This window comes from Salmo trutta, chromosome 19 (assembly GCF_901001165.1).
Source record: "Salmo trutta chromosome 19, fSalTru1.1, whole genome shotgun sequence".
Lineage (NCBI taxonomy): Eukaryota > Metazoa > Chordata > Actinopteri > Salmoniformes > Salmonidae > Salmo > Salmo trutta.
Window position 1 is genome coordinate 44279851 of NC_042975.1, and position 288358 is coordinate 44568208.

The window sequence follows — 288358 nt, forward strand, 5'->3', positions numbered from 1 at the left end:
GGTAAGAGTGATCCTCTGTGTCTGTCCCTCTACCCCTTTACCGCTCTCTGCCTCTCACTCAATGACATTTACGCAATGCACTATTATTGCAACAGTCAAAATCTGAGTAGATCTGAGACGTCGGACTCAGAGACTGCTGCCCAATTCAATTTTTTTTCTTTTTCACTAATTGGTATTTTGACCAATCAGATCTGCTCGGAACAATGGCTGACGGGAAAAGGTCTGTTATTGGTCAAAAAACCAATTAGTGGAAAACATATCAGAATTGGGCTGTCTCTGTAAATGCAGCCACAGAGTGTGGGCACACACACAATTACACATTCGCTCGCTCGCATCTTCCTGTCACTGCAGTGAGCGTCCACTTCGACACTGGCAGTTAAATAGCTTGAAAAATAACAAAATGATCTTTTATTGTTTCAAGTGGATACTTTTTAAACATTGATACATGTTTCCTTTGAACAGCTTTGTTGTTGAGGGCCTTGGATTATTGAACATTATTGAATATTTATATCATAATTATAGCAAGCCTAGGCTATGCTGGATCCTCTGTGTTCTTTCTACAGTAATTACAATGTTGATTTGGTTTGTGACTGGTGATTGTTGGAGGTCATTGCTTGAAACACTCAGTTGGTGGTCTTTTTGTGCTAATTAAAAGCTGTTGTGTTTCTTTTTAAACAAATTAAAATCATTCCTATAGTAAGAACATATTCCTCTTTAGTTGGCTCCCCTACGTCCTCTGCATATGATTTTCCTTGCATGCTGATGAAAGAGATTAGAAGCGTGCATAGTCTTTGCATAAACTCTCACAGATGTATTGTAAATGATTCATCCGTTGTTTGTTTATTGGTAAAAAACTCATTTTGTGAATCCAATTAATTCCTGGCTCAGCATTAATTTGTCTGAGATGTGTAATGCAAAGTGAGGCAACTACAGCAGTGCATCGGTTTCTGGCCTAAAATACATTTAAAATACATTTATGCGATTGTTGACATTAGTTGCTAATTCGTTGAATATAAACAGCAGTTTCCTGCAGTTTCTCTTCACCCTGCACCCATTCACCCCTATACCACGAGTCATAACTACCCGTCGACCCCCATCCCCTACTGTGACAGGCTCTCAGACAGAGAGAGGCTGTGCATCGATTCAGTGGCTAAAAAGGCATTTTGAATTCACATGCCATTTACCCCCCCCCCCTCCACACACACACTTTACTCCTGCAATTCCATTAACCTCGCCCTCCCCTCTGGCACAATCCCCCTCTTCTTTTGCTCTCTCTTTCCCCCTGTCCCCTTTTTCCCTAACCCTTCATTTCTGGTTCATTTGAGAGAGAAAGAGTGAGAGAGAGGGATGACCCCTGTCTTACTCTCTCTGTCGCTTGGCTGGGATGTTACATTGAACCCCACCCTTAACACCAATTATCTTCATCCTGCCCCTCTCTGCCCTGACCGACCACCAGCCGTCTCTCTCTCTCTCTCTCTCTGACCGGTCAAATGAATGAAATGCAAACTGATGTTATCACTAACGGAACGTCCCTTAAACACTGATTAATTCATATGCATATTCATACATTCCGACAAATGCACCAGGTGGGGCCTGCTGCGGTTGACACACTGACCCAGTTGGCCGAGGAAGTGTAGTGTGTGCGTGAGGAACAGACACAGAATCATGGCTGTAAAAAAAAAAAAAGGAATACATTTAGCTGGAGGGTATGAAAAAGCACTGTAGGGCCAGCACTGAGGAGAGGATGAGACGGCAGCTAAAGGTGTCAAACATGTCAAATTAGAGGAGAAGAGGTGAAGAGGAAGGGCACAAAGTGAGAGGGGGTTTCAGACATATGCCCTTTGGTCGGTATAATTTCTAAACCATTTCCACGAAATAACGACTCATATCTGTCTCTCTGTCATTGTTAAGTGCACCTCCCCCAGTATCTGATCTACAGGGCCGTGAGCAGTTTATTAAAAAGTGAAAGTCATTCTAAATGAGCTTATAATGCTCACCCCTCTCTGGAAACAGCAGACAGACACTAATGGGATGCTGCAGTGCAACTCTGACAAGGTTAAACACAATGGGACGGACAGTCAGGGAGAGATGGGGGTGGGATGAACTAGCCAACACAAACATATTTCCGTTCTCAAATAAATAAGCTGCCCCACCCATTAGTACTTTATGAGTAGGTTACTGTCCCTTATGTGGGCGACCGTTAAGAGGAGCTCAATGCAAGCCTGACGGCATCAGACTCCGGGGCTGGGAAATGGTCGGCCTGTCTACTGGGACGTGGAGCATTCAAAAGGTATGAACCGTCATGAATTGTCGTGTCCATCTGTGATTTAGGTCAACGCCATCTCTCTCGTTTGTGTGTGCATTTTAAGGGTCCAGTCCGACAAGCACAGAGACGACTCGCGTAGGGCCACCATTTCGTGTAGGGCCACCATCGACTGCGTTGTGGAGACACCGCTGCTCTTATTAGCGTCCTCTGTCTCCATCTCTCTCTATTGATCTGAAGCTGAATCGTATTCACAGTGCGTACCGTCACTGAGTCCTCACAGGCCTGATGCCTTTAATAGGTTGTCTGTGTGCTGGAGCTAACTCAAACCACTGAGAGATGCACTGACTACATTCTCGCCCTTGTGAACAAACAGATTTAGGTGTAGCTTCATGATTACCACTGAGGTGATTCACACCAGGGTTACGAGGCAGGGCGGAGTGGGGAGTAGGGGACATGTAGAAGGGAACCATGCCTAGCAAACAGTTGGAGTGGAGTGCAACCTCGTCGTTCAGAACCAGTCAGCCCCCCCCCCCCCCCCATCATCATTATCATCGTTGTCTCTGCTCTCACAATCTAGTATGTGTCAGGATAAAATAGTTTGGGGCAGGTCATCGTAACAGTTGTGCCCAACAGGAAACAGGTCAGAGGGATTTCAGACACTCCCTCACTCTGCCAGCTAGGACTGCACTCTGAAGGACTGATTAGAGCGGCTGTGTCGTATTCTCAATGGACCTGTTTTTTTACCCTACGTGGTACAGTCAATCCTGTTCTGGACTGTATATCTGAATGCATTCAAGTGCCATCATCAGAGGTTTTCTTCTCAATAGATACACACAGCACGTCTAACCATATGTATCTATGGCAACTCCTCCAACCTTCTCCACCTTCGATATTTCCATCCCCTATGCTCCGTGACGGAGCAAGTCGACCCAGTGGTGTGGAAAATTAGATCTCTAATTGGGAATCTTCAAGAAGGAATCCGTGATTAGTAATTTCACACGTCTTTGGAGTCTGTGGGGGATGAGCCCTGTGTTGAGAATAACTCACCACCCAGACAGGCGAGTGGTGACGATAACCCACAAACACACAGGGTGGGGTGACGATAACCCACAAACACACAGGGTGTGGTGGTTCTGAGATGCATGTCTCTCTGCACCTCCACTGTCGCCTCTGCCCTGTGCTTCTCTCCATTTTGCTGGTTCTCTCCTTTTCTGCTGTTTGTCTGCTTGTACCGACCTCAGGCCCTTCTGTCTCTGTTGTGTCTTCACTCAGTGGCTGTGTGGATGCTGCATGCATATGTCTGGTTTATGTTAGCCTCTGTGTGGTGATTGGTGGGTTCGTATAAACTGCTAGTCAAGGGCCTCCTGAGTGGTGCAGTGGTCTAAGGCTAGCTGTGCCACTGGAGATTCTGGGTTCTGAGTCCAGGCTCTGTCGCAGACGGCCGTGACCGGGAGACCCATGGGGCGGCGCACAATTGGCCCAGCGACATCCGGGTTAGGGGAGGGTTTGGGCGGGAGGGATGTCCTTGTCCCATTGCGCATGCATTAGTGACTCCTGTGGTGGGCCGGGCGCAGTGCACGCTGACACGGTCGCCAGGTGCACGGTATTTCCTCTGACACATTGGTGCGGCTGGCTTCCGGGTTAAGTGGGCATTGTGTCAAGAAGCAGTGTGGCTTAGTTGGGTTGTGTTTCGGAGGACGCAAGTCTCTCGACCTCCGCCTCTCCCGAGTCCGTACAGGAGTTGCAGCGATGAGACAAGACTGTAACTACTAATTGGATACCACGAAATTGAGGAGAATTTTTTTTTTTACAATAAAATCAAAAATAAACTGCCAGGCAAGACTGACTCAACACAACTCCCTGTCCCTCTCACCCCCCTGTCCCTACCTTACTATAGCAGTTCCAGTGTGACGCCTTTTAATCTCCCCCCAGAAACAACAACAGCAGGAACAAGAGTCCCAAGGACAGACACAATGGACCTGCTGGGATGAACGATATCAACCTATTAATCATAGGTTGGTTGGTTTAATCATACTGTGTCATATATCACACCAACAACACAGATGACATCACCAAGGCTGCATACTAAACAGGTGTAAAATACTTTGAACGTGATGCTAGTTATCTGTTAATCTCAGTTCTGTATTGCTCATTGGAGTGTTTCCTGTCAAGTCAAATGTTCATTTGACTTCTGGCACCAGATTTGATCAGAGTGGTTCAGTGATATTGCTCAGTCCCCTCCGGTCCTCTAAAAGGTCTGCGGCGTAACAAAATGATGATGAAAGGGGGAGGCGTGTGATTTTATTGATTGCATTGACAGACAAATTAGATATTAAAGCAGGAAATGAAAAAGGAACTCCTCTCCTCCTCCGCCCCTTTCTGGCTGTCCTGTTCCTCTGCCACGACGGCTTATTTACAACCTCGTTCCACTCCTGTTTACAGCATCGATTGGCCCTGTGTTTGTTTTACCTGTCACCTAGGCCATACATCAACAGAGCGTGAGAGAGAGAGAGAGTGTATGCATGTCAGAGAGAAGGTGTGAAAGGGAGAGGAAGTGAGATAGCATTAGCGAATTGTTTGCTCATCAATTTGATTGAGATGGAAATGTGTACCGCACATTCAGAGTGAACAGAATCTCTCAGTAGTGCTGTTGTCAGTTATGTCTCAGCACCATGTTCAAATTGAAACATCTCAAGGGCATGTGTGCGGGCGCAGATTTGCTTGCAGAAGGCCGGTTTATTTATAATGCAGCGAGTGGTTTTACTTTTGTTGTCAGTGGTGGTATGGGACAGCGAGATGGCCTCACCAGTATCGCCACTCCCCATTGGTGCTCAGCAGAGCAGACACACTGACCATACAGTGCCACAAAAGCATCCCTGGCCTCATTCCCTTTGGCTATCTGCTCATTTTACCCCTGCCGTTCTCTTTCACTGTCCCGCCTTCCCCTCAGCCCTGTCTCTTCTCCTCCCATATTTTTCTCTCAGGTGACCAGCCAACGAAAAGAGGCAGATATGAAGAGGAGAAAAGGCACTTGAGTTGAGACCAGAGAATAAAAGAGATAAATAATGAAAATGTTAAAAGGACGGATTTGGTGGCCTTTCTGTCTTGCCTGTCTGAGAGCTTAAATACCTCCTCTCTTTCTGCTTCCATCTGAATCCATTCAAATCCAGACCTTTCGTGACTTAAAGGGGTTTTAATGCTTTTCTGAGGGGGTTTTCCTCAAAGCTATCCATAACAATGAAAAAAATGTAATATCAAAACGCAGTCAACGGTAGAGAGGGCATATTTCAATGCAAAGCACGCTGCCTATATGACGTTTTGCCGCAAGGTAAGTTAGGTGTGTATATATATAGGTACATATTGTATATTTTATAAAAAAAAATGTATTCATGTTGGTATGTTGATTGTTTCACCACTGGAATCTTGTTTTTTTTTAAACAGATTACAGTAGATGAAGGGAATGAGAATTTTTTTTAAAAACACTGAGGTGGACAGATGAAATGCCTGGGTTGATGGAAGGAGCTATAGACTAACAGGAGGAGCACCGTTTACATAACTCATTGTAACAATACAACAGTGTGACATGACAGACAACAAAATAGCAATAGCTCTGATCTGCATTTCATGAATGACATTATAGGTGTAGGACCTTAGTTTGATCACCCTGCTGCAGGAGAACTTTCTTGCAATGCAGGACATTTTATACTTGTAGTGTATTTGAGGTTTAAAACGGCTTCTGAGGTTTGTTATTTCCACTTTGAAATTTCAGACTTAAGAAAAATGTATCAACCCTTACAAAAATGTCCATTAATTATAATCCACATAATAATTCACATTCCTGTTGCTGCAGGATTATTTTCCAGCTGTAGCAAACTGTGTCAAATTAAGATCCTACATCTGTATTTGTCTCCACACCCCTTCAGAACTTTAGGAGTCCTCTTTCTCTTAACAACATTTAAATGTGTAACATCATTGACGTTCCCTGCTTTAGAAGGGGTTTCATTTGAGATAAGTATATAGTTAAGTGTCATGGCGGGAGGCATTGAAAAATATATATACAGTACCAGTCAAAAGTTTGGACACACCTACTCATTCCAGGGTTTTTCTTTTTTTCTTTCTTTTTTATATTTTCTACATTGTAGGATAATAGTGAAGACATCAAAACTATAAAATAACACATATGGAATCATGTAGTAACCAAAAAAGTGTTAAACAAATCAAAATATATTTTATATTTGAGAAAAGTAGCCCCCCTTTGCCTTGATGACAGCTTTGCACACTCTTGGCATTCTCTCAACCAGCTTCATGAGGTAGTCACCTGGAATGCATTTCAATTGACAGGTGTCCCTTGTTAAAAGTTCTTAATGCGTTTGAGCCAATCAGTTGTAGTGTGACAAGGTAGGGGTGGTATACAGAAGACAGCCCTATTTGGTAAAAGACTGTGGTGGCTAATTTCTGCATTACCAAATGAGGAGAGTTACAAACTTCACACACCAGTCAGAGTTATACTTAAAACTACATCTTTAATAATTAAGATGCTTTTGCAAAAGCACTTGACTTTCAATGATGCGCTATCTCTAATGAACCATTGAAAAGTGACTACACAAAAGTACAAAGATCTTTTATAGCCAAGATACACCCCTCTCAGCGTACATGACGAACCACAGATACATAGAATGGGTCAAAAGGTTACGTTTTGTATGAAAGATATCTATAAAACATAGCAGACAGCAACTGCGGTGTCAACAGTGTTCATTGTATAGACCAGTGTCTGGTCCTCCTACTCCAAACTGGAACCGTCTCTCCCTGGTACGGTATAGAACAGAAACATTAACTCATGTTCTCTGGAATGCTCTTTAGGCGTTATTATCAAAAGACATCGTAAATCTCCTCTGTCAGTGCTATCTCATAGAGGCCCATCCTCAGTAAAACACACACACACACATACACACACACATATGTAGACAATGTTCCATTCTGTCCTCTTCCCTTTCTGATATTCTGCATAGCACCAGAGACATGTAAAAGACAAGCCTGACCTCTCCCCTCTCTGGGCCCCAAGTGACTGAGCCCCAGCTGAGGGAAAAGTGCAACTGAAAGACACCAGAGTCCAAAGGGATACATTCTAATGACAATTATCTCACATAAGCATATTATGCTATGTTACCCAACTAATTCTGATTCATCCGCCACAAGACCCTGCCTATATTATGGCAAGAACAGCTCAAATAGGCAAAGAGAAACGTTAGTCCATCATTACTTTAAGACATGAAGGTCAGTCAATCCAGAAAATGTAAAGAACTTTGAAAGTTTCTTCAAGTGCAGTCACAAAAACCATCAAGCACTATGATGAAACTGGCTCTCATGAGGACTGCCACAGGAATAGAAGACCCAGAGTTACCTCTGCTGCAGAGGATACGTTCATTATTAACTGCACATCAGATTGCAGCCCAAATAAATCTGTGAATCTGGCCTTCATGGTTGAATTGCTGCAAAGAAACCACTACTTAAGGACATCAATAATAAGAAGAGACTTGCTTGGGCCAAGAAACACGAGCAATGGATTTTTGGTTCCAACTGCTGTGCCTTTGTGAGATGCAGAGTAGGTGAACGGATGATCTCCACATGTGTGGTTCCCACCATGAAGCATGGAGGAGGAGGTGTGATGGTGTGGGGGTGCTTTGCTGGTGACACTGTCAGTGATTTATTTAGAATTCAAGGCACACTTAACCAGCATGGCTACCACAGCATTCTGCAGTGATGCGCCATCCCATCTGGTTGCGCTTAGTGGGACTATCATTTGTTTTTCAACAGGACAATGACCCAACACATCTCCAGGCTGTGTAAGGGCTATTTGACCAAGAAGAAGAGTGATGGAGTGCTGCATCAGATGACCTGGCCTCCACAATCACCCGACCTCAAACCAATTGAGATGGTTTGGGATGAGTTGGACCGCAAAGTGAAGGAAAAGCAGCCAACAAGTGCTCAGCATATGTGGGAACTCCTTAAAGACTGTTGGAAAAGCATTCCTCGTGAAGCTGGTTGAGCGAATGCCAAGAGTGTGCAAAGCTTTCCTCAAGATTTTGAAGAATCTAAAATATATTTTCATTTGTTTAACACTTTTTGGTTACTACATGATTCCATATGTGTTATTTCATAGTTTTGATGTCTTCACTATTATTCTACAATGTAGAAAATAGTAAAAAATGTGTAAAAAATAAGAAAAAGAAAATAGGTGTGTCCAAACTTTTGACTGGTACTGTATATATATACACTACCGTTCAAAGGTTTGGGGTGTCCTTGTTTTTGAAAGGAAAGCACGTTTTTTTGTCCATTAAAATAACATGCATTTGATCAGAAATACAATATAGAAATTGTTAATGTTGTAAATTACTATTGTAGCTGGAAATGGCTGATTTTTTTTATGGAATGCCTACATAGACGTACAGAGGCCCATTTCCAGTAACCATCACTCCTGTGTTCCAATGGCACGTTGTGTTAGCTAATCCAAGTTTATCATCTTAAAAGACTAATTGATCATTAGAAAACCCTTTTGCAATGATGTTGAGAAATGTTGGTCTGATTAAAGAAGCAATAAAACTAGCCATCTTTAGACTAGTTGAGTATCTGGAGCATCAGCATCCTGGTGTCGCGTCTTCAATGTTGACGTTGAGACTGGTGTTTTGCGAGTACTATTTAATGAAGTCAAAAACAAGGACATTTCTAAGTGACCCCAAACTTTTGAACGGTAGTGTGTGTGTAGGGAGGGAGGGAGGGAGGGAGGGAGGGAGGGAGAGAGAGAGAGAGAGAGAGAGAGAGAGAGAGAGAGAGAGAGAGAGAGAGAGAGAGAGGGAGGGAGAGGAGAGAGAGAGAGAGAGAGAGAGGAGAGAGAGAGAGAGAGAGAGAGAGAGAGAGAGAGAGAGAGAGAGAGAGAGAGAGAGAGAGAGAGAGAGAGAGAGAGAGAGGAGAGAGAGAGAGAGAGGAGAGAGAGAGAGAGAGAGAGAGAGAGAGAGAGAGAGAGAGAGAGAGAGAACCTTGGGGATATGTTTGTGTTAGGCCACGGGGGCATTCACTGATGTTAATTACACAGACGGTAGAGAGACCAGACTCCAGGTCCCCTTGATGATGAATGCTGTTTGTTTCTCTCTCCGTCTCTCCCTGCTCCACTGGGGTGAGCCTTCCGGTGGTACACAGGTAGGTTCAGGGACCCCTATCACCAAGAACACCCAAAAAGTAATCAACACAAGACCAGACCCCTCCTGTCTTTTACTGCCTTTCAACTCTAAACTACAATGTCTCCCTGCTGCACATACAGTATCCCTCCTGCTACCCTCCCACCGCCCCTCTCCCTCACTAGGAGCAGCCCCATGCTGCGACCCAGCAGTGGTACAACACCCTCCAGGGGCCACCAGGCCTGCTAACAGACTGACAACTCTCCCTCTCCCCATGCTCAGCCCAGGCTCTATCCACGCTGACACCAGAATAGAGAACACCTACTCTACATGTCCATGTCCATGTCTGACACAGGATATCTTGGGACCAGTTCCCTCGGCCCAGATTAAGCTTACTCTTCGACTAAAAAGTTTCCTCCCTGAATGGAGAATCTACCTTCTCCTTCATCCTTAAAGTAAAGGACGGTTATCCCCAGTCTAGCGATACACCACGCATCTCCCACTCAAAAGTCTATTAGACACAAACACTCTGGGAGCCCATGGAAAACACACAACATGAGTACATAACACTCTCGCTTTCCCCCTGGGGACAGAGGCTCTCTGTAGATATGAAGTCCAAACACTAAAAGGCTGGACTGACGACACCACTTAATGCCCAGACAGAGTGCCTCTCTCGCATGCTGTTCGCTCTGGCCTCCGTGGTGGATGTGGGTCCTCTGACTGTCAATATTGAGTGTATGAAGTACTAACTCCCACAGCAAGACTACCATTAACCACAATGCTAATGGCCACAAAGTCATTGATTGTTTTGGAATCACATTGATAGAGCACGACATGTTAATAACTCATCTTTAACTCCATTATTGCGCTCTGTAAAAATACGCAGAGGAAGGTGTTTTTAAAGCAGAAAATAATGCCTTGAATATAAATGTTTGGCCAAAGCGTTGTTCGGAGTGAAAGGTGTCGCATGTGTTTTAAGTGGAGAGGTGAATAATGACCAGACATTGCGCTCATCACACACCCATTATTGATCGGTCCGTAGCTAAACGTGGCGTTTGACGTCATCGAACACAGTGTCTGAAATGTCCTTGCATGCCATCCAGCTTGTCACACTGGAGATGTTGTTAACTGGTGATAATGAAGCCTAAGAGGAGTGGTGTGAAGTACTTAAGTAAAAATACTTTTAAGTACTGCTTAAGTTGTTTTTTGGGCCATCTCTACTTTACTAATCATATTTTTGACAACTTTTACTTTTACTCCACTACGTTCCTAAAGAAGATATCTACTTTTTACTCCTTACATTTTGAGTGCTTAGCAGGTCAGGAAAATTGTTAAATTCACACACTTATCAAGATAACGTGTGGTCATCGCTACTGTCTCTGATCTGGTGACTCACTAAACACACATACTTTGTTTGTAAATCATGAGTGTTGGAGTGTGCCCCTGGCCTGATTTTTAAAAAATCATTCTGTCTGGTTTGCTTAATATAAGGAATTTGAAATTATTCATAGCATTTACAATTACATTTACTTTTGATACTTAAGTACAGTATATTCAAAACCAAATACTGTTTTACTTTTACTCAAGTAGTATTTTACTGAGTCATTTTCTATTGTTTCTTTACTTTTACTCAAGTATGACAATTGGGTACTTTTTCCCACCACTGCACAGCAGTCAGCACAAAAACACCACATACCTTCCAGGGACATGAATGAACAGATTAATGGGTTATGTTAAAGTAGATCATTTGGGTTATTTTCCTTTCCACTAAAGCTCGGTGGCCGGCTGTAGGGGTGCGTCCTACTCCACTCATTCCAATTGGTTTCAAAAGAAGAGTAAAGTCCTTTAAAATTTCCTGTGGGTTAAAATATTTCAATAGAACTGAAACATTCAAAGGAAAAGCCCTAAAAAATCTGAAACAGATTGTTAGATCTCTTAAATTATAGCAGTGTGCATAGTGTAGGGTAGATACTATAATTTACACTGAGTGGGAAAAACATTAAGAACACCTTCCTAATATTGAGTTGCAACCTCCCTTTGTCCTCAGAACAGCCTCAATTTGTCGGGGCATGGACTCTACAAGGTGTCGAAAGCATTCCACAGGGATGCTGGCCTATGTTGACTTCTGGCACAAGAAAAACCCAGGAGCATTGCAGTTCTTGACACAAACCGGCACGCCTGGCACCTACTACCATACCCTGTTCAAAGGTACTTAAATATTTTGTCTTGCCCATTCACCCTCTGAATGGCACACATACACAATCCATGTCTCAATTGTCTTTTAGGCTTAAAAATCCTTCTTTAACCCGTCTCCTCCCCTTCAGCTAGACTGATTGAAGTGGATTTAACAGGTGACATCAATAAGGGATCATAGCTTTTACCTGGATTCACCTGGTCAGTCTATGTCATGGAAAGAGCAGGTGTTCATAATGTTTTGTACACTCAGTGTATGCTCTCTCCATCTCCCTCTCTCTCCATCTCCCTCTCCCTCTCCCTCTCTCTCCCTAGGGTGGGGGAGCTATAAATTAAAGTGGGGAATTACTGCTAACTGTTGGAATAAATTAAATAGCTTTTTCATCTGTAAACACAGTCTGACTGTGTAATTACTGCACACTCCCACTGAGAGACGGAGGGGAGAGAGAGAGGGATGAGGGAATAAATAGGATAGGAGGGAAAGAGAGGGCAGTGGGGGAAGAACATGAAGGGGGAACTGACTCGGGCCTTGTGAGTGGGGATTGGATAGTAGATTTATTCACTAACTTTGTTTATCTTGTTGTTGAGTGTAAACGAGAGCTGAATAATTTGGTTGTTTTATTTGCGCATGTATCTGAGGCTTCTGTGCAGATGTGTACTCTGCTTTATATGAGTTATGTCAGATGTGAGGTCATAATAAAAGGCACAGATTCATAATATCAGTATTACACACATTAACAACAGCTGTGTCCTCACTGCCTATGGAAAAGAGGGCTACTGCCTTGTGTAGGTTCAGCCAGACAGTCATGGGATCCAAACAGAGGAAACTGAGCCCCATGTCAAGTAACTTTAAGCAGCTGTCAGAGCAGCTCACAGATCATTGCACCTGTACATAGCCCATCTGTAAACAGCCCATCCAACTACCTCATCCCCATATTGTCTTCTTTTTTTCTCCTTTGCACCCCAGTATCTCTACTTGCACATTCATCTTCTGCACATCTATCACTCCAGTGTTTAATTGCTATATTGTAATTACTTCGCCACTACGGCCTATTTGTCTTACCTCCCTAATCTTACCTCATTTGCACACACTGTATATAGATTTTTTCTATTGTGTTATTGACTGTATGTTTGTTTATCCCATGTGTAACTCTGTGTGGTTGTTTGTGTCACACTGCTTTGCTTTATCTTGGCCAGGTCGCAGTTCTAAATGAGAACTTGTTCTCAACTGGTCTACCTGGTTAAATAAAGGTGAAATATATATCTTTTTTAAAGTGTAACATTTATGATGTGTTTCTTTTTACTGTGATTGGCCAGGCACATTTGTTTGGGGGGGGGGCAATTGATCTTTGCTGTCCTGCAGGTAGAATAATAGTTTGATATAATCAGGCAGGAACCAAAGGGCTTGAGCATGCTCAATCAGTAATCAAAGAGAGGATTATTCATGCCACTCACACTCCAAGGATAATGATGACAGCCAATCAAATAAGACATAGTTCCATCAGGCTGACTAGAGGGGGAGACCCCACAAAGACTTGAGGGAGAGATAAGATGAGGATGAGTTGATGTAGTACACTCTTAAAAATAAAGGTGCAATAAGAACCAAATAAGGTTATTGAGAGCTATGTCATAGGGAAACCATTTTAGGGTCTCTGAAGAACCAACCATAAATGGGATGGTTCTTTAAGGAACCATAAGAAAATCGCAAACCAGAAATGTTTTTCGGCCGTCCAGGACCGGATTTGAATAAATCAAATCAAATCAAATTTATTTATATAGCCCTTCGTACATCAGCTGAAATCTCAAAGTGCTGTACAGAAACCCAGCCTAAAACCCCAAACAGCAAGCAATGCATGTGAAAGAAGCACGGTGGCTGGGAAAAACTCCCTAGGAAAAACTCCTGAGAAAGGCCAAAAACCTAGGAAGAAACCTAGAGAGGAACCAGGCTATGAGGGGTGGCCAGTCCTCTTCTGGCTGTGCCGGGTGGATATTATAACAGAACATGGTCAAGATGTTAAAATGTTCGTAAATGACCAATAGCCCTGCTGTATGGTTTTAAGCCTTACATGCTGACCACACCACTCGTGTCGCGTGCAAAATAAATGTACACATTTAATTGTTGCAACCATACTGCTCGCGAGCGTCTTTGTGGCCAGGCGCTAAAATAGAAATTGGTTTTATTTGTGACGCTCAACGCCGCTGCAAGTCCGGCCTCTCCCATCTCCTTATTGATTTTTGGGAGCATATACCCACATGGGCGATTGAAAGATGAACTGAGGACCACACTCCGGTCAGTTTATTTTACTAGGCAAGTCAGTTAATAACACATTCTTATTTACAATGAGAGCCTAGGAACTGCCTTGTTCAGGGGCAGGACGACAGATTTAACCTTGTCAGCTCAGGGATTCGATCTAGCAACCTTTCGGTTACTGGCCCTAACCACTAGGCTACCTACTGCCCCAGCAAATTGGCCACTGTAGTAATGTTGTAAAGTTGGTTGCCAACCGCCATATAAAGTCCAAAGAAGAAAAAGAAGCCTGAAGGAAGGAGGAGAATTCTGTTTACCGTTTTATCTGTGGATTAATTGTCGGAGTAGAGGATCTTGTGCATTTCAGGTAAAATAACAACCCAGGACAAATTAGCTAGCCAGCTAAATTGCTATACATTTTTCATGCTTTTTGACCTGAACCCAAATTAATATAATTGGTTCAACCTGTGTGTTTCAACCTGGTGTGGGTGAACAAACAACTTGCGTGTGTGGTTTGGTCAGCATGTTACTTGCATGTTTCCCAGGGTGCCTTTCGAGTCTATTTGAGAGTTACCAGTACCACCCATGACCGTGTTTGCTAGTGACAGAGACATGGTGGTTGCGTTTATTCATTTTCAATCCTGCAGCCTTTAGAAGTGAGATCCTAAGTGAATATGTTGTCATTAAAATTAAGACAATTAATAATGTGCAGTTCACGAACGATTCACGACTCTTTTTATTGACTTGAGAGTCATGTTTTTGTATTCATGTGACTCATTCATTTAAGTCATTTTTGTTTGACCTGCTGGCCGCAATGAATACAGCAGGATTAATACTCACTCTTCTGGCTCAGCAGCTCCAGACTAACATATATAAGGAAAGAAAAATGGATCATGCAGGCAGCATAGAGAATAAAAATATATGATCATATACATTAATTGATCGCATGGTGCAAGAATTAATGCAATGAATTGATTATTTAATGTTATCGATGGAAAAAGCTTTGTAGAACCAAAACCTATAGCCTGACTCTGTTTAACAAGCTCGAACTCCATAACGAATCATTCGTTTTGCGGGGCTGCTGCAGTTCGCAAACGATATTGTGCTAATCTCCCTCTCGGCAGTCAAGCAATTGCATTCTGACAAAAATTGTTCACAATCTAGTCCGGCTGCGGCCGCAAATAGACCTTGTTTCAAAGGTATCAGGAACTAATCTTATTTGTATGCCTAGCAATCACAAAAGTGTATTGTTTGATGCACACTTTTATAAATAATTTGTTATTTTGACTGAACGAGTTGGAAAGATCCAAGTCAGTAAAAATAGTTGAACTTCCCATCACTGAAGACAGCACTATACATATTTAATAAAGCCTTCGTTTAAAGGCCTAGTTTTACCTTAATACAGTGGCATAGTTTAACAGGCCACACCAGGCCTGCAAGTCACATTATGCTGGCTTGCAAAGTGATGTATAATTACTATTGGAATCCAGCCAGAGTGAGGATATTCAACATTTGGGATTTTTATTCACCTGCAACCTGCATTCAGAATGACTGCCGGATTGGGAAGACTAAGATATGAGACTACCTTAAACATATAAACTGGAACAACCATTTCAGTAACGGGTGCGTTAAGTACAAGGAACAGATTGGAATAGTTTAGAAACCTGTATGTTATTTATATCTGAGTAGCGTAATATCTGAGTAGCGTAAGATTAATCAAGATTAAGATCAATCAATCAATCAATCAATGTACACACAATATCAACCTGCATGCTGGAAAATATGATAATGACGGGCGTGGTTTTAGTTCAACTTTGGTTATTAACGGCAACACTGGGGTTCTTTTACACCACAGTGTTCATTTAACTACTGAATCAATGGTAGAAATGTTACACTGAAAAATCAACACTAGTTAACACTGGCCAATTTGCTGTGTGCTATGAAAGGGACACATTTGCAAGCTTCCATACATTTCAAGAACCATTTAGAATTCTGAAGAACCGTCGATGCCACGTCGAGAACCCCACACTTAACTCAAAGGTTGTTTATCGGGCAAGAGTTCTCCAAGGAACCTTAATAAGAGTTGAGAAAGAGCCATTTTAAGAACCTTCATTTTTTTTCAGTGTACGTGAACAAAAACACAGTGGTATAAACATGGCAAGGATGAGGGAAAATCAACACTGCAGTAAGAGCAAGAAGAAAGACAACAAAACTGGACGAGAGCGACAAATACAACTGGTCATGTTAAAAAAAGTGTATAAAATGGAAGAGAGAGATTATCTAGGGGGAAACAGCAAGCGAGGGACCTGTGGGGTGTAGAGGACGGAGGGAGAGAAAGGAAGAGAGAGCAGACATGTTAGAGTTGATTGAGGGGCTGTGCAGTGTGGCGCTCAGTGAGTCAGTGTGAGAGCAGCGGTGGCCTTGGGGATCATGGGCTTCTCTGTGTCACACACATCCTACACCTCCGATTCACATACGCACAATGCGCACACACACACAGACACACACTCACACACACACACACGCACACATATATATAAACCCATACACACAGGCTCATTAGCAGGTGCAAATAGGCCAAGCACTAAGTAGCCAACAAGGCCCGGAGCCTGCAACCAGTTGTGAGACCTTATTTATAAACCTGGCACACACATATATATATATATGTATAGATAGATAGATAGATAGATAGATAGATAGATAGATAGATAGATAGATAGATAGATAGATAGATAGATATGTTATACATATTTTCTACATCGCTATCTTCTGAATAGTTTGGCTGTCGGTGCCAACATGTCTTGCTGACTTTCCCTGATGTTTTATCACAACTTCACTCTGTCTCTCTCACAGACTAGCTCTCTTTCCTCCCGCTCTACCTTTCACTCCCCATCCCCTCTCTCTCGCTTCATCAGGCATACTGTATCCCTTGGAAATGATCTCCTCTCTTCTCTCTCTGTCCCTCAATAATTAACACCAAGGTTCTACGCTTGTCTGCTCTCAGCAAAACCCAGGAGGACATGAGAAAGAGAGCGAGGGATGTAGGGATGATGTACTTTTCACTCCGTCTCCAGGTACATGACCAGTAACCATCAAGGCATTACTGAAACTAGTGTTGTTGATAAAGTACATGTTCCATCAATAGAAACGTCAGTTCAAATGCTGATCTTTTCCCCTCTGAACAGAGAATACTCATACAATCTCCGTCAGTGAGTTTGCTTGCATAGATAGATGGGCAGAATGGAATGTGTATGGGCTTTCAGTACGACATCCAACTAGAAAGCCTGTACTGTCTGTAAATGTGACTTAATTACAAAACCTCTGAGGCACAACAAGAGTCTGAGTCACACATGGAAACAGAAATCTATACAATTGGCCACAGTAACGGCAGGAACTGAAACAGAGCTCGCTTTGAAACATATGGTCACAGTTACTGACAATGACCATCGCAAACATAGACACAAATAATGCCACCGTACTGTGTTCAAAAAGCCTGCAGTGCCAAATCGCATAGGTACTGCCTCCCAGATATCACTCCTGAAAAAGAGCAGCATGCTCTTGAATGCCTCTTCAAGGAGTTGACTCACTATCTTACTGGCACACTGCAGAGCACCACCACCATGCCAGTGTTTACTATTCCCACCACTGGGTTCCAAAGACAAACTCCCAGCAGCAAAATAAATACAAATGCATCTGCCATTGCAACAGTATCTCTGCAGTAGCCAAACATGCCAGGATGTAAGGCAAGCCCAATAAACGTAGCTTTCCTTCACCAATTTACCAAAGGAGAGTTTCGACATGACGAAGTGGAGAACATACTTTGTCTAGAGGAATTTCTCAATATTGGCAAAACTAAGTTGACAGGCTAAGATAAATATAAGCGAGAAGGTCAATGAGAGGCAGAAGCGAGGGAGGTGGTGGAGGAGGAGGAGAGTGATGGGTTTTGATGAGTAGGAATTAGCAGCGCAGATTTATCACTGGTATAAACGTGTACGCGACCAATAACATTTTATTTTATTGATTAGCACACAGCAAGGCACTTAACAGCCCCCCCCCCACACACACACACATACACACACACAACACCCCAAAGAGTACTGAGTCAACACTCCACTATTAATTAATAGTTACACAGCGGTGCGTTGCACCTATAAATTACACTTACATGACACACAAAAGAAGTTGCTGCTGCACAGATGCATCACACATACTCTGTCTCGCTCTCGTTCAAACCTACAAATACTGTGAACCCACACACATAAAACCCACAGGTACAAATAGAGCGGTTGTTGAAAGCTTGTCTACTCCCAAGATATGTGTTCATTCATTGCTAATGAACATTTATATAGCCAGGAACCTGGGTTTGCCATATCAGACACACCATCATCCTTGCACCTCAGGCAAAGCCATCTGCAGAACCTACCAGTACGCATGCTAAAGGAACAGAATAAAATGAAGAGGGGAGAAAGCAGAGCGAGCCACACAGTAACTGTGACATACATAGAAGTACAGATACACTATGTATACAAAGGTATGTGGACACCCCTTCAAATTAGTGGATTCAGGTATTTCAGCCACACCCGTTGCTGACCAGGTGCATAAAATCGAGCACACAATCATGCAATCGCCATAGACAAACATTGGCAGTAGAATGGCCTTACTAAAGAGCTTAGTGACTTTCAACATGGCACCGTCATAGGATGCCACCTTAGGATGCCATCAGTTGGCCATATTTCTACCCTGCTAGATCTGCCCCGGTCAAGTGTAAGTGCTGCTATTGTGAAGTGGAAACATCTAGGAGCAACAATAGTTGCAACATTCACTACAAAGTTCCACATTTCCTCTGGAAGAAATGCCAGCACAAGAACTGTTTGTTGGGAGCTTCATGAAATGGGTTTCCAAGGCTGAGCAGCCACACACAAGCTTAAGATCACCATGCGCAATGCCAAGTGTCAGCTGGAGTGGTGTAAAGCTTGCCACCATCTGGCAGTCCGACGGAAGAATTTGGGTTTTGGAGGATGGCCAGAGAACGCTACCTGCCCCAATGTATAGTGCCAACTGTAAAGTTTGGTGGAGAAGGTGGTTCGAGCTAGGCCCCTTAGTTCCAGTGAATGGAAATCTTAACTCTACAGCAATGACATTCTGGACAATTCTGTGCTTCCAACGTTGTTGCAACAGTTTGGGGAAGGCCCTTTCCTTTTTCAGCATGACAATACCCCTGTGTACAAAGCGAGGTCCATACACTAATGCTCTTGTGGCTGAACGGAAGCAATCCTGTAGCAATGTTCCAGTATTTAGTTGAAAGCCTTCCCAGAAGAGTGGAGGCTGTTATTGCAGCAAAAGAGGGACCAAGTCCATATTAATACCCATCATTTTGGAATAAGATATTCGACGAGCAGGTGTCCACATACTTTTGGTCATGTAGTGTAGCACATGCATCATTGCTTTAATTTACACTATTCATGCAGAGGTTGATACTCACTATCATCAGCCCTACTGGCTTTACAGCATGTCCTTTAGAAATGTCATTCAGATGTCCTAACTGTGGTCATTAAAGGTCCCTTGACAGGGAGGAAGGGTGTTACAGTAATCAAGACCCCCTGGTTTACTTCCCAATCTAGCCATCCACATAATTGCTGTACCTTTGCCAGCCAATCAGCGACTAGCTCAACAGCTGTGTATCTGGTGCTCTGATTGGATTCCCAGCCTCTGTAACCCTCCACCCCCCTGGTGAACATTTCCTTTAACAAAACCCCAGATGAGATGTAGAGTGGGGTACATGAAAGAGATGGAAATAAAATGGACTGACATCATCCTTTATCTAGTGTCGTCCTTTTGATGTCATTTTTTTGCATAGCCACCGTGGCCACTATGGACCCTTTGTATGGAAATACACAACATTATGTAACCTAGACACCAGAGAGAAGATAGTGAGATTATATACACAGATTCGTACAAACAAATAACATCCTGTGCAATAATACTATCATTATCATGTTTATTTTTATTTTACTTTGAAGTTCTCTAGTATAGTTCAAAAGCCCATTTGTACACAAACATGATCTAGTGTATAATAGGCTGAGGTAGACGGTGACCTACCGGCGCTTTGCAGAGATTCAAAACTACATGAGTCCAAAGACTAGGCTTGGGTTTGATGTGTTCTGAATCCTTATTAAAATGATTGGCGGGCTACAAGTATGTTGGTGTGTATGTGCAAGTGAGTTTTCTGTGTGTGTGTGTGTGTGTGTGTGTGTGTGTGTGTGTGTGTGTGTGTGTGGGTCTGTGTCTGTGTGACAGGAATCAAAATAGAGGGGGGAGGGGGGAAGTGTGATAGAGACAGGGAGGGAGTATCCAAGCACATACACAGTCAGACACACAGATGGAAAAAAATGGGGATGGGGTAGCTATGGCAACGCCGAGGCCTAAAGGATAGCCACTGAAACCAAGTTAATTATGGAGAGAATGGAGATGTATCTGTCTCTGGTGGCACCTCTCTTTTCCCCTTCACTCTGTCACAGCAATACTGACAAGTGGTAAAAAATGCTTTAAATGAATGAAAAGAGCGATGAAGACGGAGACAGAGGGCAAAAGTACAGACTGAGTAAGAGGGAGAGAGGAAGATGATGAAATAAGATGCCGCTATTACCCTGGACATGGAAGACCGTCTCACAGCATGGACTGAGGGTCTGAATGTACTCAACAGTGTGAGGATTTAGCATTTACATGTATTGTTACAGAAATGAATAAGAAAAGCATAGCTAAACCATGAAACTGTCTTTATTTACACTTAACTTTACGTAAGACAATTATATTGGAGGCTTGTTGTTTAGGCCCTTGTGTCAATTTCTCTCTCCCTCTCACTGTGTGTGTGTGTGTGTGTCTGTCTCTCTCGTTCTTTCTCTCCCTTTTTTACATGCCCATTGAGACTATTACCAAAATGTTCCTGTGATGTAATATTTATAAGACCTAGCCTCCGTTCTTCCATCCATCTTTTCCTCCTCCCTCTGCAGCTGCTGCTACCGCTCTCAGCTTAATTGCTTGCATTGTCAAGTCCACTCTTTAAGTTCTGACATAACAGGAGGAAGAAGAAAAAAAAATTGTGCCACAGCGAATCTTTTCTCTCCCTCTCTCTTTTCCTCCCCTATGCATTCCTGCTGCAGAGAGAAACAAGCAAACAGTGAGAGAAAGAATAGAGGGAGGAGAAGAGACAAATGCATTTATATAATCACTCAGGCAAACAGGCTGATGTCTCTGAACGTCTCCCCATTGGACGACATACTAGGCAGGCCCATGACATCGCTAACACTAAGTGCTTGCAGCACATATACTGCTGATCATTGAAATGCTATGGGAAAACATGGCATAGGTTACTAGATGGACATCAAGTGAAGCATTGTCAATTAGGTGTACCACTCTGGGTTACAACAGCCAACACACTCAAACATATTTTCAAAGCTTTGTAATGGAGGAAAACTTAAACGGTGTCCCATTGTGACTCTACTGTGCCATAAAGGGTTAAAACCATGTTTAAAAACAAGTTCCTCATACTTCGTTTCAATTGTATGTAACAACCAGAGCATTCAATCCTACTAACTGTAATTATATGCATATTAAATCCCTTAAACTGTGTGTGTGTAATATTGAGTGTAATGGGTTTAATCTTGTCATGTGTTGTTTATCTCTTCTCATTCTGAATATTTCATCTGTAAATTGAATTATTGCATTTCAATGTTGCATAATAATGGTCAGCGCTGTAATTATTCATGAATATATCTGATGACGTTCTATTACAGGAAATTAGTCGTAGACTCCAGCAGTAACAGTATGCATGCAATATGCCCTAAGGACATTTTAGGAACGCTACGTATCTTATTTCCAGACGAATTGCATCAAAACTGGCCCTTCTCAAGTTGAAAGCAGGAACATGCAGTCACACAGTCTGGGCTGGATGGTCGTCAATAGATACTACTGCAACAAAGTCACAAGGATGTTGGACCTAGCTACAGATTTTTACACCAGATAATGTGATTTAACTAAATATGTTTGGTATCATTACTAGGGAGTACTGACAGGTACTGTTTGGTGTAGCACAGAGAATTGTCGACCAACCTTATCTTGGTGATACTGTCTTTATCCTAGATTTGTGGAAACAGGAGTCTCATAAAATGTCTGTGTCCAGTTTTCCAATCGGATTACTTTTGATTTACAATAGGAAGAGTGTAGTTCAATGGGATTCTGATAGAGGTGACACAAATTCTATAGGATTGCAAGAATCCTATAGGGTCTAATGGGATTACGTTTGATTCCCAATGGGAAATAAAGTAGTCCAATAGCATTCTGATAGCAGTGCGGATAAAAACATGGCCCACATCTACCGCTGGTAATGTATCAGGTATTGAAGCGTTCACTCAACTGCAAAAAAATTCAATAAAATTGCTGTGTGAGCATGCTGCCACCTGTGGGGTTCACAACATACACTTTACTGGAAAGCTCAGCCCACCTGGTGAGCCAAACAGAGTCTTCGGTGTTCTGAGGTCCAACCCAATCAGGGGACTGCAAAATATGTCCAACCTCTCTATTAACCTCGAAAACACCCTTTTCAAGCTCTGACTGACCGCCATGGTGGTGAATCTATCATCCACATTCATCATCCACAAGGGACCTGTCCTGTTCCAATGCTCTCAAACTGCACCCTTCCTTTTTTCCTTCCTCTCTAGATATGTGAAAGCTAGTTTACAATGTGAAGTTTGTGTTCTATCATCAAAGAAAAATAAGGCATTGTTGTGGTTAGAATTAGAATATATTATGGTGTGCATGTTTTCAGCTTTTTGTTTTAGATTTTTTTGTCATTTCCTTCTGAAAATAGCAGACGCAAACTTTACTCAAGTACAAACGCGTGTGGGCCAGAGGTTTGTGCAACCTTGCGCTTTATTCATCTGCGTCTATGTGAAAAACAACTAGAGACATGGATATGATTCACAACATTGTGCATGTCTTTTCGTGTGTGTGTACGATAGAGAGAGGTCACATCTGTTTTCAGGCACAGAACATGGGCTTTGTCAACAGCACTCTTCACTCTCCCTCGAAGGCATGCTGAGAAGTCACCTCTCTCGGTTGAGTCCCCCTCTCCTCGCGACAGCAGAGCCGCTTTTGCTTTCCTTCAGCACCACTTTCCATCCTATTCTCCCTCTCTCCCCTACATCCCCGAAACGCTTACCAGCGAGCGTCAGCGCAGAGAGATGACGAGCAATTGGGGGAAATAAATCACGTTTCAGTGCAATTTATTCCTTCGAAAAATAGAGGATGATGAGAACATAGAAGAAAACAACATAGGCAGTAAAGAAGGAAAAGGAGGAAACACAAATTATTATAACATAACGCACAAGTTCGTCAGCGGTCCAGCTGTCGGCATATTTCATTTATTTCGGGTTAATTGCACGTTTACTGTAGACTAGCTATGTCGCAGCGGGAGGATATTGAAAAAGGCAGAGGGGGGTAGGTTGCTGAGAGAGAGGGAGATAGCCTTGGCAGCATATTATTATAATGATGCTGAGTGAGTGACTGATCCACGCATTCAAATTGCGCTGGCGACTTTAATTTGGAACTACAATTCAGCAAGGGCGATATTGTATTTTCGTCTGCTTCTGGAAGGCATCGGGAGGAACCTGCAAATTTCCCGAACAATGCTCCAAGTGGCGCCTTTTATCAGGCTCGGAAGAAAGAAAGCGGAGCAAAGGACGACTGCTATAGAGGTAAGGTGAATGTTGATCGTTTTGCCAGGGGAGGATTGTCAGTAGCCTAGCTTGGTACTTCATTGTGGATTAGTTTGGGTGAGGCTTGCGTGCAGATAGTCTAACAAGTCAAAACTACAGTGTTGTCTAAAGTAGGCCTACTAAACGCACAAAACTTGTTTGGAAGGTAAACATCCACCAAAAAATCATGTGGAAGGTAAAAAAAATCGATAAGGTTGTAAATGTGGTTAGCTTCTCGGTTTTGCATCCCCCCAAAATCAAGCGATTCTTTCATATGAATAGCATACTAAAGGTATATAGCCTACCAGAGGACCAATTGATGGATGCACTTTCAATAGCAAATTAATGCACAGTTGAATTACAACGTAGGAATTAGGCTACATTTCGTGCATTTAGCCCATTGAGGTGCTGATGGCAGAGCTAACAGGTTGGGAGAGTGGTTACTTCCCGTGTAGGTTACCTGTGCGTGACAAATTCTGCTTGTGTGTTTGTGTTTGTGTGCTTGTGCCAGTGTGCGTGTCGCTATAAATGCAGAACATTAGCAGATAAGACAGCCAACCAGGGTGCTATAGCCTATGGATAAAATTGATTTGGTTGTGGCACTAATTTTCAGTGATACTGCTGTATTCTCTTTTTCTGGCATTCTCCCCTCTATGACAGGTGTGATATCAGGCCCTTTGGGTAAGCCCTAGGGTGCCAGTAAGGGTTGAAAGGCTCAATGAAGTGGGTCTGCTCACATAGTACCTTTACAATATCCCAGCAAAAACCCAAATATACCTAGAACAATTACCTGACTAAACCAACTAACTAAAATATCAATGTATAAATTATGACAAATACCAATAATCTCTTGGCAGCTAGGCCTATCACATGGATTCCCTAGGCTCACTTGTGGTTTAAAGATTACCGTCTCTATATATTTCAGCCTCACACAATATCTCATCTGCTCAGTCAGTCCCACCCCTTAATCAGACATTTGTGCTATTTCCTCGACTTGGCAAATCACATCGGGGAGATTGACTGACACTGACTCCACCGGTTTAGCTTTAGAAAACAGGGATACAGCCCAACGAGGAACTCATTCTTTGTGAGATTGCTTTTCCTTGACATTTTTACGTCGCATGTGGCGCGAGCTTAGGCGCTTCTTAGGTTTTCCATCACAACAGAGCAGCTCTAAATGCCTGTAGATGTATTAGAGTTGCAGTGTAATGATTTATCTATCCTTTTAGAGGCTGAGTTCCCCCCTGAGCCCCCTCTCTCTACTGGACCCATCAGCCTACCCCTCTCCATTTCGCTCTTTCTAATTTGCTCTACGTCCTTTCGTCTCTCCTCTCTCTCTTTACCTCTTTTCTTTTTCTCTGTCGATGGGTACATGCATCATTTATGGCTGTTGGAGGATGGTCTTAAAGTCAGAGAAAAATTCCCCAGGTATTGACAATGACTTAAGACAGAAGTATAGCGCCTCATCCATTGAGGGGCAGAACAGCAGGCACCATTATGAGTGATCAATCACACTCTTTTCTTCCTTCCTTACCTAAATGGAGTATACAAGGATCTGGTTGGAGGCACGCAGGAACGAATGAATCATTTGGGAATGGGTCTTGATTTCGTCATGCAAATATATACCTTGCTGTACTCTCTGACTCAGAATATGCACTGAACAAAAATATAAACGCAACTGTGTTGGTCCCATGTATCATGAGCTGAGATAAAAGATCCAAGACATACGCACAAAAAGCGTATTTCTCTCAAATGTTCACCTTGTGCCACTGTAAAATGTGCAGTTTTGTCACACAACACAATGCCACAGATGTCTCAAGTTTTGAGGGAGCGTGCAATTAGCATGCTGACTGCAGGAATGTCATTCAGAGCGGTTGCCAGAGAATTGAATGTTCATTTATCTACTATAAGCCACCTCCAACATCGTTTGAGAGAATTTGGCAGTATGTCCAACCAGCCTCACAACTGCAGACCACGTGTAACTATGCCAGCCCAGGACCTCCACATCCGTTTTTTTCACTTGCGGGATGATCTGAGACCAGCTGATGAAACTTTGGGTTTGCACAACCAAAGAATTTTGGCACAAACTGTCAGAAACCGTGCTCTTCGCGGATGAATCCCAGTTTCAACTGTACCTGGGAGATGGCAAACAGCGTGTGGGCTAGCGGTTTGCTGATGTCAGCGTTGTGAACAGAGTGCATCATGGTGGCGGTGGGGTTATGATATGGGCAGGCATAAGCTATGGACCACGAACACAATTTCATTTTATCAATGGCCTATTTTGAATGCACATAGATACAGTGACAAGATCCTGAGGCCCATTGTCGTGTCATTCATCTGCCGCCATCACCTCATGTTTCAGCGTGATAATGCATGGCCCCATGTCGCAAGGATCTGTATATAATTCCTGGAATCTGAAAATGTCCCACTTCTTCCATGGCCTCCATACTCACCAGACATGTCACCCATTGAGCATATTTGGGATGCTCTGGATCGATGTGTACGACAGCGTGTTCCAGTTCCCGCCAATATCCAGCAACTTCTCACAGCCATTGAAGAGGAGTGGGGCAACATTCCAAAGGCCACAATCAACAGCCTGGTCAACTCTATGTGAAGGAGATGTGTCACGCTGCATGAGGCAAATAGTGTTCACACCAGATACTGACTGATTTACTGATCCACGCCACTACCTTATTTTAAAAGGTATCTGTGACCAACAGATGCATATCTGTATTCCCAGTCATGTGAAATCCATAGATTAGGGCCTAATAAATGTACTTCAATTTGACTGATTTCCTTATGAACTGTAATTTTGATATTGCTGCATGTTGTGTTTTATATTTTTTGATCAGTGTAAATTCCTCCCATTTTTAACTGGGTTATTATGGCAGAGTTTTCCTGGTGTCATTTGAGGCAAAACCTTTTTTTAAGAATCCTGGCCTTTTCTATTTATACAGAGAACGAAGCCAAATGTATTCTTGGGCAGTTTATCCTTATTACTCAGTGAAGTCATTTGAATATGGCATGGGCACATTAACGGAGAGAGGTTTAACACGTACTTCCTCTGCAAACACAGTGATGAAAATGTGTGCATAATGATAGAATATTGTTATTATCTTTACTGAGGGCCTCTGCAAACATGAACGTACAGTATAATCAGCATATGCATTTACCAGCCACCCTAATTACATTACTACTCAATGTTCAGTATTGTTGTCATTAGCATATGCATTTACCAGTACTATGATATGCTAATTACATTACTACTCAATGCTCAGTATTGTTGTCATTAGCATATGCATTTACCAGTACTATGATATGCTAATTACATAACTACTCAGTGTGGTGGTTACAGCGATAGGCCAGTAACCGCAAGGTTTCTGGATCGAATCCCCGAGCTGACAAGGTCAAAATCTGTTGTTCTGCCCCTGAGCAAGGCAGTTAACCCACTGTTCCCCAGGCGCTGAAGACGTGGATGTTGATTAAGGCAGCCCCTCGCACCTCTCTGATTCAGAGGAGTTGGGTGAAATGCGGAAGACACATTTCAGTTGAAGGCATTCAGTTGTACAACTGACTAGGTATCCCCCTTTCCCTTTCCTTTTCAGTATGGTTAGCATTAGCAATAGGCAGTTGCAACTTTCTGTCCAACCATTCTTTACCCCCCCTCCCAACCGAAGCATCCGGTTGGCGTTTCCGCTCACTACCAAGTACTGTATGGTGATGAGATGAAGCACAGTGGCTGGCAGTGGGAGAAGATGGTGAGAGATGGATTTTGGCTGACATTCTGCACATTTTTTTTCATCGATGAAAGATTTGATCTCAATACAGTTCTCTGTTTCCAAAACTAGAATCTGTAACAAACAGGGTGGACTGCGTTTCGTAGACATTAGCCTTTGCCAAAGTTTTTTAAAAGTGCATTGTTTAAGAGTGCAAGGGTGAATTTAGTTATTGACACGTGCACTTCACAGAGTAGGTGTTCCCTAACGGAAATATTCAAATGAATGCTAGAATGCACCAATAGGATCTCACTAGTTCGTGATTGGCTCTGCCCACTCTGATTAATTTACTTCCATTGGAAAGGACAGGCTCTGGTGTATCTGCCTCTGAGCAGCCATGTTGCCTATGTCATCAGGAAGGGGAAAAATAAGAGGCAAGAGAGAACGAGAGCCTTAGGGTTTGTGTCCTCACATTGACACCCCTCCCTCGATCCCTCTCTTCTCCTCCATCCTCTTCTCTCACTCAGTGACAGCTGGCAGCCAGTAGGGCACAGTGGACATGCCAGCACAAGTGCAGACATTTGCCAACTCACAGAGACATACATATAGAACATGACTAATTCACACACAGCTCTCTCTCTTTCACTCACTCTCCCTTTTTCTCACACACTCAATGGAGCGTACATATACATATTACGTAAAGCCCACAGTCAATACGCTGCACCATATTGAGAAACTGGATTACAGTAACAGGATTCAGTGTACTCTAATTGTTGATAAAAATGCAGTCAGTGTATTAAGACCACACTAGCTGAGCTGAGCATCTCCTTCCTCCTAAAGCCCTGACAGAGTGTACATCGCTCTCCTGGTCTAGTCCTTTAGAGCATTGACCCCATTTAATTCAACAATTTACACAAGAACACGTGCTCCGATCACTTTAGCATGCTACAGGCCATTCTGCACATCATGTAGTGTCTCGGGTCCTTGAAGTCCAACAGCACAGTTCTTTTTAGGTTATTCCACAGCCGTCCTGGTTAATTAGTCCAGGAAAGTCAGACTTTTGAAGAATGCACAATAACTTTTGATTAAGCGTAGGATTAAAAAAAGAACCTGCTGTTGGTTGTTTATTTTTAATTGGTGTGTCACACTTACAGTCACACTTCTTCAAACCTCTGCACTGGTTTTAAGAAGACTTTCGGGGAAATAGTGTTCCCAATGAAAATGAGTGGAGTTTTGTTTTCGGCGGATGACAATTACCAAACCATCATTGCTGCTGCGGAGGTGAGAATATATTTCCATAATTAGCCTAAATACATATCAGTGTTGCATGTTGGCCTGAAATGGTAATTCAGCACTTAAGGCATTTTGACTCTGAAACCCTCAAGTGTTTTGAGACTTGCATACAAATCAGAAGAAATACTGTATAATTGGCATACTATTTTAGATGCTCCCGAGTGAAAACAAAAAGTAAGAAGGCATTTCTTGATATAACACAGCAACAAACAGAACCAGTCAAAAGTTTGGACACACCTACTATTTCAAGGGTTTTTCTTTATTTTTACTATTTTCTACATTGTAGAATAATAGGGAAGACATCAGAACTATGAAATAACACATATGGAATCATGTAGTAATAAAAAGAAAGTGTTAAACAAATCAAAAGATATTTAGATTTTAGATTCTTCAAAGTAGCCACCCTTTGCCTTGATGACCGCTTTGTACACTCTTGGCATTCTCTCAACCAGCTTCATCTGGAATGCTTTTCCAACAGTCTTGAAGGAGTTCCCACATATGCTGAGCACTTGTTGGCTGCTTTTCCTTCACTCTGCGCTTCAACTCATCCAAAACCATCTTATTTGGGTTGAGGTCAGGTGATTGTGGATGCCAGGTCATCTGATGCAGCAGTCCATCACTCTACTTCTTGGTCAAATAGCCCTTACACAGCATGGAGGTGTGTTTTGGGTCATTGTCCTGTTGAAAAACAAATGATAGTCCCACTAAGCGCAAACCAGATGGAATGGCATATCGCTGCTGAATGCTGTGGTAGCCATGTTGGTTAAGTGTGCCTTGAATTCTAAATAAATCACTGACAGTGTCACCAGCAAAGCACCCAACACCATCACACCTTCTCCTCCATGCTTCACGGTGGGAACCACACATGCGGAGATCATCCGTTCACCTACTCTGTGTCTCACAAAGACACAGCGGTTGGAACCAAAAATCTCAAATTTGGACTCATCAGACCAAAGGACAGATTTCCACCGGTCTAATGTCCATTGCTCGTGTTTCTTGGCCCAAGAAAGTCTCTTGTTCTTATTGGTGTCCTTTTGTAGTGGTTTCTTTGCAACAATTCGACCATAAAGGCCTGATTCACGCAATCTCCTCTGAATAGTTGATGTTGATATGTGTCTGTTACTTGAACTCTGTGAAGCATTTATTTGGGCTGCAATTTCTTAGGCTGGTAACTCTAATGAACTTATCCTCTGCAGCAGAGGTAACTCTGGGTCTACCTTTCCTGTGGTGGTCCTCATGAGAGACAGTGTCATCATAGCGCTTGATGTTTTATGCGACTGCATTTCTTGACATTTTCTGGATTGACTGACCTTCATGTCTTAAAGTAATGATGGTCTGGCGTTTCTCTTTGATTAGTTGAGCTGTTCTTGCCATAATATGGACTTGATATTTTACCAAATAGGTCCTTGTCACAACACAACTGATTGGCTCAAACGCATTAAGAAGGAAAGAAATTCCACAAATTAACTTTTGACAAGGCACACCTGTTAATTGAAATGCATTCCAGGTGACTACCTCATGAAGCTGGTTGAGAGAATGCCAAGAGTGTGCAAAGCTGTCTTCAATGCAAAGGGTGGCTACTCTGAAGAATCTCAAATATATATATATCTTTTATTTGTTTAACACTTTTTTGGTTACTACATGATTCTATATGTGTCATTTCATAGTTTTGATGTCTTCACTATTATTCTACGGTGTAGAAAATAGTACAAATCAAGAAAACCTTTGAATGAGTAGGTGTGTCCAAACTTTCGACTGGTACTGTAATACATTCAGAACCAGACCTTTACTAAAAAACCCACACAAAAACCAAGAAGAGAAGCACAATGAGATATTTTATTAAAGATTAGAAATTACACTGAGCAAAAATATAAACACAACATCCAACAATTTCTAATATGTTACTGAGTTACAGTTCATATAAGGAAATCAGTCAATTGAAATACATTCATCAGGTCCTAATCTATGGATTTCACATGACTGGGGCGTGAATCAGAAAACCGGTCAGTATGTGGCGTGACCACCATTTGCCTCATGCATTGCGACATATCTCCTTCGCATAGAGTTTATCAGGCTGTTGATTGTCGCCTGTGGAATGGTTTCCCAATACTCTTCAATGGCTGTGAGAAGTTTCTGGATATTGGTGGGAACTGGAACACGCTGTCGTACATGTTGATCCAGAGCATCCTAAACATGCTCAATGGGTGACATGTCTGGTGAGTATGCAGGCCATGGAAGAACTGGGAAATGTTCAGCTTCCAGCAATTGTCTACAGATCCTTGCAACATGGGGCCGTGCATTATCATGCTGAAACATGCGGTGGTGGCGACGGATGAATGGCGCGATGATGGGCCTCAGGATCTCGTCACGGTATCTCTGTACATTCAAATTGCCATAGATTAAAATGCAATTGTGTTAGTTGTCCGTAATTTATGCCTGCCCATACCCTTACTCCACCGCCAACATGGGGCACTCTGTTCACAACATTGACATCAGCAAACTGCTAGCCCACATGACCCCATATGCCCAGTACAGTTGAAACCGGGATTCATCCGTGAAAAGCACACTTCTCCAGCGACCTTAGAAGGTGAGAATTTGCCCACTGAAGTCGGTTATGACACCAAACCGCAGTCAGGTCAAGACCCTGGTGAGGACGATGAGCACGCAGATGAGCTTCCCTGAGATGGTTTCTGACAGTTTGTGCAGAAATTCTTTGGTTGTGCAGAAATTCTTTGGTTGTGCAAACCCACAGTTTCATCAGCTGTCCGGGTGGCTGGTCTCATATTTATTTTACCTTTATTTAACTAGGCAAGTCAGTTAAGAACAAATTCACATTTTCAATGACGGCCTAGGAACAGTGGGTTAACTGCCTTGTTCAGGGGCAGAACGACAGATTTGTACCTTGTCAGCTCGGGGATTCAAACTTGCAACCTTTCGGTTACTAGTCCAACACTCTAACCACTAGGCTACGCTGCCGCCCCAGGTGAAGAAGCCAGATGTGGAAGTGCTGGGCTGGCGTGGTTACACGCGGTCCGCGGTTGTGAGGCCGGTTGGACGCACTGCCAAATTCTGTAAAACAACTTTGAAGGCGGCTTATGGTAGAGAAATTAACATAAATTTTTTTGGCAACAGCTCTGGTGGACATTCCTACAGTCAGCATGCCAATGTTGTTGTGTGACAAAACTGCACATTTTAGAGTGGCCTTTTATTGTCCCCAGCACAATCTGCACCTGTGTAATAATCATGCTGTTTAATCAGCTTCTTGATATGTCACACCTGTCAGGTGGAGAAATGCAAAGGAGAAATGCTCACTAACAGGGATGTAAACAAATTTGTGCTCAAACATTTTAAGAAATAAGCTTTTTATGTGTATGGAAAATGTCTGTGATCTTTTATTTCAGATCATAAAATATGGTTACATTTCTTTGATCAAACCTGCAGACAACTCTGTAAAGGTATCGTTAAGGAAAGGTCTCCACAGACTCTTTCTGGTTCTGATAATGATATTTCATCAACACTTCATGGCAAAGTTTTCATATCAAAATTCTGACAGACTGTTGATTTCAAATTCCCAGAGATAGGTTTGAGCCCTCTTCCCCAAATGGGACATGACATTTGGGTTGGTTTGATGTTTGTGAGGGGGCTGAAGGTTTAAAAAAACGTTGATCTGATCACTCTGGGCTTTCTGGAGGGCTGGGTTACAGACCTCTCCACCAGATTATGAAAGTACAGATGCCAGCCATTGCAAACACATGAGATTATGGCTACGCAAATACAGAGCGGCCGCAGACAAGATTATAGTACAAGATTAGGACCATGCATGGTCTCACACACACACTTTCTCTCACACATATAAACACCCCTACACATTTTTACAGTTGTGCCCGGAAACACATCTACGTGAGTTTCCACATATAAAACGCACACGTAAACACATGCATTCAATAGCTATGTGTAATCTGGGATTATTACGGATCCAACACTTCATATTAAAGCCACGCACACAATGCAGTAGCAGATTAGAGGGAGGCAGAAATAGAAAGAAAATGAAGTAGACGAACAGGATCAAGCTGAAGATGAAAACACAGGGACAAGAGCGTGGATTCAGTAATGAATAGAGAGGGAGGAAGACCTGTGTGTGAGAGAGAGAGAGAGAGCAGGATTTGTCAGGGCTCTGTGGAAGTGTGAGACAGTTTGCATGCCTTCCAGCCATCCTATCCGATGGATTTCTTTGTGACCGCTATTTTAATCATCAACATGAATTAATGACAGGCGAGCTGGCATGTTTGCTCTAATTTGGCTAGCTTGGTTTTCTGATGTTGTGAGTTGCATCATGGATTTCTCCCGTGAGGCTTCCAGTTCCTCTACTCCTTGAGGGAACTACAGGTTTTTGGGCTAAACATATAGATCAAATGCTGTGTGTTTACAACTCTGACAGGTCAAAACTTAAAGGATGTGTTCATAAAACAAATTTACTAAGTATTTTTGTTTTCTTTCGAAGGAAATGGTAGATCAATTATTTATTCCCCTGTGCCTGGTTATAAAGTGTCTGGGAAAGAAGCATCCATTAATCCAATCACAAAGTAACATTTTCTGTATTCTCTTAAATCAGGTGAGAAATGTAGCACAATGGTTTCTTGGATTCCATCAGTTCAGAGCCGCCGGGAAAATGTGTTGTGAGACAGAATTTACCCATGTACCTTTTCAATCTGGTGTGGCGCACCACTTTCAAAGCAGCAGCGCCAAACTCGTTTACCAGACATATTCATTAGTTCATGTCATAGAAGAACATAGAAGAACGTTTTGCAACGAAAAAGAAAGCAGGCGTTTCTTATTGGGCAAGTTGACATAGTATCTCCCCCGAACTAGCTGTTATTGGCAGAGAGGTTTCCCACTGGGTACAGATGGCAGTTCAAGGTATAGTTTTGATTTACATTTGGTTGAGTTGTCAACTAACGTGAATTCAAGGTGAAATCAACAACAAAAAATTCACCATGTCTTTGGATTTAAGGTAAAAGTTGGGTGAAAAGATGATGAAATTCCCTTACATTGATGACTTTTTTTCAAATGTTATCAGTTTTCCACATTGATTCACACGGCACATGACGTGGAAACAACATTGATTAAACCAGTTTTTGCCCATTGGGTTGTAACTCTCTTTCTTATTGGTCTATTAACTAATTGGTGGTGGCACCAGGCTGGCCAAAACTCCATCCCACCAAAACAGGCTGAAATTCCAGGCAGTCTTTTCAAACAGCTCTTACACTAAAAAGGCATTATCATAACGTTCACAATTTCACACTATTGTTCCAAACTCATAGTGTGTAAATACTGTATATATAAAACTCAGACAAATCACGAGTGCACTGGGCCTTTAAAGACATTCTTTGCATATTGCTCAGCTCTGCTATAGTAGTTCACAAAACTACAGAGTATATGTTCTCCATTGAAGTTGTCTTTGGCTTTTTTATATATATATCAGATTCAGAATGAATATTAACAAGGTTTGTGGTAGTTTGAAAGGGCTTGATCCACATTAGACCAGGAATGTTTCCAATTCACATGACCCGACAAGAAAAACCTCAGCCCTATAGTCACAGCACAAATAAGAAGGGAAGCTATCTATACTAATAATATTTTGTCATAGCCTACAAATAGGACCCAGAGTTTTACCTTACCAGGTCACGAGATCAGGAAAAACTCCAGGCCACAGAAAAGACACTTCCGAGTTTTGCCACAACACTTTTGAACCTGTGGTGCCACCTCCGTACCGGTTACCATATATAGCTGGTTATTTCTCTACCATTTTCCAGAGAGACCCGTTCTGAGCCACAGTTTGAGGAACTGACAGGCGACTGAGTGTAGACTAAAGAGATATTCAGAGGTAACTGAGCCCACAGCCAGTCCCAGCTGTTTTATAGCACCCCTGAGATGTCTGTGTGTGGATTACCTCAAATGATGCCCTTCATCTGAACTCTAAAGAAATTAAACCCACACTTGTGTTTTACTAGCCATATGGGGACATTTTCTCTATCAACCGACCAATCAATCAATCCTTCAATTCAACCCCTCAATCAATCATGTCTTAGTGGATGATGTGCGTTAAGCGGCAGACGAGCCGTCACGGGGATCTTAACGTAATGAGATAAGGCAGAGGACCGCACCTAATTGGATTACATTAGCAGACCGCATTCACAACAACAGAGGAAGGCTTGAATGAAATAAGTCCCATTTAAACACACATACGGTTGGTTGTAAAGATGAGACTGGATCAGGTGCAGGTGGATGGCCTTCCAGAAAGCTGCACTGGGAGGTGTGTGTGTGTGTGTGTGTGTGTGTGTGTGTGTGTGTGTGTGTGTGTGTGTGTGTGTGTGCGTGCGTGCGTGCGTGTGTGTGTGGCTGTGTAAGTGTGTGTGTGTGTGCGTGTGTGTGTGTGTGTGTGGCTGTGTGCGTGTGTGTGCGTGTGTGTGTGCGTGTGTGTGTGTGTGTGGCTGTGTAAGTGTGTGTGTGTGTGTGCGTGTGCGTGTGTGTGTGCGTGTGTGTGTGCGTGTGTGTGTGTCGAGTACAAACAGGCCCATGTGCACACAGACCTGTCTCTCCAGCAGCTTGGACAGGTTCATCCCTCTCTCTCTCCCTCCCTCCCTCCCTAGTTGCCTCCTGCCACTGAGAAGTCCTCTCTGTGCTTCAGGCTCTGTCATCTCGTTTGTGAAATGAACTAGGATCATCAGTAGTGCTGGGGTTCAAATAGAGTTTTGTTGAGTCTCCTGGCAGTTTTTTTCTCTCTCCTCTCTGTCCTTGTATAGCCAGAGTGCAATTTTAACAAGGCTTCGTTATGGAACGGCTACCCACTAATTGTTTCTACCTCAGTCTATTGCGTTTCTATGGTAGTCTGGCTGCTTTCAGGCCATGAATAGAGTTAATACTCAAATACAAAGGTTCCAGTGTGTAGTCGGGTTCAGGTGACGTATTGGTAAAAACTAACGTGGATCAAAAGAATATCTATGAGAGTGTATTGTACAGGCCTGTCACTGTGCGACTCATCTTGCTGGGAAGGGGGGGGCGTTGTCTGAGTAACAGACGCCTTTTCACAGTTCTACTGAAATAATACAGAAGCATTGTCAGAGTGCCACCTTGAATTCTTGATATGCAATTTGGCAAAGTGTCTGACAACTAGAAGGCTTCAGTGGAGGACACTCATAGGGAACCATATGGGTGTGGATTTGTTCCAGCATACACGCCGTCTGGAAAGAAAGGAGAGAGGAAAAAAGGGGATTTTTCGAGAAATACTGGCTTGGCAAACATAGGAAGTTGTCTCAAGGCGGAAGTGAAGTTATTGCCCTTTGTGGCGGTGTTATTAAGGGAGTGGGTTTATGACGAGACGCTTTTGAAGGGCTAACGGGAGACAATGGAAGCTGCACTCACTTTCAATTGTAAAATAGGCAATATAGCTAATGGAATATTGCCTTGTGGTCAGTTTGGGAAAGGACCCACAAGATGAAGGTTGACACAGAGAGAGAGGGTGTGTGCATCTGGACGGGTGTTGAGGTAGAGCGGGGGATTGGTGGAGTGGACCGCAGAAAGAAAAGCAATTGAGAGAGAAATAGAAAAAGCCAAGGGAACAAGAGGAGAGACAGAGGGAGAGTGACAAATTCGAAATCAAGTGGGAATGTGGAGACTGCGATGGAGAAGAAACAGCATTAGAGATGTTCTGTCAAAGAGAGAGAGGATCAAGACCTCGAGAATTAAATGGGAGCTCTGCCAATGTCCCCCTCTTCTCTCTTTACTGCCGTCTCCTTCCATTTGTCCCTCTCTGCTGTCTCTTTCTATCCCTCAGTCTCTTTCTCCATTAGCGTGTGTATGTAGAGTATGGTGGCTCAAGTGGCCCAAAGCCTATGGGATGTGTCAACATGCGAACCCATTAAATCATTAGAGTCTATTTATTATTAACTCAGAAGCACACATAACTGGGGCTGCAACCTTTTAATATTCATGCAGTCTGACTGAACAGAAGTGATACTAACAGGGGGAACTGGGATGAGAGAAACACACACACACACACACACACTTGCAGAGCGTCCTCCATCGACTCAGCATTCGGAGGTTGGTGGGGTTGATGTGGCTGGTTAGCTCAGACTGGGTGGTTGTTTGTGTCTTTGTTGTCAGAGCTAGCTGCCTGCAGGCTTTCAGAGGTTGGAGGCTAGCACAGTTCATTGGGCTGAGTGGTTAGGACAGGGTGACCCATCATTCAAACGGCGGAGACTTTTTAAATGGAAGTCACAGACCGAGTGCTGCTCACTCAGCTCTCCTCCCTCTCTACCTTGCTGCACCATCAATCAAAGCCGCCATGTCATTTTTCACACCCTCCCAAATGTGGAATTGACCAAAAACAGAGTCTATATTGATCAAACAACCTGGGAACAGAGGTGGCGACAATGGTTTAGTGGGTGACACCCTGTTGCCCTCCTGAGGGGTTTGAAGATGTAATTTAAAGGTGTCATCCAAATATGAGTCACAGATGAGATTAGCCTGTGTTCTCTGATCGCCCTCTGTCCCTCTCCCTCTCACCACTTTTTCTCTGTGCATCTACCTTGTCCCCCCTTCCTCCACTTGTGTGTGACTGTGGGACTTCTGCATTAGATAATGGAGGTAGAGAGGAAGCATATAGGTAGAGAGAGGGGGGAGCAGAGAGGGGGGAGCAGAGAGGGGGGAGCAGAGAGGAGGGGGAGAGAGGGGGGAGCAGAGAGGGGGAGCAGAGAGGGGGGAGCAGAGAGGGGGAGCAGAGAGGGGGAGCAGAGAGGAGGGGGAGAGGGGGGGAGCAGAGAGGAGGGGGAGCAGAAAGGGGGGAGCAGAGAGGAGGGAGAGAGAGGGGGAGCAGAGGGAGGCAGAGCAGAGAGGAGGGAGAGAGAGGTGGAGCAGAGAGGAGGTAGAGAGAGGTGGAGCAGAGAGGAGGGTGAGAGAGGAGGGAGAGAGAGGGGGAGCAGAGAGGAGGGAGAGAGAGGGGGCGCAGAGGGAGGGGGAGCAGAGAGGAGAGAGAGAGAGAGCGGTGGAGCAGAGAGGAGGTAGAGAGAGGGGGAGCAGAGAGGGGGAGCAGAGAGGAGGGAGAGAGAGGGGGAGCAGAGAGGAGGGTGAGAGGGGAGGGAGAGAGAGGGGGAGCAGAGAGGAGGGAGAGAGAGGGGGAGCAGAGGGAGGGGGAGCAGAGAGGAGAGAGAGAGGTGGAGCAGAGAGCAGGTAGAGAGGAGGGTGAGAGAGGAGGGAGAGAGAGAGAGAGAGCAGTGAGGTGTCCAGCACTTAAATTGCCTGTTTATTTCCAGTCATTGCATCAATTACACTGATACAGAGAGCAGGAGAGAGAAAGGGCATAGAGTGTGTGTGTGTGTGAGTGTGTCATGGACATGTTTGTATCTGAGCGTGTTATCCAGAAAGAGCACAAGGAGATAGAGGATAGAGAAGAGGGATGTGGTCTAGATTTGTTTTGTTACTGGGGAGACATGGAGAGGATACTTTACCATGTGCAAGAGGGGGTATAGAGGGATGATGTGGTTAGGTGGTCAGTGATGCACACCGTGTGTGTGTGTGTGTGTGTGTGTGTGTGTGTATGTGTTGAAGGGGTGCCAGTATGTGGATCGGCAGCAGAATCTTTCCTCTCGGGGGAGAAAGGGGCGTGTCTGTGCCCGTGACAGGCTCCAGTGATTAGTGGAGATCAGCAGACAGAATTGATCAAACTCAGCTGAGGGCATGGACAACTTCTGCCTGCAACTCTGCAATCTGTCTCCCACTGCACATCATAAGAGAGGGACAAATGGGTATTGTGCACTTTCCGGCCATATGCATTCTTATAGCTTTACTTGTATGATTGGTAATGTCCTTTTTCTCATGTACTTAGCTACATATCTGTTTATTGAAGAACATGTTGATGAAAAATGTTGTTACTACAGTGTTACTACACAGGTAGAAAAACCACTGTATGTAAAGTGAATGGTGAATCTTTCTAGTGATATTCTGTGACAGGAAGAGCTGAACCCATCATCTAGGGGTTGTTAATGAATACTCTTGGATTACTTTGCTGAGTGCAGGACCGAGTTTGGGAAACCCTGAACTAGTGAATAACCAATCCTGTAAAATGGAGGAAAAATGCTAATTTGATTAGAATAAGAGTAGCTGCTGCTTCTGCGAAAGCTAATGGATCCAAATGAGCCAATAAAAACAAGTGGACGTGTCAACCTGATCACATGCTTGAAGCAGAGCAATCACACTCTGATCCTTATAAAAGGGGGGTGGTCTCTTCATCCGCAAATCTTACTGGCACGCTCACCTCTGTGTGCACCGTATATTAGCGTGTGGCACATGGACAGTAGTGTGTGTGTTTAGTGACAGGTTTAGTGACCTGTCCTCGTCCCCCGGGGATGCTCACACAGCCCTTTTATGGCCAGTGAAATAATGAATCATCTGATCATGAACCTGAGACTGTTTTTAATTAGAGCTGCATCACAAGGATGAAGGTTTAAAAATCTCTCCCTCCGTCACCCCCTCTGATTCTCTCCCCTCCTATCTATGTCACCTTTCTCATTTCCTAACTTCCTCTCTCATATCCTTTAAAACATGGCCTGTGTCACGTCCTGACCCCAGTAAGATGTCATTTTCTATAGTAGAGTAGGTCAGGGCGTGACAGGGGGTGTTTTGTGTTTTTCTATGTTTTCTATTCCTATGTTTGTGTTCTAGGTTTTCTGTTTCTATGTTGTTGTTTTTTGGGTTGATCTCCAATTGGAGGCAGCTGGTCCTCGTTGTCTCTGATTGGAGATCATATTTAAGTAGGGGTTTTTCTTCCTGGGTTTTTGTGGGTAGGTGTTTTCCATTTTGTCCATGTACCTGACGGAACTGTTGGCTGTCGTTTTTGTTGTTTTTTGTTAAGTGTTTTCATTAAAGAAAATGTGAGCACTTCCCTTTATACAACCCACGTTACAGACTGTCTGTCCTCCTTTATACAACCCACGTTACAGACTGTCTGTCCTCCTTTATACAACCCACGTTACAGACTGTCTGTCCTCCTTTATACAACCCACGTTACAGACTGTCTGTCCTCCTTTATACAACCCACGTTACAGACTGTCTGTCCTCCTTTATACAACCCACGTTACAGACTGTCTGTCCTCCTTTATACAACCCACGTTACAGACTGTCTGTCCTCCTTTATACAACCCACGTTACAGACTGTCTGTCCTCCTTTATACAACCCACGTTACAGACTGTCTGTCCTCCTTTATACAACCCACGTTACAGACTGTCTGTCCTCCTTTATACAACCCACGTTACAGACTGTCTGTCCTTCTTGACCCTCCACACCCACATCATTCTCTGTCCCCCCCTATATAGTCCCTCTTCTCTTGACATTAGTCTCACTTGCTACTCTATTTGGCTCAGTCCGCACCAATATTTGTATTTCCGATGAAGACTGCTTTCCTGCCGCTATCTCGTCAATTAACATTTCCCCCGCCTTTTTAGTTTTTTCACATTTCCCCTGCAACCACTTTCTTCTTCACCCTCTCTCCTCCGCCTGAATAAGGCACGTCCAATCTCATCTAGTTAAGCATTTAGAGAGACGGCTGATCGCAGAATAGAGAACTGTCTGAAGGGCTCAAAATGGCACCGGCACAAAAGGGTAGATGAAACAGAAAGGCCAGACTGCAGACAGAGCAGAGGGATGGAAGGAGAGATTTATGGAGAGAAATCCGCAAATGAGGAGAAAGGGAGTCACAGAGAACGATTTTGAATGAGATTAGAGGGAGGGAGAGCTGGGGAGAGAGACAGAGAGAATGAGAGAGACAGAGAGAACGAGAGAGACAGAGAGAAACAGAGAGAACGAGAGAGACAGAGAGAAACAGAGAGAACGAGAGAGACAGAGAGAATGAGAGAGACAGAGAGAATGAGAGAGACCGAGAGAACGAGAGAGACCGAGAGAACGAGAGAGACCGAGAGAACGAGAGAGACAGAGAGAAACAGAGAGAACGAGAGAGACAGAGAGAATGAGAGAGACAGAGAGAATGAGAGAGACAGAGAGAATGAGAGAGACCGAGAGAACGAGAGAGACCGAGAGAACGAGAGAGACAGAGAGAATGAGAGAGACCGAGAGAACGAGAGAGACAGAGAGAACGAGAGAGACAGAGAGAACGAGAGAGACAGAGAGAATGAGAGAGACAGAGAGGAGAGAGGGTAAATTGAGCATCACATGCTGCATATGGGTCTCTTAATTAACTGTGCTAAAAGCTTTCTTATTAGGACTGATGCTCTACAGTGGAGGGAGGAAGAGAAAACACTCTCTTTCAGCTGCCCGCCGAGCCCAGCCTCAGAGACACAGAGACAGGGAATAAGGAGGAGTTTACTGTAAATGTTGTCCTAGGTGTGAAAGAAGAAAAGTTTGGGGCCATCTGATAATGTGAGATAGTCTCACATACTTTCTCTCTTCGCTCTGTATTTATAATTGTTGTTATTCCCCCACTCCACTGCGCGCTCTCTCTCTCTCTCCTCTCTCTCTCTCTCTCTCTCTCTCTCTCGCCACTGCCAGTGAATAGATGTTATGTGCAGCACAGTGTTAAAAGTCCAGTCACATCGCACCGTGTCTGTGCGAGAGAGTATGTGTGTGTCCAATCATTTCAGGTTACTGCGTCTCCGCTGTCTCCAGTGACTGATTCATATTAAATCAGAGTGACTAACAAACGGACACACACTGCATTGTATTCTTTGTTTATGTACTCGACACATCTTTGTCAAAACGGTATAGGATTTTCCTTTCGCTAATACCTTTGGGAACAATAAAATGGAGAGAGTGGAAGAGGAAGGCAGGCAGAAGGGAAAAGGGCTGTGATGCTTCAATGCAATTTTAATAATACAATAAGCTAATGAACACAGAGCAATACAGCCGGCGCATCTTCCCATTTTACTGCGGACTGGGGACTGTTGGCCGTCTCTTGGTGGCTGTTCTGCATCCAGTAGCCACACATCATACCCACAATTCACATGCTGACAGATGGCCTAATTCAGCCGATCACAACATTATCACATTCATGTATTCACAATCACACGAAGCTGCAGAAGACCCACGTGGAGAAAAAGATGCAAGCGTACACGGCGTCTGATCACGGAATACCTGGGATAGGATAAAGTAATCCTTCTACCCCCCCCCCCCCAAAAGATTTAGATGCACTATTGTAAAGTGGTTTTTCCACTGGATATCTTAAGGTGAATGCACCAATTTGTAAGTCGCTCTGGATAAGAGCGTCTGCTAAATGACTTAAATGTAAATGTAAATCACACATTCCGAGCACACACACACACACACACACACACGTTAGGGAGGGTTTGTGTTTGAGCATGCTTGAGTTCTCCTTAGGATTGACCAGTGTCCCTTCCCTGTCACCAGTTGAGTTCAGCCTAATTGAACCGTTGCTCAGGCTGACAGTAATTCCTGCTTCCAACCTATTCTCCAATGAGTTCATGACCCCTCCCCTCCTCTCCTCTCTTCCCTGTCATCTCCCTCTCCCTCTCTCTTCCCACCTCCCACATCCCTCACTAAATGATAAATTGAGAGGCAGCGATGAGGTGATGGTGTGTGTAGAATAGTTGAAGAGCTAGAGGGAGGAACACACTGAGCCGTACACGCACGCACGCACGCACGCACACACACACACACACACACACACACACACACACACACACACACACACAGCTATAACCCTACATAAATGTAGTATTATTCACACAGAGATTTCACACACCCATATGTGAATGTTATTCACACTTCAGCAAGGTCTCTCATACTTCCCACTGCTTAGGAAGGGTGTTATCGCAGCTGTTTTTCTCACACATCGCGACAGTCCAATGTGAGACACGGGGTCTACATTTTGCATACCTTTGAATGTTAATCCTCCAACGTGCTCATCGTTCCTCACCCAGCATGACCCATTACCCATAGGCGCGTAGGCTAAATGCGTTTAGGTGTATTTACGTTCTACTAAATCCCTGGAGCATAAAGGACAATACCTATGTGATGAGATTCTGATTGTTGTTGTATCCCGGCTGTTTCTGCTCTCACATCAATGGCTTCCTCCAGAGCTTCATATGTGGTGTTATAACAGGGTGTTATAACAGACACCTGGAGGGTTTACACTGTAAATCAGGGTTGGGGTCAATTCCAATTCAAAACACTCGACTCTGGAAGTGAACTAAAAACTTGAATCGTTTTAAATGAATAGCTTCTCCTTTATTGAGAAACAATTGACAATAAATGTCTTTTTTTTCTCAATTATTCAATTGGAGTTTTAGTTTACTTCTGAATTAACTGTAAATTCAAATTGACCCCGATCCTGCTTTAAATACAACGATAGATACTGTACATATTGATTCATGAATGGATGGATAGATGGTCAAATTATTCCATAGTATTTGTTCCGATTTATGCGGTATCTTGTTCTGCTTTTCATCGTTCTTTAATCATAGGAACACATCATGTTGTCACGATAAACATTATATCCTGTGACCCTTTGCCTTTCATCAAGTTCAAGTGTTATTTATCATGACTGTACGTCATTGTTACTGTGTTTATATGATACGCTTGTGCATCACGCATGGCTTTTCCTGTTTTCTTCACACAGAGAGTAACTGTGAAAGGCTGAGGCTACAGCGGCGCACCAAACGACAGGTGTGACTGGAGAGGGATTTCATCTCCTCTGATCAACACAGAGAGGAATCTGTCTCTACTTACGTCAGAACAGGTCGACCTAAAAAGATTTTCAACAGTTTCAAGAACGCTACCCTCAAAGAAGCAAGGTTGGAGTCAGCATGAAGGTCTTTGAATGGGACTGAGTATCATGTCTTATGATTGGCCTCAGTTAATTATTTTCAAATACCAAAGCCCAATAATGGTTTAATGCTCGCAATGTTGTTTGTTCAAGAACACTTTTCTGTCTCCTAGAAGACTAATATATATACTAATATATGTGGGATTCAGTTTTGGTAAAGGAACTGAGGCATACAATAGAATAGAATAGAATAGGGCAACAGGATCTTAGGCTAAACCTACTTTTATTATTTTTAGATCAGTCGAAATATTCAGTCTCCTTAGTATATTCCATCCCATTCTGCCCAGCTCTGAGAGGGAAACGGATGGGATGATGTGGACTCGATTGGGATATGGCTTTGAGATCAGACATTCCGGGAATCGAAGCGAGGGCTCTACTGAGATAGAGCACACTCTGTTACTCCCACAGCCAGCAGCATTTTCTCTGAAGGATTTTTTTCTTGGGAAAATCCAAGCCCACACCAAGGCCTAAGGCAAGTGTACAGTAGGGCTGCCTGGGAGCAGTCTGAATCCTGGAGGTGGACTGTATCTATATATCCACTGCACCAGGACCCACAGGCTCCAGGGGTGACAGACTCACAGCTCCAGCTTGGACAAGACAAGGTGAGAGAGCTGTGTTCACATCATCTCCACTAACAATTAGCCATGGATTTAATTAGCACTTTCTCGCTACCACAAATCTGTATAATTTACAACACAAAGGGCTTTTTTTATTCAAAGTAACGCATTTAGATAGCACATCAGCCTGTAATAGGCTAACAGATTGATGAATTGAATTGTATTGTAACCTGATTGGTGCAATAATAATTAGTGTACGGGACTGGAAGAGATGCTGAAGGTTATTATCCAGCATTTGTTTATTGGGAGGGTCTGTCATAGAGAGGGTTTGTCAGAGAGAGGGTTTGTCAGAGAGAGGGTTTGTCAGAGAGAGGGTTTGTCAGAGAGAGGGTTTGTCAGAGAGAGGGTTTGTCAGAGAGAGGGTCTGTCAGAGAGAGGGTTTGTCAGAGAGAGGGTTTGTCAGAGAGAGGGTTTGTCAGAGAGAGGGTTTGTCAGAGAGAGGGTTTGTCAGAGAGAGGGTTTGTCAGAGAGAGGGTCTGTCATAGAGAGGGTTTGTCAGAGAGAGGGTTTGTCAGAGAGAGGGTTTGTCAGAGAGAGGGTTTGTCAGAGAGAGGGTCTGTCAGAGAGAGGGTTTGTCAGAGAGAGGGTTTGTCAGAGAGAGGGTTTGTCAGAGAGAGGGTTTGTCAGAGAGAGGGTTTGTCAGAGAGAGGGTTTGTCAGAGAGAGGGTTTCCATGTTCTTTCTCTTTTAAGTATTCATCAGCTGAAGGAGAAAGGGACAGAGTAAGACGGGATTAAAGAACCACCGGCGTAGACCAGAGAGAAAGAGACAGAACGAGAGGGAGAGAGAAAAAGAGAGAGAGAGAGGTACGGGAAGAGAGGAGCGAGTAGTGCACTGGTCACACACCAAAGGATGCATAGAAATATGCAGAGAGAGGAAGAGGGACAGATGAAATGGAAGAATCAAAGGAAGACGAGGAGCAGGCGATAAAAAGAGCGACTTACTCATAAAACAGAGAATGAAGGATTAAGACATGTTTTGATATAAATACATAGAAGTGTAGGGGAGAGGAAGAGGGAAGAGAGGTTGTGAAACAGGGAAGCATGGTAAAAGAGGGAGGGAGGGAGAGAGAGAGAGAGAGTGAAAACCAGGGAGAAATTGTGACTCAATCAGCCACCTCATTGCTCACGCAGGGCACGTGCAGGAGAGGAGTGTGACAAGGAAGGCAGAGGGAGAAAGAGAGGGAGGAAAGGAAAGAGAGAGAGAGAGAGAGACGGTGTCTTCAATTAGACATGTTACACAAACCTCTCTCTTTATATTGCACACTAGAACATTGGCTTGAGTCCTCCCCACACATGCATAAACAACGGCAAATATGTGCATGCAGATGTGGACACACATACAGTGGAGGCTGGTGGGAGGACTTATAGGAGGACGGGCTCATTGTAATGGCTGGAATGGAATTAATGGAACAGAGTAAAACATGTGTTCCATATGTTTGATGTGTTTGATACCGTTCCATTGAGTCCATTCGAGCCATTACAGTGAGCCCGTCCTCCTATAAGTCCTCCCACCAGCCTATGACATACACACAGGTCATTTCCTGTGTAATTTGTATGTCTATTTTATCTCTAAATTGGGCAGTGTACTGTATGCCAACAGAGATGGGGAGGGAGGATGAGCAGGAGGAGGGGGTGGCTTATAGCCTCAACAGATGATACAGGCTGGCTCTGGTTCTGCCTGGCCTCTGGTTCTGCCTGGCCTCTGGTTCTGCCTGGCCTCTGGTTCTGCCTGGCCTCTGCACGTCCAATTCAACCGCTCCAAACCACCACCATGCTCAAACTGAGAAGCAGGGTCAGAGTGACGGCAGCAAAAAACGATTTCATGTACACTAATCCGTCTAAAAGATATATTCTGCCCCCATCCGACCATTACCCCCCCCCCCCCCATCCTGAAATCTAAATTGTGGATTTGATTTATTAATGGGTATTCTCTGCTTTTAATTTCTACTTTGGTTAAAAGTGTTGCCAACTCAACTAATAAAAAATGGACTCCCGGATGTACTCCCGGAATAGAAGTACAGTATGTGAGACGGAAAGAGAGATATAGAGTCAGAGAGAGAGAGAAAGAGAACTTGAGAGTTTTAAATCTAGAGTCTTTCCTGTAATTGCCAAGTAACATAAGTGGATAAAAAAAAGTTAATGCATAGATATTGAGTTTTCTAAAAACCCTTGTTTGTGCAGTATTGCCTTATAAGCTAGTGGAATCTATAGCAGGTTGTGTGTGTATCCACTAAAGTACTTCTAGTCTGGCTGGGAAATGCAATAACAGAGAGAGTGAAGTGCTAACATGGCAAAACGTCCATGATGATGTAGCACCTCTTTCAATTCAGATCTAACAGCCAACCTGGACATATCACAGTCAGGAATTCACTGAAATCGTCAGCACCAGAAAATCACATGCACCATTTCATATTCATATATTCCTATTTTATATAATCTGATGTATTTGGTATTCGTCTCTGCTCATGTGTCAGAGTGGCCCTCCACTCCATGTGGCAGCATTCTGCTGCAGGGGGGCCACGACTCCTCTGTTAATGCTTACAGGATTTACTTTTAATCTGGGGTTCCTGGGGAAGAGACATGGAGCCAAATGAATTCATAGAGCAGCAGCAGCGACAGTAGTAACAGCAGCAGCAGAGTGGGTAGGGAAATGGACTAGCAACAAGATGGATACTGTCTCAAATCCCAGGTGGAACATGCATAGTGGTGTAGTGCTCACATCAAGGCACTTAACCTCAATGACTCATGGGTAACATTCTAACCTAACATTCACGGCTGTTACTGAAATGTTCACAGAAATCATGTAGTACGGTCACTGGGAGATTTGACTTAAAGTTGAATGTGCACATCTCCATGTTAGGATTTGGCCCTAAGGGACAGTATTCAGATGAAATGTAAGATATGGTAACAGTACCGTCTGCACATTACTTTGATTTTAAGCATCTGCTCTGAATTTATAAATTGGGTGGGTTAGATACGTTCATGTAATTATTTATAAATTGATGTGTGCATCTTTCAAAGCCATTAATAATGCTATATTTTAAACGTGTTAAATACAATCATGTGTTTCTGTCACGTTCGTTTGTAGACTACAGGACATTTTGAAGGCAGCTGATTCAGATTTACTAGCAGTAGCATCCGTTCAGAACTAATGACTCTGAAGAGGCCTAGGGTCTTTTCCAGACAAGCAATGAAGCTCACTGATTGGACTCTGCTGACTCAAGCACAATGAATGGGGTTCTAATAGTTTCTCTCTCACAGAAAATACTATATACTGTACATTACTGCCAAAGACAAGGCCTTGCAGAATGGTTCATTCATCCTGTATTGAGATACATACAAACAATAATCTACGGGCATTACATTTTGGAGAGTTGATAGTACAAGGATGACTGAATCGGGCCACATTGTAGCATAGCAAAAGTATATGGGGAATGTTTTTTTCTTTTCAGCCTCCTCTATTTTGACCATCCTTTGATTTATTTATTTCCTTCATCACCTTAGCCATCTCTTGTTTGCATCACGCCTTCCTCTGCACCAATCCCTAAATTTGAAATTAGATTCAAGGACATGGGCATGTAAGATAAGCTTCGTGCCAGTATTATCTCCACTCTGCCATCAATCGAGGGGATTTCCCGATACACTGCCATCGTCTTTGGTTATCATTCCCAGATTTTCCTTATCATGAATATGTGGATGTGAGTGCTGCTAGATATGGTTTCTGTGGTGGATATCATGGTGAAGATAGCAACAGTCAATGCGCTTATTCTAGAACTGCTCTCTCTCTCTCCCTCCTATGTGTCTCTCTCTCGCTGTCTCTCTCTCTCGCTCTCCCTCCTATGTGTCTCTCCCTCTCTCTCTCTCCCTCCTATGTCTCTCTCTCTCTCCTGTCTCTCCTCTGTCTCTCTCTCCCTCCTCCTCTCTCTCCCTCCTCTGTCTCTCCCTCTCTCTCTCTCTCTCTCCTGTCTCTCTCCTCTGTCTCTCTCTCTCTCTGTCTCTCTCTCTCTCTCTCTCCCTCCTTTCTGTCTCTCTCGTTTTCTCCATGTAAATTGATCCGGCTGTCCTCTCCATCTTGCTCCAGTTCCAGTATTGGAAAGTGTAGGGCTGTTTTGTGTACTGTACCCTGCCTTAGGCGACTGCCTGTCTGGCCAGCCCATTTCCACACAAACACCCTCCCCATTCCCTTCACGCAGCCCCACATTGCCCGACGTCTCCCGAATACAGATGACTGTAACTTTGACTGCAGCAACGTGTGGGGACACATGCAGTACGTGTCGTGTACAGCTTGGCTCATGCTCACACACGTCTATAGACATCTGTGACTGTACACTGCCACACAGCTTGTACCCCTACAATTATACACGGACACACACACAGTCTCTCACAACCTTAATGCATCTGTACCGTAGCTGTAAATTAGGTAATTTTCTGTGGATTGGACCAGCCCTGAAAGCATAAGCCAAATGAGTAACCATGGAATGGACAAACTAATATAACTGTTGGAAGTGCTTAAGATAGTTTATCTATGTGCCATTCTTTCTGACGCCTGCTTAATCCACCCAATCACAACTCAATATGTTCCCCTAATCCCTCCCACTCTCTCTGCCACATCAATCAATCTTGCCTTTAAAGGGACTGACCCAAATACACTCTGTTTGATAGACTTATTTGCACAGCTGCTCAGACTCAAAAATACACACAGTGCCTCGCTCTACTCTGCCACAAACACATACGGTACACTCATGCTTACACACACACACACACACACACACACACACACACACACACACACACACACACACACACATGGAATAGTTCATGTAAAAACTGTGGGATGTTCTGTTTACACAATCTGCTTGGCCAGTGCGCTCTGGGAGAATTCAAACAAATACACTATTGTGTATGTTATAGGGCCAGGAGATGTCCCTGAACATGTGGTCAGACCAGCAATAACAGGCCCTAGTTATTGGATTTAACCAGGCCCGGTTCTTTCAGTAGACAGATCACAAAACTGTATGGATTGTGTTGTAATTTCCCTTTACTGTCTGACTCAATTTCTCAAAATGATTTGATATATTTGATATGTTTCATTGTTTCTTTTACTGAAATTGATTTCAAGAAAAATACTCTCCTCCAACTCCTGCTGGAAGCAGATTACAATACTGCCACTTCACCATGACAAGGGGATTGAAGTCGAGATATTAAAAGGGATTAGTATACTGTAGCAGTTCAATTTCCATGTGACCATGAATCATTTGTTGGATATGGTTTAGGCAGAATTAAATAAGGGTACATTGTCAAGCTTGTTATATCCTGGCAATTTGAAGTGATTTTGGAATTTCAATGAAACCTTCTTAGTAATCTGGTCACTTGAGCGGATTGTTAACTAAAACCTGTCTCCTTTTCATTCTTTCTAGGGCTGAAGGAGCCGACCTGATTTGAGCTCATCATTAGGATTCAAGGAGCTAAGACGTTGAGACCGAGAGGAAGGGAAGTTGAGACCGAGAGGAAGGGAAGTTGAGACCGAGAGGAAGGGAAGTTGAGACCGAGAGGAAGGGAAGTTGAGACCGAGAGGAAGGGAAGTCGATTATCAGCACCATGGCGCCGGAGGGAGTGGCCGAGCTGCGTGATTGGCTGTTCCTGCTGATGCTCTGCCTGACTCTGTTGGCCGAGGTGCTGGAGGTTGCTGCAGCCACAGGGTACGATGAGGAGGAAGACTTGGTGTGCCCCTCGGTGTGCCGATGTGATGAGGACTTCATCTACTGCAACGACCGTGGCCTGAGCTCTATCCCCCCTCTGCCCCTCTCTGCCACTGTGCTCTACCTTCAGAACAACCACATAGACAACGCCGGGCTTCCCACCTCCCTGGAGCGACACCTAACCGTCCTAGTGGTCTACTTGTACGATAACGAGCTGGATGACTTCCCCATGCACCTGCCCCCTTCCCTCCGGGAGCTGCACCTGCAGGATAACAACATCCGTACGCTTCCCCGCGCCACCCTGGCCCGCATGCCACTGCTGGAGAAATTGCACCTGGACGACAACTCTGTCTCCACCGTCAGCATCGAAGACAAGGCCTTCGTTGACAACCCGCGGCTGCGTCTGCTCTTCCTGTCTCGTAACCACCTGTCCAGCATCCCCTCTGGGCTCCCGGCCTCTCTGGAGGAGCTGAGGCTGGACGACAACCGCATCTCCACCATCCCCACCCACGCCTTCCGCGGCCTCTCCTCCCTGCGACGTCTCGTCCTGGACGGAAACCTCCTGGCCAATCAGCGCATCGCAGACGACACCTTCTCCCGCCTCTCCAACCTGACGGAGCTTTCCCTGGTGCGTAACTCCCTCCTGACCCCGCCAGTCAACCTGCCCAGCGCCCATCTGCAACGTCTCTCCCTGCAGGACAATGCTCTGATCCACATGCCCCGTGGCTCCTTGGACGGCATGAGGAGGCTCCAGAGACTAGACCTGTCTGGCAACAACCTGACCACCCTGCCTCGGGGCCTGTTCAAAGACCTGGACAGCCTGGGACAACTGCTGGTGCGGGGGAATCCCTGGCACTGTGGATGTAACCTGCGCTGGCTACATGACTGGCTGCACGCTAGGGGTAACTCCATCACGGTGAGGGGTCTTACCTGCCAGGCGCCCGAAAAGGTCAGAGACATGGCCCTCAAGGACCTGACCAGCCAGATGGAGGAGTGTGAAGTCACAGGGGTAGTGCCTGCTGGGGCTGGGGCTGGAGCCACAGGCAGTGGGACCAGAGACAGAGTGGGTGGAGTAGGAGGAGTTGCTGCTAGCTCCACTACCCTTTCCCCTCCACAGGGCTCTCTCTTCACCCTGCGCTCCAAGCGGCCCGGCCTGGGGCTCCCAGACTCTGGTCTAGACTACACCCTGGGTAGCAGTGGAGTGGGTAAGAGCCTGGCCCTGAATGTCAAGCCCCTGGCCCACGACAGCATCCGTGTCACCTGGAGCGTGGCCCAGCCCACCTCCTCCTTTAGACTTAGCTGGCTGCGGCTGGGAACCAGCGCTGCGATGGGCTCCATCACAGAGACCCTGGTGAGAGGAGACCGCAGAGAGTACCTGCTCACCTCCCTGCACCCCCGCTCCAGCTACATCATCTGCATGGTCCCCCTGGCAACCAGCTCTGGGGGTAAAGGAGCCATGACAGCCGGAGACACTGACTCAGATGAAGCTCCAGTGTGCGCTAAAGCTGAGACGTCAGACCCCAGTCAGCCAGATGTGGGCCAGGAGGACAACCAGGACCCTGAACACATGGCTACTCTGCCTCTGGCTGGGATCATTGGAGGAGCTACTGTCATTGTTTCTCTGGCCCTCATATTCGCCATCTTCTGCTGGTACGGGCATCGGGCCGGACGCCTGTCTTCTCGTGAACAATACAGCCGTGGCAGCTCCAGAAAGAGCAAGCACTACGATGACTACATTGAGTCAGGCACAAAGAAGGACACCACCATCCTGGAGATCCGAGGCCCAGGGTTCCAGATGACGCCCATGGTTACCCACCAGCCGCCCAAGCCCCTCCGGGAGGATTACATCATCCACACTATATTCCCCTCCAATGGCACCGGCCTCTACAAAGGTGCCCACCAAGTGTCCAATGCAGGGTATGGCACCAACCGTGGCTATAGAGAAAGAGGGATCCCAGATATAGACTACTGTTACACGTGATAGACCTGGCCCGTTCCACACTGTTCTAGATGTACTGTATGGATACTGTATTTTGTCCGCATGGGTTCTTCTGAAGAACCACTTTGTGCCTTCCTCTTCTAGTCTCCCATTCCAACTAAGCCAGCTGTTCACTGCACTGACACTATTTGAATAATTGGCTGGGATGCCTGCAGGAAACAGCTCGCTGGTACACAGCAGCAGGAGCGAACGAACGGCCCATTACAGGTGTTGATACAGACTGCTTCTTCACACCCTTAGTAATGATCAGTGGATGTTTTCCGTCACTGCTCCCTCTCTCAGCGAGACAAGAGAGAAGAATGTGCACTCTGTGTTGAAACGGCAGGATATTTTCACTTACGGTACAGTTCCATTCCAGGGCTTATGTATGGCAAGCCTCATGAGACACTAAGATATAAGGTTAAAAAGTCCTGAAAGAGTCAGAGAGACAAACTTCTTAGATACGCATCACTTGCCCACTGGCCATATCACCCTCTTCTCTCATCCGTTTAAATGCCTCAACTATCCTGATGTGCCCAGTTTGTCCTATCAGTTACATGAAGACAGGGCTCTGTAAAGCTGTGACTAGCAGACTAGTTGTGGCCTGATCCAGTGGTTCCACAGGGTGAGGGTCTTGTCAGGGGTGAGGGTCCTTGATGACTTTCGCAAGGTTCTATAACAGAACAATGCTTTGAATTCAATGCAGCCCAGGCTTGTAGATACTTGACTTAGATAGACATCCACTGGACTGTGTTTGGAGAAGTCATTGTTCCCTGCTTGTTTCTTTGATCAGTCCCTCACTGCTACCCTTATTTATTGGTTTTGTTTTTTGTGATTTTTTGGGGGGGATGACTCACACTGGACCTTCACTTTTGTGATGGAGAAGTTACTCCTTCGTTCTTTTTTTTGAGCAAGAAGAAGATACAAAACACCTCCTGAGGTCCGACTGATGGTTAACATTTTCTTGACTGCACCAGCTTGAATGTTTATGTACACCTCTTTTTAATGAAACTATCTGAAGCAAAAGATACATTGTCCGATTACAATACAGAAGTTGGTTAATAATAGAACCTCCCCCCAACTGACAAATCACTCCTTTGAGACATAAGAGTCTAACCTCCATTCTCCCTCTTGTGCCTGTGTACTTATCCAGTTACCTTAGAAGGTGGTGGTATTCGGTTGAGAAGGGGAGCCTCCCTCACTCATTCTGTGTTGTTCCCCAGTGGGCCGATTCCCAACAGGACAGAGGACTTCTGTGGAGCATCCTGTGGACAGACACAGCAGTCATGTAAACGTGAATTGGGAAAATGAGTGTGTAAACAGCGAGATATATCAGGTAGATGATCAAAACCATAACACTGTGGACCTGCACTGTGGGAGGGGGTGAGGGAGGTGAAGGATCTGAGGTGGGGGTGAGGGAGGTGAAGGATCTGAGGTGGGGGTGAGGGAGGTGAAGGATCTGAGGTGGGGGTGAGGGAGGTGAAGGATCTGAGGTGGGGGTGAGGGAGGTGAAGGATCTGAGGTGGGGGTGAGGGAGGTGAAGGATCTGAGGTGGGGGTGAGGGAGGTGAAGGATCTGAGGTGGGGGTGAGGGAGGTGAAGGATCTGAGGTGGGGGTGAGGGAGGTGAAGGATCTGAGGTGGGGGTGAGGGAGGTGAAGGATCTGAGGTGGGGGTGAGGGAGGTGAAGGATCTGAGGTGGGGGTGAGGGAGGTGAAGGATCTGAGGTGGGGGTGAGGGAGGTGAAGGATCTGAGGTGGGGGTGAGGGAGGTGAAGGATCTGAGGTGGGGGTGAGGGAGGTGAAGGATCTGAGGTGGGGGTGAGACGACAGTGGGGGAGTTTTATTTTACTTTGTGTAGGTACTAGTGATAGTCCTCAACTCAGTCCACTTCTTCCAAGTAGCACTACAAATGTAAATGAATCAGCACTTACAGCAGCGTAAGAGGGAGGGAGGAGGGCAGAGAAATAGACCTTGAGAGACACAGAGGAAAAGCGAGAGACAGATTCAAATGCAGAAGACGGCACAGAAATGATGGCTCTGGAACGACGGAGTTCATCCGTGCATAAACCTATTTGTCATACCCTGCTACTCCACATTGCTGTAATATTTTCCATTGCTTGTTTATCACTTTACTGTTTCCAAGGTGGAAATGAATCGTGCTTCCTTGGCTGTTCTGTCTGATAGGATTTCATAGAAGGCCGAATGTCAGACAATATGTCTGAGGAGTGTTCATTTTATTTTAAATACAAAATGTGAAACTGGAACAACCAACATGGTTGGTGGCAGGTTTATATTTTGGAAAATGTTGATAAAAATTATAGCAATTTAATGTTATTCATTTTATGCTGTTAACATGACAATCACTCATTTCCACTTTGAGATACCATCCACACCTGTCTCTACAGGAAAAACAAAAATACTGAGCCTTTTAAAAGTGTACCATTTTTTGTGGTAGTGTCCCTATTAAGTGTACACCTGCTTAGAAATCCATCCTTACAGAGGGGTCACAATTAAAGTATAATCGATCACATTGCAGCAACAATGTCGCCATTTCACCTCATGCAAGAGTACAAAAAACTGTTAAAATATAGTTTTCCTGATCTGAAAGTAACCACACATTTGGGTATTAGTGAGGGGAAGAATCATATCACAGGTAACCAGCTTACATACAGAAACCAGGCCTGCATATTTCACTGTTAATTCCCTGTCACCTCTATTACTCCCCCACTCTTCTATAAAACACATTGCATTTCTTTAGTGTGCAAATATTGTTCCTAGTTGAGCTTGCATGCCTCGATGTGTATGTTTGGGCAAAATTGAGAGAGAGAAAGTACCATTTCAGCCAACACTTTTATACAGGTCCCCCATGGGAATCGAACCCACAACCCTGGTGTTACAAGCACCATGCTCTACCAACTGAGCTACACAGAACCTTAGTAAGTATGTAGATTGTGTGCACCGCCATAAGAGCAGGCAGCACTTCCGGTCATTTTGTTTAGTTATTTTGACCATCTGCATATTTTACTGCTCCTGCTGACTGGACCAGCAGTTGGTGTGTGTACTGTATGTATGTATGTATGTGTGTGTGTGTGTGTGTGTGTGTGTAGTGTAGTGTGTGTGTGTGTGTACTGTATGTGTGTGTGTAGTGTGTGTACTGTTTGTGTGTGTGTGTGTGTGTGTAGTGTGTGTGTGTGTAGTGTAGTGTGTGTGTGTGTGTGTGTGTGTGTGTAGTGTGTGTAGTGTGTGTGTGTGTGTGTACTGTATGTATGTGTGTGTGTAGTGTGTAGTGTGTGTACTGTATGTGTGTGTGTGTGTGTGTGTGTGTGTGTGTGTGTGTGTGTACTGTATGTGTGTGTGTGTGTACTGTATGTGTGTGTGTAGTGTGTGTGTGTGTGTACTGTATGTGTGTGTGTGTGTGTGTGTGTGTGTGTGTGTGTGTGTGTGTGTGTGTGTGTGTGTGTGTGTGTGTGTGTGTGTGTGTGTGTGTGTCAAATCGTGTGGCTCCTGAACGAATCAGAGTAGCAGTTGTTCCACCTGCAGCCCATTAACACAGATGTCTCCTCCCCTTGCTCTAGCTTCACAGAAAGACCTTGTTTGCCGAGTCGGTGTTTCTGTCAAAAGAATATACTTCTTCTGTCTGTGCTCAGACCGATGCGAACCGCACGATAACAGAGAGCGCAAACGGGGTCAGCTTGGGAGTCGTCACCCAGCACACTTTTGTTTAAGCTTTCCGGGTGAAATGGTGCTCTCATCATTTATCATCATCCTTTATTGCACATTTAAATCCACATTCAGCGCGTTCTCTTCATGCCCCTTCCCTTCGTGGAGTGCCCATCACCCAACCCACACAGGAGGTGGATACCTTTGGTATGCTGAGTGGATCCAGGTTTCAGGCGCCCACTAACACAAGGGTCCGTGGTTTGATGGTTTAAGAATCAGAGCGAGGAATTATTTTGACTGTTATCAGTAGTGTGTTTTCTGTTCTTTTTTTTGGTCTGCCCTTCCATATTTTTCCTGTGTACTTTTTGTAGGTTGCTGCTGTTGAAACATCCTCCTTTGTTGGACTCTGTGTTATACTGAGGAACAATTAACTATTTTGTATAAAGATGTCTCTTTTTCTATGTGATTAAAGGAGACGTGCAAAGCCTTGTGGAGTCCAGAGCCCGGTTTTTGTGTGTGTGTGTGTTCCTTGTTAAAGTTGTCTACCTAGCACAGTTGTTCTCAACAGAAGCCAAGCAGCTCTGTTAGCTGTGGTATAGATGTTTTGATTTCCACTGCTTCTGCCCCCTCATATCCCACAGGCAAGTACACACACGCGCGTGCGCACGCACACAGCTGATAGACCCACAATGATTACCATTACTCATGGTCCTCTGTTCTTTATTTCCTCTGTTCAAACACACGCAGCTCCTAGAACAGTTAACCTGTTCTCACTGGCCTGTTTATGAGCATCTTTAAACCAAGTCTAATGCTACTGGACACCCTAATACTGAAGGGACATTATCACAGCAATTCTGCTGACTATAAGAACGTGAAAAACAAGGGAATTTGTCTGCTGGGACAATAAGCTGCTAAGAACAGTAGGCACCTTCCAAGAAACTAATTTAGCTCAAAAAATAAATGTCTCTTTCCTCGGTGCTGTGCTTAGTTCTCCGAAGTAGGAAGTAACCATTTTGGGTTTTATCTTAGGCAGAGATGTACGCTAGCATATACTGTATGCATTCCTGTAGATTTAGTCCATTTTAATGAACACACTTGACTGGAAAGGAAGGAAACAGACTTGTAGGCCTGGGGAAACAATCATTTGTCCCCCATCCCCCCCCTCCTCTAGAGTCTACAGACTAAGTGCTCCAGGCCTCTTGTCTTTCATAGGATTACCAGGATACCATATTAAATAGAAACATGTCACAAGGTTGGGGGGGGGGGTGAGACGGGCGAGCACAATGTCACTGTATTTCCGATCTTTATTGGGAGTGACACAAACAGCCCTCCCCCATCCCCCCTGTATTGATTAGCTGAGAGTAGAGGTGAGGTCAGCAGGCATGAGTCTGACTTTCTTTCCCTCGTGTCTCTCACACTCCATTTGTCTCTGTCTCTTTCTATACCCCACCACCCTAATCCACTGCCTCTGCTTCATCCGTTCATCCATCCGTGATTCCCCTCCTCTTTCCTTCTCTTGCTCTGCGTGGAACTTCTCTGTCTGTGTGTCCTTCATTTGACATACATAAATCAATCAGTCAATCCAATTTCATTCTGCTCAAAGCCCAACGGACTCGACTTCGAGCCATAGCCCTGGAAAAGTAACGGAATCCGCTGTCTAATTACATTCCAAATCACATTACGATAGTCATTGTGGATTGAATTAAGATATATAATTCTGTTTGATTCTTAGATACAATGCAGCCAATTAGGTGTAAAGAAGTCCAGTTAGGAGAAATGAAGCACAGGTACAAGTTCTCAACCGCATCAAATGCGATTGTCATAATAAGCATGCAATCAGCTCTGTGTTTGTCTCTATTGTGGGTTAAGGCCACCCGGCACATCAGGCAGTCTCTGCATGGGGACTGACTCATTGGGAAGCGACTGCTGTTGCCTGATCTGACTGCACACTGATTTAGACAGCTCATTGCTACTTCCTAAGCTCACACACACACCTTGTTATATCTAGTTCATGTGTCTTCGGCCCATGTGGATGCTCAACACCGCGCTGATTTAGTGCCAGCCCCTCTCTCCCCACTCCAGGTACCCCATTCATTACACAAGCCAGTGCCTTAATCCTCATGCTTTCCTTCACGGGACAGGGCTGTCGGCTGATCGATACAGCCGGAATAAATCAATCGATGCCTCCGCCACACAAACTGATTCTCCGTCCCCCCCACCCCTGTCCCCTACCCACAACCTTCCCTGTTATTGTTCCTCTCCCTACCTCCTCAGCTCTCAGAATGACCTCCCCTCTACCCCTTTGTCATTAGTCTTTAGAGTCCCTCCTCCAACCCCGAAAGCGCCACTCTTTCAAAATCCTCTATTCACCCTCTGTCCTCCTCTCTTAGTGATTCATGTGTTTGCTTCATGTCATTAGATAGCACCACATCAAGTGCCATGTAATTTCACAATTGCTGTTGTGTCTTTCTAACACGTACTGTGTCTCTGTCTAAAACGAGGTATACATATCACATATCTTTCCTCCCATACTTACCCCTTCTTAGGGTGTTGCCCTCTTCTCTTTTGGCTCTGCCGCTCTCATTTTTCTCTCATTGCTGTCACCTCTTCTGCAGGCAATCTAGCTGTGCAGTGAGCTGTGAAAGACTCTCCCCTCACTCTCCATCACTCACAAACACACGCACATCAATATGCGCACGTGCAAACACATACAGGAATATGTATATATAGACACACTTTTATGCTGACACTCTCACACGCGTACAGTATGCTCTACAAATTCATCGACTATCGCATACAAATAATGTGATTCAGAGGTGACTGAATAAGGTTTATGGGAAAACATTTTGAAACAAAATGTTACCTCCCTGAAAAGTGCAGTTCTGTAGGTTGATTCAGCAGTATTTGGGGCATCGGAGTGATGGGACATATGACATTTTGATGAATATGCAGTGAGTCATGGACATGTCAAGCTTTTTTTTTTACAATATTCATCTCATGTAGAGCCAAACCCAAGACCCTGTCTGTATTCTTCATCTCTGCAGTTCTGTAATTGCCATTGTCAGTTATTTTTTCTGACAAGCTATTCAGTAGGTTTTTTGAAAGTGCTTGGAATGACACAACAATACATTTAGGATGGGATCATTTAGACTACTGACGTATAGTAGCAGGAGACAGGCTCGTTCATGGTTTATGTCCCCCTCGCACCAACTTCGCACAGACACATTCACACACACACACACACAATCTCTTTCGGCCATCATTAATTAATTCAGCAAGGCAGTGTGTATGCTGAGCTCTTGCTGCCATCTGCTGACATACAAGGGCAACTCAGCAGCAAGGCATCACAAAGGACCAAAGATCCTTGATCAGGACCAGCCTGGTCTCATAGACTAGACATAACATAGTAAATGTTCATCTGAGACACCTAAATGAGTATGATATGTTACATTTGGTATGGTTACATAAAACAGAAGGTTACTTAGGTTGGTTGGGATGGATGGGTGGGTGTATAACACAAACGTCTAGCAACCCAAAGGTTGCGTGTTGGAATCTCATCATGCACAATTTTAGCTAATTAGCAACTTTGCAACTACTTACTACTTTTTAGATACTTTGCAACTTAGCACGATTGCTAGTCTTTTCCCTAACCCTAACCTTTTAACCTAACCTTAACCGCTAACCCTAACCCCTAGCCTAACTAATGTTAGACACCTCATAATTCATATGATATGTTCTTTATATTTAAAAAATTGCAATCCATACAATATTCTATGAATTTGCTAAACGTATGATGTGTTATGAATTCCAATTTGTTGTTGTTAATGTTAGCTAGGTGGATACAGTGAGGGAAAATCATTTGATCCCCTGCTGATTTTGTATGTTTGCCCACTGACAAAGAAATTATCAGTCTATAATTTTAATGGTAAGTTTATTTGAACAGAGAGACAGAATAACAACAAAAAAATCCAGAAAAACACGTAAAAAATGTTATAAATTGATTTGCATTTTAATGAGGGAAATAAGTATTTGACCTGCTCTCGATCAGAAAGATTTCTGGCTCCCAGGTGTCTTTTATACAGGTAACGAGCTGCGATTAGGAGCACACTCTTAAAACCTGTTATGGCTAGGCGTTCCGCTAGCGGAATGTCTCGACAACATTGCAGACCGCGAAAGGGAGTGCTCCTAATCTCAGCTTGTTACCTGTTTAAAAGACACCTGTCCACAGAAGCAATCAATCAATCAGATTCCAAACTCTCCACCATGGACAAGACCAAAGAGCCCTCCAAGGATGTCAGGGACAAGATTGTAGACCTACACAAGGCTGGAATGGGCTACAAGACCATCGCCAAGCAGCTTGGTGAGAAGGTGACAACAGTTGGTGCGATTATTCGCAAATGGAAGAAACACAAAAGAACTGTCAATCTCCCTCGGCCTGGGGCTCCATGCAAGATCTCACCTCGTGGAGTTGCAATGATCATGAGAAAGGTGAGGAATCAGCCCAGAACTACACGGGAGGATCTTGTCAATGATCTCAAGGCAGCTGGGACCATAGTCACCAAGAAAACAATTGGTAACACACTACGCCGTGAAGGACTGAAATCCTGCAGCGCCCGCAACGTCCCCCTGCTCAAGAAAGAACATATACATGCCCGTCTGAAGTTTGCCAATGAACATCTGAATGATTCAGAGGACAACTGGGTGAAAGTGTTGTGGTCAGATGAGACCAAAATGGAACTCTTTGGCATCAACTCAACTCGCCGTGTTTGGAGGAGGAGGAATGCTGCCTATGACCCCAAGAACACCATCCCCACCGTCAAACATGGAGGTGGAAACATTATGCTTTGGGGATGTTTTTCTGCTAAGGGGACCGGACAACTTCACCGCATCAAAGGGACGATGGACGGGGCCATGTACCATCAAATCTTGGGTGAGATCTCCTTCCCTCAGCCGGGGCATTGAAAATGGGTCGTGGATGGGTATTCCAGCATGACAATGACCCAAAACACACAGCCAAGGCAACAAAGGAGTGGCTCAAGAAGAAGCACATTAAGGTCCTGGAGTGGCCTAGCCACTTATAGACTGATCATTTCTTTGTCAGTGGGCAAACGTACAAAATCAGCAGGGGATCAAATACTTTTTTCCCCTCACTGTATCCACCTAGCTAACATTAACAACAACAAATTGGAATTCATAACACATCATACGTTTAGCAAATTCATAGAATATTGTATGGATTGCAATTTTTTTAATATAAAGAACATATCATATGAATTATAATTCATAACATATCATACAAAATGGATGATGGACATCCACAAATCAATTAATACCATACAAAATGTAACATATCATACTAATTAAAGTGTCACGTCTAGTCCTGAGTCCAGGTTGCAGCCCAGCAACAGGTGCCTAAAATCACTGAACTTTGATGGCAAGCATATAAATGAAGGCATGATATGTATTATGATCAGATGATAACCTCCCAAAACATACACATTCTAAACATTTAGTGAAATAAGGCATATCAACATTACTTTAAATGTGCTCATCAACATGCCCCGAAACTCCTGGAGATGAGTCTGATTCAAGCAGAATAGGTTGCATGTAAGGAGCCACTCTCCCTATTGTATTGATTGGCACGGGTGAAATGAAAGGCCTGTAAGCAGTATGAGAAAGGCTGCAGCTCAATCAGGCATCTCTGGTGCTGCAGTGGTCTCCTATAAGGGTGGGTAATCACAATCATCATGATCTGAATATGGAAGAGGAATCAGGATATGACCATTACAGGGTTGAGTTTAATAATGGGAAGATCACCTTAATAACCCTTACAAGCTGGCCAGACCTCTCGCGTGCGTGCGCAATCGTGCCCATGTTGATTTTGTCCACCCACACCAGACATGATCAGAACACGCAGGTTGAAATATCAAAACCAACTCTGAACCAACTATATGAATTTGGGGATAGGTCGAAAAGCATTAAACATTTATGGCAAATTAGCTAGCTTGCTGTTGCTAGCTAATTTGTCCTGGGATATAAACATTTGGGTTGTTATTGGACTGGAGTGTGTACCTCAGTTCACCTTTCAATCACCCACGTGGGTATATGCTCCTAAAAACCAATGAGGAGATGGGAGAGGCGGGACTTGTAGCGCATCAAGCCTAGCAACCAAGTTCTATTTTAGCGCCTGGCAACGCAGACGCTCGTTTACGCGCGAGAAGTGTGGGTGCAATGATTGAATAACATTTATGTGTATAATTAATTTGCAAAGCTCGTGCACGCGACCCGAGCAGTGTGGTCAGCATGTTACATTAAATATTGATGTAGGCTACTTGTTTACCTATTATGTCTATGTGACACCAAAATACAAAATCCTTAACCCTTTGAGTTCAAGTTGAATATACTGTGAGTTCCATGTCACTGTGGATTTCATCTCTAGTGTAAATAGGATATATTGTACACCCATCAGAAATACTGAAGACAGTATGATAATATTAATAGACTTGTAACAATGCTATTTTAAGTATACATTCAGATTAATTAATGAAATTAAACAACTTTAATGTTTTATAACACTAGAATATTTATAGCACTATTCTAAAATAGTTTATCGGTACATCAATATTTTCTCATGTTCATTGCTATTAATGAATGTATTTAGTTACATCAATAGGAAAGGAATCAAATATGAATTTGTCACATGCGCCAAATACAACAAGTGTAGACCTTACCGTGACATGCTTATTTACAAGCCCTTAACCAACAATGCAGAGTTTTTCAAAAAGTAAGTAATAAAATATTTGCTACTTTAAAAAAAAGTAATACAATAAAATAACGATAATGAGGCTATATATAGGGGATAGCAGTACCGAGTCAACGTGCGTCGGTACAGGTTAGTCGAGGTAATATGTACATGTAGGTAGGTAGGAGTTAAATGACTATGCATACATAATAAACAGCTAGTAGCAGCAGCATAAAAAATGGGTTCAATGCAAATAGGGTAACCATTTGATTAACTGTTTAGCTTGGGGGTAGAAGCTGTTAAGGAGCCTTTGGACATAGACCTGGCGCTCCGGTACTGCGTGCCATGCGGTAGCAGAAAGAATAGTCTATGACTTGGGTGGCTGAATAATTTGAACATTTTTAGGGCCATACTCTGACACCGCCTGGTATAGTGGTTGTGGATGGCAGGAAGCTTACACACAGTATTTTGTAGTGCCTTGGTGTCGGATGCCGAGCAGTTGCCATACCAAGCAGTGATGCAACAAGTCAGGATGCTCTCGATGGTGCAGCTGTAGAACTTATTTGAGGATCTGAGGACCCATGCCAAATCAGTCTCCTGAGGGGGTATAGGCGTTGCCGTGCACTCTTCAAATGAAATTGTATTTGTCACATGCGCCAAATACAACACCGTGAAATGCTTACTTACAAGCCCTTAACCAACAATGCAGTTTTAAGAAAAATAACAGTTAAGAAAAATATGACTAAATAAACTAAAGTAAAAAATAAAAGAGCAACAATAATTAGGCTATATACAGGGGGTACCGGTACCGAGTGAATGTGCGGGGGTACAGGTTAGTCGAGATAATTGAGGTAATATGTACACGTAGGTTGGGGTATAGTGACTATGCATAGATTATAAACAGCGAGTAGCAGAAGCGTAAAAAAGGGGGGGGGTCAATGCAAATAGTCCTGGTAGCCATTTGATTAGCTGTTCAGCAGTCTTATGGCTTGGGGTAGAAGCTGTTAAGAAGTCTTTTGGACTTAGACTTGGCGCTCTGGTACCGCTTGCCGTGCGGTAGCAAAGATAACAGTCTATGACTAGGGTGGCTGGAGTCTTTGGCAATTTTTAGAGCCTTCCTCTGACACTGCCTGGTATAGAGGTCCTGGATGGCAGAAAGCTTGGCCCCAGTGACGTACTGGGCTGTATTCACTACCCTCTGTAGTGACTTGCGATCGAAGGCCGAGCAGTTGCCATACCAGGCGGTGATGCAACTAGTCTGGATACTCTCGATGGTGCAGCTGTATAACGTTTTGAGGATCTGAGGACCCATGCCAAATCTTTTCAGTCTCCTGAGTGGGAATAGGCGTGGTTGTGCCCTCTTCACGATTGTTTTGGTGTTTCTGGACCATAATAGTTTGTTGGTGATGTGGACACCAAGGAACTTGAAGCTCTCAACTCCACTACAGCCCCGTCTATGAGAATGGGGGGGGGGGCTCGGCCCTCCTTTCCCTGTATTCCACGATCATCTCCTGTGTCTTGATCACGTTGAGGGAGAGGTTGTTGTCCTGGCACCACACACTGACCTCCTCCCTATAAACTGGGTTTCCTTTTGTAATCCGTAATAGTTTGCAAGCCCTGCCACATCCAAAGAGAGTCAGAGCCGATGTAGTAGGATTCAATCTTAGTCCTGTATTGATGCTTTGCCTGTTTGATGGTTCGTCGGAGGGCATAGCAGGATTTCTTATAAGCGTCCGGATTAGAGTCCCATTCCTTGAAAGTGGCAGCTCTAGCCTTTAGCTTAGTGCAGATATTGCCTGTAATCCATGGCTTCTGGTTGGGATATGTACGTATGGTCACTGTGGGGACGACGTCATTGATGCACTTATTGAGGAAGCAGGTGACTGATGTGGTAGTCTCCTCAATGCCATCGGATGAATCCCGGAACATATTCCCAGTGGTGGGAAACGTAACAAATTGTGATACTTAAGTAAAAGTATAGATACCTTAATAGAAAGTCACCCAGTAAAATATTACTTGATTAAAAGTCTAAAAGTATTTGGTTCTAAATATACTTATTATCAAATGGAAAAGTATAAATCACTTCAAATTCCTTATATTAAGCAAACCAGATGGCACCATTTTATTGTTTTTAAAATTTACAGATAGCTAGGGGCACACCCAAACATGCAGACACAATCCTGTCCTGCTAAGCATTCAAAATGTAACGAGTACTTTTGGGTGTCAGGGAAAATGTATGGAGTAAAAAGTACATTATTTTCAAGGAATGTAGTATAGTACAATTAAAAGTAGTCAAAAAAATAAATAGTAAAGTACAGATATCCCAAAAAACAACATAAGTAGTACTTGAAATGATTTACTTTACACCACTACATATTCCAGTCTGTGCTAGCAAAACAGTCCTGTTGTCTGACCACTTCCGTATTGAGCGAGACACTGGTACTTCCTGCTTTAGTTTTTCCTTGTAAGCAGGAGTCAGGATAGAATTCCGGTCAGATTTGCCAAATGGGGGGCGAGGGGGAGCTTTGTATGTGTCTCTGTGTGTGAAGTAAAGGTGGTCTAGAGTTTTTTTCCTCTGGTTGCACATGTGACATGCTCGTAGAAATTAGATAAAATGAATTGAACTTTTCCTGCATCACATCTGTATTCCATTCTTTATTATATACTCAGGGCTTTCTAAGAGGAGATTTGGCTCTAAATAATTTTGTCCATTTGTCATATCAGGACAACTGACAACATACCACACTCAACTGATGACTGATAAGAACAACCACAAGTGTTTAGCAATATGTCTAGATATTATTTCTAGATCATTCTTAGGATATTAACCCATTTAGGGAACATTAAAAAACACCAGAAAGCAAAAATGTGCCATATTTCACCTCCCTCCTATCCGGCACATCTAACGAAGAGGTTCCAGATCCCTAAATTAAAGATCAATAGAAAACATGTAGTGAACAGTCCTTAATGTTATTTTTCGTTTAATATTATTTTTTTATCATTTATTTGTTTACTTTAGTTTATTTAGTAAATACTTAAACACTTATGCACTATTGGCCCAGCGTCATCCGGGTTTGGCCAGGGTAGGCCGTCATTGTAAATAAAAATGTGTTCTTAACTGACTTGCCTAGTTAAATTTAAAAAACCTAGAGCCTTCTAGAACAATGTAACTTGACGCTTGTTTTGCTCATCGTACTCTACGCGAACTAGCCTCTGGTTTGCTGAGATTTCCTCGAGTAACTAAACTGAACCAATCATACATCGTAACGCAATATTTCGGATATATATATATATATATATGGCAAAGCACTGGCGTTGCAATGCATTCCGGAGTGATCATAAGATTAGTGTATGAACACAGTTTGGTTCTCAACCTCATCTTTAGTAACACTTTTTATATTGATACATGTTCTAATACATACCATATAAATAACACAAACAGATTGTTGGATTTAGACAAGTAAAGATTTTCTTGCAAAGATTCTGGCAACCTTGATTCATATTCTGCAGGGGGTGGAGCTCTCATCCTGTCGTCTCACAGTAGTTTCTGGAACCTCATGGTTACAACATGGAGAAAGTGAGTATCTAGCAATTGTCATCAATGTTATGGTCAAACTATTTTCTCTGCGATATTTACAGTATTTCCGCACCGTTTATAACGGTATTGGTGGTCAATAAGGGGTGTTTGACTTATTTTACGATTGACAGAAAGCAGTAGCTAGATATTTTACTATGCGGACTCAAGTGCTATTGTTAGCTAGCTAACCGGTAATGTTACTATAATATTAGCCGGCTAACAATCGAGTTCAATTGTATCTACAATCGAATCAAATTTAGACGGCAAATATTTTTGTCCAGAGCGAGTGTAATTTACAGTGAGTATTACCAGCCAGTTTAGCCAGCCGATTATATAGTTAGCTAACCAACGTTACTGGTAGCTATGTATGTACCTAGCTAATATAACGTTAACTAGCTAACATAGGCCTGTTCTGTCGATCTGGTGCAGCCACGATGACTTTATGCTCTGAAATTGCTAACATTACTGCTAGCTAGGTAGCTCGCTAATTCAAGTTTACTAACGTTAACATGACTATCTATCAAGCTAGCTGGGGCACTGGTTAGCTAGCAAGACGGCATGGCTGACAAGTTAACCAGCTAGCTAGCTAACAGTTCGCGTTTGGGCAGGACTACAAGACAGTCAGAAATCAAATTTACTAGCTAGCTATCATATATCAGCAGTTCACCTCAGTAAATCATCTTTCAAATATGCGTTAACCTACATGGTTTAGCTGAAACATGGCTAATGTGCATCATGGTAAAGGATAGGTTTCTGCGTTCATCCTCATGGCATATAAGTGTCAGGAACAGGTGACTGACTTGGGACGGCTTAGTTCCTACAGACCCTGTCTGCTTTAGGAATCAGATTGATGTTTACAGATCTCAAATAGGCCAAATCAAGATTACGTTTTTTTCACTAAACTCACAAGTAAAGAAGTACTATACCAGGCAATATGTTTACAATTTTGCTAAAGTGAATTAATCAAAGTCGCTTTTTCCACTCACAGGTGTCACAGTTGAAAGATCAGGGCAACAAGGCACTGAGTGCAGGGAAAATTGACGAGGCCATACGCTGCTACACCGAAGCATTGGCCCTCGACCCCTCAAACCATGTCCTCTTCAGCAATCGCTCGGCTGCCCATGCCAAGAATGGTAACTACGAGAGTGCTCTGGAGGACGCCTGTCAGACCATCAAGATCAAACCTGACTGGGGAAAGGTGAGACAGCACAGTTGTCCAGAGAGGGCGTCTTAGATTTGCACTCGCTGTTGTCAAAAGTGACATGCCTCCATTACCATGATCTTTGCTTGCACAGGGCTACTCAAGGAAAGCAGCAGCCCAGGAGTTTCTTGGAAGGTTTGAGGATGCCAAAGCGACTTACCAAGAGGGATTCAGACAAGAACCCACTAATCAGCAGCTCAAGGAGGGACTGCAGAACATAGAAGCCCGGCTAGCAGGTATAAACATTTGAACATCACACTCCCTCATATGACTATAAGGAAACACAATGGGATCTTGTTTGCGCACCATTCTTTATTTGGCCTGTGGTGAATTTCACCTCATCTTGACTCACCAGAAAAAAAGATGATGAACCCCTTTGCCATGCCCAACATGTTTGCGAAGCTGGAGAGTGACTCTCGAACCCATGCCCTGATGAAAGATCCAGAGTACAGAGCGCTACTGGAGCAGCTCAGGGATAAACCGTCTGAGCTTGGCTCGTGAGTGTTTCCATGGATACCACTGGTCTTGTTGCACTACATCTGTACATTTAGAAATATACTGCATACTTTGATGCAGTCCCCTTCCTAATGCAAAATTAATTCAGCACAAAGATCATCATGCCAGACTGTCTGGTTCTAGTAATATGCCCCAGAACACTAAATTCATTTGTATCTCCTATTACTTTTCTGTGATCTGAATCAAATACACTCTTTGCCTCTGTCCCTCTTCCCGTAGGAAGCTCCAGGACCCGAGAGTAATGACCACCCTGTCAGTCCTGCTGGGGTTAGACTTGGCAGGCATGGATGAAGACGACGAGCCCACTCCACCCCCTCCTCCCAAACCCAAAGAGACTCAGCCACCTCCTCCCAAGGAGGAAGACTTACCCGAGAACAAGAGACAGGTAAATAGATGGACCAGGGGTATTCAACTCCTACCCTACAAGTTCCGGAGCCTGCTGCTTTTCTGTTCTACCAGATAATTAATTGCACACACCTGGTGTCCCAGGTCTAAACCAGTCCCTGATTAGAGGGGAACAATTTAAAAAAACCTAGTGGAACTAGCTTCGGGGTCCAGAGTTGAGTTTGAGGGCTATAGACCTTCAGTCTGGGGGAAATAGTAATTCATGCATGCATCTCCTCTCTGCACCCAGACAGATTTGCAATATTTATTGCCCTCTCAGCACTTTGTCTTTTACAGCTTAAATGTCCATTCTGCTTTCACAGGCTCTGAAGGAGAAGGACCTGGGGAACGAGGCATACAAGAAGAAAGACTTTGCCACTGCACTGAAACATTATGAAGAAGCCCTCATGCACGACCCAACCAACATGACATATATTTCAAATCAAGCAGGTATAGAATCATAACTACACACACAGAGACGATAGTGTGTGAGTGAATTCTAGAATCTTCTACAACTCGCTCTAGCTGCCGCCTTAGACTAAAATATGGTTTTAGGAGGGGCGTTAATATTTCATGACTTAAACTGTAGTTTTACCATTTTAACTATCCACAGTGATGCATTTCTCTGAAGTCTGTATAGTTTAAAAAAACACATTTTATCCATGATATAACTAATTGGCTGTGGAATTATTTGGCTTGATCAGAATCAATGTGATTAACTGAGTGAACATTTCTACCCCTTAATCCTGGGTAAAAATGTATATTTCCATATGATCAAGGGCAGATAAAGCAGATTCACATTTAATCATTTTATGTGGGTCCTCAGCAAGTGATTTTACAGAATAGTTTTGTCCGGCTGATACAAATAACTATTGTCTAACGGCTATACAGTCTACTCTAAGTGAGAGAGCTTTTCCTACCATGGAAATTCTCATGGCACCATCATGCAGTCAATGTAATGTAGTATGATTTTGATTTAATGTTTTTATGATCTTTAAAGTCGGATTGATAATGAGCTAGTTGCATTGGTTTCTATGGTGTCTCTCTCTTTCTGTGTCCATCCCAGCTGTGTTCTTTGAGAAGGCTGAGTATGAGAAGTGCAGGGAGCTGTGTGACAAGGCCATCGAGGTGGGCAGAGAGAACCGAGAGGACTACAGACAGATTGCCAAGTGAGTTCCTTCTCAATTCACTGAAAATAATTATACATGCGAGTCACCCTCCAGGGTAAAAACTGCTAGGTGTCTGCTGGGGACAAACAATCATGGGATGAGGGAAGATTAGGTCTCCTGAATAAGCAGCCAATTAAGTCGTATTCACCATTGCCAGGTCACATTTGGGTAACGGTGGGCTCTGCTACAAACCAGGGAAATGTAAATGTCAGCATGAGTCATCCAGCTTTCTAATTGTAAGTGCATACACTCAATGCTTAATGTCTCTTTATCCCTATCGTCCTCTCTCAGGGCCTTGGCTAGGATTGGCAACTCGTACTTCAAGCAGGAGAAATACAAAGAAGCAGTCCAATTTTATAACAAGAGTCTGACAGAGCATCGCACCCCTGATGTCCTTAAGAAGTGCCAGCAGGTACAGAAAGTGTTGCCTGTATTGAATGAGGGCTGACGGGATACATTGTTCTGGGGTAGATGACCAATTCGACCAATCGTTGCTCACTATCCCGTCACTGTGTCTGCAGGCGGAGAAGGTATTGAAGGAGCAGGAGAAGCTGGCCTACATCAATCCAGAGCAGGCCTTGGAAGAGAAGAACAAGGGCAACGAGTCCTTCCAGAAAGGTGTGTTTTGAGCTACAGTTGTTGAATGTATGTCACTCCTATTTGTGCGCTTAGTGGTACGGTTTCTCTAGTTGTCTGCGTACCGTTTTAGATTATCAACGAGCAGTTGTGCAGAGCTGCGAACTCTCACACATTGGCCGTGACACACGTTTGACCGTTGCCACGCATTGGAAAGTACTGCTTTTTAATTTTTCTAATTAGTCCATTGTATATAGTGCGTTAACTTTTCAACTGTGCTCTAAATCGTTGCATCTGCAATTTATCACAAGCGGAACCTCTCATTGTCCTGTCTTGCCACAGCATTGTGAACCGCGGCACATTGAAGAATATGATTGGTCTAGTTATGTAAGGGCTCAATGGGATTGGATGCATGTTTTAAAGAAACGCCCCTCAAGATTAGAGTGGAGTTTAATGGAGAAAATGAAAACGTTCTCTGCTGAGTTTATAAAACTGTAAAAATAGCAGCACGGTAGCGCTGTTTTATGTACAATGTTGTCAACAAAATGAGGTTGCTGTAACTCCCGTCCCTATTGCAGAATGCAGCCTTTTGATAGCATGTACTAAAGCTCATTTAATTCTCATTTACATTAGTCCCAGCGTTTCAAGAATGGCTTTTAGACTGAGACAATGAAAAGGCAGCAGACAGACCTACAGTACATTTTAGCAGGGAAGTTTGGCAGGGTGACCTGATTTGGAACTATGAAAATAATTTTGTCAAACATTGAAGCCAAAACTATGTTTGATTATGGGGGGGGGGGATTTGTAATCTTAAGATTTATCTATACTGAACAAAAACATGAACGCAACAATTAATGATTTTACTGGAGTTAAAGTTCCTAAGGAAATAAATCCATTGAAATAAATCCATTAGGCCCTAATCTATGGATTTCATAACTGGGCAGGGGTGCAGCCATGGGAGCCAGGCCCAGCCAATCAGAATGACTTCATCCCCACAAGGGATTTTTTTTTTTTTTTTTTACAAACAAATACTCTTCCGTTTCATCAGCTGGTGGCTGGTGTTAGATTATCCCACAGGTGGAGGTCCTGGGCTGACGTGGTTACACGTGGTCTGCTGTTGTGAGGCCGGTTGGATGTACTGCCAAATGCTCTAAAACGACATAGGAGGCAGTTTATGGTTGAGAAATTAACGGTTCTGGTGGCCAATTGCACGCTCCCTCAACTTGAGACATCTGTGGCGTTGTGACAACTGCACATTTTAGGGGCCCTTTATTGTCCCCATCACAAGGTGCACCTGTGTAATGATCATGCCGTTTTAATCAGCTTCTTGATATGCCACACCTGTCAGGTGGCTGGATCATCTTGGCCAAGGAGAAATGCTCACTAATGGGTGTAAACAAATTTATGCACATTGAGAAGCTTTTCGTGTGTATGGAAAGTGTCTTTACATGTTGTGTAAATTTTGGTTCAGTATATTTACTTCTGTTTAGTCTGATCAGTGGAACAATTCTCATTCTTAATAGGGTAATTACTGTTGTTGGCAAAAACACTTATTATTCCATTACCCAACTTTGCCACTGTAATCACATTTGAAATCGAATATGCCTACTTGTCTTTCAAAATTAATTGAGGCTGTATTATTGCAGCCATTTATGATTCATGGGCCCTTTTGAATAACATTTACGTCGTTTAGCAGACACTCTTATCCAGAGCGACTTACAAATTGGTGCGTTCACCTTATGATATCCAGTGGAACAACCACTTTACAATAGTACATCTTTTTTGGGAGGGGTTAGAATAATTATTTTATCCTATCCCAGGTATTCCTTAAAGAGGTGGAGTTTCAGGTGTCTCCGGAAGGTGGTGATTGACTCCGCTGTCATACTAATTAGCATTGGATATCAAACGTTCCAGGAATCAAATATAATGACATTTTAGTATTGAGCACATGCAACAGGCAGCTGGTAGGGGGACTCAACTCATACACACATAATTTTGTCTATGTAGAGTAAGATGAGGATGAGGATCTTTAACTAGTAGGCATTAACCACCCGAATATTGATATTCATCTTTTTCTGGGATCAAATCAAAGTTTGTCACGTGTGCCTAATACAACAGGTGTAGACCTTAGTGAAATGCTTACTTACAGGTTCTAACCAATAGTGCAAAAAAGGTATTAGGTGAACAATAGGTAACTAAAGAAATAAGGTGAAAAATAAACAGTAGCGAGGCTACATACAGACACGGTTAGTCGGGCTGATTGAGGTAGTATGGTGGGTGGCGGGACACAAAGCAGATAGCCCGGTTAGCCAATGTGTGGGAGCACTGGTTAGTCGGGCCAATTGAGGTAGTATGTACATGAATGTATAGTTAAAGTGACTATGCATATGATAGAGTAGCAGCAGCGTTAGAGGGGTTGGGGAGGGGCACACAATGCAAATAGTCCAGGTGGCCATTTGATTACCTGTTCAGGAGACTTATGGCTTGGGGGTAAAAAAAAAAGGAAGCCTTTTTGTCCTAGACTTGGCACTCCGGTACCGCTTACCATGCGGTAGAGAGAACAGTGACTAGGGTCTATGACAATTTGTAGGGCCTTCCTGACACAGCCTGGTGTAGAGGTCCTGGATGGCGGGCAGCTTAGCCCCAGTGATGTACTGGGCCATACGCACTACCCTCTGTAGTGCCTTGCGGTCGGAGGCCAAGCAATTGCCATACCAGGCAGTGATACAACCAGTCAGGATGCTCTCGATGTTGCAGCTGTAGAACTTTGAGGATCTCAGGAACCACGCCAAATCTTCTTAGTTTCCTCAGGGGGAATAGGCTTTGTCGTGCCCTCTTCACGACTGTCTTGGTGTGTTTGGACCATTCTACTTAGTTGTTGGTGATGTGGACACCAAGAAACTTGAAGCGCTCAACCAAGGTTGGGTGATTGAGAAATGTATTCAAACACCCAGCACTTGGGAAACAGATCAGGGGTGGCCAACTCTCCTAGAGAGCTAACAGGATTTTCTTCAAGCCGTATTTTAAGAGTTCAGACAAATTACTAAATGTTTGTCCTTACCTTAACGCAGTCTATGGACAAGGAGACTGCAATCTATAATTTGGTTACCGACTGCCATCAACCATTAATGATTTTCCTGTGCAGAGCCTTAGTGTAGTGGTATTACATTCCCCAGCAAGAAAACCTAATGTCTCTCAAACAGAAGAGGGGACAAAGTCACTGACCACAACCAACATGAAATGGGTAAGGTTTTAAATGTAAAGAAAGTTGACTAGCAACAACTGGGAGTGAAGACACCCACCATGAGCACCCACTAAATCTGCCCAAGAAGATGCAAACAAAAGAAAAATCCACACCAAACTTAGACAGGAGAAACAGAAGACATCAGATGAAGGATTTGTTTTTCTAGAAATCAAATAGGGAGAGCCAACTAAAAGGTGTTAATCCTCCACATCTCTCAAGACTGGAGCACTGGCCAGCCACTCTTAAATATCCCCTGGGCCAGCCCAGGTGAAACACCTTTCCACTAACGAGATGACACCAGCACAGGTGTAACACATACTGACTAACGAGGCAACACCAATTGTTGAGCTCCGAGTGCTAATGTCCAACCAAAGACTGTAACAGTGGTAACACTGTCGGGACGTGTGGCATACAACTTTCCACCTGAGAACGGGGATCAATTCCTGCTTCCAACTTTTTCTAGCATTTGCCGTTCTCCCCCATCTCATTACTATCTGAATAAAGACATGTATCCACCAAAAATCTGAAAGTAACAAGCTTGTCAGAAAAATGTTTTGTTCATTTTAATGTTCCTGAATACACCTGACCTGTGGTTAAATATAAACTCAGCAAAAAAAGAAGCGTCCTCTCACTGTCAACTGCATTTATTTTCAGCAAACTTAACATGTGTAAATATTTGTATGACCATAACAAGATTCAACTACTGAGACATAAACTGAACAAGTTCCACAGACATGTGACTAACAGAAATGGAATAATGTGTCCCTGAACAAAGGAGGGGTCTAAATCAAAAGTAACAGTCAGTATCTGGTGTGGCCACCAGCTGCATTAACTACTGTAGTGCATCTCCTCCTCATGGACTGCACCAGATTTGCCAGTTCTTGCTCTGAGATGTTACCCCACTCTTCCACCAAGGCACCTGCCAATTCCTGGATATTTCTGGGGGGGAATGGCCCTAGTCCTCACTCTCTGATCCAACAGGTCCCAGACGTGCTCAATGGGATTGAGATCTGGGCTCTTCACTGGCCATGGCAGAACACTGACATTCCTGTCTTGCAGGAAATCACGCACAGAACGAGCAGTATGGCTGGTGGCATTGTCATGCTGGAGGGTCATGTCAGGATGAGCCTGCAGGAAAGGTAACACATGAGGGAGGAGGATGTCTTCCCTGTAACGCAAGAGTGTTGAGATTGCCTGCAATGACAACAAGCTCAGTCCGATGATGCTTTGACACACTGCCCCAGACCATGACGGACCCTCCACCTCCAAATCGAACCTGCTCTAGGTTACAGGCCTCGGTGTAACGATAAACGCGACTCCGACCATCACCCCATGTGAGACAAAACCGCGACTCATCAGTGAAGAGCACTTTTTGCCAGTCCTGTCTGGTCCAGCGACGGTGGGTTTGTGCTCATAGGCGACGTTGTTGCCGGTGATGTCTGGTGAGGACCTCAGTCCAGCCTACAAGCCCTCAGTCCAGCCTCTCTCAGCCTATTGCGGACAGTCTCAGCACTGATGGAGGGATTGTGCGTTCCTGGTGTAACTCGGGCAGTTGTTGTTGCCATCCTGTACCTGTCCCGCAGGTGTGATGTTCGGATGTACCGATCCTGTGCAGGTGTTGTTACACGTGGTCTACCACTGCGAGGACGATCAGCTGTCCGTCCTGTCTTCATGTAGTGCTGTCTTAGGCGTCTCACAGTACGGACATTGCAATTTCTTGCCCTGGCCACATCTGCAGTCCTCATGCCTCCTTGCAGCATGCCTAAGGCACGTTTACGCAGATGAGCAGGGACCGTGGGCATCTTTCTTTTGGTGTTTTTCAGAGTCAGTAGAAAGGCCTCTTTAGTGTCCTAAGTTTTCTTAACTGTGACCTTAATTGCCTACCGTCTGTAAGCTGTTAGTGTCTTAAACAGTTCCACAGGTGCATGTTCATTAATTGTTTATGGTTCATTGAACAAGCATGGGAAACAGTGTTTAAACCCTTTACAATGAAGATCTGTGAAGTTATTTGGATTTTGATGAATTATTTTAAAGACAACGTCCCTTTTTCAGGACCCTTTCTTTTTTTGCTGAGTTATTTATATATATATAGATAGATAGATAGATAGATAGTCCACCCTGGTCATGGGCCTAAGCCATGTCAAAATACATAGAAATGCAGGAAATTAGCTTTAACACAGTAAAATATTCTGGTCTAGGGGTTGTGCCAGGGGGCAATGAAATTCACATAGCAAATCTCACTCCAAACTTTCTTCAAATGCTGGCAGCCCTGAGTTGTGCATGTATTCCAAAGATTCCCTGGTAGTGTGAGGATATCTGACATGCTGTGTTTATCCTCTCTGTTCTACAGGAGACTATCCTTCAGCCATGAGACATTACTCAGAGGCCATCAAAAGGAACCCCAATGACGCCAAGCTCTTCAGCAACAGAGCTGCCTGCTACACGAAGCTGCTGGAGTTCCAGCTTGCCCTGAAGGTACAGCACACTTCACTACAGTCGTGCCATGCATGTAGGAGCTTCATCCTCGCCATTACTAATTTATAACCACCAGCTTGTATATTATATCCACTGTTGTACTTCATCAGTCAAAAAGGACTGACTGATATTTTCTTTCTCCTATCTTTTAGGATTGCGAGGACTGTATCAAACTTGACCCTGCCTTCCGTATGTATTGAGCTTTGAAACTGCTTTATATTTGTGTTAAAGATGCGTTATTAAGGTTTCGTCAACTTTCAAGCCAGTAGTTTTGAAAGTAGCACTCAAGACCCAAAAAGGTCCCTGAAAATTGTGAATTTTATGTATCACGTCGTGGCTCTCTAGCCCTGCCAGTGTGTGCACAAAGATGTTTTGGGCCCACCCCACAACCTCATTGGACAATACTCTGCCAACTTTAACCTTGCAACCTCATTGGGCATGATTCCATCAGGTTAGGTTGTTGTAGGCTACTAGCCAGCGAACGAGCGAGCTGACTGGGAGTTGTCAATGGGATAATGTAATTTTGTAGGCTCGTTGGAAAAGTTATAGGCTACTTCTATGTTTGCATCAAATACCCTACTCTCTGCAAGTCCGGTAGCCTATATATTATAGATAAGCCTTAGGCTACATGATGGACAGCTGGGGCAATCGATAGCTGCAGTGTGTTTTTGGACTACCATTGGATAGCCGTTGTGAGTTTATCAACACCAAAAAGGACAAATGCAATTATTAATTTGGGTTATTGACATTACAGGAAGGTAGGCCACAATGTTATAATCTATAAAGGGGGGGGGAACACTTCTATAGCCAATACATGTATGGAGCGAATAAAAATGTGTGTTTTGCGAACGGGTTATCTAAATGGATAGATGTAAGCTAAATCCTTAGTACCCAAATTCATCATTTAGGAAGCAAGATTGTAACCACAATGTTTCTGATCGGTATGAAATGATCTTCTAATGTATTTGCGGCTGAAATGCCAACTCATCTGTAGCCTACATATTTGCTGGTCCAAAAAGCATATTCTTCTTGATTGGGCTACTTTGTTTCCAGATCAATGCATTGAAAGATAAATGACATTAACTGTCAAGGTCTACTATATCTAACTGTTAATTTGTGATGCGTTCAACTTTGGATGCATTCATATAGTTATATTGATTTTATTCTCGCTTTCATTAAAAAAAGCATGCAAGCAACTCCGTCTTGCGGAGCGCCCAGCAGTAAATTAAGGAACGGGCTTAGCTAACGTGTAAGAATTGAATGTTACAATTTTGGGGATTCATATGCTAGGAGATGACTACAGATGGTTTATGATGCATGTATGGACCATGCATCGACACGTCAAGTCCAAAGTGGGGAGGTTTGAAATGTATATAAGTTGAATTCAAATCTCGATAATACCTCTTTTTAAAGGAGTATTTTACTCACTCTTGTCAGTCCACCATTCTTTTACTTAGCACATACAGGCCCCATAGCTTTTCTAATAGCAGGCCTGTTTACTTTTTGCTCTTACTTGATTTTGGGCATCAGGAGACTGAAAGCAGTAGGCTGTGTCTTGAGTACTTGAATGCTGATGTGCAGTTGTTTTGAACTGTATCGAGCGTGGGCCCTTTTAAAAGCATAGACCTCATTTAACTTCTCTCTCTCCACAGTAAAGGGATACACACGGAAGGCAGGAGCTTTGGAGGCCATGAAAGATTTCACTAAAGCGATGGTTGCCTACGAAAAGGCTCTGGAGCTTGACTCTACCTCCAAGGTACAGTATGACAGATTTATATAGGTACACTAGCAGAATCTCCGTTACTAAAAGAAACGACGAGCTCTATTTTAACAAGCATAATGCTATGGTAATTCTAAGGTCCTGGGGTGTGTCAGAAATATTTTAGTTGTTTTCACAGCCGTTATTATGAGCACAATAGCGGTTGGTGGTGCGAAAGAGCTGGGTTTTGATGAATAAACAAGTTGTAGGTGTGAGAGGGCTTGGCCACTCACTGGCCAATCAAGGTGTTTCATGGCTTAATACTGCAGGCGCTTGTCTCAAGTTCTGTAGGTTATTGACAGGCTTTGTGTTGTCATCAATTTCAATTCGACTGGGGGCACGAAATTTTCTCGTCCTAGTCCACTGTGGACTGATATGACAGTTTATTCAATAGCATAGGCTACAGTAGCAAGTGATTTTAAAATCCAAAAAACATCCAGTGTTTGGATCACTACTGGCTGTAAGCGAACGAGTAATGCGCGTTTGGAGCAATACTAGAGGCCGTATCCAAGGCTCAGCCAATCGTTCACATAACAGAATGCAGAGCAGCACTCGGCAGAAGAAAGAAGAGACAACTCATTTACTAGTTACAGCATCAGTGCGCGCTAACTCACTTTTGTACATCGCGCTGGTCCGTACAATTGACCTTTTATTTTAGCGCCCAAAAAAACTTAATACTTCCATATCAACTGTAATATCAATACCATTGTAAAGCACAATTTCTCCCCTTTCCAACAAAATCAATGACGAGACCTTCGTGATGCCCGTCTCTGCGTGATTCAAGAAGGCAATGAGCTCCGTCGGGTCTTTTTAAAAATGGCGGTGGGGAGGCAAAACCTATTGCGCGATAGTGAGAAGGAGAGATGTCGTGAGGGGAAACGGCTTTTTTTCTCTCGATCTGTCCAACTTATCAACTTATCGCCTCTAAAATGTAAGTAAAACACTATAACGAGTTTATATAATGTGTCATTACATACCTATTTGAAGGTTTGTGTCGAATTTGAATAACTTTAGCACCGCCCCAAAAACCTGATCTTCAGAAGTAAACAGCGGCTTTTGAGAGTCGTGATAGCTTGCAGAGATGACGCAAACAATGACTAGGTATCCCCCCCACCATGTCCCTTTCTCGTTTTTAAATGGTGAGAGAGGCTGTAAGACAGAATTAGTTGCTTTATGCGTGCTGTACATTACGCCATGACACGTCACGATGTAACGTTCAGCGTCGGAGGGGTCATTTTTTGTTTTTCAACTTTTCTCTAATACTATAGAGCCATTACCATGTCAATCAACGCTTGAATAGAAACAGTTCACACCCCAGATTTTGATGTCTACACAGTCGCTACAGTCCCATTAGTTTTCTTTACAGCCTCGTTTTGAATGTCGCGGTTGCGCACATTTGTATGGAATGGGGTTAGCTTACTTTACGTCATGAGCTGTAACTGAAAAACAACTGGCATTTGGAAAGTTTGAGGTGAGGGAGAAAGTGTGGTGGAACAAGTATTAGCATTGTTAAGTATCTTGCTAGCTGGATTGAATTCTCCGTTAGCTAGCCAGAGTAATGTTGAGCAACATTAGCCAATTTAACGGATCAAATAATTCAGTTTATGGTGTGAAATTGGCTTGCTAATAAAGTCAGATGGCTCAGATGAGCTAACATTAGTAACCTAACCAATTCGCTATAGTATTAACTGGTATACGACTCCTTGCCGTTCCTCAAGTTATAACGCCTTAGTTGCTTACTGGACCCTGGCAATCTGTGTGAAACTAGCTAACGAACTATCTGTTAAGAGGTAGCCCCCTTTTTTTCCCAATTTTCGCCTAAAATGACATACCCAAATCTAACTGCATGTAGCTCAGGCCCTGAAGCAAGGATATGCATATTATTGGTACCATTTGAAATGAAACACTTTGAAGTTTGTGGAAATGTGAATTGAATGTAGGAGAATATAACACAATAGATCTGGTAGAAGAAAATGCAACAAAGGTCCCACTTCTAACCATCACTCTAGTTGTAATTCCAATGGTGTCCACAAGATGGCAGCAGTGTATGTGCAACATTTCAGACGGATAACTTGAAGTATGAGCAAGCTACATGACATTTAGTGTGAAGTCACCCAGGTATATTTGGGCAAATCGTGAAGGAGATATTTGCATTCATATAAAAAAATTCTGCAAGAATATCGTCAAATCTGTAAACTTAGTAGCCATATTAGTAGCCATATTATAAGTTCAACATTTGCAAAACAACCAGTTTTCATAACTTTATAACTCTGAATATTCTTATAATTTTTTCCAAAAGGAAAAGGCATGCTGTCGCATAAGGTTAGCAGCTACATTTTGCGACAGATACAAGGTTTCCGGATACTCCCGTAAAGCCCAGCTCATTGGCTATCTAGCTCGCTGTGTTTGACCCCGATTGGTGCTTATTTGACGAAGTTAGTCGATCAAGTGAAGACCTCCCGCGTCGTCAGCATGCCATGAAGGCGTCGCTCTCTGACAAAATTTGATGTCCTATAGGATATACTACACCCCTAATGATATAGTGAAGTCTGGTTACGTTCTAGGATCTCTGAGGAATACATACGGACGTGATTTGACTGTTTGAAGTTTAGGGTTAGATTTTCACAGATTCCTTTCTTTGCAAATTGAACGAGTGGAAATACAAAATCGACCGTGCATGCTATATCGACCTTTTTTAGGATATGAAAAGGGAATTTATCTAACAAAATGACACTTCATGTTATCCTTGGGACCCTTTGGATGATAAATCAGAGCAAGATTTCAGAATGTAAGTACACATTTCACCTTCAGAGGTAAATTTATCAAACCTATTGCGGTGAAAAGTGTTTTGTTGTTAGGAGCTCTCCCTTTAACAATAGCATGGCAGTAAAAGCTACTGTAAATTGGACAGTGCAGTTACATTAACAAGAATTTAAGCTTTCAGCCGATATAGGACACTTATATGTACCGACGTTTGTTGTTTGTCTAAAATCTGCGATCGTGACACAAGGCGCTGCATGATTTACAACTGTCCCGTTGACGGGACACCTATCCCTAAGATAATTATATTATTAAACAATTGGATTCAGGGATCAAGTGTAGCTGGAGCTGGGCCTGGCTTAAACTGGATGCCACTATAGAGGTGAAAGGAACACCACACACTTTCCCTCTCACTTCTTCATTACAGTGGATAAAAATGGGTATGCCAGGTGTACTCTCTGCCTGAAAGAGACCAGTTATGCTGACAAAGGGTATCATGCTTTGCTGGCACATTGTAGAACAGATGTCCACAGGCAGAAAGTGTACAATGTAATAATGTGCAGTGTAGCCCAAATATATTGCTTTTGTTGTGTTGAACTTGACAGTAACACTTGCGTGTGAGTATGGGAGGATTATAATTTTTTTTAGCTCAGTGAATGTTGTTTTTGCACACATGTAGCCTTGTGCACTTGATCGATGTCTACTATGGTGGCCACTATAATAGAGGAAAAAATAGAATGCCTGTTTGTTTCATTCTATTTCTACTTGAAGAAGTTTTTCTTCCTCGACTGCAATATTTAGATGTGTGTGGTCACAAGCGTTCTATTATAAAGGCTGTCATGGCTAACTGCAATATTAGTGTGTTGTTTTCTCTCAAGACTTGAGTGTCATTTGCAGTAAAGTCTAGGCAACAATTAACATTGAATTGCTTTCTTTAAATTTTTTAGCTGTGAGTTAGGTTCACATAAAAAGTGGTTAATTTTACACAGAGACTGATCATGTAGATCATATTCTTTGTTTAATTAGTTAAAACCTGCATTTCCCCCTAACAGGGATTTTTTTTTTTTAGCATGTTTCAGGGCAACAAAAGAAAAGTGTCACCTTTTTGGTCCCTCAGCAGTTTACATCCCTGTCTATTGTTCCATGTGCATATGGGTACTGTGCGTCGCGGCTGGATAGGCTGCGCTTCTGTTGTCAAAATCCATGCGTTACCTCGAAGACCAGCTTTCGGTTGGTCTTAAATATCCCCACCAGTGCATACTGAAGTTGGCACATGAATGAAAGGACACACTTTAGATATTTCCACCCCTCCCACCTCAGCGCAAGCGAGCTCATTATAAAACAAGTAAAAACAAATCCTGGCACTAGGGTTTGTAAATAGGAGCGCCGGCTTTAACTGGTCGAAAATTGCAAACTAATGTGCGTTTCACAATTGCGCCGACTTAACGCCAAAAGTAGAGCCCAGAAATATCTATTAAATATGAATCCATGGCTTTTAGTTCTTCTTTTTTTTGTGTGTGTCACTGACAAAGCTGAGGCTAACCTTTGAACTATCTGGCTCTCCATTCCGGGTGCAGGAGGCCACAGAGGGCATCCAGCGCTGCCTGATGAGCCAGCACGTGAGGAACGACGACAGTCCAGAGGATGTGAAAAGGAGGGCCATGGCTGACCCGGAAGTGCAGCAGATCATGAGTGACCCAGCCATGCGCATGATCCTGGAGCAGATGCAGAAGGATCCACAGGCACTCAGCGAGTAAGCGGGCCAGCTTTGTGCATCATCACACGCATATGTACACACTCACTATCTACACAGTATACAACACATGCACCATAATCACACACTAATTGGCGAAATTAGTTTGAAAATAAGTTAATTGGTTTTCCCTCCCTTATTTCTCCCTCTCAGTCACCTTAAAAATCCAGGCATTGCTCAGAAGATCCAGAAACTGATAGATGTGGGACTTATAGCCATCCGGTGATGAGTAAGGAGAGAACAGGCCCAGACCCATGAAGAACAGCAAGACCACAGTGGATCAAGATTCCATTCCCTCCAGTTATAACAACACCCCCCTCTCCCTTCCACCCTCAAAATTATACTGTACGCCATCTTGCCGAAACTTCAACCAACAAAGGGTTTCATTTTTACTTTGTCCATCTTACGGCCTTAATGAAATTGTACTTAGTCTATTCCTCACCAGAGAACTCTCTGAAACAAATAATTGAATTAGGAAAAGGTATCAAAGCCCTGTTAAAGTAGCTGAAGACAAGGCTAGAGCTTTGTTTGGTACGATGATACTGCAGCTAATAACAAAAGTACATCAGCTAACAACAAAACAAGTAATGCTCTATTTTGTGGTCTCTGTTGGGTGTTCGAACAATGTCACGGTGCAATATGACTGCTTCGTTTTTCACTTCCTTTGCGTATTTAAAACTGCTGGTTCCTGCTTGGATCAGATAGCCAGTCAATATCTATGTAAGGCACCTGACTATGATGACCCCCCCACCCCCCAGGATATCTTTCATAACTTGAGGTCAATGTAGTTTTGCTACTGGCGTACAGAAGACGGGCTTACAATCTCACATTACTGTGCTTTCCAGATCTTTAGAATTAAATGTTGTTCGGTCTTGTAAGTGCTGATCTTGGGATCAGGTGTTCAAACTGGATTAAAGGTGATTGAACGTTGAATCTCTTCTCCCTTCATTAAACCCCTTTGACTGACAATACAGAGCTGGAAAAGTAGCCTCTGTAGTTGTTTTTTTTGTATAAAAGCTCTTCTACTTCACATGGCGCACGAAATGGCTGCCAGCCAACAACCGCAGGACACCGTTTCCTGAAGGTCTGCAATGTCATACCCATGGATGTTTTGTCTGGTTTCAAAGAGTAATGGGGGGAGGGTTGTGTTTAAAATATATGTACTGTTCCCTTCAAGCTTTTATTTATTTTTTGCATTCCACCATAGCCATTGGTCTGCTGAATTTCACGACACTGGATGCCACTAAATTGAACTAGAATAGAAATATGGGAGATTTGATCATATTTTAGTCCTATGATTACACAACCTGCCCATTCTCAGAAGTGGCACTCTCACACATGATGTTAGTCACACACAAAGCCCAATAAGTGCAATGTACAAGTGAAATTAATCCTGTTATGCAAAATGTATCTCAATGTAAACTCAGCAAAAAAAGAAACGTTCCTTTTTCAGGACCCTGTCTTTCAAAGATAATTCGTAAAAATCCAATTAACTTTACAGGTCTTCATTGTAAAGAGTTTAAACACTTTCCCATGCTTGTTCAATGAACCATAAACAATTAATGAACATGCACCTGTAGAACAGTCATTAAGACACTAACAGCTTACAGACGGTAGGCAATTAAGGTCACAGTTATGAAAACTTAGGACGCTAAAGAGGCCTTTCTACTGACTCTGAAAAACACCAAAAGAAAGATGCCCAGGGTCCCTGCTCATCTGCTTGAACGTGCCTTAGGCATGCTGCAAGGAGGCATGAGGACTGCAGATGTGGCCAGGGCAATAAATTGCAATGTCCGTACTGTGAGACGCCTAAGACAGCGCTACAGGACGGACAGCAGATCGTCCTCACAGTGGCAGACCATGTGTAACAACACCTGCACAGGATCGGTACATCCGAACATCACACCTTCGGGACAGGTACAGGATGGCAACAACAACTGCCCGAGTTACACCAGGAACGCACAATCCCTCCATCAGTGCTCAGACTGTCCGCAATAGGCTGAGAGGCTGGACTGAGGGCTTGTATGCCTGTTGTAAGGCAGGTCCTCACCCGGCAACAACGTCGCCTATGGGCACAAACCCACCGTCGCTGGACCAGACAGGACTGGCAAAAAGTGATCTTCACTGACGAGTCGCGGTTTTGTCTCACCAGGGGGTGATGGTCAGATTCACGTTTATCGTCAAAGGATTGAGTGTTACACCGAGGCCTGTACTCTGGAGCGGGATCGATTTGGAGGTGGGGGGTCCGTCATGATCTGGGGTGGTGTGTCACAGCATCATCGGATTGAGCTTGTTGTCATTGCAGGCAATCTCAATGCTGTGCGTTACAGGGGAGACATTCTCCTCCCTCGTGTGGTACCCTTCCTGCAGGCTCATCCTGACATGACCCTCCAGCATGACAATGCCACCAGCCGTACTGCTCGTTCTGTGTGTGATTTCCTGAAAGACAGGAATGTCAGTGTTCTGCCATGGCCAGCGAAGAGCCCGGATCTCAATCCCATTGAGCACGTCTGGGACCTATTGGATCGGAGGGTGAGGGCTATGGCCATTCCCCCCAGAAATGTTTGGGAACTTGCAGGTGCCTTGGTGGAAGAGTGGGGTCGCATCTCACAGAAAGAACTGGCAAATCTGGTGCAGTCCATGAGGAGGAGATGCACTGCAGGCCTTAATGCAGCTGGTGGCCACCCCAGATACTGACTGTTACTTTTGATTTTGACCCCTCCTTTGTTCAGGGGCACATTATTCCATTTCTGTTAGTCACATGTCTGTGGAACTTGTTCAGTTTATGTCTCAGTTGTTGAATCGTATGGTCATACAAATATTTACACATGTAAAGTTTGCTGAAAATAAACGCAGTTGATAGTGAGAGGACATTTCTTTTTTTGCTGAATTTATTTCTATATTGATCCGTGTTTGTGGTTATGCATCCTTCTGCTTCTATTTTCTTCCTTTCCAAACTGGGAAAACCCTTCATCAAGCATGTTCCACTTTTGCTAATCAGCATGGCTTTGCATACTGCTTGGTTAAAAAAAAGTTTACGTACTTTCTAAATGTACGAAAAGTATTTCCCTAATGCCCTAAAAACAAACCTTGCATCTCATGATTAACCTGTAATTGACCACTAGAGGGTCTTCCTCACAAGCCCCAAGGAGTGTCTAAACTCCACCTACCCATTAACAAACTAAGTTAGTGATGCACTAGAGCTTTTGTATCATTTTTTCCCAGTAGTTTTGAAAGTAGTGCTCGAGTCAAAAACGTGTCCTTGAGCATTGCGTACTACGTCATCCATTTCGTATGATATGTTACGTCCTGCATAAAATATGTTACAAATTCCAATTCGTACAATATTTTAAATGTATAAGCGCTGAAGATCCTGGATTGCATCTTTAACTCTCCATTATTATTTTTTTGTTAAATTTTTATTGTAGAATACATTTTTTTTAGATGGTAACTAATCAAGTTGTTCTTATAACTATCCCAATACCAATATGTGTTTACACATATGGAAAATGATTCTCGCATCTTTGTCAAAACAATAGTTGCTCAGGAACAGTATCTGATAACTCCCCCTTTAATACAACAACCTACAGCCCTGATGGTATGTGAAAGAGGAACAGTCCTCTATCTCTTGACATTTACACAGGATAAGACCGCAGCCACTAAGACCGAGAGGGAGATAGACAGGAGGAAGTGACCGAGATATTTCACAAGCTGCAAAGACCACCCAACAGTGGGCACCTGGTGTTTGACTCTAAAGAACATTTTGTTTGGGACTACAACTAGGTAAGGGAACAACAATGTCCTCCCAGGGCAGAGACTATAGAGACACTGATAGAGATACTCTATGAAAATGGAGACAGACAGGGTGATGTTGAGGCACAGAAGAGTAATAGAATTGCCCACACTGAATAGTGGCTTACTGGTGTAACGTTTTATTATTCCTATGATAATCTAAAAGTCCAATTGGACTTGTCCTAAAAGGAGGAGCAGATATAAAAGCTTAGATAGGGTATTGGGTTATTGAACAGATGACTAAGAAAAGGGTCATTCATTTACAGGAAGTAATATGATTTTGCTCTGTCTTATTATAATGTGTTGGTGGAGTACATTATTACAATATATTTTAATGTGGGGAATGGCCAAGACTAGGGTCGGCCTAAGATTTGACCTGTAGTTTGATTCAGGGCATTACCATGTTCCCCAGTTTTGTCTGTTTATAAAAAACCGTACACTGTCAGAGTTCAGCATTTTACTTTCCTTTTTCCTTTTCGCTTTAATTGAAAAATGTGTTAATGTGTGTTACTACCTTAAATGTGGCATAACCCGATCTTTGTATTACCACTTTGTAATACAGCGTCTTCAAACGAGAGTTTATTGTTAAATCCATGATGTAGCATCACTTATCACAATTACTACCAATAATAAAAGACGAGTGCTATATTTTCCCTCTGTAAGTATGGCTGCTTGGGATCTGTCTGTGACAGTGGAGGAGCTTGGCCCTGAGGCCACACCCTTCAAAGTTAGCGTGACCTCAGACCTGCACATTGGTGGTGTCGTACTCAGAATTGTAGAGAAGACACGTGAGTTCCCTACCAACGTACACTTCAACTTCCATCTTGGGAGGATATTTAAGATACAGTATATTTTTAGATTGCATATGAGTATCTATTTTGTCATTTCTCAGGGTTGTTGATATCTTTTAATCGCGGGGTGTGGTAAATTATTATAGATACATACTCCACAATATCTGTAAATCAGAACATGAATATTGATTTCAAAACAAGATTCAAAGTATCTATGAGACACACCATAGATGTGTTAATGTAAATCATGGACAGACTCCTCTGTCCACCCCAGAGATAAAGAAGGACTGGTCAGACCATGCCCTGTGGTGGGAGCAGAAGCAGCAGTGGCTGCTCCAACTATCCTGGACCCTTGAGAAGTATGAGATCCATGCCGATGCTCGCCTGAGCCTCACCCCCCAGCACAAGCCCCTGAGACTGGGCCTACCCAACGGGACCACTCTGAGGCTTCAGGCCTGCTTCTCTCGTCCAGTCTTCCAAACTGTTACGGGGGTCTGTCGTCTGCTGAGTAAGTACATGTATGAGGAGTTCCTACCTAAATAAAAGTATGAAGTTATTGTTGCAGATATTATTGTAACTGGAACACATAAAAGCGGAGCATTATCTACAGTAACAAACATAATACAACATCAGGTACAATAACTAAATTCCCCTGTTACACTTGGACGCATCAATTAAGATTACATGGGTACTATCCTATGGAACCGCTGGTGGAAATTAAGGAAAGAAACAACAAACTAGAATAAGATAAGGGGGGGTGCAGGGGCTACATTAAGTTCTCAGCAGAGAGGTTACTCTCAAAGTAGTCGAGGAATGGCTGTCAGACCTTATAGAACTAACTTTTGAGTGGAGCCACGGGTGAAATATTTTAGCTTTGAGATGGGCCATTACATTCCATAACGCAGTGAGCATGTGATGGCTGGGTATTGGACTTCCAATTAAAAACAATAAGGCATAAAAATTGTGGTAAAATCAATGATGTATATAAACCCTGGATTGCTGATGCTATGTATTGGCCAATTAGTTATATATATACACTGAACAAAAATATAAACGCAACATATAACAATTTAAAGACTTTACTGAGTTACAGTTCATATAAGGAAATCAGTCCATTAAAATAAATTCAATAGGCCCTAATCTACTGTGTGGATTTCACATTACTGGGAATACAGATAGGCATCTAATGGTCACAGATACCTTTAAAAAAATGGCTTCATTGGCTTTGTGAAGTTGCTGGATATTATCAGGAACTGGAACACGCTATCGTACACATCGATCCAGAGCATCCCACACATGCTCAATGGAAAACATGTCTGGTGAGTATGCAGGCCATGAAAAAAACTGGGCCATTTTCAGCTTCCAGGAATTGTGCACAGATTCTCACGACATGGGGCCTTGCATTATCATGCTGAAACGTGAGGTGATGGCGGCAGATGAATGACACGACAATGGGCCTCAGGATCTCGCCAAGGTATCTCTGTGCATTCAAATTGCCATTGATAAAATGTAATTGTGTTTGTCTGTAGCTTATGCCTGCCCATATCATAACCCCACCGCCACCATGGGGCACTCTGTTTGCAAACCGCACGCCCACATGACACCATCTGTCCAGTACAGTTGAAACCGGGATTCATACTTGAAGAGCACACTTCTCCACCATGCCAGTGGTCATCGTAGGTGAGCGTTTGTCCACTGAAGTTGGTTACATTGCTGAACTTCAGTCAGGTCAAGACCCTGGGCAGGATGACGAGCACCCAGATGACCTTCCCTGAGACGGTTTATGACAGTTTGTGCAGAAATCCTTTGGTTGTGCAAATCCACAGTTTCATCAGCTGTCCGGGTGATTGGTCTCAGACCATCCCACATGTGAAGAAGCCGCATGTGGAGGTGCTGGGCTGGCGTGGTTACACGTGGTCTGCGGTTGTGAGGCCGGTTGGACGTACTGGCAAATTTGCTGTTTAATCAGCGTCTTGATATGCCACAACTGTCAGATGAATGACTTGTCTTGGCAAAGGAAAAATACTCACTAACTGGGATGTAAACGAATTTGTGCACAAAATTCAAGCAAAATAAGGTTTTTGATCATATGGAACATTTCTGGTATCTTTTATTTCAGCACATTAAACATGGGACTAACACTTTACATTTTGCGTTTATATTTTTAGCTCACATAATATAATTTGTACGTTCTTTTATGTATTATTTGTTTGTTTAATATAATGTAAGAGTATGCATTAAGGTGTCTAATAGAATAAACGTAAAAACAAATAGACATTAATAAATGCATTTCCATAGCTTGATGGGGAAGTGCCAAGATGGAGGTGCGGTGGCTTCAAAACAGCGCTGTCTGTCAGAAATCTGGTGTATATATAAAACATTGGGTAAAATAGACACAATAAAAATGAACATTCTTCCAAATATTTTTTAATTGTATTTAACCAGGTAGGCCAGTTGAGAACAAGTTATCATTTTCAACTGCGACCTGGCCAAGATAAAGCAAGGCAGTGCGATTAAAAACAACAACACAGAGTTACACATAAACAAACCTACAGTCAATAACACAATATAAAAATATGTGTACAGTGTGTGCAAATGTAGAAGAGTAGGGAGGTAAGGCAATAAATAGGCCATAGAGGCGAAATAATTACAATTTAGTATTAACACTGGAGTGATAGATGTGCAGATGATGATGTGCAAGTTGAGATTCTGGGGTGCAAAGGAGCAAGAGGATAAATAACAATATGGGGATGAGGTAGTTGGGTGTGCTATTTACAGATTGGCTGTGTACAGGTACAATGATCGCTAAGCTGCTCTGACAGCTAATGCTTAAAGTTAGAGAGGGAGATATAAGACTCCAGCTTCAGTGATTTTTGCAATTCGTTCCAGTCATTGGCAGCAGAAAACTGTAAGGAAAGGCGGCCAAAGTAAGTGTTGGCTTTGGGGATGACCAGTGAAATATACCTGCTGGAGCGTGTGCTACGGGTGGGTGTTGCTATGGTGACCAGTGAGCTGAGATAAGGCGGGGCTTTACCTAGCAAAGACTTATAGATGACCTGGAGCCAGTGGGTTTGGCGACGAATATGTAGTGAGGGCCAGCCAACGAGAGCATACAGGTCACAGTGGTGGGTAGTATATGGTGCTTTGGTGACAAAACAGATGTCACTGTTATAGACTACATCCAGTTTGCTGAGTAGAGTGTTGGAGGCTATTTTGTAAATGACATCGCCGAAGTCAAGGATCGGTAGGATAGTCAGTTTTACGAGGGTATGTTTGGCAGCATGAGTGAAGGAGGCTTTGCTGTGAAATAGGAAGCTGATTCTAGATTTCATTTTGGATTGGAGATGCTTAATGTGAGTCTGGAAGGAGAGTTTACAGTCTAACCAGACACCTAGGTATTTGTAGTTGTCCACATAAGTCAGAACCGTCCAGAGTAGTGTTGCTAGTCGGGCGGGCAGGTGCGGGCAGCAATCGGTTGAAGAGCATACATTTAGTTTTACTAACATTTAAAAGCAGTTGGAGGCCACGGAAGAAGTGTTGTATGGCATTGAAGCTTGTTTGCAGGTTTGTTAACACAGTGTCCAAAGAAGGGCCAGAGGTATACAGAATGGTGTAGTCTGCGTAGAGTTGGATCAGAGAATCACCAGCAGCAAGAGCGACATCATTGATATATACAGAGAAAAGAGTCAGCCCGAGAATTGAACCCTGTGGCACCCCATAGAGACTGCAAAAGGTCCAGACAACAGACCCTCTGATTTGACACACTGAACTCTATCTGAGAAGTAGTTGGTGAACCAGGCGAGGCAGTCATTTGAGAAGCCAAGGCTATTGAGTCTGCCGATAAGAATGTGGTGATTAACAGAGTCGAAAGCCTTGGCCAGGTCGCTGAAGACGGCTGCACAGTACAATCTTTTATCGATGGCGGTTATGATATCATTTAGGACCTTGAGCGTGGCTGTGGTGCACCAATGACCAGCTCGGAAACCAGATTGCATAGTGGAGAATGTACGGTGGGATTCGAAATGGTCGTTGATCTCTTTGTTATCTTGACTTTCGAAGATTTTAGAAAGGCAGGGCAGGATGGATATAGGTCTATAACAGTTTCGGTGGATAATTTTGGTGGATAATTTTAGAAAGAGAGGGTCCAGATTGTCTAGCCCAGCTATAACATACCTCCTCAGTGTAATCCCTCTCCCCTTTTCGGGAGAATGGTTCAAGAAGTTCATAACTTTTTTCAGGAAGTTTCTCTGGAGAGAGAAACAAACCCCCTTTGAGTCAGCCGTTCAAAATGATCAATGGACAGAAATAGAGGTGGCCTGGGCCTTCCTGATATTCAGAAATACTATTTGGTATTTAATGCAAGGTACCCTCTTAAATGGGCTTATAACAACAATCCCACTCCTTGGGAGGTCATAGAACAAGAGGTCTTTGACATGCGCTTGGGCATTTTATTTCCTTTTTTATGTATTTTTCACATTTTTTTTTCTTCTTCATTCGGGCCCTGTGGTACAATCTGAAATACTGGGAAGGGATAAAGAATCCCATTTGAAAATGTTCCTGTGAGATTGCTTCCAATTTGCATACAACTTTGAGCTTTGTTGGAAGCATTCATCCCAAGCCCCTCTTTGGTAAAATTGGGGGTTTGTTGAATAATGGAAAACCTTGTGGTAAATAGAGAATTGGAAGCTAAATGTATTTCCATGGTTTCTGATTTTTTTTGATGACAACAATATGGCATCATTTGAACAAATCAGAAATTAATAACATTTTCCCAAAAAAGACTTCCTACTCTACTTACAAATAAGGTCACATTTTTCTAAACATGTAGGAGAGAAGATCTCCAAAGTCTACTGAATTAGAAAACTGAAATGTTTAAGTACAATAGATACTTAGCTAGTCAACTTTATAAAATCTTTACTAACTCCAGGTCTTCTGTATGCCACGTGTAGAATTGTGCTGGGAGAATGATTTAGGTGTCCATCTTTCTTCTGAAACATGGGAACATATCTGGAAAAAAATTATGTTTTGAATAATTGTATCCCTTCCAAATTTCTGTATAGAGAGTTTATTTTAACCCCTAGGAAATTGAAAGTCATGGAACCTTCTGTGTCTGACAAATGTTGGCACTGTAGTGGGGGCAATGGACAATTTCTACATATGGTCTGGAAATGCCCTAAATGAATTCGACATTGGTCCGTGGTATTGAAATAATTTTTAGTCATTACCGGAATACTGGAAAGTATTCAGATGCCTTGACTTTTTCCACATTTTGTTATGTTTACAGTTTTTTTTTTTTTTTAATTTATGTTTACAGTTTTTTGATTAAATAGTTTTTTTCCCTTATCAATCTACACACAATAGCAGATTGGTTACAAAGCGAAAACAGATTTTTAGAAATTTTTGCAAATGTATTAAAAATAAAAAACAGAAATACCTTATTTACGTAAGTATTCAGACCCTTTACTCAGTACTTTGTTGAAGCACCTTTGGCAGCGATTACATCCTCCAGTCTTCTTGGGTATGACGCTACAAGCTTGGCACACCTGTATTTGGGGAGTTTCTCCCATTCTTTGCAGATTATAAAATAAGGCTGTAACGTAACAAAATGTGGAAAAAGTCAAGGGGTCTGAATATTTTCCAAAACGCACTGTATCTGGATACAATCTGGCACATATACTCCTACTAAAGGCGATGAAATACTTTAAACTGTAGTAACACATGTCTAATGCAGATAGGGGAGCAGTGTATCCTGTCAATTGCAGAATGCCAGGTGATATCGGAAATCTCACCTCCAATCTCACCTCCCATGAATGCTTTACATGGTCAAGAGTGGGGCATGTCATATTCTGAATAATGTCTTGCACCACAGAAAGACTGTATGTCCCTTTACATACTGATCCAGGTATCAAACATTCATCAAGCCAGCTGGCGGGTGGGAGAGATGGGAAAGAGGGGAAATCTTTTTTGTAAAGTCGAGAATCTGCAGGTACCTGAAGAAGTGCGTCTGGGCTATACCGTGCTCTCTAACTAGAGGTTCATTGTTGCAGGTGTTAATCAGTTTCCCCTCGCACTGCTTATTCTCAGACATGCGTCACCCAGAGGAGCTGTCGTTGTTACGGCCAGTGGAGGAGAAGAAGAAGAAGAAGAAAGACACGGAGGAGGAAGTGGCAGTATATGATCTAACAAGCCTTCGGATCTCATCAGGTAGGTCCAGTGGAATTGGAGGTTCACTTCAACTTTCTAAATGGATGGGCAACATTAAGTACAATAGTTTTCACTGTACAGCACATACCAAATATCATGTAACATATCCTGACTGCATATGTAACAATGACAGGTCCAGCTCACACCCTGTCCAATGGCATGCCTGTACACTTTGCTGACTCACCCCAGACTGAGGCTGTGTATAAGATGTTGTCTGTCAGCCTACCTACTCCTGAGACTATCACCAAGATGCCCCGTCCCACCAGCCTTGTGGACAAGGCCCAAGTTCACAGCAGGTGAGCATCTGTGTGTTCACAACGCACGTAGATATGTTTAGGTATGCGTATGTTACTCTGTGTATTGTTAGTGAAAAATAACAGAGTGTAATTCAATTAATCACATGTGTTTTATTGTGGACTTTAGATGGCTGGATTCGTCTCGTTCTCTGCTCCAACAGGGAGTGCAGGAGCATGACAGGCTGCTGCTACGCTTCAAATACTACTGCTTCCATGACCTGCAGCCCAAGGTAGGCCTGCACCACGCTTTCTGAAGAGCCATCGATTATTTCCTTCTTCTACCTCATGGTGGCCATGAATTGTGCTGTGTGTAATCGGTCACTTTGTCTACCTTGTCTCCGTCTCCAGTATGATGCGGTCCGTCTGACCCAGATGTATGAGCAGGCTCGCTGGGCCATCTTGTTGGAGGACGTTGGCTGCACAGAGGAAGAGATGATGCTCTTTGCTGCCCTTCAGGTAAACAAACAAGAACTGTCCCCAAAGGTTACTCTCTGTCTATGACACATTGCTTCCCTTCTCTTTCACACTGTTATACGTTTGTGTGTGCGCTGTCCTCAGTACCACATTGGTAAGTTGTCTCTGTCAGAGCCCCAGCTGATGACGTCATGTCCTTCCATGGATGACCTTGACTCCGCCCTTCAGTGTTTGGAGGTGAAGACGGATGCAGAGGAGAGCAGCGCTGAAGACATGCTGGTTAGTCCCTCTGATTCTCCACCGTACTGTAGCAGTCTGTAATGGTGATCAGGGCTGATTTGTAAGGGGGGAAAAAAAGTGACATGTAAAAAGTTGAGTTGCAACCGCACGTCTCAAAATAGACACAGGGTTTTATCTCTTCACAGGAAACAATGAGGGTAGCACCAGAGCTGCATGACTACTTGAAAATCTTCAGGTAAGATGGGTTGACAACATACATCACCGCTGGCTGGCTGAACACCCTCTGACTCACATCCATCTTTCTGCCGGTGACCACCTTTTCCTGCCTTGGGTTTTAGATTGGATATCGATCACACAAGATATATGAGACTCTGATAGTCTGGATGAGTGTTTATAGACACACACACACACACACACACTAACCGCAGCTACGGTTATATTGACATGCTCACTCACACAGACATACAACTGCGTACCCTTTCCAATGTTGCTGAAAACCCTTAGTATTCTAGTTTGTTTCATCTCACTCTCTCCTAGACCAAAGAGACGGACACTAAAGGGCTATAAGCAGTTCTGGTTCACGTTCAACAACGCGTCCATCTCCTACTACAAGAGTAAAGAGGAGAGCCTCAAGGAGCCCATTCAGCAGATAAACCTCAAAGGTCAAATGTACTGACATTCACTGTGTTGATAATGCCCACCCACATGCACATACTCTACATTCAGCCCACATTTTCACATAGAACCGCAACCACACAAGTTGAGACGAAGATGTGTAGTACGTAGAGCATCAGAAAGGACATTCTAGATCTAATGACGCTTCTTCACTGGTGGCTTTAATAAGCCAAATGAGTCAAAACTGGTCCCATAAGGAAGTGCTGTGCTCCGCAGGCTGTGAGGTGGCCCCAGACGTTAGTGTGGCTGGTCAGAAGTTCTGCATCAGGCTGCTGATCCCTGGGGCTGAGGGCATGAATGTGGTCTACCTACGCTGTGAGAATGTAAGGAACTCAACGCTCAGCTCACTCTGTTCGAAGCAACTCTTCCTATAAATGAAAAGCTATTCCAATTTGACCACTGATTTATGTACATGTATATGACCTGTCCCAAGGAATAGACCCAACTGCTATAAGAACAGTTTCCTCTTCAGTGTCACCCTGACCCTACATATAAATGTAGTATATCCCACTATGCTATGGTTTCTTTCCATCTTTCCATATGTCCATTCCTCCCCCTTCCACTAGGAGCTGCAGTACAGCAGGTGGATGGCAGCTTGCCGTTTAGCCTCCAAGGGGAAGACCCTAGCAGACAGCTCCTTCTCTAATGAGGTGCAGAATATCCAGTCCTTCCTGGCCATGCAGCGAACCACCCCCAGGGTCAATGCTGCTCAGACTGATGACAGCATCAACACACACGGCCTTGTATCCCCACGCTACCACAAAAAGTACAAGTCCAAACAGGTAAGAGTCATGTGATCTGGGCGGAACTCGAATGTATGGTAAGAGAAGCAAACGATAAGATTCCGTCTCCAGTGATTCTAACCATTCCTCTGCTCTGTCAGCTAACTCCGCGCATCCTGGATGCCTATCAGAATGTGGCCCAGCTCCCTCTAACAGATGCTCTCCTCAGGTTTCTTCAGATCTGGCAGGCTCTACCTGAGTTCGGGGTGTGTTATTTTGTGGTGAGGTGAGTACATGTCTTTTTTGTCAAATCAAATCAAATTGTATTTGTCACATGCGCAGAATACAACAGTGAAATGCTTACTTACAAGCCCTTAACCAACAATGCTTTAAGAAGTAAAGAAAAAATGTTTAAATAAGTGTTTTGTAAAAGATAGATAAGTAGAAAATAAAAGTAACAAATAATTAAATAGCAGCAGTAATATAACAAGCGAGGCTATATACAGGGGGTACCGGTACAGAGTCAATGTGCAGGGGCACCGGTTAATTGAGGTAATTGAGGTAATATGTACATGTAGGTAGAGTTAAAGTGACAATGCATAGACAATAAACAGAGAGTAGCAACAGCAGCTTAAAAGAGGGTTCTGGGTAGCCCTTTGATTAGCTGTTCAGGAGTCTTATAGCTTGGGGGTAGAAGCTGTTAAGAAGCCTTTTGAACCTCGACTTGGCACTCCGGTACTGCTTGCTGTGCGGTAGCAGAGAGAACAGTCTATGACTGGGGTGGCTGGAGTCTTTGACAATTTATAGGGCCTGATATGACACTGCCTGATATAGAGGTCCTGGATGGCAGGAAGTTCGGCTCCGGTGATGTACTGGGCCGTACACACTACCCTCTGTAATGCCTTGTGGTTGGAGGCTGAGCAGTTGCCAACCAGGCAGTGATGCAACCAGTCAGGATGCTCTCGATGGTGCAGCTGTAGAACATTTTGAGGATCTGAGGACCCATGCCATATCTTTTCAGTCTCCTGAGGGGAATAGTTTACAGCTATCTGCCTTGTCAACATAGCACTGAATCTGATCTCACCAAATTCGACACATTTCCTGTATAAACACAGGTTTAAGGGATGCCGTAAAGATGAGGTCCTCGGCGTCACCAACAACCGTCTCATCCGCATTGACCTCAGCACAGGAGATGTGGTGAAGACGTGGAGATACAACACCATGAAGCAGTGGAATGTCAACTGGGATATCCAACAGGTACACATCTCACTGGCTGCCTAATTATGTTTCTTCATTTATCTGTTACTTGGTCTGTCTACTGTATTATATCAAATATGTAATAATAATATTTCATTTGTAAAGTGCATTTCCCAGGCTCAAAACACACAAAAATGAATGTGCAGGTAGAGCATTCCAGAGCTGAGAGGTCACATGAAGGCCTGTCACCCATTCTGCACAGGTTTTTGACTGGTGTGACCAGAGCCTGGTTTCCCGATAGCGATGGAACTTAGGCTTACGAGTATTTTAACGATGCATCTTTCCTATAACGGCCGAAGATGTAACACGTGTTACCCAAAACACCATGCAGAGAGAACGGTCAGTCGCTGAGTGCGTCATTAAGGCATGTGTCGATACTGGTAGGATGGAAAGAAAAGCAGTGCTGCTTTCAGATCAGCTTTCTCCATTCAAATCTTACCTTAATATTATTCCACAATACTGACGATGGATCAGCTCCTAGAGAGATATTGTCACCTAAGTCTGCAAATATTGAGGTGGCTTATTCTCATGCTTACCTTATAATAATGCCCTTAATCAAGATTTGGCACATCTTTGCGCACGGGTTAGGCTACATGTCATGAGATATATTGAGGCAAAAATGACAGAAAGTAGCCAAATAATAAATAAAACAAAATTGAATGAACATGAAATACTGTACATAGGCCTATGTAGCTTGTACTGTAGTTAGCCTATTTATATTTTAATGCAGTGATCTCAGTTTTTCATTTGAAGCATCTTTTTGTGCTTCGCTTGTTTGTAACAATTGCAAAGACATTGGCAGCTTTGTATTTGTAGTCGACTTCGTTGTGAAGTTACCGGTGGTCACCGAGAGACAGATAAACATATTTATTTTATGTTTAACAGTGATCTTCTGTTTATAAAGTGATGCGGTAGGGGGGAAAAAATGCATCTAACAACTCACTTAGCTGTTATAATAATACATGGGACTTATAGCACTTTTCAAGGACCCAAAATCGCTTTACAATTGTAGAAATGAAATGAAAAACAGGAGTCAAAACAAAACATCAGAATATGAGTAAAGAGAGGGGTGGGCTTAAAGAAGGGAAAGAGTGTGATGTATCAGTGTGTGGGGAGGGGAGGGTTGGGATTTGGATACAAACCTGGTTTAGGATAAGGGGCGGGATTGGGGTTAGGATGCGAACCCGGTTTAGAGTAAGGGGTAGGGTAAGGGTTAGATGCTGCTCAGTATGGTGAAGAAAGGAGTGTCTTTGTAGTGTATTTCTTAGCTTGTGTGTGGGGGGGGGGGCTTAAGGGTAGGCCTTATCAAAGAGGTGGGGCTTTAGGAGAGACTGAAAGATAGTGATGGACTCATGGCTGGAGGGAGCAAGGGAGTTCCAGAGCCTAGGAGCAACCCTGGAGAAGGCCCTGTCGGCCGAAGTTCTGGGGCTTCGACCTGGGGATGACAAGGTGGCCTGTTGTGTTGGAACCGAGTGCGCATGTGGGTTGGTAAGGGAGAAGAAGGTCTGAGAGGATCTTGTAATCAATGCGTTGGGAGACAGGGAACCAGTGAAGTTGACGGGAGGACAGGGGTGACGTGCTGCCAGGACCAGGGAACCAGTGAAGTTGACGGGAGGACAGGGGTGACGTGCTGCCAGGACCAGGGAACCAGTGAAGTTGACGGGAGGACAGGGGTGACGTGCTGCCAGGACCAGGGAACCAGTGAAGTTGACGGGAGGACAGGGGTGACGTGCTGCCAGGACCAGGGAACCAGTGAAGTTGACGGGAGGACAGGGGTGACGTGCTGCCAGGACCAGGGAACCAGTGAAGTTGACGGGAGGACAGGGGTGACGTGCTGCCAGGACCAGGGAACCAGTGAAGTTGACGGGAGGACAGGGGTGACGTGCTGCCAGGACCAGGGAACCAGTGAAGTTGACGGGAGGACAGGGGTGATGTGCTGCCAGGACTTAGTGTGGGTGATGAGTCGAGCTGCAGGGTTTTGAAACATTTGGATCTTATGGAGGGCACTTGAGTTGATGCCGGAGAGTAGTGAATTGCAGTAGTCAAGACGGGAGGAGATGAATGCATGTATGAAGTTTTCAGGGGCAGGACGGGAGAGGGAGGACCTGACTTTGGCAATGTTGTGGAGGTGGAAGAATGAGGATTTGACAGTCTGTCTTATGTGGTGGTCAAAGGAGAGGGTGGAGTCCAGGATGACGCCAAGGTTGCTTGTGTGGAGGGAGGGAGAGACAATGGTGTCATCAATGATGAGGGTGAGGTTGCCAGCTTTGGTGAAGGTGGATTTGGTGCCTATGAGGAGTTTCGTTTTATCACTGTTGAGCTTGAGGAAGTTTTGTTGCATCTATGTTTTTATTGCAGAGATTCAATGTGGGTTAGAGGTGGGTTGACGAGGACTCCCGAGTGGCACAGCGGTCTAAGGCACTGCCTCGCAGTGTTGCGGCGTCACTACAGCCTTGGGTTTGATCCTAGGCTGTGTCACAACCGGCGTGACCGGAAGTCCCATAGGGTGGCGCACAATTGGACCAGCATCGTCTGGGTTAGGGCAGGGTTTGGCCGAGGGGGCTTTACTTGGCTCATTGCGCTCTAGCGACTCCTTGTGGCGAGCCGGGGGCCGACAGGCTGACTTTGGTCGTCAGTTGAACAGTGTTTCAACTGGGTTAAGCGAGCAGGTGTTTACTCGACCTTTGCCTCTCCTGAGCCCATTGGGGAGTTGCAGCGATGACACAAGATCCTAATTGGATATGACGAAATTGGAGAGAAAAAGGTGGTAAAAAAAAGAAAGTTAAAAAAAGAAAAGTTGTGGGTTGTCAGTAGAATGGTCTAAGTGAAGGGCTCAGTGACTTTCAACGTGGCACCGTCATAGGATGCCACCTTTCCAACAAGTCAGTTCGTCAAATTCCTGCTCTGCTAGAGCTGCCCCGGTCAACTGTAAGTGCTGTTATTGTGAAGTGGAAACGTCTAGGAGCAACAATGGCTCAGCCGCGAAGTGGTAAGCCACACAAGCTCACAGAACGGGACCGCCGAGTGCTGAAGAGCTTAGCGCATAAAATTTGTCTGTCCTCGGTTGCAACACTCACTACCGAGTTCCAAACTGTTTCTGGAAGCGACGTCAGCACAAGAATTGTTCGTCGGAAACTTAATGAAATGGGGTTCCATGGCCGAGCAGCCGCACACAAGCCTAAGATCACCATACGCAATGCCAAGCATCGGCTGGAGTGGTGTAAAGCTCGCCGCCATTGGTCTCTGGAGCAGTGGAAGCACGTTCTCTGGAGTGATGAATCACGCTTCACCATCTGGCAGTCCGACGGACAAATCTGGGTTTGGCGGATGCCAGGAGAACGCTACCTGCCCGAATGAATAGTGCCAACTGTAAAGTTTATTGGAGGAGGAATAATGGTTTGGGGCTGTTTTTCATGATTCGGGCTAGGCCCCTTAGTTCCAGTGAAGAGACACAATAACACTACAGCATATAATGACATTCTAGATGATTCTGTGCTTCCAACTTTGTGGCAACAGTTTTGGGAAGGCCCTTTCTAGTTTCAGCATGACAATACTCCCCTGCACAAAGCGAGGTCCATACAGAAATGGTTTGTCAAGATCAGTGTGGAAGAACTTCACTGGCCTGCACAGAGCCATGACCTCAACCCATCTAACACCTTTGGGTTGAATTGCAACGCCAACTGCGAGCCAGGCCTATTCGCCCCAACATCAGTGCCCGATCTCACTAATGCTCCCCACAGCAATGTTCCAACATCTAGTGGAAAACCTTCCCAGAAGAGTGAAGGCTATAATAGCAGCAAATGGGAGACCAACTCCATATTTTAAAGCCCATGATTTTGGAATGAGATTTTCGATGAGCAGGTGTCCACATACTTTTCGTAATGTAGAGTATTTTTGTGTGTCATCTGCATAAATATTAAAGTTTCATCCAAATCTTCAGATTAGTATACCAAGTGCTAGCATGTATATAGAGAACAAGAATGGCCCCCAGAACAGAGCCCTGTGGAACCCCTTGAGTGACTGTGGCAGGGTTGGATTTATAATTACCAAGAGTCACAAATTCTTGTCTGTCAGTCTCTGTGCCAGAGAATCCAAGCAAGTTCTTAAGTCTTCTGATGAGAATCTCATGGTTCAGTGTGTCAAATGCTGCTGTCATGCCCAGAAGTAAAAGGATGCTAGTGTCTGCATCATCAGCTGCCATCAACAAGCTATTTGTTACTTTTACCAGGGCTGTCTTTGTTCTCTGCCATGCACAGAAGCCGGACTAGAAGGGTTCATGCAGATTGTTGGTTGAAAGGTAGTTATGTAGCTATATTGAGACCACACGTTCAAGGACCTTTGATAGAAATGGCAAGTTGGAAATTGGTATGTAATTGCTTAGGGTGTAGGGGTCCAGTCCAGGTTTTTCCAATATTAGTATAATGGAGGCAGTTTTCTGAGAAGAATGAGGCTGGATTTTATGATTATGTGAGAATAGGGACCAAGGGGCAGATAGTTTAACTCATATTTTGGACAATTTCAGAGACAAATGTTGGGGTTGTCAATTAGTATTTGTTTAAACTGCAGCTGTGAGGCTCAGTATGTAGAAGAGGGGCAGGTTCTAAGCATGATGTAGTTTGTACAGTGCAGTAGATGTCCTTGATTTTGTATTGGGGAAATTAAAGAAAACTGTTGCATTGCTCAATGGAGGGGGTAAAGAATCTGGGGTTTTAACAAATTTCTTTACAACAAATAATCTGGGGTTCCACTCACCATTTGCAATGAGATTGGTATATTATGACTTGTGTACAGTGTTCAGTGTCTCTGTGTATGCAGTCTGATGATATGCCAGGGCCTGGCCCAACTAATTATGACTTAAATGTTTATCTGAAGACCATTAAAGGGATACTTCAGGATTTTGGCATTGAAGCCCTTTATCTACTTCCCAGAGTCACTCGTGGATACAATTTTTATGCTTCTGCGTGCAGTTTGAAGGAAGTTGCTAGCTAGTGTAAGCGCAATTGCAAACTAGCGTTAGCACAATGACTGGAAATCTATGTTATTAGTAGATACCATATACTTCTAGTAATTGTGCTAACGCTAGTTAGCGGTGGCTCGAAAAACTCTCTCTAACTTCCTTTATACTGGATGCAGAGATAAACATTTTATCCATGAGTTTATATGACTCTGGTGATGTAGAGAAAGGGCTTCATTGCCAAAATCCTCTATTCTTTATTTCAGGTGGCCATCGAGTTCAATGGCAATGTGAACATTGCCTTCAGCTGTGTGACTGCTACCTGCAAGATTGTGCACGAGTACATTGGGGGCTACATCTTTATGGCCACACGCACCAGAGAGCAGACAGAGGTGTTGAACCAGGAGCTCTTCTACAAGCTGACTGGTGGTCATGAAGCCCTCTAAATATCCATGAGAGGAAGATCTGGAACACCCTTTATGGTTTCATGATACTGTCATAGACAGCTAGCTGGTCTAGCTGGTCTGACCAGCATGGTCTAGCTGGTTATGCTTGTTGTCCAGCATGGTCTAGCTGGTCTGACCAGCATGGTGTAGCTTGTTATCCTGGTTTACCAGCATAGTCTAGCTGATTACCCATATGGAAAAGAATCATGAAAATCAAATAAGAATCTTGTATGGCAGAAGAAGAGTATTTGTACCAATATCTAGTGAGTTATCTAATAAGGATCTGGTAAGATTTTGTATGTTTTTCCTTATATGTCAGTGATGTACTTGTATATGTGTTATATGCATTATATGACATACACATTTGAATACATGATTGTGGTGAATTTCCTACATAGATATGGTATGACATATTTGAGTAAAATATATTAATTATGAGTCATCTATAAATATAAGAAAGGTGTATGTTCTACAAAATAAATGCTTTCCTTATGGGTTTCACATTGTTTTTTTTTAATAAGTCAACATATTAAAAACCATGAAAATTACTATAAGAAAAATAGAATATTTGTATATACATTTCCAGTATGAGTTCCCATAGTTAAAGCTGGGCAGTACCTCCTATCCAGGGTTTTAACCAAGCCCAGCTTAGCTTTGATATTTGTCACTGACTACTACCAATATGCTATTGTGAGAATGATAATTGAGAGATCACCACTATCTAAATAGATTCACTGCTGCTATCAAAGTCATTATTTCCCTTCCTCCTCCTCCTGCTTTCCCCGTCCCCTTCCTCCTCCTCCTCCTCTTGCTTTCCCGTGTCCCCCTTCCTCCCCCTGCTCCTCCTCTTCTCCCCCTCCTGCTTTCCTCCTTCCTCCACCTGCTGCTCCTCCTCCCCCTCCTACTTTCCCCATCCCACTTCCTCCTCCACCTGCTCCTCCTCCTCTTCTCCCCCTCCTTCCTCCTCTTCTCCCCATCCTGCTTTCCCCCGTCCCCCTTCCTCCACCTGCTCCTCCTCCTCTCCTCCCCCTCATTCCCACTCCTGCTCCTCCTCCTCTCCCCCTCCTTCTGCTTCCCCCCTTTCCTCCTCGAGGCGGACTCTCCATCTTTCTTGAATTAGCGTGTCGTTGCGTGCGCTAGTGACGTCAGACTGGCATGCAAGTACTTTGAAATGTGTATGTCCCATATGTGAGACCTTAGAAGGCTAAATTAAAATGTCTCTTGTATGTTTTTTATAGAATACACTTAAAATGCATGTTATGTCTAAATGTTACCCACCCATATACTGTAATTCAGATATTACAAGAATCTTCTATGAATATTGTAAGTATATTTGCTGCCATTTGTATTACTTACAAGTTCCAGGTATAACATATAAAATATTGTTAAATTCTTCTATATCTTTTCCATATGGTTATGCTGGTATGTAATTTATTGTCTTAAATAATTCCTCTTTAAGATGCCTTCAACTGTGTGACTGCTACCTGCAAGATTGTGCACGTGTACATTGGGAGCTACATCTTCATGGCCACACGCACCAGAGAGCAGACAGAGGTGTTCTTGCTCTTTTACAAGCTGACTGGTGGTCATGAAGCCCTCTAAATATCCATGAGATGAACATCTGGAACTCTCTTTATGGTTTCATGATACTCATAGACAGCTAGCTGGTGTGTCAATCTAAGTAACATAGACAGCTAGCTGGTGTGTCAATCTAAGTAACATAGACAGCTAGCTGGTGTGTCAATCTAAGTAACATAGACAGCTAGCTGGTGTGTCAATCTAAGTAACATAGATAGCTAGCTGGTGTGTCAATCTAAGTAACATAGACAGCTAGCTGGTGTGTCAATCTAAGTAACATAGACAGCTAGCTGGTGTGTCAATCTAAGTAACATAGACAGCTAGCTGGTGTGTCAATCTAAGTAACATAGACAGCTAGCTGGTGCGCCAATCTAAGTAACATAGACAGCTAGCTGGTGCGCCAATCTGCGTCAATCTAAGTAACATAATAAAAAAATCCCCATCAAAATCCTTCAGTTTAAGCTACAGATATCAGTTTTGCATGGGCTGCGTCTCAATCCACCGCGGCCTCCTATGTCAGCCTTCCGCATCTGCGGTGGAAGGTGTCCATGTGTCACGGGACTCGTCTGAAGGTAAGCCATACAGACGAATGGAGGTCGTTTTGTTTCCCAAAACAAATTGGGTTAAATATGTGTTAAAAATATATATATACAGTATATATATTTCCTGAGCATTCACAGATGTAGGAAAGACACTTCAAAGACGTATTCCTTATGATACATTTTTTACTGTCTATTTTGCCATTTATGTATGTGTTATTCAATGCGTTTCTATGGGCTATAGTAGCATAGACCAAAGTCAATATTTGATCAAATCATTTAGTAATATTATTTTTGGTAACCTATCTTTTTGGATACCCCCCTCCCTCTACAGCTCAGACTTTTAGAGGTTAAACACTTTGATGCTGGTTTTGCTGGTGACCAGTTTATACTGGTACGCTGCAGCATCACCAGCATCAAAGTGTCTAAAACACAATGAAGGCTGGTCACCAGCAAAACCAGCACGTTAGTTACCCAGCCTGGTCTCAGACTAGACATAACAAAGTACATGTAAATCCAGGACACTCAAATGAGTATGATATGTTAAGTTTGGTCTGGTTACATAAGATAGAAGGTTACTTAGGTTGGTTGGGATGGATGGGTGGGTGTATAACACAAAGATCCTTGATCAGGACCAGCCTGGTCTTATAGACTAGGCGTAACATAGTAAATGTAAATCCAGGACACTCAAATGAGTATGATATGTTATGTTAGGTCTGGTTACATAAGACAGAAGATTACTTACGTGAAAGTTTACCAACCCAAAGTTTGCGTGTTTGAATCTCATCAAGGACAACTTTAACATTTTAGCTAATTAGCAAAATACCAGCTTATCCAGCTAGTCGACCAGCCTAACCAGTCTACCACCCAAAGGTTGCGTGTTCAAATACTATCACGGACAACTTTAACATTTGAGCTAATTAGCAACTTTGCAACCAATGTTCCCTCTAAACTGCGCGCATGTCAGAACTGCCATGCAAAAGAAATATCAGCCCGCACAGAGAATCACAAGAACTTCACTCAGCTTTCTAGTTTTCCCACTATCAACGTTTCCCTTTACTGTGGCAATTGTGATCGAATCAACGCAATATTAGCCACTTTCAATGCAATATACCGAAACAAAACGAACTATGCAAGACTTAGTATGCACAACTAACGATGCAAGAGATTTTGTTGTAAACAGAGCGCATTGGAATAGGATTCTATTGCATTGACAGGCACAACTCAAGCCTATACTCTACACAGACTTATGCGCTATAACCAATCAGAGCTGCAGTAGACTTATATGCAAATAGACCATTGCCATATATGGATTTGTGCCATTCACTGGACTGTTTTACAGCATGAGCGGTCGAGATTATTACGCGCTTGTTTTGAGATCAACACGAGAGCTACATGTAGCCACATGCGCACAATTGTTAATATTCTTTGCTAGTTAGTGAATTATTAGCCCAGTTACGAACTTCTACAGATGCACCATTGAGAGCATCCTGTCAGGCTGTATCACTGCCTGGTATGGCAATTCCATCGTCCACAACCGCAGAGGGTGGTGCGGTCTGCACAACTCATCATCATGGGCACACTGACTGCCTGCCAGGACATCTACAGCACCTGCTCTCACAGGAAGGCCAAGAAGGTCATCAAGGACCTCAGCCACCCAAGCCACGGCCTGTTCACCCCGCTTCCATCCAGCAATGTCAGAGTCTGTAATATATATTATTCCGGACTCTGACATCTGACATTGCTCGCTCTGATATTTTTTTATTTTAACTTTTTGATTATGTGCGTATTGCTAAGATTTATTACTGCACTGTTAGAGCTAGAAACGCAAGCATTTCCCTGCATCTGCGAAAACATCTGCAAATCTGTGTATGCGACCAATAAACTTTGATTTGACTATGCATACTGCCTAAATGCCTAAAAGAAAGGTTGCTACAGCTGCAGCATTTGTGTTAAGGACTCACTGCTTATTTATTCGTTTTAGTTTAAGACTGGGGCATGGTTCTTGTGATTATGTACATGTAGCCAGTACTTTTAGTAGTCTTCCGATGATAGTGAAGTAAACGAACAGCATCAATGCTGCGTAAACAATTGACTCCCTCGAACATACCCAGAACCATTGAGCAGGCCATTTTCCCATAACTACTTGCGCGCTTCTACATTGTACGTTCGCAGATGACCAAAATGGCGGATTCGTCGGTGGGTACTCGATAGTCCCAAATCATTATACAACTACAACGTTTATATCCAGATGTGTACCCTCAACTTTCGTGAATAAATATTTTCAATGTCTTATCTTTCGACAGGTCGATGTTGTCGAGGGCTGTAGGCTCCCTGTTCTCCGAAAAAATCAGGAAAACGAAGATGAGTGGCGTGAGTATCGTCCTCTTGGCTACCACTAGGGTAGCTGGCGCAAACGTTAATAGCTGCTTAATAAACAACTGTCATGACTGAATGTTTGAAAACACAAGCGGCTAGTTACGGTAGTGGCACATAGTAAACAAAGGCACTGGTGACGTTTAATGGAGATTTCAATTGTTTACTAATTGTCTATCAGTTACGAAAGCATTAACGTTAGCTAGATAAATATTTTGATTATGTAGCTATGCTGAAGTTAGCTACGTTTAACGTAACGATGTTGTGTTTTGTAGACAAAAACTTTGCTTGCTAGCTTCGTAGCCAATGTATAATTTCAGATAGCGAAGGGACCCACAGATTGGATAGGTTTCTAGATCTGTCATGTCGTGTGATGTTTTCCTTGCAGCCTTGGCTGAAATTCTCAGTGTGAAAGAGATCCCTGGGAGAAAACTCTACTATGTCCACTATATTGACTGTGAGTAGCCTATACTTCATCATGTAAATGTGAGTGTAAAACTCCAACATTGCCATCAGTGATATTGACAGAAGAAGCAGATATGTGTAAATGTCAAGTTGGCAAACATTTGAGTAGAGATCAACTCAGGTGTGTGTGTGCCTCTGCTTGTTTAAAGTCAACAAGCGTCTGGATGAGTGGGTTACGCCGGACAGGCTTGACATGAAGAAGCTCCAGTTCCCTAAGAAGGAAGCTAAAACGCCCACTAAGAACGGGCTTCCGGGGTCGCGGCCCAGCTCCCCGGAGAGCGAAGTGGTAAGAGCGGCCGGAGCTGGCCCCCAACATACCCCCAGCAGGCCCCCACAGCCGCAAGCCCAGCAGAAGTCTATACCCACCAAAACTTCTCTACCAGACTTTCAAGTGTTGCAACAACAAGCTCAGGTTTGGTAGTAGTGTCTTAAGCCCAATCCTGGCAATTGTACCCTGTTGCTTGCTACCAATGTTATTTTCCTGCAGTCGTGGTTAGTACTTAATGCTGAGATGTTGGAAAGCTATTTTTGTTAAACAACTACTCTACTGTACAACCCAATTGTTATCGCCATTTGGTCTGCAGTCTTTTGGAGCTATGATATTTTAGTTAAATTAGACCAATGAACATGATGAAATGATAGACCTTGCAATTTGTGCTTCATGAATCATTTCAAAGATCTGTGAAATGCTACTTCCAGTAGCTTAATTCCAGATTTCTGTGAAATAACGTTTCTCTGGTCTTGCCTCTGTGATGAGAGACAGAATTGTCAAAATAAGGGGGTGGTATTTCTTCTGTTAGATGATATACAAATGCATTTACATATGTTTTAGCCTAAGGCCAGACAAAATTGATTCACTATTTAACGGATTTTCCCCCCAGAAAAGTGAGGCGAGCAAGCAAAAAAACTAACAAAAAATCATTAAGGTGATAAGGAATAACAATATTTACCACATTGTCCTAGGCTATATGGACATGAACAATAGGTGAAATATTCCATTTCAGACTGATTTTCAGATTATTATTATAATACACCAATTAACATTAATGAACATTATTCACATAGAATATTGCATTCTATTATACATCCTATCATATTCAAAAATTCAAAAAAAAGTAATGTATGAATGTATTATCAGTTCAGTAATCTACTTAATTGTATAGCCTAACAAATTCAAGAATGATTAACAATAAATACTTGTAATAAAATTAAAATGTTGATGCATAATAATGAGTTCATTACCTGAATGCATCTCTATAGCCTAGGTGTTATCAAAATATCCATACAAATATGACTAGGCCTTGTAGAAAGAGGGTCAACAAGTTAGGTCTGCCAAATGGATGTAACATTGGAAAAACATACATAAATCCAGCCATAGAGTATAACCTATCATCATCAAAACATTTTTGTTTATAACATGCACAATTAGAAGCATCAATCTATATAGATCAAGCGTGACTAAATTCAAGCCCAGTAACTTCTCACCGCATCCTCCTTCGATTGTCTCGTCTGGCTGCCACGAAAAGCCCCCACCACGCACACATCGCCAGTGTGCGTGCCACTGGCGATGTACTTTGCTGGATATGCTAGCTGTTCACGGCGACGCATCATCACATCAAACGCATTCCGTCGTGGTGTTATCGGTTGGCCTACTACTGGTAGTACGTGTAAAATGTAAGTTATGAATAGCAAATCACCATACAGCTGACACACTTCGATTTCACAAATCATTTTGACTTCAATTTGGTCGTCCAAAATAATATCAGCTTGCGTCTTTGCTGATGAATGCCCTGATCTCTGGCCAGTCAATTGGTTAAATGACATTGTTTCGTCTAATAATCGCTTCCAATAGATCTGAAAATGATGCAATAACCATGAATTTAACCGACTGTTTGTTTATAATGAGGGACGTCCCACGTTTAACCTGGACACATAAATAGTAGGACTTTGCGCTGAATTCCGTCATGAGAGAGAAATGAAACATCTGCAGGCGTGTGTGTTTCACTGTCCAATCCGAGGCTCGAACATGATCTGAGGCTGTTTGGTCTCTTGGGCATCAACTTGGGAAAGCCTCAAGGGAGAGCAGACAGTGCATTATAAACAAAGAGCCGCATACAGTTGAAGTCGGAAGTTTACATACACTTAGGTTGGAGTCATTAAAACTCGTTTTTCAACCACTCCACAAATTTCTTGTTGACAAACTATAGTTTTGGCAAGTCGGTTCGGACATCTACTTTCTGCATGACACAAGTCATTTTTCCAACAATTGTTTACAGACAGATTATTTCACTTATAATTCACTATCACAATTCCAGTGGGTCAGAAGTTTACATACAGTAAGTTGACTGTGCTTTTAAACAGCTTGGAAAATTCCAGAAAATGATGTCATGGCTTTAGAAGCTTCTGATAGGCTAATTGACATAATTTGAGTCAATTGGAGGTGTACCTGTGGATGTATTTCAAGGCCTACCTTCAAACTCAGTGCTTCTTTGTTTTGGGGGGGTGTGGAGAAAAGTGAGGCGGGGCATCCGTTAAACAGTAATTCAACTTTGTCCGGCCTAAGTTTATTATAAAACTTAAACAGGTTTGTATTGTCTTGACCTCTTATTAGGTCATTCTATTTTTAAATCATGCTCAGTCTCTATGCAAACTGTATGTTTTTGTTTTGATCTACTCAAGTATATGCTATCTTGACTGGCTATTGATTAGGCTTTTATTACAATGTTCAATGAATGACATAAGTTGAAGTGAAAATACAGCGCATTGTTTGAGTGTGACTGTCAGTTAATCCCCCTTCTCTTCCTTTCTGTTCAAATTCAGAGGAAGAGTCTAGATCTCAACCTTCAAACTGCCACAGCTCCTTCCAGAGGCAAAACTCTCCCCACGCCGGTACAGCATCAATTTACCCATTCTACACAGCCATGATTAAGACCTGTTTGGTCCACAAAGTCAGAATGGGTTCATAGCTACATTTGAATAGTAATGACAACAAACACATTTATGTAAGAACTCCTACAGTTGTATAATTCTAAAATCAAGGACAAACATCTTAAAGTAGATGATTTCTAAGTAAGTGATATTGATAACTGTGGGGGGTTGTCCCGGACCTAGTATATGACTGTTTGGTAATGTAAAAGATAGCTAGAACACCTCTGTGGTGTGGTTGGGATTTGAAATCCCATCAACATAATCTTAAAATATTCATTATTTTCAGCTTTTTCTCATGTCTGTCCATGTCTCATTTCTCATACAGAAGAGGAAAGCAGAGTCTGTGTCCCTGGCAACACAAGTGTCCCCGGCAACCCCCGTGCCATGCTTGCCAGGTTCGATTGAAGCCTCCCAGGCGTCTGTTTACCCTGCTGTAAGGGACACCAACACCTTCAACCTCAAATCCAACGCCCGCGATGACCATGAGCAGCTTACCTCTCTCACCACGGTAAACCAACATTTGATAACTTTGCGTTTCAGTAATGATCAATCGCTAGTCTCCCACTATTACTCTGTTGGTGTTTGATTTTTTTTATCTCTTCCCCTTTTCAAATGATCCCAGAATGGTACTGCCCGTCGCCCCATGCCCAATCAGCCAGGAAGGAAGAGGAAGCAGCCCCCCAACTGCGGGGGAACCGATGAGGTTTGGAACACTTTAGGGATTATGGGAATTGCTTCTTTAATCAAGTCATTATTTGCCCTCATTTCAACTGTAGACCACCCTATCTTCTCCCATCGTTCACATTTGTAGAGTAACACACTTTAGCAACGTACTGGCATCAACAAGTCATTCTTCTGTTTTCAGAAATTGCGTCTGCATCCTTTTAGCTTGAATATGTCAAAAAGAAAACAGATTTTACAGGACAAACTTGTTATGGATGTCACTAATACCCAGTTAGCGATAGGGCCCTTTCTATGCTAGACTAGTATGAGCCGGGATACTAGATTAGCGTTGACTAACAGGATCGTACCTTCCTAGTCCTATAGGTTTACCTTTCATGGTTATATGCTTTCAGTTAGACAGTAATCTGAGCAAGTCAATTCAATGTTGGTATCAGCACAAGCACATTTTCAACAATGTTACTTGCAGCATTGTAGCTAGTGATAGTGTGAGAAGGCGAAACTGTATTTTACATAATTATGTGTGAATTCTGGAATTATTGACCATTGTGAATTATTGCCTTTCCCTTTCTGTTTTAATGTTAAGATATCCCTCCCAAATTAACAAGGAAATAAAGAACAGGTCAATATAATATATGCAGAAATCTCCCTGGTGACCTTTAACTCCTGAATCTTCCCACATTGATAAAATTAGTGTAAACAATAATAATTTTCCTTCCCTCTTAAATCAGTGTCCAAAAGCCCTCGTCCGCTTGTGTTTTTCTGCTAGATAATAAAGGTTTTCCAGTATAACAACAGCCCTCGATGTGCCAATGTCTATCTGCAGCCAGGAGAGGTCCGTCTCATTTCCTTCTCATTGCCTGTTTGCCTGTGTCTCTTTGTTTATGGAATTATTTTAAAGGTAATGGCCTTCAATCAGACCTTTGGTATTTCATGTGAGAGCTATGTAAGGAATGCTCCCTATTTTTAATCAGTTATTTCATCTTTATTAGTTGGCTTTTATTTTGACAGGATTCTAAGCGATGTATCAGGTAATGGAATGATATCATTCTCTTCCTTTCTGCTGCTCTCTTCCTACCATTTTGCATCAGGACTCGCAGGACAGCTCTGATGGCATCCCCTCCACCCCTCGCATGACTGGCAGTCTGGTGTCGGACCGTAGCCATGACGACATTGTCACGCGTATGAAGAACATTGACTGCATTGAACTGGGCCGCCACAGGCTGAAGCCCTGGTACTTCTCGCCCTACCCACAGGAACTGACCACATTGCCTATTCTCTACCTCTGTGAGTTCTGCTTGAAGTACCTCAAGAGCCTCAAGTGTCTGCAGAGGCATCTGGTGAGATACTAGATTGGAATATCTCAATGAAATGTATGTAACACCAATACAAGAGCCAGAGGGGGAGGGTTGCTGTGCAGTCGTAGTATTGCGTTTGAGCTGCAGAACATGTCATCACATATTATTCTCCTCTCTCATCCAGACCAAGTGTAATCTTCGGCATCCACCTGGCAATGAGATCTACCGCAAGGGCACCATCTCCTTTTTTGAAATAGATGGCAGAAAAAACAAAGTGAGTAATGCCCATGATCCTCCCTGCTGCCTGGTCACACCTCATCAATGTAATGAGTTTCTCGCTTAACAACTCTTGTTTCTTCCATGTTTGCCAGACATACTCTCAGAACCTGTGTTTACTGGCCAAGTGTTTCCTGGACCACAAGACGCTGTACTATGACACAGACCCCTTCCTCTTCTACGTCATGACAGAGTACGACTCCAAGGGCTTCCACATAGTGGGCTACTTCTCCAAGGTACATGAAATGCTTCTTATCACCTGGTGCTTACAGTTAAACCTGTTGCTCATGATGATCAGCAATAATACTGTGTAATACTTGTCATTAAAAGCAACCCCTTCGACATGTTGAAAATGCAGCCGACTTACAATTTTTTTCTGTGCGCAGGAGAAAGAGTCGACGGAAGATTACAATGTGGCCTGTATCCTCACCTTACCTCCCTACCAGCGGAGAGGCTACGGCAAATTACTCATCGAGTTCAGTAAGTGAACCAGTAAGAAGTTACTGACTTTAAAACATGGATTTTAATATTGGATCTAGGGCGTTCAAACCCACTGGCTCCAGGTCATCTATAAGTCTTTGCTAGGTAAAGCCCCGCCTTATCTCAGCTCACTGGTCACCATAACAACACCCACCCGTAGCACGCGCTCCAGCAGGTATATTGCACTGGTCATCCCCAAAGCCAAAACTTCCTTTGGCCGCCTTTCCTTCCAGTTCTCTACTGTCAATGACTGGAACGAATTGCAAAAATCTCTGAAGCTGGAGACTTATATATCCCTCTCTAACTTTAAGCATCAGCTTACCGATCACTGTACCTGTACACAGCCAATCTGTAAATAGCACACCCAACTACCTCATCCCCATATTATTACACCCTCTTGCTCTTTTGCACCCCAGTATCTCTACTTGAACATCATCTGCATATCTATCACTCCAGTGTTAATGCTAAATTGTAATTATTTTTGCCTCTAGGGCCTATTTATTGCCTCCCTCTCTACTCTTCTACATTTGCACACACTGTACATAGATTTTTCTATTTTTCTTTTCTTTTGTGTTATCGACTGTGCGTTTGTTCATGTGTAACTCTGTGTTGTTGTTTTTGTCGCACTGCTTTGCTTTATCTTGGCCAGGTTGCAGTTGTAAATGAGAACTTGTTCTCAACTGGCCTACCTGGTTAAATAAAGGTGAAATAAAAATACAAAAATAAAAAATCTGTACAACCAGTGTACACTGTGTGTGTGTGTGTGTGTGTGTGTGTTAAAATGATCTGTGGGAGTGTGTTGAAATGTGGCCATTCAGTATGCCATAACTGAAGTTGTTGTCTTTTGGTCATCAGGTTATGAGCTGTCTAAGGTAGAGGGGAAGACGGGCACACCAGAGAAGCCTCTGTCTGACCTGGGGCTGCTCTCCTACCGCTCCTACTGGTCCCAGACCATCCTGGAGATCCTCATGGACCTCAAGCCTGACAATGGGGAGCGGCCGCAGATCACCATCAAGTACGCCTCTGTCCTGTTGTTCTACCAGCTTGTTCCCTTTTATAGCTCAAGCTGCTGTTATTTCTGTAACCTAATATCATGCGTCTTGTGTATTTCCAGTGACATCAGCGAGATCACCAGCGTGAAGAAAGAGGATGTCATATCTACACTTCAGTACCTTAACCTAATTAACTACTATAAGGTGACGGATACTAGTGCAGGGGACAACACTTCAGCACTTCACTTTTTTAAAATGAAAGGGCAATCTTGATCAGCATATTTGAACCTCTTCTCTCCCTGTGGCTTCTCAGGGCCAGTATATCCTGACTCTTTCGGAGGACATAGTGGAGGGGCATGAGAGGGCAATGCAGAAGCGTCACCTGCGCATCGACTCCAAATGCCTTCACTTCACCCCCAAGGACTGGAGCAAGAGGGGCAAGTGGTAGGACCCTATCTGGTTCTCCTGGTCTCTTTCTCTTTTACCGCATACTTTCCTGAAGCACTCTGGGTGAAGAGCACCACACAGGTCTCAGAGAGGATCAAAGATTTAAAAATGAACAAGAACTGTTTATATTCAGCATAATTTTTCTGATTCATGTCCAACCTCCTATTGCCCTCACCATTGGCCTCACCAGATTATCTCTGTCATTAGCAACAGTAGATCCATTTGCTTAGTCTCAATAGTACGAATGGTCATCAACTAATGTTGGCTAGATGACTCCTACCATCTGTTTCTTTGCCTTCCTGGCATTTGTCTTAGTCAGATTTCAACCCTCTTGGACTAGTCAGTAATTAGTTATTTTCACCTACATAAGCACATAATACTATGTTATTGTTTTGGATGTGATCTTGAATAATGAGTGCACATATCCACAGTCTCATTGATCCGACGCACTATGAGAATTACAGATCTAACTGCTTGCGACCAGTAGTAATTGTATATACTGTTTTATAAAGGATTTTTTTTAAAGGTGTGATGCATTTCTGTATGTTAAATGAGATGTGCGGGGATGCTCAGTACAGAAGATAAGCCATGTTGAACTCTTACAAGAATGTATATTTGGATACCTCTACAGTTGTCTGTCCTTTAAAAACAAATGGAATGTAAACTAACACGTTTGGCACAATAGCGTGTCATTTAATTTAATGAGACTATTTACTGTACATTTGTGTGTATTCATTTGTAACAAGTGATTCATACTTTGTTATTGTGTTCAATGGTTAGACAGCTATTCTATTTCCCTTCATATTTAAGTGTAAATTCTACATGGAGTCGTCTTCTCTTTGTAAGTGGTTTAGAGTTAAGGAATGGGTGATTCAAATTGTTGTATTAGATGTATTGAAAAAGACTATAAATCTAACCAACAGATGAGATTTGATATAAGAGCCTTAAAGAGAGATGGCTTTACACATCTAATAAACCAGGACACTTTTACTATGTTTCGTGTCTTTAATGAGTTATCAACGGATAAAATCTGACTGAGTTGTCATCACTCACAGGGAGAAATATGGTTGTTTTCTTTAAGTTTCACCCATGTTATTTTCCTTATTTGTGGTCGTTCCCCTGAATGTCCTCATTTGACTGAAAAGGAGGTCAAAAGAATGTAGTTTAGGAACTGAATCAGAAGACCTATTCCTGGGCTGTTTAGACATGCCCGGGCATCTTAGGCAGCAGACACACATTTATATGGAAGTAAAATGTATTTAGTGTGCTCTGCTCTAGAAGTTGTCTTTGTGTACAAAGAAAGAAGAATGCTTAGTCTCTTACCTCTTCCCATACTTATTGTCAATTTTGAGGAACTCAATTTCATAGAACTCCTCTCGTCTGTGGTTTACTGGAGCTCTATAGGCAGGTAACGTGAAGAGGAGACAGTTCTGTCTTCTGCCTATTGGTTGCATTTAGCCTCACCCATGTGCTATGTGGGAGCCTTTTGAAATTGTAGGACCAACCTAACTTCTTCATTGACTGCATCTCGTCCTCATAAACTCAGCAAAGAAAAGAAGCGTCCTCTCACTGTCAACTGTGTTAATTTTCAGCAAACTTAACATGTGTAAATATTTGTATGAACATAAGATTCAACAACTGAGACATAAACAGAACAAGTTCCACAGACGTGTGACTAACAGAAATGGAATAATGTGTCCCTGAACAAAGGCGGGGTCAAAAGTAATAGTATCTGGTGTGGCCACCAGCTGCATTAAGTACTGCAGTGCATCTCCTCATGGACTGCACCAGATTTGCCAGTTCTTGCTGTGAGATGTTACCCCACTCTTCCACCAAGGCACCTACAAGTTCCCGGACATTTCTGGGGGGAATGGCTCTAACCCTCACCCTCCGATCCAATATGTCCCATACGTGCTCAATGGGATTGTGATCCGGGCTCTTCGCTGGCCATGGCAGAACACTGACATTCCTGTCTTGCAGGAAATCATGCACAGAACAAGCAGTATGACTGGTGGCATTGTCATGCTGGAGGGTCATGTCAGGATGAGCCTGCAGGAAGGGTACCACATGAGGGAGGAGGATGTCTTCCCTGTAACGCACAGCGTTGAGATTGCCTGCAATGACAACAAGCTCAGTCCGATGATGCTGTGACACACAGCCCCAGACCATGACGGACCCTACACCTCCAAATCGATCCCGCTCCAGAGTACAGGCCTTGGTGTAATGCTTATTCCTTTGACGATAAATGTGAATCCGACCATCACCCCTGGTGAGACAAAACCACAACTCGTCAGTGAAGAGCACTTTTTGCCAGTCCTGTCTGGTCCAGCGACGGTGGGTTTGTGCCCATAGGCGACATTGTTGCCGGTAATGTCTGGTGAGGACCTGCCTTACAACAGGCCTACAAGCACTCAGTCCAGCCCTTCTCAGCCTATTGCGGACAGCCTGAGTACTGATGGAGGGATTGTGCGTTCCTGGTGTAACTCGGGCAGTTGTTATTGCCATCCTATATCTGTCCCACAGGTGTGATGTTCTGATGTACCGATCCTGTGCAGGTGTTGTTACACGTGGTCTGCCACTGCGAGGACGATCAGCTGTCCATCCTGTCTCCCTGTAGCGCTGTCTTAGGCGTCTCACAGTACGGACATTGCAATTTCTTGCCCTGGCCACATCTGCTGTCCTCATGCCTCCTTGCACCATGCCTAAGGCACGTTCACGCAGATGAGCAGGGACCCTGGGCATCTTTCTTTTGGTGTTTTTCAGAGTCAGTTTAAAGGCCTCTTTAGTGTCCTAAGTTTTCTTAACTGTGACCTTAATTGCCTACCGTCTGTAAGCTGTTAGTGTCTTAACGACCGTTCCACAGGTGAATGGTCATTAATTGTTTATGGTTCATTGGACAAGCATGGGAAACAGTGTTTAAACCCTTTACAATGAAGATCTGTGAAGTTATTTGGATTTTATGAGTTATCTTTGAAAGACAGGGTCCTGAAATAAGGACGTTTCCTTTTTTGCTGAGTTTATGTCCCCTAAAGTAGAAAAGAATAGAGAAAGAATGTAATGTTCAGCTAAATCTACTCCAGTATCTGTCTTGCCTTATTGTTTGTCATGTTCTGAATAGCTTTTGGATCTTTTAACGTTTCTTGATTGTCAGTTGGAAGTTGTCGACAAGGACAGCAATGAATAGACTATGCAGGGAAAATCACAATGTACAACAAACATACTGTAGTGTCTTTGTTGCAACATTTATAAGCTTACTCACTTGAGGAAAGTGAAGTATTCCACCACAATGTACAGAACAAGAAATATTATGTGGGTGGACCTTTCAAAAAAGGAATGTACATCATGACCTCAGTTAGTTACATGGTGATGATGACTGATAATGCCCAACTTCTAGACCATGCTTCACACAAACAGTAGTGTTCTCTCACCGTGGTCTCAGCGGGTAGAGGAGATGAAAACCCAGTCATCCAGAGTGAGCAGCTGGAACAGGGTGCGAAGCTTTCCGGGTCAGGCTCGTTGAACATCTCTCGGAAAATGACAGAAAATATGAAGAGGAATATGAACGTGAGGATGATAGCCCCCATGGACTGGAGGCAGGTGGACATGATGGACTGGAGATTTTGGAGAAAGATGTCAAGGAAAGGATGACATGTTACTGAACCGTGATGAAAGATATACAGAACACAAAGTTACGTTCGGAAAGTATTCAGACCCCTTGACTTTTTGCACATTTTGTTATGTTACAGCCTTATTCTAAAATTGATTAAATTAATCTGTCAATCTACACACATTACCCCATAATGACAGAGCGAAAACAGGTTTTTAGACATTTTTGCAAATGTATTCAAAATAAAAACAGAAATACTTTATTTACACAATTATTCAGACCATTTGCTATGAGACTTGAAATTGAACTCCGGTGCATCCTGTTTCGATTGGTCACCCTTGAGATGTTTCTACAACTTGATTGGAGTCCATCTGTGGTAACTTAACATGATTTAGAAAGGCACACACCTGTCTATGTAAGGTCCCACAGTTGACAGTGCATGTCAGAGCAAGAACCAAGCCATGACGTCGAAGGAATTGTCTGTAGAGCTTCGAGACAGGATTGTGACGAGGCACAGATCTGGGGAAGGGTACCAAAAAATGTCTGAAGCATTGAAGGTCCCCAAGAACACAGTGGCTTCCATCATTCTTAAATGGAAGAAGTTTGGAACCACCAAGACTCTTCCTAGAGCTGGTCGCCCGGCCAAACTGCGCAATCAGGGGAGAAGGGCCTTGGTCAGGGGGGTGACCAAGAACCCGATGATCACTCTGACAGTGCTCCAGAGTTCCTTTGTGGAGATGGGAGGCCACTAATCAGGCCTTTATGTTAAAGTGGCCAGACGGAAGCCACTCCTCAGTAAAAGGAACATGACAGCCCACTTGGAGTTTGCCAAAAGGCACCTAAAGGACTCTCAGACCATGAGACCAAGAACGAACTATTGGGCCTGAATGCCAAGTGTCATGTGTGGAGGAAACCTGGCACCATCCCTATGGTGAAGCATGATGATGGCAGCATCATGCTGCGGGGATGTTTTTCAGTGGCGGGGACTGGGAGACTAGTCAGGATCGAGGGAAAGATGAATGGAGCAAAGTACAGAGAGATCCTTGATGAAAACCTACTCCAGAGCTCTCAGGACCCCAGAATGGGGCGGAGGTTCACCTTCCAACAAGACAACAACCCTAAACACACAGCTAAGACAATGCAGGAGTGGCCCAGCCGGAGCCCGGACTTGAACCCGATCGAACATCTCTGGAGAGATCTGAAAATAGCTGTGCAGCGACGCTCCCCATCCAACCTGACAGAGCTTGAGAGGATCGGCAGAGAAGAATGGGAGAAACATTTCTAAAAACCTGTTTTTGCTTTGTCATTATGGGGTATTGTGATGTCATTATGGGGTATTGTGTGTAGACTGATGAGGGGAAAAACAATTTAATACATTTTAGAATAAGGCTGTAATGTAACAAAATGTGGAAGAAGTCAAGGGGTCTGAATTCTTGTACACTGTAAAATGTCAAATATTTTGCTGAATTACAGTTCATATAAGGAAATCAGTCAATTGAAATGAATTCATTTGGCCCTAATCTATGGATTTCACATGACTGGCCAGGGATGCAGCCAAACAGGCCAAACAACTTGAGAGCCAGGCCCACCCACTGGGGAGCCAGGCCCAGCCAATCTGAATGAGTTTTTCCCCCACGAAAGGGACAAATTCTCTAAAATAACGTTGGAAGCAGCTTGTGGTAGAGAAATTAACATTCAATTCTCTGACAACAGCTCTGGTGGACATTCCTGCAGTCAGCATGCCAATTGCATGCTCCCTCAAAACTTGAGATATCTGTGGCATTGTGTTGTGTGACAAAACGGCACATTTTAGTGTCCTTTTATTGTCTCCAGCACAAGTTGCACCTGTGGAATGATCATGCTGTTTAATCAGCATATTGATAGGCCACACATGTCAGGTGGATGGATTATCTTGACTTTTATTTTTTATTAAACTAGTCAAGTCAGTTAAGAACCCTCCCCTAACCCGGACAATGCTGGGCCAATTGTGCGGCGCCCTATTGGACTTCCGATCACAGCCTTTTGTGATACAGCGCGGGATCGAACCCACTTCTGTAGTGACAACTCTAGCACTGCAGTGCCTTAGACCAATGCGCCACTCAGGAACCCCTCATGATCGCCATCCCAAAGGATAAAATGCTCACTAACAGGGATGTGAACAAATTGAGAGAAATAAGCTGTTTGTAAGTATGGAACATTTCTGGGATCTTTTTTTTCAGCTCATGAAACATGGGACCAGAGCATTACATGTTGCATTTATATTTTTATTCAGTATAGATAGGGATGTATTCATATACAGTTGAAGTCGGAAGTTTACATACACTTAGGTTGGAGTCATTAAAACTTGTTTTACAACCACTCCACAAATTTCTTGTTAACAAACTATAGTTTTGGCAAGTCGGTTAGGACATCTACTTTGTGCATGACACAACTAATTTTTCCAACAATTGTTTACAGACAGATTATTTTACTTATAATTCATTGTATCACAATTCCAGTGGGTCAGAAGTTTACATACACCAAGTTGACTGTGCCTTTAAACTGCTTGGAAAATTCCAGAAAATGATGTCATGGCTTTAGAAGCTTCTGATAGGCTAATTGACATCATTTGAGTCAATTGGAGGTGTACCTGTGGATGTATTTCAAGGCCTACCTTCAAACTCAGTGCCGCTTTGCTTGACATCATGGGAAAATCAAAAGAAATCATGCAAGACCTCAGAAAAAAAATTGTAGACCTCCGCAAGTCTGGTTCATCCTTGGGAGCAATTTTCAAACGCCTGAAAGTACCACGTTCATCTGTACAAACAATAGTATGCAAGTATAGACATCATGGGATCACGCAGCCGTCATACCGCTCAGGAAGGAGACGCGTTCTGTCTCCTAGAGATGAATGTACTTTGGTGCGAAAAGTGCAAATCAATCCCAGAACAACAGCAAAGGACCTTGTGAAGATGCTGTAGGAAACAGGTATAAAAGTATCTATATCCACAGTAAAACGAGTCCTATATTGACATAACCTGAAAGGCCGCTCAGCAAGGAAGAAGCCACTGCTCCAAATCCGCCATAAAAAGCCAGACTACGGTTTGCAACTGCACATGGGGACAAAGATCGTACTTTTTGGAGAAATGTCCTCTGGTCTGATGAAACAAAAATAGAACTGTTTGGCCATTATGACCATTGTTATATTTGGAGGAAAAAGGGGGAGGCTTGCAAGCCAAAGAACACCATCCCAACCGTGAAGCATGGGGATGGCAACATCATGTTTTGGGGGTGCTTTGCTGCAGGAAGGACTGGTGCATTTCACAAAATAGATGGCATCATGAGGAATGAAAATTATCTGGATATATTGAAGCAACATCTCGACATCAGTCAGGAAGTTAAAGCTTGGTCACAAATGGGTCTTCCAAATGGACAATGACCCCAAGAATACTTCCAAAGTTGTGGCAAAATGGCTTAAGGACAACAAAGTCAAGGTATTGGAGTGGCCATTACAAAGCCCTGACCTCAATCCTATAGAAAATGTATGGGCAGAACTGAAAAAGCGTGTGGGAGCAAGGAGGCCTACAAACCTGACTCAGTTACACCAGCTCTGTCAGGAGGAATGGGCCAAAATTCACCCAACTTATTGTGGGAAGCTTGTGGAAGGCTACCCAAAACATTTGACCCAAGTTAAACAGTTTAAAGGCAATGCTACCAAATACTAATTGAGTGTATGTAAACTTCTGACCCACTGGGAATGTGATGAAATAAGTAAAAGCTGAAATAAATATGTATCTCTACTATTATTCTGACATTTTACATTCTTAAAATAAAGTGGTGATTCTAACTGACCTAAGACGGAATTTTTACTAGGATTAAATGTCAGGAATTGTGAAAAACTGAGTTTAAATGTATTTGGCTAAGGTGTATGTAAACTTTCAACTTCAACTGTAGGTTATGTACTATAGGTTATTTACATCCATTGAAGTGCTACGATGAGAAATCAAACAGGGGTGGTCGGTCTGAGTAATGAGTTAAAGCTGGAAGACACTCAGCATCCTACCGGATGGTATGCAATACCCGGAATGCTCAGATGGTCTAAACCCCTTTGAAAATCTTGAGGATGCAGAAGACTGTGGATGCCTGGCCTACACTGGAGCTCCCAACTCAGACTCAATAAGTGGCAGCAGTAAGTCAACAAGGCTCATGATAATGATGAAAAAGTCGGAGGGAGAGAGAGAAAGATGGGCAGAGTACAGAGGAGAAAAATAGAAAGTAGGTGAAACAGTGGGACACTCTTGTTGTTGTAAAACATTGGAGAGGGTTTTGTGACTGCCCCCAATGCAAACAGCTACCAACCAGGTCATATCAGGGGTTTTTGAAGTAGAGTCAACCCCAGACAAGCATTTTCAAGCTTTCGGCACACATTCCATTAAATAGATTGCCTGGAAAGCAGGAACTGGCTTGTTGAGCCTGCATAAATCAAATCAAATCAAATTTATTTATATAGCCCTTCGTATATCAGCTGAAATCTCAAAGTGCTGTACAGAAACCCAGCCTAAAACCCCAAACAGCAAGCAATGCATGTGAAAGAGGCACGGTGGCTAGGAAAAACTCCCTAGGAAAAACTCCCTAGAAAGGCCAAAAACCTAGGAAGAAACCTAGAGAGGAACCAGGCTATGAGGGGTGGCCAGTCCTCTTCTGGCTGTGCCGGGTGGATATTATAACAGAACATGGTCTAGATGTTAAAATGTTCATAAATGACCAGCATGGTCAAATAATAATAATCATTGTAGTTGTCGAGGGTGCAACAAGCACGTCCGGTGAACAGGTCAGGGTTCCGTAGCCGCGAGCAGAACAGTTGAAACTGCAGCAGCAGCATGGCCAGGTGGACTGGGGACAGCAAGGAGTCATCATGCCAGGTAGTCCCGAGGCATGGTCCTAGGGCTCAGGTCCTCCGAGAGAAAGAAAGAAAGAGAGAAAGAGAGAATTAGAGAGAGCATATTTAAATTCACACAGGACACCGGATAAGACAAGAGAATACTCCAGATGAAACAGACTGACCCTAGCCCCCTGGCACATAAACTACTGCAGCATAAATACTGGAGGCTGAGACAGGAGGGATCAGAAGACACTGTGGCCCCATCCGATGATACCCCCGGACACGGCCAAACAGGCAGGATATAACCCCACCCACTTTGCCAAAGCACAGCCCCCACACCACTAGAGGGATGTCTACAACCACCAACTTACCGTCCGAAGACAAGGCCGAGTATAGCCCACAAAAATCTCCGCCATGGCACAACCCAAGGGGGGGGCGCCAACCCAGACAGGAAGACCACGTCAGTGACTCAACCCACTCAAGTGACGCACCCCTCCCATGGACGGCATGGAAGAACACCAGTAAGTCAGTGACTCAGCCCCTGCACGACCATCATGAGTGATGATGGTCGTGCAGTAGACATGCAAACATAACAGGGTGAGAGGTTTTATGACAGTGTGGATTGTAAGTACTGGATTCTGAAGTCATTCTTCCATGTAAAAGTAAAATGTTGTAGGTGAGTATGTTGGCTAAGTGAGTGCTCACAGGGTTATGGGGAGTCTTGACCTTTCCAGTCACTGCCTGTATGTTAGTGATGGTTGACGTTCCATCTTGCACTCCAGGCTAAACACACACACACACACACGCAGAGAAGAGTACCAGAGTATCATGAAAACATGATCAAACGTGTAATCTCTTATTGTAACAACCTCTAATGCTACTGATGCCATGGCCACCAAAAGGGTCATAGTGGGGAACCTTGAGCACTTTCTGATGGCGGCACAATTATATATTGTATTGTTAGACGTAGAGGAACTTGACTTTTCCCAGGGGAACATTACTTCATGCCGTTACTACTTTATCTTCACAACATTTACCAGTTTCATTACAAACACTTACTTGTAATTAAGGCATCTGTCAAATATTCATGAATACAAACAAGTAGCTAAGCATTTACCCGATTGTCTCTGGAAAAGATGAAACCTTCAGCATGGAGGTATGGTACAGAAAGCCACTGGAATACATCAGTGCTTCATAAGGATTTATTTATTCTCAACACTTCTTTGACCATTCCTTCTATTCCATGCATTCAATTCTACTCCACTCTGCCCAAGGAGTAGTCTTTGCCTTTGGCGAGTGGCAAGGAGTGGAATGTTAGCTAAAAAGACTGGTATCCAGGCTACTCAAGGAGAGAGGGAGTTCCCTTTTCTGGGGCGTAAAAGCAAGCGGCAGCAATAATTTTTTGTACCACAAGGGTGCGGGATGATACCAGTGTAGCTTAACAACAATTGTTTTCAGTTGATATGAGAGGATCTCTTGCGGCTAAAATGAATGAAGGACTCTTCCCTGGCTTTTTATTAGAAGCCATTTCAGTTTCAACCATTTACATTTATTTTGGAATAGCGTTAAAAAAGTAGGGCCTACTCATGTGCCAGATTTCCAACATATTTTTAAATGGTAATATGGCTACATTTTCAAATGGATAATAGGCTAATCACTACGTTTTATGAAAACGTGTGTATTTTCGTAAATATAGCCAAAATACTTTTTTTTACCATAAGAATGCCCCTTCTGTCTGTAGAACGCTGCAACCTGGTCTCAGAGCATTTCGAATTATTCTGTTCGTAAATACGAGACACTCCATTTAGTATGATACAGTATCATATACATTTTTTGTGTCCAGGATTACGTTTACTATGTTGTTTCTAGTCTATAAGACTAGGCTGAACTAAAGACTAAACGTTATCATATTGCACCTTGCCCCGCTTCCCCTGAACTTGAACCTAATGACCACTGTCAAGGTCGATGTATAAAGTTGGAAATTGATTGTCGGTTGGGCCCATTCTATATCAAACGGGGACATGGCATTGACCATGTTTTTCAATGGTCTATCTATCACATCACAAGTAGACCTGATCCATCAACTCTAAATAAAGGGCATATTTTGGGATTTGGTGTTGCCATGTATGGAAAGTAGATGTTGCAGAAATGGATGTAGCCTAACAAAAAGTAAACACAATAAGATATTTTATATAATAAATACACAATTGCAGAGTAGATTTATACTTTATTATTTCAGGAAGAAGTTGGCATGATAGTATTGTGTTTCAAGGAAAAGTATGACATTAATTTGGACAGAGGTCATTTGAGGCAATGCTTAATTGGTTTGTATGTCATTGCTCACATCAACCCAGTCAAAAGCAACATGATTAATACAAATCTGGGCAGATAAATAAATAAACAAATACATTATTAAATAAACAAATCAATAAATATCAAATAAATAATAGATTATAGATAAATATACTTTTGTAAAAAAAAAGAAAGAAAAAGAAGACATTTACACAAAACTATACTATTCAGAAGGAACATTTGTGATTTCACAACAAAGAGGTTTGTCCCTTCGCGAGGTGAAACAAATGTTTACAATAACTCTGTCCAAACGGAATGAAGTCATTGATGCCGAAGCAAAAGCCTGAGGCCATTAAATAGTTTGAGACAAAACGATCACCTGTCTGTGCTCCGTTGGGTGATACTTGTTGATGTGTCTGGTGAGGCCAGGGGAGGAGAAGAAATTATCCCCACAAAATCGACACGGAAACATCTCTCCTGTCACCTTTGTGATGCGCTCGGTCCCTGCGTATTTGGCGGAGGGCTGGGGTGATTCCCGGCCGGACTCGAGCGGTTGGTCTGTGACTATGGCCAAAGGAGAGGACGGAATCTGATTCTGGGGATGACTAGCTGCTTTCCTGTTGTGCAAGGCCAGGTGTTTCCTCAGGTACGCTTGTTTTCTGAATTTCTTTGAGCACTGTGGGCAGCTGAACATCATTTCTTCATCAGAGCCCGAGTCTGAGGGTGGCGTGGAGGGTGGGAGCGTATATCTGGCTGTTGGTGTATGAGGCCGGCTCTCCTCTCTTTGCGACGAGACTCTCTCCACTTGGAAACCCTTTGGCTTGTGCCAACGTCGGTGGGAGGCCAGGTTAGCGGGACAACTAAAAACTTTGTCACACTCGTCGCAGCGATATTCGACTCGGACGATGCGAGAGCACTTGTGAAAGGCCAAAGTTAGAGGGTCCGCGTACCGCTCCTTGCAAAGCTGACAGATGAACTCTCCAAGCGGACTACTGGTGTTGGAGCGCTGCTTCACCTCATCCTCTGCCTCCTCCGTAATGCGCAAACCGAGGACGGGAGATGTGGTTACCTCATGTCGGACGCTGGACTTCTTCTCTTGGTTTGGGGAGCTTGAGGACTTGCGCTTTTTGGAATTAGTATGGGTAGATCTGGCGTTGGAGAAGGCAGGTCGCTTCACTGCTGCATATTTAGCATTCCCGCACATGGTGTCCAGTCTGGTGGTCATCTCCGGAAGAGACGGCGACACTGGGGCGCCATCAATGGCGAAGCTTCCCAAATTTGCCTCGGGAAAGGTATCTGCTGGAGCAGGAGATAGAGAGCTGAGCATTTGATGAGCGGCGTCCGCTGGTGGGTACTGATATCCCTCGCTGTCCGGTCGGGTCGGGCTCAGCGAGGGCGCGCAGTGAGACTCTGACATACCACCGAAAATAACCCGGCTCGGAACTCTGATAAAGTTGTGGCACACCGAGGGCTGTGCATGAACTGGGGCATTCTCGACTAGCGGCGAACAGTTGGCGACCAGCGCCAAGTCCTCCTCGCGCATCCTGTATGAAACAGGACCAGCCTTTTTAGAACGTTTTATAAGGAAACCCTTTGGCATGGTGACTGTCAGGAAGCACACACGACTCGTTATCTTCAACCTCAATACGTTTTCACTGTTAACGTCGAGGCCAGGGATTGTAAAGAGGCGTGCGTAATCGTAATGCGTCCTGTTCTCTCTGCAGTACTTGTCCACACTGGCCCTCTGTCGTTTGTCTCGGTCTTTATAAAGGCCCCAAGCTGTCATTGTGCGTCAGTTAGGACGCAGATGGCAGCAGTCCAGCCGTCAATAGAAAGGCCCGGCAACATGATCCACCGGGAGTCTCTGAGGAGCACAGCGGCAGATGTCAGCCTCCCCCATTGCCTAGGCCCCTGTCTTCCCCCGCCCCACTCCCACCCCGACCACTTGCCCCGTCCTTGACGGTTCCTAGCCATTATGTAGATTACACAGAGCCATACCACACTTATCCAGCCTTTATCTTCCCATGTCCTCTGAGACTCTATTCAACACACACGTGCCACAGCCGTCCGTCCATTCATCGAAACGCACGAATCAAAAGGAGGGGAAAAGTGCCTGCGGGGAGTCAGGTTTGTGTCAGTTTGGGGGCAAAGACGCAGAGCAGATGAGGCACAGCACCAGTGAATCTATGCAGATCAGTGTTCAATGCTCTGCTCAAACGCACCTTAGCCTCTTATAGCCTACACTTAGGCGTCCAGGGGCATTCAACTCTTTGAACATGTTAATTTCATTTAAAAAATGTGTGATTCAACATTATGAGAAGAAAAAGCACACACAAAATAACATATGATTTGTTCAGTCCCTGGTGTGAAGGGAATCCTAATTATTTTAATAGGCGTCATCAACTCTGCTTCATCGTTGTGGCAAACTGCCCAGAACCAATACCCCCACTATCAAACGTCTCGACTCAACAATAGAAACAGTCTGTCGTGTCACTGTCAGCGAAATTAACCATTTCCATCACATGCCCACAATCTGGCGCAAAAACACATCACATATACAGACTCAGCCAACCCCCACCCTTCTAAAACTAAATATTATTAGTGATACATTTGGAATAGCAGCAGGGCTATCTGCATCAGGGTTATATTGTAAAGGCCAACAAAACGGTTGAAATCAATCAACGGTAACGGTCACAGACCAAACATCTTCCTGGAAACTATGGAGAGGTAATGTTGGCTCTTAAACAATGCACATAAATCTAAGAAGTCAGTTGCATTAATGAATGTTTTGTAGCCTCTTTTGGGCTTAACACCAACATTTTGTGTATGCATATTGTCGCAATTCTATACGTTCCTGAAATAAAAGGCAGTAGGATATGTTATTGCAACATCCCCATTTCCTGTTTTGATAGAGATATTAGGCCTGTCAACTCAGGCAAAATAATACATTTTTACCTGTTTTCTTATAGGTCTACTTTTCTTTACCTTATAACTTGTCATCATTGATTTAAAATAGACATCAGATAATATTGTTGTGAAAAATAAGCATGTCCCATGCAGAAACAGACATTGTCTTGTCCTCCGCAGCAAACTAATTTGGAATATGCTCAAGGCGCACACCCACAAACGCACGCACGCACGCATGCACGCACGAACACACACATCCCCCAGCCGTTGTGCAGTGTTGCCCAACCGGTCTGTTGTCTCCGGGGAGCGTTGATTGTTATTGGATTTTTTTTTTCGTCCTTTCTGGATAGGAGACAAAAAAAAGTTAGAGCGCGAGAAGGATTGCGGTATGGAGGGGCGAGGGGCGTGTATTTGTATATGTGTTGGGGGTGGAAGGGGGACATTCCCAATTCTTTTACTTTCCGTCTTTGTTGGAATTGGAAGTTTGAAGCGTGTGCCTTTGGAGGCACAAGCCACGCGCCCGCCCTGACCTCTGTGACACCCTATTTGCATAAAGCTGGAGAATTGATTTCGGTCCTATTCTTTGACGTGACCTGCCTGACTTACCCCATTACTGGCGGCTCAGACGCACAATTCAGCAGCGGCATAATTAAACGGAATCACAAATGTGGCGCTTTTAAACTAACGGAATACCTATCTCCACTGAGGCATATGAAGAATAACACGTCTTAAAAAGGCGCCACGGCCACGCACAATACAGCCTATAGACTCGTCAACCTGTTCAAACTAATCCCGTTCATTTAAATTAAATAATTCTGTTACAACTAGACAATGATCCACAATGTTGTTTTGAACATGTAGCCTAATCAAAAAAGCAATGCGCTGCATGGCCCCTCAAGATGTGTTTATGAGCCATATTTTAAGCTACATTAGACATGTGAATTCAGCCCCAGTAGGTAAGGGTTATTATAATAATATAGAAACTTGTTTGAACATTCAGGCTAATCTCAAAGAGATGAGAGCAGCACCTTTTGAGAAACAGAAGTTATGAATATAATGACTAACCACCTCTGGAATGTTAATCGTGGTCAGAATTTGCTCCATATTTGGCTTCTGACTAGACCTGTAATAATGATATCGTCATAGCAGGTTGACGTTTATTGTCGTGAATCTTGCCCTGGGGGCAGATCTGGGCGATTTCCACTTGATGGGCCAGCTGCAAGTCAAAATGGGCTATTCCGTCAAAATTCATGAAAACAAAAATGTACTTTTTAGTCTTAATTTAAGGTTAGGGTTAGGCACTACGGTTAGCAGTGTGGTTAAGGTTAGGGTTAGGTTAAACAATCAGATTCTATGCCTTTGTGGCTGTGCCAGCTAGTGACCACAATGCAGAGCTGCCTACATGAGTCGTCCCAATAAATGCCAACTAGCATCATGCTCACGCACGTCAGTGATGATTCGATATAATAATCTTAGCAATTGCATGGAAACGTATTTCGAATAGTATCCTATCCTGGCCTACAGTAGCATACAAGAGAGGCACGTCACCGTATAGGACTACCTTTGTTCAGTGCGTAGCCTATGCAGGAGGAATTCGGAATGTGTAATCTTGTTGCTACGGGGAAGGATGCAGGAACGCCAGCGATTGGCCCGTATCGCTCGTTCCTCGGCCATGTGCAGTTCGTGCTGTCTTATTTACATACAGCTGTACAGTATTTGCTGAGGACATGAATACACAGCCTCCCAGACCCCAATAACAATAGAATAAACAAACATTTAGCTACAGCACCATGGTTCTCCAATCCATTTTCAGCCATTCACAGTCAGATTAAATTGGGTAAAACCGGGTGTATAGGGTGAGTATTGGTAAAGTGGGACACTTTCTGAAAATGCGTTTTCCGGAACACCTTACTCAGAAGCTTTACATTGTCTTAACCCCCAACATGATACCATTCTAAATAGCTTTATGAACTCTACTACACTATACATGGAAAATTATAATATTAAACACAGATGACTCTTGAAACACAAACTGTCCTGAGCCCAAATGTTTTAAGTCAATACTGGCAAATTGCGACACCTTGATTGGCAAAGTGGGACACAAATCTTTCTTGTAAAGAATAATAAATTAAAGAGTATTTGAGTAATTTCAAAATGTTATTCATACAAATGAAATGTATTAAAACATTATTCAAGTATTTTTGTGGAACATTAAGAAGGATAATTTATTATTATCATTATTATTATTATCATCATTATCATCATCATACTTGATTATAATTATATGATGCAGCCTATATGTAATTGTATAGCCTATTCATCAAATAAAATGAACTTCATCTAGGCCCATCAGCTCAACATTCCCAACATCACACTCTAATGGACATTTTGTAGAACGAAACCAGAAAGACCTTACCTATCAAACATTTCAATGACTGTTTTATTGTCACCAGAGTCAAATACAGCAAAATAAACTTTTTTTTGTCACCATATACCTTTCTAGATATGAATATAGCTTGCTAGGATGTTTCATGTTTTTTTTAGCAAGCTAGCTGATTTGCAGATTTGAGGAAAATGAAATTGAACATTTGATCGTATTTAAAAAATTGATTTCTGTTAAGAAAACATGTATTTCATAATCCCCGGAAATATTTGTTCTGCATTAAAATGGCCTAGAGGAGTGTCCCAGTTTGACTGTAGGCGATTGGCATACTGGCACACTGTCACAATATCACTATTCTAAAAAGTGAGAGTAGTAAGAAAATCATTTACAGTCATTTTGATTTACAATTACATCCCGAGACACTGAAAATCCTTTCTGAGTTTTTTATAACCTTAACATTATTTACCTCAGAACCCAATTTACTTACCATTATGCCTTGAGACACGTGTCATTACACGGGATACCACGCCCACAACGATGACGCCATACCCATATTTTTTATCATCACATACTTCCTCACTAACACACAGGAGTTATGTTATTGCCCACATTTAAAGATATCAATTACAAAGCTTAAGTGTCCCACTTTGCCAGGTGTTCCATTAACCAATGCTCACCCTACTCTAAAGCCACAAATTGCATAAATTAGGAGGAGTAGGTCACATCGATAATATTTTTTAATTTAACCAGGCAGGTCAGTTAAGAACAAATTCTTATTTACAATGACGGCCTACCAAAAGGCAAAAGGCCTGCTGCAGGGATGGGAGCTGGGAGTAAAAATAAAAATAAATAAAAATATAGGACAAAACACACATCACAACAAGAGAGACACCACAACACTACATAAAGAGAGATAAGATGACAACATAGCATGGCAGCAACACATGACAACACAGCATGGTAGCAACACAACATGACAACAACATGGTAGCAACACAACATGGCAGCAGGACAACATGGTAGTAGCACAAAATAGTGTACAAACACTGTTTGGCACAGACAACAGCACAAAAGGCAAGAAGGTAGAGACAACAATACATCACACAAAGCAACCACAACTGGCAGTAAGAGTGTCCATGATTGAGTCTTTGATTGAAGAGATTGAGATAAAACAGTCCAGTTTGAGTGTTTGTTGCTGCTCGTTCCAGTCGCTAGCTGCAGCGAACTGAAAAGAGGAGCGACCCAGGGATGTGTGTGCTTTGGGGACCTTCAACAGAATGTGACTGGCAGAACGGGTGTTGTATGTGGAGGATGAGGGCTGCAGTATATATCTCAGATGGGGGGGAGTGAGGCCTAAGAGGGTTTTATAAATAAGCATCAACCAGTGGGTCTTGCGACGGGTTTACAGAGAAGTATAGAGTGCAGTGATGCATCCTATAAGGAGCATTGGTGGCAAATCTGATGGCCAAATGGTAAAGAACATCTAGCCGCTCGAGAGCACCCTTACCTGCCGATCTATAAATTATGTCTCTGTAATCTAGCATGGGTAGGATGGTCATCTGAATCAGGGTTAGTTTGGCAGCTGGGGTGAAAGAGGAACGATTACGATAGAGGAAACCAAGTCTAGATTTACTACCCTCAGAGGTAGTAATCACACCAGTGGGGAGAGGGGCATTCTTCTTACCAAACCACATGACCTTTGTTTAGGAGGTATTCAGAATCATGTTAAGGGCAGAGAAAGCTCGTTGGACACTAAGAAAGCTTTGTTGTAGAGCATTGTTGTGAAATTCTTCATTTGAATTCCTTCAAAATATAAGACATTATGTCTTTGACATGATTTTGTGTACATTTATTACAAAATACATGTAGGCCTATTTGACTTTCATGTCATTTTCATGTCTTAAAATCATATAGCTAGCTAATAGGCCTTCAGCTCACCTCGCCCAACTTTCAGGGCCTTATTCTAAAATGGATTACATTTATATTTTTCCTCATCAATCTACACACAATACCCCATAATGACAAAGTGAAAACAGGTTTCTAGAAATTTTTTTACATTTATTTAAAAAAATTAAACAGAAATACCTCATTTACATAAGTATTCAGACCCTTTGCTATGAGACTCGAAATTGAGCTCAGGTGCATCCTGTTTCCATTGATCATCATTGAGATGTTTCTACAACTTGATTGTAGTCCACCTGTGGTAAATTCAATTGATTGGACATGATTTGGAAAGGCACACACCTGTCTATATAAGGTCCCACAGTTGACAGTGCATGTCAGAGCAAAAACCAAGCCATGAGGTCGAAGGAATTATCCGTAGAGCTCTGAGACAGGATAGTGTCGAGGCACAGATCTGGGGAAGGGTACCAAAACATTTCTGCAGCATTGAAGGTCCCCAAGAACACAGTGGCCTCCATCATTCTTAAATGGAAGAAGTTTGGAACCATCAAGACTCTTCCTAGAGCTGGCAGCCTGGCCAAACTTAGCAATTGGGGGAGAAGGGCCTTGGTCAGGGTGACAACTATCTCTGCAGCACTCCGCCAAACAGGCCTTTATGGTAGTAGCCAGACGGAAGCAACTCTTCTTTAAAAGGCACATGTTTGCCAAAAGGCACCTAAAGACTCTCAGACCATAAGAAACAATATTCTCTGGTCTAATGAGACCAGAGAAGATCCTTGATGAAAACCTATTCCAGAGCGCTCAGGACATCAGACTAGGACCAAGGTTCACCTTCCAACAGGACAACCCTAAGCACACAGCCAAGACAACACAGGAGTGGCTTCAGGACAGGTCTCTGAATGTCCTTGAGTGGCCCAGCCAGAGCCCGGACTTGAACCCGATTGAACATCTCTGGAGAGACCTGAAAATAGCTGTGCAGTAATGCTCCCCATGCAACCTGACAGAGCTTGATAGGATCTATAGAAAAGAATGGGAGAAACTCCCTAAATATAGGTGTGCCAAACATTTTGTGTCATACCCAAGAAGACTCGAAGCTGTAATCGTTGCCAAAGGTGCTTCAACAAAGTACTGAGTAAAGGGTCTGAATACTTATGTAAATGTAATATTTCAGTTTTAAATTTTTTATAAATTTACAAACATGTCTAAAAACCTGTTTTTGCTTAATCATTATGGGGTATTGTGTGTAGATTACTGAGGGGGGAAAAACAATTGAATCCATTTTAGAATGAGGCTGTAACGTAACAAAATGTGGAAAAAGTCAAGGGGTCTGATTTCTTTCAAAAAGGCACTGTATAATATATGCCTGCCTTTTAAACGAAGCAAATATGGGACATTATTACATCCCATAAAACAAGATCACCTCAGAATGATGTAAAACAAACAAACAACAAAAACAAATCTTACACATTATATTTGTTTGTTTAATAGAAAATCAAATGAAAGTTTGACACCTGCACAGAATACAAGTGTAAAACAGTACAGAGAAATGCTTACTGGCAGCTCTCTCTTCCCAGAAATCTATTGAATATCAAGGTAAGAGGAAATTATATAAAGTAAAAAAAAACATGTGAATATAATTTCTATACTGTACATGCAAGGTCAGTACCATAGTTTCAATGTGCAGGGATACTGGAGCAGTGATGTAAATAGGCTATATACATGTAAGCAGAGGTAAAAAAAAGTGACTGTTAGCAGCAGGATAAAGTATAATAACAATAATAATAAATATTAGCAGCAGATATGGTGAGTGTGTGTGTGTGTGTGTGTGTGTGTGTGTGTGTGTGTGTGTGTGTGTGTGGACGTCAGCATGTGAGTGTGTGTGTGCAAGAGTGTCTGTATGTGTGAATGGGTGGGTGGATACCTGTGAGTATGCAGTCAGTGCAGATAGGTCTTATTTCTTCGGGATATAAGCTGTCTTGGTGCCTGTTAGTCCTAGACCTGATGCTCCGGTCCCGCTTGCAGAAAGAACAGTCCATGGCTGAGGTGCCTGGAGTCTTTGTACATCTTTCTGGCCTTTCTAGGACCCTTTCCTTCCACGGAACCTTCTGAGAATAGAGCTAACGATGGCTAATAGGCCTAGAGAATTCAGAAAGGTCTCAAAATGGAACTTCACAAATGGACTTTCCCGATTCTTTAAAACCAATATATAAATAGCCGCGGAATGTAGGGGTGCTGAGGGTGGAGCAGCACCCCCTGAAAAATCTGAATTACAAAAAAAAAAAAAAAATGCATGAAATGAAATGTATGCATTCACTACTGTAAGTCGCTCTGGATAAGAGCGTCTGCTAAATGATTAAAATGTAAATGTAACTCCAAATCAAATGTTAGTCCATTATGGACTAGTTTCTTAAATAGCCTACAGAAACAAAATAACAAGATGTATGTAGGCATATCCTATCTTTGCTAAATATCTTGGAACATGTTTGCAGTCCACATTGTAAGAAGCCTAATTGCATGGCTTCAATATAGAAATATATTGTTAAACAAAGCATTCACACTGATATAGGGACTAGGGCTTCTTTAAATTGCATTATGTCTGCCATGTCTGAGCCATGGAGAAGCCAGAAGTTGTCAATAAGCAAGATTAAATTAATTAAAAAGAGAATGAATAATTTGAATAAAATTGTAATTAAAACTAAACAAAAAGTTGTTTTAAATAGGCTATGTCTAAATATTGTTACAGGCACCATACTTTCTCGCTGTGGGCATATAATATTAATGTAGACTATGGATGCTTTTACGCACATCCAAAATAACAATGGGAGCACACTGTTTTGCTGCTCCCAAACTCTTTTAATCAAGCTTTGGTGATTAATATTTATTTCAAATCAGTCTCATGAGCCAAACCCTTTATTGATAGGCTGCTATTTGGTGAATGCATTGGGCAAGACAAAAAAACTGCCTTCATTAATCCTTAAAAGTCTATTGACGCATCCGTGCTTCAATCTAAACAACATAATAAAAAAATCCCCATAAAAATCCATCAGTTTAAGCTACAGATATCAGGTGTTTTGTATGGGCTGCATCTCAATCCACCTCATCCGCTTATGTCGGCCTTCTGCATCTGCAGTGAGAGCAGGGGTGGTTTGTGGTTCTGGGAGGGGGGGGGGGCAGTGCCCCAATTTTGGACCCTTGTGGCCCCCCTAAATGTGGAGTATGAAATAATTTTTACATAACTAATTTTTGCTATCGTGGCAACGCTGAACACTAATGAACACTATTGCCTGCTAATGCCTGCAATGCAGTGAAGAAAACGATATGACAACAATAACGTCTAATGTAACTGGCCCCTCTAACAGTACAACTGGCCCCAGCTTGGCCCCCCCAGTTGAAATGGTCTAGAACTGCCACTGAATGGGAGTCATCTGAAGGTAACCCATACAAACAAATGGAAGTATGGAGGTAGTTTCAGACTAACTGAAATAATGGGTTCAAAATGTGTACAAAAAAACAAAAATATTTCCTGAGCTTTCTTATATCTCATAGATATATGATAAACAGTCAAAACCTTATTCCTTATGATACATTTTTTGACTGTCTTTTATTAGCATTTACAAATGTGTTGTAATTCGATGCCCATATTTTTTTATACCTAAAGGGGTCCTGAAATTCAAAATCAAATAGCTAAGAGTTTTAGAGGTTCATTCAGAAGAGGGGAGGCTTGCAATATTTCTAAATCAGATGGGGTAAAAAGCATGATATCAAAAATCCCATCTCTAGTTCCACGGCACTGTGCACACACCTAGGAGTAAATCTCTCTATGCATAACATTCACACGTCTATACAAAATACATGGCTCCTGTCAATTGTATTATTGCCTATGGGCGAGGCACATTCTCAAAAAATCTGCCGTTGATATGGCATTATAGAAGGACTGAATAGTTTGGTGGAGCACGTATTTGGTAATCGGACGAGGGGCGCTCTTTGACAACGGGGATGTATAGGCTACTTGAACAAGCAAAATGAAATATGCAGGTATGTGAATTGTGAATCATGAAAAAGCACGAGGGCAAAAACTTCCACAATATTTCAAGCCACTCTCAGTAGACCATTAAAAAAACTCTTTATTCATAGGCTACTTTGCTAATGCATGGCCAGGATGAAAATACGCACTGTGCAAAGCTGCTAAACTAGCCTTGATTAAGGGGAAGGTAGGCTAGGCTTGGTTTTTTAAATCAAATGAAATTAAATGGGGGGAAACCATTCCAAAAGGCACAACTCTCATTCCATGAGCACACAGCTGGATAGGCTGCGCTTCCGCTCTCGAAATCCATGTCATTATCAACTGCGTTACAGTTAAGATCTGCTTTTGGTGGTTCCTAAAACTTCCCTTTAGCGCTGCATGAAATGATCACTTTTGTGCTTGTTTATATGGACACACCTCAAATATTGCCACCCTTCCCCTTCCCCCTCAGCGGAAGCGAGCTGATATTAGACAGGTCAATTGCTGAACCTGGTGTAAGGGATGGAAAATAGCAGTGCGCCAGTTTTTACATAGCGAAATTGCCATCTGAAAATAGAGCCCACGGTGTTGTTATTACTGTGTAATTATTCTTATAAGTGCACTGTAACAAGTATTGGTTTTACTCACCGAGATTTGGACATGAAGCTAGTCTTAGGGTTAAGGGTTAGGGTTGAACCGGGATGTGGACATGAAGCTGAGTTAGGATTAGGGTTATTGCTAGAGTTAGGTTTAGGGTTATTGCTAGGGTTAGGTTTAGGGTTATTGCTAGGGTTAGGATTAGGGTTATTGCTAGAGTTAGGATTAGGGTTATTGCTAGAGTTAGGTTTAGGGTTATTGCTAGAGTTAGGATTAGGGTTATTGCTAGAGTTAGGATTAGGGTTATTGCTAGAGTTAGGTTTAGGGTTATTGCTAGGGTTAGGTTTAGGGTTATTGCTAGGGTTAGGATTAGGGTTATTGCTAGAGTTAGGATTAGGGTTATTGCTAGAGTTAGGTTTAGGGTTATTGCTAGAGTTAGGATTAGGGTTATTGCTAGAGTTAGGATTAGGGTTATTGCTAGAGTTAGGTTTAGGGTTATTGCTAGGGTTAGGATGGAACCAGGATGTGGACATGAAGCTAGGGTAAGGGTTGAGGTTATGGTTGAGGGTTAGGGTTGAGCATTTAAAAAAATAGAAAAAACAGCTAAATTGGATGTTGTAAGTCCACAACAATGCTTAAACCCCATCAGGAGGCCACTTTTGAGGTCTGGGAATGTTTTATGTTTGTGTGTAGTTACCTTAATTCAAGTGGCACCTAGCAAGAGGCTGTTTAGCGGTGTTTTTGTAGCGCACATGCTTGATAGTAGAGTTTGTGAGTGTGTGTGTGCAAAACAAATACTCACTGGATTGATTCAAATAATCATGATACCATTCTGCCAGGTAAGCATAGGCTACTTTGTAGTTAACGTTTAATTGACACGGTTTTGGGGAAAGACTTTCCACTTTTCATTAGCATCATCTCTAATGCCTGCACAAAGTGGTAGACGCTCGCAGTGCACGAACAATGTCTCTTCAGCAAGTTGCAGGAAATACGAATCACCAATTCATTCCGTTAATGTTTTATGATAAACGTGTACAAACTAATTAATTTTCAATACATTTAGTTGATTCCATACTAAGTTCAATACATTTTCAATATTGTTCAATTCCGTTTCGATGTCTGGATCCTGTCCGTGTTCTCCGTATCGCGGATTTTATTGGGCTCTACAGATGCAAAATCTGGGACCTGGCCGCAATCGCACACAAGGTTGTCTACGGTGCAGTTTACCACTAGATGCCGCTGTATTACTGACTATTGCTGTGAGCTAGTATTGACAATTCACCAGTACACATACGGTGATATATGACAGCCCAAAGGACGTGGAAACCTTGTGTTAACATGTATTCACATGAAATGGGTAACAACAACCTATGCCGTTTAGTTCAGTTCCAGAGCTGACTTTGTGTGGGCCTATAAGATCATTTGTATTCAGCATTCGGTGGAGTGTAATTATGTTAGGCCTCTATCAATGCTAAAGCAACCCATCTACCTTTTCTTGTTCACAAAACACACTTACCATTGTGGGTATAATGTGTGGAACGTTCCAACAGGAACCTGTTCCAAAAACGTCGTAAATACAAACAACGCATACAAAGTTGGATAGCGGCCGAATAAGATACCGGGTAGGGAGTGGGCTATTTCATTAAGTTTTCACTCACCACGTTTATGCCCGAAAAATGTCTCTGGTAGCCTATGGAAAAACATTAAGAATAAGCTACGTGGTGAGTTGATGCCTATTCGGCAGCTAGTTAGCTAGGTGAATTGATCATGCTACTTTGTATGTGTTGTTTGTTGACAACCTTGTTATTTACATCGTTTTTGGAACAGATTCCTGTTGGAACGTTACACAAATTATACCAACCCCACTGGCCAGGCAGCTGGACTTGGTAAAGCTGATAGATGCAGTAGGTTCTATCTAGCGCCATGGTTTTAGGTTGGATAATGTGACAGCAGTTAGAATTCCATTCAATCATTTTTTTAATAATAGAGATATAAAGTTAAGCATTCAGCTTCTCAGGCAGTTCATGATTCTCTTACAAAATAGGAAGGAGAAGTAGTGCTTAGAATAAATGAACTGGTGCTAGGCTGGTCTTTGACAATGAAAACCACTCATACCAAGGAATAATAGGAACTAGAAAAAATCTTTGTCTGATCCACAATCCCTATTTACAAACTATTTCCTGTTTAACTGATTGGACGTATGTATGGTAACAGTTATTTGAAATATATATTTAATCTACATTATGTACAATATAGGAGTTACTGAGGAAAAATCTGGATTTACATTTTGACTCATGAAGTTTGCATTGCCATGTGTAAAAATGGTAGTTTGAACATATTTCAAATGCAAAATAATAATGAATGATGAAAAATATTAACATCAGGTGTCATTTGATGTATCAGCAATGTCATTCTAGTCTTCGGCTATACCCCAGGACCTAAACTGCTATCACATAAATCTATTGTCTTGTGTATCCAAAACTATTATCATTGTTTCCTTGTTTTAATCGGTTTTAGACTCACTACCCCCAACACGTCCTCCTAGCCCCACCCCCACGCCCAGCTCTTCTGTGGGCTTGACCAGAGCTGGTGACCTATCAGGGCCATATGGTCAGGCAGGGGGGGGGGGGGGGGGGGGGGGGGGGTGACTTCATACAGTAATTAGTGGATGGAGTCGGGAGTCGGGCCCCAGCTCCAGTGCCACATTAGCCAAAGGGTTGTTTAAAGCTGGACTGGTAAGGCTACTATTCAAAACAGGCAGTCTCAGGCGCCTGGGTGTAAAGAAGCACATAACTGAGTATAGAAATCATGTACCAATGCCTACAATATACAACTATTTGTTGTGCTATTACGCACATATGGGATATGCCTATTATGTTATGAATCATGCAGCATACACTTCCATGGTGTTGTACTGTGCTTTCAACATAAGGATGCATTTGAGCGTGATGAGAGGTGGAGAACCTGGGATTAGGTGCCCAGTCTTGTTCTAGATTGAGGTCCAAAATACTGTAGTTTGTGACTCTCTGTACCCCCTAGTGAGAAAATCCATCTGAAAACCATCTGAAAAAATAGATAAATAGTACTGTGCTGGCACAACAAAGACAAATTGAAAGGACCATAATCCTTAATGATAATGTTTTAATTTGCCACAGTAAAAGGCTCACAAAGAGCAGCATAATTCCCCTCTTTCTCATAAACATCTCCGGTGTTCAGTCTGTGACTGACACCTGTGCTTTTGTAGGGTGTCATAATCACACCACGCCATGGCTGCACTTAAGGAGCCAAGGTAATGTCTATGGAAATGCAGAACGGCTGATAAAAATGCCTGGAACGGAGCAAATTGAATGGCATCAAACACATTGGAAACCATTTTGGAAGGTCAGGTGGCAGAGAACCTACTGGGCGGGGAAGGGATGGGAGGGGGAGGTGAACAGTGATGATGGCCCTATTTTTTAAAATGTAACCTTTATTTAACTAGGCAAGTCAGTTAAAAACAAATTCTTATTTACAATGCCGGCCAAATCCGGACAATGTTGGGCCAATTGTGCGCCTCCCAATCACGGCCGGATCTGATACAGCCTGGATTCAAACCAGTGACACCTCTTGGACTGAGATGCAGTGCCTTAGACCGCTGCGCCACTCGCGAGCCCTCTGAATGGTGAGAATCTAGTAAACAATGTACCCTCCTTGTTGGGGAACCATTTAATTGTTTAGTGTGGCCCCCACCCATTGGTCCATGTTTAGGGAGAACACTACACATGCTCCTTTGCCCCCCAACCTTTCCTCCAACCAAACACGTCGAATGGCACATTGTGGCTGACAGGCTAGATGCACTCATTGGTCGCTTAATCTAGTCACCCTGATCATCCAACCATTAGTCTTGAATACGGATTAGAGAGACAGAGGGAGAGAAAGAGAGCACATCCTGCCTAGTTTGCTGTCTATTGCTGCCTCAGCCTCTCTTTGACAGAGAGAAAGAGAGAGAGAGAGAGAGAGAGGAGGGGGAGGAGAGAGATTGGGGATGTGCCGTGTGTGAGGGGAGGAGAAGGAGGGGTTTGGCTTCAGTGTGATGTGAATGAAATAGAATCAGCGTGAGGGAGGGAGACAGAACAAATCAACCTGCCTCTTTTGACTGAACAACGGAATGGAAGAGCTGAGCTCCTAAGCACACTGACCAGAGAGGAGTTTTATTTTCGGAGAGGGGAAGAAGGGAGCAGACAAGGGAAATCGAAGAGGGAGGAGGAGAAAGAGCCTCAGCGTGGGGATAGATAGCAGAAAAATGCTGTCATGGGGAGAGGGGGGAGGGAGGCTACAGAAAGGAACAGGATGATACCAGGCAGGGTGGAGCGGAGCTGAGATGTGGAGGTAAGCCTTTCTTTACTCAGAGCCTTCAGAATGCACACATTCCTAATTCCCTATATCCAATGTCTGGTGATAGTGAGTGTGATTGATTTGGTCAGGACACCCTCTATGTGAGCATGCATATGCTCTTGTTTCCTGTCGATTTCACCAGAGATTCAGATCATTCTGCCGTACAGAAGTGAGAGAGCAAAGGATGTGTCAACACAATGAACGGACGCTTTGTCAGGGGTAGAAAATTATGTCTGAGCGAAATTCTGCTATCTTCACTCTCGTCTCCCCCCCCCACCCCCCACCCCTCTGGTGTTCTGGGCTCGTTTAAAAACGGTGTTATGACATTGACATGAAGTCACTGCAGACCTTGCTGTAGGGCGCTCGGGGCTGCAGGACCCAGAGATGTGGGCCAGGTGGAGGAATGGAGGGAGGGAGGGAGTGAGGAAGAGACAGAGAGCACGCCAAAGACAGGGAGAATGAAAGAGGTGAATAGACAGGAACTATAGTGACACAGAAACAAAAAAGGTAAGAGAAATAGGATATACATATATATGTACTTTTTATTCCAGACTAAGGTCTGCAGCCCCTGCCTGTTTTTGCGTGGGGGATGATAAAGAGGACTGAGAGGGTACTGCATGTAATGTGCACAGACAATGATGGAATGGAGAACCAGAGCTGAGATCAGGGTGTTGTTTTCAAGGTGGCAAAGAAAAGGAGGGATGCGGGATATCCTTTTTTTCTCATTTTGGCAGTGAGGGGGGTTGTGCTTTTTGGGGGTTGGGGATGCAAGGATTGAGAGGGCTGGTGTAGAAGAGAAAGATGAAGTGGAGAGGGATGAGGGACAGCTTACATAAGCTAGTGCACATAAAGGACTGTCCATTTCATTTATTTTGCGCCACATGAACCCTCCTATGTGGTGTTCACTGTGGTTGTCATTAATGGACAATGGTATTCCTTATGATGATGAATGCATCGGGACTTGGCATGGTGAAGTCCTTGCTCTCTTTCCTGAAGAGTGTGGTAGGCCGTGTGCTTGTCTAAATTTGATGACAGGGTCTTGGTCATGGTCTTTGTGCGTTCCTGGCCAGATTGGCAGAGGGTGTGACGTTATCGGTCCTAGACTGTTAACCTAGGTGGTTGGCCAGATGTGCCCATGGATATGTGTGTGTGTGTATGTATGTATGAAAGTCAATCTTCTGAAATCAAGCTCTCTGAGAATGAATGTACTGTATATGTGATAGGGGGTAACTGAAGCCAGATGATTACAGCAGATTTGTTGGTGCCACCATGACACACAGCCACTGTCATTACACACATAGCACATGGGTACAAGAGTCTGGTGACGCTTTGAGGTCACACTGCCAAATGATGGGGACAGATGCCAGTTTTATCGAGGGAAACGGACCCTACCACAGTGCTTAAATTCTCATTAAATGCTTCTAAAATATTCAAAATAATTGATCGTGTAATAATATCAGAATAATAACAAAGTAATTAGAAAATAGGATTAGAAAAGGGCATTCAACTTGGGATCAAATGTATTGTTATTTTGAGTGTTCTTTGAGAAGGTTAGGCCAGATAAAATGTTCACTATTAACAGACATTCAACTATTTAATACAGCAATCTCAACCCAACAGTTATTTACTTGTCAGTCAAATGTAGGTTCATGGATATACCCGCCAGTATTTTAGGGCTAAATAGACTCCCATGTACTCAAACTACGAGAAAAAAAGGTATATTCTCTATTATTTTGACAACATAACAGGAAAAAGCTTTGCCCTCAGACTTTTATAGTTTGTGGACAGTAGGGAGATAGTTGTATTATTGTAGGTATAGAACATTCAGATGTGTGCCTGTGTGTGTCTGTGACAGAAGTATGCCTGTTCTAGTTAAAGTAGTGAAGCACTCGGGCGCTCTCAAGAAGAACACTTTTTCTTAGAACATGTTAAAAATGTGGCGCTTTAAATATGCTGTTTTGACCCAAATGATGGGAACTAGCCGTTGGCGTCAGAGCATGTACGTGTCTATATTTGTTCATCTAGCTAGGACTCGTATTGTCACAGTAGGGAGCTATAAAAACCTGTGGGTGTCTGGGACTCTTTTTAAATATGAGAGGCTTTCTGTCAGTCAACAGGGACCTGTGGCACAAATTCTTCAGCTGAGTGGGAGGAAAGGAGAGGCTGAACAGCTAGTCTCTGTGATCGATCAGGCCCACTTGTATTTCCTGCACAATCAAACTGCTACATCACTGTCCATTCCTACACCAGCCCCTGACCACAGAGGACAGATCTATTAAACAAAATTGTGTTCCATAGTAAGAGGCATCTGATGAATCAAGGGTGTACGTACAGAACCACTTGACGTCTTAAATGTCTAGATGAAATGTAAAGGAACTGTTACATGTTTGTCCTTTGCCAGTTTAATAAGTGGAGATCCTTAAAACATTGAAGGCCAAAATGACTTATATGATGATGATGGAAATAATAGCGAGAGCAGCGGTAGTACACGTTTGTGCCGCAGGATGCTAGCAGAGCCCGGGGCTAACAGACCCTGCTTGTCTCAGAGGTACTAAAGCTGTGTGTCACCCAGGATTTCAACTCCAGATCACACCGCTGCACTCTTTGCATACCAAATTGTATTTCAATGCCAAAAGCAACTCCTCTCCATTGGGCCGCTGCAGCGTATAGCCTCTCAACAGTCAACCAACCGTCTTCACATAGCACAACATAGACAGGCGCCTGTCTGACAACAACCTGAGTTTTGTCAAAATGCTATTCAATCTACGTTGAGGCCTACTGTGCTCCACGAGAGAGGAAAGTCACCATGGTGCTCCCACCGTGCCGTGACAAACTGACCTATTTCTACTCTCATCTTTTATGCAAGGACAAATGACAAATCTGAGCAAGAATGACTAAGACTATAGTAAATAGATTTCAGTGGTGTCTTAGGAGAAATAATCAATATGTCCAATCAACATGGATCAATGTTAACGGGCAGATTATCCTCTCCTCTAAAACATGAGTCAGCACCACACCATCTCCCTCATTTGGAGCCATTTTGGGTGACTAGGCCCAGTCTCTATCTCTCCTAGTGCGCAGTATGTCTGTGTGACTGAGGTAGGCTGGTGGCCCAGCAGTGCCACCCCCTCTGAGCAGAGCATAGGATGGTAGGATGGTGGATGGCAGTGTAAGCCACTGGGTGGATCCTCTAATCGGCTTGTGCTCTCTTTTGTCACCTGTCCTCTGTGGCCATGCTCTTAATGGGAGCTCAGCCCTCTCTGGAGTGGAGTCACCCTCAGATTTATGTCCCTGGGCTCTAGCCGGCCTATAGCTCTGCTCTGCTGCACAGGACCTGACTGCACAATGAGCAGGACAGGAGAGGAGAGAACAAGGAGAAAGTGATGGGAGGGAGGGAATGAAGGAAAGGAGAGAGAGGCAGAGAGGAGGATTAGAAAGAGAGATGGTGAGAAGTAAATCAAGTACTGTGTTTGTGCAACTGGAAGGAACATGTTTCAACCTGTATTGGCTTGTTGTTTAACTTCTCTAAATTAACATGTTTCAACCCATATTGATTTGTTGTTTAACTTCTCTAAATTAAGTCTTAATGCAGGTCGAAACGTGTTCTTTCCAGCCCCACAAATGTTTGCGTTTTATTTATAATTAGGATTATGATAAAGATTACTTTGAGATGGCATAAGTTGAATGAAAGCATAACTTCTGTAAATTTGAATGAATTCACACCAGTGGTAGTCGGTCATGTCACATGTTGATCCCTTGATACAGATGTGCATACTGTAAATAACCCACTAGTCAGAAATACTGTAGGCAGTCTGCGTGGAGTTTACTGTCGTCAGTATTATTAATCAACCAGTTATATCATACATACACTAAAAAGCACACACAAACGCCTACTGTCCTCTTTGTTCCGATTCCCATTATAGGAGAAGTGCCCTCAGTGACATTCAGTGGTGCTGAAAAGAGAGCTAACTCAATACACTCCCACGACATCACTGCTTCCCCATCCTGAGCAAAGACAGATCAAAAAGGTAGAAAACAACCCTGCACGGAGAACCTGTCAGGGGACAACACCTCAGGAACAGTACCACAATATCACATCAATGGGTAGATACATACAATATAGTGAAAATCATTACTGCTCTAGCCATGTGGAAAAAGCACTTCATAGTTTTTCTGGACGTCATGTTACAGTCAAGAAGAGGGAAAGAGTCATTGTGAAACTGGCTGGGTTTGCATGTTAATGGCATTGGCAGTAAAGAGAGAGAGAGAGAGAAAGAAACAGTTACCAATGAGAAGGGTTAGCTGTGGCACTGGCAGATCTGTTTCACGCCTGTCTGTCCTGCCCTTGTGTGTGCCCCTGAGGCTCGGCACAGACAGCCACCGCACAGGAAACACACAGACAGGATGTGACCTCACAGACTGAGGTGGGGGGCCTCATAGCTAGGTCAGAAACACTGAGCATAGTGCCCTAGCAAGCTCCGATACTCTCCTTTAGTCATTATCATTACTTACAGTGGGGGGAAAAAGTATTTGATCCCCTGCTGATTTTGTACGTTTGCCCACTGATAAAGAAAGGATCAGTCTATAATTTTAATGGTAGGTTTATTTGAACAGTGAAAGACAGAATAAAAACAAAAATATCCAGAAAAACGCATGTCAAAAATGTTATAAATTGCTTTGCATTTTAATGAGGGAAATAAGTATTTGACCCCCTCTCAATCAGAAAGATTTCTGGCTCCCAGGTGTCTTTTATACAGGTAACAAGCTGAGATTAGGAGCACACTCTTAAAGGGAGTGCTCCTAACCGCAGCTTGTTACCTGGAAAAAAGACACCTGTCCACAAAAGCCATCAATCAATCAGATTCCAAACTCTCCACCATGGACAAGACCAAAGAGCTCTCCAAGGATGTCAGGGACAAGATTGTAGACCTACACAAGGCTGGAATGGGCTACAAGACCATCGCCAAGCAGCTTGGTGAGAAGGTGACAACAATTGGTGCGATTATTCGCAAATGGAAGAAACACAAAAGAACTGTCAATATCCCTCAGCCTGGGGCTCCATGCAAGATCTCACCTCGTGGAGTTGCAATGATCATGAGAACAGTGAGGAATCAGCCCAGAACTACACGGGAGGATCTTGTCAATGATCTCAAGGCAGCTGGGACCATAGTCACCAAGAAAACAATTGGTAACACACTACGCTGTGAAGGACTGAAATCCTGCAGCGCCCGCAAGGTCCCCCTGCTCAAGAAAGCACATATACAGGCCCGTCTGAAGTCTGCCAATGAACATCTGAATGACTCAGAAGACAACATTTTTTTGTTGTTGACATTTTGCATTTTTTTACAACTGGTGAAAGTGTTGTGGTCAGATGAGACCAAAATGGAGCTCTTTGACATCAACTCAACTCGCCGTGTTTGGAGGAGGAGGAATGCTGCCTATGACCCCAAGAACACCATCTCCACCGTCAAAAATGGAGGTGGAAACATTATGCTTTGGGGGTGTTTTTCTGCTAAGGGGACAGGACAACTTCACCGCATCAAAGGGACGATGGACGGGGCCATGTACCATCAAATCATGGGTGAGAACCTCCTTCCCTCAGCCAGAGCATTGAAAATTGGTCGTGGATGGGTATTTCAGCATGACAATGACAAACACACGGCCAAGGCAACAAAGGAGTGGCTCAAGAAGAAGCACATTAAGGTCCTGGAGTGGCCTAGCCAGTCTCCAGACCTTAATCCCATAGAAAATCTGTGGAGGGAGCTGAAGGTTCGAGTTGCCAAACGTCAGCCTCGAAACCTTAATGACTTGGAGAAGATCTGCAAAGAGGAGTGGGACAAAATCCCTCCTGAGATGTGTGCAAACCTGGTGGCCAACTACAAGAAATGTCTGACCTCTGTGATTGCCAACAAGGGTTTTGCCACCAAGTAAGTCATGTTTTGCAGAGGGGTCAAATACTTATTTCCTTCATTAAAATGCAAATAATTTTATAACATTTTTGACATGCGTTTTTCTGGATTTTTTTGTTGTTATTCTGTCTCTCACTGTTCAAATAAACCTACTATTAAAATTATAGACTGATAATTTCTTTGTAATTGGGCAAACGTACAAAATCAGCAGGGGATCAAATACCTTTTTCCCCCACTTTATCATCACTTAGTTACTACACTGATACTCTCCTTTAGTCATTATCATTACTTATCATCACTTAGTTACTACACTGATACTATCATGTAGTCATTATCATGACTTATCATCACTTAGTTACTACACTGATACTCTCCTTTAGTCATTGTCATTACTTAGTTACTACACTGATACTATCCTTTAGTCATTATCATGACTTATCATCACTTAGTTACTACACTGATACTCTCCTTTAGTCATTATCATTACTTATCATCACTTAGTTACTACACTGATACTCTCTTTTAGTCATTATCGTTAGTTATCATCACTTAGTTACTACACTGATACTATCATTTAGTCATTATCATGACTTATCATCACTTAGTTACTACACTGATACTCTCCTTTAGTCATTATCATTACTTAGTTACTACACTGATACTATCATTTAGTCATTATCATTACTTATCATCACTTAGTTACTACACTGATACTCTCCTTTAGTCATTATCATTACTTATCATCACTTAGTTACTACACTGATACTCTCCTTTAGTCATTATCATTACTTATCATCACTTAGTTACTACACTAATACTCTCATTTAGTTAGTCATTATCATGACTTATCATCACTTAGTTACTACACTGATACTCTCCTTTAGTCATTATCATGACTTATCATCACTTAGTTACTACACTGATACTCTCCTTTAGTCATTATCATTACTTATCATCACTTAGTTACTACACTGATCCTCTCATTTAGTCATTATCATTACTTGTCATCACTTAGTTACTACACTGATCCTCTCCTTTAGTCATTATCATTACTTAGTTACTACACTGATACTCTCCATTAGTTAGTCATTATCATTACTTATCATCACTTAGTTACTACACTGATACTCTCCTTTAGTCATTATCATGACTTATCATCACTTAGTTACTACACTGATCCTCTCATTTAGTCATTATCATTACTTGTCATCACTTAGTTACTACACTGATCCTCTCCTTTAGTCATTATCATTACTTAGTTACTACACTGATACTCTCCTTTAGTTAGTCATTATCATTAATTATCATCACTTAGTTACTACACTGATACTCTCCTTTAGTTAGTCATTATCATTACTTATCATCACTTAGTTACTACACTGATACTCTCCTTTAGTCATTATCATTACTTAGTTACTACACTGATACTCTCATTTAGTTAGTCATTATCATTACTTATCATCACTTAGTTACTCCACTGATCCTCTCCTTTAGTTAGTCATTAACGTTACTTATCATCACTTAGTTACTACACTGATACTCTCCTTTAGTCATTATCATTACTTATCATCACTTAGTTACTACACTGATACTGTCCTTTAGTCATTATCATTACTTATCATCACTTAGTTACTACACTGATACTCTCTTTTAGTTAGTCATTATCATTACTTATCATCACTTAGTTACTACACTGATACTCTCATTTAGTTAGTCATTATCATTACTTATCATCACTTAGTTACTCCACTGATCCTCTCCTTTAGTTAGTCATTATCATTACTTATCATCACTTAGTTACTACACTAATACTCTCATTTAGTTAGTCATTATCATTACTTATCATCACTTAGTTACTACACTGATACTCTCCTTTAGTCATTATCATTACTTATCATCACTTAGTTACTACACTGATACTCTCCTTTAGTCATTATCATTACTTATCATCACTTAGTTACTACACTGATACTCTCCTTTAGTCATTATCATTACTTATCATCACTTAGTTACTACACTGATACTCTCCTTTAGTCATTATCATTACTTATCATCACTTAGTTACTACACTGATACTGTCCTTTAGTCATTATCATTACTTATCATCACTTAGTTACTACACTGATACTCTCCTTTAGTCATTATCATTACTTATCATCACTTAGTTACTACACTGATACTCTCCTTTAGTCATTATCATTACTTATCATCACTTAGTTACTACACTGATACTGTCCTTTAGTCATTATCATTACTTATCATCACTTAGTTACTACACTGATACTCTCCTTTAGTCATTATCATTACTTATCATCACTTAGTTACTACACTGATACTGTCCTTTAGTCATTATCATTACTTATCATCACTTAGTTACTACACTGATACTCTCCTTTAGTCATTATCATTACTTATCATCACTTAGTTACTACACTGATACTGTCCTTTAGTCATTATCATTACTTATCATCACTTAGTTACTACACTGATACTCTCCTTTAGTCATTATCATTACTTATCATCACTTAGTTACTACACTGATACTGTCCTTTAGTCATTATCATTACTTATCATCACTTAGTTACTACACTGATACTCTCCTTTAGTCATTATCATTACTTATCATCACTTAGTTACTACACTGATACTCTCATTTAGTCATTATCATTACTTATCATCACTTAGTTACTACACTGATACTCTCCTTTAGTCATTATCATTACTTATCATCACTTAGTTACTACACTGATACTGTCCTTTAGTCATTATCATTACTTATCATCACTTATTTACTACACTGATACTCTCCTTTAGTCATTATCATTACTTATCATCACTTAGTTACTACACTGATACTGTCCTTTAGTCATTATCATTACTTATCATCACTTAGTTACTACACTGATACTCATCTCCAGTTCCACTCCCAATATTATTCCAAATACAACCAGACAGTAGCTTCTGTGTCTGTTTACTTTATCATACCTTACAAAAGCATTTGCCATTGATTTCAACTAAATCAATGTGCTTGGGTCTCTTTCTCACCCTCCACTCCCTTAAAGAGGCATTCATGGCTTGGTGACACTCTGATGGTTGAACTATGAAGCATGACACACACAAACAGATGTAGCCTGCACATGGAAAGGAGCAAAATTAGCTTGTGTCATCAGGCACAGTTAACATATTGGCATGTAGTTCCAGGGCAATGTAAAGAGTACATAGGGGAGACAGAGCCCTAAGTTGATGTTGACGCTAGAGAGAGCAGCAGGATGGCTTGTCTGATGCCAGGTATCTACCTATGAGGTGGAAGACAGGCAACCGTAACCACTGTCCTTTCAGTCAGTCACCAGGGTAGCTGTTTAGGCCCCTTGCTTTTCTCAATCTTTACTAACGACATGCCACTGGCTTTGAGTAAAGCCAGTGTGTCTATGTATGCGGATGACTCAACACTATATACGTCAGCTACTACAGCGACTGAAATGACTGCAACACTCAACAAAGAGCTGCAGTCAGTTTCAGAATGGGTGGCAGGGAATAAGTTAGTCCTAAATATTTCCAAAACTAAAAGCATTGCATTTGGGACAAATCATTCACTAAACCCTAAACCTAAACTACATCTCGTAATGCATAATGTGGAAATTGAGCAAGTTGAGGTGACTAAACTGCTCTGAGTAACCCTGGTTTGTAAACTGTCGTGGTCAAACATGTTGATACTACAGTAGCTAAGATGGGGAGAAGTCTGTCCATAATAAAGCGCTGCTCTGCCTGCCTTTTTAACAACACTATCAACAAGGCAGGTCCTACAGGCTCTAGTTTTGTCACACCTTGACTCCTGTTCAGTAGTGTGGGCAGATGCCACAAAGAGGGACTTGAGAAAATTGCAGTTGGCTAAGAACAGGGCAGCACGGCTAACCTTTAAAAGTACACGGAAAGCTAACAATAATGACATGCATGTCAATCTCTCATGGCTCAAAGTGGAAGAGAGATTGACTTCATCACTACTTGTTTTTGTAAGAGATGTTGACATGTTGAATGCACCAAGCTGTCTGTTTAAACTACTAGCACTCAGCTCAGACACTCATGCATACCCCACAAGACATACCACCAGAGGTCTCTTCACAGTCCCCAAGTCAAGAACAGAGTATGGGAGGTGCAAAGTACTACGTAGAGCCATGACTACATGGAACTCTTTTCCACACAAATACAACGTCATATAGAACATTGGTTACAAGAGGACAGACCGTGGTGCAGCTGGTGTTGTTTTAGGGACACAACACAAGTTAAATGTAACCAATCAACATTAGGTCTCATAGGGGTGGTTAGAGTGGAGATTTATAATGAAAGAATTTGGGGTCATATGCAGAGCTTAGCTGGGTAGGTGTGTGTGTGTGTGAGAGAGAGAGAGAGAGAGAGAGAGAGAGAGAGAGAGAGAGAGAGAGAATGAGAGAGAGAGAGAGAGAGAGAGAGAACGAGAGTGTAGGCGGTGCAGCCGTTTCAGGAGGACCAGGCTTAATTTCGAAGCACAATAGCGGGGATAGTGAGGAAGTGAGGGAGGCCAGTGTCTCTTCCTCTCTGAGAGGACAGGGTAGGGGTGACAGTTCAGACTGCTAGAAATGCTATTGGTGGACAGTCTCTCGGCCTCAGAGCCAGCTGCACAGATAGGAGAGGAAGAACAGTGTGCAGTTCAGCTTCACATAATAGCAGCAGTGATGAAGTGAGGGTCAGTTCCCCTCTCATTTTTGTCACACACATACACCCCCACACACGCCTGCACACACAAGTGCACCCCCCCCCCCCCCCTCCACACACACACACGCACAGAGATAGAAAGTCACGGGCAGAATCACACAGTGCAGTTGCAGAGGGACAGCTGTTCTTCCTGCCACTGTGGCGTTTACACTCTTTCATAGAGTCAGCAAAGGCACACAAAGAACGACACAGACACATTCACTCCGACCAACTCTTGCACGCATGCCATGCACTCCCATATACCCACACAATAAAGTCCTTTGAGCATGCGAATTACCAATACCATAGTGAAAATGTTCAAATGCTTTATCACAGTGATGATTGATGGACGTACTAATGTAAGATGGCATAGAGCGAGAGAGACAAAGATGTATCATCCCCAAGGGCGTAGGAGCCGGGGGGGACAGGGGGGACATGTCTCCCCCGCCCCCCAATGTTAGAAGCAGGTATAACACGCTAGAGAATCAGCACATTCATTGAGGGATTTTTATTTTTAAATGGCCTCCACTGCTGGAACGTGAGTCACTTTCCCCACCCCCACTGACTGCTTCATTCTCACTCTTGATTGTTACAAGCAGTGTGGCAGTGTGTGAGTGATAGAAACGGCACTGTGCAGCAGCACCATCATTACTCACTGCACTGGGTAAAGTAAGTTTGAAATCTACTTTGAAACAAAAGTATACACCTCACACACATGGTCATGGGCTTATAAAGAAGACACTTGTACCATGTCAGATATAGAGTTGAAATGTATTACATTTTGTGTTTGCATCCCAATATTAAACGTTATATACAACAAAACTGTTTGACATAGATACACCAGATTTTCAGTTTTTTTTTTAAATGCTGAGGCCACTAGGTCATTTTACTGCAGGAAAGGGCTACGATTTGTCTGTATCCTTTTCACAAAAGTGACCAAAAATTAGCATTTAAAACCTTTTTATTAAAAAAAATATTTATATCCTGGAGCGTGCCCCTTTTTAAGCCCATAACCATGTGTGTGAGGTGTAAACTTATGTTTAGCTAAATGTGTCCCCATGTCAGAGTCGCTCCTACGCCCCTGATCATAACTCTTTTAGTTGGTAGTTTCAGTAAAAGAGGAAGTCAGGGTTAGGTGCACAGACAATGTTATAGAAAGAGCCATTTCTGAACCAACTTCCTCTTTCTGCCTTTCTTTCACTGAAATAGGAGGTAACATCAGATTTAAACAAGCTTAGTTCATGACATATTGTACATTTATATGTTTCAATAAGCATGGTAAAACACAGATGCAATATGTTTTATCAATGATCAGAATAACAGTAAAACTGGCAAATACTTTTGTTTCCACACACACACACACACACACACACACTTCTATGATATCAGAGATTTCCAAAGAGGAAGGGACTCATAAGAACAGAGACTGTTTTACAGTATCGAATCCAAAACTTCAGATGACTTCAACTGTGAGATGACTAAATTGGAGCTTTCTCACACACATATTTATAGAAGTCACACAGACACACACGATATGGCAGTACACAATTCCATGTACAGTTCTATGAGATAACAAAGATAAGGGTATGGCTGATGTTTTGGATGGCCCAAGTCCCATGGTCAGAGAGTGGGCTTGGGGGGGCTGCCTCATGAATTATTCAACACTGTCTAACTCTAGCCCCCTCTTTTCCCCCTCATTAATAATTGATAGCACGACAGACATATGTTCCATTTCTGAAGGACAGATTTGCGGGAGGACAGCCTCCTCTCAAATAGGAATCTGTTTTTAGTTGTCTTCAGCAGATGCTAACATCAGCACAGCCTAAAGGTGGGCTTGACCTCCACAGACCAACAGCAGAAACAGATGCCCAGTACACTATGTCACAAGGTCCCCCACTGGAGGACACACAGGCAGACAGCAGCCAAACACACTCTGCAAGGTGACATTAAAGGCTTAGCAAAATGACATTGGAAATGAGAGGTGACAATCATTTTTTTGAAACGTCCTTTGTGTGTCCATTGTGACATATACTTTAAACTCACGAGGGTAGGAAGGTAGAAGGTTGGGAAGTGATAAGGAGCATGTGTGGAAGGCAGTGAGGGTTGTGTGTTTGCACTCCCACTGACTGCTGTGACTCAGCCTGGAGACGTGCCAGAAGCAGTCAGGGAGACCTGTTGTCCTCATTACCATCATGCTATCATCTGTCAATTGCCACTCCTCAGATCGACATCTGACCTCTGAGACGCGATCATGTGATCCTGTACAGGGTGGTTCCTAAGAACCTTTCCACTTCCCTCCTTCCCCTCTGCCACCTTGACAGCTAACCTCTACTCTAAGTCAATCTATTGAGTAGAGGAACTATGTGTCTTTGGAGACCAACAACTCAGACAGACATCTGCTAACTCTATGAAATAAATAAAAACCAAGATAAAATATGGGACAAAAGGAGTGTGCCAGAACCAATCACTTAGCAGTCTCTGGACCTGGCCCAGACCCTACTCAGCGGGCAGAAGCAGAGGGGAAGGATGAAGGGTGATTGGAGGAAGTGTGAGGGAGTAGCAGCATTGGGATTACTTTATTTCCTGAAACCAATTTTGTGTGCAATAACACACCCACTGGCTGTTTTTAGTCTTTGAAACCCGTTTTGTGTTTCCAATGAAATGGTAGTTATGCAGTGTGAATCCAAATGTATCAGGCAGAGCTGGGATCAATAACAGGCCCTGGGATTGGCTGCTGGGCACAGTGCGAACACACAGTTAATTAGCTCAATTTTCCTAAATCAATCATCCCCAATAGTCGATTTAGACCCTAACGTATCGTAAGCACCAATCACTGTGATTTGGAGGTCAGAGGTTGCGTTGCTGGTGGCAGTACTGTGATTTGGTGGTCAGAGGTTGCAGAGCTGGTGGCAGTACTGTGATTTGGAGGACAGAGGTTGCAGAGCTGGTGGCAGTACTGTGTTTTGGAGGACAGAGGTTGCAGAGCTGGTGGCAGCACTGTGTTTTGGAGGACAGAGGTTGCAGAGCTGGTGGCAGTACTGTGATTTGGAGGACAGAGGTTGCAGAGCTGGTGGCAGTACTGTGTTTTGGAGGACAGAGGTTGCAGAGCTGGTGGCAGTACTGTGATTTGGAGGACAGAGGTTGCAGAGCTGGTGGCAGTACTGTGTTTTGGAGGACAGAGGTTGCAGAGCTGGTGGCAGCACTGTGTTTTGGAGGACAGAGGTTGCAGAGCTGGTGGCAGTACTGTGATTTGGAGGACAGAGGTTGCGTAGCTGGTGGCAGTACTGTGATTTGGAGGACAGAGGTTGCAGAGCTGGTGGCAGTACTGTGTTTTGGAGGACAGAGGTTGCAGAGCTGGTGGCAGTACTGTGATTTGGAGGACAGAGGTTGCAGAGCTGGTGGCAGTACTGTGATTTGGAGGACAGAGGTTGCGTAGCTGGTGGCAGTACTGTGATTTGGAGGACAGAGGTTGCGTAGCTGGTGGCAGTACTGTGATTTGGAGGACAGAGGTTGCAGAGCTGGTGGCAGTACTGTGATTTGGAGGACAGAGGTTGCGTAGCTGGTGGCAGTACTGTGATTTGGAGGACAGAGGTTGCAGAGCTGGTGGCAGTACTGTGATTTGGAGGACAGAGGTTGCGTAGCTGGTGGCAGTACTGTGATTTGGTGGTCAGAGGTTGCGTAGCTGGTGGCAGTACTGTGATTTGGAGGACAGAGGTTGCAGAGCTGGTGGCAGTACTGTGATTTGGAGGACAGAGGTTGCGTAGCTGGTGGCAGTACTGTGATTTGGTGGTCAGAGGTTGCAGAGCTGGTGGCAGTACTGTGATTCAGCATAGAATACTAGTATGCAATGAGGAAAATTGTATAACACACGATGTTGCTTTGAGGTCTAGTGACACGTATGTTTGGAATCCTTGTTATCGCATCGCACTTCTCTGCAGTTCTAATGAGGGTTTTTGAAATCATTCCAGAAGTACAGAAATACATACTCTTGATGACCTTTGGTTTGAGTTATCATAGTAATCTGTCCTGCTCCCAATTTCAAGAGATCATTTTAATCCCACAAGTGCATGGAGAACCATGAGCCAGAAACAGAAACAGATCAGGGGAGTCAGATATTTTCAACGGGAGATTGCAGCGTCAGTAACGGCATATAGCTGTTTAATAACAAAGGAACCAGTTTCTATCTTCAACAGAGATAGTAACATACTAACATACAATAGAATCTATGAGCCCATCAATGATCTGTAAACCTAGACACCTACTGAAACCTTCCATAAGGAACCAGTTTCTATCTTCAACAGAGATAGTAACATACAATAGAATCTATGAGCCCATCAAGGATCTGTAAACCTAGACACCTACTGAAACCTTCCATAAGGAACCAGTTTCTATCTTCAACAGAGATAGTAACATACAATAGAATCTATGAGCCCATCAAGGATCTGTAAACCTAGACACCTACTGAAACCTTCCATAAAGAACCAGTTTGTCACCTGATAGGTCTGATATGGCCATGGGGCGGATACCAATCCTGGTCATTGATCACATTGAATGGTTGCCTATGGTGAGCTTTTTTTCCCAGAGCTGGGCCTGAAGGAAATACATTTCAAACATGTACCCTACTGTAGGCTACACCAAATACAATATATCATTTATTCACAAATGCTTTTGTTGTTGCTGTTTTTCCCCCTCAAAACGATTTGCTGATGAGAAGGAGCTTAAAAACGCATCAGATGTAATCTTCATGTGAGATGTAGGTCAGGAGTTGAACAGAGACTTATGGTTGGTAGGCTGAAGGCCGCCTGGTCTCTCTCTGATACAACAGTCCAGTTAGGCATGATGGGAGGGAGAGATATGATGATGACACCCTTCCTCAGAGGGTTAATAAGGTCAGGATGCATATTACATCACTTCCTGCTGTACAGGACGCAGTCTCGAAAGGGAGGAGGGGTCAGAGATGGTGCAAAAAGAAAAGTGTCCAGGAAACATGGCTTCCCTAAAGTGGGCGTATGGTCACCATGGCAGCCCTATGACTCCCTTTTCATAGTAACATCCGGACAGCACACACCCTGGAGCCTTGTCCTGAGTCTAGCATGTACACCAAACAGGATGGAGACCCCACTGCGCTGAACACTCATGCCTCCCAAGCACTGAGGTCAGAGCAGAGCTTGTGAAAGACACTAGAAAACATGAGCCCAACACAGACCTGTGTTCAAATAAATTATTTCAAATACCATTTTAAATACCTGGGTTAAATGAATGGGAGTGTATTTGAGTCAGTATATTTGGGTGTTTCAAGTAACTACTTGAAAAATATCCTAATTCTTACTTCCAAATGTCTTTGAAAGTAATTGAAATACTTGAAATAGTATTGAAACCCATGTCTGACACTGGCATACCGTAGTACCTGTAAAGGAAGTCTGCTAAAGTACCAAGGGGCTGACAGCACAGTCCTGTTAGAAAGACTGGTTCAACACAGGTCACACAGAGAGCCAAGATACTCGGGATAGAGGCAGAGATCGGAGATCATTAGCAGCCTCTCACTGCTAGCAGTGTTTTATCAGCATGGTTAGACACTGCATCAAACACCAGTGTCCTAGCTTAATGATGTAGTGAGGCAGTGCATGCCTGGTTTGGCTTCTGAGGCACTGAGACTGCTCTGCTCTCTGGTTTCATGAGAGGATGTGTGGACTGTGAAGTGGGCCCGCTGAACTGTCATGATGAACGCTCCCAATCTTCAGAAAGTCCTGGAGAGCCCTTTAATCCCTTGGCTGCATGTTTTGGGTAATCCCTCTTTGGTTCATCTTTTGATAGAAGAGGAAAACTACTGTAATTTGTTGGTTATTGTGATTTACTGTAATATGAACTGTATGCGTACAATATAGTGAAGTATGCGTATTGATCTCTTAAAGGGACATTTCACCATTTTTCAACTTCAAATTCATCATCTCCAGCACTACCCCGACATCAACATTTGTGAAATGTGTTTCTAGGTTTTGTAATAAAAGATATAGAGGAAGATAAGTGTTGTTGGGGTGGTGCTGGAAATGATGAATATGAAGTTGATTTTTTTTTTTAAATGTCACTTTAGGTGTTTGAAATGAAAAACATGAACCAATTTTCTATAAAGTTGCAAAACTTACATCCTGTGCTCTACCTTTTGTTTGAACGAAAGCTCAAATGCAGATCTAACAAAAAATATAGGAAGTGACAGATGTGACCGAAGAACTAGGTTAGTTCACATGACCTTTAGGGTGGGGGGGACCATTCTCGCTATAACTTTGATACAGTCAACAGAGTCATACGTTACCCTGTTAGACAGAGAAACCACCAGACATGTTGGATAGTAGTCTGTGGAGGATGGAGAAGTGAACCTCTGCAGCTATGCACAGAAGTGACATGAGGAGGAAGCTGCGGTCACCGTAGACCCCTGTTGCGTAGTTGAACCAGAAGTCTCACTGGGCAGTTAGAGAACATCACGTACAGTACTGTACTAGTTAAAGCTTCCCTTTATCAGTCTGACTCCTTACTTTAGTATACCGTATGTCCCGCCTAGGGCCCCCAAAAGGCTAGGTTAGGCCCTGCTCTTTGTCAACCCACAGAACATGGGAGTAGAATGATTTGACAGCAGGGCAGGTTCCTCTGCAGGAATTTATATGGTTTTGATTAACTAAACCACTGGATTTCCAGCAATCAATTTATAATGCATGAGACTGAAAACAGAGACTGGATTGATCAAATATTTAGCATGTGTTATTGTGTTGTTAAAATAGATGAATTAAATGAATGGCCACTTGTTGTGGATGCATGCAGCTTTTGATATTGTTGATTGCGTGCTTACAATCTGTCATTGGTTCACTAAAAGCACCAGGGAACTATCGAGTGGCCCCAGGGGGAACGCACGGCTATGCAGTGGATGTACAGCCAGTCCATATATGCTCAGTGTGTGCTCAAAGAACACACAAATGCTGTAGTCCTTTTTCTAATTTCAGAAAAATACAGTAACGCGCATATTTCAAAGAATTCTATCCTAAACTATTTTGCATACCCATCTATCACCTTCAAAGTACACATTGTTTCATCTTGACTCCCACAAGTCCGGACACTATGCTGGGAGATTCAGAGACCTCGGATGGAAAGTAAGTGGCTGGGCTTGGTACCAGCAGGGAGATGGAAGCTGCTGCTCTGTCATCGAACATGTCTCTTAACCTGATTTGCTTCAGTAAAAAAAAAAACTTTCAAAGAACTGAAGAAATTGATATTATCCAGAAAATATATCAGAGTGAGTTGTTGTGGTTAAGGGCAGTACATAGCTAGAGGAATGTCAGAAAGCATGTCCAAACATGTTATCATGTTTACATGTCATCATGGTCTAAAATATTGTGTCTTTGCAACAAGGCACAAGGGGATTGTTCCTTTATGGGGACAGAAGGTGAATTGCAATTCTCCAATATTCAGTCAATATCTGGAGTAACTATTTACATTCAGTTGTGCAGAGGCAGAGAGAGAGAGAGAGAGAGAGAGAGAGAGATTACTCCCTCACTCACCAGTCACCTCAACATCTCTGCAGCATTCTGTGCTAACGCGCACCGGGAAACATGAGTGTGAGCTGCGTCGCTGCACCTGCTCTCGAGGCTGCAAATCATCTCGAGACAGGAGATGCATGAGAAATAGCGAGACAGGAAGCAGCCTTTAGAATGTAGACGAATCTAATATTTGTATTAAAGACCAACTGGTTTCCGATATCGTATGATTGACGTCAATTTGACCAGAGAGAAGGGAACAAAGAAAGGGGATGCCAGGAACCGAGGAAATTCATTTGATAACAACCTATTTTCGCCTGTGAGTTAACCTGAAACAAATTGTCTGTAATGAGAAAGAATTAGGATGTTTAGAATAAGTGTAGATAATGACTGGCCTGTCACTTATTGACGGAAGTCTTACTCTATCATTTACTGTAGGGTACCTTGGTTAATTTCGAGACAGATTTTTTAAAAGATATTTACGTACTGGCTATCCTTAGGCAAACAATTATTTTGTTATGTTATTCAATAAAAAGCCTCCCTCTATGGGACTAAATGGCCCCTGAAGATTAGTATGTTAAAATCCACTTTATACGTTTAATTTTGGCATTTTTATTTAATTGACTCTTACAAGCTAAAGTCTAGGTGTCATATTTTAATTAAATAAATCAAATATCGGAACAAAATTACATTGGACATCTCACTATTAATATCCTCACTAAATTGAGGTTTTTGATGTACAGACACTCTTTTTATTTTTGCCCTTCTGGTCCAAATCATCCTAAAGTATCTCAACATTGATTGTGTAACTCAAAGGAGTTGCTTATAGATGATTTGGACATGATTTTGAAAATGCTAATATAGGTACCATTGACTTGCATTGATTGAGAGAGAGAGAGAGAGAGAGAGAGTCGGTGGGATATGACAATTTATGAGCAAATGTGACCATAAAATAAAATGAACAAGCAAGGCTGTGTTACAGTTGGGATGTCAGATAATGTGTGGGGTTGTGTGGATTTACAAGTCCGGTGGCGTTTAATGTTTCTGCTTTCTCTGGGGATTGTATATGATAGGAGAGGATGAACTTTAATGTCTCAGAGGGGAATATTGTCTTAGACACACAGCAGGCTACTGTATTCAAAATAGACACTGTAGGAGATAGATAGAGGGAGTCTTATTCTGTTGGCAGGCTGGCCAGTATTGTTATGTTTATTACTACTTTATTCTTAACTTGTTTTAGGACAGGAAGGCCACCTCCCCCTTCCTGCAGTGTTCTATTGTGACTGTCCGTAGAGGGGATGTGGTGGGCCACATACGACTGCTTGGCAGCTATTTTTGCAAAGGAAAAAAAATCATAATGCAAGTATTGAGAGGTAAAACAATACAGAACAAAACAACACACGTCAGAGCTGCTTGTTTGCCTATTTCGATTTCTATGCGTCATTGTTGAAAAGAAATGCATTCGAATTTCAGGATAATGTTTTGACAAAGTGGCTTAAAAAACACTGGTGTATAGTTTGATTTGCAACCATTGAACAAAACCTCAGTGATTGAATGAAATCTGAGGTGTCAGGAAGGATAATAGCAGTATGGGTGGGAGATGGGTGTCTGAGGTCAATGACCGTCGCTTTGTCTCTTTGCACAGGTGCCTCCCTGTCATCCAAAGAGAATGGATGACAGGGGATAAAGAGCTGGGCTCTTCTCATGGTTAACTCTCCTCTCCTCTGTACATTCTACCAGCAGGACCAAACCAAAACTGGACCAAACCAAAACGGGACCAAACCAAAACTGGGGCACACCAGAATCGTAGTCATCTGCAGAGCTGGAGAACGTCCTAAAATAACTTGGAATGGGTGTACGCTTTCCAGACTTAAAACATATAACTGTATCTGACTGTGGGACATAACTGTCAGCTAATAGTCCTCTGCATTTTGTTATTGAATGTGGATGAGGAACACGTGTAGTACCTTTACTCATCCGGTTTGGGAAAGTGAGGAGAGATAGTTGGAGGATTGGAGTCAGAGTCTGAGGCACCATGCAGTCTGACGACCTCTTCCTCCGCAAATTCTGCCGGCAAAGGCCGCGACCCCCTCTGGCAACGGTCAACTTTGACTCTAAGCGGGACGGTGGGGTACGGGCGCGGGTGCTGGCAGGGGAGTGGCCCCCGAGGAGGGACGGGGAGGGGGCAGATGGGGAGAGCCTTACTACCCCGAACCGTGTGAGTCTGAACCTGAGGTCAGTGGGCCGAGGACACATCATGCAGAGAAGCAACAGTGACGTGACGCTGGGTGACCTGGACTCTTCTGGTAAGGTGGGAGGGAAGGCCACACGGGTGGTGGGGGAGAAGGCAGGTGCCGGGGCTCAGGGGGACTCAGGGGTGGTGCTGCACAGGGAGTATGGCAGCCTCTCCTCACTGGAGAGACAGACAGGTCTGTCAGGAACACAGGAGCTCAGTGCAGACGACCAGGGAGCTCTGAGCCCCAACGCCCTCCGCTTCAAAGACCCCTTCCTGCTGCTGGGTCTGCATGCAGCACCCCCAGAACCAGACGGCTTCTTCAGGGCTCTTTCCGCCCCCACAGGAGAAACCCCAAAACCAGCCAAGCCCCCCAAGCCTGAGGGGCTGAGCAAGAAGGCCAAGCCTTCACCCCCACAGATCCCCCAACCAGGTCCTTATGACAACCTGGGAGGCGGAGCCTGGGTCAGGAACTTTGCCCACTATGATGTTCAGAGCATTCTGTTTGACCTTTTGGAAGCAGCCAGCAATCGAGACAGCATCGGCCGCAAAAAGAACATCACCTCAGGGGCGTCGGCCGCCTCAACGATGCGCCCCCTCACCCAGGCCACACCCTCCTCCCCCTCGCAGGGTGGGGGTAGTGTTGGTGGGGCTGTGGAGGACCCTGACCAGTGTCTGCTGGACGAGGGAGATGGGAACGACAACGAGCTGCTGCTCAGCTGCCCCCACTTCCGTAACGAGATGGGGGGTGAGGAGCGGGCGGGCCTGGGGAATACGCAGGGCAGAGGGGGTCTGTGGCTGAGCCTGAGGAACCCCAACGATGCTGTCTCAGTACTGGAGGAACCCAGAGAGAGCCACGTCCAACAGCAGGGCAAGAGCAACTACTTCATAGAACACGCAGACCTGGGAGCCCACTACTACCGCAAATACTTCTACATGAAAGGTGAGTGCTGCATCGGTGTATGTGAAAGATCATGTTTGCTTTACCTCAATAAATGATTGAGGCTGTTTGTGTTCGTCAACAACGGTGTTAAAGGGATATTTCTTTCCACTCCTCAGATCATCAGAACTTCTTTGGTATAGATGACCGCCTGGGTCCAGTGGCCATCAGCTTCCGTAGAGAGGAGAAGGAGGGGTCCAGTGGAGCTCAGTATAACTACAGAATCATCTTCAGAACCACTGAGGTCAGTCTACACTACACATTCAAGGTCAATATGAGTACACAGTATTGACAGACTTCTAGATCCTTTTCTGAATACATACCCCCATTCACATATACCCATACTTACTATTGTTGCACACATTTGTCCATCTACTCACACCCCTCGGGACTGTCCCTGCCTCCCAGCTGAAGACTCTGCGAGGCTCCATCCTGGAGGAGTCCGTGCCATCAGCGGCCCGCCACACCACCCCGCGCGGCCTGTCTCCCAAGAGACTCCTGGAGTTCATCATCCCTGAGCTCAACCTCCACTGCTTGCGTCTGGCCTCCACCTCACCCAAGGTCCGAGACACCCTGCTCAAGCTGGACGAACAGGGGGTGAGTAGGACCCACCCTGGGTTGACCCCTCTCAGTGTCCTGCTTATGGCCAATAAGATGTCAGATCCATCAGGATACTCTTTTAGATGGTTCATGTAAACCTCTACAGAGAAATGTGTCTGATCTGTCCATTCTGATACTATCCCTTGAACTTGAACAGGCATTCAGAGAGGTACAGTGCATCTATTCTAAAAGTTCTGGGCTGCCATGGTTATTAGCAAAAACACAATAGTTGATGAAAATCTCTCTCTCTCTCCAGCTGAACTTCCAGAGGAAGGTGGGGGTGATGTACTGCCGTGCAGGCCAGAGCTCTGAGGAGGACATGTACAATAACGAGAGCTCCGGGCCGGCTTTCGAGGAGTTCCTGGACCTGCTGGGGGAGCGAGTGAAGCTGAAAGGCTGGGAGAAGTACCGCGCTCAGCTGGACACCAAGAGTGAGCACTGCACATACATACTATCTACAACTTTATCTACAGGCAGGATATATACTGAACAAAAATATAAATGCAACATGTAAAATGTTGGTCCCAATATCCCCCAAATTGTTAATACGCACAAAAAGCTTATTTCTCTCAAATGTTGTGTACAAATTTGTTTACATCCCTGTTAGTGAGCATTTCTCCTTTGCCAAGATAATCCATCCACCTGACGGTGTGGCATATCAAGAAGCTGATTAAACAGCATGATCATTACCCAGGTGCACCTTGTGCTGGGGACAATATAAGGCAACTCTAAAATGTGCAGTTTTGTCACACAACACAATGCCACAGATGTCTCAAGTTTTGAGGGAGTGTGCAATTGGCATGCTGGCTGCAGGAATGTCCACCAGAGTTGTTGCCAGAGAATGTAATGTTCATTTCTCTACCATAAGCCGCCTTCAACGTTGTTTTAGAGAATTTGGCAGTATGTCCAACCGGCCTCACAACCGCAGACCACGTGTAACCACGCCAGTCTAGGACTTCCACATCTGGCTTCTTCACCTGCGGGATGGTCTGAGACCAGCCACCTGGACACCCGATGAAACTGTGGGTTTGCACAAACTACCAGAAACTGTCTCAGGGAAGCTCATCTGCGTGCTTGTCGTCCTCCCCAGGGTCTTGACCTGGCTGCAGTTCGGCTTCTTAACCGACTTCAGTGAGCAAATGCTCACCTTCGATGGCCACTGGCACGCTGGAGAAGTGTGCTCTTCACGGATGAATCCCGGTTTCAACTGTACCGGGTAGATGGCAGACAGTGTGTATGGCGTTGTGTGGGCAAACGGTTTGCTGATGTCAACGTTCTGAACAGAGTGCCCCATGGTGGCGGTGGGGTTATGGTATGGGCAGGCATAAGCTACCGACAAGAACACAATTGCATTTCATCGATAGCAATTTGAATGCACAGAGATACCGTGACAAGATTCTGAGGCCCATTGTCGTGCCATTCATCCGCTGCCATCACCTCATGTTTCAGCATGATAATCCATGGCCCCATGTCACAAGTACCTGTACACAATTCCTGGAAGCTGAAAATGTCCCAGTTCTTCCATGACCTGCATACTCACCAGACATGTCACCCATTGATCATGTTTGGAATTCTCTGGATCGACATGTACGACAGCATGTTCCAGTTCCCACCAATATCCAGCAATTTCGCTCAGCCATTGAAGAGGAGTGGGACAGCATTCCACAGGCCACAATCAACAACCTGATCAACTCTATGCGATGGAGATATGTCACGCAAATGGTGGACACACCAGATACTGACTGCTTTTCTGATTCATGTCCCTACCTTTTTTAAGGTATCTGTGACCAACAGTGGCATATCTGTATTCCCAGTTGTGAATTCCATAGATTAGGACCTAATTTATTTATTTTAATTGACTGATTTCCTTATGTGAACTGTAACTCAGTAAAATCGTTGAAATTGTTGCATGTTGCATTACATTTTTTGTTCATTGTATATATTGAGTCACAGGGCATCAGGGGTTAGGAAACATATACGATTAACACTATCTAACACTGTGTAATTGTAGCAGTATTGGGAGAAGCTGTATAGTCACTGTGTGTGTCCTCTATCTTAATACTGTCTATCACTGTGTAATCTCAGCAGCTAAAGTCAGACTGACAGTTTTTTTAGTCTGTGTTTACACTATCTGGAGACTGTCTCTCTGTTAGCTCTGTTAGCTACGAGGCTGATAGCGACGTGTGTAAACCTTTCTGTGCACGTGCGTGCGTGTGTGTGCATACAGCGGATTCTACGGGGATTCTGTCCCTCTACACACGCTACCAGGACTATGAGGTCATGTTCCATGTGTCCACCATGCTGCCCTACACGGCCAACAACACACAACAGGTAACAAACAACACACAACACATACACACTACACACTGCTTTACAGGACGCTAAGGAAACCCAGTCAGACAACTTGAAGCCATTGTAATGATAATGTGATAACATGGTTGTTTAGAAAGTCCTTTTTCATCAAAAATGATCAGAAACAGAGATTCTTAGGCATAGTTCCGGAATTTTTTTGCCAAATATTGAAAAGAATAAGCAGCATTCCTCGCGAAAATGTATGAAAAATTATCTTCTTGATTCTGTGTTTATGGTAACATTATTCTTTGGTTTTAAAACCTACACATTTCCCCATATTCAAATGAAAGCTTCCCCGCTCGAGGAATGTCGCACAACAGGCACGGCAGGCAAATGACTTGTTCCTCTGCGTCTCTATGTCCAACTCCCACTCTAAAAGCATGCTGTGTCTGCCCATACACTATAGATACTGAGCTACTGCCACTCTGTCTGTCTGGCTGGCAGTCAGGCTGGAGAGCCGCTCACATCTGTCAGCTCTTCTGGTGGAGTGATTTGGAAACACGACACCATACAAATAAGTAACACTGAACTGCACATGATCATTAGTGGATCAAATAACCAAAATGTATTAACAGCTCTCTTGACTACCTCTAACCCCCCCCCATCTCTCTCTGGTACTGTAGTTGCTGAGGAAGAGGCACATTGGGAATGACATAGTGACCATAGTGTTCCAGGAGCCAGGGGCTTTGCCATTCACTCCTAAGGCCATTCGCTCCCATTTCCAACATGTCTTCATCATCATCCAGGTGGAAAAGTCCTGCTCTGACCACACCTACTACAGGTGAGATAAGAGCCTTCTCTCCTGCTGTACCGCTGTCCCTGGCTGCTCCACAACTGTCTCTGTTTGTCTCGAGCTGTACCGCTGTCCCTGGCTGCTCCACAACTGTCTCTGTTTGTGTCCTGCTGTACCGCTGTCCCTGGCTGCTCCACAACTGTCTCTGTTTGTCTCGAGCTGTACCGCTGTCCCTGGCTGCTCCACAACTGTCTCTGTTTGTGTCCTGCTGTACCGCTGTCCCTGGCTGCTCCACAACTGTCTCTGTTTGTCTCGAGCTGTACCGCTGTCCCTGGCTGCTCCACAACTGTCTCTGTTTGTCTCGAGCTGTACCGCTGTCCCTGGCTGCTCCACAACTGTCTCTGTATGTCTCGAGCTGTACCGCTGTCCCTGGCTGCTCCACAACTGTCTCTGTTTGTCTCGAGCTGTACCGCTGTCCCTGGCTGCTCCACAACTGTCTCTGTTTGTCTCGAGCTGTACCGCTGTCCCTGGCTGCTCCACAACTGTCTCTGTTTGTCTCGAGCTGTACCGCTGTCCCAGGCTGCTCCACAACTGTCTCTGTTTGTCTCGAGCTGTACCGCTGTCCCTGGCTGCTCCACAACTGTCTCTGTTTGTCTCGAGCTGTACCGCTGTCCCTGGCTGCTCCACAACTGTCTCTGTTTGTCTCGAGCTGTACCGCTGTCCCAGGCTGCTCCACAACTGTCTCTGTTTGTCTCGAGCTGTACCGCTGTCCCTGGCTGCTCCACAACTGTCTCTGTTTGTCTCGAGCTGTACCGCTGTCCCTGGCTGCTCCACAACTGTCTCTGTTTGTCTCGAGCTGTACCGCTGTCCCTGGCTGCTCCACAACTGTCTATGTTTGTCTCGAGCTGTACCGCTGTCCCTGGCTGCTCCACAACTGTCTCTGTTTGTCTCGAGCTGTACCGCTGTCCCTGGCTGCTCCACAACTGTCTCTGTTTGTCTCGAGCTGTACCGCTGTCCCTGGCTGCTCCACAACTCTCTCTGTATGTTTATCTGCTTTCAGCATTATCAATCAGAAATGACAGGTGTAACAACATGTTTACTGTTGTCACATTGTATTTACAAGGGTATCAAAACTAGGACTGTGCTGCAAGACTATGATTATGGGGTTGGATTTAGGATTTTTTTACCCTCTCTCTCCCCCAGAGTGGCGGTAACACGCTCCAAAGACATCCCGTTATTCGGGCCTCTGTTCCCTAAGGGTGCTCGATTCCCCCGTTCTGCTGCCTTCAGAGACTTCCTGCTGGCCAAGGCGGTGAACGCTGAGAACGCTGCCGAGAAGGCGGAGAAGTTCCGCTCCATGGCCACGCGGACACGACAGGAGTACCTGAAGGACCTGGCAGAGAACTACGTGACCACCACGCCAATCGACTCCTCCACCAAGTTCCCCCTGCTGTCCCTGGGGGGCAAACGCAAAGACAAACTGAAGGGGGCCAAGGGGGCAGAGCTGCACAGTGCTGGGGCGCTAGTCTGGGCTGTGAGGGCCACCAGTGGGAATGAGGAGGAGACAGGAGGACAAAAGCTGCCCTGTCTACTGGGGGTTTCAGCTGAATCAGTGGTGCTGATCGAGAGATACACACGGAGGGTGGTGTTCAACTGCTGCTGCCGCGACGTGATTGGCTGGAAGGCGGTGACAGACAGCAGGGCCATAGGCGGGCCTTGCCTGGATATCTTCTATGAGAGGGGGGAGGCAGTGTCAATCAGTGTGATGGACAGCCAGGCAGAGGAGATACGGGAGATGGTGCAGAGACTAGAGGTGAGTGGGAAGGCTTTCAAACACCACTGCTCATATTGTGTTATCGCATCATGGTTTCTCTTCCAATGTTACATAACTGTATTCAACTCACTGTGTCCTGTTGTTGTCTTCAGCTGGTGACGCGGGGCTGTGAGGCGCGGGAGGTGACCCCGCTGCGTGACGGGGTGGGCCAGCCAGGTTTCCTGATGAGCGAGGAGGGCTTTGTGACGGACCTGCAGCGGTTCGGCTATGCGGAGAGTGGGGGTCTGCAGCTGGGGGCGCGGGTGGTGCGGCTGTGTGGTCACGCCCTGGTGCACCTGGGGCCGGAGGAGAGGGCCAGACTGCTCCGCACTGCCCACAAGATCCACATCACCGTCATCCCTCCAGACGAGAACGGCAAGCCCCGCAGGTCAGAGAGGGGGGTGAGGGGGAGTGAGAGATGGATGGGGATAGAGGACAGTGGGGAGGGGAGGGTAGGGTAACATGGCAAGGATTAGGGGAGAGGCAGATATGGAGAGAGGGATGGGGGTCAGGGTTGTAAAGAGTTTTAGTAGTGTGGTAGGTGAAGAGTAATGTTGATGAGGGGATGAGGGGTTAAAGGAGGAGGAGGAGGGAGGGCTGAGGGGAACAGATTCATTTAGTAGGCCAGGGAGGCACCATGCCAGGGTTACAGCTCACTCTGTTGTTTATGGCGTGCTGTACTCAGTATCCCACCAACTGGCTAACCACCAATCAATGGCTCTAATGGCCTCTAATGATAGTGGCCCAGGTAGTGGCCGTTAGCTGAACCCTCAACATCCTTTTAATGTCAGCCAGATCGCCAGTGTTCCAGTGTTACTGCAGCCTGGTGAAGGAGGAACTGCTCAGATAGAGGAAAGGGAACACTTAACAGGATATTAGCCTCACAACTTTGCTTACCACATACCTGTCAAACTGGCTAGTGGAAATATCTAGAGAGATAGTGGATGCTGATTTGACAGTCATGTTCAACATCAGCCCCAAAAAGTGTGGCGGCTGTTACAATGTTGTCACATCTTGTGATAGGGAATGACACTCCTTGGATTTCAAAGAGATTCCATGTTTCTTCATAAGTATTTCTTTTTTTATCCTCCTCATCCGGCTGGCTCGGAGGTACTGCTCTAGAACACTCCCACCAAGCACCAACCGACGCAGACGTGTTTTTAATTTTTTTTACTTTTTTTGGTGTGGATTTCAACATCCACAGACTACAGTATAGCACAGTAGAGTATAGTACAGTATAACTCTGTTATTGTACACAACTTTACTCTTATGTACTCTACTGAACTAAACGGGACTTTACTTAACTGTACTCTACTGAATTAAACTTTACTCTGCTATACTCTACTGAGTTAAACTCTACTGTCCTGTACCATATCGGGTTGTACTCTACTCTACTCTACTCTACTCTACTCTACTCTACTCTACTCTACTCTACTCTACTCTACTCTACTCTACTCTACTCTGCTCTACAGCAGTGCAGACGCTCTAATCCAGAATGACTTACAGTTAGTGCTTTCTACTAAGGTGTATAACCAACAACATATCACAGTCATAACAACAAAAAAACATTTCTGTAACCGTTACTGAGAATGATATTGTAGTTGAAGTGGTCTGTTGGTTTATTATATACAGTAGGTTGGACTACTTTAAACATCATCTTTGCCAGTTGTAAAGTTTTTGAAAAAGCTAACCTAAGTGCATGTGACAGAAAGAGGAAAAAAGTATATTCTTGTGATATAACGCTTACTTCCTTTAGAATGTATGTGCAGTTGAAATTTGGCCATACATATTTTCAATGTCTGTAAATTACGCGTTTTCTACGTTCATTCAGAACTGAAAATTAACCTGATTTCAACGTCTGCGAAAAGTTGTATTTTCAACATCCAGAAAATACGTATTTTCAATGTCCGGAAAATATGTATTTTCACCTTTCATTCAGCACCTAAAATGAACCTAACTTCAACGTCTGGCAAAGACGTCTTTTCAATGTAATTTTGCTTACTGGATTGTATCATTCCTGAACAAACGGAATGCTTAAAAAGGGAAGTATGAATATTTCCTCAGTAATAACATGCTGTCGGTGTATATTCTGTCTCTGATGGCTCCAGGAGTTTCTCAGAGTTGTACCAGAAAGCCATCCAGGATGCAGAGCGTAAGCCTGGGGAGGGCCAGTCTGGAGAGGCCTGGGTACTGGACGAGAGGGAGGAGGAGGAGGAGATGGAGGAAGAGGAGCGTGAACAGGGAGAGGGAAAGGAGGCGGAGACTATGGAGGGACCAACTGAGGGAGGAGAGGCTGAGGACAGACCGTCAGAGATGGGACAGGGTGAGGAGGACCAGGGGGACCAGGGCTCCCTTTTCTCCACACCCAGCCTGCCTATTTTACGGGCCACCTCCCTACATGACCACCCACCCAACCAGACCATGGAGGCGATCAGCCACTCCCAGCTAACACGCAGCTACTCCTTAGAGTACTCCCGGGACATATGTGGCGGGTACGTGACCTCCACCCTCAGTCTCATCATAAGCCTCAGGTTATCTCTGCTTTACTCAGAGGATTTTCTGACATCCGGGGGCTCGACATTAACGCGTGTCCTCTCATAAAAAAAAATGTTGGACTGAGTGTACAAAACATTAGGAACACCAACCTTCCCATGACATAGACTGACCAGGTGAAAGCAATGATCCCTTATTGATGTCAACTGTTAAATCCACTTCAATCAGTGTAGATGAAGGGGAGGAGACAGGTTAAAGAAGGATTTTTAAGCCTTGAGACAATTGAGACATGGATTGTGTATGTGTGCCATTCAGAGGGTGAACGGGCAAGACAAAAGATTTAGGTGCCTTTGAATGGGGTATGATAGTAGGTGCCAGGCACACCGGTTTGAGTGTGTCAAGAACTGCAACACTGCAACACAGCCAACTTGACAACTGTGGGAAGCATTGGAGTCAACATGGGCCGGCAGCATCCCTGTGGAACGCTTTCTACACCTTGTAGTCCATTCCCTGACGATTTCAGGCTGTTCTGTGAGCAAAAGGGCGTGCAACACAATATTAGGAAGGTGTTCCTAATGTTTTGTACCCTCAGTGTAGATATAAGTTGTCCGAATGGACTAGTAAAAAAATACATAAAAATCACAATATCAAACAATTACTTCGATCAGAGAGACCAATAATATTCAAATCAATTTTTCATGTACATAAATAACAAAGCCTACAGGTCAAAGTGTAGGTGATATGCATATTGGCTACAGCCTCATGTCCAAACCGATAATGACATGAGGGAGGCCTTAGAAAATGTACCCAAACTTTAATGAGCCTTTTAATTCCATAAATATAGGCTAAACACCAGTCATGTTTGACAAATATAATGAAGGATAATTAACATTAACCTTTAAGGGCTTGATTCTGTACTTGAGGCACGGTTTGTTCAGATCAACGGTCCGGAGAGTAAAGGACAGTGCCTGTTGCGCACAGCACATCACCCCCCTTGAATCTGAGCGGAGGGGTCAGCATTTTGAAACTATTTAACCATAAACGTAATTGTTTTAAACCTGGAAGTTTTATATCATTTTATGAAGCGTGTCTTACCTTGTTTCAAAGTAGCCTAGCCTAGCCAAAATAGGAACATAGACATTTTGAGGGAATTATTTTATAAACACTTAATATGACATTGAAACCAGCATTTTTGTCATGTTCTATTGGTTTTCAAATCCACATTATTTTATTGTCAGGCAGCCAAAGGCATTATCCTAGTCATATTAGTAACTCATGCTAGTTGATGCATCTTTAGATCTCCCCTCTTACTTTCGAACAGATATTTTCATCTCTGTCACATAGAACCACGTGTGCATGTGGTGTGCTTTGTGGTGCGCTTTTGAGAAAGGTGTTTTAAATTTTGGAACATTCGCACGTAGTCTACAGCCATTGAGCCATTGAGCTTATAATAGGAAGAAATAAAATAGAAACTTTATCGAAATGTTGAGCTTAATGGTCTGGTCTGTTGCATCAGCCTCATTGCTTTTTAAAATGTTTTAGAAATATTTATACACATTTGTTTTGGCTGTATAAATTTGGGGTCTCTCGCCCCAGAACTGTCCCAGAGTTTTGAACTTTCAACATATTGCTTATCGTCTCAGGGACAATGGGACGACATCAATTTAGAGCCGTGGAGGGAATTTATTTTATAAACACATAAAAAAGTATTTGGTTGTAATTGTAATGTTGTAATATTTTATAGGCTACCAAGGGTGGCCAACCATCCTCCAGGAGAGTGTTGTATTTTGAAACAGACTTGAATATGCAAAGAGTGTAGCCTTCATTTTTGTCTGATTCTCTATCGTAAAAAAGATAGGAATGCATTTTATTTTGTAAAGGGGTTCCTTGCATCATACAATTATGTAAAAATGGTGTTACAGACCTTTTTTCTGAGGGGGGGGACAAATGACTTCAGCTTTTGGACAAGTAAAAAATCTGTTCTACTTGTCACAAGGATAAGTTGCAAAAAAAGTTCATGTTAAGCCCTGCGTCCTAGTCATCCTGCGTTAAGACGTAATGGTTTTACGAGGTAGTATTTTGTGTGTGTGTATTCATGGTTTCACAGTAAGCAGAAGCAGACTGCTAAACTCAAATCTTAGCCCAAATCTGAGCTATCCTGAAGATGACTAGATGAACTAGTTTGCCCTCCAGATTGGATTGGAAAGTCATTAGTATAAACAGCGGATTTATAATGTATGTCTCAATCTCCCCGTGTCTCTCTGTGACAGGCATGTGTATGACAACGTGGGTGTGAAGATGGAACGTCACATCTATGAGAACCCAGGGGAGCTGAGAGACGCCACGCCTGACCTCATCCTGGCTGTTAAATCCAAGGTGCCCCTGGATGAGGAACAGGTACAGAGACACACACATGGACAAAAAATCTGGTGAGTGATCTGATGAAGGTTCCCTATTCGATAAACCTCTAACCCTCTTCTCTATGTCTCTCTCTTTCACTCTCTCTCCATCTCTCTCTCTCTCTCTCTCTCTCTCTCTCTCTCTCTCTCTCTCTCTCTCTCTCTCTCTAGTTTGTAGGGGCTGAGTTGGGTGAGGAGAGGACGTTAGCGTGTGACCCCTTCCTGTCCTCCACCCGGTTGTCATGTCTGGACAGAACAGAGAGAAACTCCCGAGCTCTGAGCCTACATAACTCCATCACCAAGAGTGGGTATTCCACCACACCGCTCACTCTATCCTCCATAACAATCCCATTTCTCTCAAGTGTCCTCGCACACCTCTATACCATCAGCACATCCTCAAATATCAACTTCTCCTAGATAGACTTCCTCTTTCTCGATGAGGTTGGGGATGTGTTATGAATCCCACTTCCTATGTATTTCTCCTGTATAAAACGGCATGCATGGACGATAGCGAAGAGGGATCTCCTCAATGATCTTGATACACTCATAATCGATGACAAACAGACCGTTGTTCCTCTGCCACAGCGACCGACAGCTTGAGAGGGAGAGCAGTCAAACAAAAGAAAGAAGCTGTAAAGAGTGAGAGATGAGTAGCTATGATAAGAGGAGGAGTGTGAAGGCACGGCTAGGAGGCTGATCGGACGGACAGGCAGCTGTCTGAAACAAAAGTCTCTGTGCAGACCCTGTACCCTGTACCAGCTGATAAGGCCAGGCGGAATGGTGCTGAAATTGAACAATTACAACTGTTCAAAAATGCTCTCCGCTTTAATTGAGCCTCAAATCCGTTTTTTAGCCTCCAGACCCTTTCTCCCCTAAACCCCTCTCCTCATTATCCTCCTTTAGCCCTGCCTTCCATCCCCTTTGTCCCTCTTCTTTCATCTTGGCTGCCCCCTATCCCCCTAACTCAATATGCCCCCCACCCCTTTACCACCCCCTACCAGCTCCAGTCTAAAGGAGGGACAGATGGAGGGTGGGAGGGGTGGGCTTTAGGCTGCCTCAAATCAGGGATCCGTTTTGGACCATCTGCTCTCTCTCTCTCTCTCTCTCTCTCTCTGCCGTGAGCCTATGCAACTCATATTTCTATAAGAGCACACACACTCATCCTCTCAGCAAATACTTTGTTTTTTTTCCGGAGGAGATTGTCTCCGTTTCCCTCCCCACACTCCAGAAGCCAGTCACACACAGAGATGGAAAGAACCCACTTCTCCCTCTCGCGCTGCAGCTAGTCGGCAAAGCATCATGATACCACCCCCTGGTGGTGGCTCTTTGTCATTGTTAAACCATAGAATTTGCCTGCTCATAAATCCCACAATTCTATTGTGTTGTCATACTGTATTGTCCTACATACACTCATGGTTTGCTGCTCCCCTCAGAGATATGCTTTTGTGATGAAAGCACATTGAAACCCTGTTTTCTCTCTCAGTCCTGTCCGAGAACACGGATTCCTCCGAGGAGGAGTGGCAGTCTATAGCTGATCTAGCCACCGCCTGTCGCAGCATCCTAGAGGCCTTGTCGCAGGAAGGTAAGAAAACATCTGCATGGGATTACAACAGATTATTTTTTCTTTTTTTTACTAAATACATCTACATCTGTTATATTTTACACATTATCACTGGAAATGGCAATCGTGGCAGTGTTGAAAATAAAACACTGTACATTTTCTATTCGGTCTATATGACTGTGTGGTTGAGCTCAGTAACTAACACGGTTGAGTGATGTGTCATGTTTCAGATCGTAAAGCAGGAGATGGGACCCAAGGAGCAGACTCCCTGACAGATGGCAAGCTAAAGGACATGAAGGACAGGTGGGTTTGATTCTCCAGCTACACACACACACACACACACACACACACACACACACACACACACACACACACACACACACACACACACACACACACACACACACACACACACACACACACACACACACACACTACTAAGAGTGGGTCACTGTAGACCGCTGCATATTTCTCTCTGTATGTGAACTCCAAATGGTGTCTGACTCATTGTGTGGATCTATGGCTGTGGGAGTTTCTGATTCAGAGATGGACTGTTGAACAGTTCTCATAGTTCAGCCTCTGTTGCTCATCATGATACTGGCTCATTGGCATGTTGCCTGTCCTTATCTCTCTCCTCATCGACTCTCACGCTTTTTTCTCTTTCTTGAAGAACTGACTAACACTCGTTCTCTGTTCTGTCATGCATTTTCTTCTGATTTAGTCAGTGCATCAGCCTCCCTCCTTGATTCAGTGTGGTGGCGTTTCTCTGGCAGCCCATTCCCTCCTTATTGTCTCTCCCATTCTGACCCCATGTCTCTCTTGCTCACATACATACATACAGTGGGGAGAACAAGTATTTGATACACTGTCGATTTTGCAGGTTTTCCTACTTACAAAGCATGTAGAGGTCTGTAATTTTTATCATAGGTACACTTCAACTGTGAGAGATGGAATCTAAAAACAAAAATCCAGAAAATCATATTGTATGATTTTTAAGTAATTAATTTGCATTTTATTGCATGACATAAGTATTTGATACATCAGAAAAGCAGAACTTAATATTTGGTACAGAAACCTTTGTTTGCAATTACAGAGATCATACGTTTCCTGTAGTTCTTGACCAGGTTTGCACACACTGCAGCAGGGATTTTGGCCCACTCCTCCATACAGACCTTCTCCTGATCCTTCAGGTTTCGGGGCTGTCGCTGGGCAATACGGACTTTCAGCTCCCTCCAAAGATTTTCTATTGGGTTCAGGTCTGGAGACTGGCTAGGCCACTCCAGGACCTTGAGATGCTTCTTACGGAGCCACTCCTTAGTTGCCCTGGCTGTGTGTTTCGGGTCGTTGTCATGCTGGAAGACCCAGCCATGACCCATCTTCAATGCTCTTACTGAGGGAAGGAGGTTGTTGGCCAAGATCTCGCGATACATGGCCCCATCCATCCTCCCCTCAATACGATGCAGTCGTCCTGTCCCCTTTGCAGAAAAGCATCCCCAAAGAATGATGTTTCCACCTCCATGCTTCACGGTTGGGATGGTGTTCTTGGGGTTGTACTCATCCTTCTTCTTCCTCCAAACACGGTGAGTGGAGTTTAGACCAAAAAGCTCTATTTTTGTCTCATCAGACCACATGACCTTCTCCCATTCCTCCTCTGGATCATCCAGATGGTCATTGGCAAACTTCAGACGGGCCTGGACATGCGCTGGCTTGAGCAGGGGGACCTTGCGTGCGCTGCAGGATTTTAATCCATGACGGCATAGTGTGTTACTAATGGTTTTCTTTGAGACTGTGGTCCCAGCTCTCTTCAGGTCATTGACCAGGTCCTGCCGTGTAGTTCTGGGCTGATCCCTCACCTTCCTCATGATCATTGATGCCCCACGAGGTGAGATCTTGCATGGAGCCCCAGACCGAGGGTGATTGACCGTCATCTTGAACTTCTTCCATGTTCTAATAATTGCGCCAACAGTTGTTGCCTTCTCACCAAGCTGCTTGCCTATTGTCCTGTAGCCCATCCCAGCCTTGTGCAGGTCTACAATTTTATCCCTGATGTCCTTACACAGCTCTCTGGTCTTGGCCATTGTGGAGAGGTTGGAGTCTGTTTGATTGAGTGTGTGGACAGGTGTCTTTTATACAGGTAACGAGTTCAAACAGGTGCAGTTAATACAGGTAATGAGTGGAGAACAGGTGGGCTTCTTAAAGAAAAACTAACAGGTCTGTGAGAGCCGGAATTCTTACTGGTTGGTAGGTGATCAAATACTTATGTCATGCAATAAAATGCAAATTAATTACTTAAAAATCATACAATGTGATACAAATTACAGACCCCTACATGCTTTGTAAGTAGGAAAACCTGCAAAATCGGCAGTGTATCAAATACTTGTTCTCCCCACTGTATATTTACTCACTGTCTTCTCATACACACACCAAACCAAAAGAAAGGGTCCCTACTGGTAACACATACAGACACTACCTAACTACAGGTAACTGCCAAAATCAAAATAATGGAAACACTTGAGTAAATGAGGGATACAAAGTATTTTGAAAGCAGGTTCTTCCACACAGGGGTTGTTATTGAGTTAATTAAGCAATGAACATCCCATCATGCTTAGGGTCATGTATACAAATGAACAGTTGCCCATTATTTTGGCTACCATGGCTAGAAGAAGAGATCTCAGTGACTTTAAAAGAGGGGTCTCACAGGAGTATGTGGGGTTTAAAGTGTGTGTGTGTGTGTGTGTGTGTGTGTGTGTGTGTGTGTGTGTGTGTGTGTGTGTGTGTGTGTGTGTGTGTGTGTGTGTGTGTGTGTGTGTGTGTGTGTGTGTCTCAGTCACCAGATCTCAACCCAATTGAACACTAATGGGAGATTCTGTAGTGGATCTTGAGACTGCGTTATCCACCGCCATCAACAAAACACCAAATTAGGGGAATTTCTTGTGGAAGAATGGTGTCACATCCCTCCAATAGATTTCCAGACACTTTAGAATCTATTCCAAGGTGCATTGAAGCTGTTCTGGCAGTTCAGGGTAGCCCAACGCCCTATTAAGACACTTTATGTTGGTGTTTCCTGTATTTTGGCAGTTACCTGTCTGTGCATTATGCTGAGTGTGTGTCTCTCTCCCATGTCCCTGTAGTGACTCCCCGGGCCACCTGGAGGAGAAGGTTTCCCAGCTGGAGGACATGCTGAAGAGGCTGCAGGACGACCTGCAAAAGGTACTCCCCATTCAGATGGCCAACCACAGCCCCTCCCCAGACTCCCCTCACAGCATCCTGCCCACACAGTGACCCCCTCCCCCAGACACACACACCCCCCCCTCCCTCCGCCTCCGCCTCCGCCTCCCCCAACCCCCTGACTCCTACTGCAAACACACAAACACACAGAGGGAATGTAGAGGTAGGGCGGGCAGCAGGCGGGACAAGCAAAAGAAACCTGTCTTGTCATTGGGCAGGGTGAACAGAGGAGATGAGAAGATTGGCTGGAGTGACTTTGGGCAACCATGCTCACTCTCTCAACACTAAGCGACCAAATGGCAGTAGAGGCAAGTAAAGCATGAGATCTTTCCTCTGTTGTTGTGTTAAGACAACAGAACAATAACAATTGGAAATAGAACTACTAAAAAACAGGCCCCGAGTTCATTAACCCAATAACCCAAATCCACCTCTGGGGTCCTTCATGAATGTGAAAAATTGGAAGTGAAGTTCCTCCTCACAACCCTGAAAGTCTGACAGGCTGTCAGTCGTCCCTGTGTGCGGCCTCTGGATCTCTTAGCACCATTTCCCTCACCCCATTTACCGGCTCTTCTCTGGGAAACATGGGGACTTGGGGATGTCTTGTGAAGTCCTCACAACTGCTGAATGACTAGTTACTCTTGTAATGTTAACTTGATTACACAACGTAGAGCATGTGGAGGGGAAAAGGAAGAAGCACATTGGAGAGAGGGAGAGAGCGAAAGAAGGGGAGAGAGAGAGAGAGAGTTTGGAAGCCTCCTGAGCGTCCTTAAACACATTCTCAATTGGGTGAAACATGATTCCTGTGTTACAGTAACGAGAGTGTTTAATCTCGAAGGTCAAATGAAACCCTATGGTATGCAATGTGCTATATCCCCTCCAACCAAGTCCTTTTCACCATTCATATATCCAAGAGACGCCACACTGCCAGAGTTTAAAGCTGGCATCCGACTAAGTGAATGACATTCCAAGGATTTTTAGTGCAAATGCTATTCGCTCAACTTGGTTCTTGAAACATGTGAGACATAAAGCACACAAAAGAATCCAACTCAAAAGAATCAAACTCTGCAGACTTTCTGGTCACAAACCCTGTGGCTATAACACCAACATAACCAAAGTCTTACCCTCTGTTTTTGTCTGTAACGCCCTACGCTTCCTCGGAAAACTCACTATTAACACAGTATTATCATCAATTTAAACAACACAGAGACATTGACAGTCAGGGACAATGAACCAAGGAGGACGACCTAACAGGGAACTGCCACATCAGATGACCCCTTTCCACTTTTCTCTGTTGTTTACCCTCTGCCCTGGGAGAGTGAGTGAGCATGGTTGGTTCTGGGCTGTCCCAGTCCTATAGTATGGCCAGTAGAAATAGGACTCACCGAAGACTGTGGGAGGAGCTGGTCAGGTTCCATTCAGAAGTATGCTGTGTCACATAGACTACTTTTGGTTAGTCTTTGGTTTCTGTCCATGACTGCCAAGAAGGGGAGGGTTTACAGCTGAGCTAGTACAGTTTGAGCAATCATCTGATGTGGCGATGAGAATGTGTTCCTTTACTTTCTGTGCGAGTTACATCTCATCAGGTTATTTTCCAATTATAAAGCTGAGTCCTGGTTATTTCAGGTTAATTGATTTGCTTTCGGGCACAGTTGCACTATGGCCCACTAGGGAGTTGAACCAGCAAGGCCATACAGTACTGCTGCTACCAAAGAGAATTCCTATTGACCCAGATTGATGATAATACCTAACTGGTTTCAACTATCATTCATTGTTATTGTCAATGTGCTGTGAGTCCCACGACTCACAACACAGCAGACAGACAGGCAGCACTGGAGTCAGTCAGGATCGAACCCACTCTCTGTATAGACAATCAAATACATCAACACCATTACACAAGGCAATGGTGTGTGGAGGCAATATTACATTGCATTCATTCCATTTTTTATTTCTTTTTTGAGATTGAGTTTGAATAAATCCAATCACCAAGCTAATTGGCCAAGCTAAGTATAGCTCGCTCACTCATGGCACGCTGTACTTATCGGAGATTAAGTTACAATGAGCTTACATTTCATACCATTGCTCAAACCCCTTATCCACTTCAGCGTATCCCTTACAGAAAAACCACATGATTTCACAAAATCACATGATTGGAACATTTCACATGTGATCACATTTTCACATGTGTAGTTTCATGTTATCACATGTCGCTTTACATGTTGTCACGTTGTCACATTAACTTGACTTAAGAGCGCGTGGTCACATGAGAACATGCGATTTTGTAACACTTCACGTGAAATTCATGTGTTTTTTCCGTAAAGGGACCTGGCATTACTCTGCACTCAGTGTTGCCAACTTTCTGCAATGAAGCAACCTTTCTTTATTGATCAATGACTTTGTTCTGCAAGTGAACAGAAGATGTGGCAATGCACATCACTTTTGGAGGGTTACAAAAAGTCAGTTAAAGGTAGTGTGAATGGAATACAGTTGGCAAAACTGGTTGTAGTGGTAGTAGCCCCTGTCTGTTTGTCTACCCTGAGTCTCTGTTTCCTGTCTCTGTTGCTACCGTGTATGACATAGCAAACAGGAAGCATTTACTATGGCAAATCACCGCTCTGAAGGTTGCAATAGCTGATTTCAAACTCAGTTCCAAGTAGTAATGGATTAGGGTGACCCCTGCTGATTAGGAATGCAAGTCATTTTAAAGTTTGGTAGACTTTAGAGAAATCTCACTTGTATAACAATCAGCTACATTAAAAATGTTATGGCAATTCCTCTGCTCTTGTTTAAAGGTCCAATGTAGCTGTTTTTGTTTCAATATCAAATCCTTTCTGGGCAACAATTATGTACCTTACTGCGATTGTTTTCAATTAAAAGGGTCAAAAAGGGGCCTCCCGAGTGGCGCAGTGGTCTAAGGCACTGCATCGCAGTGCTAGTTGTGCCACTAGAGAACCTGGTTTGAGTCCAGGCTCTGTCGCAGCCAGCCACGACTGGGAGACCCATGGGGCGGTGCACAATTGGCCCAGCGTTGTCTGGATTAGGGTAGGGTTTGGCCAGCAGGGATGTTCCTGTCCCATCGCGCACTAGCGACTCCTGTGGCGGGCCGGACGCAATGCACACTGACACGGTCGCCAGGTGTACGGTGCTTCCTCCGACACATTGGTGTGGCTGTCTTCTGGGTTAAGCGAGCAATGTGTCAAGAAGCAGTGCAGCTTGGCTGGGTTGTGTTTTGGAGGACCCACGGCTCTCGACCTTCGCCTCTCTCGAGACCGTACGGGAGCTGCAGCGATGGGACAGGACTGTAACTACCAATTGGATACCATGAAATTGGGGAGAAAAATAATAAAATAATAAAATAAAAAATAATGGTCAAATAGAAATAAAAATAGCTTCTTGGCAAAGAGCAATTCCTCAAGCAAGAATTTTGCTATGACTGTCTGGGTGTGGTCTGGGAGTGGGGAGAACTAAAAACTAGCTGTTATTGGCAGAGAGGTTTGGAACTCTCTTTCTTATTGGTCTATTAACTGTGATGTCACCAGGCAGGCCAAAACTCCATACCACCAAAACAGGCTGGCATTTCAGACAGTCTTTTCAAACAGCTCTTACACTAAAATGGCATTATCATAACGTTCACAATTTCACAGTATTATTCCAACCTCATAGTGTGGAAATATATATAAAACACAGGAAAGTCTAGTTGTTGGCTGCACTGGGTCTTTAATAAGAGATTGATTTATTAATTGGTTGTATGGTCTCGAACAAGTGGTTGCCATAGTAAATCCGTCTGAACATTTCCTCCATACTCCACCTCTCCCCATGGAGTGCTTTTATGGAAGGTAATTGGTTTGTATTTGCGTGTGTGTGTGTGTGTGTGCAAGCATCTGTTATGTGTGTGTGCTTCTCCAGTACCCAGTCTTGCACTGCCTCCACCACTATAAGGCTTGTATGTTTGTGAACCCCTCTGTCTGTGTGTGCCTGCAGTCTTGTCCACTCAATGCAGCCACCCCTCACCCACCTCCACCTCCACCCATACCCAGCCCCCTCTCACCCCTCCATCCATCCCAGCCATGGTGGTCTGACAGACGGGTGTTGTTGTGTGCCGCTCCCTGGCAGGAGAAGGAGGACAAGGCGGTGCTGCAGGCCGAGGTGCAGAGCCTCAGGCAGAATAACCAGCGGCTGCAGGAGGAATCCCAGAGCACCGTGTCCCGCCTCATCAAAGTCACCGAACTGCTGTGCAATGTCAACAAGCCCTGTTAGCTCCACCACAGTACACACTGTGTACACACACACACACACAGATCACACACAAACAAACACACACAGATAATCGCACACAAACAAACACACACACCCACACACACAGACGATCGCACACAGATCACAAACACACGGTGCATTCAATATTGTATAAAACACACCAGCACAGTACATCAACATGCTCTACACCACGTATATAGACACATGCATAATACTCCGCATTCTGTAGGATGACATTTTACCTCTGGGCAAGCCCATGAGGGCAGAACCAACTCAAAAAACAACTCTGAGACATTTCTCATCATCTGATAGTCCTCTCAATAGATTGACTAATGGTTGTGCTTTACCCAAGAGTGTGTTTTGTACCTTGAGTGTGTGTGTGTGTGTGTGTGTGTGTGTGTGTGTGTGTGTGTGTGTGTGTGTGTGTGTGTGTGTGTGTGTGTGTGTGTGTGTGTGTGTGTGTGTGTGTGTGTGTGTGTGTGTGTGTGTGTGTGTGTGTGTGTGCCGTCACTATGGTTCTTTTATCTTGCTTCACATACTTGACAAGTTGGGCAGAATAGCAATTGCTTAAAACAACCCAGTTGATTTAGATGAAGAGGCACGTGTGCAGCATGTTTGGTGGCTGTTTTTTCAATTGACCCAAAGCGTGTGTATGTCTCATGATGTACGTATGTAAACAGTAGCCTCCCTCCCCTCTCTGCTCAACCCACGCAATGATATGCAGCGTCTCGGACCGAGAACAGTTCAGCTGGGCACCCTTAGAGTGGAGGGCCTTGGAGCTACATATTACACAGGAAAAATGACAATTGCATGCCTGCAGGTAGCCTGCTGGAAAAGATGGAATGATGCATACTGACCCTGCCTCGCTCTGCCAACATTCTCACGGAATGGTTAATTCATTGTGTAGAGACACCATTCTCTCCTCTCCATACCTCCTCAGCTTAATTTCAAGGGTTGTGGACTTGAGTATTCCACGTCTGCTTCCAGTGAATGAGACACAATTTAATTTATAAGGGAATTGACTCACCGAATTAATTCTGATTGAGTTGAAACAGATATTCAAGTGGATAATACCTCTGCTGAGGATGAAACAATGGGAGAGATCCTCATTATCCCTGAAAGACTGGCTGTAGAAGCTATGCTGTAGAAAGTGCACCCCCTGCTGGACTGAACCATGCATTGCCATAAGGCAGCTCTCCTTTTAGACAAACATATTGTCGGGATTTAATGTGAACTGGACAGGATTCCTTTAGTGAACACAGCCTTCTGTGTTCCAATATCTTTTGTGTTTGATGGCCACAATGACAATTCAGTGTATTTGAAATGAATTCAGAATGTAGTGGTTTCCTGTGGGTGAGGGATTCCCCCATTTCACCCTAATGTTTTTGTCTGTGTACCTACTGTATGTGTGTTTCTGCGTTGTTCTTGCACTTTTAGCATCACCTATATCGGCATGGGACAGGGCACATATTTAACCTCCTGCCCAGGTTCATGCCTTGCTTGAAACATTTAAGTGGATTTGATCTCACCACTTCACCTCACCCCACCTCACCTTCAGGTCCACTGCTGATGACGCCAATAACAATGTGAGATCAGAGGAGAACGGGATTATTCCTCCTCCAAGACTGTTCTGCCAAAAGATGCCAAGGCAGCTCTTCTACACCCAACTCAAACCACTGGACCCAGCTGTGTTGTACAGCTCTGTAAGGGATGCCCAACAATTGTCACTCAAAGCTCTTGTTTGTTGTATATAGTATTTGACTTCCTCTTGTAATGTTATTTTAGAGTCACTGTGATTACCCGGTACCAGCAGATAATGATATATTCAAATTAAATTATAAATCTAAACTTTATCTATATGTGAAGACAACATGTACAGCTGAACTGCTCAGTGCTACTTAGTACATTTGGTTGTGTATGCCCTCAATTGCAGGATGGTTTAATATGGAGACTAGTGTAAATGTGCCCAAACAGGCTGTTTGGAGCTACGCTGTTTAAAATGGTGATGCCTTGTTGTTGGAAATGATTAGCAGAGTGGAGAAGTGTAAGAATATCTGATGTTTTACTGTGTTCTTCTGTATAGTTCTGTAGATTGTAGGAGGTTGATGAAGCATGATAATGCACCAGGTAACTTCCCAGCTCCCCTCTCTGTGTGTGTATGTATGTAAACAAACAAAAAAAATGGAATAACTTATTAATCTTGCAAATGTGGAATTCCCTGTTAGATGTGTCAATACAAGGGGAGGGAGGCAGCAGTTAGATGTGCTATAAAGTTAAAATGGTATGATAGGGGTTGGTTTTAAGGAAGAATCTGTTTTTATATATACATTCAAATACAAGAAGACAAGAGGTTAAATATTTCTGCAATGTTCTAGTATTTCTTGGGGAAATGATAACGGTTATCGTTATCATTCTAGTATTGAGCTATTCATTCAGAGCTCCTACGTTCACGTTCAATAAGGTCTCTAATGCCACTAGGTACGCCTTAAAGAGTGACTCTGGGACTCTCCAGAGAGGACAGGACAGACAACATGGTCAGACTGGTTCATGTGAAGGCTTCTCTCTCAGACATTGTGCCTACCTGAAATTGTAATGTACGGTAACTCAGCTTGGTGTCTTCATTTCAGTTCTTCATGGTCATTGTTTGCAGACAGTGTCAGGTTGTCCTGTATCCTGCAGGATAGACAGGCGTGTCTGCCACATGACAGTGGTAGATGTAGGGTTGGTTGGTATGGGGTCTCTCCAGGGTCCGCTCGTCAATCCTCCCACTGAGGATCTGTGGCCATTAAATAAAAAATGATGGGTTTAGGGACCCAAGGTTATAGGTTATATGAAGACGATATGAAGTTTGTGTTTGCTTTTGTTAGGTTAAAGGAAATGATCCGTATAGCGCTGGTTTAAGACCAGTATCTCCAACTTTACTGAATCACTATCATTCAATTCATAAAAACATAACTTTCCACAATCATTTGGACTTGAACCATCCAGTGCACTTTGAACCCCCATTTATGTATCACAAAAAGTATCCCTGAGTGACCCCTAACAACACCTTGTATGCCTGAGTGACCCCTAACAACACCTTGTATGCCTGAGTGACCCCTAACAACTCCTTGTATCCCTGAGTGACCCCTAACAACACCTTGTATGCCTGAGTGACCCCTAACAACACCTTGTATGCCTGAGTGACTCCTAACAACACCTTGTATGCCTGAGTGACCCCTAACAACACCTTGTATCCCTAAGTGGCCCCTAACAACACCTTGTATCCCTAAGTGACCCCTAACAACACCTTGTATGCCTGAGTGACCCCTAACAACACCTTGTATGCCTGAGTGACTCCTAACAACACCTTGTATCCCTGAGTGACCCCTAACAACACCTTGTATGCCTGAGTGACCCCTAACAACACCTTGTATCCCTGAGTGACCCCTAACAACACCTTGTATGCCTGAGTGACCCCTAACAACACCTTGTATGCCTGAGTGACCCCTAACAACACCTTGTATCCCTGAGTGACCCCTAACAACACCTTGTATCCCTAAGTGACCCCTAACAACACCTTGTATGCCTGAGTGACCCCTAACAACACCTTGTATGCCTGAGTGACTCCTAACAACACCTTGTATCCCTGAGTGACCCCTAACAACACCTTGTATGCCTGAGTGACCCCTAACAACACCTTGTATGCCTGAGTGACCCCTAACAACACCTTGTATCCCTGAGTGACCCCTAACAACACCTTGTATGCCTGAGTGACCCCTAACAACACCTTGTATGCCTGAGTGACCCCTAACAACACCTTGTATGCCTGAGTGACCCCTAACAACACCTTGTATGCCTGAGTGACCCCTAACAACACCTTGTATCCCTGAGTGACCCCTAACAACACCTTGTATGCCTGAGTGACCCCTAACAACACCTTGTATGCCTGAGTGACCCCTAACAACACCTTGTATGCCTGAGTGACCCCTAACAACACCTTGTATGCCTGAGTGACCCCTAACAACACATTGCAGATGGTAACAATGCAGTAGTCCTTTCACTCACCAGCTCTAGGCTACATCAGCTGGCAAACGATCTCCACCCAGCCAATAGTAAACCTGTGAGAATGATCCCTGGTAGAGACATTGTGGTTGTTGCCTCCTCCCATCCATGCTGTAGGAGAGGAAACCAATGACCAGATGTTTTTATTTTATCCTCTTATTTGTTTGCCTTATATGTCATTGCATCATCCTTACAGGAAACCAATGCTGTCAGTACAGTGTGTGCCCTACTTCCACCTTGTCATCTCTTTGCTGCTGTTGTAGAAGGGGATGTATTCATGTGGCCATACAGTAAGGATGATAGAATACAGTACATTATTACCAGTGGAACCTCATAACATCACATCCCCAGTGTAGGTTTACGGGAGGCTCATGTCACAACGGTAACATGCATTATGCACTCTGCTCAGCCAGTTAAAGAGCTGACGTTACCATAACCAGGCAGGGGAACACCGAGGGAATGTACTGTAACAAACATGCTTTCAGTATGATGCCACCTTCAAACCTGTTATTTCATTCATGAGAAAAGTAAATTGACTAAATGTTGTTCATGTACTGTGAACTGGAGGGCTCATGGCAATAAAGAATCGTCTGTACCTTTAGAAGTGGTCGGTGTGTCAATGCTATGCTTGTCAATGTCTCTTTCTTTGTGGGGCCTGAGAAATGGCAGTGTTGGGAAGCTCATATCCCTTTATTGAATCTCCAACTGAGGATTGTTCTTTTGATGCGATTCAGACGAATAAAAAGCCACCTGTTGATAATAATGTGACAACAACATGATGACTCCAGATCAGTCCTGACACCCGCTGCAGTGTCTGTTACAACCTCTGCATTATTAGTTTCACTCCGTCGGGTTATTCAAATACAACACAAACCCCAACTGCAGTCTTCCGGTAACTGGACCGTTCACAGTTGAATAGCCTACATCACATTTGCATGTGATCGCCATCATTCATGTAACTGATCCATTCAGAAGTAGATATAGGACTTTCTATAGGTGACTGTACAGACTAGGCATGGAGAGCATTACCATCGGTCTGAGCAGTTTTGCTGCATGTGAAACACAAGTCACAAAGTGTGTAATGACAACATGACTAAATAAAGAAAGGGAAGTGTTTATTTAATGGAACTCCTCTGGAATTTACTATATAGCGCATGCACCCTCTCCTCGTGCATATGCATGCGCATACACACACAGTAAACACTACAGAACACTGAGCCCTGTGTTGGACTATGTTAAATGTCTTCCTGAGTGCATACAGTATACAAAAAGGCAAATACATGTTTCAAGTCTCGTTCCACATGGTCCATAACAAGTCAAGACAACATAACACAAACACTTCCCTGAACTGTGTCCTCTGGAAAGCTTTCCTAAACACAAGTCGCGGTGAAGCTCTTTATCTTCCCTGGCCTGACACCTGGAGAAGGGCTGATGACAACAATACCGTGGCTTATGTCTTTATTTGGGGTTGGAGCAGCGGGTAGAATCTTCACTAGGGGCCAGAGCAAAACGTGTGCCAGACATACCGTAGCTCAAGGACTTAATGCAGGTTGTACTCATCGATGTTCTGTAAACATAGACAGCATGCACTGGTGTCCGTCTCTGTATGTGTGTGTGTGGGGGGGAAGAAACGGCCTCTCTCCTGTTCAGATATAATGTCTGTGAAATTGTTTAACCCGTCCAATTTTACACTTCGCCAACCACATCACTTTTGTTGTTTGACTACATTAGTACATTAGTAGGCCTACGAGTGTCTATTATAAATCCAGAGGTGATGAAGAATTCATTCCACTATGTTCAGATGTCAAATTGTCACACTGGTTGCTTGAGGAAATAGACTATCTTTGAAAATCGTCTGAGCACTGTTTTCTGTGTTGTTTTTGTTGCTCTATGTATTGCATGTCGCCGCCTAGTGGTTCCACTTTTAACGGAGCGCACAACACGACGACGGACACGACTTCAGAGCCAGTCGTTTGCCACCGCCTCAACTCTTTGGTTTAAACCTGCTTCTGCTGTCACCGACCTTTCAATCTATCTACCGATCTGAATGCTGTAAGTGCTGTCGTTACTTCTACACCCACCCACTCCCCATTTGCAATCTTGTGTGATCTCAAGGCATGGATGTCACGGTGCGCCTTGGCATAATACAATATTGTAATCCGAATTGAGCACAGTCTGCGAGGATTTAGCACGGGTTTACACAATCAGCGAACTTGACATTCAAGTTGTTGTAGGGGAAAGTGGAAACCGAGCTGATCGCAAACAGATATGTTTTGACCGGTGAGGGACCGACTTCGGAATGAAGAGGGCAGGACAGACTGGGAGACCGCGGCCGTTCCAGCGGTTCTGCTGCTGTGGAGTTGGGCTTCTCGCGGTCATTTGGCTCTCACAGTTCGCGCACGTGATAGGTGAGTTGTTCACAAGGATTAATGATGGGGGCAATTTTGTAGAATGTCAATTTATGAATATTCCTTGTGTGTTTGGGGTGTTTTTATTATCACATATTTTAAACTAATCGTTTTAGAATTATGAACATTTTAGCACATTTTCATATCATAGATTAAATTATAATATGCTTTCCTAAGTGGGGAAAGGCATCTGTCAGTCAGCTCATTCTGTGTCACATTCTTCATTCATTAAATACTGCCCTCACTAAATATGCCTGATTACCTAATTTCTTGGAGGAGATCATTATGTAACCATATTGATAAACGGCTGTATGGGATGAAAGAGAGAGATTTGTAACCAACAGATTGGAGGATCCCCTCCCCTGTCCCCTCCCCCAATAGTATGCACCTTGAGTGTGACACCTGCTTCACATTGGGAGCCTACTTTCAGCATCACCTCTCTGATTCAGAGGAGTTGGGTTAAATGCGGAAGACGCATTTCAGTTGAATGCATTCAGTTGTACAACTGACTAGGTATCCCCCTTTCCCTTTCCCTGCTCCAACCTGGCATACTCTCAGCCAATAACCTGCACAGAACCCCATATAATCACCCGAGGGAACTCAGAGAATACGTCTCCACCAAGCACTGCATTAAGTAACACTGAAGACAGATGATTGAAATTGCACTGCAGTGAGAACAGGGATATGCATGTAAACTGTGTGGGAAAGGATGCGCGTATGAACAAAAGAGGACATTGGGATGCAGTTATTCATTTCCTTTGTATGAACATCATAAGGTCAACATTCACCCAATAGGGGTCTTATTCTCTGCAGAGCTGGGTCTACGGTTTCCTCTTGGAGGATGGATTCACATATTCAGCTAGGAAGCGACAGATGATCAGGCTGAAGCGTTCAATCATGAGGTGTGTGTGCATGCGTGTGTACGTGCGTGAGATTGTGTGGGCCAGTCTCGTGATTTTGAGGTTGAGAGAGTATGAGTTAAAGTAATGATTTTTCATAGCTATGTCCCACGCTCCACGCTCTTCTCAATTTACATCGACAACATAGCTCAAGCAGTACGAAGCTCTCTCATCCAGTTGTATGCAGATGATACAGTCTTATCCTCAGCTGTCCCCTCCCTGGATTTTGGGTTAAACGCTCTACAACAAAGCTTTCTTAGTCTCCAACAAGCTTGCTCTGCCCTTAAACTTGTTCTGAACACCTCCAAAACAAAGGTCATGTGGTTTGGTAAGAAGAATGCCCCTCTCCCCACTGGTGTGATTACTACCTCTGAAGGTTTAGAGCTTGAGGTAGTCACCTCATACAAGCACTTGGGAGTATGGCTAGATGGTACACTGTTCTTCTCTCAGCACATATCAAAGTTGCAGGCTAAGGTTAAATCTAGACTTGGTTTCCTCTATTGTAATCGCTCCTCTTTCACCCCAGCTGCCAAACTAACACTGATTCAGATGACCATCCTACCTATGCTAGATTACAAAGACATCATTTATAGATCGGCAGGTAAGGGTGCTCTCGAGCGGCTAGATGTTCTTTACCATTCAGCCATCAGATTTGCCACCAATGCTCCTTATAGGACACATCACTGCACTCTATACTTCTCTGTAAACCCGTAGCAAGACCCACTGGTTGATGCTTATTTATAAAACCCTCTTAGGCCTCACTCCCTCCTATCTGAGATATCTACTGCAGCCCTCATCCTCCACATACAACACCCGTTCTGACAGTCACATTCTGTTAAAGGTCCCGAAAGCACACACATCCCTGGGTCGCTCCTCTTTTCAGTTCGCTGCAGCTAACGACTGGAACGAGCTGCAACAAACACTCAAACTGGACTGTTTTATCTCAATCTCTTCATTCAAAGACTCAATAATCGACACTCTTACTGACAGTTGTGGCTTCTTTGTGTGATGTATTGTTGTTTCTACCTTCTTGCCTTTTGTGCTGTTGTCTGTGCCCAATAATGTTTGTACCATGTTTTGTGCTGCTACCATGTTGTGTTGCTACCATGTTGTGTTGCTACCATGTTGTTGTCATGTTGTGTTGCTACCATGCTGTGTTGTCATGTGTTACTGTCTTTCTATGTTGTTGTATTAGGTCTCTCTTTATGTAGTGTTGTGTTGTCTCTCTTGTCATGATGTGTGTTTTGTCCTATATTTTTTTATTTATTTTTAATCCCAGCCCCCGTCCCCGCAGGAGGCCTTTTGCCTTTTGGTAGGCCGTCATTGTAAATAAGAATTTGTTCTTAACTGGCTTGCCTAGTTAAATAAAAAATGACACCAACGTTCTGATACTGTTAGTATTCTGCTTTAATAGCTGTCATATCTGTTTAAGTATTCTTCAGTTTTCCCCACTCTTTATACCTTCACTATCTTATAACTGACCTCGTGTTATTTACCCCATAGCTTCATTAATAGGTCTAACCTTGGGAAATAAAATGAGTAATTACTTAATGTATCTTTCTAATGGCAACATATTTGTATTACTCAATAAATGCATTATTTTTGCATATTCATCACACAGTATCATTCTAGTGGTAGGGCATTGGAAAATATTAAAATGCTCCAGGGCAGTGATTGGGGATATTGCCTTGTGAAGGATGCTGTCTTTCGGATAGGATAATAAATGGGTGTCCTGACTCTCTGTGGTCACTGAAGATCCCATTACAGTAAGAGTAGGGGTGTTAACCCCGTGTCCTGGCCCTCATACCAATCTGGCCCTCATACCACAATGGCCCTCATACAAATCTGGCCCTCATACCAATCTGGCCCTCATACCAATCTGGCCCTCATACCAATCTGGCCCTCATACCACCATGGCCCTCATACCAATCTGGCCCTCATACCAATCTGGCCCTCATACCAATCTGGCCCTCATACCAATCTGTCCCTCATACCAATCTGTCCCTCATACCAATCTGGCCCTCATACCATCATGGTCCTCATACGACCATGGCCCTCATACCAATCTGGCCCTCATACCACCATGGCCCTCATACCAATCTGGCCCTCATACCACCATGGCCCTCATACCTATCTGGCCCTCATACCAATCTGGCCCTCATACCACCATGGCCACATAATCATCCCAAGCTTCCAATTGGCTGATTCATTCCCCCTCCTCTCCCCTGTAACTATTCCCCAGCTCGTTGCTGTAAATAACAATGTGTTTTCAGTCAACTTACCTGGTAAAATAAAAAAATCCTAGTCACTATAGGGTGGCAGGTAGCCTAGCAATTAAGAGCTTTGGGCCAGTAACTGAAAAGTTGCTTGTTCAAATCCCTGAGCCGACAAGGTGGAACAATCTGCCCCATCAACAACTGGGTGCTGTGGATGTTGATTAAGGCAGCCCCCTGCACCTCTCTGATTTAGAGGGGTTGGGTTAAATGCAGAAGACACATTTTGGTTGAATGCATTCAGTTGTGGAACAGACTAGGTATTCCCTTCCCAGTTGTTTTTGAAGGCTGTTTAATTTATTGCTAATTCCAGTCTAGTTCGAGGCGGACCATAGCACCAATGCCTAAAATGCAGCAGACAGCTCATCCCAAGGAGTGAGGGAAGGATGTACCCATATCTTAACCCCACATCTTTGATTCTTCCCTCCTCAAAAGGACATGACCTGACGTGACAAAGTGTCTCAAAGAGACTCGACTTAGATCAGAGTGTGGTCTCAGTCTGGGTTAAAGCCCTGTGTTCTGTTGTCTCAGTCTGGGTTAAAGCCCTGTGTTCTGTGGTCTCAGTCTGGGTTAAAGCCCTGTGTTCTGTGGTCTCAGTCTGGGTTAAAGCCCTGTGTTCTGTGATGTGATGTGTGGTCTCAGTCTGGGTTAAAGCCCTGTGTTCTGTGATGTGTGGTCTCAGTCTGGGTTAAAACCCTGTGTTCTGTGTTCTGTGGTCTCAGTCTGGGTTAAAACCCTGTGTTCTGTGTTCTGTGCTCTCAGTCTGGGTTAAAACCTTGTGTTCTGTGATGTGTGGTCTCAGTCTGGGTTAAAACCCTGTGTTCTGTGATGTGTGGTCTCAGTCTGGGTTAAAGCCCTGTGTTCTGTGGTCTCAGTCTGGGTTAAAGCCCTGTGTTCTGTGGTCTCAGTCTGGGTTAAAGCCCTGTGTTCTGTGATGTGTAGTCTCAGTCTGGGTTAAAACCCTGTGTTCTGTTGTCTCAGTCTGGGTTAAAGCCCTGTGTTCTGTGATGTGTGATCTCAGTCTGGGTTAAAGCCCTGTGTTCTGTTGTCTCAGTCTGGGTTAAAGCCCTGTGTTCTGTGATGTGTGATCTCAGTCTGGGTTAAAACCCTGTGTTTTGTGGTCTCAGTCTGGGTCTGGGTTAAAGCCCTGTGTTCTGTGGTCTCAGTCTGGGTTAAAGCCCTGTGTTCTGTGGTCTCAGTCTGGGTTAAAGCCCTGTGTTCTGTGATGTGTAGTCTCAGTCTGGGTTAAAACCCTGTGTTCTGTTGTCTCAGTCTGGGTTAAAGCCCTGTGTTCTGTGATATCAGTCTGGGTTAAAACCCTGTGTTTTGTGGTCTCAGTCTGGGTCTGGGTTAAAGCCCTGTGTTCTGTGGTCTCAGTCTGGGTTAAAGCCCTGTGTTCTGTGGTCTCAGTCTGGGTTAAAGCCCTGTGTTCTGTGATGTGTGGTCTCAGTCTGGGTTAAAGCCCTGTGTTCTGTGATGTGTGATCTCAGTCTGGGTTAAAGCCCTGTGTTCTGTTGTCTCAGTCTGGGTTAAAGCCCTGTGTTCTGTGATGTGTGATCTCAGTCTGGGTTAAAACCCTGTGTTTTGTGGTCTCAGTCTGGGTTAAAGCCCTGTGTTCTGTTGTCTCAGTCTGGGTTAAAGCCCTGTGTTCTGTGATGTGTGATCTCAGTCTGGGTTAAAACCCTGTGTTTTGTGGTCTCAGTCTGGGTCTGGGTTAAAGCCCTGTGTTCTGTGATGTGTGGTCGTGCTGTGAGAGTGTAATAATGATGGCGGCAGCGGCGCCATCTGTGACGGGCCCATTTTAGAATTTCACATTACCCAGGCTCCTCTTGACGCCTCCACATGAAAGGTGCCACACCCCCATGCTCAGGCCTAGAGCAAAACACTTGTGAAACACGTTGATTGGACTGTAATGTAAAACAAAGCGGACAGTGATCATGAAACAGACTGGACACAGAGAGAGAACAAGCAGTCTCATAACAACCGAGGGTAATGGCGCCCATTGGCTGGCTCTGCTCTGCTCTGGACAGATAGATCTCAGTGGTTGGTAGTGGCTACCTCTTATGTGTTTCCATAGGAGACAATCACTTAGATATACACTATATCTTTTTTTTAAAGTATGTGGACACCCCTTCAAATGAGTGGATTCGGCTATTTCAGCCATAGCCATTGCTGACAGATGTATAAAATCTAGCACACAGCTCCATAGACAAACATTGGCAGTAGAATGGCCTGTTCCTGAACAGCTCAGTGACTTTCAAAACTCAGCAAAAAAAGAAACGTCCCTTTTTCAGGACCCTGTCTTTCAAAGATAATTCGTAAAAATCCAGATAACTTCACAGATCTTCATTGTAAAGAGTTTAAACACTGTTTCCCATGCTTGTTCAATGAACCATAAACAATTAATGAACATGCACCTGTGGAACGGTCGTTAAGACACTAACAGCTTACAGACGGTAGGCAATTAAGGTCACGAGTCGTGGTTTTGTCTCACCAGGGGTGATGGTTGGATTCACGTTTATCGTCGAAGGAATGAGCATTACACTAAGGCCTGTACTCTGGAGCGGGATCGATTTGGAGGTGGAGGGTCCGTCATGGTCTGGGGCTGTGTGTCACAGCATCATCGGACTGAGCTTGTTGTCATTGCAGGCAATCTCAATGCTGTGCGTTACTGGGAAGACATCCTCCTCCCTCATGTGGTACCCTTCCTGCAGGCTCATCCTGACATGACCCTCCAGCATGACAATGCCACCAGCCATACTGCTCGTTCTGTGCGTGATTTCCTGCAAGACAGGAATGTCAGTGTTCTGCCATGGGCAGCGAAGAGCCCGGATCTCAATCCCATTGAGCACGTCTGGGACATGTTGGATTGGAAGGTGAGGGCTAGGGCCATTCCCCCCAGAAATGTCCGGGAACTTGCAGGTGCCTTGGTGGAAGAGTGGGGTAACATCTCACAGCAAGAACTGGCAAATCGGGTGCAGTCCATGAGGAGGAGATGCACTGCAGTACTTAATGCAGCTGGTGGCCACACCAGATACTGACTGTTACTTTTGATTTTGACCCGCCCTTTGTTCAGGGACACATTATTCAATTTCTGTTAGTCACATGTCTGTGGAACTTGTCCAGTTTATGTCTCAGTTGTTGAATCTTGTTATGTTCATACAAATATTTACACATGTTAAGTTTGCTGAAAATAAACACAGGTGACATTGAGAGGACGTTTCTTTTTTTGCTGAGTTTAGGATGACACCTTTCCAACAAGTCAGTTTGTCAAATTCCTGCTCTGCTAGAGCTGCCCCGGTCAACTGTAAGTGCTGTTATTGTGAAGTGGAAACTTCTTGGAGCAACAACAGCTCAACCGCGAAGTGGTAGGTAACACCAGCTCACAGAACGGGACCGCCGAATGCTGAAGCACATAGCGTGCGACACTCACTACTCTGTTACAAACTGCCTCTGGAAGCAACGTCGGCACAATAACTGTTTGTTGGGAGCTTCATGACATGGGTTTCCATGGCCGAGCAGCCGCACAGAATCCTAAGATCACCATGCACAATGCCAAGCGTCGGCTGGAGTGGTGTAAAGCTCGCTGCAATTGGACCCTGGAGCAGTGGAAACACCTTCTCTGGAGTGATGAATCACACTTCGCCATCTGGCAGTCCGACGGATGAGTCTGGGTTCGGCGGATGCCAGGAGAACGCTACCTGTCCGAATGCATAGTGCCAACTGTAAAGTTTGGTGGAGCTCGGTCTGGGGCTGATTTTCATGGTTTGGGCTAGGCCCCTTAGTTCCAGTGAAGGGAAATCTTAAGGCTACAGCATACAATGACATTCTAGATGATTCCAATTTTGTAGCAAAAGGTTAGGGAAGGCCCTTCCTTGTTTCAGCATGACAATGCCCCCGTGCACAAAGCAAGGTCCATACAGAACTTGACTGGCCTGCACAGAACCCTGACCTCAACCCCATCGAACACCTTTTGGATGAATTGGAATACCAACTGCGAGCCAGGCCTAATCGCCCAACATCAGTGGCCAACCTCTCTAGCTCTTGTGGCTGAATGGAAGCAAGTCCCCGCAGCAATGTTCCAACATCTAGTGAAAAGCCTTCCCAGAAGATTGGAGGCTGTTATAGCAGCAAAGGGGGGACCAACTCCATTTTAATGCCCACGATTTTGGAATGAGATGTTTGACGAGCAGGTGTCCACATAAAGGTTAAATTAAATAGATCATGTAGTGTAGCAGTGGAGGTCCTCCCTGTTGATGCTGTCCTTCCTTATATAGTGGTGCAAAGCTGAAGCCCAAATAAAGAGATTGGCTATCAGCAGAGGGATATAGAACAGGGATTTACACCGTGAAGAGATTACAGAGATGAATGGTTTATGAGAGTTCGCTCATAAAAGATTACATGATCTCCTCTGCTGACCCGCTCCGGTTTCTTTCTCCAGCCTCCATAATGAGGTGTCCAAATTTCTCTTCATCTTCTGTCAGATCTGCGTTAGAACACAAGCCTTTGAATGTTGTGTCCAATAGTGTCTTTTGACCAGTGTTTTGAGGAGCCTCGGTGCAATGCAATACTCAAATGACAAGCCAAATGTCTTATATTTCAACAGAGCCGGAGTCATCCGGGTCTCATTCTGGAGAGGATGGCGTTCCAGTCCGTTCCAGACGCAGGCTGATGCAGGAAGAGTGGACAGAAGACAACCAGACCCTGGACCTTTCTAGACCAGGTGAGTCAGCCTCCCAGCCCCAAATCTTTCTCACTTCCACCTTGCCACTGACGCTAACTGCTCTCCCTGTTTATGTTCCCAACCATGTCCTCTGGCACACAGATCTCCTCAGAGAATTACAACTGATGCGGACCACCTTCAAACTCGATAGTCTCTCTGTACTCATTTTACATTACATTTTAGTCATTTAGCAGATGCTCTTATACAGAGCAACTTAATAGTGTTCCACTATGCGTTAAATTATAAATTAGATTCCATAGGAGCCCTACAAGTCCTGAAGACACACGTGATGCACAAACTGTCTCTTGACTAAAGATTTATTTTCCAAACTTTGTGGGACACTTGAGGGGGGCTCCAAGTGTGTCTTAGCTGTGTAGATGTGACTGAGTGTGTGTTTATGTTTATGTGTGTTTGGGGTAGACAGTTGAGTCTGTGTGTGTGCTGGTGAACCCTGGCTCTCCTTCTCCCCTGCGGGTTAACTGAAAAGGTCATGTGGGCCGAGACTGCAGTGCAGTGGTTGTCAGGAATCTCTGCTCTGTAAACTGTGTCTCAAACTTGGCTGCCGGGCCAGAGGAAAGGTTCTGTCTGGAGGGGTTAGAGCACCATGCCAGACTTGTGCAATGGAAGAATCAAGGCAATAGATAAACAGTTAGTAAACACAGTGGAGGACATGGGGGGGAGAAGACAGCTAGGGAGGAGAGCTCTGCAGCAGGACAACAGGACTGAGCAACACACAGTGCTTTGACTTCAATCTGCAGCATGAAAAATAATGAACTGCATTGGATACCACTATCTCCCTGAGGACGCCTGCCAGGCTGCCACAATCATTATATTTTTACGCTTGGCAGAGGAGAGCCATTAACGCAAGATGTGTACCTACTACACCAGTATATCAAGCACCAGATGTGTTGTCTTTCTGTTCCAAACAGACCTCGGTATCTTTGACAACGACACATCTCCCATATAGATGGGGTGATAAAGTCAGGGACGCAGCTTTGGTTTTAGAAGTGGGCGGGACATAATTATTATTATTATACTTTTTTTGTCGGATAAACACTCCGAACAGCCTACCCGACCGCTCGGAGTCTTCCGCCTGGTCCTAAAGCACACCGTTGCCTTGTTTGTATCACATTCCAATGATAAAACTGTGGGGGACAAAAAATGCAATTTCAGAATGTGGGGGGGGGGGGGGACATGAAAGTTGCACCCCTGTATAAAGTAAATACAGGTTGTAAAACAAGAGGCTGATGGATCTGCCCTTAAGAAAAAAGATTGCAGTCAGAGTACAATATAACTGCAGTACACTGCAGTATAACCCCAGTACGGTGCAGTATAACTGCATTTAAAGTGCAGTATAACCGCATTATGCTGCAAATACTGTGTCCAAAATAACAGTGTTTTTCACTACAGTAATTTCATTGTAATTGCAGTTACTGTGCAGTATACCACAGTAGACTGCAGTTAACACAGTAGACTGCAGTTACTGCACTTTTACTACAGTTTCAAAACTACACTTTTTTTTGTAAGGGTGTGGGCAAGTATGAGATAAACTGATCAGATGGGCTGCGCTAGGCTACTCCTTTATAATACAGGCTCAGGGCAGGCTACCCCTCTTTATCTGCATGTCAGCCCCTGCTTACTGTAACTGGTAATAATTACATAATCCATAGTGGGATCAAACGGCCAGCTCGGAACTCAATGAATATTATCTTTGGGATAGCGTAAGGGAGGTCTAGCTCTCCATCCCCCCTGCTTAACAAGACGGAGACGGCAACGTCTGCCTTCAGTCGTCAAGCCTTTGAGGCCAGCGTTGCTAAGCAACTGAATGCTAAATGTTGAAACCCAGAAAATTCTGTCTTTCAAGCATTCAAAGTGCCGAGACAGAATTAACAACCACAACGAGCTAAAAATAAACCAGTCGGAGAAGATAAGCGAATGCATTTTTATAAGTGTCAATAACGATCGCTCATGTGTTTCTTTTATGCATACGTTTGTTGGTTTTGGCAAACAACAGAGCCAGACGTTTGAGGATGATTTTTCCACAGATATATTTTAGTGGTTGACTGAAAAAGAGAATCTGGCAGAAAGAGAATCTGAGTATTGTCAGGGGAGTAATTTATTATGGCTGTCAAATAAAGCAAATGGCTATTAATGTAACCATTAAACATGGGAGTAGTTTTCTTTTTGTCTGAAGTCTTTGGGAATTGGGGGAAATATTCTTAACTTTCCATCACTCCCTCCCGTCTCTCTAGAACCCTTGTCCTCTCTGAGTTCACATTGGTTCCTGATGGTAATTTAAAGATCAGAGGTTAAGTATGGAGGTCAGACGCACACTCACAGACAGCTCTTTGTGTTTGAACATAAAACAAGTTTTCAGTATATGGCTCACATATACCGTCTAAATTTATATAGAATGGCGCTGCAATGGATATCTGCTGTTTTGTGTGTTCCTGACCAATTCTGTTATTTTTATAGCTTTTTTGAGCTGATCATAATTTGTTTTGTACATAATGTTTCAGCCATCTCTTCCTTTGACCAAAAAAGCTTCTGTACATCAGAACAGCGATCACTAACCTCCCTTTAGATGAAGATTTCTACTTCAGCGAGTCGGCGGTGCAGGACATACTGCTCACCCCGGGCCAGGCCCTGATCCCAGAGCCACGGAAAAGGAAAAGACGCCGACGGCGAGCACCCTGACAAAACTATGTTCGCAAATAAATAATCCACCTCTGCCCTCCGTTCTGTTGGTCGAACGTGAAAATCACTGGAGAACAAACTGGACGAGCTCCGTTCGAGACTATCCTATCAACGGAACCTGAAGAACTGTAATATCCTATGTCATGGCTGAACAAGGACATGGATAATATACATCTAGCTGTTTTTTCTATGCATCGGCAGGATGAACGGCAGCATCAGAAAACTCAAGGAGGGAGATGTGTGTCTCTTTGTTAAGAACAGCTGGTGAGCGATTATTAAGGAAGTCTCGAGGTTCTGCTCGCCTGAGTTAAATTATCTCATGATAAGCTGTTGACTATACTATTTACCAAGATAATTGTCATCAATTTTTTGTGGCTGTCTATTTACCACCACAAACCAATGTTGGCACTAAGACCGTACAAAACAACCTGTATAAGGCCATAAGCAAATAGGAAATGCTGATCCAGAGGCGGCGCTCCTAGTGGCCGGTGATTTAAATGCAGGAAAACTGAAATGCGTCTTACTTTCTACCAGCATGTCACATGTGCAGCTAGAGGAGACAAAACTCTAGATCACCTTTACCCACAGAAATGCATAGAAAGCTCTCCCTCACCCTCCATTTGGCAGATCTCACCAAAACTATCCTCCTGATTCCTGCTTACAAGCAAAAACTCAAACAGGAAGTACCAGTGACACGCTTAATACGGAAGTGGTCCGATGAAGCGGATGCTAAGCTACTGGACTGTTTCATTAACACAGACTGGAATATGTTCCAGTTTTCATCTGATGACGTTGAGGAGTTTACCACATCAGTCACCAGCTTCATTAACAATGATGTCTCCACAGTGACCATACGTACATATCCTAACCAGAAGCCATGGTCATGGCACACATCAACACCATCATCCTAGACACCCTGGACCCACTCGGATTTGCCTTAACGCCCTAACAGATGTGGCAGTCCACAGATAACGCAATCTCTATTGCACTCCACACTGCCCTCTCCCACCTGGACAAGAGGAAAACCTATGTGAGAATGCTGTTCATTGACTACATCTCAGTGTTCAACACCATAGTGCCCTCCAAGCTCATCACTAAGATAAGGACCCTGGGACTGAACACTTCCCTTTGCAACTGGATCCTGGACTTCCTGACGGGCCACCCCCTGGTGGTGAGGATAGGCAACAACACATCTGCAACACTGACCCTCAACACGGGGGCCCCCTCAGGGGTGTGTGCTTTGTCCCCTCCTGTACTCCCTGTTCACCCATAATTGCTTGGCCGTGCACAACTCCAACACCATCATTAGGTTTGCTGATGACACTGCGGTGGTAGGCCTGATCACCGATGACGATGACACAGCCTATAGGGAGGAGGTCAGAGACCTGGCCGTGTGGTGCCAGGACAACAACCTCTCCCTCAACGTCAGCAAGATAATGGAGCTGATGCAATCTACAGGAAACTAAGGGCCAAGCACGCCCCCATTCACATCGACGGGGCTGTAGTGGAGCGGGTCGAGAGCTTAAAGTTCCTTGGTGTCCACATCACTAAGGATTTATCATGGTGCACACACACCAACACGTCAAGAGGGCACAACAACGCCTCTTCCCCCTCAGGAGGCTGAAAAGATATGGCACGGACCCTCAGATTCGGAGCACGGTAGTATGCATTTTGAGAAACACCCATTGTGTATTTATTATTACTTTTATTATAACGTGTTATTACTTTTCAATTATTTCTCTCTTTTCTTTCTGCATTTTTGGGAAAGCCCCGTAAGTAAGCATGTCAATGTTATTTTACACGTGTTGTTTACAAAGCATGTGAGGAATACCATTATTTGATTGATTTGATTTCAGATAGGATATTAGTGGTGCCTAATTGTTTTACTTCAGCAGCGTCCTGTTTCCCAGCCCACCAACATGACATTGAGACTCTTTAAGATGATGGATGGTACCATATGACGTGTTTGAAGAGGTGGAGTAATCTCCTGGGAGGGAGTGAAGTTTATCGATTGCACTCCCACTGTAGGTCTTCTGAGGATTTCTCAAATTATTACAGCCACTGGTTTGTTGGATGAAGGATGGTTATTGAGTGTTGGTGGGATTTGTATGGCTGGATTGGCTTTGTCTATTCAGAACCGGGACAGTATTTTTGCGTTCCAGTTAGACATGTATCTGCTCTGTTGCAGTCTACCATTGAAAACCATTGAAGACTAGACGCAGAAAAGGTGCGCTGTTTGTTTTTGAGCAATATGATTGGCCGTTTATTCAAGCACCACCAAGCTACGTTCACACGGCACACGCGAGCTGTCCGGAGCAAAAAGAAGCGCAGAGCTTATTTATTTTAGGGATAGTAATTAACAAAAGTAAACGTTCAATAGTGAACATACTAGCAATATGCTGGCTAATGTTAATAGTCTGTAAAAAGAAAGCTACAAAAATACACTTTACAGGGCTTGACATTCACTTTTATTTCTACTTGTCGCCCCCCAAAAAATGGTCTGTAACAATTTTGACATCATTGTAAGGAACCACTTTACAACACAATATATATTATTATCTCTTTTACCATAGAGAATCAGACAAAAATGAAGGCTACACTCTTTGCATATTCAAGTCTGTTTCAAAATACAACACTCTCCTGGAGGATGGTTGGCCACCCTTGGTAGCCTATAAAATATTACAACATTACAATGTTAAATGCGGAAGACACATTTCAGTTGTACAACTGACTAGGTATCCTCTTTCCCTTTCCTTTCCCTTTCATAAAATGACATAAAACGTCCAGGTTTTAACTATCAGTCCCGAGATCCCAGCAAAAATCTACTTTTCATTTATCTGACTTGATCTGCGTGTCCCTTTATATTTAGCCCCAATAAAACATTTTTACCATTTTATTTTCAGGACAACCAGGGCTAAAAGTAGAACACAAAACGATTTGACATAAACAGTTACATTCCGTCAACGCAAAAACCTGATAAAAATGAATTTCTATGAATCCTATACATTAATTGTTTGCTCAGTGGGAAATGAATATCCAACTAGTCAGTGAGAACTGTGTGGAGTTCGTGACAGCAACTATGTGAGCTTATTACAGTATTATTGACTCTATGTCCTGGGATTTCAAATGGTATTCTATGTAGAAGAATCCCTTATCTGCTAACAACTCTTGTGTCGCTTGTGAGTGTCATGTGTCAGAGTCTCAGCTTTTCATAGATAGCATTTAATAGTTTGTAGCTGAAACTATTCTGATGTTTTTGTATAAAAGACCGGGAACACTCTAGCTCAGCCCTCACTGATCACACAGACTAATAGACAAATCCAATGGGACAAGAAGTCTGTAACTCAAACACATCATGTTTGAAAGGGGTTAGAATTCCAAAACACGTCGGTGATACGGTGGGACTCATTGGGTTAAACAATTCGTTTCAAAATGCGGTGCGCAACAGACAGTGTCCTTTGCTCTCCGGTCTTGTGGCCATTTGTGCTTTGAGTATGTTGACAGAATCAATCCTTTAGAGGTTAATGTTGATTATCCTACATTATAGGTGACATGCATATTGGCTACAGCCTCATGTCCAGACCGATGCTGACATGATGGACGCGCCATAAAATGCTGCCAAACTTTAATGAGACTTTTAATTTCATAAATATGGGCTAAACGCCAGTCATGTTTGACAAATATAATGTAGGGTAATCAACATGAACCTCTAAAGGCTTGATTCTTTGTCCTGTAGGCTTTGTATGTACATGAAAATAGATTTGAATATTATTCCAATGTTGGCCTCTCTGATCCAATTCTGATCAGAGTAATTGTGATTTTTGTGTGATTTTCTGTTTTGTGGTTTCTGTTTTTTTACTTGTCCGGGACAAGAGGACAAGCATTAATGTCAAGCCCTGCTTTAGCATTCCCTGGCTAGCCTGCAGTAGCCATGTTGATATCTCTTTTGAAGCCATTATGTAGCCATTATGGGCAGCTTCCTATTTAGAAACAAACATTAAAGCTATTAATACAATGCAATTCTAAAGAATAGAGTAATGACTTACTTTGCTAATTTATATTAAAAAGCTTTGTAATAAATATCATAATAACCAAATATAACTTTTTAATAACTGCATATAGAGAGAAAGCATGCCAACCTATAGTCCCTGCATAACCCCAATGCATTTAAAAACTACACCATGTCCGGACCAGTAGAAGTTTCGTTCGGGCCAGTCGATTTTTGGCCAGCTGAGTCTGGTCAGGCAAGTGAGAAAAAAAGTTAATGTTGGACTCAGAGTTTTACCTGACCAGGTAATGAGATCAGGTAAAACTACAGGCCCCAGAAAAGGCACGTTGTCACGTCCTGGCCAGTATAAGGGTTAATTGTTATTGTAGTTTGGTCAGGACGTGGCAGAGGGTATTTGTTTTATGTGGTTCAGGGTGGTGTGTTAGTTAGGAGGGCGTTTGATTTATTATTTCAGTGTTTTGAGTTGTGGTCTATGTTTATGTATTTCTATGTGTAGTCTAGTGAGTGTGTTTCTATGTTGGGTTAATTGGGGTGGACTTCCAATTGAAGGCAGCTGTTTGGTGTTGCCTTTGATTGGAAGTCCTATATTAGTTGGGTGTGTTTGTCTGTGCATTTGTGGGAGATTGTCCTTGGATTGCTGTGTTGCCTTCAAGGCTGTTATTTTGTCGTTCATCGTTTTGTTATTTTTGTATACGTGTTTGTTTGGTTTTTCCCTTCTTTTCCCATAAATAAAGAAGATGAGTATACATGTCCCTGCTGCGTTTTGGTCCTCCATTTCCAACGACAAGCGTGACAGAATCTCCCACCAACTAAGGACCAAGCAGCAGAGGAAAGGGGAGTTGTTTGACTGGCGGGAGAGATGGACCTGGGAAGAAGTTCTGGACGGGGCTGGACCTTGGCACCAGGCTGGGGAGTACCGTCGCCCACGGGAGGAAATTGAGGCAGCCAAGGCAGAGAGGCGGAGGTACAAGGCCTTGGACGCGCTGAGGGAGAAGCACGAGAGGCACCCCCAATAATTTTTCTGGTACGCCCAGTACCAGCACCACGCACCAGGCTTCAAGTGCGTGAACCCAGCCTCGCCAGTCAACAGTCACCAGAGCTGCCCGCCAGTCAACAGTCACCAGAGCTGCCCGCCAGTCAACAGTCGCCAGAGCCGCCCGCCAGTCAACAGTCGCCAGAGCCGCCCGCCAGTCAACAGTCGCCAGAGCCGCCCGCCAGTCAACAGTCGCCAGAGCCGCCCGCCAGTCAACAGTCGCCAGAGCCGCCCGCCAGTCAACAGTCGCCAGAGCCGCCCGCCAGTCAACAGTCGCCAGAGCCGCCCGCCAGTCAACAGTCGCCAGAGACGCCCGCCAGTCAACAGTCGCCAGAGCCGCCCGCCAGTCGCCAGAGCCGCCCGTCAGTGAAGAGTCGCCAGAGCCACCCACTAGTCAGGAGCTGCCAGAGTGGCCAGACTGCCCCGAGCTGCCAGAGTGGCCAGACTGCCCCGAGCTGCCAGAGTGGCCAGACTGCCCCGAGCTGCCAGAGTGGCCAGACTGCCCCGAGCTGCCAGAGTGGCCAGACTGCCCCGAGCTGCCAGAGTGGCCAGACTGCCCCGAGCTGCCAGAGTGGCCAGACTGCCCCGAGCTGCCAGAGTGGCCAGACTGCCCCGAGCTGCCAGAGTGGCCAGACTGCCCCGAGCTGCCAGAGTGGCCAGACTGCCCCGAGCTGCCAGAGTGGCCAGACTGCCCCGAGCTGCCAGAGCTGCCAGACTGCCCCGAGCTGCCAGAGCTGCCAGACTGCCCCGAGCTGCCAGACTGCCCAGACTGCCCCGAGCTGCCAGACTGGCCAGACTGCCTGGAACGGCCAGAACCGGAGCCACCTCCTGATATAGGTGGGTTGGGGAGGGGGGGGTGTAGCACAGTGCCGTCGTTGACGGCAACCACCCTCCCTTCCCTCCCTTTAGTAAAGGGGAATTTTTCTTTTGGTGTTGCTTGGGGTTATTTTTTGTTAAGGTGCTTCCGGGGTAGCACCTTTAAGGGGGGGGTACTGTCACGTCCTGGCCAGTATAAGGGTTAATTGTTATTGTACTTTGGTCAGGACGTGGCAGAGGGTATTTGTTTTATGTGGTTCAGGGTGGTGTGTTAGTTAGGAGGGCGTTTGATTTATTATTTCAGGGTTTTGAGTTGTGGTCTATGTTTATGTATTTCTATGTGTAGTCTAGTGAGTGTGTTTCTATGTTGGGTTAATTGGGGTGGACTTCCAATTGAAGGCAGCTGTTTGGTGTTGCCTTTGATTGGAAGTCCTATATTAGTTGGGTGTGTTTGTCTGTGCATTTGTGGGAGATTGTCCTTGGATTGCTGTGTTGCCTTCAAGGCTGTTATTTTGTCGTTCATCGTTTTGTTATTTTTGTATACGTGTTTGTTTGGTTTTTCTCTTCTTTTCCCATAAATAAAGAAGATGAGTATACATGTCCCTGCTGCGTTTTGGTCCTCCATTTCCAACGACAAGCGTGACACACGTACACATTTTGCCACACCAGTTTCGAACCTGTCTTGCCACCTTTGGGTTTGCTCTTATCTTCCTTTCTAAGAGATGACTGACTATCTCATAAAATCAAAGAATGAAAAATATGTCCATATTGAATTTTCATTACATGGATGAAAGCAAATGTTTGGATTCTTCATTAAAAAAAATGCAAGGTTGTTTCAGTGGTTTATTCTATGTAGTGGTGCTGTTTCTGTTGACGTGTGCTGTCGTTTTCTGTGTTTCACTCAATACCTTCGCTTGACTCCAAGATACCCTGCAGAATCAATAACATATCTTTCTCTCCTTCCCTCTGCCTGCCATTTGGTCACAATTGCAGTCCATTTGAGTCTCCTGCAGCAGAGTGACTCAAATGGATATCTCAGCTGTTCACAGCTTTAGTGGTTTCATTTAGTAGGGCTTTCAACTTTTAATCAGGACTGATATGGCATTAAACACACACTCAAGCATGCTCATGCAACAGTATAGCTTCCGTCCCTCTCCTCGCCCCAACCTGGGCTCGAACTAGGGACCCTCTGCGCACATCAACAACTGACACCCCATGAAGCATCATTATCCATCGCGCCACGAAAGCCGCGGCCCTTGCAGTGCAAGGGGAACAACTACTTAAGGTCGCAGAGCGAGTGACATCACCCGATTGAATCGCTATTAGCGCACACCACCGCTAACTAGCTAGCCATTTCACGTCGGTTACACTCATTGGTGTGCACGCACACACACACACAGAGTGATTACATCACATGTCCATTTTGACCCCTTCTCCAGATTCTTGATGGGATCAGCGGTGAAATGAAATTAGATCAAGCCTCAGACAGTGTGAATATAAAAGGAGATCTACTGTATCTGAGAGAGATCTATAGGAGACCAGGCAATAGATGGAATTAGAGCGGGGAGATGTGCCTGGCTGGCTGGGGCAGCCTGTGATGCCAGAGGAGCAACATGTGAATGCTGCTGTAGCCTCCCCCAAGGCTAGAGTGGATGGAGTCACTCAGTCCCCAGGCAGGCTGAGGCTGACGTGAACACTCACTGTCACTGCTAAGGGCACACACTGAATCTGGGATCAGAATGCTGTCAACTTCATGAGAGCTGGTTATGTCCCGTGTCCTGTCCAGAATTGGAAGCCAACCTCCGATATGTAAATCAGCTTACAGCTGGTCGAGTCTATCAGCAGACCCATGCTGCATGCAGTGACAAAAGCCTGTTATATGGGAACAGAGGAAGGGCATCCTCACAAAGAAAATTCCCGGCCAACACCCTCTTGTATGCTCTCTCTCGGGCTTTCTCTCAAAGAACCTCTCCTGAGCTTTGGCAAGGAAAGATACATATTTTTAGAAATTTTGCTCCAGAGCTGCTTGCCATTTCTCTTTTTTCATATTTCATAAGCCAAGACCATGGGAAACACACATTCCCCTCCCCCTTTCTCACCATTCACGCAGCCGTCATTGGCTTCCCACTGCCGCCTGTCAACAAACCGCTGCCCCCAGGGAGAGGGTTTCCGTGGCAACTGCTTTCACCGAAGCAACTTGTCAATAGGTTCATCTGAGCCATGTGTTCAGGACTGCATTTACAGTGCCTTCAGAAAGTATTCATACCCCTTGACTTATTCCACATTTGGTTGTGTTAAGGCCTGAATTCAACATGGATTAAGTATATATTTTTTCTCACATACCTACACCTACACTCAATACCCCATAGTGACAAAGTGAAAACATGTTTTTAGAAATGTTTGCAAGTTTATTGAAAATGAAACACAAAAATATCTCTTTTCAAAGTATTCACACCCCTGATTCAATACATGTTACAATCACCTATGGTAGTGGTTACAACTGCTAGTCTTTCTGGGTAAGTCTCTAAGAGCTTCGCACACCTGGATTGTAGAATATTTGCACACTATTCTTTTAAAATTATTTTCTGTAGATTTTTGTCTCTCATTGTCTGGTGGAAAGCAGACCTGAACCAGGTTTTTGCCTGTGCTTCTTTCTAAAAAAGAAAAAAAGCCTCCCTAGTCCTTGCCGATGACAAGCATACCAGTAACATGATGCAGCCACAACCATGCTTGAAAATATGAAGAGTGGTACTCAGTGATGTGTTGTGTTGGATTTGTCCCAAACATAACGCTTTGTATTCAGGACATAAAGTTAATTTCTTTGCCACATTTTTTTGCAGTTTTACTTTAGTGCTTTGTTGCAAACAGGATGCATGTTTTGGAAAAACGACAATGTTTTTCTCCTATCCCAGCCATTAAACTCTGTAACTGTTTTAAAATCACCGTTGGCCTCATGGTGAAATCCCAGGGTGTTTTCCTTCCTCTCTGGCAGCTAAGTTAGGAAGGACGCCTGTATCTTTGTAGTGACTGGGTGTATTGATACACCATCCAAAGTGTAATTAATAACTTCACCATGCTCAAAGGGATATTCAATGTCTGTTTTGTTTTTGTACCCATCTACCAATAGGTGCCCTTCTTTGCAAGGCATTGGAAAACCTCCCTGGTCTTTGTGGTTGAATATGTGCTTGAAAGTCACTGCTCGACTGTGGAACCTTACAATTATTTGTATGTGTGGGGTACAGAGATGAAGTAGTCATTTCAAAATCATGTTTAACACTATTATTGCACACAGAGTGAGTCCATGCAACTTATTATGTGACTTGTTAAGCACATTTCTACTCCTGAACTTATTTAGGCTTGCTATAACAACGGGGTTGAATACTTATTGACTCAAAACATTTCAGATTTTCATTTTCTATTAATTTATAAACATTTCTAAAAACATAATTCCACTTTGACATTATGGGGGAGTGTGTGTAGGCCAGTGACACAAAATCTAAATTTAATCCATTTTAAATTCAGGCTGTAACACAACAAAATGTGGAAAAGTCAAGGGATGTGAATTCTTTCTGAAGGCACTGTACATAGAAACTGGGGCATTTTGTATTGGGGCTAAATGTCTCGGGGACCTGGGGCAGGTTCCGGATCTGGCCTGCTTTCCAAAGCACAGCTATAGGATAACGAAAACAGGAAATAATAGAACTACCACATCTAGAGCACAGATGTCCTGACACTGATAGGATGCAGATGTCTACCCACCTTCTTTAGTGAGATTCTGCCTCACTCTTCCTTACGATAATCTGACAGAAAGTTGACGTGCTAAACTGAGATGGTTTAGTGAACAGGTCCTGCAACAGCTGGCCAGAAAAGAAAATAAGCTCCTTTCTCCACAGTTCTCTGGGAGGCGGGAATATTAGACGACCAGAAGAAACAGAGACCCTCACCCTCTAAGTCTCAGATTCAGGATGTTGATTACACAGTATAGAAGGGCATGGCCAAGCATACTGTCAACTTCCAGCCATCTAGAGTAGACCATATGGCCCCCTGTCCTCTTCGCTCCATACTACAGATTCAAGGGTCAAAATTGAATATCCTTGATCACATGGGAGGCGTGCTCTCTTCATCCACAGGGAGACGGTTCAGAATGCTGCCGTAGACTTACAGCGCAGTACATGGCATGTAGTGTGCGTACTGTGTTGTGTAGAATGTGTCATGAAGCCTGTGTTTGGGAGCGTGTGTCATCCACCACGTGACGTGTAACATGTGCATTATAGAACGCGTGTGTGGTGTGGAATAAGTCGAGCAGCATGTGTTGTGCGGCGTCAGACAGTCTGCATTGTGGGACTGACTGTGTAGGCTACCCAGCGCTGCCTCAGAGCAAGAGCGCTATTAATAGGGTTGAGCTCCCCAGTCGTTAAAGTTCATTTTCCCCTGCGTCTGAGTACTGATTTAGCAGCGCTGCCTTGTGCTCTCCAGGCTGCAGCCTCCTCTCCTCTTCTCATCACGCCGGGGGAAACGAGGGGAAGCCGGGCTCTCATTAACACTCTGAGGACCGGAGGAGCAGGAAGCAGCTGTTCCACACACCTCCTCCTCAGTGCTCCTCTGCTCCTCTCTCTCTACCCGGCCCAGGGGGCCAGAATCTGCTAGCCTGTACAGGTGTGTGGCTGCTTGGAGGAAGCAGTTCAATAGGAGATCATAGTTATTAAGCTGTGGTGTGTCAGGTGGAGAAGTGAGATTTATGGGAGTCAAATGGGGGGAAAAAATCTGAAAAACACTCAAGGTGCCTCCTTCAGTTATATATATATATATATATTCTTTCAGAAGGCCTACTATGCCATTTCTGTGTTTTGCATCTGTCCTTTAATATACGGAGGATGATGAGATGGAGACAGGAAAGGAATGGTATTCCTCCCAGTGTGAGGAATATAGCGCCTGTTTGTTGCCCAGTGATAGACTGCTTGTGTCCAAACCATTGTGGCAGTTTGATGTTTGTGCTTTACTTTTCTAGTTTTGATCTTGGGCAGCATTAGTGCAAGACTCCGACTTCCTTCCCTCTCTGCTGTTGTTGAATATCCTTTTCCACCTCCATCTCTCACTCTCTCTCTCTGTAGACAGAGGTACGATCTGTGTCGAACTGTGATGTTTTACTGTTCTCTCTCCCTCAGCCGTCCATGAGTTTCCAGAAGATATCTTCACCAAGGAGGAGCTGAAAAGAGGAGCAGTGCTGTTACATGTGCTGTGTGTGAGTGTCCTGTAACACACCCCGCAGAAAACACACCTGTTTAACACACCCCGCAGAAAACACACCTGTTTAACACACCCCGCAGAAAACACACCTGTTTAACACACCCCGCAGAAAACACACCTGTTTAACACACCCCGCAGAAAACACACCTGTTTAACACACCCCGCAGAAAACACACCTGTGTAACACACCCCGCAGAAAACACACCTGTTTAACACACCCCTCAGAAAACACACCTGTGTAACACACCCCGCAGAAAACACACCTGTGTAACACACCCCGCAGAAAACACACCTGTGTAACACACCCCGCAGAAAACACACCTGTGTAACACACCCCGCAGAAAACACACCTGTTTAATTAACACACCCCGCAGAAAACACACCTGTTTAATTAACACACCCCGCAGAAAACACACCTGTTTAACACACCCCGCAGAAAACACACCTGTTTAACACACCCCGCAGAAAACACACCTGTTTAACACACCCCGCAGAAAACACACCTGTTTAATTAACACACCCCGCAGAAAACACACCTGTTTAATTAACACACCCCGCAGAAAACACACCTGTTTAACACACCCCGCAGAAAACACACCTGTTTAACACACCCCGCAGAAAACACACCTGTTTAACACACCCCGCAGAAAACACACCTGTTTAACACACCTCACAAAAACAGCCGTGATACCCCAATTCCGCAGTTTTGCAGCCGCATTCTTCGTGCAATACCATCTGTTCAGATGCGATTAGACTTCATAACAGAATTGATCTGCTAATCACACTCTCGTATTAATGTACGCCTGCCTGAATGACATCTGAATTACTTAAACACCTCCTTATCAAATCCTTTACGGACTGTGTCTCTGTTGTCGTCTCTCACTGTACCTCTTAGGCTATCTACATGTTCTACGCTCTTGCTATTGTCTGTGATGACTACTTTGTTCCTTCCCTGGAGAAAATATCAGAGGTGAGAGAACCAGCAGCACCAATTCACTTTAAATACAGGAAGACGGAGGCACCATATGCTGCTTTTTAACACTCTATTACTATTTTTAGTACAGTCGTTTCAAATATAAACGCTGTTTCCTGTTCCTGTATCACGTATTTCTACAAAGATGTAGTGCTTCTTGATCATGCGTTGTGATTGTGTGAGAAGGTTCCCTCTTTGCTCTGGCCCTCTCAGAACCTGCAGCTCAGTGAGGATGTGGCAGGGGCAACCTTCATGGCTGCAGGAAGCTCAGCCCCAGAGCTCTTCACCTCTCTCATTGGTCAGTTCTTAATCCCTCTGTATTTCCCTTCTCTTAACAGTAGTGTTAGCAGTGGCCAATAAATTGGGTCAGTGAACGCTATACATGTGACGCATGTCTTTCACCATCTTGCGATGGATCTTGCAATCCATCCCAATGACCATGTTTGCGTATCATGTAATGCCACAAATATCCATCAGATGTCAGCAGAGTCAATATGAATAGTCTTTCAGTCTACATCAAATGTATAGGAACGCAATTGGCATAGCCATTGGTTTCATCCTCTTCATCACTACAACTCCTCCCCCTCCTCTCTGCCTCGCGCAGGTGTGTTTATCACTAAAGGAGACGTGGGGGTCGGCACCATCGTGGGCTCAGCGGTCTTCAACATCTTGGTCATCATTGGCGTGTGTGGCATCTTTGCGGGCCAGGTATAGACCTCTGACACTACACACCTTTATGGCCTTAACAGTGTGGCTGAAGACCTCATGAACACATGGAACATATTTTCCTACATACGCGCTGGCTGAGTGCACATGAGGAGGCAGCTATGTGTTGGTTGTCTATTAGTAGTGTCTCTCTCTCTCTCTCTCTCTCTCTCTCTCTCTCTCTCTCTCTCTCTCTCTCTCTCTCTCTCTCGCTCTCTCTCTCTCTCTCTCTCTCTCTCTCTCTCTCTCTCTCTCTCTCTCTCTCTCTCTCTCTCTCTCTCTCTCTCTCTCTCTCTCTCTCTCTCTCTCTCTCTCTGTCTCTCTGCAGACGGTGGTTCTGACATGGTGGTCTCTGTTCAGGGACTCCACCTACTACATCTTCTCTGTGCTGGCTCTCATCCTGGTGAGGCAGACAAGAGGAGGGGAAATGAAGACCATACAATCAAATGCTTTTAAATCCAGTCGCTTACTTGTGCTCTACGGTTACAGTGCTGAATAAACTGCAAGCCGCTATGGCTTGTTTAACGCGTTAACTTTCTCTTCGTAGGTTATCTTTGATGCAAAAGTTGTCTGGTGAGTTTTATCACAGTTATTTGAATGCACCTACACATCATTTGCTTTTTGTGACAGCAATCTCAATGTTACTTCTGTCAGAATTGTAAAAGTACAGTCAAATAGCAGTTTAGTGGTTTTAGATGGTAGTTGACCAGTGTATTTCTCTGACTGTAGGTGGGAGGCCGTGCTTCTAATGACTATGTATGGAGTTTACATTGTTATCATGAAGTGAGTATTCTGCTTAGTCCCCTCTCACAGGAGTCCTCGATCCACAGAGCATGTACAGCAGTGTCTGATTGTGCTTGTGTTCCTCATGTGAAAGCTGTTTTGTGGTTTCAGGTTCAACTCCCAGCTCTTGGGGTGTGTGACTCGTCGTTTTGGTGGCCAGGGTCAGTGTTGCCTGGGTAGTGAGGGACACCGCGATGAGGAGATGGCAGAGGACGGACCCACCTGCAACACCAACATGGTTCTGCTTAGGAAAGGTCTGTCTGGAGCTCATTACAGCTCTCACTGTCTGTCTGTCTGTCTGTCTGTCTGTCTGTCTGTCTGTCTGTCTGTCTGTCTGTCTGTCTGTCTGTCTGTCTGTCTGTCTGTCTGTCTGTCTGTCTGTCTGTCTGTCTGTCTGTCTGTCTGTCTGTCTGTCTGTGTCCTGTGGCGGTCTGAGTGTTAGAAGCTGTGACCGTTATAGACTTTTTTTAGCTCATCAAAAGTCTCACAGTTAATTATAACCGCATCATAATGCATTATACCTGCCTGCCAGCTTTAGGTAAAGTGTTACCCCTATTTCTATCACTCGCTCACCCTGCAGGCCAACCCCAGGGTCAGGAGTCTCCTCCGGTGATGATGGTGGACGAGCTCCTCATCCTCAACCCCCACCAGTTGTCCTTCTCCGAGGCTGGCCTGCGCATCATGATTACCCCCCACTTCTCCCCTCGCACCAGGCTCAGAATGGCGGGCCGCATGCTCATCAGTGAGGTAGTCGACTCAGGCTGGAGGAACATCAGCAACGTTAGCCACTATGAGGAACTCATTTCTTTTCTCCCACACAGAGACAGAGGTTGATCAGGTGTCCCAAGAGCCAGCTGGATGGAGAGACCAGCGCAGGGGCAGGGGGCACCCCTCTGAAGGGTGCTGGAGGTCTGGAGAATGGGGGCAGTGTGGAGAGACAGACCCCCGAGGGGGCAGGGCTAGGGGACGCAGGGGAGAAGCCAGGGGCGGAGGGTTGTCAGGCTGAGGAAGAGGAGGAGGATGATGATGGGCCGTTTAGGCCTCTGCACTGGCCAGGTGAGGATGTTTTTTGTTGTTGCTATGTGCCTGACTGAGGTCGGGATTAAAAAAAAAAACACACTGTACAAACATCGCACTGCAGTTGACCTTTAAAGGCAATTTTCGCTGAAATTGCATTCGAGGGAAACACTGCATGTCAACTCTGGTATATTCTTGTTATTGTGTGTGTGGCAGATGGTTGCTGTGCGCGGGTCAAGTGGCTGATCTCGTGGCCCCTGGGCCTGCTGCTGTACTGCACTGTGCCTAACTGTGTGTTCCCCCGCTGGCACCGCTGGTTCATGGTCACCTTCTTGGCCTCCACCCTGTGGATAGCCATCTTCTCCTACCTCATGGTGTGGATGGTAAGGACTAACAGCAGAGCCGTGAAGCCATATCGGAAGTGCAAAGCCAGGCTTTCTACGACGTTGTAATGTCTGTTGCCTTCCAGGGGTGATAGGATGGCATTTAAAGATGCACTATGCATCTTAATAGTTCGCCTAATTTCCGTTTATGTGACAAAATAAGCAAGTATAGTGTAGAGAATCATTGTACCATCTAAACCGCTGTGAAATGTATTTTCCATAACCAAAAATATTGTATTTTCAGATGTTTGAAGCTGGTGTACAAAACCGAAAGTAAAAGACACAAAAATGAATCTTAAGAACGGGAAGCCTAGAAATAGCGCACATAGAACAGATCTACCGCTTCTTAGACTTGCGTTCAATGTAACTGGCAGATCTATAACCCACATTTCTATGTGCATTTGGTCGGGTCGCCCAAAAAAGTGACATGTTGCAGCTTTAAGAAGGTGAGTGTGTGTGTGTGTGTGTGTGTGTGCGTGTGCGTGTGCGTGTGTGTGTGTGTGGTGTCTCTGTCTCTGAACTAGCTGTGTGTCCCCACCAGGTCACCATCGTCAGCTACACACTAGACATCCCAGACTACATCATGGGTATCACCTTCCTGGCAGCGGGCACCAGCGTGCCAGACTGCATGGCCAGCCTCATTGTAGCTCGGCAAGGTACCCGTCACCCTCTCTCCTCAGACTGCTGACTCCTGACCAGCCGTCCTGGTGGTGTAGTGTAGACTGTTTTAGTATGACTTTACTCCCTCTCTCCTCAGGCATGGGGGACATGGCGGTGTCTAACTCCATTGGCAGTAATATCTTTGACATCCTGTTGGGGCTGGGTTTCCCCTGGGCTCTGCGCACTCTGGTGGTGGACAACGGATCGTCGGTGGGCACTTATTTATTACAACCATCAGCATATTATTAAGGCGACAGGTAGCCTAGCAGGTTAGAGCGTTGGGCCAGTAACTTCTGTCGATTTGTCCTTGAGCAAGGCACTTAACCCTAAATTGCTCTCAGGGTCGCCGTTGATAATGGCAGACCCTGGCCGTGACCCCGCTCTCCGAGGGTGTCTCAAGGAGAGTTGGGATATGCAAAAAAAACAACAACAAAAACCATTTCCAATTCACACATGCCTGTTAATACATAATAGCCACGTGAAATAAAATATCAGCCCAGCATCTGACCCCCTCGCCCTCTTCTTCCTCACAGGTCTACATTAACAACAAGGGCCTGGTGTATTCTGTTGTCCTGCTGCTGGCCTCCGTCTTCCTCACAGTAAGTGTGTGTGTGCGTGCATGCGTGTGTCGTGGCACAATGGAGTTCACCATGAGTGACTGTTGTGCTACACATCTGGTTCCGAGCATCATTCAAGCACATAACAGGCCTTGCTGTATACATATTACAATTTTATTGCCGTTTCACTTTTTACAAGTCTTTTGTTACGGACCACAAACACACAGGGCGATTATAGTTTTATTGGTATTGAACTTTTTACAATACATTTGTTATGGACCATAAGCAGGGTGGCAGAAGGCAGGGCAAGTATAGTACAGTCTTTCTGGAGAAGGGTGTGGGTCCATCTACGGTTTCGGTTCGAGACACGTTTAATTGTGCGGTTCCACCAACCATCCAGTCATAGCAAAGCTATTCCTTTTTACCTCTTGCACCCCCTCGTTCCCTTTCCACTGAACCCCTCTCCATCTGCCCATCCCGTTCTCTCTCCGCCTCTATTTCTGCCCCTTCTCACCTCCTCTCCCTCCAGGTGATGAGTGTCCATCTGAACCACTGGAAGCTGGACCGCCGGCTGGGCCTGGGCCTGATATTCCTCTATGCCATCTTCCTGCTCTGCTCCATCTTCTTTGGGCAGATGTGATGCTGACACTGGGGGTCAAAGGTCAACCCTGACTCGCTTTCCTTTAAGCTGCCGCGTCCAGGAGTCCTCTGTCTCCCAGAGATCCTCTCTCCTAAAACCAAACAACAGTCTCAGCTACATTGTGCTAAAAGTTAACGTGATGTAGCACAGACAGAATATGCTCGGATGACGTTGCACACACACACACACACACACACACACACACACACACACACACACACACACACACACACACACACACACACACACACACACACACACACACACACACACACACACACACACACACACACACATAATACCCAAACACTCACTGTAGTCCTTTTCAGTGGTACAACCCTTTTTAAGTGTAGTGTTTTAATACACAGCAACACATAATGTCCAGCTGTCACCATGGAGAAATAATACAATAGACTAGTACTCTTGTTTCTTAACCTTAAGTTTGGAACACCCGTGTTTGTTTTGAATGTACGCCCTAGCTGATGTTACCTTGTTGTGTGGGGATTCAGTATGTACATTTTGTGCTGGGGTACAGTGGAGCATAGACCAGTCAGTAAGGTACTAGGAACGTAGCAATAGGACAAATGGACAGCATAGACTTATAATGGGGAAAATGTTAATAAGAGATGCAGATTATTGTGACTATAACTGACCGAGTTCCTCCCGAAGAGGATTTATGAATGATTTTTTGTTGTTGTTGCCTCACTGCTTTTAAACAAGTATTGTTACAAACTAAGTAAATAATAGGCTAACGTGAAATCTATGATTTGTAGCGTTTTTTTAGAAGTGTTATTACTATTGACGACATGTTTCTATGAGTGCCATAACCTTTGATTAAATGCGTACGGGTCTGTTGTAATAGTTCACTATGTTAAAGTATGATCAATATTTGTAAAAAATATTTCTGTACATTTTTGTTTTTCAGTATTACTGTATAACAATTATTAAGTCAACATGACCATACTTTTTACTGTTTCTAAATGTTTACTAAATATTTTACATAGTTTTACAAAAAATGAATGCCAGACAGAGACTAGATTTGTGATGTTTTTGATATTTGTAAGAACTAGATAACATTCTTCCTATGATATTTGTGAGAATACCTTATATTGTAACTGAAAGACTATGTATATTTTTTGTCACTTAGTAAAGTGATGCTAAAGAAGACTGATGCGTCAGATCAGCACACTCCACCTAGATTTGATGAAAGGAGAATAAGGTTATATTGAATGTCACTTTCTATTCCACTATTAGGTTATTTAGCCCAGATTAGATCCCTTTTCAGCACCTGACCCCCTTGATTTAGTATCGTTATTTATTATTTCTGAGATTTTGCATATTTCCTTTGTCAAGTGCTTGTGATTACAATAAGCAATGGTTTGCTCCTCAAAATAGTATATTCTCAAAACTTGTTATTTATTTTGAAAATGGTTTCTTTCATTACCACAATGGTAACTTCTATTAAATATAATTTAGATTTCAGATCAAATGACTCAAACTTTTTGCCAAATGAAAGGACTGTAGAAAGTACTCTGTGTGTCATAGAACTATTAGTTCTGCTGTTTGCTCTCAGCCACTCATAAGCATTTTTAGCATTTTAAAACAGGCTCACACAGAACCAGTCAAGTTTTGACACACCTACTCATCTTTATTTTTGCTATTGTCTACATTGTAGAATAGCAGTGAAGACATCGAAACTATGAAATAACACATATGGAATCGTGTAGTAACCAAAAAAGTGGTTCAGTTGGTAGTACATGGTGTTTGCAACGCCAGCATGGTGTGTGCAACACCAGGGTTGTGGGTTTGATTCCCACGGGGGGCCAGTACAATTTTTTTTTTAAATAATGCATGAAATGAATATGAAATGTATGTATTCACTACTGTAAGTCGCTCTGGATAAGAGTGTCTGCTAAATGACTAAAATGTAAAATATTTATAATTGAGATTCTTCAAAGTCGCCACCCTTTGCCTTGATGACAGCTTTGCGCACTCTAGTTTTGATGTCTTCACTATAATTATACAATGTAGAAAATAGTCAAACTAAAGAAAAACCCTTGAATGAGTAGGTGTGTCCAAACTTTTGACTGGTACTGTATATTTAAGAGGAGTGGGCAGACTGTTGAGTGTTGTACACACTGGTTGCTGGAGCTGCTAAGTATCCCAGGTGTAGTTACCTGTTGTATTTTCAGTGTAGACCTTTAAGTACCTACTTAGAGAGGAAGACCACCAAGGAGTCCCCACTACCAACCAACCACTCATAAATCCTGACTCTGTTAACAGAGCAGGTCAGAGCACCAAATAGAAACCTGATTTAGTTCTGTCATGAAGCAGCTGTGTTTGAAGTGTGTTCTTCCTCAATGTTTTGTTCTGTTAGGTTGGAGCCACCAGATATTCTAGCACTGAGATTAGTTTCTTTACAGATGACCTCTGATCATTGAGAACTTTTGTATGTTGTTGAATGCAATAAATACAATTTGTGCAATAACAATCCATGTCGCTCTCCTTAAGTCCTTAAAGTAAGTACAGCTGTAAGGTTCTGAGAAATGATGGGTGGATGAGGACAGGGGAAACAGTCCCAGTGTTTTTTTTCCTCATCAAAGGGATTGTAGTCTCACAGTGGAAATGTAAAAACACTTGAAAGGGAAATGAGAGCCAAGTCTGTCTACGAGGCAACAAAAAATGGCTCTAGGAGAAGCTACACAGACACTCACTGATCTTGTCCAGAATTGCATAGTTGAACCACCGATCGGTTATACCTCTCTCATTCTCTCTCTGTCTGCCCCATGGGTCTCTGTCTCCTTTGCTGACTCCAGACCTGTCGTTTACTCATTAACCCGTGAAGAGCTGCAGGACGCTTTTAAGGCCGCTCCACGCTCCACTCCGTTGATCTACATGCGTGCGTGTACATCGGTGGAGTCGTTTTTTTGGGGGGCCAGTGGACTTTTCGTTGCGTTCCACCTAGAGAGGAAGTCCGCCTTCTGTAGTGTATATCCACTAGGGGGCTTGGGATCTGAGCCTCTCAAAGGAAGCACGTCCTTCTGATTAGAGTCCAGAGGGAGCCATGCAGACAACAACCCATCTCTGCTTACCATATCCTACACACTGCAATTTCCCGTCACAGTCCTAATGATGAGCACAGCGGGGACTAAAACCCCCATTTCTTTATCTTCATTCGGATCTACAGATGAGAGGCCATGGGTAGACAAAGGAAATTGAAAATAAGGAGTTAATGAAGTTATCCCTTGTATAACAATAGTTTAACAGCATGTCCAGTGTGATATGGCATCATCCAATATGTTACAGTGTTCCTGCCTGCTGCTGTCAGTTTTTTGTGGCCATTTCCTAAATGACTGTGTACATTACAAATACTCGACAGTCGACAGAGATGCATTTAATAGAATCATGCACGGAAAAACATTTTCAATAAGGGGGAATTCCGACCCGAGTTAAGCATGTGTAAATGGAACAGAATTCTCTATGCGCCTTTCTCTCTACGCATATTCTGATCTTCAACTGCTGAGGAATATTTTTGGCCGCTGATACCGGAACAATAACGGCCTAGTTATATACAGTATATATATATATTTTATTATTTTTAATTTCGATTTATCCCCCTCAGCTCCATAACTTCCCGCGGCTATGTAAGAGCTAGGTAAATGAGTAAGTCATTTGGATAAGGGGATTGTGTTTTATATATATATATTACCTTATAATCCCTGGAGACAAATGTGAAACCAGTCACATGGCAACAAATTGAAGCATATCAACATATCACCTTTTCCCCAGTGAAGTTTATGAAATGCTGGCCTTGCAGATATGAAATGTGCAGACCAAAGCCATAGGGGGCTTTACTTGGCTCATTGCGCTCTAGCAAATCCTTGTGGTGGCCGGGCACCTGCAGGCTGACTTCGGTCGTGAGTTGAACAGTGTTTCCTCCAACACGTTGATGCAGCTGGCTTCCGGGTTAAGCAGGCGGGTGTTAAGGTTTGGTGGGTCATGTTTCGAAGGATGCATGGCTTGACCTTCGACCCCTCCCGAGCCCACTGGGGAGTAGCAGTGATGAGACAAGATCGAAATTGGATATCATGTTAAAGGGGGTAAAATACCCCAAAAAGGGGGGACAGTTACCATCTAGTACCCTATTAACATACATTAATAACTGTCACTTTAGTGTATCATATTTGACTAACATTTTGCAAAATGTGCAATAATTTTGAACATGTAACCTATTTGAACCATTAAGGAACGCAGACTATTTGCAGCAGTTTAAACCCGGACCCGATCGCATAAAGCATCTTAAGTCTTTCCCTTAAGGAATCATTTTCCCATACCTAAAGGAATTGTTTTAAGGGCATTGTCACTTTTTCTCAACTTGTTTATATTACTTTCTATTACGTCAAGCTAGTTTACAGTGTAGCTATAGCTAACTAGCCAGCTATGGATAGTGCACCTTCCATTGTTTAGTTAAGTAGCTATAGCTAACTAGCCAGCTATGGATAGTGCACCTTCCATTGTTTAGTTAAGTAGCTATAGCTAACGAGCCAGCTATGGATAGTGCACCTTCCATTGTTTAGTTAAGTAGCTATAGCTAACGAGCCAGCTATGGATAGTGCACCTTCCATTGTTTAGTTAAGTAGCTATAGCTAACGAGCCAGCTATGGATAGTGCACCTTCCATTGTTTAGTTAAGTAGCTATAGCTAACTAGCCAGCTATGGATAGTGCACCTTCCATTGTTTAGTTAAGTAGCTATAGCTAACTAGCCAGCTATGGATAGTGCACCTTCCATTGTTTAGTTAAGTTGCTACAGTTGAAGCCGGAAGTTTACATACACTTAGGTTGGAGTCATTAAAACTCGTTTTTCAACCACTCCACAAATGTCTTGTTAACAAACTATAGTTTTCTACTTTGTGCATGACACAAGTCATTTTCCACCAATTGTTTACAGACAGATTATTTCACTTATCACTGTATCACAATTCCAGTGGGTCAGAAGTTTACATACACTAAGTTGACAGTGCCTTTAAACAGCTTGGAAAATTCCAGAAAATGATGTCATGGCTTTAGAAGCTTCTGATAGGCTAATTGACATAATTTGAGTCAATTGTAGGTGTACCTGTGGATGTATATCAAGGCCTACCTTCAAACTCAGTGCCTCTTTGCTTGACATCATGGGGAAATCAAACAAGACCTCAGAAAAAAAATTGTAGACCTCCATGTCACGACTTCCGCCGAAGTCGGTTCCTCTCCTTGTTCGGGCGGCGCTCGGCGTCGCCGGTTTTCTAGCCATCATCGATCCACTTTTCATTTTCCATTTGTTTTCTCTTGTCTTCTCACACACCTGGTCTAAATTTCTCTCATTACATGTTGTGTATTTAACCCTCTGTTCCCCCCATGTCTTTGTGCGGAATTGTTTATTGTAAGTGCATGTGCACGTTTTCTCAGGTGCGCGACGGGTTTTGTACCCATTTGTTTGTGGTTCTGGTTACCGGTGGTTTTATGAATAAAACTGCTCCGTTGATTACCCAGTTTTGCTCTCCTGCGCCTCACTTCCCTGCCGCCAGTTACGCACTCCCTTACACTCCACAAGTTTGGTTCATCCTTGGGATCAATTTCCAAATGCCTGAAGGTTCCACGTTCATCTGTACAAACAATAGTACGCAACTATAAACACCATTGGACCACACAGCCGTCACACCGCTCAGGAAGGAGACGCGTTCTGTCTCCTAGAGATGAACGTACTTTGGTGCGAAAGTGCAAATCAATCCCAGAACAACAGCAAAGGACCTTGTGACGATGCTGGAGGAAACAGGTACAAAAGTATCTATATCCATAGTAAAACGAGTCATCTTTCGACATAACCTGAAAGGCCGCTCAGCAAGGAAGAAGCCACTTCTCCAAAAACCGCCATAAAAAGCCAGACTACGGTTTACAGCTGCACATGGGGACAAAGATCGTACTTTTTGGAGAAATGTCCTCTGGTCTGATGAAACAAAAATACAACTGTTTGGCCATAATGACCATCATTATGTTTGGAGGAAGGCTTGCAAGCCGAAGGACACCATCCCAAACGTGAAGCACAGGGGTGGCAAAATCATGTTGTGGGGGTGCTTTGCTGCAGGAGGGCCTGGTGCACTTCACAAAATAGATGGCATTATGAGGAATGAAAATTATGTGGATCTATTGAAGCAACATCTCAAGACATCAGTCAGGAAGTTAAAGCTTGGTCGCAAATGGGGCTTCCAAATGGACAATGATCGCAAGCATACTTCCAAAGTTGTGGCAAAATGGCTTAAGGACAACAAAGTCAAGGTATTGGAGTGGCCATCACAAAGCCCTGACTTCAAACCTATAGAAAATTTGTGGGCAGAACTAAAAAAGCGTGTGCGAGCAAGGAGGCCTACAAACCTGACTCAGTCTGTTACACCAGCTCTGTCAGGAGGAATGGGCCAAAATTCACCCAACTTATTGTGGGAAGCTTGTGGAAGGCTACCCAAAACGTTTGACCCAAGTTAAACAATTTAAAGGCAATGCTACACTCAATTAGTATTTGGTATGTAAACTTCTGACCCACTGGGAATGTGATGAAAGAAATAAAAGCTGAAATAAATTATTCTCTCAACTATTATTCTGACATTTCACATTCTTAAAATAAAGTGGTGATCCTAACTGACCTAAGACAGGGAATTGTTACTAGGATTAAATGTCAGGAATTGTGAAAAACTGAGTTTAAATGTATTTACAAAAAATGTGGCAAAGGAATTATCTTTTTGTCCTACATACAGTATTTCCAAGCATAGTGGTGGCTGCATCATGTTATGGGTATGCTTGTAATCGTTAAGGACTGGGGAGTTTTTAAGGATAAAAAATAAACGCAATGGAACTAAGCACAGGCAAAATCCTAGAGAAAAACCTGATTCTATTCACCAGACACCGGGAGAGGAATTCACCTTTCAGCAGGACAATAACCTAAAACACAAGGCCAAATCTACGCTGGAGTTGCTTACCAAGAAGACAGTGAACTTTCCTCAGTGGTCGAGTTACAGTTTTTACTTAATAAATCTACTTGAAAGTCTATGGCACGACCTGAAAATAGATGTCTAGCAATGATCATCAACCAATTTGACAGAGCTTGAAGAATTTTGAAAAGAATAAAGGACAAATGTTGCACAATCCAGGTGTGGAAAGCACTTAGAGACTTACCCAGAAAGACTCACAGATTTAATCGCTGCCAAAGGTGATTCTACAAAGCATTTACTCAGGGGTGTGAATACTTATGTAAATGTTTCTATTTCTGTATTTAATTTTCAATACATTTGCAAACATTTCTAAAAACATGTTTTCACTTTGTCATTATAGGGTATTGTCTGTAGATGGGTGATCTATCTTGAATTCAGGCTGTAGCAAACAAAATGTAGAAAAAATCAAGGGGATGAATACCTTCTAAAGGTACTGTACTTTCCTAACCCTAAATAATATACAAGATCAAAGTATTTTTAATTCCACCAGTTGGTGCTGAAAAGGAGACGAATATATGTGTATTTACATGGCTTCTTTCACTGGTCCCTAATATTAAGAACATTATTTTTATATATTTTAGTCTGTGGAGAAATTACTAATTAAAGGTACACCAAATTATGGCTTTAGATAAATGTACTGAAAACACTATTGAATGAAAACTCCACGAGAAATTATGTTGGCCAGCAAATGGGAGGGTTTTCAGTGGTTGAATTCAATTTATTCAGAGCATGCAAGGGAACCACGTCTGCAAAGCCCGTAATGCACTAGCATAAGGTACACTACATGACCAAAAGTATGTTGACACCTGCTCATGGGCATTAATGTGGAGTTGGTCCTGCCTTTGCTGCTATAACAGCCTCCACTCTTCTGGGAAGGCTTTCCTCTAGATACTGGAAAATTGCTGCAGGGACTTGCTTCCATTCAGCCTAGCCCAAACCATGAAAAACAGCCCCAGACCATTATTCCTCCTCCACCAAACTTTACAGTTGGCACTATGCATTGGGGCATCTGCCAAACCCAGATTTGTCCATCGGACTGCCAGATGGTGAAGGGTGATTCATCACTCTAGACAACGCATTTCAACTGCTCCAGAGTCCAATGGCAGCGAGATTTACACCACCCCAGCCGACGATTGGCATGGTGATCTTAGGATTTTGTGCGGCTGCTCGGCCATGGAAACTAATTTCATGAAGCTTCCAACGAACAGTTATTGTGCTGATGTTGCTTCCAGAGGCAGTTTGAAACTCGGTAGTGAGTGTTGCAATCAAGGACAGAAGCTGTCCCATTCTGTGAACTTGTGTGGCCTACCACTTCGCAGCTGAGCCGTTGTTGCTCCTAGACGTTTCCACTTCACAATAGCATGTTGTTCCTAGATGTTTCCACTTCACAATAACAGCAGTTACAGTTGACCGGGGCAGCTCTAGCAGGGCAGACATTTGACGAACTGACTTGTTGGAAAGGTGGCATTCTGTGACAGTGCCACATTGAAAGTCACTGGGCTCTTCAGTAAGGCCATTCTACCGCCAGTGTTTGTCTATGGAGAGTGCATCGCTGTGTGCTCAATTTTATACACCTGTCAGCAATGAGCGTGGCTGAAATAGCCGAATCCACTAATTTGAAGGGGTGTCCACATACTTTTGTATATATTGTGTTAGCCTGAATAGGAAAAGCATAGATTTCCTAAGTCTGAAGAGAAAAGTGAGAATATATTGTGTAAATCTATTGTAGGACAGGCCTACTGTACAACAATACAACTCACTGTTCAATGTTATCAAAGTACAAGACTAAACAATCCCATGCATGCACGAAACAGTAGCTGAAAGTGTTGTAAAAGTCATTCCATCTCTGTCATAAGGGCCAGTCCCTGCTGTGGCTCAGTTATATAACAGTCAATCCGTGCCCACTGTGCCAGCACTCACAGCTCTCAACAAAATACGGTATAACAACTGTAAGAATATGGTGTTGCAAACCACACTGCAAAAGACAAGGAGAAATAGGTGGTTTGGAATTAAATTCTGAATGACTGATACTCAGGCAGGTGGACAGGCAGAGAGTGTGTGTGCTTGTGTGTGAGGGAGAACATAACTATGTAGACCTACAGTTTAACCCAAATATACTAAATATTCTAAATATAATGCTCTGTTTGTTCTCATGTTGTGTGTCGGTGTGCGAACCCAATCAAGATGTCCTGGGTGATTACCTTGCCCTTCAGCTTTATTAACGCCTTATTGCCATCTGTAAACATTGGGAAATGTTTATCTAAATGTGTTCAATTACTGGAGTATAGGACAGGAAATAAGTTGAAGGAAATGATTGGGGAGGTGGTAGCCGAATGTCAGCTGCTTGAGTTTGTACAGTAGTCTGCCTGACACATTATTTACACCAGTTATGGCAGGAGCCCTGGTTTCATTTGTTTCTGTCCTCCTATTGCGTTTTTCTCTTCGAAGAACAAACCATGTCGCACCTTATGACCAAGCTATATGAGGAGAAATAATTCATGTGCATAATAAATTAAACTACACGCACGAACAGCGTACACTATAATAAGTTTGAACAAAAGAGACACAAGCGGCGAAGTTTCTCTCATTGGATGGCCAATGATGAGTAACTATTTTTATTACCGTTAACTTTACGACTTCAGCTACATGGATGGACCATCGCATGAACTTTTCATTGCCACAAGAATGTACCGTTAAGGATGGGGAAAGCTGTTGTTTTATTGTGGGCATATGGACAGCATCCAAGACAAGTTGGTAAGTGTTGAAGCATGTATTATAAACAGTTGTTTCAAGCAGTGTCGTAAATGTTATTCATTATTGTGGCAGCAATCGTGACCATAAATAGTTTCTTTACAAGGTGTGTTGCATGGGTTAGATTAATGTATGCAATTGAGCATCAGCCCACGATGTATTTGACGTCAGGCGACATCTTTTGGACTTCTTTTTTTTTTGTCTTTTTTTTGCGGACCGGCCTTGATTTCAACTTCCACAGGCGTTGATTTTTGGTGCGGACCAGACCAAATCTGAACCAATCATAGACATCTATGTTTCACAAGTTTGGATATCACAGTACAGCACAATAGAGGACAGTAGAGTACAGTACAATACAGTACACAGTGCAGTAAAGAAAAGTAGAGTAGTGTACTGTACTCTACTTTACTCTACTGACTACTCTACTGAATTAAACTCTACTGTACTCTACTGAATTAAACTCTACTGTGCGGTAGTGTACTCTACTGCACTGTACTCTACTGAATTAAATTCTACTGTGCTGCAGTGTAGTCTACTGCACTGTACTCTACTGAATTAAACTCTACTGTACTGAAGTGTATTCTACTGAATTAAACTACTGTGCCGTAGTGTACTCTACTGACTGTACTCCACTGAATTAAACTCTACTGTACTGTCATGTACTGTATTCTACTGAATAAAACTCTACTGTACCACACCTTACCGTATTGTACTGTACTCTACATATTTTGTTGTAATCTAAAATCAAAATGGTATTGGTCGCGTACATATATTTTACAGATGTTATCGCAGGTGCAGTGAAATGCTTGTTTCTAGCTCCAACAGTGCAGTAATACCTAACAATACAAAACAATACACACAAATCCCCAAAATAAAAAGGAATTAAGAGCAAATAATGTAAGAAATTACAAATAAAAACAAATTCTGCAGTCTACTAGGAACAGGGCGACCATGTCTGTTGGCGCCATCTTGTAATCTTCAGTTGGCTCCTCTTTCCTATTAAGAGGCGTGACAAATTATTATTGTGATATAATGCTTTCTTAATTGAGAAGGTAAAGCAGTTGAAATTTCGCCAACAAATCAAAATATATTTTAGATTTTAGATTCTTCAAAGTAGTCACCCTTTGCCTTGACAGCTTTGCACACACTTTCCATTCTCTCAACCATCTTCATGAGGTAGTCACCTGGAATGCATTTAAATTAAAACAGGTGTGCCTTGTTAAAAGTTAATGTGCACAATTTCTTTCCTTCTTAATACGTTTGAGCCAATCAGTTGTATTGTGACAAGGTAGGGATGGTATACAGAAGATGATCTTTTACCAAATAGGGCTAAGTCCATATTATTGCAAGAACAGCTCAAATAAGCAAAGAGAAATGACAGTCCATCATTACTTTAAGACATGAAGGTCAGTCAATACGGAAAATTTCAAAAACGTTTAAAGTTTTTCAAATGCAGTCGCAAAAACCAAAAAACATCAAAAATGAAACTGGCTCTCATGAGAACCGCCACAGGAAAGGAAGACCCAGAGTTACCTCTGCTGCAGAGGATAAGTTCATTAGAGTTACCAGCCTCAGAAATTGCAGCCCAAATAAATGCTTCACAGAGTTCAAGTAACAGACACCTCAACGGTACAGAGGAGACTACGTGAATCAGGCTTTCATGGTCGCATTGCTGCAAAGAAGGACACCAATTAGAAGAGACTTGCTGTGGGCAAGAACCTCGAGCAATGGACATTAGACCAGTGGAAATCTGTCCTTTGGTCTGATGAGTCCAAATGTGCAATTTTTGGGTCCAACCGGCATGTCTTTGTGAGACGCAGTGTAGGTGAACGGATGATCTCTGCATGTGGTTCCCACCATGATGCATGGAGGAGGAGGTGGGATGTGGGGGTGCTTTGCTGGGGACATCGACTGGGATTTATTTAGAATTCAAGGCACACTTAACCAGCATGGCTACCACAGCATTCTGGTTTGCGCTTAGTGGGACTATCATTTGTTTATCAACAGGACAATGACCCAACAGACCTCCAGGCTTTGTAAGGGCTGTTTGACCAAGAATGAGAGTGATGCAGTGCTGCATCAGATAACCTGGCCTCCACAATCACCCGACCTAAACCGAATCGAGATGGTTTGGGATGAGTTGGAGCACAGAGTGAAGGAAAAGCAGCCAACGAGTGCTCAGCATATGTGGGAACTCCTTCAAGACTGTTGGAAAAGCATTCCAGGTGAAGCCGGTTGAGAGAATGCCATGAGTGTACAAAGCTATCATCAAGGCAAAGGGTGGCTACTTTGAAGAATCTCAAATATAAAATATATTTTAATAGGTTTAACACTTTTTTGGTTACTACACGATTCTATGTGAGTACGACCCTGCCTTACACAGGAAGCGGCGCAGGTCCTAATCCAGGCACTTGTCATCTCCCGTCTGGATTACTGCAACTCGATGTTGGCTGGGCTCCCTGCCTGTGCCATTAAACCCCTACAACTCATCCAGAACGCCGCAGCCCATCTGGTGTTCAACCTTCCCAAGTTCTCTCACGTCACCCCGCTCCTCCGCACACTCCACTGGCTTCCAGTTGAAGCTCGCATCTGCTACAAGACCATGGTGCTTGCCTACGGAGCTGTGAGGGGAACGGCACCTCCATACCTTCAGGCTCTGATCAGTCCCTACACCCAAACAAGGGCACTGCGTTCATCCACCTCTGGCCTGCTGGCCCCCCTACCTCTGCGGAAGCACAGTTCCCGCTCAGCCCAGTCAAAACTGTTCACTGCTCTGGCACCCCAATGGTGGAACAAGCTCCCTCACGACGCCAGGACAGCGGAGTCAATCACCACCTTCCGGAGACACCTGAAACCCCACCTCTTTAAGGAATACCTGGGATAGGATAAAGTAATCCTTCTGATTAAACAGCATGGTCATTACACACGTGCACCTTGTGCTGGGGACAATAAAAGGCCACTCTAAAATGTGCAGTTTTGTCACACAACACAATGGCCACAGATGTCTCAAGTTGAGGGGGCATGCAATTGGCATGCTGACTGCAGGAATGACCACCAGAGCTGGTACCAGAGAATTGAAGGTTCATTTCTCGACCATAAGCCACCTCGAACGTTGTTTTAGAGAATTTGGCAGTATGTCTAACCCGCCTCACAACCGCTGACCACATGTGGGCAAGCGGTTTGCTGATGTCAGCGTTGTGACCAGAGTGCCCCATGGTGGCGGTGGGGTTATGGTATGGGCAGGCATAAGCTACGGACAACAAACACAATTGTATTTTATCGATGGCCTATTTTGAATGCACAGAGATACCGTAACGGGATTCTGAGGCCCATTGTCGTGTCATTCATCCGCCGTCATCACCTCATGTTTCAGCATGATAATCCATGGCCCCATGTCACAAGGACCTGTACACAATTCCTGTAAGCTGAAAATGTCCCAGTTCTTCCATGATCTGCATACTCACCAGACATGTCACCCATTGATCATGTTTGGGACCCTCTGGATCGAAGTGTACGACAGAGCATTCCAGTTCCCACCAATATCCAGCAATTTCGCTCAGCCATTGAAGAGGAGTGGGACAACATTCCACAGGCCACAATCAACAGCCTGGTCAACTCTATGCGAAGGAGATGTGTCACACTGCATGAGGGAAATGGTGGTCACACTAGATACTGACTGGTTTTCTCTACCTTTTGTTTTTAAAGGAATCTATGACCAACATATGCATATCTGTATTCCCATATCTGTATTCCCAGTCATAGATTAGGGCCTAATTTATTTATTTAAATTGACTGATTTCCTAATATGAACTGTAACTTAGTAAAATCTTTGAAATTGTTGCATTTATATTTTTGCTCAGTATATCCTCTTGTTTGCATTCAGCAGTAAACTCATTAAGCACTAAAAGTTATGAAAAATGTATCATAGTTACAGCATGTCACCTAGTCTGTAAGTCAACAGAAAGGCAGGATATCAAACATGGTGGGTAAACTGAACAAGGTGGGTAAACTTAATGAGTTTCTCAGAACTGCCTTTACTGGAGATATGACAATGTCATTTACCGGCATGACGTTTTTCTAATTATATCAATGGACCAGTTAAACAAATTCTCAAAATTATTGACAAAATATGTGTATAAAGGTCATGGTTGTTAGCAACGTGCTCCATCTCATGACTGTTCTCTTGTTCTGCAGTTGGCCCTGAGATGGTAACTCCATGCCAGATGTCAACATCAGCTATTCCCTGTTGTGAAGAAGAATGACTTTTGCTCCACCGCTTCACTCTGCATCGCTCTGTGGACGATGAACCACTCCTGTGTCTCACAGACCAATGACGCCACCAATGTGACAGCAGATCCACTGGGGGGCCATGAGATATGGGAGGTGGTGGTGATCGTACTCATCACAGGGCCTCTCTCGCTGGTCACTATCATAGGTAACCTGCTGGTGGTGATCTCCTTCCGGGTCAACAGGCAGCTGCGCACCTTCAGCAATTACTTCCTGCTGAGCCTGGCGGTGGCGGACCTGATCCTGGGAGCAGTCTCTATGAACCTCTATGCTGTTTATATTATCATGGGACGCTGGACCCTGGGCAACCTGGCCTGCGACGTCTGGCTGACTGTGGATTATGTGGCCAGCAACGCCTCCGTCATGAACCTGCTGGTCATCAGCTTCGACCGCTTCTACTCCATCACCAGACCTCTCACCTACCGGGCCAAGCGCACCACACGCCGGGCAGCCGCAGCCATCAGCCTGGCCTGGGCCGTGTCCTTCATCCTGTGGGGGCCAGTCATCCTGTTCTGGCCCCATGTAGTGGGCAGGGACGCGGGTCAATGCTCTATCCCGTTCCTGACCGAGCCTGCTCTCATATTCGGCACGGCCATCGCTGCTTTCTACCTTCCTGTCACCATCATGGGAATCCTGTACTGGAAGATCTACTGGGAGATCGAGAAGCGAGCCCAGGGTCTGGAGGGGCTAATGGGGTCTGGGAGCAGTGGAGGGGCCTCCCAGGTGTCTGGGCGAAGGGATGTCTACTCCAGCAGCACCAAGAGCAGTGTGAGCAGCTCCAGAGAGGTGCCTGTGGGCAGGGAGCAGAGCAGTGAGGTGTCCCAGGGGTGCTTCCCTGTGAGAGAGGAGCCTAAACAGAGCAGTGGGAGGAGAATAGCAACACTGTCATTGTCTCCCACCAAGGGGGCCTACAGGGAGGGCTGCAGAGACAGCACCTGTAACATAGATGAGGAAGAGCCTACGGTCTCCCGCTCCTCCTCAGAGGAAGAACCAGAGCAGACGCAGCAGGGGGCGAGCGCTAAGACAAGCCCTAAAGCCATGATCCCACTCAGAGACGCCCAGAGCAGAGACACCGTAGGGGCCACCAAACCCCTGACATCCAGGGCAGAGGACAGTACAGCAGGTCCACAGGGCAGGCAGCCCCCCCTAAGGGGCTCCACATCAGACTCCAGACGCCACAAGCAGCCCAAAGCCAAGAGGAGGAGGAACAGGATTGTCAGGGAGAAGAAGGCAGCCAGGACCCTGTGTGCCATCCTGCTGGCTTTCATCCTGACCTGGACGCCGTACAACATCATGGTGCTGGTGTCCGTCTCCTACTGCGTGCCCGAGAAGCTGTGGCAGCTGGGCTACTGGCTCTGCTACATCAACAGCACCGTCAACCCAGTCTGCTACGCCCTCTGCAACGAGCACTTCAGAGTCACCTTTAAGACGCTGCTGCTCTGCAGGCCGGGACAGAGGAACTGGGGAATGGCTTATAACGCCAACCATGCCTCCTTCAGGACACACAAGACCAGCAGTACTGTCTGAATTTTTTCAAAGCTAGACACTACCCTCTAGCTTAAGAAGAGTCAGACCTGCCCTAGTAAAAGACAATCCATGCAGGGGGATGATTTTTGAAGAATTGCTTTTTGACTGTTAAGATAAAAACTAAAAAGAAACAGACATGCTAAGTATGATGGGCATTGACATCCATAACAATCAATAGCAGAAAACCTACGCAGGGCATTGCCTCAAAGTAGTCTCTCTTAAGAACATTACATTGCATACATCTATGATAATCATGCAGTCTGTTTTTGCCCATGACTGTCTTCAAACTTTCCTTCCTCACCCTCCCCTTTAGTTCCTCTCCATGGAGCAGTTGGTCTGCCCGTTTTGACTTCGGTCCAGAGCCATGAGGAAATGGCTTCTGTTTATGACATGTTTATTGAAACAGGGTTATGAATTGGTCCATATGCCTTAATGTTAAATCATCACCAGCAACTTGCAATGCAAAAGGTACAAATATAACAGACACAAAGATTCCATTACTGATACAATAGTGTTTCAGTGATCCTGAAATCACACTGCTGCAATAGAGAAAAGAGGACACGGCACCAAATACAGTCAGTGCCAAATATTTTATTTTCCTGAAAAAAAAAGACAAAACCTTCTACCGTAAAGGAACTATTCATTCACAACTTAAAGTCCCAAAACTGTTCTACATCAACTGAATCAATATCATTGCTGAATATGAAGGCAAAACAAAAACCGTAATGTTCCAACTGGAAACTGCCTCTAAACAAACACCCCAAAAATGTCATGAGAAATACTTGTTTAATGCTTTAGTATTTGTTAGTTGGCTATTGATATAACATGATAGTATAGCTAAATTATATTACACAACTTCCTTACACTTTGATCAATTCAAATCTGAGCATACCATTAGCACACATTATCATGCACTTGCTTGACTGTTTTGCCTTTTTACCATGTCTGTCAATGTATCCTGTGTTTTTTACTGTCACTAGTTAAGGTAAAGACATTTGAGCTAATTGTAAGTTGTGTAATTTGTGTGCCAGACCTGTGGAGAGCATTGTGCCCAGCTTTGGTGGAGAAGCGCATAGAGAAAATACAAGGGGAAAAAAAACAGGTGTTCCCTTTCTATGAGACAAAGAACTCAGACATGCAATTGATTCAGAAATGTGCCTTTAAGGTTCACCTTAGAATCCCTTTGTGCCCATCTTGCGAATTATATAAATGTAGACCTATATATGACAATGTCAATACATGTTTCCTCTAAGGAAAATGCTACAGTATAGCAAATGCAGGTGCAAACACCAGTCTGCAGTTTGTGTTAACACACCACTGTCTGACTAGATCCTGATGGCTCCCCATCATTCCAATAACATTATCCCCCTGACAGTCCCAGTAGCACCTGTATTGCTCATTACTGCCCTCCTGTGGCTATAACTGAAGGGGAGTGTAGATCATGACAGTCACGTGAGGCCACAGTGGAGCAGGTTAGAGCAGGGTGGGATGAGACTTCCGAGCCGGTATGTGAAGGGAAACAAAGTCCTGTGCTCGGTAGCTATTTCCCAATACATAACAAGGGGTCGAGATCAGGACTACTGCAGCTCTCTAGGACCAGTGTTGCCTACCAATGGAATATGTAACTATTGTTGGTAAAATGCTGGCTGTAGGTATACAGTCGTGGCCAAAAGTTTTCAGAATGACACAAATATAAATTTTCAAAGTCTGCTGCCTCAGTTTGTATGATGGCAATTTGCATATACTCCAGAATGTTATGAAGAGTGATCAGATGAATTGTAATTAATTGCAAAGTCCCTCTTTGCCATGCAAATGAACTGAATCCCCAAAAAACATTTCCATTGCATTTCAGCCCTGCCACAAAAGGACCAGCTGACATCATGTCAGTGATTCTCTCATTAAGACAGGTGTGAGTGTTGACGAGGACAAGGCTGGAGATCACTCTGTCATACTGATTGAGTTCGAATAACAGACTGGAAGCTTCAAAAGGAGGGTGGTGCTTGGAATCATTGTTCTTCCTCTGTCAACCATGGTTACCTGCAAGGAAACATGTGCCGTCATTATTACTTTGCACAAAAAGGGCTTCACAGGCAAGGATATTGCTGCCAGTAAGATTGCACCTAAATCAACGATTTATCGGACGATCAAGAACTTCAAGGAGAGCGGTTCAATTGTTGTGAAGAAGGCTTCAGGGTACCCAAGGAAGTCCAGCAAGCACCAGGACCGTCTCCTAAAGTTGATTCAGCTGCGGGATCGGGGCACCACCAGTACAGAGCTTGCTCAAGAATGGCAGTAGGCAGGTGTGAGTGCATCTGCACGCACAGTGAGGCGAAGACTTTTGGAGGATGACCTAGTGTCAAGAAGGGCAGCAAAGAAGCCACTTCTCTCCAGGAAAAACATCAGGGACAGACTGATATTCTGTAAAAGGTACAGGGTTAGGACTGGGGTAAAGTCATTTTCTCTGATGAATCCCCTTTCCGATTGTTTGGGGAATCCGGAAAATAAGCTTGTCCGGAGAAGACAAGGTGAGCGCTACCATCAGTCCTGTGTCATGCCAACAGTAAAGCATCCTGAGACCATTCATGTGTGGGGTTGCTTCTCAGCCAAGGGAGTGGGCTCACTCACAATTTTGCCTAAGAACACAGCCATGAATAAAGAATGGTACCAACACATCCTCCGAGAGCAACTTCTCCCAACCACCCAGGAACAGTTGGGTGATGAACAATGCCTTTTCCTGCATGATAGAGCACCTTGCCATAAGGCAAAAGTGATAACTAAGTGGCTCGGGGAACAAAACATAAATATTTTGGGTCCATGGCCAGGAAACTCCCCAGACCTTAATCCCATTGAGAACTTGTGCTCAATCCTCAAGAGGCGGGTAGACAAACAAAAACCCACAAATTCTGACATACTCCAAGCATTGATAATGCAAGAATGGGCTGCCATCAGTCAGGATGTGGCCCAGAAGTTAATTGACAGCATGCCGGGGTGGATTGCAGAGGTCTTGAAAAAGAAGGGTCAACACTGCAAATATTGACTCTTTGCATCAACTTCATGTAATTGTCAATAAAAGCCTTTGAGACATATGAAATGCTTGTAATTATACTTCAGTATGCCATAGTAACATCTGACAAAAATATCTAATGAGACTGAAGCAGCAAACTTTGTGGAAATTAATATTTGTGTCATTCTCAAAACTTTTGGCCATGACTGTAGAATACGCTAAAATTCACTTAATCACGCCAACCAGCAACCACGGACTCACTTTCCTTCAATGCAGCAAACACTCAATATCAATTCCTTAAAAGTGTTACGCCAAGGTCCTGTTCCTCTCTCTGTGGTATAGAGATGGATGGGTACTAAGTAATGGTAAGGCCCTCTCTACGCTTTCCCAACTCTGTGTTGCCTCCACATCAGGAACTGGAGGATTATTCATTAATATTGAAGATGGGCACTACACAAAGATTACAGAACCAACCTATTATTGCAGCTTTTAAATCATTTCACACCTTTAATATGCTATACAAATATATAAATATACAAAACCTTAAACATTTTCTTATTATGAACAAGCATTGGCATGCTAATTGATTTCAACTATTTCTCTCTACGCGCAAAACAGATATTTTGCAGAATAAAAGTAGGATCATTCGGAGCAGTCGTGTGCATGTACAGTGCCTTTGGATTATTCAGACCATTCCACATTTTGTTACGTTACAGCCTTATTCTAAAATGTATTGTCCCCCCCACCAATCTACAACCAAATAAACCATAATGACAAAGAAAAAACAGGCTATTAGAAATGTTTGCAAATGTATTAAAAATAAAAAACTGAAATATCACATTTACATAAGTATTCAGACCCTTTAGTCAGTACTTTGTTGGCAGCGATTACAGCCGAGTCACAGCTATTTACAGGTCTTTCCAGATATGTTAGATCGGGTTCAAGTCCAGGCTCTGGCTGAGCCATTCAAGGACATTCAGAGACTTGTTCTGTTGCAAGGTGAACCGTCGCCCCAATCTGAGGTCCTGAGTGCTCTGGAACAGTTTGTCATCAAGGATCTTTGCTCCGTTCATCTTTCCCTCGATCCTAACTAGTCTCAGAGTCCCTGCCGCTGAAAAACTTCCCCACAGCATGATGCTCCTACCACCATGCTTCACCGTTGGGATGGTATTGGCCAGGTGATGAGAGTTGCCTGGTTTCTTCCAGACGTGATGCTTGGCATTCAGACCAAAGAGTTCAATCTTGGTTTCATCAGACCAGAGAATCTTGTTTCTCATGGTCTGAGTCCTTTAGGTGCCTTTTGGCAAACTCCAAGCAGGCTGTCATGTGCCTTTTACTGAGGAGTGGCTTCCGTCTGGCCACTCTACCATAAAGGCCTTGTTGGTGGAGTGCTGCAGAGATGGTTGTCCTTCTGGAAGCTTCTCCCATCTCCACAGAGGCGCTCTGTCAGAGTGACCATCGGGTTCCTGGTCACCTCCCTGACCAAGACCCTTCTCCCCCAATTTCTCAGTATTGCCGGGCAAAAATAAGAGTCTTGGTGGTTCCAAACTTCTTCCATTTAAGAATGATGAAGGCCACTGTGTTCTTGGGGACCTTCAATGCTGCAGACATTTTTTGGTACCCTTCCCCAGATCTGTGCCTCGGCACAATCCTGTCTCTGAGCTCTACGGACAATTCCTTTGACCTCATGGCTTGGTTTTTGCTCTGACATGCACTGTCAACTGTGTGTCTTTCCAAATCATGTCCAATCAATTGAATTTACCACAGGTGGACTCCAATGAAGTTGTAAAAACATCTCAAGGATGATCAATGGAAACAGGATTCACCTGAGCTCAATTTCGAGTCTCATAGCAAAGGGTCTGAATACTTATGTAAATAAGGTATTTCAGTAATTTTTTTAAACAAAATTTGCAAACATGTCTAAAAACCTTTTGCATTGTCATTATGGGGTATTGAGTGTAGATTGATGAGGAAAATGTATTTTTTTAATCAATTTTAGAAAAAGGCTGTAACGTAACAAAATGTGGAAAAGGTGAAGGGGTCTGAATACTTTCCGAATGCACTGTATGTGTGTCTGTATCAGAGATTGTGTGTACATTGTGTTCAGGTACTTTGGCTGGTAAAAGCTGTGTTTGTGGTTTAAGCCACTTTTAAGGAAACATAGTTGATGTATTGTCAAGTTCAGGATATTACACGTTGAGTTTGATAGATTGACAAATAGTTGAAAACAAAAGCCTACATGGGTCACTTGAGCTTGGAACTGTGTAACAGTCATAGAACAACCAAACCTAAGCGTGTTTCACCGGGGGGGGGGGGGGGCTGGTAAGGTACACTTCCCTTTTCACAAGTCATCTGTCCCACCCCCTCTGCTCTACTGACCACGGAGAGAGAACCTCACTGTGGAGGGAGGGTTATATGTGAGGATGGGGGTCCATCACGACGGAGGGACATTACGGGTCTGGTATATTGATGCCTTGTCTTTCAATAGGTCCAGACACAGATGGCAGCTCCAGCTCCCTGTTAAAGAGGACACAAGGAAACAGAGGTGAATGACTCACAGACATTTAGTCCTATAAATATCCTCTTTCTTCCATGGACCTACCTCATGTCATTAGCCCAGTTGAAGTCAGTGGGTCTCAAGGTAGAGGCTATTTTGTGATCTAATACTTTGCACTGATGAAGCATTTCAACGCTAGCTAAGAGCTGAAAGAGGTGATTCATCAGTAAATAACCTGGCCATGCTATGGTTGTCTGGCTACGCTGCCCTAGAGCTCTACTTGGACACTCGGCTCTGCCAAATTTACTGAGATAAATCTTCCTCCCTACGGAGAGGAAACCCACAACACTCGTTACCAAAAGAGCTGTTGACTCAAATCTCCCTTATTAGACAGGCAAATGGGGCAGTGGCTGTGAAAAAGCCCATTTCAGCCAACATTGTGGAACAGACATGTTGTTCACATCCTGCTCTTACCTTCTGGAGGTTCAGCCATAGGGGGGCTGAGACAGTACATGTGATAGCCTCTATCACAGTCATCACAGAACAGAAGCTGGTCCTGGACGAAAGACCACAGGCTCATTATACAACGCAGTTCACAGTGCACCACTTCATTATAAATATACAGCGCACTTCATTTATCCAACGGTAATAAGCATGACGCCTGCAGGTGAACTCACGTCGTTCTCTGAGGTGCCACAGATGTTGCAGCACTTGCACTCAATGCACTGCCAGCGGTAGGTCTTCACTGCAGCCATCATCACGGGGGTGAACTGCAGGCAGGATGGGTGGCCTGGGTTGGACACAGAGAATGGGTCTCACAGGACAAACCCTGTCTGCCACTGTCATTACTGCTGGTCTTTGTAATTATGCCATCACGCGTCTGACCCTGAACACACTCAATACGGATCCTAAAGTAAAGACTACCACTCACACACGCCCATACAAAATGGTCTCAAATGCCGAGGTTATCCCTGTCTCTCAGTGTAAAGGCCAGGGGTGGTGTGGTTACCTGAACGTCCACAGTCTGAGCAGGACTGCAGCTCCTCTGACTGGCCCGTCTTCTGGTTGAGGGCAGAGTCTCCCAGGCAGAAGTCACAGTAGTTATTGGGTATCGCCAAACCATCTGGACCTTTCTTGGGTGCTGTGAGGGAGAGACACAGAATAAAACAATGTATGCATTTAAAGGTTATAGATTAACAAGGATCCAGTGTCATTGACCGTGTCCGAATATCTATACTTGTGTTCTAAATAGAACGCATTTTCGCTATATGAAAAACGAACATTTTATAGTATATGAAATTTGGAAAATATTGTATGCTTTAAATGCCAGGATGTCATTCATACTAATTTCAGCTTTTCATCTAGTAAAATTCGCTGTACACTTTTGAGGAAGAGAATCGTCTGTCCAGACTCGCGCGTGTTTGACTACAGATAATGATATAACGGGACGCACTGTACCCAAATGAACGAATGGCGGGAATCAACACAATTGCGTATTAGATGATGTATTCTCAGGATTGTAAAGCCTAGGATGTTGATATTTGTTGCTTACTGCATTATGTTGTACTAAACAGTACGTTCTAAATAGTATGTAGTACGATTATACACAGTATTTATTTTTAGTAAGTAGTAGGCAAGACAGATTTTGGACACGACCAATCAATGACCTATAAATGACCCCACCAATGACTGGTCACTTACTCTTAGGCTCCTCAGGCTGGGGCGGAGTGGGAGTGTGGACCTCAGGCTCCTCCTTGTCCTCTCCCTCCTCCTCAGCCAGGTGGGAGTGGGTGTAGTGGTAACTCAGGCCCGGACGATTCTTGTAACGCTTCCCACAGACTGCCAGAGAAACCCCCAAACACAACACGTGTGAAAACAAAAACATACGTAAACAATTAAGTAGCCTTCATTTGAGGTCAGAGTACATTGTTTCCTAATCGCTCGGATCTGACCTTGCCGTGGCATTTACTGATGCTAAAAATCATATCCATGCACTCCTGTCCTCTGCAATGGCCTGCTGTTTTGCCTATCCTCCCACTTGGTCAAACAGTTTCAGCACGTCCATAACTCTGCTACCCTCCAGTCTGCACTGGCTCATCTTGGAAGAGTGATATTACGTTTCCAGACGTTTCAATTTGCACTTAATAGCTGGAGGCGAGAGACCATCTGTGGCCCTGAATGACAATTGCGCAATTCAATTTCAACAGGAGCGGAGAAGGCGAGATCCGTTCGTGGGAATGAATCTTTTCAGCAGACAAAACCATTGGAGAGATCTCAATCTAGCTTCTAGAATTTAGCCTGATGGAGTCTGTTTTAATGAATGGACCAAACAGCTTAGATTAGTACTAATAACTTGAATGAAGATTACTCTTCCTGTGCCAGACTAGAACTCTGGTGCTTTGGTAATGGCATGAGGAGTCTAGACTAGACTAATACTCAGGGTTATAAATAGATGGATTTGTGGTGGGATTGTCTGAGTCGTGGAAACAAAGATGTCAGTGTTTTGCCCCAGCCTCAGGTCTAGCATAAGATGTACCAGCAGACCAAACACTTCCTCCCTCCCTTCCTCTCGCTCGCCCTCCCACGCTCTCTTAATCCCTCCACTCACTCAATCACCCTCTCATTTCTTCATCTGATTTCTAGAGGGGCAAGATTACTGACTAGGTCAGCTCCCAGCCCCCTGTCCCTTTCCCAGCCTGCCAGTCAAAGGCCATGGTGCAGAACCCAGGTTAGTATTCTTCTGAATGGACAAGGCTCTTAACAACATTCCTCCCACCCACAGGCATTGCATAGGCACTCTCACACCAGGACCCACACAGCCCCAAGCTGGTGGTTCAAAACAAACGCAGAGGCACTACTTCACTCTAAAGAAACAGGTGAGGAGGATGAGACAGGACAGGACGTAGATGAGTTAAGAAAAAAGTAATTGAGTTAAGAAATGCAAATGAGTGTGCGGCTCTCCTTTATTTTTTAAAGAAATGCAAATGAGACATACTAAATTAAGAGACACAAAGCCAGATTATGACAAACATATAGCCAACAGTTGATTGGCTGTAGTGTGTGTAATAAGTGTGCAATACAGAGCCAAGACAGTCCTGAAGACAAACTACTGTTGGAGTAGCCTAAATGTAATTTAGGATAAAATAATACAAATTTAGACTGCTACTTAAACTGTGGTGGAAACCAAGCACAGAGAAGGCATCTCCACACTACACATTTACAATCCACTCTCAAGCATTTCAAGTTAACTTTGACTTCAAGTCAATTGAATTTTACCTTAAATGAGAGCCATTTAGTGGATGAGGGGAGGCAGCGACATTTAGCATGGTCTATGGGTTCAACTAATCTCAAAGTGTTCTACATTTAGCATGGTCTATGGGTTCAACTAATCTCAAAGTGTTCTACATTTAGCATGGTCTATGGGTTCAACTAATCTCAAAGTGTTATACATTTAGCATGGTCTATGGGTTCAACTAATCTCAAAGTGTTCTACATTTAGCATGGTCTATGGGTTCAACTAATCTCAAAGTGTTCTACATTTAGCATGGTCTATGGGTTCAACTAATCTCAAAGTGTTCTACATTTAGCATGGTCTATGGGTTCAACTAATCTCAAAGTGTTCTACATTTAGCATGGTCTATGGGTTCAACTAATCTCAAAGTGTTCTACATTTAGCATGGTCTATGGGTTCAACTAATCTCAAAGTGTTATACATTTAGCATGGTCTATGGGTTCAACTAATCTCAAAGTGTTCTACATTTAGCATGGTCTATGGGTTCAACTAATCTCAAAGTGTTCTACATTTAGCATGGTCTATGGGTTCAACTAATCTCAAAGTGTTCTACATTTAGCATGGTCTATGGGTTCAACTAATGTCAAAGTGTTCTACATTTAGCATGGTCTATGGGTTCAACTAATCTCAAAGTGTTCTACATTTAGCCTACACTATGGGTTCAACTAATCTCAGTGTTCTACATTTAGCCAACACACACAGAGAGAGAAAAACAAACAGGCATTAAGCAGACTGGACTGGAGGCAGAGGAAAAATAAATGCGAGAGAAATATACCTCTTTCAGAAGGTTTTGAAATATGCTTTTGTTTGAAAGTGTCTGAAAGAGAGGAGAGAGAGAGCATAGACAGAAAGACTCAGAAGTACGGTCACAGACAGAGAGAATCAGAAAGGCATCAACAATGCGCCCGAGTGTCTGAGTTTCAGCTGCAAGAGATGACAATTTCAGGAGCTAAAAACAGACTGACTGCTTCCCAGGAAGAGAGTTCCTAGAGAGTAGCCCCCTCTGCAAAAGCCCATCTGTACTCCCACTGTTCCCCACCCAGGCCCTGCTGCACCCCCCTGGGACTCACTGTCACAGGAGTAGGGCTTGTCCTTGTCCTCCAGCGCAGCCGCCGCAGCGTCCAGCTTCTTCTTGGCACTGCTTACTCCACGACCCTGTGGACAAACACGCCGTCATAACACACCATCCCCAATATCATAGGTACAGTCATGTTGCCGCACTGGACACCATTTCAGATGACATGCCCTTAACATCACTAACAATTATTGGTTTAGAATAGCTTCGCTCACCTTTCCCTTTCCTTTGCCTCTTCTTTTTGGGGTGTCCTCCTCATAGTCCTCATCCTCCAAGTCATCCAGGAAGTCATCTGGCTCCAGGACTCTCTGTGTTGACAGAGCAATGCATGTAGCTGTAGTAGCTAGTGTCACTGGAGGAGTAGTAAACAAGCTAGGTATCACACACGGTCCATCCAACCACAGCAGGCTACGTTACCTTTCTGACGCGTGCTGCAGGGGTGACCGCCCCACCAGTGTAGTCTGTCAGACTGGACTCCTCCTCAGGCCCTCGGAGCTCCGGAGGAACCCGTTTGTCCAGGGGTTCTCCCTTCAGCAGGGCCTCCAGACTGCTGCCATCAGAGGACAGGGAATCCTTCTTTAACCCCAAGTCCAGCTCTACAGACAGGGAGAACCACAAACAACCTTTACACATGAGTAAAGAACAAACAGGAAAATGACGCACAGAGGGGCACACAAACATGTCAACACAGCTTTAGTATTATTAAGCGGCGCAGTATGTCATGATAAGGACGTACCTGACTTTAGAGGAGGGAAGACGAGCCGGGGATCCTCTGGGGGGTGGGCTCGTCGTTTCTTCCTCCACCTGCGGGATGGGTAGGTGTACAACTGTCCTGGGGCCATGCCTGAGAGAGGACAGATAGTTGCATGTTAGTGAGCACCCTATGTCCCCACAGTGACAGCACATGCATACAGTGCCTTCGGAAAGTATTCAGATCCCTTGATTTTTCCCACATTTTGTTACGTTACAGCTGTGTTCTAAAATGGATTCAATAAAAAAATCTTGGTCAATCTACAGACAATACACCATATGACAGCGCTTGAGAGGATCTGCAGAGAATGGGAGAAACTCCCCAAATACAGGTGTGTCAAGCTTGTAGTGTCATACCCAAGAAGACTCGAGGCTGTAATCGCTGCCAAAGGTGCTTCAACAAAGTACTGAGTAAAGGGTCTAAATACTTATATAAATGTGATCTGTTTTTATTTTGAATACATTTGCAAACATTTCTAAAAACCATTTTTTTTAATGGGGTATTGTGTGTAGATTGATGAGGTGGAAAACGATTTAATCCATTTTTGAATAAGGCTGTAACGTAAATAAAATGTGGAAAAAGTCAAGGGGTATGAATACTTTCCGAATGCACTGTATATAGCCATGTTATCGTTACTTATTGTGTATTTACTACTTGTGTTATTGTTTTTCTATATTTTTCTTTCTGCATTGTTGGGAAGGGCCGTAAGTAAGCATTTCACTCTTACATGCTGACCACACTGCTCGCGTCGCAAAATAAACTTTAAAATACAAGTTATTGAATTATTGCACCCACACTGCTCGCGCGCACCAACAAGAGTCTGCGCTGCCAAGCGTTAAAATACAGTGCCTTGCTAAAGTATTCATCCCCCTTGGCGTTTTTCCTATTTTGTTGCATTACAACCTGTAATTGAAATTGATTTTTATTTGGATTTCATGTAATGGGCATACCAATTTGGACTATTTTGTGTGAAGCAAAAAAAATTACTTGTTTCAAAAAATTCTAAAGATAAAAAACGGAAAAGTGGTGCGTACATATGTATTCATATGCCTACGGAGCTGTGAGGGGAACGGCACCTCCATACCTTCAGGCTCTGATCAGGCCCTACACCCAAACAAGGGCACTGCGTTCATCCACCTCTGGCCTGCTGGCCCCCCTACCTCTGAGGAAGCACGGTTCCCGCTCAGCCCAGTCCAAACTGTTCGCTGCTCTGGCACCCCAATGGTGGAACAAGCTCCCTCACGACGCCAGGACATCGGAGTCAATCACCACCTTCCGGAGACACCTGAAACCCCACCTCTTTAAGGAATACCTGGGATAGGATAAAGTAATCCTTCTAACCCCCCCCCCCCTTAAAAGATTTAGATGCACTATTGTAAAGTGGTTGTTCCACTGGATATCATAAGGTGAATGCACCAATTTGTAAGTCGCTCTGGATAAGAGCGTCTGCTAAATGACTTAAATGTAAATGTAAATGTATTCACCCCCTTTGCTATGAAGCCCCTAAATAAGATCTGGTGCAAACCAATTACCTTCAGAAGTCACATAATAAGTTAAATAAAGTCCACCTGTGTGCAATCTAAGTGTCACATGATCCCTTGGTGGTGCCCTATATATAGGGCACCACCAAGCAAGCGGCATCATGAAGACCAAGGAGCTCTCCAAACAGGTCAGGGACAAAGTTGTGGAGAAGTACAGATCAGGGTTGGGTTATAAAAAAAATATCAGAAACTTTGAACATCCCACAGAGCACCATTAAATCCATTATTAAAAAATTGAAAGAATATGGCACCGCAACAAACCTGCCAAAAGAGGTCCGTCCACCAAAACTCACAGACCAGGCAAGGAGGGCATTAATCAGACAGGCAACAAAGAGACCAAAGATAACCATGAAGGAGCTGCAAAGCTCCACAGCGGAGATTGGAGTATCTGTCCATAGGACCACTTTAAGCCGTACACTCCACAGAGCTGGGCTTTATGGAAGAGTGGCCAGAAAAATGCCATTGCTTAAAGAAAAAAAAATAAGCAAACACGTTTGGTGTCGCCAAAAGACATGTGGGAGACTCCCCAAACATATGGAAGAAGGTACTCTGGTCAGATGAGACTAAAATTGAGCTTTTTGGCCATCAAGGTAAATCCTGTCTCAAAGCTCTATGAACAATTCCTTCCACCTCATGGCTTGGTTTTTGCTCTGACATGCACTGTCAACTGTGGGACCTTATACAGACAGGTGTGCCTTTCCAAATCATGTCCAATCAATTGAATTTACCACAGGTGGACTCCAATCAAGTTGTAGAAACATCTCAAGGATGATAAATAAAAACAGGATGCACCTGAGCTCAATTTCAAGTCTCATAGCAAAGGGTCTGAATACTTATGTAAATAAGGTATTTCAGTTGGTTTTTTTTACAACATTTGCAAAAATGTCTAAAAACCTTTTGCATTGTCATTATGGGGTATTGAGTGTAGATTGATGAGGGAAATGTATTTTTTTAATCAATTTTAGAATAAGGCTGTAACATAACAAAATGTGGAAAAAGTGAAGGGGTCTGAATACTTTCCGAATGCACTGTATGTGTGTCTGTATGTGAGATTGTGTGTACTTTGTGTTCAGGTACTTTGGCTGGTAAAAGCTGTGTTTGTGGTTTAAGTCACTTTTAAGGAAACATACTTGATGTATTGTCAAGTTCAGGATATTACACGTTGAGTTTGATATATTGACAAATAGTTATGTCTGGCGCAAACCCAGTACCTCTTATCACCCCGAGAACACCATGGTGGTGGCAGCATCATGCTGTGGGGATGTTTTTCATCGGCAGGGAAAGGGAAACTGGTCAGAATTGATGGAATGATGGATGGTGCTAAATACAGGGAAATTCTTGAGGGAAACCTGTTTCAGTCTTCCAGAGATTTGAGACTGGGATGGAGGTTCACCTTCCAGCAGGACAATGACCCTAAGTATACTGCTAAAGCAACACTCGAGTGGTTTAAAGGGAAACATTTAAATGTCTTGGAATGGTCTAGTCAAAACCCAGACCTCAATCTAATTGAGAATCTGTGGTATGACTTAAAGATTGCTGTATATCAACGGAACCCATCCAACTTGAAGAAGCTGGAGCAGTTTTGCCTTGAAGAATGGTGGCTAGATGTGCCAAGGTCATAGAGACTTACCCCAAGAAACTTGCAGCTGTAACTGCTGCAAAAGGTGGCTCTACAAAGTATTGACTTCGGGGGGGTGAATAGTTATGCACGCTCAAGTACTGTTTTTTTGTGCCTTATTTCTTGTTTGTTTCACACAAAAAAATATTTTGCATCTTCAAAGTGGTAGGCATGTTGTGTAACTCACATGATACAAACCCCCAAACAATACATTTCAATTCCAGGTTGTAAGGCAACAAAACAGGAAAAATGCCATGGGGGGTAAATACTTCCGCAAGCCACAGTTCTATTTGTGACGCTGAACGCAGTGCAAGTCCTGCCTCTCGCATCTCCTCATTGGTTTATAGAAGCAGATACCCACATGCCATCTCCTCATTGGTTATACCCACATGGGTGAATGAAAGACAAACTGAGGTCGGTCGTGGTAATACTATTAGATGCCAATCGCCATATAAAGTCCAAAGAAGAAAAAGGCTGAAAAGGAGGAGAAATGACTAGAAACGATTTGGTTGACCATTTTGTATTTGGATTAATTGTCAGAGTAGAGGACCTTGTGCATTTCAGGTAAAATAACTCAACGTTTATATCCCAGGACAAATTAGCTAGCAACAGCAAGCTAGCTAAATAGGACAACTTAGCTAGCAACTGCAAGCTAGCTAGCTAAATTGACATAAATGTTGAATGCTTTTCGACCTGTCCCCAAATTAATTTTATTGGTTCAGAGTTTGTTTTGATATTTTAACCTGCGTGTCATGATCGCGTTTGGTGTGGGGGGGACAAAATAAATGTGCGCACGATGGCGCGGACGGTTTGGGTACGGTGTTAGTCTACAACTGTTGTTTACGAAGCATGTGAAAATAAAACATTTGAAGTGTACCTACAACTAAATACGTTCTAGACTTTTATGTGGACCCATCAAAAGGCATTTACTGTGACATATCTAAAAGACTTGGTTTAATGTTTCAGCTTACATAGCTCAACCCAAGTTCTCCAGAGGGCTTGAACTACAGTGCTCTCTCTTGTTCTCATCTCCAGATCATGAGAAGGTGGTGAATGACATAGCCTACTACTCGAATCTGTGAACTCAGTAGTTCTGAAAGAAAACTCCTACGCGACTTCAGTTAGTGTGTATGCGTACTGTATTTCTAACCTGGTCCCCTGTGTCTCTTCTCCATCCAAATGTAGCAGTTGCTCTGCGCCACTCCAGTCTGAGAGTCCAGGAAGGGCATTCGAACACTCCTCTCCGCACATAGCCGGGCGTTGTAGTTATGGCACTGCTCCATGGCATCTCTGTAGTACTGCTCTCCGAGCCTGCACCCTCACACAGAGAGGAGCAGCCAGGGACAAGTTAGCACTATGAAACAGACTGCCTGTGTATACTGTGATAAGAAGTATACATGCATGCACTGACAGTACCTGGTGCGTTTCTCTACCATAGGGGTAGGTGTGGTATGTGGTCCTACCACCTCCTTAAGCCAAATCATGCTATCTGAATTCTAGGCTACCTCTCTACTATGCCATAAAATAGGCTCAAAATAATTAAAACTTCAAAGCCTTTATCACAGCCTCAGCTAAAACCCTTTTTGTCCCTTTTATGTTGGCACCTCGGAGCAGCAGGCAAGCAAACTATGTAATTGTGTCCCTGGACTTAGTAACTGGTGAATGTGTCAGCAGGTGCTCTTTTGTTGGCTTGGCAACGGCGTCTGCCTGGTATGAAGCACAGCCTCTGCTGGTTCAGATTTTCAACACGAATCCGCATGAGTGAAACCCATTTTTTTACTTACCTAAATGCTCTGTGGGGTGTCCTGAAAGCTTCGTAGTACTATCATTTAAAATCTATTTTATGCAAAATGATACGAAAGCTTTTGGGAAATAAGCGTAATAACTGGTTGTAATAACTTGGTTGTATTGTCTTGATGAAAACCACATCTGATTCATATCACCGAACTCCTTCGGCAAAAGTTATCTTTAACACTGCCCCAAAGACATGACTTTTATAGTGACTAATGCATTGTGGTGACACATGGACTTCCTGTTGTAAAGCTCAACAAAACATGCATTCCACATAAAAGCATGCTAGGACAACATCTGCAGACAGTGTCAGCAGATAAATTCAGAACACATATTGTACAAGACCTGGACTAATTTCTAACTAGTAGGCCTAACCTTACATACTACAACAACAGTCTCTATGCACTCTAAGAAGCTAAACGTAACAACCAAGTTGCCAACGGGATATCCGCAACTCCCTATCCGTAATCCGACTAATTCAAAAGGGGAGTTTGAAAACACACACGGTGAGAGTAAAGCGGGACAGTGACTTGCTAGCTATCTAGTTTACAATCATTTTAGCTAGCAACATTAGATCGCTACCACAATGACTGCAATTCTTCATGTACATTTGCTAACTTGTGCCCGACGTTTGGTTAAATAATGAGATTTGGTTCCTTTCAATGTGTTCATTAACCACAACTATTGACAAAACGTTAGCTAGCTGACCTGCTGAGTGTTGACTCTGCTGACACAGATGGCTAACTAGCTGGGGTTTATTCATTACGGATAACGTTTGCCATTTAAAAACGAAACGGGGAGGGACCTACCTATATTTGTCCAATATAAACTCTCGTTTGCGTTTTCCGTTTGGAGTAAACGGTTTCTGTTGCAACAGACACAACGTTTTGCAAGATAATCGGCGTATTACACCACAGGCTAGCCATTTCCTACAGTCCGCAAAGCTCAACTACTCAGTTTGATAACTGAGTTACTCGGTTCCTTTAACGAACATGTTCGGCAATTTACCATAACATATACATGTTTCTGCTACCACCGACCTTTATTATATTTAAACGTAAAACACATTTGCGTACTTTAACTAGGTGGAAAAGAACAGTACTTACAGTTTGACAACATTCTCAACAACAGCCGCCATCTTGGTTTGCTTTGTCGTGGATAGTTTGCGCCTGCGCGGGAAGGGGGGGGGTTACAATAGCCAGCTATGGGTTTTAGGCACTATGAAATTTCAGGCAACATGATTAAATCATGTCTTGTGTAATGTAATTTAGACTTCAGTGTTACTATTATAACTGATTAATGTACTACTTCTAGTGATATACTAAAATGTCCAGCAGATGGAGATGTAACCAAGTGGAAGGAAAGGATCATTCTGGCCAAAGATTTCAGGTAGCTCTTCTGACATGTAAACTGTCTAACTCACTGAATGCTACCCAATTTCAGACCTGTCAGTGCCCCTATATTGCATCTTTCATGTTAAACCCTTTCCTCTATTCATGACAACCTCATCCTGCTATACCACCCCAGCGGAGGTCTAAACTCAGGCCAGGGAGAAAGAGGCTGGCATGGGCACTCGGCAGGCCTTTCCATCATCCTTATCCCCTCAACACATCTGTGTATACCATGCTTCAAGACACACAGCTCTTGTTCCTAGCCAATGAGGGAGACGGTGAAAAACAACACTTGTTTGATTGTGAAACTTACCAGGGTTCTTCTTCGAATGCCACTGGTGTTTTTGTTTTGCAGTTACATCATTTATCCAGGCCAGTGGGGACACATTCCACTTATACTGTAGCGTGAGGTTTTGAGTATGATTCATTTAGAGAGGAATAGATTGTGCGGTTAAGAATCAACAGAAGTATATTCTGGAGGTCACCTTAGAAATCTCCTGGCATGTCTGCTGGTGCACCAATCACTGTGTTTCGCTTTCTCTGCAGAGAAACACAAGAGCTTGTGTAGATCTGAATCGGTGCATATAGGGACTTCCAGGCATTCCCAGAATGGCACAAAAGCGTCTTGTTTGCGCCACTCCATCAAACCCAACTCCTCTCATGGTTTTAATTTTCTAAACTATTCCAGTATAACGAAGGTCAAATAAAATGTGACGCCTGCACTAGAATATATATTTTTTTAAATGTAACCTTTATTTAACTAGGCAAGTCAGTTAAGAACAAATTCTTATTTACAATGACGGCCTACACCGGCCAAACCTGGACAACGCTGGGCCAACTGTGGGACTCCCAATCACGGCCGGTTGTGATACAGCCTGGAATCTAACCAGGGTGTCTGTAGTGACGCCTCAAGCACTGAGATGCAGTGCCTTAGACCGCTGCGCCACTCGGGAGCCCAATATCTTTCCATCTCTGAAGTTCCTTGAAGACTCAAGCTCAAAGGGGCAGAAAAAAATATCAAGATGAAAACAAATTTACAACAAGCTTTTTGAAAACACAGTTGAAACAGCGTTGTTTTTAACTTGTTTGCTGCAACTATTTGCTCTGATCAGAAATACACCATGAGAGAAAAGGTTACAAATAAATATCTTTGGCCTCTCCTCATCTGCCCCAGCGGTTTCACCCCCGTCTCCTTCGTAGAGCCTCCCCCTGCAGGGCCCGTCTCAGTGGTGTTCCCAGAGCTATTAAAAAACTGGATGGGCCATGGCAAACACAACAGAAAAGACAAAACAAGGACGTCATTTTTCTTGTAACCATATTATTGCATTTATTCATTTACAGCTTGTAATCAATTTTGTGATGGCAGTAAATAATTTGTCCCAGCACTTAAAATACGACAATTGATAGCAGCATGATAAGTCATCATCAAACACATAATTATTGTGCAAAAATGGAAGATCAGCAAAGGTTATGATGTAAGAGACATCTACAAAACTTTGATAAGTTTGGTGCCTATAGTTCCCTGCGTGTAGCCTCATATCTGGTGATTCCGATATGTGTTTGGTTCTGTATGCTGCAATCCCTTTCTAAAAGAACCAACAGCTACTTGAAGGTCAGGACAAGTAGATAGATACAATGTGAAACATGCCAAAATAACTTGAGTTCAATTATCGTAGGTGGCATAGCATATTTCACAGCTTAAAAAAAGACCAAAGTATGTTCACATAGTCGTATACTGTACATACTGACTTTAACTAGATTGTAAAAGCCAGTGAAGGTTATTAGTGTCAACATTAGTCCAACAACAGTCCTCCACGATGCAGGAGAGGCTGGTGTACTGTACTGAGGAGTTGGCCGCATGTCTGTCAGCAGAGCTCCAGAGTAAACAGACACAGTCTTACGTAACACCATCCTGGCCTGGCCACGGTCAGCAGGACAGCTCCAGTATCTGGACCAGGCTTGGGCTACGGATCAGACTGTGCTGCAGTACATCTTATCACACCCTCTCTCTCTCTCTCGGAGTTGAAGCATATGTCTACTAATACAGTCCTCTTCCCAAAATGTCAGCTATGGAGTCCAAGGGCTTTTCCAGCTGATTTAGAAATCACATAAAGCATGCACAGGGTGGATTTTATGGAATGAGGACATTATATGTTGATAGATGTGGCCTGATGAGTTGATATACAAAAGTAAACAGACATTAGAGCAGTTTAAAAGCTGTAATTCATGGAACTATGCTGTTACAATGCTTGCCAACAGGTTTATTGTAAATGTTAACATTTTATTGTGCAGGAAAAGGGTTTATTGTACTTCAGTGAGTTTGTCAAAGTAAAATATCAAGAAATGTAATCTAATATGAGACTATAATGACATTGTTAAGCGTTATGCACAAACGTAGTCTGTTTTCCTACAATATGGTATATCTTGGTATAATGTGTTAACGGGGAATCCAACATGTTGTGCCATTGGTCCATCCTCAAGGTAAACCTAACCATCATTGGTCCACCGTTAAAGAACCAATGTATGTTCTATATTAAATTATCTATCATCTCACATCCAAAATATTTTCTACAATGTTCAAGTGAATCCGTGCACCTCTGGGTGCAAATAATCATGCATATGTTATTGGGTTTGTGAAGAATCAATATCCCCTTATCATTTTCCAGTTGACTGCTACATTCTAATTCAAATAATATTGAAAAAAAATTATACAGTACCAATCAAAAGTTGACACACCTACTCATTCAAGGATTTTCCTTTATTTTTACTATTTTCTACATTGCAGAATAATAGTGAGGAATTCAAAAATATGAAATAACACATATGTAATCATGTAGTAACCAAAAAAGTGTTAAAACAAATCAAAACATATTTTATATTTGAGATTAACCAAAAATATATTTGAGATTCTTCAAAATAGCCACCCTTTCCCTTGACGACAGCTTTGCACACTCTTGGCATTCTCTCAACCAGCTTCACAAGCTTTTCCAACAGACTTGAAGGAGTTCCCAAATATGCTGAGCACTTTTGGCTGCTTTTTCTTCCCTCTGCAGTCCAACTCATCCCAAACCACCTCAATTGGGTTGAGGTCAGTGATTGTGGAAGCCAGGTCATCTGATGCAGCATTCCATCACTCTCCTTGGTCAAATAGCCCTTACACAGCCTGGAAGTGTGTTGGGTCATTGTCCTGTTGAGAAACAAATGATAGTCCCACTAAGCGCAAACCAGATGGGATGACGTATCGCTGCAGAATGCTGTGGAAGACATGCTGGTTAAGTGTGCCTAAATAAATCACAGACAGTGTCACAAGCAAAGCACCCCCATACCTCCATGCTTCACGGTGGGAACTACACATGCAGAGATCATCCATTCACCTACTCTGCGTCTCACAAAGATACGACGGTTGAACCAAAAATCTCACATTTAGACTCATCAGACCAAAGGACATATTTCCACCGGTCTAATGTCCATTGCTCATGTTTCTTGACCCAAGCAAGTCTCTTCTTATTATTGGTGTCCTTTAGTAGTGGTTTCTTTGCAACAATTCGACCATGAAGTCCTGATTCATGCAGTCTCCTCTGAACAGTTGATGTTGAGATGTGTCTGTTACTTGAACTCTCTGAAGCATTTATTTGGGCTGCAATCTGAGGCTGGTAACTCTAATGAACTTATCCTCTGCAGCAGAGGTAACTCTGGGTCTTCCTTTCCTGTGGCGGTCCTCATGAGAGCCAGTTTCATCATGGCGCTTGATGGTTTTTACAACTGCACTTGAAGAAACTTTCTACGTTCTTGAAATCTTCTAGATTGACTGACCTTCATGTCTTAAAGTAATGATGGACTGTCATTTCTCTTTGCTTATTTGAGCTGCTCTTGCCATAATATGGACTTGGTCTTTTACCAAATAGGGCTTCTTCTGTATACCACCCCTACCTTGTCACACCACAACTGATTGGCTCAAACCCATTAAGGAAAGAAATTCCACAAATGAACTTAACAAGGCACACCTGTTTTTTGAAATGCATTCCAGGTGACTACCTCATGAAGCTGGTTAAGAGAATGCCAAGAGTGTGCAAAGCTGTCATCAAGGCAAAGGGTGGTTACTTAGAAGAATCTCATGTATTTTTTGGTTTCTACATGATTCTGTGTTATTTCATAGTTTTGATGTCTTCACTATTATTCTACAATGTATAAAATAGTCAAAATAAAGAAAACCCCTTGAATGAGTAGTTGTGTCCAAACTTTTGACTGGTACTGTATACCCCATGAAGCAAATGGTGATCTGGCAACTCTACCCTGTACTGTATTAGTTTGTAATTCCACAAATGTCAGACTTGAAAAATGTATCAACCCTTACAAGAATGTCCATTAATTATGATCCATATAATAATTCACATGTCCTGTTGCTGCAGTATTATTTTCCTGCTGTAGCAAACTGGCTCAAATTAAAATCCTCTCTCTGTATCTTGTAACAAGAATTCCAAATAACATTGGTAAAAGTCTGATTCGGAACTTCTCTGTGTTGGTACAGAGATAGTTTGAGTAACACAAGGACTTGGAGGGCTACAGCGGTGAGATAATCTCCAAACGTGTCCAACATCTCAATTACCAGAGCATGAGGGCCAGTTTAAGCGGCTATCTGTAGATCTGCTGAAAAGTCAAAAGATGTGGAACTGAGCTTTCTAACACTCATTGTCTCTCCTGATACAAAGTTACAGCTTTCACATTCTTGCATCAAAAACAACAAAAGCTGGAAAATGACACATCTGACTCAGGGAGGTGACCTTCTCTACCACTCTGGATCTTTGTCCTTGCAGACATAAAAAAATCAAATGAATGTAACCTTTATGGGACTCCCAATCACGGCCGGTTGTGATACAGCCTGGAATCGAACCAGGGTCTGTAGTGATGCCTCTTGCACTGAGATGCAGTGCCTTAGACCGCTGCGCCACTTGGCAGACACCCTCCCTGTTGTACAGTTCATCTTTCAATAAGAGTGTCTTCGATAATATATATATCCAACCATGAATAGAATGTCAGTTCCAGAATAGCTTTGTAAGCTGGATAAATCTGTTTGACAGACACCAAACTGTGATCTTAGCTAATCATTCAGTAGAATACGCTATGCTACAGCCATTCAATCTGTCTTTGAGCGTTAAGGGATGTTAAATGGTTAGCTCGGTTCACAACATTATGTTATTATATTTTTCTATCTTGAAATACAAGGGCAAATGTTAATCAGTGACTGAAATGTCGCGCTACTTGCAGTTCAAACTGTGATCTCAGGAGCACGGACAGTAGTCTACAGCTCAGGTGCAGTTCAAACTGTGATCTCAGGAGCACGGACAGTAGTCTACAGCTCAGGTGCAGTTCAAACTGTGATCTCAGGAGCACGGACAGTAGTCTACAGCTCAGGTGCAGTTCAAACTGTGACCTTCAGGTTTTACAATACCATTTCACTCCCACTGACAAATATGATCCCAGTCAGATACATGCTGACCTCAGTTCCTGACCAGCAGTATATTCTTTCACCGGATTCTTCATATCCTCTTTTGAGGAAGGGTAGAGGAGATTTAACAGTGTCAGCTTTTGGCTCATTGTCACTTCATTTCGTACTTACTAAATTAAGTAATTCACATGGAAAAGTGTAGAAACATATTCAACATCAATTTAAAACACTAACAGCAACTGAAGTTAAGTTCCAGAAAAAAGCATATATATATATATATATATATATATATATATATATATATATATATATATATATATATATATATATATATATGAGCATACTACTGTACAAATCCAGCCCTGTAATCCAGCAAGGCTTGGTTGAGGTCAGAACCCCCTCTTATACACTAAGGAGGTCAGTAAGAGGACAGAGGGCCGAGAGCTTCTCATGGTCAGGTGTAGAGCTCCTGCCGCCCTCCCTGCAGACAGGTTCCGTTGAGGCCACTGAGGCGCTGGCTATCCATAATCTGCAGCACGTCGTCCAGGATGGAGGGGCCCAGGTCCAGGTGCAGGGAGAGCAGGGAGCCTGCGTGGGACAGGTTGGGGCGCTCCTGGCCCCCATCATCCAGATAAGGGTCCTGGATACACACATCCTCGCCTGATGACAACCTGGGGGAGGGCGGGCAGAACTGGGACGTCTTGCTGGGAGCCTGTGCTGAGGGAGAAGACGAGTCCAGGCCTGGGTGACGGGGTGTCAGGATCTCGTCATCCAGGTGCAGTCGGGGAGGCTTGGGTGGAGGGGGCGCGTTCTGAGGCAGATGGGGGCGGGCGGAGGAGCGTGCAGAGGTGACTGGTAGGGTGATGGCCTGCACCCCTTCGATGATGGGCAGCGAGAGGGCGTTCTTCAGCAGGGGGGAGCTCTCTGAGGAGGGTGTGTGTCCGCTGTCGCTGGCAGTACGGCTGAACTGGAAGGGCTCTGCGTACATGGAGGAGCACTGAGACAGGTTGTGGCCCTGCTGCCCAGGGAGAAGGTGGAACTTCCCCTGCAGGAAGGACAGGTCCCCAAACAGGTCGTCGTCCCCCCCGCCGCTGCCGATATGGATGGTGTGGCGGAAGTCCCCCAGCGGAGGACTGATCATGTCAGAGGAAAGGATGTCCCGCAGCTTCTCCTTCTTCCCCTTCCTGCTCCGCCGCTTCAGATAGATGGGCGCCTTGGTGGACATGTCGGGAGCCCTCCCTGGGCAGCAGAGACTCAGCTCCTGCAACAACGTGAGGGGAGGTGGTGGGGAGAAGAGGCCGGGCAGTGCTCCTCTCTGAATCAGACACAGGGAGAAGGAATCGGGCTGGCTGGCTGAGCTAAACTATTAACGGTCAAATCAGGTCTGGTGATCAGGGAGGACTGCTACTTCTGCAGTCAGCTTTAAATGATGAATAGTACCAAACAAAGTCCACATCCCTCTCTTGGAATAGAGCTTCAGTGAGCAGGATGTAGGGTTGACACTTTGGCTGTGGAGGAGGTTTCTTGGTGAGGTAAAATGATTATGTCCACAGTTTTAATCAACTGTAGAAAGAAGCAGAAGAAAGCCATTAGAATAGAAAACTATTACAAAACCCGTGTTATAAAATGCATGCTTTATAAACATGCAGGAATAATCCTCTGCCATGAGAGAACTTCACTTCTTATGTTCTGAAACATCATTTATAGGGAAAATAAACACTCAAGCGTTGATACAGGAGGGGAAACCTCTAGCATGAAACAACCGTGACACGTACAAACCCAGGGACCCCTTAAGCCTAATTTGATTAGCATCTCTGAAAACGTTATTTACACTGACCAAACACACTGAGTTTAATAAGTTGAGATAAAATAAACCCATATTTCCATCGTATCATTTTAGGACAGGACATAAAATAATGACTCAGTCTATTGTTGTTGGCAACGCAGCGTGGGAAAAAGGCTTTTCTAGTTTTGATGAATCCTGGAATGAATTCATCCTGATCCACTGCGGAAGAATGATAGGGAGATGTGTGAGGGTGTGAATAAGGGAGGACATTTTTAGTAGCATGTCTAGAGGACGAGAGAGAGGTTAACCTGGTTTAAACAGATTTAGGGAGCTTTAGTGAAGCAGGTGTGTGTGTGTGTGTGTGTGTGTGCGTGTGTGTGTGTGAGTGTGTCAGGCTGGTGTCTGATGGAGGCAGATTAAAGTGCTGCTGCTCAGTAAGGGCCTTGGCCCTGGGGGCACAGGAGATAGACAGGGCCAAGGCCAAGCAGAGCAGGAGAACCTGGGTATGAGAGAGATGGCATGACTTGCATGCCGCTGACATTAACTCAAGCTTCTTAGGTTTTAGTTATGACACAGCTATACAGTGGCACCACCGCGTGCAGACGAGGAGCCTAAGCATCAGTCACTCACAGAGGATTTCCATTAACGTTTGCTGTCAGCTACTGTGCAAAGATCACTCTGCAACAAAAACAAAACAACGCCTCCCTTCTGCCAGCGTACGGAACACAATAACTGACCTCAACGTGAATACAAAGTATACAATGGTAGAGTAATAGTGAATTGAAGCCACGAAAGGCACCAGCGGGAACAGTATAATGTCACATGATGTCAGGGTTGCAGAGCGAGAGGAGCTAGTCCAACCAACTTGATCGGGGCTCTGCTGAGCATGAACAGAGTGCATTCTGGGTGGTGACAGATGCCTCTCACAATAGCACAGACACACATTGTTAACTAACACAGAGAGAGAGAGACAGAGAGAGAGACAGACAGACAGAAGAGGAAAGGAAGGAGAGAGGAGGGGAGAGAGAAAGAGAGAAGGGGTAGCAGTGCCAACTGAATGACTGGTCTGTGGAGATAATGACTGACAGAGAGAAAGAGAGGGAGAGAGCTGCGCTCTGCTCTATTTGGCCATAGTGAGGAAGCCTCTCTCTCAGGGGCACCATTGTGGACCCAGACTGTGTACGTGAATACTTTACAACGGTCTAAAGCACACGATCAATCTAGTTCATTAAAATGAGAAGGGTAAAAGAAGCATCAGGACGATGAGAATTTAATAATGTAGTAGGATACTATCTAATCACTTAAAAAGGTTTGGACAAAACATTGTAATGAGATTGTAGCCTTGCCTCAGATCCTCTGTTGTGTTCGTATGGAACAGCTATAGATACGCCTACCAGACTAATGAAAAACCTTTGCCTCCATAAAATCCATTTGTCAGAGTTAACAGATCACCATTATCGCAGGTCAAAGGTATTTAACCCTGGTCCCAGCAGGTTATAATGACTTACACATACTGCATTTAAACTGAATGTACATTTAACATCCTCAAAAACACATTTGCTCTTCCCCTTTCATATAGGCCTATTCACTCAAACACACAGCACATTCACCGAGAGAGAGAGCTCTTGCACATTGTAAGCAGTTTCCAAGGCCTGTCCTTCCCCAAACTGGTGTTAAACATATTTTAAAGAATGCTTTGCCTACATAACAAAGGGGCCAAGATCTTGGTAGACACCTGGGTTTAAAGATACTGGTCACATGATATTAATGAGGTCATTTTGCTCCGGTTCTGCTGAACTGCAACCGTCCGGAGGGCAGGTTGACCCTTATAAAGCCCAACCACAGATACAGCAACTGGCACAGCTACGGTCAAAGCTAAGGGACAGCTTCCCTGAGCCATTACTTCACACACACTGGCCATCTGAGTTGTGAGAGACGCCACTTATCAAGTTGATAGGAGCCAAGGTTGTGGAGACAATCTTGTGACATGTCTCGGATATCTCCCAAAAAAAGCAGGAATCACAGGAAAAATAAAACACAGGAATCTGAAGGGTCTGTTTTGACACGCCCCTTTCATATTGTCCAAAAGTGTAGCTTCTTGAGTCTCAACTTGTTTCCTCCACACACAAGAGGTGAGCTTAATCCATACAATTACCAGGCTTTATCAGACAGTTTTTAACTGCCACAGCTGAGATTGCACAGCACTTGGTGAAGCCCTTGAAAAGCTTGTTCATTGGTTAGATAATGCATGGAACATACTGTCACAACGTTTTTGGCCCAGGCTGCCATTGCAAGTTCACATAAAGAGCACAGTCAGAGGTCAAAGAAGGACATTGTTCACCCAGCACATACTGTTAACTGCAACCAAGCGCTTTTTGGAACAATGCTCACAGTGTCAGCATTCAAACTGTTCTGTCATGGGAGGCCAGTGAAAGACAACAGGCCTCAACAGCTGAAGGGATGATAACTTCATTCTGCGTTTAAAATTATTTCACTGCTGCGGGGCTGGAGAATTGTGGTATGCTTGAAAAAAGTCAGGTGTTATGTCTTGATCACACCGAAAGCGTCATCTGGATATGTGTGCAACAAAAGTTCAACGTTCACCTTCTGCTACCATTTCTATCAAACCGTTTACACATACAGTTTGATGCAGACGTTCGATGTATGGACCACACAGAACGCACTGCAACGCAATGCTGCAAGGCAAACGCAGCGTTCCATTGGAAACGAATGTACTTCTGGTGTACCAAAACGCAATGTCACGGTCGGTGTGATGAAGGCGTTAGTGAAAAACATCTGCTTTCACGAGCCTTTCAAGGAAAGTGGAGCTGAAGGATTTTTGGATCGTAACATTTCTAGATTCCTTTCTCATGATACAAACAGAACCCTGCCGACAATTATAAAAAAAATCCTCACCTATTAAGGAGAAATTAGGGAATACTCCTCTAGCGCTCGAAAGTAGTGTGAAAGTGTGAGGTTAGGTAAACAATAGAGAAGCAGAATATGCATAAACATATACAACTAATTGATTTGAGGATCGTAGCACATTACCCAAAATCCACCTCTGTCCCAGGAAGAGAGAGCAAAGGGAACAGGATCGAGATTCTCAATGTTTCATCCCCCCAACACATTAATAATTGCCTATACTGTTAGAAATGTCCACTAATCTAGCTAGAATAAAGATATGCTGCAGTATGACAAAACACACTCCCAAAAGGGTTGACTAATGCGCTAACGGAAATGTGGAATCCTCATAATAAGATACGAGTCCCATTTGGTCAGATTCAACAGTGTCAGTAAAACTGAAAGTAGGCCATTTAGTTTCTTAGAAAGTAGGCCACTTAGAAATTTAAATGCGCGTTTGAGTCAGGAAAGTTTCCTCTCATGACCTCAACAAACCAATGTTGCATAAAATGATATTTTAAAGGTACTTTACCGGTTGTCCATGCAGTTGGTCCTCTTGGCGGTAGGGATATGAGACAATATATCCACAGGAAAGTATAATTACATACAATTTTAAAAGCACTCTTAGTGCATTTAGTTTATATCACCTGAGGCAGAATCAAGTAAACATGTACACGAGCTAGGCAAGTATGCGTGCATGTATTTTTCATCTTGTGCGCATGTTGTAGGTGATACAAATCGGAATGTACTACCAGTGCTATGAAAAGTTGATGTAGCCTAGTTATACTTACCTGTTGATATATTGTATCACATTAATACCGCCAAAAGGACAAACCGCATTGACAACCGGTAAAATATGTTGAAATATAATTGTATTCAACATTATGGCATGTAGAGGAAATGTATCTGATTCAAACGCAAATTTTTGCCCGACATAGAATCTATGCAATTCAACGTCTGGTTTCCAGGCAAGATGACATAACCGTCGCCCGACAGTCTTTCCGCAGTACCCCTCCTATTCACCTTCTATGATAACTTAGGCTACCTTTTATATAATTTCTACTGGATACATGTCGGTTTATCATAGGCGCTGTGCGCAACATTCAAGAAGGTAGATTAGATCCAAAGACCCGCTTACCTCCCAGCTTCCCGATATCCGTTATGACAGCCCTGACTTTCACCACAAATATGTCTCATCATCTGCCCAGAGCAGGGGGTCGGCTATTCAAGGTTGCGTAAATAGCCTAAAAAGTCCCACCGCTTGGCGATGCGTAGGTGCCTGCATCACAAAACGTAACCACTTCACTTGATCGCGTGTTCCATCGGCTGCGACAGCGACGATGTGGTAGATATGGTAGAATCCGAGAGATGCGCTACACCCCTTGTCGTTCTCGTCCTCATACCGGAAACTCCGGCACTGGATTTCGCGTATTACAATTTTGAGGTATAGCTAGCCCAAAGGCGGGCAGATGGCGATATTGATCTGGTATTGATGGTTTCATCTTACCGTCCAAACACATTGTATGCAGCAAGCAATACACTCCTAACCCCCGTGGACCGGTTCGTACATAAACAACTCTCCATTCAGGCTGCAAGGCCTCGATTTCCTCATTAACTAAATTTAACAGCGAAAAGGCGGAAAAAAACGGTGAAAATATGTACTTTCTGTATGAAACACAATTGCCCACCACCAACAGCAGCTTATTCTACTAACTGGTGTTGTGCCCTGCATGCAGCCAGGGTAAACAAGACTGCTGCAACCTGATTGGCTGAAGACTATACCCAACATCTGGGACTAGAATTCCTAGCATTAGCCACTTTAGCATGGTGGTTGAAAATGGTGTTATTAACAAAGTATGCAAATTTTCCACGTTTTTTTCTGCCTTCTCACCATTAAATCTAGTTAAGGATTAAATTGATGCCTTTGCAGCCTGAATGGAGAATGTTTTAGGTATGAACCGGTCCACGGGAAAGGAGTGTATTGCCAGCTGCAAACAATGCGTTTGGACGGTAAAATGGAAACGACCGAATATCGCTATCTGCTGGCCTTTGGGTTAAGGGATGGCGCAGGGCCCACCATGCGCATATCACCTTACCAAACGGCCGATGATTAGAAAAGCGAAAACTCTTAGAGAACAATCCCCGAAAGAGCTGTACTCCAGACAGTGTTTATACTTCTCTGGTGGATTATATGACTACTTTGTTGCTGCAAATTCAAACACATCATATGAGCATTCCGTCACCGTTCACATGTACAAGCACAGCAGCGTGCAGACTGACTAGCGGTTACACCCTGTTATTATCTATGGAACATCACACCCCTTTCTGGCAGAGGGGAGTTGGCTTTGGAGAGCTATTAATTAACACATATTTGTCCCCAGGGCCGTTTCTAGCTTTTTGGGGGACCGGTCCCTAAGGGAGATTTGGTTGGGGGGCCCCCTCACCTCGTGGGCAAAACATTTTAGTGGCACCCATCTTGGCTGTGGAGAGAAAAATGTGCAGCTTTAAAGTTAGTGACGCTAGAGGTTTTGTATAATTTCAGCCATTAGTTCTGAAAGTAGTGCTCAAGAGCCAAACAGGTCCCTGAAAATTGTACACAATTGTGTTGGCCTACAACGTCATCCATTTCGTATGATATGTTGCGAATTCCAATTTGTACAATATTTTATGAATTTGTAAGTGCTTAAGATCACGGACTGCATCTTTAATGTCCTGCAATTCTACACACTTGCCACGGTCCGTACAGAAAATGTTGAGTTTTAAAGCAATTTGTCTGGAATTATACCAATTTTTCCATGGGCCAGAGATTTTTGCAGTTTTTAAACTAATTTCCTGCAATTGTACACATTTTGCCATGACTTATGCCATGTTAATATGATATCAGAGTGGGAGTGAATAACAAATTCAACCAGCACTCCCTAGAGATCAGGGCTCCTGGGCACGTGCCTTGTGTGCCCCGGCTCAGTAATGCCAACATGATTACTACAAGGTTTACATTGCTAGGTAAGTTAGTCTAGCCAGCTATCTATATAATGTTAACTGACATGAGGCAATCGAGTGACATTCAGTAACTGACATAACAAAAGGATAACTGCTGATGGACAACCACATTTCAAAATTGTGTATTCTACTACCCTCACTAACAGTAAGTTGAGACCCCGACTGACTTACATTTTTGGGGGGTTGGGGGCCCCCTAGCAGCCACAGGGCCCTAAGCGGGTGCTTATGCCTAGAAACGGCACTGCCTGTGCCAATCACACATGGCACACATGAAACCGTAAAAGACTGCCATGCAACCCCCACAAAAGGCATCAGTCTATACTGTGTCATTCTAAAATCTGATGAGGTCAGAAGCTAAGATGTTCCTAGAAGAGCCTGGCCTCGTCATCCCGTTCTGAGCAAATGACCAATCATTTTGACATTTCATTTCATTTGTGCTTTGCAAAAATAATTATTTGGTTGTGTTTATGAAGGTCATGGGTAACATTAGAATACACTTTTTTTTTTTAAAGAACACAATAGCATTTTCATTCGTTTATGTTACTATAGGCTATCTGAAAAAATAACCCCACCATCATTTAAGTGTTACATCCATCACATAGAAATCCATTATAATTTAATTTTGGCAGGTTTTATGAAACATTATGGACTAAGAAAATGTATTTCAAAGGAACAGAATAGCATATTTGAAGTTGTATTATCTTACTAGTCTTGTGCGTAGTAGACAGGGGTATATAGTGCTGTGTGCTCATCACCTGTGGGGCACATGGAGCAGCAGTTATTCTTGGAGAAAGTTAAACTTTGAAATAATCTCCTGAATTTTGAGAGTGAGGTCTGTTTGGCAAAAGGGAAGTGTTTTGGAAACCTCAGAATCTACTGGTACTATATAAATATCTAAACGTCTTACCTGCATGTGACCAAAGGAAGACTTGAAAAAGTCCCTTTTTGGTTATCTGTTTCCCCTTCCTCTGTGTCAAGTCCAAACTGTGCTGGCCCATCTCTTCATAGAGTTGAAGTCGGAAGTTTACATACACCTTAGCCAAATGCATTTAAACTCAGTTTTTCACAATTCCTGACATTTAATCCTAGTAGAATTCCCTGTCTTAGGTCAGTTAGGATCACCACTTTATTTTAAGAATGTGAAATGTCAGAATAATAGTTGAGAATAATTTATTTCAGCTTTTATTTCTTTCATCACATTCCCAGTGGGTCAGAAGTTTACATACACTCAATTAGTATTTGGTAGCATTGCCTTTAAATTGTTTAACTTGGGTCAAACGTTTCGGGTAGCCTTCCACAAGCTTCCCACAATAAGTTGGGTGAATTTTGGCCCATTCCTCCTGACAGAGCTGGAGTAACTGAGTCAGGTTTGTAGGCCTCCTTGCTCGCACATGCTTTTTCAGTTCTGTCCACCACACATTTTCTATAGGATTGAGGTCAGGGCTTTGTGATGGCCACTCCAATACTCTTGTTGTCCTTAAGCCATTTTGCCACAACTTTGAAAGTATGCTTGGGGTCATTGTCCATTTGGAAGCCCCATTTGCAACCAAGCTTCAACTTCCTGACTGATGTCTTGATATGTTGCTTCAATATATCCACAATGTTCCTTCCTCATGATGCCACCTATTTTATGAAGTGCACCAGTCCCTCCTGCAGCAAAGCACCCCCACAACATGCTGCTGCCACCCCCGTGCTTCACGGTTGGGATGGTGTTCTTTGGCTTGCAAGCCTCCCCCTTTTTCCTCCAAACATAACGATGGTCATTATGGCCAAACAGTTTTATTTTTGTTTCATCAGACCAGAGGACATTTCTCCAAAAAGTATGATCTTTGTCTCCATGTGCAGTTGCAAACCGTAGTCTGGCTTATTTTATGGCGGTTTTGGAGCAGTGGCTTCTTCCTTGCTGAGCGGCCTTTCAGGTTATGTCGATATAGGACTCGTTTTACTGTGGATATCGATACTTTTGTACCTGTTTCCTCCAGCATCGTCACAAGGTCTTGTTTTGGGATTGATTTGCACTTTCGCACACCCAAGTATGTCCATCTCTAGGAGACAGAACGTGTCTCCTTCCTGAGCGGTGTGACGGCTGCGTGGTCCCATGGTGTTTATATTTGCGTACTATTGTATGAACAGATGAACTTGGTGCCTTCAGGCGTTTGGAAATTGCTCCCAAGGATGAACCAGACTTGTGGAGGTCTACAATGTGGAGGTCTTGGCTGATTTCTTTAGATTTTCCCATGATATCAAGCAAAGAGGCACTGAGTTTGAAGGTAGGCCTTGAAATACATCCACAGGTACACCTCCAATTGACTCAAATGATGTCAATTGGCCTATCAGAAGCTTCTAAAGCCACGACATCATTTTCTGGAATTTTCCAAGCTGTTTAAAGGCAAAGTCAATTTAGTGTATGTAAACTTCTGACCCACTGGAATTGTGATACAGTGAATTATAAGTGAAATAATCTGTCTGTCAACAATTGTTGGAAAAATGTATTGTATCATGCACAATGTAGATGTCCTAACCGACTTGCCAAAACTATAGTTTGTTAACAAGACATTTGTGGAGTGGTTGAAAAACATGTTTTAATGACTCCAACCTAAGTGTATGTAAACTTCAGACTTCAACTGTATATGATTTCACAATTAATATTGTCACCCAGCAGACTATTGTCAATTGAATCTAGACTGTAGACTATAGAATTATATGTGTGAAATGTGTTTCAATAGAGTTTAGGTGTAGGTGTAGTTGCAATTTGATGGGCCATCATCAGCTGTACAGTGAACGAGGGGCAGAGAGGGGAATGACATGTCCTTTTCAAACTGCTTTTAACTCAAATTCTGTTTATGATATCGAAATTCTAACAACATATCCCACTGGGCGCAGATGAAATGACATGGAAACAATGTTGATTCAACCAGTGTGTGCCCAGCAAGATGTGTGTTAAATAGACTTATTTAGGGAAAGTAAAGGATAGAGGGGGGGCATGACTTTAATAATTGGCGAAGATAATGCAATTCTAATGCAGTCAAAATGTCTGCATTGGCGCTTCTATTATTAACACAAGGTAATATTTAGTCCCACAGGCCTATAATAATCACATTTCTTTGATTATAAAGCATCTGATTATGGCAACATCTAGGCTCCCACCGGAGTGAACGAACAACCTGCTCCCTTTGAATCTCGACCCGATGTAGGCCTACAGTATGCAACCCAATCATTGGTTATGGTTATGGTCATGTGAATACATCGATACAGCCAATTCTAAACTTCTTTAAAACGTCTCACTCAGGGGTAGGTGCTACGTGCATGTGACGGGTAATCAAAACATTGTCCATGATATGAGAAAAGAAAAGTGATCAATACTCTGTTCTCTTCTAGAAGTGACAGCAAACGTGGTGAACATAAGAGAGGCGCATAGTGCAATGACCGCAGCATTTCAAAAAATGCAACAGCGCTTTTACACTCATTCATTTTTTAAATTTGTTATTATTTAACCTTTATTTAACTAGGCAAGTCGGTTAAGAACAAATTCTTGTTGACAATGACGGCCTATCCCGGCCAAACCCGGACGACACTGGGCCAATTGTGCGCCGCCCTATGGGACTCCCAATCACGACCGGATGTGATACATCCTGGATTCGAAACAGGGACTGTAGTGACGCCTCTTGCGCTGAGATGCAGTAACTTAGACCGCTGCGCCACTCGGGAGCCCTGAATGACATCTGAACTTCTACCAAAGCATGTGCAGGCCATTTTTGAAAGATTTCATAACCTTTAAAAACAAAACTGTCCATACAATGTGAGGGTAGCCTTCACATGGTTTAGTTAAAGAGTCTGAGAAGAGGCCTACTAACAAGGCTGTAGAGAGGGAACAGCTCTGTTCCGGATAAGGGCCGACTACCTATTGTATTTTCCCCTTCCTCCTTTCCATACAGCTCTAAATACAGCCCAGATGTTAGGATTGTTCACCAATCTGTGTTCATGAGGTAGCCTGAGCTTTAGTCCTCTCAGGATCTATCTTTTCAGTCCCTTTCCCACCATGTCCTTCGGTTTGTTAAGCCCGAAAAAAGACAAGTGCACTTTCAGCTCCCCTGTCTTCAGACTGTGCTCAGGCCCCCAACCCAGTTCTTGTCATGCATAATGCATGAGGGCTTAAGAAAAATAGTCTTGCAACACATGCCCACAGCCTTTTGCTTACTAGAGATAAAGTACGAGTTATTAAGAACCCAAGTTATTCACTAGGTTTCTGGTAAATCAAAAACACATTTTATATCACTGCAAGAATGCATAAATCCATTTATACTCAAGAAAACAATGTTTTCAGTGTGAGATGATAATAATAATAATAAAAAAGGAACTGCTTAAATCACATATGCTTTCTCAAATGACTCAAGGAACATTGTGTGATTCACTTGATGAACTTGGCTACCAGTTTGATTGAATAGGATCCTAAGTTCAAAACCAGGTCAGAGTGGATGCATTCATATCGTCAACATTTCACAAAAGCATGAAAAACAAGAGTTAGACAACTTACTGAGCTTATTCCTTTTTTAGATGATGATGTTTTCTTTTGTAATCAAGTTCAAGTTTTTAAAATGTGGATATTAGGCTGATCAGTAGGCTATCATGCCAAAGACAATTTTCTTGGGAGAGCTGAATGCTTCGACAGCACTGTGACCTCCTTGTCTTTTCTCTAGGAGCTTTAACGGTCGCTGGGTAACAGGCTATTGATAGGTTAATAAAGTGGGGAGCTAGATGAAAGGGGGCTGTGCTCTTTTAAATGTCCCTCAATATATTGTAGCTAGTTGCCAAGGTATCCAAGGCACTTGATCATTTGAAGTCGTTATGGCCATTGACAAGTCTTTAACAGAAAGAATGAAGATGGAAAAGTGACCGTTACTATTTAGATTAGCTTATATCATGCCTGTAAGCTCTTACAACACCATGTACACGACGTTAAGCCTCCTCTTCGCATTAGAGTTATGAAGCAGAGAATGAGGGGTCTTCATTTGATTACTCAAAATAGAAATCAACCAATTAATAAACACTGATCTATTGGTAGAGTTAAATAAGATATCAACTGAGCAAGCTGAAATATTATACAGACCCCTAATACTACTGTAACTATGATCAAACAAACTCAGTTCCTGCTCTTCCCCACAAACACCTGCAGACTGCAGTAGGACGTTTCTACTGGAGGTTTTTGTGGAGAAGACCGCAAAGAGCAATAGTTCAGTTGATAAAGACCTGTAACGTGGGACTTTGACGTGCATTGAAAATGATCTGAGTGCGTCAGACACCACTACAATAGTACACAGAGCAGGGTATGTGCAGCCAAGTTAAAGAAAATCAAGAATAATAAGTACTTTTTTTTTTCCAGAGCTGTTTGTTCCATCCAGCCAACGTAAAACAGGATATATCCCAAATCCCTTTCCTCCCTCCGCTGTCTGCGTCATAAGCTTGAAGGATATGACTATTTTTCCAGGTCTGCACCTTAAAAGCACACGGACAACTTTGGTTTTACCAATGTCCAATCAGAAGAAATACATGGTGAGCTACAAAAGTATTGGGACAGTGACCCATTTTATAATTTTGTTTTACAGTAGATTTGGCTTTCTACTCCAGTACTTTGGATTTCAAATGCTAAAATGACTAGGAGGTTAAAGTGCAGAATGTCAGATTTAATTTGAGGTGAACTGTTTACAAATTACCACACTTTGTACATAGACCCCCCCCCAATTTTAGGGGACCAAAGGTTTTGGGACAAATTCAGTTATGTGTATTAAAGTAGTAAAAAGTTAAGAATTTGGTCCCATATTCAAAGCAAACAATGACTACATCAAGCTTGTGACTTAATACATTTGCTGGATGCATTTGCTGTTTGTTTTGGTTGTGTTTCAGATGATTATTTTGTGGCCAAAAGAAATTAATGGTAAATAATGTGCCATTTTGTAGCGACTTTGATTGTAAATAAGAATAGAATCGTGAATATGGATAATCCTGAATGATGAGTGAGAAAGTTAGATGCGCAAATATCATACCCCCACCAAAAATGCTAACCTCCCATTATGTAATGATGAGAGGTTAGCATGTCTTGTGGGTATGATATTTGTGCTGAAGTAGAGCCACAACCCCCAAAAAAATAAAAAAATAGGTCACTGTCCCAATACTTTTGGAGCTTGTATATAGCACAGAATGCATACCCAATCAAAAATAACTGCTATTTCGGTTACGGAAGTTGTCAGCGTCACCTGGGCACTATGCATCTCCACACAGACCCTGTCCACAAGAGTCCCCTTTCCACACAGGCTGGTCACGGAAGAGTCCCCTTTCCACACAGGCTGGTCACGGAAGAGTCCCCTTTCCACACAGGCTGGTCACGGAAGAGTCCCCTTTCCACACAGGCTGGTCACGGAAGAGGTCAGGGACTAGAACTCCAGGGACACAATTGTATAGAATACATTCGCTTTTTACACGTGGATAACTTTAGAGAAATCTACTACCATCAAAACACAGTGACGATCACCGACAACAAAATGATAGAAATAATAAATAACACCACAGCTGTACTTCGTTGTTTTCTTTTAAACCAGGTTTTATTATTCCTAATATGAAGATACAAGTCAACAAACATTATTTTCAATCTGTAATGAAAATGCTCCACAGCACACTGACATCTTGTGGAAGGGTCTGGTATTAGACACATACCTGAAAAATGGACAGCAGTTCTAGTTAAAGTAATAAGTAACAGGAGTAACAGTAGTAGTAATAACAGTAGCAATAATAATAAATCATAGCTGTGGTATTAACTCGGAATTAGTTAAGTCACAGAAGGAGGAACTTAGATTCTTCAAAGAAATTAGAAATGAGATGGTGAACAGGCTTATCAAACGCTGCAGAACAGATCAGACCACTGGATGAGAAAATACAAGAACCCCGCGAGACAGCACATCTGCTGTCTAACTCTAGAAAAAGGAAGCTCAAATTTGCCATCAGTCCTCTGGTTAATGTATACTGTATTTCTTTTCCTCTTCAAATAAGAGACAAAGATGACTTTTTAGATGTTCCACTTTAACTTTTAAAACTCCCCAAAATCCTCTCTCATCACCCTCAATAATACAATCCTTTTCTGGTCAAAGCTCACCAGTAACACACGGAGAGTGAACAACCCAAGTCTGGAACCAAATCACAACCAGCTCCACATATTTCTGCTTGGCTGGAAGGCCAGAGTCATTCTACCTTAGTATATCAGACTGTGTGTGTGTGTGTGTGTGTGTGTGTGTGTGAGAGAGAGAGCGAGACAGAGAGAGAGAGAGAGAGAGGAGAGAAAGGTAGTGTGTATGTATGTGAAATAGTGGCTCCAAGTAACATGTCCTTTTTCATCACATGACCAATTTGGCCAACTCACCTTATTAAGAGCCATAAACATTCATAAGAAGTTATACTAGAACATACAATGCTAGACTCATCCTCAGAGACTTGAAATGGGCCTGGGGAACCTGCTCGTGTCTTGAACTGGGTCACTGTGGGAGCAGTGGGCCCAGTAGAGGGCTACACAAGCTACTTGTTGAAGTGCTGTGGCCCATCCAGCACTGGCTGCCCATCCAGCACTGGCTGCCCTGGTAGTAGTTTGTCACAGTGAATGTTGACAGAGCATGGCTCACTCCGTTCTACTCTGAGCGTCGCTGACGTTGATGGTTTTTGTTGCCTCATTGAACAGGTCAGCGGGCTTCGAACTGTGATTAAGGAGACAGAGGTTCAGCTCAGTACATTAGGCTGAGACCAATAGCTCAGGCTCACAGCTGGGATACAAACCAAGGCAGACAAAGCAGTCAACTGCATATTCTACAGCCTCAGGTATTATGGGTCAACTCTAGCTTATTTACCCCAAATCACACCGACTGTATTGGACTGAAAGGCCAATAGTTCAATAGTCTTGCCTGTTGGAAAGCTGCACATTTCTGACACTTAGCCAGCCACTTGTTCTTTCCATCTCTGGTTTAGGGTGAGCCATCGGTCATACAGTAACCTAACAGGGCTTTGATACGCCACACCCTCACACCAGATAAGCCTATCATTGACTAACAGATACCATTGCCCGCAAGAATTGAGGGTCCAGGATTCTGCCATGTTTAGAGAGCCGTCTTATACAGGAAAAACTTCCACCCGTCTCAGACAAGGAAATAAAATCACTCACTGTGCCAGGACTCGCTATCTACATATCCATGTGGTCTTTACTGTCGTTCAATATCGTTTAACCATTTTCTTTTTGCCCTATGTGAATTATTTCCAAACGCCTAATGATACACCTGTGCATTCCTGTGTAATACTCCGCCCTCCACAGCATGGGCTTCATGGTATCATGCCATACATCGCTTACGGGGAAATCTCATGTACCTAGAAAATCTAACTAGGTGAGAATTGGAGACAACAATGAGACGCATACGGGTACAATCCTACATGAGGTCATGCCAACACACGGAGCTCAAAGCTCTCTGGCAAAACACCTTAAGACTATTCTCTCTATCGTTTACCATCAAGTGAGGAAAGCGATCCATGGTTACGCCTCTTCCAATCCAACCGAGCTTTGCCTGCATTTCACTTCCTCCTATCGCTGTTGTGGCTGGGCCTGTCTCCATGTGGCCTATGGTACCTGGGTACAGAATCCATAGACGGACACCGCGTCAACGCCAAGGGGCACATTCGGACATTTGTTAGGTGAGCGAAAAAGCTCCCTTTGTGATCAAGCGCTACTCAAGGAGCGACTGGGCTAATAAAGGGTTCTTAAGTCTGTGGGCTGCAGTAAGGCTCAGTACTCCTCCTCTCCCTCGTCCAGCACATCACCTTCTGATCCTCTACTCTCATCATCCCCCCTCAGCGCCCCGACCCTAACCCACCTGTAATGACCCCCCACCCACCTACTAGACCACCCCATGGATGTGCTTATGCTTACAATCCTCTCTAGTGTTGGGCACTGGCAGTGTTAACTCTGCCATCACATACCAAAACAACAGACAGAGGAAGAGGAGGTGAGGAAGAGTGAAACGGAAGTCTGAAAACCATTTAATTCATTCATTAGCATATTATAATCTACATTTTAAGAATACTTCTAGAAATCCATCCTAACAACTTCTTTAAGTGTGTGTTTATCTGTGTGTGTGTGTGTGTGTATATATCTGTGTGTGTGTTAAGTCAGAAAAGCAGCATCCAACTGGACACGTCTGATTTAGAACAGAAACGTGCAAAACCCACAGCACCACAACTCACACTCTCACTAGAAAACTAAACCTCTCTGCTTCAAAAAGAAACAAGGAAACTCACAATCAAAGGAGAAATAATCCCGCAGAAGAACAAGATCAAACGGGTACAATTCCAAGTTAAAAGAAAACCACTTTAAATATATCTATCATTCTGCACTGGTGAAAATCACTTAACTGCACACTGCTAAAATTTACTGAGTTTTCTTAAAAAAAAACCCCCACCTCAAACTGAAAACGATACAAACAGAAACAAGACCAACGTGGTCCCGTGAATTAAACCAACTTGTTGTTTCTCAACATGACTCAATACATCCACTGACATACTCTTTATATAACCCCCCCCCCCTCAAGCTTGCAACAGCAAAAAGATAAATAATAATTATAATAACAGCAATAATTATTGGTAATGTTAATAACGCCAGCGTCCCAAAAATGATGTGGTCCTTCCCAATGAGGGGGGGGGGGGGAGAGAGACTGGGACAGGGGACGTGAGGGGACAGCACCCTCTACCGTGGTCCATGGGTTCTCTTTTATTGGTAAAACAGCATTAGAGCAGATTACCCATCTAAAAACTGGTCGAGGAAGAACTCATTTTAAACAGAATCCAATGTGCGTGAATGGAAGAGAATTGACTCTTAGGGGCCTCATAGGCTCTTGGCTCTGCCAATGCTAACCGCCCCTGCCTCTCATCTCCCCACAAACACCTTGGTTCCCCCCAGCGATGAGGTCAAAGAGTTCTTATTAGTGACTGATCAACAAACCCAGCTTCTTGTCTGAAAATGCCATTGACGCTATAGACAAGGGCTTACGTTGGTAGGATGAATCTAATGTGAGAAATGGAAAGGAAAAGAGCGATATGAGAGGGAAAGAGAAGACAAATGGAGAGGGAGAAGAGAGGGAGAAAGAGCAAGCTCTGTGTGTGCCACATAGTTGTTGACAAACTCCGTAGGACCAAGGCTGAGAGCGATGCGTTTATGCCACAAGACTGTTTTCCTTTCTGCCCGTTTCAGTTTGGTGGAATTTCGACAAATATCATTTTCCTTGATGTTGTTATTCTCCAGACGTTTTATTTCTTCTTGCCAAAGAAGCTGAACCTCTTTTCGCGGTCCTTCTCCTTGCCCTCCTTGTTGCGCATGGTGACCCCTGCAGCCTCTGCTGAGCTGGGGGAGATGGGGGGCATAGTCATGGCTCGGCTCAGGGCCCTGGGGCCTCCGGGGGAGCGGTCTCCTGACCCCCCTGCTGGGATGGAGCTATGAATGGAGTGGATCCACGAGGCCATCTCCGGCTGGGACAGACAAACGCAGGGTTAGTCCTCAGTAGGGGGGAAACACCAGAGGAGCATCAGAATCTTGTTTGGGTTCAAATGTGGCACTCACCTCATCTTTAGCTTGGAACAGGAACTCCTTACCATCACCTAGCCTGCATAAGAGAAAAGCCGGGTCAGTATAGATGCACATCACAATTTAATTGAGTTTACAAGACTATTCTCTATTCAAGCCGTCACGTTTCCTCTCTCCCTCCCTCTCACCGTAGCTTGAAGACGTGTTTCCTCTTCTTGTAGTCGTGTGCCACCTCACACACAGCCTCTCCCAGGCTGATGGGGACTTCTCCGTGGTAGGGGATCCCGCTGGAGGAGCTCTTCTGGTCCTTGTAGAAGCCCATGCTGCCCTTACGCAGAACGCAGTACACATTCTGCCAGGACCTATGGGAAGAGAGAGAGAAGCTGTTGGCGGAAGGCATGCAGGCATGCGCCTGAAAAGGTTAGGGACATCAAAGAGTTCATGGCAACACACAAAAGGCTATTTTCTTCATCAAAAGAATAGACACCCCAAAAATCCTACATCTAACTTTTTATGTTGGTGTTGTTTTTGCTCGTATTAGTCTATATAGAATAGGGCTCTCCATTTACCCTTCATGGCACTCCCACGCTCACGCCAAGACGCCCCTCCATGCCCCGTGCCCAACTCCCGTCGCGGTATCTCACCTGCTAGCTGCCCTCTTGGCGTGGGTCTCCATCTCCTGCTTGCGGTAGAGCAGGCCTTCCATGACGTCTGTGCCAGCGTCATCTCCCTTGCTGGGTAGCGTGGCAGACGGGTCCAGGCGTGAAGACGCCAGCCCGCTGTCTCTCCCGGGACCATTCACAGAGTCGGACTCAGAACCCTGTCATCCAAGACACACGGCAGTCAGGACACATGGCCACAACGACCCCTAGCAGCCATGTGGCGTAATACCAGTCATTGACTGTCTGTCGGAACTTGACAAAATGAGACAACAGCTAAATGTCCATATCCACATGCACTAGATGGTAGCTTTGAAAAGGATGGACAAAACAAACCACATACAGGACGACACAGAAACACGCTAACAGACGACAGACACATGGAGTACAGCTCCAACCCCACAGGAGGGTCAACCCTCATCTGAATGTCACTCACAGTCTTACTGGAACATGACAAACGCAGCAGAAAGCATCCTCATACTGTTGCTAAGATACATGCTTGCTTTTTGTAGAGGGGGTGTGGCATTGTTATCTTTGTTTCCTGCCAAAACTTCAATTTGAAAGGAAATCAACATTTCCTCTCGTCAAAAAAAACTTTCCCTACTAACACCCCATTCAAAACAACCCCACCAAGCTAGGCACAGCCCACCCAGGGACCTGCCAGCTAGGGACAACCCTCATCACCTCATACTAACAATAGATTGGAACTGAAAACTACTACTACCCTTACAAACACTCATGTCCTGGTCATTTTGAAGATGGGTACAAATGGAACAGCACCAAAGAAAGGCTCGAGAGCCTCTGATGCTTCTGGTGACACCAAATGATATCATGAATCTGTGTGAGGCATGACTGCCTCAACAGCTGCGGGGACTGTACATCTTCAAAATCAAATAAAGCAATGGGACAGTGACAGAGGATGATGGCGCCCTCTAGTTGGTCATGCAGAGGTACTGCGGGAGCTGAGCGCAGGCGGTGATGGGGATGGGATGAGGAAGCTAGGCTAGGATAGGTACTCACGCGCAGCGGATGCTTTGGCTTAGACACAGGTTTAGAGACAGGTTCACACTTCTCTTTCTTTTCCACTGACACTGACGATACTGATAACGACTGCAGGTAAAGACGCAACGAGTCATTGTTAAGAAGTCCTTGTGCTAGGAGACAGCATGTTACTCTGTGCTAATGCGTCTGAAACAGACCCTGACGCACACGCACGACAAAGGGACACAATCACATCATAAACGGGGAAACGGACTCACGTCGAACATATACACGCTTGGTTTCAGTTATGTCAAAGACGTAACATTCTCTCACACATAGAACATTTACAGTCTTTCATTCACATCTCCTCAAACATATGAACAGGACAACAGGAAGAGGAGCAAGACATAAAACATGAAAAAACACTTCATACTGCGGTGAAAATCTGGAACTATTTCAGTCAGTTGTTTAATTTGAGGAAATTAAACAGGAGGTGAGAACCCTTGATTAGATACAGTATGTCTCAATGTCCTCTCTCACCTGGGAGGTGTCCTGGTAGCTGTGGACTCCATTCACTGATACTGACTGGTTCAGTGTGGTCTGGTCTAGGCTGGTCCTGGGTTACACAGAAGGGGAAATGAGCATGAGAACGAGGGGAGGGACATCAAATATCTCTGATTACTAGGAGTCTCTCCAGTCTTACCTGGCATCATGCGTTTCGGCCTCAGACGGGGCGACCTCTTCTGTCGGGGGTGGTGTGGGGGTTCGCCTCGCCCTCTCCTCCTCCTCCCTCCTCTGGATCTCCTGCTCCTCCAGCTGAAATGGAAGCCCAGGTTAGTGGCTGTTCAGAGGAGACGTTTCCCTACCTTCCTAACAATGCCAAGTACATGCATTCTCCCAACTCCTGCCAACCCACCATCTTCCCATTTGCAACCCCCCCGTGCTCCTCACCGTGGTGAGTTTCTCCAGCAGGGTGAAGCGTTCCTCCCAGCCGGCGGCCAGCTTCTCGAAGGCCTCGTGGCGTTTGATCAGGCTCTCCACCTCGTCCACGTTAGAGCCCAGCTCGGCCCCCCGCACCAGGGGCTCCTGGCCTGCCAGCCATGTCTCTGCCACGCACGCATCCCGGCCAAACTGCAGCACCTCCAGAACTGAGACAGAAACCAGAAAATAAATGAGTAACCATGAAAATATCACGAGGAAACACCCTAACTACCACACGTGTTAAAACAGACAAACGCAAAATAAATAAATAAAATGTAAAAAACACCCTGAAGTCCACATACCTATCAGGAGGTGGTCCATCTTGTCCTGCCACTTGTTGCTGATCTCGTCCCTCTTGCCCTGGAGCTGGTCCAGTTTCTCCAGGATCTATGGGATGTCAGTAACACTACATGAACAAGCTGCAATACACACTCAGGGACACCGCCGACACGACGGTGGTAGGCCTGGTCGGTGTGGGGCCGGAACACCGCCGACACGACGGTGGTAGGCCTGGGCGGTGTGGGGCCGGAACACCGCAGACACGACGGTGGTAGACCTGGTCGGTGTGGGGCCGGAACACCGCCGACACGACGGTGGTAGGCCTGGTCGGTGTGGGGCCGGAACACCGCCGACACGACGGTGGTAGGCCTGGGCGGTGTGGGGCCGGAACACCGCAGACACGACGGTGGTAGACCTGGTCGGTGTGGGGCCGGAACACCGCCGACACGACGGTGGTAGGCCTGGTCGGTGTGGGGCCGGAACACCGCCGACACGACGGTGGTAGGCCTGGTCGGTGTGGGGCCGGAACACCGCCGACACGACGGTGGTAGGCCTGGTCGGTGTGGGGCCGGAACACCGCCGACACGACGGTGGTAGGCCTGGTCGGTGTGGGGCCGGAACACCGCCGACACGACGGTGGTAGGCCTGGTCGGTGTGGGGCCGGAACACCGCCGACACGACGGTGGTAGGCCTGGTCGGTGTGGGGCCGGAACACCGCCGACACGACGGTGGTAGGCCTGGTCGGTGTGGGGCCGGAACACCGCAGACACGACGGTGGTAGGCCTGGTCGGTGTGGGGCCGGAACACCGCCGACACGACGGTGGTAGGCCTGGTCGGTGTGGGGCCGGAACACCGCAGACACGACGGTGGTAGGCCTGGTCGGTGTGGGGCCGGAACACCGCAGACACGACGGTGGTAGGCCTGGTCGGTGTGGGGCCGGAACACCGCAGACACGACGGTGGTAGGCCTGGTCGATGTGGGGCCGGAACACCGCCGACACGACGGTGGTAGGCTTGGTCGGTGTGGGGCCGGAACACCGCCGACACGACGGTGGTAGTCCTGGTCGGTGTGGGGCCGGAACACCGCCGACACGACGGTGGTAGGCCTGGTCGGTGTGGGGCCGGAACACCGCCGACACGACGGTGGTAGGCCTGGTCGGTGTGGGGCCGGAACAACCTCTCTCTCTCAACGTCAGTAAGACTAACAACTTGAAATGGTCCGCGCGCAGTTGTGAAGAAACCTCAGGAGTTTGTACAGGTTTGGCATGGGCCCGAAAATCCTCAAAAAGTTCTACAGCTGTACCATTGAGAGCATCTTGACTGGCTGCATCACTGCTTGGTATGACAATATCACCGCCCTCGATTACATGGTGCTACAGAGGGTGGTGCGCTCAGTCCAGTACATCACTGGGGCCGAGCTCCCTGCCATCCAGGACCTCTATATCAGGCGGTGTGAAAGGAAGGCCCGGAAAAAGACTCCAACCACCCAAGCCATAGACTGTTCTCTCGGCTTCCGCCCGGCAAGCGGTACCCCTTTTTGCCCTAACTCTTTTGACTCATCACAAGCGCTGCTGCTACGGTTTATTATCTATCCTGTTGCCTAGTCGTCACTTTACCCCTCCCTATATGTACATATCTACCCCAATTACCTCGTACCCCTGCACATGGACTCGGTACTGGGAGTATATAGCCATGTTATCACTACTTACTGTGGATTTATTCCTCATGTTATTATTTTTCTATTTTTTTCTTTCTGCATTATTGGGAAGCATTTCACCGTTAGCCTACACCTGTCGTTTACGTAGCATGTGACAAAACGTTTTGATTCGCATAAACACACCTTTTACATTTGCTTTTGTCCTAATCCCTTGACTAAATCCAAATGTGGGTGTCCAGTATGTGACGTAAGGGTGACATGGCCCATACCTCATCAGCTGCATAGTGGTTGTTGTTGATGAGAGAGTGTCCCATCTCATTGCAGGTGGTGAAGCTATCTGCCCGGGTCTCGATCTCAGACTTGATGTCCTGATGGTTGGCTATGACCAACCCTGCAGAGGACACGTCCCTGACAGAGAGAGGGGGAAGAAATACAGCGTTAAACCGTAATAAAAACATTGAGCACAACGATGACAGAACGGAGGTAAGGTCAGGTCTCACCTGGGGCTGTCGTGGGCGTCGATCTGCAGGTTGACCCCGTCCATCCACAGCATGAGGTCACGCACCATGTTGACGAAGCGGAACTTCTCCACGGTGTCCAGCAGGACGTGTCGGCGAGCCTGGCCGGCCCCCAGCAGACCCTCCCAGGCTTCAGTGACCGAGCGCTCGCTCCGGTGGATCTCCTCGGCCTTTTCCCCGGCGTAGGCCTTCTGCAGCCGCGCCGCGTCGTCCTGCACCTGGTTCACCTGGGGTCAGAGGAGGCATCCGGCTCAGAAGGGATCCTGAAAACCATTAACCTGCCACCTCATGTGCTCTGACACATTTCTGATAGCTCCTAGTACTAGTCTGAAAAGCAGCCCTCACAATGCACTAAATCTAATATTCTACTGTGGGATGGTGTGCTAAAGTGTGTGTAATGACATTATTTCTCCCACTGGTGTTCCTGTAAGTATCCCTGTACACTGGTGATATGACCGAATATAAACAGTGTAGCTATTCCCTCCGCAAGGCAATCAAACAAGCTAAGCGTCCGTACAGAGACAGAGTGGAGTCGCAATTCAACGGCTCAGACACGAGAGGTATGTGGCAGGGTCTACAGTCAATCACGAACTACAAAAGGAAAACCAGCCCCGTCGCGGATCACGATGCCTTGCTCCCAGACAAACTAAACAACTTCTTTGCTCTCTTTGAGGACAACACAGTGCCACTGACACGGCCCACTACTAAAACCTGCGGGCTCTCCTTCACTGCAGCCAACGTGACTAAAACATTTAAACATGTTAACCCTCGCAAGGCTGCAGGCCCAGACGGCATCCCCAGCCGTGTCCTCAGAGCATGCACAGACCAGCTGGCTGGTGTGTTTACGGACATATTCAATCAATCCTTATCCCAGTCTGCTGTCCCCACATGCTTCATGAGGGCCACCATTGTTCCTGTTCCCAAGAAAGCAAAGGTAACTGAGCTAAATGACTATCGCCCCGTAGCACTCACTTCTGTCATCATGAAGTGCTTTGAGAGACTAGTCAAGGATCATATCACCTCACCTGTTACCCTAGACCCACTCCAATTTGCTTACCGCCCCAATAGGTACACAGATGACGCAATCGCCATCACACTGCCCTAACCCATCTGGACAAGAGGAATACCTATGTAAGAATGCTGTTCATCGACTACAGCTCAGCATTTAACACCATAGTACCCTCCAAACTTGTCATTAAGCTCGAGACCCTGGGTCTCGACCCCGGCCTGTGCAACTGGGTCCTGGACTTCCTGACGGGCCGCCCCCAGGTGTTGAGGATAGGTAACAACATCTCCACTCCACTGATCCTCAACACTGGGGCCCCACAAGGGTGTGTTCTCAGCCCTCTCCTGTACTCCCTGTTCACCCACGACTGAGTGGCCATGCACGCCTCCAACTCAATCATCAAGTTTGCAGACGACACTACAGTGGTAGGCTTGATTACCAACAACGACGAGACGGCCTACAGGGAGGAGGTGAGGGCCCTCGGAGTGAGGTGTCAGGAATATAACCTCACGCTCACGCTCAACGTCAACAAAACAAAGGAGACGATCGTGGACTTCAGGAAACAGTAGAGGGAACATCCCCCCATCCACATCTATGGGACAGTAGCGGAGAAGGTGGAAAGTTTTAAGTTCCTCGGCGTACACATCATGGACAAACTGAAATGGCCCAGCCACACAGACAGCGTGGTGAAGAAGGCGCAGCAGCGCCTCTTCAACCTCAGGAGGCTGATGAAATTTGGCTTGTCACCAAAAACACACAAACTTTTACAGATGCATAATCGAGAGCATCCTGTCGGGCTGTATCACCGCCTGGTACGGCAACTGCACCTCCCTCAACCGGAAGGCTCTCCAGAGGGTACTGCCTGTTCACCCCGCTAACATCCAGAAGGCGAGGTCAGTACAGGTGCATCAAAGCTGGGACCGAGAGACTGAAAAACAGCTTCTATCTCATGGCCATCAGACTGTTAAACAGCCATCACTAACATTGAGTGGCTGCTGCCAACATACTGACTCAACTCAAGCCACTTTAATAATGGGAAAATTGATGTAATCAATTTATCACTTGCCACTTTATATTATTTATATTCGATAATGTTTACATAACCTACATTATTCATCTCATATGTATATACTGTACGCTATAGCATCTACTGCATCTTGCCATCTTGATGTAATTAGATGTATCACTAGCCACTTTAAACAATGCCACTTTATATGTTTTCATAACCTACATTACTCATCTCATATGTATATACTGTACTCTATACCATCTACTGCATCTTGCCATCCTGATGTAATGTATCACTAGCCACTATAAACAATGCCACTTTATATAATGTTTTCATAACCTACATTACTCATCTCATATGTATATACTGTACTCTATACCATCTACTGCATCTTGCCATCCTGATGTAATGTATCACTAGCCACTAAACAATGCTGCTTTATATGTTTTCATACCCTACATTACTCATCTCATATGTATACACTGTACTCTATACCATCTACTGCATCTTGCCTATGCCGTTCGGCCATCACTCATTTATATATTTTTATGTACATATTCTTATTCATTCCTTTACACTTGTGTGTATAAGGTAGTTGTTGTGGAATTGTTAGATTACTTGTTAGATATTACTGCATGGTCGGAACTAGAAGCACAAGCATTTCGCTACACTTACATGGTTAGCAGTTGTTAATGCGACAAATACATTTGAATTGATATGGTGCCGAGTTCATCCAATTGAATTCAATATCTTTATTGTCCCGAAGGGAAATTCATTGTGCAGCCAGGAGTTTAAAAGAGCAGCAGCCTACCTGTCCGCTGAGGGCCTGGATATCGTGCTCGTAGGCGGTGTGCTGTCGGTGGAGGTGCTGGACGGTGTTGAGGTCACGGCCCAGGTCAGAGGGCAGCGCCTCCTTCTTCTCCCGGACCCTCCCCAGCGCCTCGCGGGCGTCCTGGTGGAAGCGGTGCAGCTCGTAGGAGGCGGCCAGCATCTGGGTGCGCGTGTCGATCAGCTCCAGCAGGTCGGCCCACGCCTCGTTCAGACCGTCCTTCCACTCCGCCACGCTGGCGTTCTCAGGGTGACCCGACTCGATGAGGTCATCGGCCAGCCCGTTAACGCCGTCCACGCGCTCCTGGCCGATGGTGCTGGTGTCCCGAGCAAACTCACGGAACTTGTCCCGCAGCATCTGAGAGGAGAAGAGGTTTAAATATGGATAACAATCCCAGGTTATCGTCATAGGTAGCTGACGTTGTCGGTGAGCAATTAGTGCCTGTGTGTTGTGTTACTAAGTGTGTGTGTGTTGTGTTACTAAGTGTGTGTGTGTTGTGTTGTGTTACTAAGTGTGTGTGTTGTGTTACTAAGTGTGTGTGTGTGTGTGTGTGTGTGTGTGTGTGTGTGTTGTGTTAATAAGTGTGTGTGTGTGTTGTGTTACTAAGTGTGTGTGTGTGTGTGTGTGTTACTAAGTGTGTGTGTGTGTTACTAAGTGTGTGTGTGTGTTGTGTTACTAAGTGTGTGTGTGTGTGTTGTGTTACTAAGTGTGTGTGTGTGTGTGTGTGTTGAGTTACTAAGTGTGTGTGTGTGTGTTGTGTTACTAAGTGTGTGTGTTGTGTTACTAAGTGTGTGTGTTGTGTTACTAAGTGTGTGTGTGTGTGTGTGTGTGTGTTGTGTTACTAAGTGTGTGTGTGTGTTGTGCTACTAAGTGTGTGTGTGTGTGTGTGTTGTGTTACTAAGTGTGTGTGTTGTGTTACTAAGTGTGTGTGTTGTGTTACTAAGTGTGTGTGTGTGTGTTGTGTTACTAAGTGTGTGTGTGTGTTGTGCTACTAAGTGTGTGTGTGTGTGTTGTGTTACTAAGTGTGTGTGTTGTGTTACTACGTAATTGAACGTATGAGGAAGTGAAAGGAAAGCCACTCACGGTGACATGTTCGTAGTCCTGTCCCAGCTCATGGGATCCGGCCACCACCTCCCTCTCAGCGATCCACTGCTCCAGGTCGTCCACCTCTCTCTTCAGCTGGGTCAGCCTCAGCCTCTCCTGCAGACGCCCACGACGCTCCTCAGCCAGGTCCTTCAGCCCTGCGTACAGCTTGTCCACCTGGGCTTGCCGTAGGTTGATACGCTCGCTAACAGCAGGGAATATATATATATATATATGTGTGTGAGTGAGTGAGTGAGTCAGGCCAGTTGTAATGACTGAGACATTGTGGCTGTAGTTAAATCCTATTGTGAAGTGGCATTAGTTTGATGTATTTAGCTTTTAACTGCCCTCCCCCACCGTTAACCCCTGTGCCCTTCACCTCTCTGGGTGTTCGCTGGTCATCATGGTGCGGCTGCTGTTGGCCAGCTGGTGGATGGGCTGGGCGTAGTCCTCCAGGGTCTGTTCTAACGTCTGGTGCTTCTTCACCATCACCAGAGCACTCTGCTCATCCTGGGTCACACACACACACGTTACAGAGATGGAGTTAGCGCCATTAAGCCAGGGACACAGCATTAGAGAGCGCACGATAGACTCCATTAAGACAGACGAAGCTTAACTTCCGCCTGTCTCTCCTCTCACCTTGGCCTTCTCCTCTGACATCATGTGTAGCTCCTGCTCTCCCATCCAGGCCTCGGCCTCGGCAGCGTCGGTGTAGAACTGCTGGGCGCGGTTGGCCTCCACCAGCCGGGCGTGGCGCTCGTCCGTCTCAGCGATGAGCTGGGCCCAGGAGTCTCGGAGCTCCGCCAGACGGCCCTCCAGAGCAGACTGCCTCCCCCCGTCCATCTCCTCCTGCCCTGGGGACATCCCCCTGCGGTGGGTCTGGATGTCATCGATACGGGGCTGGTGGCCCTGGATCTCCTTCTGCAAAGTCTGGAAAACAGAACAATAAAAGGTGTTGCAGTGTTGTATTATTTTCCCTCCTACTGTCCAGACTCTTCCCTAAAATTCCTCTCTCATCTGTGTACCTGGTTCTTCTTGATGAGAAGCTGCACACTGGACAGGTCCTTCCCATGGTCTGTGGATGTGGCCAGGGGCATCCTCTCCTTCACCCATAGCTAATTGACCGACAGACAGGAGGAAGTAAATAAAAAAACCATGATGATTTTGTACAACATCTCTGTATTTAGAGTCAGGTGGTCCCACTCACAATCTCATCCTCCAGGTCTCTGTTGAACTGGTGGGCCTCCTTGGAAGCCAGCAGCTGCTGCCTCCTCTGGTTGAGGGGGTCCTGGAGCTGGGAGAAGCTGTCAGTGACTCTCCTCTGCTGGCTGTCCACCTCCACCACGGCCCCACCAGCATCTTCCTGGGACAGCGCCAGCGCCTGGGACTGCAGCGACTGCACCTCCTTCTCACGCACCTCCATCTGGTGCTCCAGCATCTACACACACACACACACAGGGATGTTTGTTATTACTCTTTCATTTCGATACGGACACTTCTCCACGCAAATGGTCACAAAGGAGTATGACAACTGGCTTCGACAGTGTAATGTCACCCACCTGGTGCTTCTTGAGCAGGATGTTGACGGAGGTCAGGTCCTTGCCGAAGTCGTCGCTCTGAAGCTGCCCTGACAGGTTCTTCAGCCACACGTCCAGAGCAGAGCAGCTCTGGGTGAAGAGCTCTGCCCTGTTGGCATCGAAGAGACACTGAGCCTTGGTGCGTGTAGTGTTCTCTAGCTCTTCCCATTGGCTCTGCAGGCCCTCCAGAGTTTGCTGGACTACAGGCTGAAGCTCCGGCTTCTCTGTCACCAGGGCCTGGCCCTCCTAACAGGGGCATGGGGAAGGGGTCAGAAAAAGCATGAATACTGGCACCCACATCTTTCGGACTGCTTTTTCCACTTATTATTTTCGTCGTATAATAGTTTTATGATCATACCTTATCGATCTTATCCAGCCAGTCTTTGTTGGAGGCCAGCTCAGCCATGAAGGCCTGGTGTTTCTGCCACTTGCTGTGGAGGTTCCTGGCCTCGTCGTACGACATGTCCTGAGCTGTCAGCATCTTCTCATTGATCCACAGAGTCAGCTGCAGAGAGAAAGAGAGAGGAGAATGATATTACTCAATGCATGTGCCTCAGGATAATTGCTTTGACTGTGGCTTTATTTAAAAAAAATGTACTACAAGGCAAACAGTGTCAAAATGTATCACACCGCCATTATTATTGTAACAGTTGGCGATTCGTACCTCCTGTCCGTCCTGCAGGAAGTGCTGGAGTTCGCGGTTGTCCTTCAGTTTAGACAGGAGTTCATTTGCAGCTTCCCTATTCTTCTGATGTCTCTCCTGGATGGAGTCGGCTTTCTCCTGGATCTTGTCAGAGTTGGCGTTAAGGTCGTTGACCAGGCGGCGTCCGGCCTCTACCACGCCCGTGATCTTCTCCTCGCTGGCCTCCATGGTGGTCAGGAAGTCCTCGTGCTTCTTGATGGCCTCCTCTGCCCCCTGCAGGCTGGAGGGCATCTCAGTGTGGGACAGCACATACTCCTACAGAAGGAGAGAGAACTATTAGTAACATCATCGAGATAGACAATAGATGTGTTTGATTCTTCTCCACTGGTGTCCTGGTCCTCACCTGGCTGTTGAGGAAACCCTCAGCCTGCTTGACGTCCCTCAGGAAGCTCTGGAAGTCGAAGGCTTGGGCCAGAAGGCTGTGGCGGTTCTCCCACATCCGGCGCAGCTCGTGCCAGCCGGTGTCCAGCGACTGCAGCCTCTGGGCCAGGAACATGTACTGGGCGTCCGTTTGGCCCTGGGTCACCTCGTCACCCACCGCCCGCATCTTCTCATAGTCCTCCTTGTAGTTGTCCACCTCGTTCTTGATGCTCTCGTGCTGGGAGAGCAGGCCCTCAGCCTCTGGCAGCGAGGTGGGGATGTCCTCGGACGCCACGGCGGTCTGTGTGCGGGACAGCCAGGACTGGAAGTCATCCAGGTCCCGGAGGAAGCCCTGCAGCTTGCTGGCCTCGCCCAGAGACTCCTCACGCCGCTTCATGGTGGCGTTGAGCTCCTGCCACACTTCCTGGATCTCCCCCAGGTGGGCATGGATCTCCTCTGCCTGGTCCGGGTGCTCCTCAGCCAGCTTCTCTGCCTCCTTCTTCAGGTCGTCCAACTTACCCTGAAAAGATATGGAAAATAGACAAATAGTGTCACCAACATCATATGGCATAAAATGATACAAAAGTACTGACGTGAACCAGTTAATGACTCAACTGATCACTATAAAACATTATCTGATGCTGTGGTTTAACTTTGTCCACCTCCATAACCTTTGACCCGTCTCCCTGCCGTACCTGAATGGCCTCCAGGTCTCTCTCCATGCCGGCGAGTTTGCGCTGCAGGGCCATGACACCAGCCAGGTCATTGCCCAGGCTCTCGGTGGACTCGATCACCTTGGTCTTCTCTCTCATCCAGCTCTGGATCTCGTTACACTCCAGGTGGTAGTTCTGGATGTTGAGGGCCGACTCCAGGGCCTGTTTCCTCTGGTCCGCCAGACGCTGGAACTCCTTCCACCTGGGGACCAGAGCAAGGGGAAGTCTCAATGACCTGTTTCCAGTGCTCACTTCATACAATGTATTGGCTATGCATCAGAGGGTATATGTGTTTTTCATGTGAGTGTATCAGACCTGGGTTCAAATACTATTTCAAATATCTTGAAGTATTCAGATATGTTTTATTTGAAAAGAAATACACCGAGTCAAAAACACTCCCATGCATTTAACCCAGGTATTTGAAAAAACTCTCAAATACAATTTGGAGGCTATTTGGTTCTTACAAATAACCATTCAAATAAAAGTACTTGTTCTGGGCTGTGTATTTGCATGCCTGAGAGGCATCATGTTGAGTACTACTAACCTGTTGTTGAGCTGGTCTTGCGTCTGGTGGATCTGCTCTTTGCTGCGGTTGTCTGATCCCAGCAGCTGTTGGGCCACCTGGTTGACATCAGAGATACGAGTCCCCAGGTTGTTCATCTCAGGCTCCAGGGTCTCGAACCTGCAGCCACACACAGGGATGTACATTCAACACTCTGTCTCATGTTCCCACTCATATTTCCGTTGCTTTGTCTCTACAATGGAGATTAGAAGGGAAATATTATCCCCCAAACGTTGTTCTCCCATTCCACCAAAAAAAGACCCGAATTCACATCTGTACTGTAAAAAGGAGAGATTCCGTTTGATATCCACTCCACTTAACGAAGCACAATGATCAGAGTACACAGATCAATACCAAATTAACTTTTTCAGGATGGGGGCAGCATTCGGAATTCTGGATGAAAAGCGTGCCCAAAGTAAACTGCCTGCTACTCAGGCCCACAAGCTAGGATATGCATATAATTGGTAGATTTGGATAGCAAAAACACTCTAAAGTTTCCAAAACTGTTAAAATAATGTCTGTGAGTATAACAGAACTGATATGGCAGGTGAAAACCTGAGGAAAATCCATCCAGGAAGTGCCATTATTTTGAAATGAGTGTTTTTCCATTGAAAGCCTATCCACCATATAAATGGTTATGACCCAGATTGAGTTCCCTATGGCTTCCACTAGTTGTGAACAGTCTTTAGATATTGTTTCAGGCTTTCATTCTGAAAAATGACGGAGAATGACCACATTGAGTGAGTGGACCCTGGGATGTCCCCAGAGCTGGTTACTGCGCACGACCGAGAGCACGCCTTTCTTGTTTTTCGTTTATATTGACGACGCTATTGTCCGGTTTAAATATTATCGATTATTTAGGCTAAAAACAACCTGAGGATTGATTATAAACATCGTTTGACATGTTCCTACGAACTTTACGGATACTATTTAGAATTTGGTCTGCTCGTTGTGATCGCATTTGAGCCATTGAGATTACTGAACAAAACGCGCCAACAAAATGTAGGTTTTTGGATATAAAGAGGGACTTTATCGAACAAAACAAACATTTATTGAGTAAATGGGAGTCTTGTGAGTGCAACCATACGAAGATCAAAGGTAAGTGATTCATTTTATTGCTATTTCTGACTTTCGTGACTAATCTACTTGGCTGCTAACTGTTTAATGTTTTGTGTGCTAAGCGCTGTCCTCAGATAATCGCATGGTTTGCTTTCGCCGTAAAGCCTTTTTTGAAATGTGGCATGGCGGCTGGATTAACAACAAGTTAAGCTTTATTTGATGTATTGCACTTGTGATTTCATGAAAGTTAAATATTTATAGTAATTTAATTTGAATTTGGCGCTCTACAATTTCACCGGAAGTTGTCGAGGTGGGACGCTGATCCATATGAAGTCAAAAGGCTATTTAAATCACTGCCTAAAGATCACCTCTTCCTTCCTATCCCATCGTTGGAACACTCCTCCCTTCCCCAGCTCACCTCTGCTGCACCACCTCCAGGTCTTCCAGTTTGGTGGGGATCTGCATGCCGTCCAGCCACTGTTCCTTCTCCCCCACCCACAGCTGGCAGGCGCCCGCCTCGCTGTACATGCGGTAGAGGGCCAGCGCCCCCTCCAGGGCCTGGCGCCGCGACGCAGACAGGGCCTCCAGCTCGTGGTAGCGCTGCTCTATGGCAGGCAGACGGCCCTCTACCTACACACAGCCAGATGGCAACAACCACTCAGTCAGAGGACGCTCCTCCGAGCAGAGTCAATAACAAGTCGAGGTGGGAGCGATAAATAAAATATGTCTCACTTAAAAGTGGAGACATTGAGAGTCTTTATGTAATATGTATGGACCAGTGTTTGTGTGTGTCAGAGAGAGCGAGCAATAGAGGGAGAAACAGCACGGTGCACTAGCCTAGTGAGTGTTGGTTGATATGCTGTTCCAGGGGTAACTGACCTGAGGGGAGTTAGCATGGACCGGGGGCAGGCTGAGGGCCTGCTCGTGCAGGGAGTCGATGAGGGTGCGGTGGCTCTGGATCTCCTCCTCCACCTCCCTCTGCTTGCGGGCCAAGGTCTGGGTGGAGAACTCGTCGTGGCCCACCTCCTGGCTGGACACCTGGCGCAGCGTCTCCAGGATCCAGGCCTCCATGTCGTTGGCATCCGTCTGGAACTGGTGCAGGGCCACCGCCTCCTTCAGCTGCTGCTCCCTCAGCTGGGACGTCTGGGGACGGAGGGGGAGAGAAGGAATCAGCATATAAACAAGAGGAACCACTTCTGAAATCGATCAATTCATTCTCTCTCTCCAGACCGGTCTACCTCCTTTCCTCTGCCTGCTCACCTTCTCCAGGTGTGCCCACTGAGCGCGGACGTCCCCGATCCTCTCAGTGCACTCTGGGGCTCCAATGTGTCCTTCCTCCACCAGGGTCTGTCCGGCGGCGATGCTGTTGCCCAGAGGGCCGTAGCGGGCTGCCATCTCGTCCCTGAAGGCCTCGTGCTTGCTGAGGAGGTGCAGGGCGGAAGCGAGGTCGCGGCCACAGTCTCCTCCTGACAGGATCTGCTCCTGCTCTCTGATCCAGGCCGCCTCCTCTCCCAGCTCCCACAGGAACTGCCAGAGGCGCCGTGAATCCTCGAGGCGCACCCTCCGCTCCTCAGCCAGCTGGCCCAGCTCCTCATAGGCCCGCCCTAGCAGAGACACCTTCTCTCCCACCAGCGCCGGCTCACACGGTTTGTAGACTGAGAGAGATAAGGAGAATTAGCTAAATGGTTATCGGTGAAGAGGCATCCAAATACATTCAGAAATTCCTTCCTCCTCATAAGTTACGTGACGCATGAAAGCTGCACAGTGCATAATTGTTGAACGATATCTTTACCATAATCACACGTACACAGTAACTGACTGTCAAGTGTATATTAGTGAGGGTGCGCAGGTCTGTAGTCTCACCCTGTTGGTCGGAGGTGAAGCGCTGAGCGGCTCCCTGGACCCCGCGGACCCCCTCTGCCTGGGCTGAGATGTCTGCCTCCACCAGGTTGTGAGTCTGCAGCAGGTCCTCCACATCGTGCAGGTGCTTCCCACTGTCCTGGGACTGCAGACGACCCTGAGAGCGCACAGAGCAGGAAGGGGTTAGAAACACATTCACTCACCATGTCTGGATTGCAAGTAGTTAATATGTGCCGCTAATGAGATGCTAATGGCAGGGAGCATTAGTAAAAGACATAGCTGCAGCAGTCACTAAGAGACATAGGTTAAGTTAAGCCGTCAATATCGTATATGGGGGGCCAGCTTTTGTGCCGACTGATAAGTGAGACTTTATCTTTAGAAAACAGAGCGCTCATTTGGGTTTGATGAGGTGAGGCTCTCTGAATCCCAATACCATCTCTCTGAGGTGCAATGACTGCTAGTAAATAGCGCAATGACGAAGTCTATGGGTAACGCCAGTTAGCATTGGCTCGCGAAACTACCTCTAACTTCCTTCATACTGGACACGGAGACAAAAATGGTATCCACTAGTTCGTCTGACTCTGGGGAAGTAGATAAAGGGCCTCATTGCCCAAATTCTCAAAGTATCCCCTTTAAGGTAGGCAGGGGAAAGAGAATCAGCTGAGGCCAAGAGCTAAGAATACACTGTCAGACTCTCCTAGTCAGGACCACCTCAGTCAACCTCTGTAACCCATCACACCCAGGAGTAGCCGCCATTTTGAAAGGAGTCATTTGAGTTTGGACTGGCATGCAGGGTTGATAGTGAGATGTACAACATGACAAAGTGTGCATTTTGTACACTGGGAGAATAATGTTCCAGTACCTTCATCTCTCCCATCCAGTCCATGATGGATCTCATCTCCTGCAGCAGTCTCTGCAGGTCTCGGTGTGCGTTGAGTCTCTCCCTGCGAGCGGCTAACAGCTCCTTCAGGTACTCCCACAGCCGCAGCACGTTGTCCCTCCTCGCCAGCACGCGGCGCACGTCATGGTAGTTCTCCGCCTCCAGCTCCCTGGCCACCGCCTCCACGGCCGCCACACGCTCCCCGTACGCCCCGATGTCCGTCTCGATGGCCTCGTGTTTACGAGTCGCGGCGTCCACCGCTCCCAGGTCCACGCCAAAGTTGTCCTGTGGGACAAGAGGACAGTTTGAGGTTGAAGAGGTCAGCGGGTGCACTGGTCATGTAATGATC

At 44.1% G+C, this 288358-nt stretch overlaps 10 protein-coding genes and 1 pseudogene across 24 annotated transcripts in view; 7 read left to right on the forward strand and 4 right to left on the reverse strand.

The window, feature by feature from the left end:
- Window positions 1-23008: 23008 nt before the first annotated feature.
- Window positions 23009-53162, forward strand: LOC115154698 (leucine-rich repeat transmembrane protein FLRT1). The gene is made up of 3 exons (XM_029701177.1): window positions 23009-23631; window positions 43286-44094; window positions 49528-53162. Exon 3 carries the CDS (start codon window positions 49709-49711, stop codon window positions 51788-51790), a length of 2082 nt encoding a protein of 693 aa, XP_029557037.1. The 5' UTR covers window positions 23009-23631; window positions 43286-44094; window positions 49528-49708; the 3' UTR covers window positions 51791-53162.
- Window positions 53163-65489: 12327 nt separating this feature from the next.
- LOC115154700 (stress-induced-phosphoprotein 1) lies at window positions 65490-82536 on the forward strand. The gene is made up of 14 exons (XM_029701178.1): window positions 65490-65766; window positions 66755-66964; window positions 67062-67203; window positions 67323-67464; window positions 67703-67868; window positions 68191-68317; window positions 68934-69036; window positions 69328-69448; window positions 69558-69654; window positions 75207-75331; window positions 75484-75520; window positions 76984-77087; window positions 81428-81603; window positions 81757-82536. The coding sequence occupies exons 1-14, from the start codon at window positions 65758-65760 to the stop codon at window positions 81827-81829; spliced, it is 1632 nt and encodes a 543-aa protein (XP_029557038.1). The 5' UTR covers window positions 65490-65757; the 3' UTR covers window positions 81830-82536.
- Window positions 82537-84656: 2120 nt separating this feature from the next.
- On the forward strand, window positions 84657-101895 carry LOC115154701 (fermitin family homolog 3). 2 transcript variants are annotated; one of them, XM_029701179.1, is made up of 15 exons: window positions 84657-85386; window positions 86059-86183; window positions 86461-86694; window positions 92271-92390; window positions 92524-92686; window positions 92814-92916; window positions 93035-93142; window positions 93245-93379; window positions 93526-93575; window positions 93878-94002; window positions 94232-94338; window positions 94582-94797; window positions 94899-95023; window positions 95853-95994; window positions 101215-101895. In XM_029701179.1, exons 2-15 carry the CDS (start codon window positions 86060-86062, stop codon window positions 101392-101394), a joined length of 1932 nt encoding a protein of 643 aa, XP_029557039.1. In that variant the 5' UTR covers window positions 84657-85386; window position 86059; the 3' UTR covers window positions 101395-101895. The 2 variants fall into 2 exon arrangements, with proteins under 2 accessions (XP_029557039.1, XP_029557040.1); XM_029701180.1 differs by having other exon boundaries at window positions 84657-86183.
- A 3750-nt stretch (window positions 101896-105645) lies between these two features.
- Window positions 105646-114447, forward strand: LOC115154702 (histone acetyltransferase KAT5-like). Of its 2 annotated transcripts, XM_029701182.1 has the most exons (15): window positions 105646-105710; window positions 105818-105884; window positions 106276-106344; window positions 106502-106764; window positions 109173-109241; window positions 109606-109788; window positions 109903-109983; window positions 110731-110796; window positions 111053-111301; window positions 111444-111533; window positions 111631-111771; window positions 111922-112015; window positions 112871-113030; window positions 113130-113211; window positions 113321-114447. In XM_029701182.1, the coding sequence occupies exons 1-15, from the start codon at window positions 105687-105689 to the stop codon at window positions 113453-113455; spliced, it is 1773 nt and encodes a 590-aa protein (XP_029557042.1). In that variant the 5' UTR covers window positions 105646-105686; the 3' UTR covers window positions 113456-114447. The 2 variants fall into 2 exon arrangements, with proteins under 2 accessions (XP_029557042.1, XP_029557043.1); XM_029701183.1 differs by lacking the exon at window positions 110731-110796.
- Window positions 114448-124407: 9960 nt separating this feature from the next.
- On the reverse strand, window positions 124408-126098 carry LOC115154703 (insulinoma-associated protein 1a pseudogene; annotated as a pseudogene).
- A 13939-nt stretch (window positions 126099-140037) lies between these two features.
- Window positions 140038-185794, forward strand: LOC115154704 (signal-induced proliferation-associated 1-like protein 2). 7 transcript variants are annotated; one of them, XM_029701190.1, is made up of 16 exons: window positions 140038-140374; window positions 160281-161716; window positions 161833-161957; window positions 162122-162310; window positions 162570-162744; window positions 164541-164644; window positions 165289-165446; window positions 166602-167211; window positions 167325-167599; window positions 169320-169703; window positions 171975-172101; window positions 172275-172407; window positions 173587-173685; window positions 173895-173967; window positions 176796-176874; window positions 182705-185794. In XM_029701190.1, the coding sequence occupies exons 2-16, from the start codon at window positions 160576-160578 to the stop codon at window positions 182714-182716; spliced, it is 3684 nt and encodes a 1227-aa protein (XP_029557050.1). In that variant the 5' UTR covers window positions 140038-140374; window positions 160281-160575; the 3' UTR covers window positions 182717-185794. The 7 variants fall into 7 exon arrangements, with proteins under 7 accessions (XP_029557050.1, XP_029557044.1, XP_029557046.1 ...); XM_029701184.1 differs by having other exon boundaries at window positions 180871-183504; XM_029701186.1 differs by having other exon boundaries at window positions 160284-161716; window positions 180871-183504.
- A 1321-nt stretch (window positions 185795-187115) lies between these two features.
- On the forward strand, window positions 187116-216495 carry LOC115154706 (sodium/potassium/calcium exchanger 3). The gene is made up of 18 exons (XM_029701191.1): window positions 187116-187242; window positions 187425-187598; window positions 195377-195493; window positions 209214-209290; window positions 210191-210265; window positions 210482-210566; window positions 210873-210976; window positions 211302-211376; window positions 211521-211546; window positions 211703-211756; window positions 211868-212010; window positions 212337-212503; window positions 212578-212812; window positions 212990-213156; window positions 213698-213812; window positions 213914-214026; window positions 214350-214415; window positions 214903-216495. Exons 2-18 carry the CDS (start codon window positions 187490-187492, stop codon window positions 215011-215013), a joined length of 1839 nt encoding a protein of 612 aa, XP_029557051.1. The 5' UTR covers window positions 187116-187242; window positions 187425-187489; the 3' UTR covers window positions 215014-216495.
- A 7839-nt stretch (window positions 216496-224334) lies between these two features.
- LOC115154707 (muscarinic acetylcholine receptor M1-like) lies at window positions 224335-231583 on the forward strand. Its single transcript, XM_029701192.1, has 2 exons — window positions 224335-224787; window positions 228979-231583. Exon 2 carries the CDS (start codon window positions 229087-229089, stop codon window positions 230596-230598), a length of 1512 nt encoding a protein of 503 aa, XP_029557052.1. The 5' UTR covers window positions 224335-224787; window positions 228979-229086; the 3' UTR covers window positions 230599-231583.
- Window positions 231584-235578: 3995 nt separating this feature from the next.
- dpf2 (double PHD fingers 2) lies at window positions 235579-258950 on the reverse strand. Of its 3 annotated transcripts, XM_029701194.1 has the most exons (12): window positions 247274-247349; window positions 245527-245687; window positions 241203-241310; window positions 240884-241062; window positions 240682-240774; window positions 240462-240546; window positions 240167-240208; window positions 237801-237938; window positions 237109-237240; window positions 236777-236889; window positions 236574-236655; window positions 235579-236119 (listed from the first exon to the last, which is right to left on the reverse strand). In XM_029701194.1, exons 1-12 carry the CDS (start codon window positions 247303-247305, stop codon window positions 236037-236039), a joined length of 1248 nt encoding a protein of 415 aa, XP_029557054.1. In that variant the 5' UTR covers window positions 247306-247349; the 3' UTR covers window positions 235579-236036. The 3 variants fall into 3 exon arrangements, with proteins under 3 accessions (XP_029557054.1, XP_029557055.1, XP_029557056.1); XM_029701195.1 differs by lacking the exons at window positions 240167-240208; window positions 247274-247349 and adding an exon at window positions 258833-258950; XM_029701196.1 differs by lacking the exon at window positions 240167-240208.
- Window positions 253335-258968, reverse strand: LOC115154709 (cdc42 effector protein 2-like). The gene is made up of 2 exons (XM_029701197.1): window positions 258833-258968; window positions 253335-254567 (listed from the first exon to the last, which is right to left on the reverse strand). The coding sequence occupies exon 2, from the start codon at window positions 254227-254229 to the stop codon at window positions 253459-253461; it is 771 nt and encodes a 256-aa protein (XP_029557057.1). The 5' UTR covers window positions 254230-254567; window positions 258833-258968; the 3' UTR covers window positions 253335-253458.
- An 8300-nt stretch (window positions 258969-267268) lies between these two features.
- LOC115154710 (spectrin beta chain, non-erythrocytic 1-like) overlaps window positions 267269-288358 on the reverse strand; it is a 107641-nt gene continuing 86551 nt past the window's right edge. For 2 of the 5 annotated variants that reach the window (XM_029701198.1, XM_029701200.1), the window contains 28 exons: window positions 287992-288294; window positions 287133-287286; window positions 286530-286924; window positions 286149-286412; window positions 285688-285899; window positions 284193-284330; window positions 283631-283850; window positions 282919-283455; window positions 282537-282830; window positions 282231-282377; window positions 281855-282118; window positions 281503-281733; window positions 281321-281410; window positions 280935-281225; window positions 280675-280805; window positions 280296-280500; window positions 279195-279569; window positions 276351-276595; window positions 276120-276258; window positions 274218-274302; window positions 273886-274082; window positions 273638-273750; window positions 273475-273550; window positions 272974-273063; window positions 271939-272114; window positions 271483-271677; window positions 271331-271373; window positions 267269-271239 (listed from right to left, as the gene is read on the reverse strand). In XM_029701198.1, coding sequence (XP_029557058.1) covers window positions 271021-271239; window positions 271331-271373; window positions 271483-271677; window positions 271939-272114; window positions 272974-273063; window positions 273475-273550; window positions 273638-273750; window positions 273886-274082; window positions 274218-274302; window positions 276120-276258; window positions 276351-276595; window positions 279195-279569; window positions 280296-280500; window positions 280675-280805; window positions 280935-281225; window positions 281321-281410; window positions 281503-281733; window positions 281855-282118; window positions 282231-282377; window positions 282537-282830; window positions 282919-283455; window positions 283631-283850; window positions 284193-284330; window positions 285688-285899; window positions 286149-286412; window positions 286530-286924; window positions 287133-287286; window positions 287992-288294 — 5829 coding nt within the window. In that variant the 3' untranslated portion in view covers window positions 267269-271020. The remainder of the gene's footprint in view (window positions 271240-271330; window positions 271374-271482; window positions 271678-271938; window positions 272115-272973; window positions 273064-273474; window positions 273551-273637; window positions 273751-273885; window positions 274083-274217; window positions 274303-276119; window positions 276259-276350; window positions 276596-279194; window positions 279570-280295; window positions 280501-280674; window positions 280806-280934; window positions 281226-281320; window positions 281411-281502; window positions 281734-281854; window positions 282119-282230; window positions 282378-282536; window positions 282831-282918; window positions 283456-283630; window positions 283851-284192; window positions 284331-285687; window positions 285900-286148; window positions 286413-286529; window positions 286925-287132; window positions 287287-287991; window positions 288295-288358) is intronic. The other 3 variants (XM_029701199.1, XM_029701201.1, XM_029701202.1) reach the window with 3 other exon arrangements.

What these genes read in the sequence shown, in the direction of transcription:
- LOC115154698 (XM_029701177.1), top strand. Translation starts at nt 49,709, where the DNA reads ATGGCGCCGGAGGGAGTGGCCGAGCTGCGTGATTGGCTGTTCCTGCTG.
- LOC115154700 (XM_029701178.1), top strand. An exon ending in TCAAACCTGACTGGGGAAAG is followed by an intron (nt 66,965 to 67,061) that starts GTGAGACAGCAC and finishes TTGCTTGCACAG; the next exon opens with GGCTACTCAAGGAAAGCAGC. An exon ending in GATCCACAGGCACTCAGCGA is followed by an intron (nt 81,604 to 81,756) that starts GTAAGCGGGCCA and finishes TCTCCCTCTCAG; the next exon opens with TCACCTTAAAAATCCAGGCA.
- LOC115154701 (XM_029701180.1), top strand. Translation starts at nt 86,060, where the DNA reads ATGGCTGCTTGGGATCTGTCTGTGACAGTGGAGGAGCTTGGCCCTGAG. An exon ending in TGCTCTTTGCTGCCCTTCAG is followed by an intron (nt 93,143 to 93,244) that starts GTAAACAAACAA and finishes CGCTGTCCTCAG; the next exon opens with TACCACATTGGTAAGTTGTC. An exon ending in GACTACTTGAAAATCTTCAG is followed by an intron (nt 93,576 to 93,877) that starts GTAAGATGGGTT and finishes ACTCTCTCCTAG; the next exon opens with ACCAAAGAGACGGACACTAA.
- LOC115154702 (XM_029701182.1), top strand. Translation starts at nt 105,687, where the DNA reads ATGACCAAAATGGCGGATTCGTCG. An exon ending in GGAAAACGAAGATGAGTGGC is followed by an intron (nt 105,885 to 106,275) that starts GTGAGTATCGTC and finishes TTTTCCTTGCAG; the next exon opens with CCTTGGCTGAAATTCTCAGT. An exon ending in AGCTTACCTCTCTCACCACG is followed by an intron (nt 109,789 to 109,902) that starts GTAAACCAACAT and finishes AAATGATCCCAG; the next exon opens with AATGGTACTGCCCGTCGCCC.
- LOC115154704 (XM_029701184.1), top strand. Translation starts at nt 160,576, where the DNA reads ATGCAGTCTGACGACCTCTTCCTCCGCAAATTCTGCCGGCAAAGGCCG. An exon ending in TCAAGCTGGACGAACAGGGG is followed by an intron (nt 162,311 to 162,569) that starts GTGAGTAGGACC and finishes CTCTCTCTCCAG; the next exon opens with CTGAACTTCCAGAGGAAGGT. An exon ending in CGGCCAACAACACACAACAG is followed by an intron (nt 164,645 to 165,288) that starts GTAACAAACAAC and finishes CTGGTACTGTAG; the next exon opens with TTGCTGAGGAAGAGGCACAT.
- LOC115154706 (XM_029701191.1), top strand. Translation starts at nt 187,490, where the DNA reads ATGAAGAGGGCAGGACAGACTGGGAGACCGCGGCCGTTCCAGCGGTTC. An exon ending in GCCGCATGCTCATCAGTGAG is followed by an intron (nt 212,504 to 212,577) that starts GTAGTCGACTCA and finishes TCTCCCACACAG; the next exon opens with AGACAGAGGTTGATCAGGTG. An exon ending in TAGGCCTCTGCACTGGCCAG is followed by an intron (nt 212,813 to 212,989) that starts GTGAGGATGTTT and finishes TGTGTGTGGCAG; the next exon opens with ATGGTTGCTGTGCGCGGGTC.
- LOC115154707 (XM_029701192.1), top strand. Translation starts at nt 229,087, where the DNA reads ATGAACCACTCCTGTGTCTCACAGACCAATGACGCCACCAATGTGACA.
- dpf2 (XM_029701194.1), bottom strand. Translation starts at nt 247,305, where the DNA reads ATGGCGGCTGTTGTTGAGAATGTTGTCAAACT. An exon ending in TTCAAAACCTTCTGAAAGAG is followed by an intron (nt 237,939 to 240,166) that starts GTATATTTCTCT and finishes TTTCTCTGGCAG; the next exon opens with TCTGTGGGAAGCGTTACAAG. An exon ending in TATGGCTGAACCTCCAGAAG is followed by an intron (nt 236,120 to 236,573) that starts GTAAGAGCAGGA and finishes CCTCTTTAACAG; the next exon opens with GGAGCTGGAGCTGCCATCTG.
- LOC115154709 (XM_029701197.1), bottom strand. Translation starts at nt 254,229, where the DNA reads ATGTCCACCAAGGCGCCCATCTATCTGAAGCGGCGGAGCAGGAAGGGG.